Below are 288,358 nucleotides of genomic sequence, written 5' to 3'. Positions count from 1 at the left end.
TATCACAACATAAACAAAACCCAACAAGGACAAGCAACCAAAACATTGCAAAATCATTTATGAAAAAGTTAAAAAGTGTTTTAAAAAAGGGAAAAATGTAGGATAAAATGAATAATAAAATATATTTTCCGATGAGATACTATTTCTATACAACCCAAAATGAACGTATACATTGTAATATTACGTTTTGTGTTTATTTACATAGTCCAAGCAGCCCGCCAAAAAAAAAAAAAAAGGAACATTGTGGTTGACGAAGATGACGCTGATCACTCTAGTGGAAGCCAATCCGTCCATATGGGACCAAAGTGACAGCTCCCACCACAATATAGTGAAAAACAGGAAGTTGTGGGATAAAATCATATGCCATTTTGACCCACGATAGATGGAGAAGTCGACATCCTAAGAAAAAAATTGGTAAATATTTATGAAGTTAACTTGTGAAATGTAAAGATTGCAAGCTGTCAAAAAATTTTTGTAATTTTTTTTTTAACTTTCAAGCCGATGCTGTCCATACCCGTTGGAGATCTAATAGTGATCGCTTTGTACGGGACTTCCGCAACAGCCAAAACACACCCAGTGGATCTGGTGGCAAACAGGTCACCCCTTATGTGCATTATGAGCAATTGCTGTTTCTGCAAAAAACTTTGTCACAGCGCTCGTAAGTAAAAAGATTTAGGTGTGAGAGACAAAATAGTATAAATTAAAATAATTTTTTTTTATAGAACGATATGCAGTACCGCTGCGCCTAGAGAGGCAGAGGAACCGGAGCCATCTCCACTGGAACCAAGCCAGCTCCACTGGAACCAAGCCAGCAGACGGGCACTGAAGATGTGTCTGGCATGAGCGAGCCTCAATCTGTTGAGAGAAGTACTGTGGCTTCTGTTGTCAGTGCCCGTTTGCAAGCACAGCGCGGACGCAAGGGAGCATCCAAAAAGATGAAGCTGATGCCATAATTGTAGATGAACTCCAACGGGTAGAGGATCTGTGTCGCAGTGAACACAGAGACCTGAGGCGGGAAATTACGGACTTGCAATCCCGTGAGTTTGTATATGCAGCCAATGAGTGGAAGCTCCTGCTTTTGTCCTATGTGCCTGTAGTTCAAAATATCCCGGCGCACAGAAATATTATGTTTAGGCAAAGACTTAATGACCTAGTTGAGGAGTTTTTGGGCCCCCAGGAACCCACTTCCTCGAGAACAAAAAGCATGGACATGCCGGCCTACAACCCACAATACAGAGGCCGGGGTGAACAGAGAATGGAACAGCACAGGCAATGTAGCAGTCCATCATACAGTTGGGCAGACAATACACCCGCGCAATATCACAGTCTATAAGTACTGTTCACTTACACCAACCTGTTGCAATTACAGCATTTACATTTTTGGGGTTTAAAGGGACTCTGTCACCTGAATTTGGAGGGAACAATCTTCAGCCATAGGGGCGGGGTTTTCGGGTGTTCGATTCACCCTTTCCTTACCCGCTGGCTGCAATATTGGATTGAAGTTCATTCTCTGTCCTCCGTAGTACATGCCTGCACAAAATTGTGCAGATAGATGCATGCCTTCACTACACGGTCCACATTTTCAGGTTGCAGTCGCATGCAAGTAAGTAATATACGCCATTTCAAGGTCAAAATACCAAAGGTACACTCCACATAACGTCTTGCCCAACTCAAGCGATAATTAAAAATGCGTCTTGTGGAGTTTAGATTAAGGCTTGAGTACGGCTTTAGGAAATTTTGTCCGAGTTGGAACGCCTCATCCCCAACTAAAACATAGAGCAAACTTGGGCCGTCGGTCCCCGGAAGAGGTTGTGCTGAGGGTATGTTGAAGTTGTTGCTGTACAAACATCTCCCCATGTTGGAGTCTCTGAAGACTCTGGAATCGTTCGTCCATCCATACGCACCAATATCCACAGCAACAAAACGGTATCTAGCATCCGCAATGGCCATCAATACAATACAAAAGTATTTTTTGTAGCTATAGTATAGGGATCCACTACGCGCTGGTTTCTGAATACGAATGTGCTTGCCGTCCACGGCACCAATGTAATTGGGGAAATTAGCCACATCCTCGAAATGTTGGGAAATTGCTAGCCACATTTCTGTTGTCGGGGTTGGTAGCACAAGTGGTTGCAAGTTGTTCCAAATGGCATCACAAGTTTCACGAACCAGTTGGCAAATGGTTGACTTCCCAAGTCTAAATTGAAAATGCAGTGATGCAAATGATTCTCCGGTAGCCAGATATCAATCGGCAATCACAAAGGAGAAAAAAAAAAATTATTGTTAGGATTTTAAAGGACAACTAACAAAAAGGCAAGTTAAAATGGAATGCTACAATTGCCTAAATGTACATAATTATGCCCCACGATAAATTACATCTTGTCTTTGTCAATAGAAGAATGTTCAAAAAAAGGATAATTACCTCAGAGTCACCACTAAACGCTGCTCCGCACAAATGCTTTCACGGAAAGTGATGCGCTGATGATGCATCTCATCCTTCACATGCGAGAGCAGAACATTAACCCCTTTACAACCAAGGGTGGTTTGCACGTCAATGACCAGGCCAATTTTTACAATTCTGACCACTGTCCCTTTATGAGGTTATAACTCCCAAACGCTTCAACGGATCCTGGTGATTCTGACATTGTTTTCTCGAGACATATTGTACTTCATGATAGTGGTAAAATTTCTTTGATAGTACCTGCATTTATTTGTGAAAAAAACGGAAATTTGGCGAAAATTTTGAAAATTTCGCAATTTTCAAACTTTGAATTTTTATGCAATTAAATCACAGAGATATGTCACACAAAATACTTAATAAGTAACATTTCCCACATGTCTCCTTTACATCAGCATAATTTTGGAACCAAATTTTTTTTTTGTTAGGGAGTTATAAGGGTTAAAAGTTGACCAGCAATTTCTCATTTTTACAACACCATTTTTTTTTAGGGACCACGTCTCATTTAAAGTCATTTTGAGGGGTCTATATGATAGAAAATGCCCAAGTGTGACACCATTCTAAAAACTGCACCCCTCAAGGTGCTCAAAACCACATTCAAGAAGTTTATTAACCCTTCAGGTGTTTAATAGGAATTTTTGGAATGTTTAAATAAAAATGAACATTTAACTTTTTTACACAAAAAATGTACTTCAGCTCCAATTTGTTTTATTTTACCAAGGGTAACAGGAGAAAATGGACCCCAAAATTTGTTGTCCAATTTGTCCTGAGTACACTGATACCCCATATGTGGCAGTAAACCACTGTTTGGGCGCATGGGAGAGCTCGGAAGGGAAGGAGCGCCGTTTGACTTTTCAATGCAAAATTGACAGGAATTGAGATGGGACGCCATGTTGCGTTTGGAGAGCCACTGATGTGCCTAAACATTGAAACCCCCCACAAGTGACACCATTTTGGAAAGTAGACCCCCTAAGGAACTTATCTGGATGTGTGGTGAGCACTTTGACCCACCAAGGGCTTCACAGAAGTTTATAATGCAGAGCCATAACAATAAAACAAAATTTTTTTCCCACAAAAATTATTTTTTAGCCCCCAGTTTTGTATTTTCCCTAGGGTAACAGGAGAAATTGGACCCCAAAAGTTGTTGTCCAATTTGTCCTGAGTACGCTGATACCCCATATGTGAGGGGGAACCACCGTTTGGGCGCATGGGAGGGCTCGGAAGGGAAGGAGCGCCATTTGGAATGCAGACTTAGATGGAATGGTCTGCAGGCGTCACATTGCGTTTGCAGAGCCCCTAATGTACCTAAACAGTAGAAACCCCCTACAAGTGACACCATTTTGGAAAGTAGACCCCCTAAGGATCTCATCTTGATGTGTTGTGAGAGCTTTGAACCCCCAAGTATTTCACTACAGTTTATAACGCAGAGCCGTGCAAATAAAAAATATTTTTTTTTCCACAAAAATTATATTTTAGCCCCCAGTTTTGTATTTTTCCAAGGTTAGCAGGAGAAATTGGACCCTAAATGTTGTTGTCCAATTTGTCCTGAGTACGCTGATACCTGATATGTGGGGGGGAACCACCGTTTTGGCGCATGGGAGGGCTCGGAAGGGAAGGAGCATCATTTGGAATGCAGACTTAGATGGATTGGTCTGCAGGCGTCACATTGCGTTTGCAGAGCCCCTAATGTACCTAAACAGTAGAAACCCCCCACAAGTGACCCCATATTGGAAACTAGACCCCTCAATGAACTTATCTAGATGTGTTGTGAGAACTTTGAACCCCCAAGTGTTTCACTACAGTTTATAACGCAGAGCCGTGAAAATAAAAAATCTTTTTGTTTTCCCACAAAAATTATTTTTAGCCCCCAGTTTTGTATTTTCCCAAGGGTAACAGGAGAAATTGGTCCACAAAAGTTGTTGTCCAATTTGTCCTGAGTACGCTGATACCCCATATGTGAGGGTAAACCCCTGTTTGGGCACAAGGGAGAGCTCGGAAGGGAAGGAGCACTGTTTTACTTTTTCAACGCAGAATTGGCTGGAATTGAGATCGGACGCCATGTCGTGTTTGGAGAGCCCCTGATGTGCCGAAACAGTGGAAACCCCCCAATTATAACTGAAACCCTAATCTAAACTCACCCCTAACCCTAATTCCAACGGTAACCCTAACCACACCTCTAACCCTGACACACCCCTAACCCTAATCCCAACTGTAAATGTAATCTAAAGCCTAACCCTAACTTTAGCCCCAACCCTAACTGTAGCCCCAACCCTAACCCTAATCCTAGCCCTAACCCTAGCCCTAATGGGAAAATGGAAATAAATACATTTTTTTTTATTTTTCCCTAACTAAGGGGGTGATGAAGGGGGGTTTGATTTACTTTTATAGCGAGTTTTTTAGCGGATTTTTATGATTGGCAGCTGTCACACACTGAAAGACGCTTTTTATTGCAAAAAATATTTTTTGCAATACCACATTTTGAGAGCTATAATTTTTCCATATTTTGGTCCACAGAGTCATGTGAGGTCTTGTTTTTTGCGGGACGAGTTGACGTTTTTACTGAAAACATTTTCGGGCACGTGACATTTTTTGATCGCTTTTTATTCCGATTTTTGTGAGGAAGAATGACCAAAAACCAGCTATTCATGAATTTCTATTGGGGGAGGCGTTTATACCGTTCCGCGTTTGGTAAAATTGATAAATCAGTTTTATTCTTCGGGTCAGTACGATTACAGCGATACCTCATTTATATCATTTTTTTATGGTTTGGCGCTTTTATACGATAAAAACTATTTTACAGAAAAAATAATTATTTTTGCATCGCTTTATTCTCAGGACTATAACTTTTATTTTTTTGGTGGTGATGCTGTATGGCGGCTCGTTTTTTGCTGGACAATATGACGCTTTCAGCGGTACCATGGTTATTTATATCTGTCCTTTTGATCGCGTGTTATTCCACTTTTTGTTCGGCGGTATGATAATAAAGCGTTTTTTGCCTCGTTTTTTTTTTTTTTTTTTCTTACGGTGTTTACTGAAGGGGTTAACTAGTGGGACAGTTTTATAGGTCGGGTCGTTACGGACGCGGCGATACTAAATATGTGTACTTTTATTGGGTTTTTTTTTATTTAGATGAAGAAATGTATTTATGGGAATAATATTTTTTTTTTTTTTCATTATTTTGGAATATTTTTTTTATTTTTTTTTTTACACATTTGTAAAATTTTTTTTTTTACTTTTTTACTTTGTCCCAGGGGGGGACATCACAGATCAGTGATCTGACAGTTTGCACAGCACTCTGTCAGATCACTGATCTGACATGCAGCGCTGCAGCCTTCACAGTGCCTGCTCAGAGCAGGCTCTGTGAAGCCACCTCCCTCCCTGCAGGACCCGGATCCGCGGCCATCTTGGATCCGGGGCTGGAGGGAGCAGGGAGGGAGGTGAGACCCTCGCAGCAACGCGATCACATCGCGTTGCTGCGGGGGGCTCAGGGAAGCCCGCAGGGAGCCCCCTCCCTGCGCGGTGCTTCGCGATCATGTTTGATCGCGGTGTGCCAGGGGTTAATGTGCCGGGGGCGGTCCGTGACCGCTCCTGGCACATAGTGCCGGATGTCAGCTGCAATAAGCAGCTGACACCCGGCCGCGATCGGCCGCGCTCCCCCCGTGAGCGCGGCCGATCGGCTATGACGCACTATCCCGTCCAGGGTCAGATAAGCCCAGGGCACCTCGACGGGATAGTACGTCTAAGGTCACAGAGGGGTTAAAGGTCTCAATGGATATACGTAGATAACGTTGAAATTTGAAGGGACGATCCCGAAACTGAACATACAGCGTGTGAAAGGCACCATATGTATTCCGTAATAAATTCACTTCATGGATCCAATATCTCCTTTGAGAAATATGCTTTCTCTGCCGAAGTCGCAACTGCATCAAGCGAAATTTAACGAGCTCAGACACAAACATCTTGCTAGCAGAAGTTCACTCAATGCTTTCAAAATAGAGAATGTGTATGCACCCACACCCAACAAAAGGAAAAAAAAAGAGAACAACTTTATTGACAGTGCCAAACGCAGACAAACGGATGCTTCACGAATGGACATCAGAATGACAAACGCAGTCACATGCATTAACGCAAGCGTTAACGTGAAGCCAAATTTTCAACAAATTTGGCTCTTTTCTGTACATGCGTTTAACGGATCCGTTTAACGGTATGTACTTAACGCAATTTGAACCTAGCCTTAGCTGGCAGGTGGGACAGGACCGGCAATAGGTAGCAATCTCATGGTGACATCCAGGCCAGTAGAACCTCTGAAGGACGAACTCTTGTTTTTTATTCATACGCCCACCCAAAACATGAGAATGTGCCAGGTCTAACACCCTACGCCTATATGACTCCGGTACTCACAGTTGCTCCATTACCTTCCCCTCAGTTTAGTAACCCGATATAGCAAGTCCTCATTACCTGAACAGTATGGAAACCTGGTATTGGGCTCCGGCTTTTAAGCAACCCTATTTAGAACAGTAACATTATCAAATGCCCCGTTTAATGTAAGGTCCTTCACTTGAGCAACCCCAAAATTCCCCCAGAAACCCCCAACTCAGGAATGTCAGCCTCATGGGTTGCAGTCTTGTCCTCAACAAGGGCACAAGAGGGAAGAACTCATCCACCTCCGACCTCAATGGGGAGTCTTCATGGTTGAACCGGCTCTTATCTGGGTAACTTGGCACCCCCACCTTTCGTCATAAGTCCCAGAACAAGCTAAAGCCCTGACCTATAATAACTAGTAGTGATGAGCGATTATACTCGTTGCTCAGGTTTTCCCGAGCACACTTGGGTGATCTCCGAGTATTTGTTAGTGCTCAGAGATTTCGTTTTCTTGACCTCAGCTGCATGATTTACAGCTGCTGGACAGCCTGAACATATGTGGGAATTCCCTAACAGGCATTACTCACATGTATTCAGCCTGTCTAGCAGCCGTAAATCATGCAGCTGCGGCAACAAAAACTAAATCTCCAAGCACTAACAAATACTCGGAGACGACCCGAGCGTGCTCTGGAAAACCCGAGCAACGAGTATACTCGCTCATCACTAGGTCTGCACTTCTAGCACCAATGGTGGTAGATTACCTCTTTAAGAAGCCGAGTGAGTCAATCACAGGAACACTTTCCGTTTCAGTTTTCAACTGGTTTATTAAAAACAATTCAAAAACCAGTCCAAAATTAGGTAAACAAAAAACACGGCTTTTCTGGCATAACAGGAAAAACAAAATAACATAAGGTACAGTGTGTGGCTGCAGGGATGAAAAAACACGGTTCAGTTCTTTTTAAGCCATTCACCCTGAAGCCTGTTTTCACCTTCCTGACCAGGCCAATTTTTTCAATTCTGACCACTGTCACAACTCTGGAACGCTTAACTGGATTCCACTAATTCTGAAATTGTTTTTTGTGACATATTGTACTTCACGATAGAGGTAAAAATTTCTTTAATAAGATTTGTGTTAGTGAAATTTTTTTTTTTTGCAATTTTCAAACTTAATTTTTATGCCTTAAATCAGAGTCAAGTGACACAAAATAGTTAATAAATAACATTTCCCACATGTCTAGTTTATATCACCAAAATTTAAAAAAAATAATTTTTCTGTTAGGAAGTTATAAAGGTTAAAAGTTGACCAGCGATTTCTCATTTTTACAACAAAACTTAAAAAAAACATTTTTTTAGGGACCACATCACATTTGAACTGACTTTAGGGGGCCTATATGACAGAAAATAACCCAAAGTGACACCATTCTAAAAACTGTCCCCTTGATAGTACGCAAAACAACATTCAAGAAGTTTATTAACCCTTCAGGCACTTCACAGGAATTAATGGAGCATGAAAGGAAAAAAAATAAACATTAACTTTTTTTTCACAAAAATGTTCCTTTAGAACCATTTTTTTTCATATTCATAAGGGAACTAGAAAAATTACACCTTACAATTTGCTGTGCAATTTCTCCTGAGCATGCTGATACCCAATGTGTGGGGGGAAACCACTGTTTGGGCGCACAGAAGCGAAGGAGCATCATTTGACTTTTTGAATGTAAAGTTTGCTGGAATAATTAGCGGACGCCATGTCATGTTTGGAGAATCCCTGTTGTGCGTAAACAGTGGAAATCCCCACAAGTAACACCATTTTGGAAACTAGACCCCTCAGGGAACTTATAGAGATGTGTATTGAGCACTTTGAAACTCCAAGTGCTTGCCATAAATTTATAATGTTGAGCCATGAAAATAAAAACAAAACCTTTTCCCCACAAAACATGTTAATAGCCCAAAATTTTGTATTTTCAGAAGTGTAACAGGAGAAAATGGATCTCAAAATTTGTTGTGCAATTTCTCCTGAAATCACAGATTCCCCATGTAGTCAAAAACTACTTGAGGCACAGTGCCAAGCTCAGAAGAGAAGTAGTGTCATATTACATTACAGATTTTGCTGCAATGGTTTGAGGGTGCCATGTCACATTGGCAGAGCCACTGAGGTCCCAAAGCAGAATCCCCCATAAGTAACCCCATTATACAAATTAATCCTCTCAATGAATTCATCAAGGGGTGCAGTGATTATCAGGGCTGTGGAGTCGGAGTCGTGGTGTCGGAGTTAGTTTTGGTTGGAGTCGGAAGAAATGTACTGACTCCAGCTTTTAAAAAAATGTATTTATATTTCATAATTGAGCTTTCATATGAATTTTATAGATGTTACTCAAATATATATGTTCTATCAAACTATGAACAACAGTGATAAGCAGTTCTGCTGGAGATAGAGACATTTCTTAAGGTACCGTCACACTCAGCAACTTTGCAACGAGAACGACAACGATCCGTGACGTTGCAGCGTCCTGGATAGCGATCTCGTTGTGTTTGACACGCAGCAGCGATCTGGATCCCGCTGTGCCATCGCTGGTCGGAGCTAGAAGTCCAGAACTTTATTTCGTCGTCAGGTCGGCGTGTATCGTCATGTTTGACATCAAAAGCAACGATGCCAGCAACGTTTTACATGGAGCTAACAACCAGGGAGAACGATAAGTGAGTCGCCGTTACGTCACTGGATCTCTCCTGCATCGTTCTGGAGTGGCTGGGGCAGATGTTTTTAGCCAGGGGGGGGGGCGGGTGCAATAACTGTGGACCCTCTCCAGGCTATTAATATCTGCCCTCAGACACTGGCTTTACTACTCTGCCGGAGAAAATTGCGCGGGAGCCCACGCCAATTTTTTCCGCCATTTAACCCTTTAATTTAATAGCTAGAGCGCCCAAATTTTGCACATACACACTACTAACAGTAGTGTGGAATATGCCAAAAAAATGTCGATATGACATGGTTTACTGTATGTAAACCATGTCTCATATCATGTCGGGTTTAGGAAGGAGATAGCAAAAGCCGGCAATTGAATTGCCGGCTTTAAAGCTATCTCGCGCTGGATGAAATATTGATATATATACATATATGTGTCTACTGATTATATATATAACATGTAAAGCGCCATGGAATAAATGGCGCTATAATAATAAATAATAATAATAATAATACCTATTCTATGTATACACATTTATTCTACCTATTCTATTGTAAGCTGTCAGTGTGATTTTACTGTACACCGCACTGAATTACCGGCTTTTCTCTCTAACACCGCTGCGTATTTCTCGCAAGTCACACTGCTCGCAAGTCACTTATTGAGAATCATTGGGCCGTGTGTAATGCGTGTTTTACAGACGTATTTTATGCGCTCATACATCCGTAAAACTCGCTAGTGTGACGCCGGCCTTAGACAGTGGGAAATCCGCAAAAAACCCGCAAAATTAATGAACATGTTCCTTATTTTTCCGCAATGCGTTTTTAGTGCGGAAAAACGCACATGTTGCGGTTTTTCCCGATAAAAACGCTATAAAACCGCAAAAAAACCCGCATACAATAAACATCCCATCATTTAGAATGAATTCTGCATGTTTTGTGCACATGATGCAGTTTTTTCTGCGAAAAAAATGCAATGCTATAAAAACCACAGCATGTTCATTAATTTTGCTTTTTTTGCGGATTTCCCACTACAAAATGCATTGGGAAGTGTCCGGAGAAAACCGCAGCAAAAACGCATCAAAACCGTGGCAAAAACGCGTCAAAACCACGTCAAAACTGCATGCAGATTTCTTGCGGATTTCGTGCAGAAAATGTCTGGTTTTTCTCGGGAATTTTCTGCGAGAAATCCTGAACGTGTGCACATAGCCTAAGAAGTATTATCCTTTCAACAAACTTTGCATCAGTTAACTGTGAGTACATGAGGAATAACAGTATTACTGACCACTATATCAGTTGTATGACCTGGCAATAATTTTGTACAATTGTTTTTAGGAAAAACAATTGTCATTTGGATTGTGAATGCAGAATTAAAAACCTGAGAATGTCAAAGAAGCGTCACATTAAATCAGCTGTATTTGAACATTTCACCATCACTCAAGATAGAAAACATTATGTCTGTCAGTGTATGACAAATGATCCAGACGAAAACAAATGCTGTGAAGCCAAGATCAGGGCATCCATGAAGGAGGATCTGACAGAGGCAATACTTTTTCTGAGGATAAATTTATAGATTTCTTCTTATTAACTGCATAACAGTGTTTATTGCATATTTACTTACAAGAGTTTAGAAAAGTTTATAAGGCCATGTTCACACAGTGCGTTTTTTACTGCGGAAGCGAAGCGTTTTTGCCGCTGCGGTTCCGCAGCTGTTTTCCATGCAGGGTACAGTACAATGTACCCTATGGAAAACAGGAACCACTGTGCACATGATGCGGGAATCGGGAAAAAAAGCCGCGCTGAATAGCCGCGGTAAAAAAGAAGTACCATGTCACTTCTTTTTTCGGAGCCGCAGCGGTTCTGCACCCATAGACCTCCATTGTGAGGTCAAACCCGCAGTAAAACCCGCAGATCAAAAATATATCTGCGGGTTTTATTGCGGTTTGTAGTGCAGAACCGCTGCAGCAGGAAGTGTGGGGAAGCGGGCGGAAGTGCGTGGGCGGAGTGTGGCTGCCCCAATCCCAGCCCCCCGTGCTCCGATGCCCCCCCGTGCTCCGATGCCCCCCTCCGTGCTCCGATGCCCCCCCCGTGCCCTAATCTCCCCCCCTTATACTTACCCGGCCTCCCGATGTCCGTCCGGCCGTCTTCTCCCTGGGCGCCGCCATCTTGCAAAATGGCGGGCGCATGCGCAGTGCGCCCGCCGAATCTGCCGGCCGGCAGATTCGTTCCAAAGTGCATTTTGATCACTGAGATATAACCTATCTCAGTGATCAAAATAAAAAAAATAGTAAATGACACCCCCCCCCCCCCCTTTGTCACCCCCATAGGTAGGGACAATAAAAAAATTAAGAATTTTTTTTTTTTTTCCCCCACTAAGGTTAGAATAGGGTTAGGGGTAGGGTTAGGGTTAGGGTTAGGGTATTTTCAGCCATTTTAACCCTAAAAAAACTTCCTAGAAAAAACACAGACTCTGCATAGAAAACTGCATAAAAAAAGGATCAAAAAACGCATCAAAAAACGCACCAAAAAAGCACAAAAAAAGGACCAAAAAAAGGACCTGCGTTTTCTGCCAAGAGCTGCGGTTTCAGTCCTGAAAAAAAAAGGATGGAAATCAGGAACGTGTGAACATACCCTAAAAGTTATTTGCTATATTCTAATTGTATTCTAATAAATATAGTTTTTGCGCTAAGTGGTCTGATTACTTATATGATGGTGAGAAACTGAATAAGCACGATGTTAATATTTGACAACAGTAAATTTATTGTTACGAATTGGCCATTTATGAAGGAGTCGGAGCCGGAGTCTGAGTCGGAACCTGATAAAATCCAGGAGTCGGAGTCGCAACTGTTGCTTACCGACTCCACAGCCCTGGTGATTATATTGACACCATAGGTGTGTCACAGATTTTTATACCATTGGCAGTGAAGGAAAAATAAATATACTTTTACCATCAAAATTGTGTGTTAGCTCCAAATTTTACATTTTCATACTGGGACATAGGTAAAAATAGCACCAAAATTTGTCACAATTTCTGCTGAATTTAGAAATACCACATATGCACCTGTAAATTAGGTGGAATCTTATCCATACAGAAATGCCAAACATGTGGGAGCTATATGTGGTTTAGACACACTGTGGCTCAGTAGGGAGGGGGGGCATATGGATTTGGGAGGGCAGAATTTGCGAGCAGCCATTTTGCTTTTCAAGAGCCTTTGTGCTACTAGTAACGTGGAAGCCATCAAAAGCACAAGAAACAAGAGCCATCAAAATATCTGCACACCACCAAAGTTATGATAAAAAATAATATAAGCTTTATTGGGAACATAATTAAAAACATCTAAAATCACACATAACCTCCGTGCAGATGCCCCTGTGAACACTCTATGCCAAAATATACATAGATATATAAACGTATGAAATCTTACAGATGTGTCCCTGCCCTCTGCACTTAATATTATTAATGTAACTATATATAGTCAAAATTTGGAATGAACACGCTGTATACAACCATATAACAACAAATATGCACACAGTCAAGTATAATACAAGTCACACAGCATGCAAATAGCATGCAACACCCCACCACAATATGCAGCTTCCAGCAAAAAAACCCCTATGGACCCAGAGGAGCAGATAAAATAAACTGCCCTAGATATCCAAAGAAAGGGACAGGGGAAGATGTCCAAATATAAACACTGAAATACCCTGCATAGTCTGATCCTAGGAGTGGTCAAAAGGTGAAAATAGTGCTGGAGAAAGCACCATAGGATGAATCCTGCTGCAGGAGGCTGTGAGGCTGAATAGTCACAGGGCAAATGCGACGGGAGGAGAAGCCCAACGCGTGTCGCTGTTCTAGGACAGCTTCGTCAGGGGAAGATGGCTAAACCGTAGCCATGCAGATTTTAATAGAATAGTTTGCGGACTCCATACACAGAACCCCCAGATAGAAAAGCAGAATCCCCCCTCAAGTGACTCCATTGTGGAAATTATACCCCTTTGGGAATCTACAGGTGTAGTGACAATTTTGACTCCATGGGTGTTTTCCAGAAACAAGCAGGAGTGGGTGTTGCAGAGTGAAAATTGCAAACTGTCATTGTAGTGACCAGTACGTTATGCCCAGCTCATGCTTCTGGAAACATGCACCTGTAAATTAGGTGGAATCTTATCCATACAGAAATGCCAAACATGTGGGAGCTATATGTGGTTTAGACACACTGTGGCTCAGTAGGGAGGGGGGGCATATGGATTTGGGAGGGCAGAATTTGCGAGCAGCCATTTTGCTTTTCAAGAGCCTTTGTGCTACTAGTAACGTGGAAGCCCCCTATATTTCCGTTAACAGATGATGGACTTGAGTGGAGACTTGTTTTTTTTTTGTGGATTGAGGTGAAGCTTTTTTTTCTGAACACTTTACATAACATTTTGGAGCACATTTAGCTCTGCGCTGAGCACTTACTTTGGGGTTTTGATCTAAATCTCTGAGTGACATGATTCAGATGAAACCCCTCGAGGGATCCATTCATTATAATTGGGCAGCAGAGTTACTCTGCACTGTTTGGCCTCTGTTCAGCATTGTCCTTTTCAGAAGTGCACAAAACTGTGGTCTACAGCACTTCTATGCCCGCCTAAGAAGATAGACACCGCCGGATCACATTTCAGATGGCAGCCACAGTGCCTCCATCTGCCTCATTATAGGGAATCTTCTGCTGGAGGTTCCATCTGAATCCCGTATTTTAGAGATTTACACGGAAACCCCGATGTAAGTGCTCAGTGCAGGATAAATGTGAGCTGAGCCTTACTGCGATCTTTGGGAGGCAGAATAAAAAAAAAAAAAAATCAACAGCAGGTAAAGAATTGGTTTTATTTTTTACACCATTCCTTGTATGGTATAGAAGACTTTATTCTTCGGGTTGGTGCAATTACAGCGATACCAGATTTATTTTGGGCTTTATGCTTGGCTGCTGTCACACACTAAACTACTTTTTATCGCATCCCCATATTTTGATAGCTATAATTTTTCCGCTGACAGTCATGTTGGGGCTTGTTTTTTGCGGGACAGGTTGACGCTTTTATTGGTACCATTTTCAGTCACATCATTTTTTAATTGCTTTCTATTCCGATTTTTGGGAGGTAGAATGAACAAAAACCAGCAATTCAGGAATTGTTTTTTTGGAGAGTTTTTTTTTATGCCGTTCCACGGGTGGCTTTATTTTTCCGGTCAGGACGATTATTTTTGTGTTTTGGCACTTTTACACAATAGAAAAATATAGTAACTTACTGATAATGGTATTTCTCTGAGCCCATGACGGCACTACGGAGAAAGGGGATCCCCCCACCAAGGACAGGAAACCTACAGATAAAAAGGCGGTACCTCTCTCCCGCATCAGTTGTTTACAGAGCATGATGGGAGATTAAGTTAATAATAACATATAACTCAACATTACTCGAAGTCTTAACCGCGATACCGCGTGGCTATTTAATTAAGGTATTAGCATAGGGACGTTTTATTAGTGTGTACACCCATATGTGAAGGAAGGGAATGTACGGGTGCCATCATGGGCTCAGAGAAATACCATTATCGGTAAGTAACTATATTTTTCTCTGTCCCCCATGACGGCACCACGGAGAGAATTGCAGAGACTGTACATTAGGGAGGGACCACCGCTTCCAGAACCCTTTTACCAAATGTAAGGTCTGAAGAAGAGATAAGGTCTAATCTATAGTGCTTATAGAATGTAGAGGGTGAAGACCAGGTAGCGGCTCTACATGTCTGATCAATTGAAGCACCGGCCCTTTCCACCCAGGAGGAGGCTCTCGTTGAGTGCGCTATGACTTTCCCCGGGACAGGTACTCCACTTGATGAGTACGATAGGCTGATGGCATCTGTGATCCATCTTGCTAGGGTCCCCTTGGATGCTTTTTCCCCTTCCGGGGACCCGGAGTGCATACAAAAAGATATCCGTCCTCCCTACTCTCCCTAGTGGCTTCTATATAATGCATTAGGCATCTTTTTACATCTAATGTGTGTAAGGACTCTTCCTCATTTTTGGGGTTAGGACAAAAGGGGGGGAGAGATATCTCTTGTGCTCTGTGGAAACGAGAAGCTACTTTTGGGAGGTAGGCTGGATCTGTTTTAAGGACTACCCTATCTTCCAAGAATGGAGTAAAAGGAGGGTTAGCCGACAAGGCCTGTATGTCACCAATCCTACGTGCAGAGGTGAGAGCGACCAATAGAGAGGTTTTAAAAGACAGGATTCTCAATGGGACATCCGCCAAGGGCGGTTTAGTTAGGGCCGTAAGGACTAAATTTAAATCCCACTGAGGGGTATTCCATTAGGGTAGGGGGTCTTGATCTTCCTGCTGCTCTAATGAATCTGGAAACCCAACGATTTCCCGCTAGGTCGTAATTGAATCGTGCACCCAAAACTGCTACATGAACTTTTAGGGTACTTGTGGCCAACCCAATTTCTAACCCCTTTTGCAGGAATTCTAGTACAGCTTTAAGGGGAATCTCTTCACTTATTTTGGCGCCCGAGGATGACAGGAACTTTTTCCATATTTTCCCGTACTGTCTAGTTGTAACTGGTTTCCTACTTTGCAGCAGGGTAGACACTAACCCCGGTGAGAACCCTCTATTTTCTAACATCTGCCTCTCAAATTCCAGGCTGTCAAGTGTAAACTTGCAACCTGCGGGTGCTGTACTGGTCCCTGTGAGAGATCTGGAAGGTTCGGGAGTACCCAGGGGTCGGATATAGACATCCTCCTCATCCAGGAGAACCATGCCCTCTTCGGCCAGAACTGAGTTATTAGGACTAATCGAGCCTTGTCTTCCTGAATTTTCCTCAAAACTGCTGGTATTAGGGCAATTGGGGGAAGGCGTATGCCAGTTGATGGTACCATGGAATCAGGAATGCGTCTAACACAGGTGTTTCCTAGAGGTGTTATGGAGCAAAAGGTGTCTACCTTCTTGTTCAGATTGTTCGCAAATAAGTCTATATCTGGTATTCCCCACCTTTCCAAGATTTGATTGAACACTGTTTGGTTCAGCTCCCATTCCCCGTTTCAGACGGGATCAGCTCAGAAAGTCTGCCTTGTAATTGTCTACCCCCTTTATGTGAAGGCCTGACAAGGACTGTAGGTTGGCCTCGGCTATCTGGAAGATAGATTTTGTCACCTCCATTAGAGACTGGGAACCTCCTTGGTGATTTCAGTACGCTACCACTACTCTGTTGTCTGACATAATTCTGACATGATGAGAACGAAGGGGATTCAGGAACTCTGAGTGCAAACCTGACTGCAAGTAATTCTTTTATGTTTTCTAGGAGACTCCCTTTAAATTGTGTGACCAGACCCCTTGGGCTATGAGCTCGTTCAGATGGGCCTCCCCACCCGCTGCGGCTTGCGTCTGTAGTCACTACTTGGGAGACCGGGAAAACCCAAGGGACCCCTCGGGACAGATTGTTCTGCAACATCCACTAACCCAGTGAGAGAATTGTATTTGGAGATAAATTGAACTGACCTTCTAAATTTCCTCCTAGAGAAACTGCTTCCGACAAAATTTGCCATTGAAGATCTCTTGAATGAAGTTGAGCCCATTGGACTGCAGGAATGCAAGCCGTCATGGACCCTAAAAGGGACATGGCTTGACGTAGGGATAAGCAGGGAAGATCTCTCATTCTGGATACCAATTCCATAATTTTTTGCATTTTCTGAAGGAAGAAGGTATTCCTGCCTGACAGAGTCCAATGTGATGGCCAGATACTCCTGGACTTGGAATGGTACTAGTTTGGACTTCGTTAACTTCACCAGCCAGCCTAGTTTTCTAAAGAGAGCATGATCTTTTCCATTTGACTTTCGCAATGCTGGGGAGATTTGCCGATTACTAGGAAATCGCCCAGATATGGCACCTCTGCTACCAGCTTGGTGAAAACTTGTGGCGCTATGGCTAGACCGAAAGATAGAGCTGCGAATTGGAAATGTCTTATTATCCCCCCGACATAGGCTATCCTGAGGAATTTCTGATGGTCTCTGTGGATCGGGAAGTGATAGTATGCGTCCTTCAAGTCCAGGACAGCCATAAAACAAAGTGGAAACAACATTTTTATTGACGTTTTTATTGTTTCCATCTTGAATGGCTGTACAATTAGATATTTGTTCAGACTCTTCAGATTTATAATAGTCCTGTAGGACTCGTCCGGTTTTTTCCTCAGGAACGGGATGGGAGGGGGGGGGGGGGGGTAATACCCTGTCCTCTTTCTTGGGAGCGAACCTCCAAGAGAACCCCTTTGTTTACTAGCCCTGTAATTTGTAGTTATAATGCTAGTTGTTCCTCCCCCAATCGCAGATGTCATCATGAAAGAGGGTTGAGGGGTTTTTATGAATCTGTTTTAGTCCCGACTTTATTATGTCCAATATCCATGGACTGTTGGTAAATTTCTCCCAGGCTGAAAAAGGGACAGCCTTCCCCCCACCTGGGGCAATTATTCATTGGGCGGGTTTTTTATTGTCAGTGGGGCTCTTATTGAACATGAAGCCCTTATTTTTACTTTTCTTGTCCTCCCATCTATCCTGATTTTTCCCAGGTTTCCTACGGATGAACTTCACGTTCCGAAAGGGCCTCCTGTAGGAATGATAAGTAAGGATAGGGAATGACTTCTTTTTATCCCTCGCTTTCTCTAAGATGTCATCTAAGCTGGGGCCAAATAAAAATTCACCTTCACAGGGGATGGCACATAATTTCAATTTTGTCTGGAGGTCCCCAGGCCAACACTTAAGCCAGTGGGCCCGCCTGGCAGCGTTAGAAAACCCCGCTGATCTAGCAGCTAATCTTAATGAATCAGCAGAAGCATCTGCAACGAAGGCGGCTGCCCCCGCATAACAGGCAACGTATTTAGAATAGTGTTCCGGGACAATCTGTTTTTTAGCTGAGTTTCTAATTAATCTAACCAGACCATTAGAGAACGGGATGTGCAGGCAGCGGCCACTGCTGATTTTAGCCCTCCCCCAGCCGCTTCCCATGAGCTTTTTAGGAATGCATCTGCTTTCTTGTCCATGGGATCCTTTAGGACTCCCATATCCTCAAACGGAAGGGCATATTTTTTAGATGCCTTTGCAATGGCCACATCCAATTTGGGAGCTTTTTCCCAAAAGGAGCAAGATTGGTCATCAAAAGGGTATTCTTTTCCACTCTTTTTTAATCAAAGCCTGAATTTTTTTCATTGAGTGGAAAGGCCCTCCTCTTTTTTTGTTCGAGGCCCCCGAATATAATGTCCTGCACAGATTTTTTTGTGTGTGGTTCAGATAGTCCCATTGTGCTCCTGACTGCCTTGATTAGGCGGTCGGTCTCTTCTAGGGGAGAAACATGCATGCCCCCCCAGTGGAAGATGAGGAGTTGGAAGTGTCCGAGTCCCCATTTTCACTACTTGTGTCACTGGTTTCGGGAGTTAGGGATCTGAGTCTAGTTCTTTTCCGCTTTTTCAACCCCTGTAGAGTTTTGAAGGTGTCTTCCATCTGATTTTTTTTTTCAAGGTTTTGAGGTCTGCTGTGAACCCAGGAAGCCCTTCACAAAGTCTGTTGTATACACAAGCTGCAAAGTCTTTTTTCCCCAAGTAGGGGGAAGCTCCTCTCTACAAACGGCACATACTTTGTGCTTAGTTTTCCCTGAGCTTTTTTCCCCTAAATAAAAAAAAAATATATATAGGGTCTTGTTAGCTGCTAGCTTTCACGAAAATCACTCACCACCTGATGGATTCATAAGTACCAGTATCGGGATGATGTATATCGGCAGTCGGATTATCCCTTGCGCCGGATGCAGCACGAGAGCATTTGCTATACTGTGATCCAGAGCGTCCTTTGCCGGTGGCCTCCTTGTGATGAGAGGATTGTACGTTTTGTTGCTGTCGTTTCTGCTGCTGCGGCGGTTGCTGCTATGGTGAGGAGCTACATATAGGAGATCCCTGCGGTTCCAGGTCACTCATACTTGGGGAGTGCTGGTCGAGCTCCATCGGAAGCATCTTGACCTTAGGCTGCACTCAAATAGTAGGGGCCGGCACCGCGCGAATTACTGCCCGCGCAGTGACTGCCCCCAGTAATGCAATTCACAAAATCTCGATCGGGTCTTGCGCATGCGCAGAGCCGCCGAGAACTCCACCATAGTGGGACCAACCCCAAGATGGCGCCGTGCATCAGCGCGTGTGTATGCTGGACCCCGGAGCTCCTGGGAGGCCCCAGCCGTGCATGCTTATGCTTTTGGGAGGCGGCTACCACATAATGGGACCGGCACCGCCTCCTTACCCAGAGGAACCCCCGCCAGGATATTGCTGCTGCATCAGAGTTTCTTACCTGTAGAGGCGGCCGTGTCCATGCCACCTCTCCCCACGCACCCTAGAGACCTACTAACCCCAGCGGTAGTGCCTCGGGTCACACCAGCCGAGGCAAGGGGACCCCCGTTGCCTGGATCAGACTGATTGGCCTCGGAATCCCACGACGAATAGAGGTAGGCTTCTGTGGGTCTTCCATCAAGGACAGGAAACCAAACTGATGCGGGAGAGAGGTACCGCCTTTTTATCTGTTGGTTTCCTATCCTTGGTGGGCGGATCCCCTCTCTCCGTGGTGCCGTCATGGGGGACAGAGAAAATAATTATTTTTGCATCGCTTAACCCCTTTACCTCCAAGGGTGGTTTGCACGTTAATGACCGGGCCAATTTTTACATTTCTGACCACTGTCCCTTTATGAGGTTATAACTCTGGAACACTTCAAAGGATCCCGGTGTTTCTGACACTGTTTTCTCAAGATATATTGTACGTAAAGATAATGGTAAAATTTATTTGATATTACCTGCGTTTATATGTGAAAAAAAAACTAAAATTTGGCGAAAATTTTGAAAATGTTTTAATTTTCCAACTTTGAATTTTTATGCCCTTAAATCACAGAGATATGTCACACAAAATACTTAATGAGTAACATTTCCCACATGTCTACTTTACATCAGCACAATTTTGGAAACAAATTTTTTTTTTGGTTAGGGAGTTATAAGGGTTAAAAGTTGACCAGCAATTTCTCATTTTTACAACCCCCTATTTTTTTTTCTTAGGGACGTCACATTTGAAGTCATTTTGAGGGGTCTATATGATAGAAAATACCCAAGTGTGACACCATTCTAAAAACTGCACCCCTCAAGGTGCTCAAAACCACATTCAAGAAGTTTATTAACCCTTCAGGTGTTTCACAGGAATTTTTGGAATGTTTAAATAAAAATTAACATTTACGGTAATTTTTTTTTTTTTTCACAGAAAATTTACTTCAGCTCCAATTTATTTTATTTTACCAAGGTTAACAGGAGAAAATGGACCCCAAAATTTGTTGTACAATTTGTCCTGAGTACCCCGATACCCCATATGTAGGGGTAAACCACTGTTTGGGCGCATGGCAGAGCTCGGAAGGGAAGGAGCGCCATTTGACTTTTCAATGCAAAATTGGCTGCAACTGAGATGGGACGCCATGTTGCGTTTGGAGAGCCACTAATGTGCCTAAACATTGAAACCCCCCACAAGTGACACCATTTTGGAAAGTAGACCCCCTAAGGAACTTATCTAGATGTGTGGTGAGCACTTTTACCCACCAAGTGCTTCACAGAAGTTTAGAATTTAGAGCCATAAAAATAAAAAATAATATTTTTTCAAGAACAGGATTTTGGTTGCCTATCGTAAAATCTGTTTCTCGGAGCCTCCATTGGGGGACACAGGAACCATGGGTGTATGCTGCTGCCACTAGGAGGTAGACACTATGCACAAAAAAGTTAGCTCCTCCTCTGCAGTGTACACCCCACCGACTGGCATTATACTCTTCAGCTAGTGAGAAAGCAGTAGGAGAAAAACAGTAAGGTTGAAACAACCACAAACATGAGAACTGTAAACATGAGAACAGTCATAGAACACAGAACAGCGAAAACTAACATGGGAGGGTGCTGTGTCCCCCAATGGAGGCTCAGAGAAACAGATTTTACGGTAAGCAACCAAAAATCCTGTTTTCTCTATCGCCTCTCATTGGGGGACACAGGAACCATAGGACGTCCAAAAGCAGTCCCTGGGGTGGGAAAAACAGACTTCCATCAGGTCAGAGGATTCACCACTGCCGCCTGCAAGATCCTTCTGCCTAGGCTGGCGTCTGCCGAAGCGTAGGTATGGACCTTGTAAAATTTGGCGAACATGTGGATGGAAGACCAAGTTGCTTCTTTGCAGTGCTGTCAGGCAGAAGCCTTGTGGTGCGCCGCCCAGGAGGCGCCGACTGCCCGGGCAGAGTGAGTCTTTATCCCAGGAGGGGGAACTCTGTTCTTGACCCGGTAAGCCTCCAAAATTGCCGTTCTGATCCAGCAAGCAATAGTCGCCTTGGAAGCCGGCAGGCCTCTGCGCGTGCCATCAGGAATGACAAAAAGAGAATCCGTCTTCCGGAAAGCGGACATTGAATCCAGGTAGATCCTCACTGCCCTGACGAGGTCCAGCTTGTTCAACGATCGCTCCAGAGGAGAGTCGGAGCTGGGCAAAAGGAAGGTAGAACGATGTCCTCGTTGATGTGGAAGGTGGAAACCACCTTAGGAAGGAAGGAAGGAGGAGGCCTGAGGACCACCTTGTCCTGGTGGATGACCAAGGAAGGAGGTCGGCAAGAAAGGGCCGCCAACTCGAAGACAGCGGATAGAAGTGATGGCCACAAGAAAGGCCACCTTCCAAGAAAGAAGTGACAGGGAAACCTCCCTGAGAGGTTCAAAGAGGGCACCCCTCAGAACGTCCAGCACAAGATTTAAATCCCATGAATCCACCGAGGCCCTGTACGGGGGACATCGTGGACTACTCCTTGAAGAAAGGTCTTAACCTGTCGCCGAGAAGATAACGTCTTCTGAAAAAGGACAGAGAGCGCAGAAACCTGGCCCTTTAGAGAACTGAGAGCGAGACCCGAATCCAGCCCTGCCTGAAGGAAGGCCAAGATGGCAGGCAGGGAAAAGGACATAGGTGAGACGCGGTTGGACTCTCACCAACGGAAGTAAGCCTTCCAGGTACGATAGTAGATCCTAGCCAGATCCTGGAAGACGAAGGCTTCCGAGCCTGGATCATGGTGTGAATCACCCGGTCCGAAAGGCCGGATGCTCTTAGAACTGCGGTCTCATCAGCCACACCGTTAAACTGAGCGACCGAGAATTCAGGTGGCAGATTGGACCCTGAGACAGCAGATCGGGCCTGTCTGGAAGGCGCCAGGGGGCGTCCGCGAGAAGGTTGACGATGTCTGCAAACCAAGCTCTCCTGGGCCAATCCGGGGCGATCAGAATGACTGGCACCCCTTCCGCTTTGATCTTTTTCAACAGCTTGGAAAGCAAGGGAAGAGGTGGGAACAGATAGGGCAGTACGAACTGCGACCAAGGAATGGCCAGAGCGCCGACGCCCACTGCGAGAGGGTCGCGCGATCTGGAGACAAACAGAGGAACTTTCCTGTTCATTCGGGATGCCGTGAGGTCCACATTCGGAGTCCCCCATCGAAGGCAAATCTGATGGAAGACCTCCCGATGCAAGGACCATTTTCCTGCCGCGAGACCCTCGTGGCTGAGGAAGTCGGTGGCCCAATTGTCCATGCCGGGGATATGCACCGAGGATATCACCGGAACCGTTGCCTCTGCCCAGAGGAGGATCTTGGATACCTCGGCCAGGGAACTCCGAGTCCCCCCCGATGGTTGACATAAGCCACAGCCGTGGCGTTGTCCGTCTGGATTCGGATTGGAAGGCCCCTGAGAATCCTTTTCCAGTGACGAAGGGACAGGAAAATGGCCTGAATCTCGAGAACATTGATCGGTAGAGTTGAATCCTGCGCCGACCAATGGCCCTCAACAGTCAGGTGGTGAAACACCGCACCCCAGCCGAGCAGGCTGGCGTCCGTCGTCACTACTTGCCAGTGAACTGGAAGGAAGGACATGCCCTGGGAGATGAGAGGTGACGCCAGCCACCAGTTGAGAGACCGTCTGAGAGTCAGATCGGACGATCCAGGGAGAAGACAGACCTGTCCCACTGAGACAGAATGGCTTGCTGAAGATGTTGCGAATGAAATTGGGTGAAGGAAATCACTTCCAATGTTGCTACCATCCTCCCCAGAACCTTCATGGCCGATCAGAAGGAGGGAGGCCGAGGACCCTGGAGCAAGCATATGTCCCGACGAAGGATGGATCTCTTGTCTTCGGGAAGGAAGACTTTGGTCTGACGAATGTCGAAGAGCATGCCCAGAAAAACGAGGCGCTGGGAAGGAATAAGGCAGGACTTCTTCCAGTTGACCAGCCACCCGAAATGGGCTAGGGTGTCGAGGCCGATGGACAGACTTTCGTGAGCCTGAGAAAAGGACGGAGCCTTGATGAGGATGTTGTTGAGGTACGGAAACAGGACCAGGCCTCTGACTCAAGATGGCCATCAGTGCCACCATGATCTTCGTGAAAACCCTGGGAGCAGTTGCGAGACCGAACGGCAGGGCGACGAACTGAAAGTTTTCCTGGAGCACCGCAAAGCGCAGGAATCGGTGATGTCCTGGGAATATCGGAACATGGAGGTAGGCGTCCTGAATATCTATGGAACACAGAAATTCCTGAGCCTCCATGGAAGCAATTATTGAACGAAGGGATTCCATCCTGAAGTGATTCAGACGAACTCTCCTGTTAAGCAATTTGAGAGCCAGAATGGGACGAACCTTGCCATTTTTTTTCGGCACCACAAAAAGGTTTAAATAGAAACCTGTGAACCGTTCTTTTTCTGGGATGGGAACAATCACCCTGGCTTTGAGGAGAGAAGCGATGGCTGCGAAGAAACCTGGAATTAAAGCGGGATCTCTTGGAGGTCGGGATTCGAAGAAGCGATCCCGAGGTCGTGAAACAAACTATTTTGTATCCCGAGGATACGACATCCCTGACCCACGCGTCCTCTACTTTTACTTTTTTACTCTGTCTCGTTTATGCCTGTTTTTCAGAGATTTTTTGATTTTTCATTTCTTGATATTGCAGTACCATACGCTTAAGTCTATTGCATGCACCTTAATTGTACTATGTACTTTAGGCACAAAGGATCGCAACGGCGCAAAAACATCTGTATCTTGTTTCGGGCATGGTGGTATTACAACAGTATTTGTTACAAATATAATTGATTAATAGCTTCCATCTTTTGAGCAAAAATTTTTTATTTTTTTTTCATTTTCAGTACAGGCTACTTAGCCCCATGTAATGAGCGTGTTTTCATCTATTTATTCTCTTGGATGCTGTGCATGTGCTTTTATATATGTTGACATTCTCTCTATTACACCAATAAGCCTCAGCATCTTTTGCGCCTATACCCACAGCGAGTGGTCTTGCATGGGTGTTGTGTGGCACATAGCGCAAGCGTTGGTACCATCTCCATTTGTCTGTGCAGCAATCACCATGTCGGTCAGTTTCATGTTACTGGCATATGACATCCATGTCTATGCGCACAAGCATAAGCTGCTTTCCTTTTTTATTTTTTTTTATTTATTCCCCCCCCCATCAATGTTACAAAATTGGGTCATGCTTTGTTTACTTAGTGGGAACTGTGTACATTAATTTTCGCAGGTACATTGGCTACTTGGTATGTGCAGAGTAATTGTAGCATGTACTGTGATACTTAGGCAGTGCCATGCAGTGTCCATGCGCAGATACTTCCCACTTTGGTTTGCGCAGCAATGGCTAGACGCTTTATATCTGAGTTTTCGGTGCACATCGCCTCTATGTATGTGCACTAGCTATGTGATCAAACTTTATTGCTTCATTCAGGATTTTAACACAAACAAGATGGCCGCAACCATGCTGTATTGCATGCATGTGCTCCTTGAGATCTCTCCACACAGGTGAATACCTTTAGTACCATTAGGGATATGTATATATGTTACCACATGGGGTGCCTCACACTACATGATATCTTTTCCCTGAGGAAGCCGCTACTCAGGTGGCGATACGCGTGGGAGCCTATCCCACATTCTGCTTCCCCACTTCACAAGATCTTTCTCTATGGCTTTGGACTGTGGGTATGACAAGGTTTTTTTTTTTTTTCCCCATGGGATTGAGGTTTTGGGCTCTTGCATTGTCTAGTTCCCCCTCTCCCTCCCCCTCCCGCAGGTCCTATGCGTACTATTACTGAGACACTTCATATATTAACATCTCTTATGCTTTTCTATTTTTTCTACTGTCTCATTCATCACCATTTTGTTGTACGCCTTTTTTCATCAGTTACATTTTTTCTTTTTGCCATATGACTAAAGTTTCTATATTATTGAAGTATCCTGCACGCATATTATGTGCCTTATTATAGGGATGTATGGTATTGCAATATTAACATCTTTACACCCATTTCATGGAGTGGTGATTTATCCTTGCATTATCTTCGCTTGTGCAGTCAGATTCTTGTGATAACATTATTGTGGGAAGCACATGTTTTGTGGGCTGTCATTTTCCTCATTCTAGGATATGACATATATATATATATATATATATATATATATATATATATATATATATATATATATATATATATATATATATAATATATATATATTATATATATATAGGCATGTTTTCTTGCATGTTTGCATTTTTTAAGTGTTTTTAATGGTTTTTGTGTTGTTGTTTTGTGTTTGTACTTATGTGCAGTCTTGAGTTTTTTGCCAATTTAATAATAAAAACTATTTTTGATACTGGATTATATATGGAGGTGTTCCTGTCTATGTGGGCATGATCTTTTTCTTGCTCTTTCTTCATGATTAATCACAAGCCCACAGTGAACCTTCCAATCTTTGTTGTATTTTTGCGGTGCCCTCCATTTATATATTTATTCTCTACTGAGGAGATCCAAACGTCCCTGAAGAAGAGGAGACGGCCGCCCAGCCTGGGGTCTTGACGCGAGTCATGCGGAGGTGGATCTTCTGGTCCTGGACCTGGAAGATCTACCCTGGGAGTAGCGGGGACGCCAGGAAGGAGTGGGTGTAAAGGACACAGACTTCTTCTCTTGACGTGCCTGTGGCCTCTGTTGCTGTTGGTAAAAGGAGTTGGACGCCGCAAAGCGACGAAAAGGTCGAAAGGACCAAAATTGTCGTCTAGGAGGGGGGGCGACGAGGTTTGGACTGGGGAAGAAGAGAACTTGTGCCCCCGGAGGCGTCCTTAATGATTTGGACTAGCTTAGAACCAAAAAGTCGTGAACCCTGAAAAGGCAGGCTCATAAGGGACTTTTTAGAAGACAAATCCGCCTGCCAGGCCTTGAGCCAAACGGTCCGACGAATGGCAACAGCATTGCTGGACGCCTGAGACACACAAGACGCGGTGTCCAGGGAGGCGGAGACAAGGTATTCGCTCGCATGAGAAATCTGGTCGGCAAGCTCCACCAGCTGTCCGGGTGGAGCCCCGTCCAGGATGCGACGAAGCTGTTTGGCCCATTTGGATATGGATTTTGAAACCCAAGTGGAAGCAAAGGCCAGGCACAGAGTAACTGCAGCCGCTTCAAAGGCTGATTTTGCGAAGGATTCCAAAACCCTATCGTTGACCGTGTTGGTGGATAGCCTAGAGACTGGAGGATCCATCGAGGGAGAGACAGTTCAATTTGCGGTAAGATCTGGAGAAAAAGGATATAAAACACCAAGGCGCTTTCCCTTCTGAAAACGTCTGGTCGGGTTCTCGCTTTCTCTGGTCATGATCTCCTCGAATTCAGGATGCGGAGCGAAAAACTTGGAAGGTGGTTTAGACCGTCTAAACGAAACCGCCTGATCTGCGGGTTCCGTAGAGGTATCCTTGATGCCACAGGTCTGATTTATTGCTAAAATGAGATTCTGAATCATATCTCTCATGGTAGCGATTTGGTTAGAATGCAGCTCCGAAATATCCTCCGAGAGTGCATCAGAGAACGCCTCGCCTGACTCAGGAGAGGAGGACCGGGAGGAAGGTGCCCGCAGGGAAGGCGAGATGGAGCGGGAAGAGGACTCAGACCGGCGTTCCTGTCTGGACCTTTTGCGGCTTATAATGGAGAGCTCGAACGGAGGCTCCTGCGACCCGCTGGCTACTGCGGGGTCTGCAGAGGTAATAGATCCAGCACAGACACCAGGGTTTGAGACACCGGTGTTAGATTGGCCACCAATTGTGACAGAGAGGAAGCCCAGCCTGGGGTGGGGGTATCACTCTCGGGCGGATCTGACGGGGGATCCTGGGCGGTGGGAACAATAGAGTTGCTGCAGGCCTGACAGAGTGGAGAGGACTGACCTGAGGGAAGTTTGCAGTTACAAGACGAACATGTAAAGTACTTGACTAAGGCAGAAGAGGAAGAAGTAGGAGGACGAGAGTGGTCTCCTTTAGAGGTAGACATTTTGATGGGTCCCTGAAGAAAATGCCAGAGGGTTACGGGACAGGGGGGCAGAGGGGAGTGTCAGTCTGCAGTGCAGAGCTACTCACAGCAGACGAAAACGGAATCCAGGTGAAGGAAGATGTCCGGCTTGCGGGTGGACCTCCGGGAGAATCTTTAGACAGGGAGTTGATATGAGCTCCTGCTGCAATTGAAGAAGAGGAACCACGGGAAAAATGCCAGACTGTGCGCTCTGCAAGGTGATGGAGTGGCGATGTGTGGCACCAGCAAAGTGGGGGGGGGAGGGGGGCGGAGCCTGCTGAGCACCCAGGAGCACCAAGATGGCACTGGTGGGCGGAGAATGCAGGGAGGTTGTCGGGCAGGAGAAAAGCCTGCCCGAGCAAACCGGAAGTGGCGGAGTCTTGGCGCCGGAAGTAGGCCCCGGCCGAAGCCAGGACCTAAATTAGAGGCCGGCGCCGCCGGAGAAGAGAACCGTGGCGCCAGAGCAGTGCGCTGCAGGAACTAAGCAGCGCGGCAGCCTGCCAAGGCCGCCGCGCAGGCACAGGACGCATTGCTGCTGCCGAGCAGTGCGGCAGCCTGTTAGGCTGTCGCGTTGTAAGTGAAGACCCGCGGCCGCCAAGCAGTGCGGCTGCAGGGAGAGCACTGCGGCCGAAGGAGACAGATCCAGTGCCCCTAGCCAGACTTCCGCAGCTAGGATGGAGTGCGGCCTGAAAGGCCGCCGCGCGATGAGATTCTGCCCGTGTGGCTGCCCCAGGGATCCCTAATAAAAATGAAGGTAAAAATCGTTTACAAAGGGACCCTTCCCCCCACACTGCAAGTGATCTGGGAATGGGAGGGGAAAATACTCACCTAAACATCCCACGCAGTTACTAACCTGAGGGGAATGAGACGTCCAGGGAGCTGATGGACGTCCTCGTCTCCTCCAACCGACAGGCTCTGGTAGGCGAGTGGGTGGGGGACGAGCCAGGAACGGACTTCTGAGCACGCTTGTGTGATAGGATCATGGTCCTGCTGAGGGATCTATGAGGATACAGGGTGGCAGTACACGCCGTACTCATAGTCCGCATAGTGGAACTACAGGTGTGACTGTTCACCCTGTGTCCCTCCGGAGAACCTAAAAAAAAAAACAACAACGCAACCTCCTACTGACACTAGGCTAAACTGAAGAGTATAATGCCAGTCGGTGGGGTGTACACTGCAGAGGAGGAGCTAACTTTTTTGTGCATAGTGTCAGCCTCCTAGTGGCAGCAGCATACACCCATGGTTCCTGTGTCCCCCAATTAGAGGCGATAGAGAAAATTAACTTTTCGCCCCCAATTTTTTATTTTCCCAAGGTTACCAGAAGAAATTGTACCCCAAACGTTGTTGTGCAATTTGTCCTGAGTACGCTGATACCCCATATGTGGGGGTAAACAACTGTTTGGGCGCATGGCAGAGCTCGGAAGGGAAGGAGCGCCATTTGACTTTTCAATGCAAAATTGGCTGGAATTGAGATGGGATGCCATGTTGTGTTGGGGAGCCCCTGATGTGCCTAAACATTGAAACCCCCACAAGTGACACCATTTTCGAAAGTAGACCCCCCTAAGGATCTTATCTAGATGTGTTGTGAGAGCTTTGAACCCCCAAGTGTTTCACTACAGTTTATAACGCAGAGCCGTGAAAATAAAAATTCTTTTTTTCCCCACAAAAATTCTTTTTTAGCCCCCAGTTTTGTATTTTCCCAAGGGTAACAGGAGAAATTGGTCCCCAAAAGTTGTCCAATTTGTCCCGAGTACGCTGATACCCCATATGTGGGGGGGGGGGAAACCACCGCTTGGGTGCATGGCAGAGCTCGCAAGGGAGGGAGCACCATTTGTAATGCAGACTTAGATGGATTGGTCTGCAAGCTTCACGTTGCATTTGCAGAGCCCCTGATGTAACTAAACAGTAGAAACCCCCCACAAGTGACCCCATATTGGAACCTAGACCCCCCAAGGAACTTAACTAGATGTGTTATGAGAACTTTGAACCCCCAGGTATTTCACTACAGTTTATAATGCAGAGCCTTCAAAATAAAAAATCATTTTTGTCCCACAAAAATGTTTTTTTTAGCCCCCCAAATTTTTATTTTTCCAAAGTTAACAAAAGAAATTGGACCCCAGAAGTTGTTGTCCAATTTGTCCTGAGTATGCTGATACCCCATATGTTGGGGTAAACCCGTTTGGGCGCACGGGAGAGCTCGGAAGGGAAGGAGCAGTGTTTTACTTTTTCAGCGCAGAATTGGCTGGAATTGAGATCGGACGCCATGTCGCGTTTGGAGAGCCCTGATGTGCCAAAACCGTGGAAACCCCAAATTCTAACTGAAACCCTAACCCAAACACACCCCTAATCCCAACCACACCCCTAACTCCAACACACCCCTAACCCTAATCCCAACCATAACTTTAACCACACCCCTAACCCTGACACACCCCTAACCCTAATCCCAATTGTAAATGTAATCCAAACTCTAACGGGAAAATGGAAATAAATACATTTTTTTAATTTTATTTTTACCTAACTAAGGGGGTGATGAAGGGGGGTTTGATTTACTTTTATAGCGGGTTTTTTAGCGGATTTTTATGATTGGCAGCTGTCACACACTAAAAGACGCTTTTTATTGCAAAAAAATATTTTTTTCCGTTACCACATTTTGAGAGCTATAATTTTTCCATATTTTGGTCCACAGAGTCATGTGAGGTCTTGTTTTTTGCGGGACAAGTTGACGTTTTTATTGGTAATATTTTCGGGCACCTGACATTTTTTGATCGCTTTTTATTCTGATTTTTATGAGGCAGTATGACCAAAAACCAGCTATTCATGAATTTATTTTGGGAGGGGAGGGGTTTATACCGTTCCGCGCTTGGTAAAATGGATAAACCAGTTTTATTCTTTGGGTCAGTACGATTACAGCGATACCTCATTTATATCATTTTTTTAAGGTTTTGGCGCTTTTATACGATAAAAACTATTTTATAGAAAAAATAATTATTTTTGCATCGCTTTATTCCGAGGACTATAACTTTTTTATTTTTTCACTGATTATGCTGTATGGCGGCTCGTTTTTTGCGGGACAAGATGACGTTTTCAGCGGTACCCTGATTATTTATATCCGTCTTTTTGATTGCGTGCTATTCCACTTTTTGTTCTGCAGTATGATAATAAAGCGTTGCTTTTTGCCTCGTTTTTTAATTTTTTTTACAGTGTTCACTGAAGGGGTTAACTAGTGGGACAGTTTTATAGGTGGGGTCGTTATGGACGCGGCGATACTAAAAATGTGTACTATTGTTTTTTTTTTTAATTTAGATAAAGGAATGTATTTATTGGAACAATATATATATATATTTTTTAATTTATTTAGGATTTTTTTTTTACACATGGAAATATTTTTATTTTCCTTTTTCCTTTTCACCAGGGGGGACATCACAGTAAAGTGACAGATCGCTGATCTGACACTTTGCTGTGCACTGTGTCAGATCAGCGATCTGATGTGCACAGCAGGGAGGCTTCCCGGCGCCTGAGAGCAGGCGCTGTGAAGCCATCTCCCTGCAGGACCCGGATGCAGCCCCGCGGCAATTTTGGATCCGGGGCCTGCAGGGAGAAGGTAGGAGACCCTCGGAGCAACGCAATCACATCGCGTTGCTCCGAGGGTCTCAGGGAAGCATGCAGGGAGCCCCCTCCCTGCACAATCTTTCCCTATACTGCCGGAACACTTTGATCGCAGTGTGCCGGGGGTTAATGAGCCGGGCGCGGTCCGTGACCACTCCTGGCACATAGTGCCAAATGCCAGCTGTGATAGTCAGCTGAAACCGGGCCGCGCTCCCCCCTGGAGCGCGGCCGATCGCTATGACGTACTATCCCGTGGGTGGGCATATGGGCCCACCCCACCTCGACGGGATAGTATGTCTAATGTTAGAAAGGGGTTAATTCTGAGAGATATAACATTTTTCTGCTGATGGAGCTATATGGCGGCTTTTTTGTGGGACAAGTTGACGTTTTCAGCGGTACCATGTTTATTTACATTCGTCTTTTTAATTGCGTTTTATTGCACCTTTTGTTCAGTGGTATGATGATAAAGCATTGTTTTTGCCTCGTTTTTTCACTGAAGGGGTTAACTAGTGGGACAGTTCTAAAAAGTGCGTCATTTCAAACGCAGTCATACCAAATATGTGTACTTTTTTTTTTTTACATACAGAAATAAATGTATTTATTGGAATATTTCATTTTTTTCCTGTTCTTTTTTGTGGCGATCTTTTTAAAAATATTTGTACACTTTTTAATAACTTTTTCACTTCTTTACATTGTCCTAGGATGGGACATCTCTGTACCGTAATAATCTGATACTCTGCAATGCTTCTGCACAGCAGAGCATCAGTTCAGCTTCTGACAGGCAGAGAAAGAGGTGTCCTGCTCTTAGCAGGCACTGAGAAGCCACCTTCCCTGAAGGACCCCATCTTGCAGCCACGGGTCTCCATGGAGATCATCAGGCCAATGCGATCGTGAACGCGATCCCATGAGCATACAAGGAGCCACCTCCCTGTGTGCAATCTCCTCGATGTCGCTGTCACTATTGACACCGGCATCAGAGGGGTTAAACGCCTGTGACTGGTGCTAGCACCAATCGTGGGCGTTGCTGTAGGGTGTCAGCACTCACACAGAGCCGACACCCATACCCGATCCCCACGGCTCTTAGCATGAGGCCACGTGATCAGTACATATACTTCTCATGGCGGGAACGCAGTTCCTGCAGAGCAGCATCTGTATGGTGCATGTTGGGAAGTCAATAACACGAACACAGCCCTTGAGATCTCATCTCCAGACACACCCTGGGGGTGGAGATATGGTGAATAGCCTTCCACCTACTCTTCAACTGTCCACAAAAAACCCGACCTCAATATGGCCGATTAATCCCTCTCAGCAGTGTTTTTCCAGGTTCAGATCACTGAGGCCAACATCCTGAGTGACACATCTCCCAGCCAGTATATTACCAGTGACCTTCACACAGTATATGCAACATATGTAGGAGAATAAAGCACCAAAATACACAAATAACGTGCATCAGCATGGATTACCAATTGAAGCATTTATTAACAGATCACCTGCATGGATATACATTACTAGCTATTGAACCCGTTCTACGCCCGGGTGGCGAGCATTTATATTGGTATATGGTCTCCATCCTGGTATGTGCTGCTCCATCCTGCGCCCCCATCCTGTCATGTGCTGCTCCCATCCTGCGCCCCCGTTCTGTCATGTGCTGCTCCCATCCTGCGCCTCCATTCTGTCATTTGCTGCTCCCATCCTGTCATTTGCTGCTCCCATCCTGCGCCCGTTCTGTCATGTGCTGCTGCCATCCTGCGCCCGTTCTGTCATGTGCTGCTGCCATCCTGCGCCCGTTCTGTCATGTGCTGCTCCCATCCTGCGTCCCCGTTCTGTCATGTGCTGCTCCCATCCTGCGCCTCCATTCTGTCATTTGCTGCTCCCATCCTGTCATTTGCTGCTCCCATCTTGCGCCCGTTCTGTCATGTGCTGCTGCCATCCTGCGCCCGTTCTGTCATGTGCTGCTCCCATCCTGCGTCCCCGTTCTGTCATGTGCTGCTCCCATCCTGCGCCTCCATTCTGTCATTTGCTGCTCCCATCCTGTCATTTGCTGCTCCCATCTTGCGCCCGTTCTGTCATGTGCTGCTGCCATCCTGCGCCCGTTCTGTCATGTGCTGCTGCCATCCTGCGCCCGTTCTGTCATGTGCTGCTCCCATCCTGCGTCCCCGTTCTGTCATTTGCTGCTGCCATCCTGCGCCCGTTCTGTCATTTGCTGCTCCCATCCTGCGTCCCCGTTCTGTCATTTGCTGCTGCCATCCTGCGCCCGTTCTGTCATGTGCTGCTCCCATCCTGCGCCTCCATTCTGTCATTTGCTGCTCCCATCCTGTCATTTGCTGCTCCCATCCTGCGCCCGTTCTGTCATGTGCTGCTGCCATCCTGCGCCCGTTCTGTCATGTGCTGCTGCCATCCTGCGCCCGTTCTGTCATGTGCTGCTCCCATCCTGCGTCCCCGTTCTGTCATGTGCTGCTCCCATCCTGCGCCTCCATTCTGTCATTTGCTGCTCCCATCCTGTCATTTGCTGCTCCCATCCTGCGCCCCTTCTGTCATGTGCTGCTGCCATCCTGCGCCCGTTCTGTCATGTGCTGCTCCCATCCTGCGTCCGTTCTGTCATTTGCTGCTGCCATCCTGCGCCCGTTCTGTCATTTGCTGCTCCCATCCTGCGTCCCCGTTCTGTCATTTGCTGCTGCCATCCTGCGCCCGTTCTGTCATGTGCTGCGGCCATCCTGCGCCCGTTCTGTCATGTGCTGCGGCCATCCTGCGCCCGTTCTGTCATGTGCTGCGGCCATCCTGCGCCCGTTCTGTCATGTGCTGCGGCCATCCTGCGCCCGTTCTGTCATGTGCTGCGGCCATCCTGCGCCCGTTCTGTCATGTGCTGCTGCCATCCTGCGCCCGTTCTGTCATGTGCTGCTGCCATCCTGCGCCCGTTCTGTCATGTGCTGCTGCCATCCTGCGCCCGTTCTGTCATGTGCTGCTGCCATCCTGCGCCCGTTCTGTCATGTGCTGCTGCCATCCTGCGCCCGTTCTGTCATGTGCTGCTGCCATCCTGCGCCCGTTCTGTCATGTGCTGCTGCCATCCTGCGCCCGTTCTGTCATGTGCTGCTGCCATCCTGCGCCCGTTCTGTCATGTGCTGCTGCCATCCTGCGCCCGTTCTGTCATGTGCTGCTGCCATCCTGCGCCCGTTCTGTCATGTGCTGCGGCCATCCTGCGCCCGTTCTGTCATGTGCTGCTGCCATCCTGCGCCCGTTCTGTCATGTGTTGCGGCCATCCTGCGCACCTCCAGTGGAGCCGGAGTGTGTCTTCAAGAAAATGGCGCCGGAAAGCGCGGACTGCGCAGGCGCCGATTCCGGCAGCAGGTATCGGCGCCTGCGCAGTCCGCGCCCTCCGGAGCCGGGAGCAGAGGAGCCGGGAGACGGAGCCGCAAGCAGCGCTGGAACCGGGAAAGGTGAGTATACTTACCCTCCCTCCTGGCGGTCCCTGACTCTCCGGTGGAGATCGCGGTATGCGTTCAGTGCTTACGCATACCGCGATCTCCCGGGAGCGTCGCTCTGTGAGGCCCAGACTGCGCCGGCGCTTGCGCAGTCTATAGAGGCTTCGGACAGAGTGACGCTCCCAGCGTTATATTATAGATATAATTCTGACAATGTTTCTAATAGTATTCAGTTATGGTGTATCTGTTATTGTGAAATTTGTTGCACTTTATTGGGGTATTTTGCTGTTGTTTCTTGTTCTATATATCTAATATATAAAGGTGTGTGTGTGTGTGTGTGTGTGTGTGTGTGTGTGTGTGTGTGTGTGTGTGTGTGTGTGTGTGTGTGTGTGTGTGTGTGTGTGCGTGTGTGCGTGTCCGTCCGGGATTGGCATCTGCACCGTCGCAGCTACAGCCTCAAAATTTTGCACAGTCACAGGTCTGGACCCTGAGAGCGTCATATGCTATGTTGTGAGGCGAAAGTTTAACCCCGCGCGTTCCAATTCACCAAACAATTTTGCCCCTATCTACATAATGGGGAAAAGTGAAAGGAAAAGTGTAGGAGGCAAATTGACAGCTGCCAGATGTGAACAAGGGGGACTTAAAGAATGAGAGCGATGGCACCAAAGAGTATATACCGTACAGTTGCAAAGGTGGGGCCCCGACATGGGATACTCACCACACACGGGGATATGAACACACACACACAAAATGTGCCACACTACCACGTGCTTGAACACATATTACCCTCAGCACACATTTCACCACACATACGCCAACCTCGCCACATAAAAGTCGAAACACAAAAGTCGCCGCTCAAAACTCACCACGCGCAAAACTCGCCACATGCAAAACTAGGCTAACGCAAAACTCGCCACACGTGCAAAACTCACCTCATGGTAAACTCGCCACACGCAAAACTTGCACACGCGCAAAAGTTGCAACACATGCAAAAGTTGCCTCACACAAAACTTGCACATACTCAAAAGGCACCAGACATAAAACTCGCCACGCGCAGAACTCGCCATGCGCAAAACTTGCTGCACACAACTTGCTACACTAACCTGTCACATGCAACTCGACACAAAAAGTTGCTACACGCATGTCGCCACACAAAATTCATCTCACAAAAGACGCTACATGCATATCGCCACACACGCAACTCAACACACACAACTTGACACATGAAACTCGCCCTAAAACACACACAAGTCTGGTATTATCCTTCAAAAATAAAAATCTGATTAATAAGCAGACAAACTACCAGAGCAACAACTGTACCATATAGGAAATACGGCAGCTGTCAGCTCACACATACACAGGTCATGTGACTAATATATACTGCCAGGGGGGAGGGCTTCCTGTTGGCTGGGGATTTATCAGGCTGCCAATTTAGCTTACAAATACTGAGGTAAAAATACTGAGCAAATAACGTGTGAACGAGGTCTAATACAGGAGGAGATGACATACAGGTATATACTATACTAGCTATTGAACCCGATCTACGCCCGGGTGGTGAGCATTTATATTGGTATATGGTCTCCATCCTGTCATGTGCTGCTCCATCCTGCGTCCCCATCCTGTCATGTGCTGCACCCATCCTGCGTCCCCATCCTGTAGTGTGCTGCTCCATCCTGCGTCCCCATCCTGTCATGTGCTGCACCCATCCTGCGTCCCCATCCTGTTATGTGCTGCACCCATCCTGCGTCCCCATCCTGTCATGTGCTGCACCCATCCTGCGCCCCCATCCTGTCATGTGCTGCACCCATCATGCGTCCCCATCCTGGTATGTGCTGCACCCATCCTGCGTCCCCATTCTGTCATGTGCTGCACCCATCCTACGTCCCCATCCTGGTATGTTCTGCACCCATCCTGCGTCCCCATCCTGTCATGTGCTGCACCCATCCTGCGTCCCCATCCTGTCATGTGCTGCACCCATCCTGCGTCCCCATCCTGTCATGTGCTGCACCCATCCTGCGCCCCATCCTGTCATGTGCTGCACCCATCATGCGTCCCCATCCTGGTATGTGCTGCACCCATCCTGCATCCCCATCCTGTCATGTGCTGCACCCATCCTACGTCCCCATCCTGGTATGTGCTGCACCCATCCTGCGTCCCCATCCTGTCATGTGCTGCACCCATCCTGCGTCCCCATCCTGTTATGTGCTGCACCCATCCTGCGCCCCCATCCTGTCATGTGCTGCACCCATCCTACGTCCCCATCCTGGTATGTGCTGCACCCATCCTGCGTCCCCATCCTGTCATGTGCTGCTCCCATCCTGCGCCCCCATCCTGTCATGTGCTGCACCCATCCTGCGTCCCCATCCTGTCATGTGCTGCACCCATCCTGCGTCCCCATCCTGGTATGTGCTGTCCCCATCCTGTCATGTGCTGCACCCATCCTGCGTCCCCATCCTGGTATGTGCTGCACCCATCCTGCGTCCCCATCCTGGTATGTGCTGCACCCATCCTGCATCCCCATCCTGTCATGTGCTGCACCCATCCTGCGTCCCCATCCTGTCATGTGCTGCACCCATCCTGGTATGTGCTGCACCCATCCTGCGTCCCCATCCTGGTATGTGCTGCACCCATCCTGCGTCCCCATCCTGTCATGTGCTGCACCCATCCGGGGGCCTGAGCAGGCGGGGACACCGTCGCGCTGTGGGGGTCAGGTGCCGGTATCGCCGCCAGCTCAGGCCCCCCAGCACTTACTATATTCACCTGTCCTGCGTTCCACCGCTGGGCGCCGCCATCTTCCCGGTTTCCTGGCTGTGACTGTTCAGTCAGAGGGCGGCGCCGGCGCGCATTAAGCACGTCATCGTGCCCCCTGAACTGAAGGTCACAGGCCGAAGACCGGGAAGATGGCGGCGCTCAGCGGTGGAACGCAGGACAGGTGAATATGGCCGATACTCACCCTCCTGGCGGTCCCTGCTTCTCTGTTGGAGATCGCGGTGTGCGTTCAGTGTGAACGCATACCGCGATCTCCCGGGAGGCCCAGACTGCGCCGGCGCTTGCGCCTGCGCAGTCTATTAAGGCTTTGGACAGAGTGACGCTCCCAGTGTTATATTATAGATACAGGAGGAGATGACACACATATATACTATATACAGGGGAGATGACACAGATATATACTATATACAGGAGGAGATGACATACAGGTATATACTATACTAGACTGTGGCCCGATTCTAACACATCGGGTATTCTAGAATATGCATGTCCCTGTAATATATGGACAATGATGATTCCAGAATTCGCGGCAGACTGTGCCCGTCGCTGATTGGTCGAGGCAACCTTTATGACATCATCGTCGCCATGGCAACCATTATGACATCATCGTCGCTGTGCCCATTGCTGATTGGTCGAGGCCTGGCGGCCTCAACCAATCAGAGAGCCGGGATTTCCAGGACAGACAGACAGACAGACGGAAAAACCCTTAGGCAATTATATATATATATATAGATACAGGAGGAGATGACACTGGTATATACTATATACAGGGGAGATGACACGTATATACAATATACAGGAGGAGATGACACAGGTATACACTATATACAGGAGATGACACAGGTACATACTATACACAGGGGAGATGACACACATACTATATACAGGGGAGATGACATACAGGTACATACTATTTACAGGGGAGATGACACAGGTATATACTATATACAGGGGAGATGACACAGGTATATACTATATACAGGGGAGATGACACAGGTATATACTATATACAGGAGGAGATGACATACAGGTACATACTATATACAGGGGAGATGACACATATACTATATACAGGAGCAGATGACAGGCATATACTATATACAGGAGGAGATGACAGGTATATACTATATACAGGAGGAGATGACTTACAGGTATATACTATATACAGGAGGAGATGACACACGTATATACTATATACAGGAGATGACACAGGTATATACTATATAAAAGAGGAGAGGACACAGGTATATAGAGGAGATGACATACAGCAGGTATATACTATATACAGGGGAGATGACATACAAATATGCACTATATATAGGAGGAGATGACATACAGGTATATAGTATATACAGAAGAGATGACATGTATATACTATATACAGGAGATGACACATAGGTATATACAATATACAGGAGGAGATGAAATACAGCTGGTATATACTATTTACAGAGGAGATGACATACAGGTATATACTATATACAGGAGATGACATGCAGGTGTATACTATATACAAGGGAGATGACAAACATGTATATACTGAGGGGAAAATGAGAGGTGTGAGGGGAAAATGAGAGGTGTGAGGTGAAAATTAAAACGTGTGAGTGCAAAATGAGAGGAGTGAGGGAAAATAGTGGAGTGATCGGAAAATGACAGATGTGAGGTCGAAATGACAAGTGTTAGAGGGGAATGAGAGGAGTGAGGGGGAAAATGAGAGGCATAATGGGAAAATAAGAGAAGTGAGTTGCTATAACTAACCACAGATATTTACTATGCCCAGGCAACGCTGGGCTCTTCAGCTAGCATTATATATACCTTCTCTTTAAAGGGAAGGTGCCACCAGTTTTCTTGTAGTTTGTTTTCTGAAATTAAGCTTAACATAGTAATTAAAATGTATTAATGCAATGTTTGCAAACATTTCTATATGAAAAATCTACTATATAATTGTCTAAGGGCCACTTCCGTCTGTCTGTCTGTCCTTCTGTCACGGTTATTCATTCGCTGATTGGTCTCGGCAACTGCCTGTCATGGCTGCAGCGACCAATCAGCGACAGGCACAGTCCGATTAGTCCTTCCGCTACTCCCCTGCACTCACTGCCCGGCGCCCGCTCCATAATCCCCTCCACTCACACAGGGTTAATGGCAGCGGTAACAGCCCGCGGTGTAACGCACTCCGTTACCGCTGCTATTAACCCTGTGTGTCCCCAACTATTTACTATTGATGCTGCCTATGCAGCATCAATAGTTAAAATATGTCATGTTAAAAATAATAATAAAAAAAACACAACCTGCTATACTCACCATCCGCCGCCTTTCCCACTCCTCGGGATGCTCCCGGGACCGCTCCATTGCAAGCTTCAGCTTCCGGTCCCAGGGCTGTTGTAAGACAAGGACCTGCCGTGACTTCACGGTCATGTGACAGCGACGTCATCACAGGTCCTGCTCATACTAGCCCTGGGACCGGAAGCTGACGCTTGCTATGGAGCGGTCCCGGGAGTGTCCCAAGGAGCGGGAAAGGCGGCGGATGTTGAGTATAGCAGGACTTCAACGGGCCTTCGGAAGGTGAGTATATGTCTATTTGTTTTTTTAAGTCTCTATACTACGTGGCTGGGCAATACACTACGTGGCTGGGCAATATACTACGTGGCTGGGCAATACACTACGTGGCTGGGCAATACACTACGTGGACATGCATATTCTAGAATACCCGATGCGTTAGAATCGGGCCACGACTTAGTATTATATATTTTCTTACAAAATATATATATATATATATATATATATATATATATATATATATATATATATATATACATACATACACTAGCTATTGAACCCGTTCTACGCCCGGGTGGCGAGCATTTATATTGGTATATTGTCTCCATCCTGTCATGCGCTGCTCCATCCTGCGTCCCCATCCTGTCATGCGCTGCTCCATCCTGCGTTCCCTTTCCTGTCATGCGCTGCTCCCATCCTGCGTCCCCATCCTGTCATGCGCTGCTCCCATCCTGCGTCCCCATCCTGTCATGCGCTGCTCCCATCCTGCGTCCCCATCCTGTCATGCGCTGCTCCCATCCTGCGTCCCCATCCTGTCATGCGCTGCTCCATCCTGCGTCCCCATCCTGTCATGCGCTGCTCCATCATGCGTCCCCATCCTGTCATGCGCTGCTCCATCCTGCGTCCCCATCCGTATGTGCTGCTGCATCCTGCGTCCCCATCCTTATGTGCTGCTGCATCCTGCGTCCCCATCCTTATGTGCTGCTCCCATCCTGCGTCCCCATCCTTATGTGCTGCTCCATCCTGCGTCCCCATCCTTATGTGCTGCTGCATCCTGCGTCCCCATCCTTATGTGCTGCTGCATCCTGCGTCCCCATCCTTATGTGCTGCTCCATCCTGCGTCCCCATCCTTATGTGCTGCTCCCATCCTACGTCCCCATCCTTATGTTCATGCTGCATCCTGCGTCCCCATCCTTATGTGCTGCTGCATCCTGCGTCCCCATCCTTATGTTCATGCTGCATCCTGCGTCCCCATCCTTATGTTCATGCTGCATCCTGCGTCCCCATCCTTATGTTCATGCTGCATCCTGCGTCCCCATCCTTATGTTCATGCTGCATCCTGCGTCCCCATCCTTATGTTCATGCTGCATCCTGCGTCCCCATCCTTATGTTCATGCTGCATCCTGCGTCCCCATCCTTATGTTCATGCTGCATCCTGCGTCCCCATCCTTATGTTCATGCTGCATCCTGCGTCCCCATCCTTATGTTCATGCTGCATCCTGCGTCCCCATCCTTATGTGCTGCTCCATCCTGCGTCCCCATCCTTATGTGCTGCTCCATCCTGCGTCCCCATCCTTATGTGCTGCTCCCATCCTGCGTCCCCATCCTTATGTGCTGCTCCATCCTGCGTCCCCATCCTTATGTTCATGCTGCATCCTGCGTCCCCATCCTGTTATGTGCTGCTCCATCCTGCGTCCCCATCCTTATGTTCATGCTCCATCCTGCGTCCCCATCCTGTTATGTGCTGCTCCATCCTGCGTCCCCATCCTGTTATGTGCTGCTCCATCCTGCGTCCCCATCCTGTTATGTGCTGCTCCATCCTGCGTCCCCATCCTTATGTGCTGCTCCATCCTGCGTCCCCATCCTTATGTGCTGCTCCATCCTGCGTCCCCATCCTTATGTGCTGCTCCATCCTGCGTCCCCATCCTTATGTGCTGCTCCATCCTGCGTCCCCATCCTTATGTGCTGCTCCATCCTGCGTCCCCATCCTTATGTGCTGCTCCATCCTGCGTCCCCATCCTTATGTGCTGCTCCATCCTGCGTCCCCATCCTTATGTGCTGCTCCATCCTGCGTCCCCATCCTTATGTGCTGCTCCATCCTGCGTCCCCATCCTTATGTGCTGCTCCATCCTGCGTCCCCATCCTTATGTGCTGCTCCATCCTGCGTCCCCATCCTTATGTGCTGCTCCATCCTGCGTCCCCATCCTTATGTGCTGCTCCATCCTGCGTCCCCATCCTTATGTGCTGCTCCCATCCTGCGTCCCCATCCTTATGTGCTGCTCCATCCTGCGTCCCTATACTGCCTCTGACCCGCTCGGCGCCGAGTGCTGGGGGGGCCTGAGCAGGCGGGGACACCGGCGCGCTGTGGGGGTCAGGTGCCGGTATCGCCGCCAGCTCAGGCCCCCCCAGCACTTACTATACTCACCTGTCCGGCGTTCCATCGCTGAGCGCCGCCATCTTCCCGGTCTCCTGGCCGTGACTATTCAGTCAGAGGGCGGCGCCGGCGCGCATTAAGCGCGTCATCGCGCCCTCTGAACTGAAGGCCACAGACCGAAGACCGGGAAGATGGCGCCGCTCAGCGATGGAACGGGGACAGGTGAATATAGGCCGATACTCACCCTCCTGGCGGTCCCTGCTTCTGCGGTGGAGATCGCGGTGTGTGTTCAGTGTGAACGCACACCGCGATCTCCCGGGAGCGTCGCTCTGTGAGGCCCAGACTGCGCCGGCGCTTGCGCAGTCTATAGAGGCTTCGGACAGAGTGACGCTCCCAGCGTTATATTATAGATTTACCACTAGGGGGAGCATTTTCCATTTTAGACATCAAGCAGCTATAGACTTACCAGCTTTTCTGTTAGCTGGAAAACTGGGTCAGTAACTGCTGTCATCACCATTTCCCTCCCCTTTTGGGTGGTCTAGTATCCCTGGGGCAGAATGAAGAGTAGCATCACAGGGTAGCGCCATTTTGTGGGTGACTGCCCTGTGATCTGCTATCACCAGCAGTTACTGTCTCTCTCACCCCCCTCCACAATGTCTGGCCACTCACTGCAGACTTGCAGTTCCTTCTTATCTTACCTTACAGAGGGATTAATCACAACTCCTGCAGAGCAGCTGACAGATCCGGATCTGATAATGGTACACTGTTCCTCCTTGATGTCTCTGCTATTCTGCCCCTGCTTTTCTCCTACATTTTAGGATACCGTCACACTATAACATTTCGATCGCTACGACGGTACGATTCGTGACGTTCCAGCGATATCGTTACGATATCGCTGTGTCTGACACGCAGCAGCAATCAGGGATCCTGCTGAGAATCGTACGTCGTAGCAGATCGTATGGAACTTTCTTTCATCGCTGGATCTCCCGCTGTCATCGCTAGATCGGTGTGTGTGACACCGATCTAGCGATGCGATCCAGCGATGCGTTCGCTTGTAACCAGGGTAAACATCGGGTAACTAAAGGTACTGTCACACTAGACGATATCGCTAGCGATCCGTGACGTTGCAGCGTCCTCGCTAGCGATATCGTCCAGTGTGACAGGCAGCAGCGATCAGGTCCCTGCTGTGCTGTCGCTGGTCGGGGAAGAAAGTCCAGAACTTTATTTCGTCGCTGGACTCCCCGTAGACATCGCTGAATCGGCGTGTGTGACACCGATTCAGCGATGTCTTCGCTGGTAACCAGGGTAAACATCGGGTAACTAAGCGCAGGGCCGCGCTTAGTAACCCGATGTTTACCCTGGTTACCATCCTAAAAGTAAAAAAACAAACACTACATACTTACCTACAGCCGTCTGTCCTCCAGCGCTGTGCTCTGCACTCCTCCTGCTCTGGCTGTGAGCGTCGGTCAGCCGGAATGCAGAACGGTGACGTCACCGCTCTGCTTTCTGGCTGCCCGGCGCTCACAGCCAGACCAGAGAAGCAGAGCGCCGAGGACAGACGGCTGTAGGTAAGTATGTAGCGTTTGTTTTTTTACTTTTTAGGATGGTAACCAGGGTAAACATCGGGTTACTAAGCGCGGCCCTGCGCTTAGTTACCCGATGTTTACCCTGGTTACCGGGGACGTCGGGATCGTTGGTCGCTGGAGAGCTGTCTGTGTGACAGCTCTCCAGCGACCAAACAGCGACGCTGCAGCGATCCGGATCGTTGTCGGTATCGCTGCAGCGTCGCTATGTGTGACGGTACCTTAAGCGCAGGACCGCGCTTAGTTACCCGATGTTTACCCTGGTTACAAGCGTTAAACTAAAAAAAAAAAAAACAGCACATACTTACATTCTGGTGTCCGTCAGGTCCCTTGCCGTCTCTGCTTCCCGCACTGTGACTGCCGGCCGTAAAGTGAAAGCAGAGCACAGCGGCTGTGCTTTCACTTTCACTTTACGGCCGGCAGTCACTGAGTGCGGGAAGCAGACTGCAAGGGACCTGACGGACACCAGAATGTAAGTATGTGCTGTTTTTTTTTTTTTAGTTTAACGCTTGTAACCAGGGTAAACATCGGGTAACTAAGCGCGGTCCTGCGCTTAGTTACCCGATGTTTACCCTAGTTACCCAGGGACCTCGGCATCGTTGGTCGCTGGAGAGCTGTCTGTGTGACAGCTCCCCAGCGACCACACTACGATTTACCTACGATCACGGCCAGGTCATATCGCTGGTCGTGATCGTAGGTAAATCGTATAGTGTGACGGTACCCTTACTCCCTTCAGCCGTCAATTTACGATCTGTACTGCTGGGAGCAGTACTGCTTATGTTAGTGGATCCGAGGGCTCCATGAATATGGCAGCAGAACACTCCCACTAATGTGAATTCTGTGAATTATGCAGCCCAGCTCACAGCAGTGACAGTTCCATTAAAATAGATGGAGTCGGAGTCCGTCTTTTATCTCCTATGACCATGGGGTGCCATATTATGACACTGATAGTGTTGTGCTGCTACTGTGAAACCATGTCAGCCTCCAGAGCCTTCGTTAATCTCCTATAACACACGAAGTTTCAAATGCAATGAAAACATGGTTATAACAGCATGTTATGCTACATTACATTGATTTATTATTGATCTACAAATGTGGTACCTTCCCTTTAAAATCCCCTATGGGAACGGTGTGCACGCTTCGCTTGCACGCGTCTCTGGGCATCTATTGTTTTGTCTGCGAGCCTCGGCAACCAGCCGCGAACCTGGGCATGCACAATGGCGGCCTGATGGCTAGTTGGTTTCTGGATGACGGGCGCTGTATGTGGCGCATGCACCGCCTCTATTGATTACATTTTCGGAAAAGGGTCGCATGACCGCCACTATGGACACATAAAGGTCCTGGTAAGTACTGCTGTTACCAATTCCCCTTGAGAAAGGAAAACACTTAAAGAGCAAAACGTGCATTGAGTACTTCAATTTTTCTGGCAACAAGTCAAGCTGACTATCATTGGAAAGGTGGTCTCTTTCTATTCTCAAGCAAAATTAAATTAAATAATTGTGGATACTTTTTTGACCATTGAGATCCCACACTTGCCTAATAGGTATGATCGGATATCTGTCTATATGTATACAATTCATCAGCGATTGTTGCCTGTCTTTTTACGTCTTTTTTGTACTTTGTAAATACTATTTTTCTATTCAAAATTTTGCAATGAATAAAATGTACTTTTTAACCATTTCAACTCCAAGTTATCCTCCTGTTTATACTATGCTAGTTAGAAGTGGTTCAGATTTTCTATTTGAGTTTTTTTTTTTTTTTTTACTACAGGCAGTGGCATTATCCACATTTATTATGCAATTGGGTCTCTGTTTATATACAATGTGTCATCTAGTTACCCGTTTAGCGTTTTATACTTTTCTGTCGAAATGCTTTCTCACCACTTCAGGTCAACCATGGTGCCTTTTCTTATTTTTAATGGGACTGTCTCATGTTCCTATATCCAGGAGCGCAGCACTCCTCCGCCCCCAGCTTGCTATCCACCGGCCCAAACAGCGCGATCTTCCATGCTACCACTGACCCAAACAGCGAGCTCTTCGATGCTACCACTGGCAGAAACAGCGAGCTCTTCCATGCTACCACTGACCCAAACAGCGAGCTCTTCCATGCTATCACTTGGTTAAACAGCGTGCTCTTCCATGCTACTAATGGCCCAATTAGGCTACGTTCACATTTGCGGTGCGTCGGGCGCAACCACGGCGACGCATGCGCCCCTATACTTAACATGGGGGACGCATGGACATGCGTTTTGTGACGCATGCGTTTTTTGGGCGCAAGCGTCAGGGCGCAGAGGACGCTGCTTGTTGCATTTTTTTTTGCGCTATAAAAATGAACGCATGCGTCACAAAACGCAGCGTTTTGCATGCGTTTTTGCGTGTGTTGTGTTGCGTTGCCGACACAGCATACAACAACGCAAATGTGAACGTAGCCTTAAAGGAGCTGAGGAATAAGGGTATAGCTCCACCCAGAGTGGGAATTTCTCCGGGGTCTCAGCTACCGGGGATAGCCGAGACCCAACAAAACATGATTTGGGTCGGTTTTTACCGACCCCAGTGTCGCAATCGCCGTTAATAAATATATATATAAAAAATATATACCGTATTTTCCGCTTTATAAGATGCACCTGATTATAAGACGCACCCCCAAATTCGGTGAAAAAGAGAAAAAAATAATTTTATGTTAAATGGGGGTCTATCTTATAATGCCAGTGTCCGTCTTACAAATCATATATATGTCCCTCATCCTGGTATCTATATAACCCCCATCCTGGCACATGGGCCCCCCTGTGCTGCTGGCACACTGCCCCCCCATCCCATCCTGGATATGCCCCCCCCCGGTCACTATATGCCCCCCGGTCACTATATGCCCCCCTGCTGGCACGCACATGGCCCCCGGGTCACTATATGCCCCCCCTGCTGGCACGCACATGGCCCCCCCGTTCACTATATGCCCCCCTGCTGGCACGCACATGATAAAATAAACACACAGGAAGAGCCACGGGGGAACTGGGAGCTATCATCAGAAGCTAAGTGTTATTTTATCATGTGTGTGCCAGCAGGGAAGGGGGGTGGGGGGTGAGGGGCATGTGCATGCCAGCAGGGGGCATATAGAGGGATGGGGGAGAGTGCAGGCACATGCCATATGCGCAGCTCCCCTGTCAACCAACTCGGTGCGGCTTCGGCACCAAGATGATGGACAGCGGGTGCGGTGAATATTACATGGGGCTAACGAGCGGGAGCAGGTGACCTCCGGCTGTCTCTGCAGCCCGCCCACTCCAGCCCCCCGCCCCTACAGCACAGCATACAGGTTCGGATTATAAGACACACACCCTACTTTCCCCCAGAATTTGGGGGAACAAAAGTGCGTCTTATAATCCAAAAAATACGGTAGTTCGATTTTCCATTTAATTTCTCTCTCCTCTGATGTGATTGCACTTCAGACGAGAAATAAGGTCCCCCGAGCACCCCCCCCCCCCATACCTCTGGTGTCCCTGCATGAAGGGCCTTTCTGGTCATAGGCTGCCTTGTCTGCTACGTTAACAGAATCAGTGTTCTCAGGATACCCATACTGCTAAAGGGAACCTGTCACCCCCCTCAGGCGTTTGTAACTAAAAGAGCCACCTTGTGCAGCACAAATGCTGCATTCTGACAAGGTGGCTCTTTTAGTTATGATGCCTGCACACGCTGAAATAATCACTTATAAAATATGCCCCCTCTTACCCTGAAAAGTTCCCGGAGGCGGATCTTTCCCTCCTAATCAGACGCAGCACAGCCGTCACTCCGGGCCTGTGCACGCCGGGCGCCGCCTCCTCGGCGCTGTTTTCAAATTAGCCGGCGCCTGCGCTCTTTTCTCATGCCTTGGGCAAGCGCAGTGAGCGCTGCCCGTCCTCTGTCCTCATTCGCAGTCTAGCTGACTGCGCCTGTGTGGCCGGCCTGCCAGACATCCCCCCCCGCAGTGTCTTCTGATTTATTCACATTGCGGCGGCCGCACAGGCGCAGTCAGCTAGACTGGAAATGAGGACAGAGGACGGGCAGCGCTCATTGCGCATGCCCAAGGCATGAGAAAAGAGCACAGGTGCCGACTCATTTGAAAACAGCGCCGAGCAGGCGGCGCCCACAGACCCGGAGTGACGGCTGTGCTGTGTCTGATTAGCAAGGAAAGACTCGCCTCTGGGAACATTTCAGGGTAAGAGGAGACACATTTTATAAGTGATTATTTCAGCGTGTGCAGGCATCATAACTAAAAAGCCACCTTGTCAGAATGCAGCACTTGTGGTTACAATCGACTGAGGAGGTGACCGGTTCCCTTTAAGAGTTGTGATGGAGCACAAAGTCGCTGACTCGATCACTTACCCCAGCAGGCCGCAGGCCACGGGTATTAGAAATATTGGTCTTGTAGAAAATCTTCCTTTCCTCCATCCAGGGTAATATTAGTAATATATCCCATCTAGTTCATGAGGACAACATAGGACTGTGTGATTTCAAATGCCAGGACTGAATTTCAGCCCTAGTCCGTACCTGGCGTGAAGTTCCCCAGGCCGCCGGCATCTTCTTCCAGGAGCCCGCCAAGATCTGCCGGCCAGCACCCGGCAACAATAGGAAATTTTTCCTATTGGTTCATTTTGATCACTGTGACAGACCCTATCAAAGTGATCAAAATAAAATAAAAAATTAAATAAATACCCCCATTATCAACCCTAGTTATCTAAAAATTGTAAAATAAAAAAATGTATTTATTTCCATTTTTCCATTGGGGTTAGAGTTGGGCTAAAGTTAGGTATAGGGTTAGGGTTGTGTTTGGGATGTGATGGGGCTAAGTTTGTGGTTAGGGTTATGGGTATGTTGGGGTTAGAGTTATGGTTAAAATTGGGGGGTTGCCACTATTTAGGTACATTAAGGGGTCTCCAAATGTGACATGGCACCACCATTGATTCCAGCCAATTTTGTGTTAAAAAAGTCAAATGGTGCGCCCTCACTTCCAAGCTCTGCCATGCACCCAAACAGTGGCATTCCCCCACATACGGGGTATCAGCGTACTCAGTACAAATTGTTCAACAAATTTTGTGGTCCATTTTCTCCTGATTCCTTTGTGAAAATAAAAAAAATGGGTCCAAAGTAAATTTTTTGTGAAGTAAAATGTTCATTTTTTTCCTTCCCACGTTGCTTTAGTTCTCGTGAAGCCCCTGAAGGGTTAATAAACTTCTTTAATGTGGTTTTGTGCACCTTGAGGGGTGCAGTTTTTAGAATGGTGTCACTTTTGGGTATTTTCTGTTATATTGATCCCCCAAAGTCACTTCAAATGTGAGGTGGTCCCTAAAAAATGGTTTTGTACGTTTTGTTGGAAAATGAGATATCGCTGGTCAACTTTTATCCCTTATAACGTCCTAACAAAAAAAATGATGTTTCCAAAATTGTGCTGATGTAAAGTAGACATGTGGAGAATGTTACTTATTAACTATTTTGTGTGACATATCTCTCTGATTTAACGGCATAAAACTTCAAAGATTGAAAATTGCAAAACTTTTGCCATATTCCTGTTTCTTTCATGAACTCAAGTTATGTCAAAGAAATGTTACCACTAACATGAAGTGCAATATGTCACGAAAAAACAAATCTGAGAATCATCGGGATCCGTTGAAGCGTTAAAGAGGTATGACCTCATAAAGGGACAGTGGTCAGAATTGTAAAAATTGGCCCGGTCATTAAGCTGCAAACTGGCTGTCACTAAGGGGTTAAACAACTATATAAATACATTATATATAAATATATTATGGCTTAAAAAAAAAATTGAAAAGTTTCTGTTGGACATTTATAACTAACAAAATGTCGCAATTAGTGCAAAACGTTTTGGGACAAGAGACAGAGGCCGGCCGTCATTCCTGCACATTAGGAGCGTGCAGCATAGAGGCATTTTGGGGATGTCACGTTTCCCGCGCGGCTGAGCCGGCTGCTGTGTACAGGACGCTCCGCAGTCATTGCTCACCACATGTACACGCTCTGGGCCGGCATTACAACACCTTCCCGGCGCCGGAGCCTCCTCTTCCTCGTCCCGCTCTCCTTCACTCCTCACTCTGCCAGTGCTCCAGCCTCAACTGGCAGCCAGGGCTCTCCTCGGATACCCGGACACTGATTGGCTGCGCCAAGTCACGTGGGCGTGCCCCGGTTTTGCAGCAGCAGACAGAGGCAGGACAGTGCTCCGCAGAACTGAGTGCAGCCCGGGACCGGAGAGCTGCGGAGTCCGGCACACAGGCGCTGCAGCTGGGATTACCGGGAGCGCAGCCGTCCGCAGCATTACCCACCAGCGGCCAGAGGTGAGTGCAGCTTTCACACCTGGCACCGAGAGGCGCCCCGCACCACACCTCTGGTCAGTGCAGCCCTTCTCATGTCACAGTGTGCGTGGCCATGCGCTGCACACCCATCGGTGCCCAATGATTGCACGTGAATTGGACGATTGAACTGTCCCGATTCTCCAGCTCAGCGCAGTGTATCCCCCCCATGCTCAGCGTGGTGTATCCCCCCCCCATGCTCAGCGTGGTGTATCCTCCCCCATGCTCAGCGTGGTGTATCCTCCCCCATGCTTGTATCCCCCCCCATGCTTGTATCCCCCCCCATGCTCAGCGTGGTGTATCCCCCCCCATGCTCAGCGTGGTGTATCCCCCCCCCCCATGCTCAGCGTGGTGTATCCCCCCCCCCATGCTCAGCGTGGTGTATCCCCCCCCCCCCCATGCTCAGCGTGGTGTATCCCCCCCCCCCATGCTCAGCGTGGTGTATCCCCCCCCCCCCATGCTCAGCGTGGTGTATCCCCCCCCCCCATGCTCAGCGTGGTGTATCCCCCCCCCATGCTCAGCGTGGTGTATCCCCCCCCATGCTCAGCGTGGTGTATTCCCCCCCCCATGCTCAGCGTGGTGTATTCCCCCCCCCCCCATGCTCAGCGTGGTGTATTCCCCCCCCCATGCTCAGCATGGTGTATTCCCCCCCCCCATGCTCAGCGTGGTGTATTCCCCCCCCCCATGCTCAGCGTGGTGTATTCCCCCCCCCATGCTCAGCGTGGTGTATTCCCCCCCCCCCCATGCTCAGCGTGGTGTATTCCCCCCCCCATGCTCAGCATGGTGTATTCCCCCCCCCCATGCTCAGCGTGGTGTATTCCCCCCCCCCATGCTCAGCGTGGTGTATTCCCCCCCCCATGCTCAGCGTGGTGTATTCCCCCCCCCCCATGCTCAGCGTGGTGTATTCCCCCCCCCCATGCTCAGCACTGTGTATTCCCCCCCATGCTCAGCACTGTGTATTCCCCCCCCCCCATGCTCAGCACTGTGTATTCCCCCCCCCCCATGCTCAGCGCTGTATTCCCCCCCCCCCCCCATGCTCAGCGCGGTGTATCCCCCCCCATGCTCAGCGTGGTGTATTCCCCCCCCCATGCTCAGCGTGGTGTATTCCCCCCCCCCCCATGCTCAGCGTGGTGTATTCCCCCCCCCATGCTCAGCATGGTGTATTCCCCCCCCCCATGCTCAGCGTGGTGTATTCCCCCCCCCCATGCTCAGCGTGGTGTATTCCCCCCCCCATGCTCAGCGTGGTGTATTCCCCCCCCCCCCATGCTCAGCGTGGTGTATTCCCCCCCCCCCCATGCTCAGCGTGGTGTATTCCCCCCCCCCCCCGTGCTCAGCGTGGTGTATTCCCCCCCCCCCCGTGCTCAGCGTGGTGTATTCCCCCCCCCCCCCATGCTCAGCGTGGTGTATTCCCCCCCCCCCCCATGCTCAGCGTGGTGTATTCCCCCCCCCCATGCTCAGCGTGGTGTATTCCCCCCCCCCCATGCTCAGCGTGGTGTATTCCCCCCCCCCATGCTCAGCACTGTGTATTCCCCCCCATGCTCAGCACTGTGCATTCCCCCCCCATGCTCAGCACTGTGTATTCCCCCCCCCCCATGCTCAGCACTGTGTATTCCCCCCCCCCCCATGCTCAGCACTGTGTATTCCCCCCCCCCCCCATGCTCAGCGCGGTGTATCCCCCCCCATGCTCAGGGCAGTGTATCTCCCCCCCCCCCCCCCCCCTCGCTCAGCACAGTGTATCACCCCACCCCGCGCTCAGTTTATTTCCCGCAGCATGTCAATTCTTTGTGCGGATTCCGCAGCGTTTTACACCTATTCCTTAATAGGAATCCGCAGGTGTAAAAGCGCAGGCGAAATCCGCACAAAATCTGCTCTAAATCCACAACGTGTGCACATAGCCTTTGTGCGGAAACGTAGCGTTTTTGGACCCATTGACTATACATTGAGTAAAGCAAATCGGCACATCAAAAAACACAAGACCATCTGCAACAAATCCGCAAGATATCTGCATCAATTCTGCATGAAATCCGCAAGCATTTTGCCCTGCGTTTTCTGCAAAGAGATGCAGATTCTATGCAGAAAATTCCGTAGGCCAATCTGCAACATGTGCACATACCCTTAAACAGTGCACCATTTTTAATGAAAGCAAATGACAGAAATGGTTTTTTAGCCAAAAAACTAATTTAAGTAAAATAAAAAAAAAAAGCAAAACTGTTCAGGTGGACAAATCCTTTTTAAAACTGCAAACCACTTACTGATTTCTTTTGTGGCCTAGACTTGGCTTCCATTGGTGTTGGGTATACGCAGCAATTCAACTCGGCAGATTGTCTTTTTGACAGATCTCGACAATCGGTTGCCACCGGTTTTGCTCATTTGTGTTGGAAAGGCCCAGAAAAGGGTCTGAATTATCATTTGTCTGTCATATCTCTAGTGGGTTCCCAGCATAGCATCATCTCGTGTGCACTATTTTGCTAATCTTGTCTCCCTGGAGAATATAAGGATCAGGTCTATTAAAGGGAATCTGTCAGTAGGATCAACCCTCATCAGCCGTCTATATGGGCATGTAGGTCATAGGGAGCTGAATAAAATGATACCTTGATATCTGTGATCTGATGTCTTATTCCAGAGAAATCCACATTTTCCTTAATATGTAAATGATCTGTTCAGATCTATGGGCGGGACATGGATCTGGCTTTGTTCACGCCTGCATTTCAGATTTTCTCTGTTGGAACCGAATAAACAAATTCATATTGAGCACAGATATCTTGCATGACAGATGTAAATGGAGAAAAAAAGACCCCATTAGCGATATTGGGGTCTGTCAGAAAAATGGAATTGCAAAGTGCAGGTGTGATCAGAGCTTAAATGTCATGTTCAGCTGTATCCTTGCGCTGCGCACTAGTTCTGATCGCGTGTAATATGAACTGTTGTGCAGGGTCAGGCACTGCAGGACTTTGTTCTCATGTTCACTATGCGAAAACATTTACTGTTCTATCTAAACCATAGCAGCCAATCGGAGCCATGATTTCTTTCTCTTGCACTTTTATTTTTGTTTTTCTTGATATATTTTTTTTCTTGTCATTATATTATGCCGTATCAACTACTTGTAAAACTTGAGCTACAATTCCCAGGGTTTTCCCAGCAGGGCCGCCCTTCGTTTTCTTGGCTGTTTCCCGATTTCTCAGCAGCTACTTGATCTACGCATTTCGAATACAGCGCCATTGGATGGGAATTTTACAAATCACACCAAGCCCAGTTCCTGATTCCAATAATGTGTCGCTTACTGGGCTGCTTGTTGAAGTTTTGATAAGATCATAGTTTTATCAGCAGGAGATTATAATTACAGGACTAGTAAACCTGCTGCCAGTTAGTCCTCCGTATTCATGAGCTCTGTATAACCACGTGCCCACCAATGATTGTCCGTTTTTTCTCTTTTCTGCCTACTAGTGTACTCGGAAAGCTGCCAATCAGTGGTGTGGGAGGGGTTATACACAACTCAGCATTCAGAGAACTACTAGATCTGCAGCAGAGAAAACAGGGATTTTATTAAAATAACATCAAGCAGCCCGGTAAGGGACACATCATGGAGTCAGGGTCTCTGCCTTTACATTAGGTTGTTTTCTGATGGAGGAGCGAAAACCTGGCCACAGTTAATCTTTAACAAATCTGTATTGTGCCCAGAAGCTTTTAGCACTATCACCTACAATGTTGTCATCGGCATAGGAAAGACAGGGGTTGCAGTTGCACCCAGGATCCTCTCCCCGAGGTCTCGCAGACTACTTTTCCTATATTTATGGCCACTGTTGGGTGAGGTCTCCAGCTGTTAGAATTACAGTACTTCTCCTTTTTTTTTTTTTTTTAAGTTAACCTTCATTGGAAGAAAAGCTTAAATATGTTATTGATGGAGCGCTCCTTCAGCGGCTAGCGGTTCTTCCTGTCTCCCATACACATGCACACTCTATTTGGCCGAGCATGCATATGTTCTCAAAGGGAGTGGGGAGCAAGCCCAATGACTGACACCTCTAACAACAGCTTCTCTCCCATAAGAGCCAAAGATTGAGCACAATGAAATCCACCCTGCCTGATCTTTTTCACATGACATCACTGCAAACACACAATCTGCCAGCTTTGTTCTGATGTGTGTAGAGGTCATTGTGTCCTGTGGAAACATTTATCGAAAGCTATTGATTTATCAATGCAATCACCAATGTATTGTGAGAAAAGTGTTAAATGTAATTTGGTGACCTATATAGGAACTCGCTAAAAGTAAGAGACCTGTGTGTTCTTGTGTGTAGACGTTTTCCAAAAATTTTCTTGACCGTGCCGGGTGGAGGGGGTTTTACTCAGATTACAAACTCCACTTTAAAGGCTATTTGTAACCAGATTTTTTGTTATGTAATCTGAGAGCAGCATGAGGTAGGGGACGAGACCCTGATTCCAGCGGTGTGTCACTTATTGGGATGGTTTTTGCAGTTTTGATAAACACCACTACTGATTGACTGCTTTCTGAGTGCACTGTGGATAGGCAGAAAACAGCCAATCGGAGCTGTGGGCGGGGTTAGACAGAGCTCCGCATTCAGAGAATTGGTAGATCTACAGCAGATAAAATGGGGATTTTATCAAAACTACAGCAAGCAGCTCAGTAAATGGCACATTACTGGAATCGGGATCTCTCCCTCTATATCATGCTGCCTCAGGTTGCACAGCAAATGCCTGCTAACAGATTACATTTTAAGAAAACAATTCCACGGGTAGGAATTGCAAGAAATTAGTAAAATAAACATTATGCCCCTGTTGCAGCCCCTCCTGGGCTAGTGCTGCCTCTCCACTAATCCACTGGACCACGCTCCAGCAGTGACATTCCATCTACAACATGTGACTGCTGCAGCCAATCAATGACCTTCGCATCATGCTGGGACCACTGAGGCCATTGATTGGTTGCTGTGATCAGGAGATGTAGATCACTTCTGCAGGCTGTCATCAAAACAATTTGGAGATTGGCGTGGCTGTAGCAGTAGGGGCTTCAGTGGGTAGCGATGCTTATTATGTTGTTTTCATGCCTCATCTCCAGCCCCTGCTCATATGTTTTTAACCTGATTTTTCTTCCCATCAGGTTTGCCCTGAAGGTTCTCTGCACTTTTCTTGATAAAACCTTGTATTATCCAGTCAACCAGTCGGTCTCTGTACCCTTCCTGTCGTATAGACGAAATACATTTATCAGAGACTTAATTGAATGAAAAAAGGATTGGAACAAGAAATAGTAGCAGAAATGTAAGATAGCTTCTCTGCATGAGAAGAGGAGATTTTGATTAAGAGGATTATGTGTCTCAGACATTCATTTTATAATGGACCCTAAGAGGACATCCTGATCCCCTGAACTAGTTGGAAAAGAATTTAAAGATCCAACACTTCTAATACATGAACCAATGTTCCCTAAAAGAGAGAGATTCCATTGTGATCACAAGCGGCGAGTGTCTGATGTTTTGTGTCATGAAATCCTCTTGGGTCGCTTGTCCACCATAGATGAGCCTCTGCATGCCTGTTTGGCCGACAGCTCTGTCTCCTGACTCCCCGCGTGCATTCTCCACTTGGTCAGTGGTTGTCCACCCTCTTTTTTTATTTTTAAAATGTGCCCAGTGTTCTTTACAAGAAAAAAAAAAAAGCAAACTTAACTCCTAATCCCCCACCGCTGCCCGAGTCCCCATCTGTCTCTTCTGCTCTCACAGGGATGACAGCTCACCACCCGATCGGCCAGTTCCACTGACTTAAATGTAGCAAGTATAGTTTAATCTGGCGGTTCTGACCCATTGGCCATTCTTGGTTTGGTTTCTGAGTTAAGGTACCGTCACACTTTAGCGACGCTGCAGCGATACCGACAACAATCCGGATCGCTGCAGCGTCGCTGTTTGGTCACTGGAGAGCTGTCACACAGACGGCTCTCCAGCGACCAACGATCCCGAGGTCCCCGGTAACCAGGGTAAACATCGGGTTACTAAGCGCAGGGCCGCGCTTAGTAACCCGATGTTTACCCTGGTTACCATCGTTAAAGTAAAAAAAACAAACGCTACATACTTACCTACCGCTGTCTGTCCCCGGCGCTCTGCTTCTCTGCTCTGGCTGTGAGCACAGCGGCCGGAAAGCAGAGCGGTGACGTCACCGCTCTGCTTTCCGGCTGCCCGCCGCTCACAGCCAGACCAGAGAAGCCCAGCACCGGGGACAGACAGCGGTAGGTAAGTATGTAGCGTTTGTTTTTTTTACTTTAACGATGGTAACCAGGGTAAACATCGGGTTACTAAGCGCGGCCCTGTGCTTAGTAACCCGATGTTTACCCTGGTTACCAGCGAATACATCGCTGAATCGGCGTCACACACGCCGATTCAGCGATGTCAGCGGGACCTCAACGATCAAAAAATGGCCCAGGCCATTCCGACACGAGCAGCGATCTCACAGCAGGGGCCTGATCGCTGCTACGTGTCACACATAGCGAGATCGCTACTGAGATCGCTGTTGCGTCACAAAACTTGTGACTCAGCAGCGATCTCGCTAGCGATCTCGCTATGTGTGACGGGGCCTTTAGTCTATTCCACAGCCTCACTGCTCTTACTGCAAAGATGGTATATAATCTCTTGGGATTTTTTAGATCCCATTTAGGCTGTGTGCACACGTTGCTGATTTTTCGCGTTTTTTTCGCTATAAAAACGCTATAAAACCGCAAAAAAGCAGCATACATTATGCATCCCATCATTTAGAATGAATTCCGCAATTTTTGTGCTCATGATGTGTTTTTTTTCTGCGAAAAAAACGCAGCATGTTCATTCATTTTGCGGATTTCCCGCTATATAATGCATAGGGAAATGTCCGGAAAAATCTGCAAAAAAAACCGCACAAAAAACGCATGAAGATTTCTTGCAGAAAATTTAAGTTTTTTCTCAGGAAATTTCTGCAAGAAATCCTGAACGTGTGCACATAGCCTTATACAGGACAATAATCTGGAGTGGTTATTTACTGTTTTTTTTAACCCCTTCATGACCCAGCCTATTTTGACCTTAAAGACCGTGCCGTTTTTTGCAATTCTGACAAGTGTCCCTTTATGAGGTAATAACTCAGGAACGCTTCAACGGATCCTAGTGGTTCTGAGATTGTTTTTTCGTGACATATTGGGCTTCATGTTAGTGGTAAATTTAGGTCAATAAATTATGCGTTTATTTGTGATAAAAACGGAAATTTGGCGAAAATTTTGAAAATTTCGCAATTTTCACAGTTTGAATTTTTATTCTGTTAAACCAGAGAGTTATGTGACACAAAATAGTTAATAAATAACATTTCCCACATGTCTACTTTACATCAACACAATTTCGGAAACAAAAATTTTTTTTTTGCTAGGAAGTTATAAGGGTTAAAATTTGACCAGCGATTTCTCATTTTTACAACGAAATTTACAAAACCATTTTTTTTAGGGACCACCTCACATTTGAAGTCAGTTTAAGGGGTCTATATAGCTGAAAATACCCAAAAGTGACACCATTCTAAAAACTGCACCCCTCAAGGTGCACAAAACCACATTCAAGAAGTTTATTAACCCTTCAGGTGCTTCACAGCAGCAGAAGCAACATGGAAGGAAAAAATGAACATTTAACTTTTTAGTCACAAAAATGATTTTTCAGCAACAACTTTTTTATTTTCCCAATGGTAAAAGGAGAAACTGAACAATGAAAGTTGTTGTCCAATTTGTCCTGAGTACGCTGATACCTCATATGTGGGGGTAAACCACTGTTTGGGCGCACGGCAGGGCTTGGAAGGGAAGGAGCGCCATTTGACTTTTTGAATGAAAAATTGGCTCCACTCTTTAGCGGACACCATGTCACGTTTGGAGAGACCCTGTGTGCCTAAACATTGGAGCTCCCCCACAAGTGACCCCATTTTGGAAACTGGACCCCCCAAGGAACTTATCTAGATGCCTAGTGAGCACTTTAAACCCTCAGGTGCTTCACAAATTGATCCGTAAAAATGCAAAAGTACTTTTTTTTCACACAAAATTTCTTTTCGCCTCAATTTTTTCATTTTCACATGGGCAATAGGATAAAATGGATCCTAAAATTTGTTGAGCAATTTCTCCCGAGTACGCCGATGCCTCATATGTGGGGGTAAACCACTGTTTGGGCACACGGCAGGGCTCGGAAGGGAAGGCGCGCCATTTGACTTTTTGAATGGAAAATTAGCTCCAATTGTTAGCGGACACCATGTCGCGTTTGGAGAGCCCCTGTGTGCCTATGCATTAAAGCTCCCCCACAAGTGACCCCATTTTGGAAACTAGACCCCCCAAGGAACTTATCTAGATGCATACTGAGCACTTTAAACCACCAGGTGCTTCACAGAAGTTTATAATTCAGAGCCATGAAAATAAAAAATAATTTTTCTTTTCTCAAAAATGATTTTTTAGCCTGGAATTTCCTATTTTGCCAATGGTAATAGGAGAAATTGGACCACAAATGTTGTTGTCCAGTTTGTCCTGAGTACGCTGATACCCCATATGTGGGGGTAAACCACTGTTTGGGCGCACGGCAGGGCTCAGAAGGGAAGGCACGCCATTTGGCTTTTTAAATGGAAAAATAGCTCCAATCATTAGCTGACACCATGTCGCGTTTGGAGAGCCCCTGTGTGCCTAAACATTGGAGATCAACCACAAATGACCCCATTTTGGAAACTAGACCCCCAAAGGAACTAATCTAGATGTGTGGTGAGCACTTTGAACCCTCAAGTGCTTCACAGAAGTTTATAACGCAGAGCCATGAAAATAAAAATAAAAATTTCTTTTCTCAAAAATGATTTTTTAGCCCAGAATTTTTTATTTTCCCAAGGGTTACAGGAGAAATTGGACCCCAAAAGTTGTTGTGCAGTTTCTCCTGAGTATGCTGATACCCCATGTGAGGGGGTCAACCACTGTTTGGGCACACGTCGGGGCTCAGAAGGGAAGTAGTGATGTTTGAAATGCAGACTTTGATGGAATGGTCTGCGGACGTCACGTTGCGTTTGCAGAGCCCCTGGTGTGCCTAAACAGTAGAAACCCCCCACAAGTGACCCCATTTTGGAAACTAGACCCCCCAAGGAACTTATCTAGATATGTGGTGAGCACTTTGAACCCCCAAGTGCTTCACAGACGTTTACAACGCAGAGCCGTGAAAATAAAAAATCATTTTTCTTTCCTCAAAAATGATGTTTTAGCAAGCAATTTTTTATTTTCTCAAGGGTAACAGGAGAAATCGGACCCCAGTAATTGTTGCGCAGTTTGTCCTGAGTATGCTGGTACCCCATATGTGGGGGTAAACCACTGTTTGGGCACACGTCGGGTCTCGGAAGTGAGGGAGCACCATTTGACTTTTTGAATACAAGATTGGCTGGAATCAATGGTGGCGCCATGTTGCGTTTGGAGGCCCCCTGATGTGACTAAACAGTGGAAACCCCTCAATTCTAACTCCAACACTAACCCCAACACACCCCTAACCCTTATCCCAACTGTAGCCGTAACCCTAATCACAACCCTAACCCCAACACACCCCTAACCACAACCCTGACCCCAACACACCCCTAACCCTAACCACAACCCTAATTCCAACCCAACCCTAACCCTAAGGCTATGTGCCAACGTTGCGGATTCGTATGAGATTTTTCAGCACCATTTTTGAAAAATCCGCAGGTAAAAGGCACTGCGTTTTACCTGCGGATTTACCGCGGATTGCCAGTGTTTTTTGTGCGGATTTCACCTGTGGATTCCTATTGAGGAACAGGTGTAAAACGCTGTGGAATCCGCACAAAGAATTGACATGCTGCGGAAAATACAACGCAGCGTTTCCGCGTGGTATTTTCCGCACCATGGGCACAGCGGATTTGGTTTTCCATATGTTTACATGGTACTGTAAACCTGATGGAACACTGCTGCGAATCCGCAGCCAAATCCGCACCGTGTGCACATGGCCTAATTCTAAAGATATGTGCACACGCTGCGAAAAACGCTGCGGATCCGCAGCAGTTTCCCATGAGTTTACAGTTCAATGTAAACCTATGGGAAACAAAAATCGCTGTACACATGCTGCAGAAAAACTGCACAGAAACGCAGCGGTTTACATTCCGCAGCATGTCACTTCTTTCTGCGGATTCCGCAGCAGTTTTACAACTGCTCCAATAGAAAATCGCATTTGTAAAACCGCAGTGAAATGTGCAGAAAAAACGCGGTAAATCCACAGCGGTTTAGCACTGCGGATTTATCAAATCCTCTGCGGAAAAATCCGCAGAGGTCCAGAATACGTGTGCACATCCCGAACCCTAACCCTACCCCTAACCCTAACCCTAGTTCTTACCCCAACCTTAGTGGAAAAAAAAAATTCTTTATTTTTTTTATTGTCCCTACCTATGGGGGTGACAAAAGGGGGGTCATTTACTATTTTTTTTTATTTTGATCACTGAGATAGATTATATCTCAGTGATCAAAATTCACTCTGGAACGAATCTGCCGGCCGGCAGATTCGGCGGGCACACTGCACATGCGCCCGCCATTTTGGAAGATGGCGGCGCCCAGGAAAGAAGACTGACTGACCCCGGGAGGCTAGGTAAGTATAAGGGGGGGGAGATCAGGGCACGGGGGGGTGGATCGGAGCATGGGGGGGTGGATCGGAACACGGGGGGATGGATTGGAGCACGGGGTGGGGGATCGCTGTGCGGGGGGTGGATCGGAGCACGAGGGGGGGATCGCTGTGCGGGGGGGGATCGGAGTGCGGGGGGGTTTGATTGGAGCATGGGGGGAGCGGACAGGAGGACGGGGGAGCGGAGCACAGGACGGAGGGGAGCGGACCACAGATCGGGGGGCTGCGGGGGCGATGGGTGGAGTGGGGGCACATAAGTGTTTCCAGCCATGGCCGATGATATTGCAGCATCGGCCATGGCTGGATTGTAATATTTCACCAGTTTTTTAGGTGAAATATTACAAATCGCTCTGATTGGCAGTTTCACTTTCAACAGCCAATCAGAGCGATCGTAGCCACGGGGGGGTGAAGCCACCCCCCTGGGCTGTACTACCACTCCCACTGTCCCTGCAGATCGGGTGAAATGGGAGTTAACCCTTTCACCCGATCTGCAGGGACGCGATCTTTCCATGACGCTCATAGGCGTCATGGGTCGGATTGGCACCGACTTTCATGACGCCTACGTGGCGTCATGGGTCGGGAAGGGGTTAATGTTTTTTGTTTTTGGCCCTCTAAACAGACTGGCAGTCATCCAATGAATAAGCAAAACACTCACTCATTAATTGAAATGATCCTTAAAGGGAACCTGTCACCTCCAAAATCGATGGTGAGGTAAGCTCACCATCATCAGGGGCTTATTTACAGCATTATGTAATGCTGTAGATAAGCCGCCGATGTATCCTGAAAGATGAGAAAAAGAGGTTAGATTATACTCACCCAGGGGCGGTCCTGCTCCGATGGGTGTCTCAAGTCTGGAACAGCGCCTCCCATCTTCATTCCATGACGTCCTCTTCTGGTCTTCACGCCGCGGCTCTGGCGCAGGCGTACTTTGTCTGCCCTGTTGACGGCAGAGCAAAGTACTGCAGTGTGCAGGCGCCGGAAAGGTCACAGAGGCCCTGCGCACTGCAGTGCTTTGCTCTGCCCTCAACAGGGCAGACAATATATGCCTGCGCCGGAGCCGCGGCGTGAAGACCAGAAGAGGACGTCATGGAATGATGATAGGAGGCGCTGGAGCGGACCTGAGACACCCATTTGACCGGATCGCAGAGGGACCGCCCCTGGGTGAGTATAATCTAACCTCTTTTTCTCCTTTTTCAGGATACATCGGGGGCTTATCTACAGCATTACAGAATGCTGTAGATAAGCCCCTGATGACGGTGAGCTTACCTCACCATTGATTTTGGGGGTGACGGGTTCCCTTTAAGCCTGCTTAAAAATCATTTTTCTCGGCAGCACATCATCCTGTGTAAGCGGGATATGTGCTGCCGAGAACAATAATACTCCAATTGCACGATTGTGTGTATGTGTGTGTAGATTCGGGTGACCTGTCTAAGGAGGCTATTAAATGACTGCTGTCAACAGGCGTTTATCAGTTGTGGTCGGGCAGAGTAAGGCTATGTGCACACGTTGCGGATTTTGCTGCGGATCCACAGCAGTTTCTCATGAGTTTACAGTACAATGTAAACTTATGGGCAACCAAAAATGCTGTGCCCATGCTGCGGAAAAAGCAGTGCGGAAACGCAGCGGTTTATTTTCCACAGCATGTCAATTATTTGTGCGTAATCCGCAGCGGTTTTCCATCTCCTCCAGTAGAAAACTGCAGGTGGAAAACCGCAGCAGAATCCGCATTAATAACCGTGATAAATCCGCAGTAAAAACCGCAGCGGAAAAATCCGCAATGGAATCCGCAACGTGTGCACATAGCCTAAATGGGCCCTGACTCTCAAGTTTGGGAGTACCTCCCATGTCTGATAGGGTGCACTTAGGTGAAAATAGTCAGGCAAAGGTGAAAAATGTATTTCAAGTCATATATAAGTAATGACTAAGACAAAAAAAAAACATGTGAACAGCACAAGTTTTGGTCAGATTTGCAAACCTCTGGATGGTTCCATTTACGTACAGCTCGAAGAGCGAGAGTAAAAATGATGAATAATTGAAACAGGAAGTATATTTAAAGTCTAATGGTCATTTCTAGTTTTTTTTTTTTTCATAAATAGTACCTGTGAAAATAAGAAACTTTGTAATATATCTTATTTGAGAAATCTGCTTTTTTCACTTTCAAAATTTACAATTCATGGGCAAAAGGTCTTCAGTGAATACAAACTTTCCCATTCCTGAGATAGGAGATGGCAGTGAAAAAGATGGGAAAATCCATCAGCCACAAAAGTCATAAAACATCACATTTATTAGTATTAAAAAAAACATAACGGTCAACGAGTTTTGGGCTACACTAGCTCTTAATCATCAACATTAACAGAAATAAACACTTGAAATAGATCACTTTGTTTGTAATGATTCTATATATGAGTTTCACTTTTTTTTTATTGAAGAACTGAAATAAATTCACTTTTTGATGATATTCTAATTTACTGAGAAGCACTTGTACCTGTCCCCATGCATCCTCTAACCACTGACTGCTCCCTCTTAGGAAAACAATAGTTCTGTAGATATAAGCACAGTCTCGTCTGCTGACTGCCTGTAAACGTTCATGTTATAGATCTACGCTTTTATTACATTGAGCGAGTATTGGCAAATCTGTCAGCACCGTCCTGTATGCGCTGATGCTATATGATGCACAGTTTAGCTGCAAGTATTCCTATGTGTTCAATTTGCACTTAACTACATGGAAATATCTGGAAATTTTTGAGATTATATATTATTTGACTGCTCCAAAAAAAGAAATTCTTCTAAATCAATGTGCAAAATTATAGCTTGGCCTTTTTGATTACACTGAGCTGAAAGCTTTAATAATAATAATAATAATCTTTATTTTTATATAGCGCTAACATATTCCGCAGCGCTTTACAGTTTGCACACATTATCGTCACTGTCCCCGATGGGGCTCACAATCTAGAATCCCTATCAGTATGTCTACAAACTCTTTGCAGATGTTGTCCTGGGTGGGATTAGAACCCAGGACCCCAGCGCTGCAAGGCTGCAGTGCTAACCACTGAGCCACCGAAGCTTTGATTCGTTTGACCTTCTCCCCCCAGTTATTGAGTAAAAAAAAACTGCTATTTCACCCTATACATTTTGTCTGCTTCCTGTAAAAAATAAAAAAATAAAAAAAATAAAAATTCAAGTATTGCCGCTGCAGGATGTGAAAGTGCGTGTTTCAGATAACATTTTCGGCGTCTTCATATGCTGTTTTTCTTTTTGCAAAGGAAAAAATGCAGTGTTTTTAAAGTATTAGCAGGCTGAATGTGAGATTTCTGCTGCTTATTTTTTCCTTGTGAATTTGAACCATCAAAACGTTTTGTTTTTTTTGTTTTTTTTTCCCCAAATCTTCAACATGTCACTTTCAACACATATTTTGCACAATATTTTTCTTTCCATCAATTCAGTTTTTGATGTAGAAAAAACTGCTACAATTACCGAAACTATGTTCACACGCTGCTTTTTTTTTCTGCAGCCAAAAACTGTTCTCTTGGCAGTTAAAAAAAAAAAAAAAAAAAAAAAAAATGAGCTAAAAGCCACAACATGATTTTTTTTTTTTTTTAGGGGCTTTTGTTTATGCTAGTTTTGTTTGCAGCCTTTTTTGGCATGTAATTTGTCTACATACATGTTTTATTAATCAAAAATGCAGCAAATCACAGCTTTTAATTAGCATGCGTGTGAACATAGCTTAAACATGTGCACATAGCCTTGAAGTTTGTTGGCTGCCCTAAAGGTACCGTCACACATAACGATATCGTTAACGATATCGTTGCTTTTTGTGACGTAGCAACGATATCGTTACCAAAATCGTTATGCGTGACAGCGACCAACGATCAGGCCCCTGCTGGGAGATCGTTGGTCGCTGGGAATGATCAGGACCTTTATTTTGGTCGCTGATCTCCCGCTGACATCACTGAATCGGCGTGTGTGACGCCGATTCAGCGATGTCTTCACTGGTAACCAGGGTAAACATCGGGTTACTAAGCGCAGGGCCCCGCTTAGTAACCCGATGTTTACCCTGGTTACCATTGTAAATGTAAAAAAAAAAACCACTACATACTTACATTCCGGTGTCTGGTCACGTCCCTCGCCTTCAGCTTCCCGCACGGACTGTGATCGCCGGCTGGCCGTAAAGCAGATCACAGCGGTGACGTCACCGCTCTGCTTTATGGCCGGCCGGCGCACCGCTCACGGTCAGTGCGGGAAGCTGAAGGCGAGGGACGTGACCAGACACCGGAATGTAAGTATGTAGGGTTTTTTTTTTTTTTTTTCACATTTACAATGGTAACCAGGGTAAACATCGGGTTACTAAGCGCGGCCCTGCGCTTAGTAACCCGATGTTTACCCTGGCTACCCGGGGACTTCGGCATCGTTGGTCGCTGGAGAGCTGTCTGTGTGACAGCTCTCCAGCGACCAAACAGCAACGCTGCAGCGATCTGCATAGTTGTCTATATCGCTGCAGCGTCGCTTAATGTGACGGTACCTTAAGTCTGCTGCCTCATTAGAGCAGATGGGGAGTCACTGAAGACAAGAGGGCTCCAAGTGTCAGATCAGATAAGTACCGGTAACTGCAATAATGTCCCCTGCTGACCCAATCAGGTGTACATACTCACCCATCTGTTTGGAGGGATATTTTGTGTGGATTGTCCAGTTAGGAAAACACACCTGAATATTCCTTACTTGCTTATATTTGTTTTTTGTACAGCAGGATACCATGTGCTTGTAGCTTCTTTGCTTACATGTTTATGACTATAAATAGATGGTGGCCCGATTCTAACGTATCGGGTATTCTAGAATATGTAGAGGCTACGTAGTATATTGCACAGCCACGTAGTATATAACAGAGCCACGTAGTATATTGCACAGCCCACGCAGTATATAACACAGAGTACATAGTATATAGCAATGTGGGCACTATATGTGTGGTTAAAAAAGACTTAAAATAAAAAATAAACATATACTCACCTTCCGAGGGCCCCTTGAAGTCCTGGCGCCTGTGTGCGGTGCACGCGGCAGCTTCCGGTCCCAGGTTTGGTATGAGCGCAGGACCTGTGATGACGTCGCGGTTGGTCACATGACCGTGACGTCATGTCAGGTCCTTCTCGCATAGCATGCTTGGCACCGGAACCTGCCGTGTGCACTGCCAAGGACACCGCGCCACGTCGGAGAGTGAGAATAACCCTTTTTTATTTTTTAATTATTATTTGTAACATTAGATCTTTTTACTATTGATGCTGCATACGCACCTCCTCCTGCCCTGTTCTGTTAGAATATATTTTTTTCCTCTTCTGGTACTTTGTCATCAGTGTTACTCAAGTTGGAGGTTGGATTCTTACAAAGAATGTAAAATACTTTGTCCAACCGGCTATAAAATGTTATCTATGACAAGCAGTTTTAGCTTAAAATTCCAACTGCTAGGATATTCCAAATAGATAATTTTCCGGGTGCCTAAAATTCACTTCAAATTATTAAAACCGGATTCATTTGCATTGTACTTTGTTGCGATTTCTACAATTCATGCAATACAATATACCGGTATGTGTCCTCCTTCCTCAGCCTCCATTTCCTTCCACAATTGTAGACTTCCAGCTGCGGGAGGTCTCGCCTGCCCCTGTGTGAGGAGCCGCTGGACTTTCCGGGACAGCCGGTACTTATGTCATAATCTCGGTTCTGTGGCGTTAACCACTTATGAGTAGGCATGCTGCTTTTTTACTGAACCACCTACCTCTCACGTCCCGCACTCCACAGTTTCCACATCTGAATAAGTACTTCTTTGTTTAATATTCACTTCTAAATCACTCGGGGTTTCTACTGTTAATAAATCTTTGATTTGCAAACAAATATTTTATGTTATCATCATGAACGGAATTTGACCTCTTGCAATAAGTGATATTTTCCGTTCTTTATTATGTAGTGTGGTACCCCAAGTTCTGTTTACACCTTGAAAATTACTTGTTTCATAAGTGATGTTTTTCTTCATTTTTTTTTTTGTCTCCAAGTTATATATAAAGGGCAGTGCGAAAATTATTCATCTTATCAGTTTTGTACAGTGCAGTTTACTCTGAATGCGATAGTACAAAACACCATGCAAGACTTATCAAGCCTGCTCAACCAGTTACAAAATAACTAAAATAAACTATGGCTGACTTCTGTTAATAATTTGCTCCACTGGGAAGTTGAGGGTGGTTGAAGTAGTCCTTTTTTAACAGTATTGTCTGATGCAGTATTTGGATTAGAAGGGTTCTTCCTTTCTTGCTGGTGAGTTAAACATATTAAAAGGGTTGTCCGTGCATGGGGTTCAGTAACTGCAGACATGTGAATCATCCCTGCATGCACTCTCGGGATTCTCCGGCACTAGGTGTGAGCTAGCACGTGACTGAAAGTATGTGATTTGCATTCATTTCGACTAGACTCAATAGGAATGCATTGAGTAAATCTAGACACGTCTAGTCGGAATGTGGCCAGAAGTATGCAAAACGTTTACTTGTAGTCACTTAATGCTCTGCTCCCAGCTCCGGAGAATTCTGACAGAGATCAGTGAGTTCTGTGAGAATTTACAAGTCTGCGGTCATATAGAGGGACTGCAGACTTGTACCTCAAGCCTGGACAACCCCTTTAATTTGAATGCCCATGCTGCACATTGCAGTCCACCAGTTCCCTCTCTTTTTCAGACATTATCAACTTAATGTTTAGTTTCTCCTACTTACGACCATCTCACTTAGTGTTCCTCAAGGTTCTGTCCCGAGACCCCTACTCTTCTTCATATAAACCTTTTTGCCTGGGACAGATTATCAAATCCCATACTACTTTTATGCTTGCACTTGTTTACCTCGATCTCGAAAATTCTTTTAGGCAAAGAGAGAGGAGAGCGAGAATCTGTCCTGATCCATTTTTGGATTTTTGGCAGCTCTCGTTCCACTATAATTTAAATATAGTTTTTTCCTTTCAGGCCAGCAGGGGTTAATGTCAGTTTTCCTTGCTGCAGCTGCTGAGTTGCTAGGTCAGCCGATGTGGATGGTGACCGCTCCCACCATCCTTTAAATCAAGGGTGGGGAACCTCCGGCCCGCAGGCCACATGCGGCCTGCGGTGACTTTTCATGCTGCCCAGGGGCAGGTCCCCAGAGTCCGCAATTCTCAGGCGGCAGCCGTATCCTGCCAGCTGCCAGCCCTTTAACCCCCAAATGCACGCAGTGTTCATTACAGAACGCTGCCTGCACATGAATCATGACATTGTCGGGGTGGGCGGGGTTAGCGTGCAATGCTCTCCTGTCCCGGACGAGGAGCCGCTGCCAGAGAGTCCAGAGCGATCTCTGTGCCGGCAACGCTGTACCTGTGTGCTGGTGATTTCTGTGACTTTTGGCTGGTGATCTCTGCCCCTCATCTATGTGCCCCAATATAATCTGTGCCCCCAACTATATGCCCCCCTGTGATCTCTGTGCCTCCCAACTATTTGCCCCATGTGATCTCTGTGCCCCCAGCTATGTGCCCGCTCAGCTATATGCCCCCTGTGATTTCTGTGCCCCCAGTCATGTTCCCCCTGTGATCTGTCCCCCTTTGATCTCTGCCCTCCAGCTATATGTCCCCCTGTGATCTCTGTGCCCCCCAGCTATATGCCCACTGTGATCTCTGCACACCAGCTATATGCCCCCCTGTGATCTGTGCCCCCCAGCTATATGCACCCCTGTGATCTCTGTGGCTCCTAGATTTCTGCCCCCCTGTGATCCCTGTGCCCTCCTGCTATGTAGCCCCAGTGATATTTGTGCTCCCATGGGATCTCTATGTCCCCCTGTGACCTGTTCCCTCCAGCTATGTGCCCCTCCGTGATCTCTGTACCCTCCAGCTATGTGCCCTCCTGTGATATCTGTCCCCCCGTGATCTTCATGCCACCCCCTAGTGATCTCTTTGCCCCCCAGCAATGTACCCCCCTGTGATCTTTATGTCCCCCCCCCCCCCTCGTTATCTTTGTGCCACTCCTCCGGTGATCTGTGCCCCAGGTGATCTATGTGCCTCCCTGGCAATGCCTGTCCTCCCCAGTGCTGTATATCCCCCCTCCCAGCTGTGAGAAGTAACATGATCAGTATTAGCTAACATCACAGCTGCACCAAAAAGAAGCGGCTCCAGCCGTCACATTAAGGGTGAGTTACCGCAATTAATTGTTTGGCTAAATATAGCGGGGTAATTTTCAAAGTGATTATTTTTGTGTGGCCCCCTAATGATGGTAGAAATTTCCAAATGGCCCCTGGCTGGAAAAAGGTTCTTCACCCCTGCTTTAAATGGTCACCTGACGCATCAGCTGACTGTTAGTGATAGTTATTCTATGTAGACCAGCCTTGCAGTTGCAGCTTTCTAGTGTCAGCGCTGAATCTGCTTCTTCTGTGGATTTTGGGGTCCTATTTCCGTATCCTCTGCGGTGTGGAGCTTGGCAGCGGGGCCTGGAGCTAAGATTTGTGTTTTTACCTCGTCTGTCTTTCTTGTCACTATCCCCTGTGTTTGCATCATCTGCAGTGGTGAGGCTAGCGCCCTTGCCGGCCCATGCATTAGCCATGGCAGCGTGAGGTGATCGTGAGGGACAAAGTTTGTGAAGGCGGCGGGTGGAAGGTCCCGCTTAGGGGCCTTAGGGGAGTGCAGGGAGAGGCTCAGGTTGGAGCTCAGGAGGTGTCCCATCCCTCTTTCCCTATTGTTAAAAGGACTCTGTCACCTGAAATTGGCGGGCTCTCTCTGTCCGATCCGATGGGCGGTGTTTTCTCTCCTTTCATTTACGCCTTCCTTTCCCGCTGGCCGCAATAGTATCTTGAATATGAGTCTCTTTCCTCCGTAGTTCACAGTATACTTTTCCCAACTTCGGGCAAAGCCGAAAAGTATTAGTGCGCATGCGCAGCCGCACTATGTCCCGGAAGTATTTAGCTGTGTTTCGGGACATAGTGCGCTGCGCATGCGCACTAATGTCCCGGAACAGAGCTAAATACTGTCTGTCCTTTGGTCTGTCACAGATATTCATTGGTCCCGGCCTCTGTCTATCATGGAAATCCAAGTCGCTGATTGGTCGCCGCAAAACAGCCACGACCAATCAGCGACGGGCACAGTCCGGAAGAAAGTGGCCGCTCCTTACTCCCCTCCGGTCACCGCTAACACAGGGTTAATGCCGGCGGTAACAGACCGCGTTATGACGTGGGTAACGCGCTCCGTTACCGCCGCTTTTAACCCTGTGTGTCCCCAACTTTTTACTATTGATGCTGTCTATGCGGCATCAATAGTAAAAAATGTAATGTTAAAAATAATAAAAAACCAAAAAAACCTGCTATACTCACCCTCCGTTGTCCGCTGAGCCGCTCGCGCTGGCCGCCATCTTCCGTTCCCGGCGATGCATTGCAAAATTACCCAGAAGACTTAGCGGCCTCGCGAGACCGCTAAGTCATCTGGGTAATTTCGCAATGCATCCTGGGAACAGAAGATGGCGGCAGCCGCGCGCCTATCGCCGGAGCTCCGGTGGATCCCAGGGGGTGAGTATATAACTTTTTATTTTAATTTATTTTTTTAACAGGGATATGGTGCCCACACTGCTGTATACTACGTGGGCTGTGTTACATACCGCGTGGCTGCTATATACTACATAGGCAGTGTTATAGACTATGTGGGCTGTGTGATATACTCCCCAGGCTGTGCTATATACTACGTGACTGGGCAATATACTACGTGGCTCTGTGCTGTATACTACGTGGCTCTGTGCTGTATACGTCGCTGGGCAATATACTACGTGACTGGGCAATATACTACGTGGTTCTGCTGTATACTACGTGGCTCTGTGCTGTATACTACGTGGCTCTGTGCTGTATACTACGTGGCTCTGTGCTGTATACTATGTGGCTCTGCTGTATACTACGTGGCTCTGAGTTGTATACTATGTGGCTCTGAGTTGTATACTACGTGGCTGGGCAATATACTACGTGACTGGGCAATATACTACGTAGCTGGGCAATATACTAATGAGACTGGGCAATATACTACATGGGCTGTGCAATATACTACGTGGACATGCATATTCTAGAATACCCGATGCGTTGTAGTGTATGTATGTGTGTGTATGTATGTGTGTGTGTATATATATATATATATATATATATATATATATATATATATATATATATATATATATATATATATATATATATATATATATATGTATATGTATATGTATGTATGTATATATATATATATATATATATATATATATATATATATATATATATATATATATATATATGTGTATGTATATATGTGTGTATATATATATATGTGTATATATATATATATATATATATATATCTATTGAACCCGTTCTACGCCCGGGTGGCGAGCATTTATATTGGTATATGGTCTCCATCCTGGTATGTGCTGCTCCATCCTGCGTCTCCATCCTGCGTCCCCATCCTGTCATGTGCTGCTCCAATCCTGCGCCCCCATTCTGTCATGTGCTGCTCCATCCTGCATCCCCATCCTGTCATGTGCTGCTCCCATCCTGCGCCCCCGTTCTGTCATGTGCTGCTCCCATCCTGCGCCCCCGTTCTGTCATGTGCTGCTCCCATCCTGTGCCCGTTCTGTCATGTGCTGCTCCCATCCTGCGCCCGTTCTGTCATGTGCTGCTGCCATCCTGCGCCCGTTCTGTCATGTGCTGCTGCCATCCTGCGCCCGTTCTGTCATGTGCTGCTGCCATCCTGTGCCCGTTCTGTCATGTGCTGCTGCCATCCTGTGCCCGTTCTGTCATGTGCTGCTGCCATCCTGTGCCCGTTCTGTCATGTGCTGCTGCCATCCTGTGCCCGTTGTCATGTGCTGCTCCCATCCTGTGCCCATTCTGTCATGTGCTGCTGCCATCCTGCGCCCGTTCTGTCTTGTGCTGCTGCCATCCTGGGACCGTTCTGTCATGTGCTGCTGCCATCCTGGGCCCGTTCTGTCATGTGCTGCTGCCATCCTGCGCCACCATTGTATGATATGCCTCCCATAAGACGCTCCAGTGTGTATGCCCCCGTATGCTGCTGCCATATAAAAAAAATAAAAAAATACCATGCTCACCTATCGTCCGGCTCCACTGCAGGTGTGTCTTCAAGAAAATGGCGCCGGAAAGCGCAGATTGCGCAGGCGCCGATTCCGGCAGCAGGAATCGGCGCCTGCGCTTTCCGGCGCCATTTTCTTGAAGACACACTCCGGCTCCTCTGCCTGTGACTGGTAAGTCAGAGGGCTGCGCCGGCACGCATTAAGCACGTCATCGCGCCCTCTGAACTGTCACAGCAGAGGAGACGGAGCCGCACGCAGCGCTGGAACGGGGAAAGGTGAATATACTTACCCTCCTGGCGGTCCCTGATTCTCCGGTGGAGATCGCGGTATGCGTTCAGTGTTTACGCATACCGCGATCTCCTGGGAGCGTCACTCTGTGGGGGCCAGACTGCGCCGGCGCTTGCGCCTGCGCAGTCTATAAAGGCTTCGGACAGAGTGACGCTCCCAGCGTTATATTATAGAGTGACGCTCCCAGCGTTATATTATAGAGATATATATATATATTTATTTATTTATACGATTACAGGTTCAAGGGCCCCAAAAGGGACTACAAAATAAAGTAAAACTGGGGAAAAAAAACACTTTAAAAAAAAAAAAATAAAATAAAGTGTTTTTTTTGCCCAGTTTTACTTTATTTTGTAGTCCCTTTTGGGGCCCTTGAATATACTTTAACACCACAATGTTTCAGTATATAGTAAAGAGATGTTCTGTTATGATGTCCACCCAACGGCTGAGCATTATAAGAGGGTCAAAATGGCGATGTCGAGGGGCCAACAGCAGGTTTCCGGCAGCCATAACAACCAAATGGTTCCACTTAATTGGGTCGTTAGTGGCCAGCTACCGTGTGCATCGGCACAAGCGTCATTTAAATGCCTCTGTCAGAGATTGACAACGGCATTCAAGTGATAAAACGACAGCGACTGAAGTTTTCAAGGATGATGCAGTGTAAACAGGAAGATTAATGATGTGATTAGTCGCTGTTATGGCCACGTGCGTCTCTGTTATGAATTCCACATCAATGAGTCCCTTTCCTAATCTTTTAATTAAAAGTAATAGTAATTATTTCTAGTTGTGATGATCGTTAAAGGCTATGAATACCTGGTCCTGCTGTTAGCGCGTCTCTGTTTCGGACACATTGAGGCTTGAAATAAGAAAATCCCAAGTCTGTCAAGCTCAGTGTTGAAACCCTAGAGGAAATAACATTGACAACATTTCTTACTTAACCAGAAAGTCACTTCAAACACGGTGTTCTATCTGTGAGAAGTGATTCTAGATGATGTGTCATTAACTGGCGGCTTCAATCCACTCCTGAGTAAGCAATCACTAAAGTAATCCACCCACTGGACTGGTATGAAATAACGGTCAACTCCATGACCTACAAATTGCCATATGCTGAATGGTTTTCTAGAGAATCGTAAGTAAATTTAATCAGCTCAAGTTAACCTGATCAGACATCACGTTCAATGTTCACTTTTAAGGGATTTACTGTGCATTGAAGGGAATCTGTCAGCAAGATTTCACCCTTAAAACTTTTCATATGCACACGTAGATCTTTAACCCCTTTCTGCCAATGGACATACTATCCCCGTCCAAGTGGGGTGGGCCCTACTTCCCAAGGACGGAATAGTACGTCCAGCGCGATCGGCCGCGCTCACGGGGGGAGCGCGGCCGGGTGTCAGCTGCCTATCGCAGCTGACATCTAGCACTATGTGCCAGGAGCGGTCACGGACCGCCCCCGGCACACTAACCCCCGGCACACGATGATCGCGGTGTGCCGGCGGTACAGGGAAGCATCGCGCAGGGAGGGGGCTCCCTGCGGGCTTCAATGAGACCCCCGCAGCAACGCGATGTGATCGCGTTGCTTCGAGGGTCTGCTCACCTCCCTCCCTGCTCCAGGCCCGGATCCAAGATGGCCGCGGCATCCGGGTCCTGCAGGGAGGGAGGTGGCTTCACAGAGCCTGCTCAGAGCAGGCACTGTGAAGCCTGCAGTGCTGCAAGTCAGATCGGTGATCTGACAGAGTGCTGTGCACACTGTCAGATCACCGATCTGTGATGTCCCCCCCTGGGACAAAGTAAAAAAAAATTTAAAAAAAATTTCCACACGTGTAAAAAAAAATAAAAGAAAAAAATTCCTAAATAATGAAAAAAAAATATACATATTATTCCCATAAATTCATTTCTTTATCTAAATAAAAAAACAAACAATAAAAGTACACATATTTAGTATCGCCGCGTCCATAACGACCCCACCTATAAAACTACATCACTAGTTTACCACTTCAGTAAACACCGTAAGAAAAAGAGGCAAAAAACAACGCTTTATCATACCACCGAACAAAAAGTGGAATAACGCGCGATCAAAAAGACATATATAAATAACCATGGTACTGTTGAAAGCGTCATCCTGTCCCGCAAAAAAACGAGCCGCCATACAGCATCATCAGCAAAAAAATAAAAAAGTTATAGTTCTCAGAATAAAGCGATGCAAAAATAATTATTTTTTCTATAAAATAGTTTTTATCGTATAAAAGCGCCAAAACACAAAAAAATGATATAAATGAGGTATCGCTGTAATCGTACTGACCCGAAGAATAAAACTGCTTCATCAATTGTATCAAACGCGGAACGGTATAAACGCATCCCCCAAAAGAAATTCATGAATAGCTGGTTTTTGGTCATTCTACCTCACAAAAATCGGAATAAAAAGCGATCAAAAAATGTCACGTGCCCGAAAATGTTACCAATAAAAACTTCAACTCGTCCCGCAAAAAACAAGACCTAAAATGACTTTGTGGACCAAAATATGGAAAAATTATAGCTCTCAAAATGTGATAACGCAAAAAATATTATTTGCAATAAAAAGCGTCTTTTAGTGTGTGACGGCTGCCAATCATGAAAATCCGCTAAAAAGCCCGCTATAAAAGTAAATCAAACCCCCCTTCATCACCCTCTTAGTTAGGGAAAAATTAAAAAATGTAAAAAATGTATTTATTTCCATTCTCCCGCTAGGGTTGGGGTTAGGGTTGGGGTTAGGGTTGGGGCTAGGGTTAAGGCTACAGTTAGGGTTGGGGCTAAAGTTAGGGTTAGGGTTTGGATTACATTTACGGTTGGGATTAGGGTTAGGGGTGTGTTTGGATTAGGGTTTCAGTTATAATTGGGGGGTTTCCACTGTTTAGGCATATCAGGGGCTCTCCAAACGCGACATGGCGTCCGATCTCAATTCCAGCCAATTCTGCGTTGAAAAAGTAAAACAGTGCTCCTTCCCTTCCGAGCTCTCCCGTGTGCCCAAACAGGGGTTTACCCCAACATATGGGGTATCAGCGTACTCAGGACACATTGGACAACAACTTTTGGGGTCTAATTTCTCCTGTTACCCTTGGGAAAATACAAAACTGGGGGCAAAAAAATAATTTTTGTGGGGGAAAAAAAGGATTTTTTATTTTCACGGCTCTGCGATATAAACTGTAGTGAAACACTTGGGGGTTCAAAGTTCTCACAACACATCTAGATAAGTTCCTTGGGGGGGGTCTAGTTTCCAATATGGGGTCACTTGTGGGGGGTTTCTACTGTTTAGGTACATATGGTGCTCTGCAAACGCAATGTGACGCCTGCAGACCATTCCATCTAAGTCTGCATTCCAAATGGCGCTCCTTCCCTTCCGAGCCCTCCCATGTGCCCAAACTGTGGTTCCCCCCCACATATGTGGTATCAGCGCACTCAGGACAAATTGGACAACAACTTTTGTGGTCCAATTTCTCCTGTTACCCTTGGGGAAAAAAAACTGGGGGCTAAAAAATAATTTTTGTGGGAAAACATTTTTGTTTTATTTTTACGGCTCTGCATTATAAACTTCTGTGAAGCCCTTGGTGGGTCAAAGTGCTCACCACACATCTAGATAAGTTCCTTAGGGGGTCTACTTTCCAAAATGGTGTCACTTGTGGGGGTTTCAATGTTTAGGCACATCAGTGGCTCTCCAAACGCAACATGGCGTCCCATCTCAATTCCTGTCAATTTTGCATTGAAAAATATTTAGAATTGAGTCCTCAGTGGTTGATACCTTTTAATGGCTAACTGAAAAGATGGTAACAAATTGCAAGCTTTCGAGACTACATACGTCTCCATCAGGCAAAGACTAAAACAAATTCTGAAGAATCACATATTTATGCACAAATATGTGATTCTTCAGAATTTGTTTTAGTCTTTGCCTGATGAAGAGACGTATGTAGTCTCGAAAGCTTGCAATTTGTTACCATCTTTTCAGTTAGCCATTAAAAGGTATCAACCACTGAGGACTCAATTCTAAATATTTTTCTATCTACTGGCTAACACGGTACCAAGATTATATTTCTTTCCTGTATCAATTTTGCATTGAAAAGTCAAACGGCGCTCCTTCCCTTCCGAGCTCTTCCATGCGCCCAAACAGTGGTTTACTCCCACATATGGGGTGTCAGCATACTCAGGACAAAATGTACAGCAACGTTTGGGGTCCAATTTCTTCTCTTACACTTGGGAAAATAAAAAATTGGGGGCGAAAAGATAATGTTTGTGAAAAAAACTATTTTTTATTTTTACGGTTCTGCATTATAAACTTTTGTGAAGCACTTAATGGGTCAAAGTGCTCACCACACATCTAGATAAGTTCCTTAGGGGGTCTACTTTCCAAAATGGTGTCACTTGTGGGGGGTTTCAATGTTTAGGCACATCAGTGGCTCTCCAAACGCAACATGACGTCCCATCTCAATTCCAGTCAATTTTGCATTGAAAAGTCAAATGGCGCTCCTTCGCTTCCGAGCTCTGTCATGCGCCCAAACAGTGGTTTACCCCCACATGTCGGGTATCGGCATACTCAGGACAAATTGTAGAACAACGTTTGGGGTCCACCTTCTCCTGTTACCCTTGGTAAAATAAAACAAATTGGAGCTGAAGTAAATTTTTTGTGAAAAGTTAAATGTTCATTTTTATTTAAACATTCCAAAAATTCCTGTGAAACACCTGAAGGGTTAATAAACTTCTTGAATGTGGTTTTGAGTACCTTGAGGGGTGCAGTTTTTAGAATGGTGTCACACTTGGGTATTTTCTATCATATAGACCCCTCAAAATGACTTCAAATGTGACGTGGTCCCTAAGAAAAAAAAAATAGGGGGTTGTAAAAATGAGAAATTGCTGCTCAACTTTTAACCCTTATAACTCCCTAACAAAAAAAGAAATTTGTTTCCAAAATTGTGCTGATGTAAAGTAGACATGTGGGAAATGTTACTTATTAAGTATTTTGTGTGACATATCTCTGATTTAATTGCATAAAAATTCAAAGTTGGAAAATTGCGAAATTTTCAAAATTTTGCCAAATTTCCATTTTTTTCACAAATAAACGCAGGTAATATCAAAGAAATTTTACCACTATCATGAAGTACAATATGTCTCGAGAAAACAATGTCAGAATCACCGGGATCCGTTGAAGCGTTCTAGAGTTATAACCTCATAAAGGGACAGTGGTCAGAATTGTAAAAATTGGCCCGGTCCATAACGTGCAAACCACCCTTGTGGGTAAAGGGGTTAAAAGACAAGTCCTGTAATACCTTCACGAGATCAGTCTGTTCCTCCATTACTGAGAAATCAGTATTGAATTGATGTGCAAATAAGGCTGAAGGATTATGAAAGATAAAAGCTTCTGTCACTCCAGCTCTATTCCTTGTCCAGCACCGCATCCTGCTTGTCTGATGGCTTCTATGCTCCACGACTTCAGGTAAAAGATACATCGGTCAAGCAGGAGGGTGGGGAATGGAGCTGAAGTGACAGAGGCTTCAGATCTACAAATAGTTCTTCATCCTCATTTACTTGTTAATTCAACCCCATATTTTTTAGAAATGGAGTAACGGACCGGCCATGTAAAGATATTGCTGGACTTGTTCTTGAAAGAGCTACATACACATAGCATCATTTTTTCCCCCTAAATTATTTATTACAGATTCCCTTCAATCTAACTAAAATCTTCTAGCTCCACTGGATCATAGGTTAAGCTTAGTGGACTTGTCCTCTTTTAACTTAAAAGGGTTGTCTACTACTCGGATACCACCTTCTCAATATTCCTATATTTCCCCAGTAAAATAATATCTATACTTCCCTCCGGTTCAGGTGCCATTCCAGCAGTGTCGGCACTGGTTCTCCCTGCGGCTTGCGTGACGTTGTTGTGCCATATGATCCGTTTGGCCAGTCAGAGCTGGCGTAATTTTCTCCTTCAAACAAGTGGCACATCTGGAGGAAGTCAACAGCCACATTTCCTCTGGATGTTCTAACTGCAGCAATCGTGTGACATTCTTAGCCCCAGGAGAGGCGGTGCTGATACCGCTGGAGCCGCATCGGAGGAGAGTATAGGAGTTATAATTTTAGTGGGGGAAAACACAGGGATTGAGAAGGGGGTTGTCTGGTCTGAGTAGTGGACCACCCCTTTAAAAGAAAATAATTTGTTAATTTGATTTTGGCAATTTGTTTTACTGTTTTCAGAAAATCCGTGGAGGTGACAAAATCCGCACCAACATTCAACTCCAGAAATTAGTTTCAATAAGTTTTATTAAAATACTTGGTGTTAAACAATATATAACTGTTCAGAAATTATCTCCGGGAAGATAAAATGTTCTATAGTAATAAACAAAGAATACACAATACCATACCTACACATGGGGAGACGAGACAAATACAAGGGATCAATAACACAGAAGGGAAACAAATAGGAATTCCACAGTATACAATACATTTAACATTAATATAGCTAATCATCCACGACCGCAGCATTGATAATATAAATCATTTGTACAAAACCATACATGAGGTATAATCTTAGAAGATATTAAGAGAAATGGGGATTATTCTTAGTCCAGAAACCGGTCTGCTCTGTTAGAAGCACGAGATCCAACTGTCCCCACCGCACAGACCACCCCCTCCCCGAGAATCCCAATGTCCAAATTTATCAGGGAGAGAGAGTAAGGGCCTGATTCAGTTGAACATTAGGATCCAAATCTAGCCAAGGATTCCACATCTGAAAAAAAGTGTCCCATGTGTCATCCTAGCAGCTTGAATACGCTTATAAAGTAAAATTGCATCCATCCTTTCTCTAACTAAAGGTATTGAAAGTGAAGGGGATCTCCACTTCGCTGCTATGTGGATTTTAACAGCCATACATAATAGACTCACTAATCTATGTAGACCGTTGGAGAAACCCGGATATTTTGCCCCCAGTAAAAAAACAGAAGGGTCAAGTTGGATTGCCCTGCCAAACATTCGTTCTACCATAAGTTTCACCTCTTGCCATCGATCTGATGCTACTGGACATTTCCACCAGAAATGTTTCAGCTCTCCTGTGGAGTTACAACCTGTAACCTGTACCCACCTCCTGTGGGTAAATGGTATGAAGTTTTGTCAGAACATGATATGTTCTGTGAAGGACCTTTTAACCCCTTTCTGCCATTGGACGTACTATTCCGTCCATGTGGGGTGGGCCTTAGTTCCCAAGGACGGAATAGTACGTCCAGCGCGATCAGCCGCGCTTACGGGGGGCCGATCGCGGCCGGGTGTCAGCTGACTATCGCAGCTGACATCTGGCACTATGTGTCAGGAGCGGTCACGGACCACCTCTGGCACATTAACACCCGGCACACTGCGATCAAACATGATCGCAGTGTTCCGGCGGTATAGGGAAGCATCGCGCAGGGAGGGGGCTCCCTGCGGGCTTCCCTGAGACCCTCGGAGCAACGCGATGTGATCGCGTTGCTCCGATGGTCTCCTACCTTCCTCCCTGCAGTAGGCATGGATCCAAAATGGCCGCGGGGCTGCATCCGGGTTCTGCAGGGAGGTGGCTTACAAGCGCCTGCTCAGAGCAGGCACCTGTAAGCCTGGAGCTGTGCACGTTAGATCGCTGATCTGACACAGTGCGCAGCAAAGTGTCAGATTAGCGATCTGTCGCTTTACTGTGATGTCCCCCCCTGGGGCAAAGTAAAAAAAATGTAAAAAAAAAAATCCTAAATAAATTTATTAAAAAAAAAAATATTGTTCCAATAAATACTTTCCTTTATCTAAATAATAAAAACAATTAAAAGTACACATATTTAGTATCACCGCGTCCGTAACGACCCGACCTATAAAACTGTCCCACTAGTTAGCCCCTTCAGTGAACACCGTAAAAAAAAAGGCAAAAAACAACGCTTTATTATCATACCGCCGAACAAAAAGTGGAATAACACGCGATCAAAAAGACAGATATAAATAACCATGGTACCGCTGAAAACGTCATCTTGTCCCGCAAAAAAAACGAGCCGCCATACAGCATTATCAGCGAAAAAATTAAAGTTATAGTCCTCAGAATAAAGCGATGCAGAAATAATTATTTTTTTCTATAAAATAGTTCTTATCGTAGAAAAGCGCCAAAACATAAAAAAAATAAATGAGGTATCGCTGTAATTGTACTGACCCGAAGAATAAAACTGCTTTATCCATTTTACCAAACGCGGAACGGTATAAAACGCCCTGTTAAGTTCGAAGGGCAGCGCAAACTGCGCATGCCCGAAAAAAACTTACAGCGCAGGTGTCGGGGCCGCAGCAGAACACACGGGCATCTGCTGCGTGTTGACTTCCTCAAAGTGGTTGCTGTTGCAGCTGCTGCTCCAACCACGGAAGGTCGTCTGGGAAGCGAGGGACGCACCGTGGTGGTCACTGACAAGGCGGTAAATCCGGAAGCCCCAGTGGGACGTTAATGAAGGCAGAGGAGGCGGAGCCCGGAGCACAGAGTGTTGAGTGACGGCTGGGAGGCGTTTGTGTCCAGGGGAAAATACATGCCCCCAGGACAAATTCGAGGTATCAGGGACAAATTATGAAAACGATTATTTTAGCGTTGAAAGGGACCATAACTAAAAGAACCACCTTGACAGAATGCAGCATTAGTGCTGCACAAGGTAGCTCTTTTAGTTAAAAGCGCCTGGAGGGGGGGGAGGGAGAGGGGGGGGGGTGACAGGTTCCCCTTAAGCCAAGGCAGAGGGTAAAGATCTTATCAAAATCTGCGTGCATATAATACTTACCGGAGTTGCCTTAGTGCCTTCACAATAATAAAAAAAAAATGTGTTTTATAACAACTAGAAAATGTGAGCACTAGATTCCTAATTTCTAAAACTTCTGGAAAAGTTCATCTGTTTTCTTTATTCTCCTCACCCCACCCATCTATTGTTTTCTGTCTGTTGCACTCTCCAGTTTTTCCTGTGTTTGCAGAATTTCGCTGCACTTCATCTTTCATAGTAACATAGTAACATAGTTAGTAAGGCCGAAAAAGACATTTGTCCATCCAGTTCAGCCTATATTCCATCATAATAAATACCCAGATCTACGTCCTTCTACAGAACCTAATAATTGTATGATACAATATTGTTCTGCTCCAGGAAGACATCCAGGCCTCTCTTGAACCCCTCGACTGAGTTCGCCATCACCACCTCCTCAGGCAAGCAATTCCAGATTCTCACTGCCCTAACAGTAAAGAATCCTCTTCTATGTTGGTGGAAAAACCTTCTCTCCTCCAGACGCAAAGAATGCCCCCTTGTGCCCGTCACCTTCCTTGGTATAAACAGATCCTCAGCGAGATATTTGTATTGTCCCCTTATATACTTATACATGGTTATTAGATCGCCCCTCAGTCGTCTTTTTTCTAGACTAAATAATCCTAATTTCGCTAATCTATCTGGGTATTGTAGTTCTCCCATCCCCTTTATTAATTTTGTTGCCCTCCTTTGTACTCTCTCTAGTTCCATTATATCCTTCCTGAGCACCGGTGCCCAAAACTGGACACAGTACTCCATGTTGCAGACTTGTTCCAACAACTGATCCAATTGAACTGCGACTTCATTTACTAGAAAAGAGAATACTTTATAGGAACAGAAAGCGGATATGAGTTCCCATGATGTACGTAATATATGTGGCAGCAAATGCCTCCTTTTACGAGTGTCTCATCTACATAAATTTGGTGTAGCGACTGTGCTATTTCCTTCTTGTAGATGGCTACTTATGTGATGTATGATATTCTAGTGAGACACAGAATATCGCCTAGAGGAAAAGTGGCAAAAATAGTAACCCAGAAATAGCAACACCAGTATAAAGAGGATACCCCTAAAGCGCGTTTCTCGTTTACTTCGTTGGAGGGGTTTAGTGTGAATCAAGAGAAATATTTAAATACATTAGAGGATTTGTCCTTAAGTGCTGCAGCTGTAATCAGCGTCTCTCGTCCAACGTCACAAAGCTGTGCCCCACCTTCACGAATATCAGGGCAGCGGGTATGTCTGATGTCATGTGATGCGTTACGTCGGAATCCGGAGTACTGGTCCAATAGCTGAGACACACTGCTTCGCTCTGGTGAGTGGAGGTTAAAATTACAGCAGCGAACCAAAACAAAAGCACAGGGACTTTTTATATAGAGATATTATACAATAAAGAAATGAAACAATTGTTAAATATGCAAAGCAACCATAATAATATATGCTAGTCAATAGCCATGAAACACCTAAAAGGCAAGGTGCAATAATAAAACAAAAGGTAGCAATAAACTGGGGAAAAAAAGTGAGAAAAGAAAATAAAGTGAGTAAAAAAGAGAACATAAAGGATGTTTCCCAGTTTCCCATGGGGAACCCACTAAAGTGAAAGGACTAATGCAAAGACAAGAGAGGGAACAACCTGATAACAGAATAGTCATAGAAGAAAAGGGAAAAAAATAATACCAAAAGCACGTGTGGTGACAGCGTCTTCCGGCGTCTGCGGCAGCCTTTCCCGCTCCTCGCAAAGCTCCGGTCCCAAGAATGCATTGTGGCAATGACCGGAGATGACGTAGCGGTCTCGCGAGCATCGCTAAAGGCTTGGGCTGGATCCGGGGGCCGCCGGAAGGTGAGTATATAACAATTTTTTATTTTAGTTCTTTTTTTTTTTTTAACAGGGATATGGTGCCCACATTGCTATATACTACGTGGGCTGTCTTATATACTGCATGGGATGTATTATATACTGTGTGGGCTGTGCAATATACTACGTGGGCTGTGTTATATACTGCGTGGGCTGTGCAATATACTGCGTGGGCTGTGTTATACTGCGTGGGCTGTTATACTGCGTGGGCTGTGTTATATACTACGTTTCCTGTGTCATATACTACATGGGCTGTGCTGTATACTTCATGGTTGCTGTGCTATAAAGTATGTGTCTGTGCAATTTTCTACGTGGCTACAATATACTACGTGGCTGTGCTATATACTATGTGCCTGTGTTATATACTGCGTGGGCTGTGCTATATACTACGTCGCTGTGCTATATACTACTTTGCTGTGCTATATACTACATTGCTGTGCTATATACTATGTCGCTGTGCTATATACTACATGGGCTGTGCTATATACTACGCGGCTGTGCTATATATTACGTGGCTGTGTTATATACTACGTGGCCTGTGTTATATACTGTGTAGGCTGTGCTATATACTACATAGCGGCTGTGCTATACACTACGTGGCCTGTGTTATATACTACGTGGGCTGTGCTATATCCTTCGTGGCTGCTGTGCTATAAAGTACGTGCAATTTACGTGGCTGCAATATACTGCGTGGCTGTGTTATATGCTGCGTGGCTGTGTTATATGCTGCGTGGCTGTGTTATATGCTGCGTGGCTGTGTTATATGCTACGTGGCTGTGTTATATGCTACGTGGCTGTGTTATATGCTACGTGGCTGTGTTATATGCTACGTGGCTGTGTTATATGCTACGTGGCTGTGTTATATGCTACGTGGCTGTGTTATATGCTACGTGGCTGTGTTATATGCTACGTGGCTGTGTTATATGCTACGTGGCTGTGTTATATGCTACGTGGCTGTGCTATATACTACGTGGGCTGTTATATGTTACGTGGGCTGTGAGACTCTTTCACCCGGAGCCCTCAAAAACCTGGCGCTTGCCCTGGCTTCACTGATTAGTCGCGCCCGGCCGCAAATAATCAGCGACAGACAGTCCGGCCGCCAATTGGCGCGGGATTTGAACCACGCTTCGCTAATTGGTCGCGCCTGGCCAGCCGAATCCTGTGTATTCGTTGCATTATTCTCAAATCTTCATAAATATACTACATACATATTCTAGAATACCTGAGGTGTTACAATCGGGCCACCTTCTAGTGCTTAATAATGAGTCCTAGGCAATGGTGAAAAGTGTACGTGAATTAGTATAATTTTTTTTTTTAATTAAACCTTGTCGCTTTCCTTTCTACCTCAATTTTCTCATCCCTGTCTCTAGGTTTCTCTGGAAATTTAGTCCTATGAGAAAAATAAAATAAAAACTGTGATGCCCATGTAATTTTCTCCAGTTGCTGAGTCCTGAGACTCTTATAACAAGATGGCATACACACACGGAATTCCTGAAAAACTTTGTCATGTAACATTTTACAGATTAATTAGCTACGGCAATCAAATAGACTTGGCGTGTATAATTAGCAAGTGTTGGTACTGGTGAGTAAAAGACTTTGATTCTGGAATCATTTCCACACCAAATGAGCTAAGGGGGAGGGAGTGGCGGGGGGATTTGAAATTTTATATGATACTATATATGTTCTATAGATTGATCCCCTGTATATCTCTTCCTAAGCTACAATGTAGATGGATGTATTTGGGCTTTGTACGACATATTCTAATCATACCACTCATAAAAATCAATTTGTCTATTATTCCCATGCAACTGCCATCTTTGTTAAGGCCCCTTCACATTAAGCGACGCTGCAGCGATACCGACAACGATCCGGATCGTTGCAGCGTCGCTGTTTGGTCGCTGGAGAGCTGTCACACAGACCGCTCTCCAGCGACCAACGATGCCGGTAACCAGGGTAAACATCGGGTAACTAAGCGCAGGGCCGCGCTTAGTAACCCGATGTTTACCCTGGTTACCATCCTAAAAGTAAAAAAAAACAAACACTAGATACTTACCTACCGCTGTCTGTCCTCCAGCGCTGCGCTCTGCTTCTCTGCTCTCCTCCTGTACTGGCTGTGAGCCGGAAAGCAGAGCGGTGACGTCACCGCTCTGCTTTCCGGCTCACAGCCAGTACAGGAGGAGTGCAGAGCACAGCGCTGGAGGACAGACAGCGGTAGGTAAGTATCTAGTGTTTGTTTTTTTTTACTTTTAGCATGGTAACCAGGGTAAACATCGGGTTACTAAGCGCGGCCCTGCGCTTAGTAACCCGATGTTTACCCTGGTTACCAGTGAAGACATCGCTGGATCGGTGTCACACACGCCGATCCAGCGATGTCTCCAGGGAGTCCAGCGACGAAATAAAGTTCTGGACTTTATTCAGCGACCAACGATCTCCCAGCAGGGGCCTGATCGTTGGTCGCTGTCACACAGAACGATTTCATTAACGATATCGTTGCTATGTCACAAATAGCAACGATATCGTTAACAATATCGTTATGTGTGAAGGTACCTTTAGTCTTTACGGCTACCCCACTGACCCTATGGTTAATCAGAAGTCTCAATTGCTTTTGCCTAATCCCATAAACATTGAAATAATTGTCAAAGTTTGGGGCAAAAAAAAAATCTTTAATGGAAACCATATATGTTAATGGCAGATGTGGATAAAATCATGGCGACACATTAATATTCAGAGTATCTCATGGAAGACATGGGTGGCTCACTGGGAGGCTTACGCTTGAACATCAGGCCACTCTTGAGCTTTGGTTATAACCAATACACCTGTAATTATCAATGTTATCAGTGTCTGTTTATGTTCTAGCTTTGACATTTTCTCTGGTATCACTCTATGCCATGCACTTACCATCTGCTAGCAATTGTTATATATATTGCAAATCAATAAAAAGAACTTAAAAAAAAAAGTCTAAAGGGAAATAAAGTAAAGTCTCGCTAAGCAAAGCATTTCTTTTTTGGAGGGTTTTAGTAATATTTTTCCCTGCAGCCTGACCCAAAGGATTATGTCTAAAATAATTTATTATAAACAGTGAAAGTTTTGTGTATGAAGGGTACATAACATAGTTCTGTCAAGTGTCATCAGTTTGGGCCATTAGAATCAGGAGGCTGAGGGTGGGTCTACATTTGGCTTAAACATGTCCTGTATATATATATGTGTGTGTGTGTGTGTGTGTGTGTGTGTGTATGTATGTCCGGAATTGGCATCTGCACCGTCGCAGCTACAGCCACAAAATTTTGCACAGTCACACGTCTGGACCCCGAGAGCGTCATAGGCTATGTTGTGAGGCAAAGTTTTAACCCCACGTGTTCCAATTCACCAAACAATTTTGCCCCTATCTACATAATGGGGAAAAGGTGAAAGGAAAAGTGTTGGAGGCAAATTGACAGCTGCCAGATGTGAACAAGGGAGACTTAAAGAATAAGAGCGATGGCACCAAAGAGTATATACCGTACAGTTGCTAAGGTGGGGCCCCGACATGGGATACTCACCACACACTGGGATATGAACACACAAAAAATGCGCCACACACTACCACGTGCTTGAACACATACAGTTAAGTCCATATATATTTGGACCAGGGTGGATTTGATTTAAATCTAACTGATTTAAATCACGATTTAAATCACTAGTCAGTAAGGCTTGATTTAAATCAGTGATTTAAATCAAAGTTTCTACCTAACTGAATTTGACTCCGCAGAGGTCCCAGCCTCTTCTTCACGGCAAAAATGTTACAACATGAACAGAGTTGAGAAAAAGACCTTAATCCTATTCTACAAACCTATGAATACAGAATCAACCCCTGACTCATCTTCATCACCGCACTTCTCATGATGTTGCCTCATTCGCGCCACCAGGCCTTGCATCTCTTTGTTGCATCGTTTGCATTTTGCACGCATGCCTGCCTTACCGATAGGCGAAGGAGCGTCATTAAAATATTCCCAAACTGGGTCTCTTTTACGGCCTGCTGCCATTATAAGGAAAGAATGTAATAAACCTCAAATCGTACACACAAACAGATCCAGACTTGTCTGTCTGTGGCTATGCTGCAGTATTGTGCTCAAAGTTTCACTTTCATTTTCTTGTCTGCTTGCCCTTCCTCCTCCTCACACTTAGATTCACATTCTTCTTGTGTTGTGCAGATCTATTCCACTCCAAACAATCAGAAACATATTGTCTAACTTCTTGGACTTGGCACTGAAGGGGTTGATTCTGTATTCATAGGTTTGTAGAACAATAGGATTAAGGTCTTTTTCTCAACTCTGTTCATGTTCTAACATTTTTGCCGTGAAGAAGAGGCTGGGACCTCTGCGGAGTCAAATTCAGTTTTGAGAACTGCGTAAGTAAAGCGAGCGTCTGTGATAATATAGGAGAGAAACTGCCCACTAGTCCTACAGAAACCTCTGGAAGAGCATGGCATTGTGAATGTTACACATATACAGCCTTTATTCTACTGAGTTAAACAACTCAGCTTTATCTCATGATGGAAGAACCTTTGGATGGTAAAATATTTTCCTCAAAAAGCAGTTTATTGAAAAAAATCCGATTTAAATAAAAAAAATCCGATTTAATTAACTCCTTACCGGCATCTGACGTACTATACCGTCCGATGCCGGCTCCCCTGCTTTGATGCAGGGCTCCGCGGTGAGCCCGCACCAAAGTCGGGACATGTCAGCTGTTTTGAACAGCTGACATGTGCCCGTAATAGGCGCGGGCAGAATCGCGATCTGCCCGCACCTATTAACTAGTTAAATGCCGCTGTCAAACGCAGACAGCGGCATTTAACTACCGCTTCCGGCCGGGCGGCTGGAAATGACGTCATCGCCGACCCCCGTCACATGATCGGGGGTCGGCGATGCTTGTGAATGGTAACCATAGAGGTCCTTGAGACCTCTATGGTTACTGATTGCCCGTCGCTGTGAGCGCCACCCTGTGGTCGGCGCTCACAGCACACGTGCAATTCTGCTACATAGCAGCGATCAGCAGATCGCTGCTATGTAGCAGAGCCGATCGTGCTATGCCTGCTTCTAGCCTCTCATGGAGGCTATTGAAGCATGGCAAAAGTTAAAAAAAAAAAAGTTTAAAAAAATGTGAAAAAAATAAAAAAAACATAAAAGTTTAAATCACCCCCCTTTCGCCCCAATCAAAATAAATCAATAAAAAAAATATCAAATCTACGCATATTTGGTATCGCCGCGCTCAGAATCGCCCGATCTATCAATTAAAAAAAAGTATTAACCTGATCGCTAAACAGCGTAGCGGGAAAAAAATTCGAAACGCCAGAATTACGTTTTTTTGGTCGCCGCGACATTGCATTAAAATACAATAACGGGCGATCAAAAGAACGTATCTGCACCGAAATGCTATCATTAAAAACATCATCTCGGCACGCAAAAAATAAGCCCTCAACCGACCCCAGATGATGAAAAATGGAGACGCTACGAGTATCGGAAAATGGCGCAATTTTTTTTTTTTTTTTTATAGCAAAGTTTGGAATTTTTTTTCACCACTTAGATAAAAAATAACCTAGTCATGTTTGGTGTCTATGAACTCGTAATGACCTGGAGAATCATAATGGCAGGTCAGTTTTAGCATTTAGTGAACCTAGCAAAAAAGCCAAACAAAAAACCAATGTGGGATTGCACTTTTTTTGCAATTTCACCGCACTTGGAATTTTTTTCCCGTTTTCTAGTACACGACATGCTAAAACCAATGATGTCGTTCAAAAGTACAACTCGTCCCGCAAAAAATAAGCCCTCACATGGCCAAATTGACAGAAAAATAAAAAAGTTATGGCTCTGGGAAGGAAGGGAGCGAAAAACGAACACGGAAAAACGAAAAATCCCCCGGTCATGAAGGGGTTAAAAAAAATCCGATTTTATTTTTTTTTTTTTTTTTTTTAAAAACATTGATTTTTATCCACCCTGATTTGGACAGAGACAACATTTTTCTAATTTTGGTCATAGACATGTCCCCATAAGACCTATAACTAAAAATTATCACAAGACACATTTAATGAGTGGAATAAAAATGGCCGTGAGGTTATATTTTGGGTTACATACCACTTAACCCTGCTGTTCTGTTGGTCAAAAATGACCGACTTTGAACTTCAATATTCTTTAAAATATTCAAGATGCGGCTCTGAAACCCATGGCCGACCGACCCATCCTCATTTAAGTCAATCAACCACAAGTTTCAGAACCGCATCTTGAACACCCCAAAAAATACCAAAGTTCAAAATAGGTCTCCCCAGACCGAACAGAACAGCAGGGTTAAATAAATAACAAATAACATCCATATTTCATAAGTCCAAATGTCCAAATCTCCAGAAACCAAATCCACCCAAAGATGAGTGATTTTTTTTACCCACAAATAAAACCAAACGACAGATGAACGATAACATAGAGGGAGGGAGGATGGGCTCTTCTTTTCTTCAAGCACATACGAACTAACCAGATACCGCCGACGCCCGGGTATATATAATAAAAATACGCCCGCCAAATGACCCAACAGCCAATCAAAAGCTTTAAAATTGGGCGGGCAAAAGCCAGTCAGAACCAGATCTGACTGCTTTTACACTAGCAACAGCTCCAACTTGACCTTACCATGACCCCTTCATATAGACAACTGTAGTTGTTCAGGCCTACAGTCATGGTCAAAAGTATTGACACCCCTGCAATTCTGTCAGATAATACTCTTTTTCTTCCTGAAAATGATTGCAAACACAAATTATTTGGTATTATCTTCATTTAATTTGTCTTAAATGAAAAAACACAAAAGAGAATGAAGCAAAAAGCAAAACATTGATCATTTCACACAAAACTCCAAAAATGGGCCAGACAAAATTGGCACCCTCAGCCTAATACTTGGTTGCACAACCTTTAGCCAAAATAACTGCGACCAACCGCTTCCGGTAACCATCAATGAGTTTCTTACAATGCTCTGCTGGAATTTTAGACCATTCTTCTTTGGCAAACTGCTCCGGGTCCCTGATATTTGAAGGATGCCTTCTCCAAACTGCCATTTTTAGATCTCTCCACAGGTGTTCTATGGGATTCAGGTCTGGACTCATTGCTGGCCACCTTAGAAGTCTCCAGTGCTTTCTCTCAAACCATTTTCTAGTGCTTTTTGAAGTGTGTTTTAGGTCATTGTCCTGCTGGAAGACCCATGACCTCTGAGGGAGACCCAGTATTCTCACACTGGGCCCTACATTATGCTGCAAAATTTGTTGGTAGTCTTCAGACTTCATAATGCCATGCACACGATCAAGCAGTCCAGTGCCAGAGGCAGCAAAGCAACCCCAAAACATCAGGGAACCTCCGCCATGTTTGACTGTAGGGACCATGTTCTTTTCTTTGAATGCCTTTTTTTTTTCTCCTGTAAACTCTATGTTGATGCCTTTGCCCAAAAGGCTCTACTTTTGTCTCATCTAACCAGAGAACATTCTTTCAAAACGTTTTAGGCTTTTTCAGGTAAGTTTTGGCAAACTCCAGCCTGGTTATTTTATGTCTCGGGGTAAGAAGTAGGGTCTTCCTGGGTCTCCTACCATACAGTCCCTTTTCATTCAGACGCCGATGGATAGTACGGGTTGACACTGTTGTACCCTCGGACTGCAGGACAGCTTGAACTTGTTTTGATGTTAGTCGAGGTTCTTTATCCAACATCCGCACAATCTTGCATTGAAATCTCTTGTCAATTTTTCTTTTCCGTCCACATCTAGGGAGGTTACCTACAGTGCCATGGGCTTTAAACTTCTTGATGACACTGCGCACGGTAGACACAGGAACATTCAGGTCTTTGGAGATGGACTTGTAGCCTTGAGATTGCTCATGCTTCCTCACAATTTGGTTTCTCAAGTCCTCAGACAGTTCTTTGGTCTTCTTTCTTTTCTCCATGCTCAATGTGGTACACACAAGGACACAGGACAGAGGTTGAGTCAACTTTAATCCATGTCAACTGGCTGCAAGTGTGATTTAGTTATTGCCAACACCTGTTAGGTGCCACAGGTAAGTTACAGGTGCTGTTAATTACACAAATTAGAGAAGCATCACATGATTTTTCGAACAGTGCCAATAATTTTGTCCACCCCCTTTTTATGTTTGGTGTGGAATTATATCCAATTTGGCTTTAGGACAATTCTTTTTGTGTTTTTTCATTTAAGACAAATTAAATGAAAATAATAATACCAAATAATTTGCGTTTGCAATCATTTTCAGGAAGAAAATGAGTATTATCTGATAGAATTGCAAGGGTGTCAATACTTTTGGCCATGACTGTATGTGGACATGGGATCCACGCTATATTTCTGTTGTCTGAGCGGGGGTGGCTTACGTTACCACAATGAATTTTAAACAAAACAATTCAGATGCAGTTGAAGTTCAGACTTTCAGCTTTCATTTGAGGTTATCCACATTAATATTGGATGATTGTTTAGAAGTTTCAGCTCCTTAAAGGGACACTGTCACCTGGATTTGGAGGGAACAATCTTCAGCCATGGAGGCGGGGTTTTGGGGTTTTTGATTCACCCTTTCCTTACCCGCTGGCTGCATGCTGGCTGCAATATTGGATTGAAGTTCATTCTCTGTCCTCCATAGTACACGTCTGCGCTGTGCAAGATTGCCTTGTGCAGGCATGTACTACGGAGGACAGAGAATGAACTTCAATCCAATATTGCAGCCAGCATGCAGCCAGCGGGTAAGGAATGGGTGAATCAAAAACCCAAAAACCCCGCCTCCATGGCTGAAGATTGTTCCCTCCAAATCCAGGTGACAGTGTCCCTTTAACATGTGCCTCCCTGTTTTTAAAGGGACCAAAAGTAATTGGACAATTGACTCCAAGACTATTTCATAGACAGGTGTGGGCAATCCCTTCATTATGTCATTCTCAATTAAGCAGATAAAAGGCCTGGAGTTGATTTGAGGTGTGGTGCTTGCATTTGGAAGGTTTTGCTGTGAAGTAAACATGCGGTCAAAGCAGCTCTCCATGCAGGTGAAACAAGCCATCCTTAAGGCCTTTTTCACACTTCCGTCTATTCAGATCCGTGGCATTGCGTCGTTTTGGGCAAAAAACGGATCCTGCAAATGTGCTCGCAGAATGCATTTTTTGCCCATCGACTTGTATTAGCGACGGATCGCCACACGTCGCATCCGTCGTGTGACGGATCCGTCGTGTTTTGGCGGACCGTCGTCACAAAAAAGTTCAAGTGAACGTTTTTTGTCCTTTGCATCCACCATTTTCTACCGCACATGTGCGGCCAAAACTCCGCCCCCTCCTCCTCCTCGCATAGCGACGGACCCGTACCGACGCAAGTGTGAAAGTAGCCTAAGTTGCGAAAACAGAAAAAACCCATCTGAGAAATTGCTACAATATTAGGAGTGGCAAAATCTACAGTTTGGTACATCCTGAGAAAGAAAGCACTGGGGAACTCATCAATGCAAAAAGACCTGGGCGCCCACGGAAGACAACAGTGGTGGATGATCGCAGAATAATCTCCATGGTGAAGAGAAACCCCTTCACAACAGACAACCAAGTGAACAACACTCTCCAGGAGGTAGGCGTATCAATATCCAAATCTACCATAAAGAGAAGACTGCATGAAAGTAAATACAGAGGGTTCACTGCACGATGCAAGCCACCCATAAGCATCAAGAATAAAAAGGCTAGACTGGACTTTGCTAAAAAACATAAGCCAGCAAAGTTCTGGAAGAACATTCTTTGGACAGATGAAACCAAGATCAACCTCTACCGGAATGATGGAAAGAGAAAAGTATGGTGAAGGCGTGGTACAGCTCATGATCCAAAGCATAGCACATCATCTGTAAAACACGGCGGAGGCAGTGTGATGGCTTGGGCATGCATGGCTGCCAGTGGCACTTGGTCACTTGTGTTTATTGATGATGTGACACAGGACAGAAGCAGCCAAATGAATTCTGAGGTATTCGGAGTCATACTGTGTGCTCAGATCCAGCCAAATGCAGCCAAACTGATTGGTCGTCGTTTCATACTACAGATGGACAGTGACCCAAAACTTAAAGCCAAAGCAACCTAAGAGTTTATTAAAGCAAAGAAGTGGAATATTCTTGAATGGCCAAGTCAGTCACCTGATCTCAACACAATTGAGCATGCATTTCACTTGTTAAAGACTAAACTTCAGACAGAAAGGCCCACAAACAGCAACTGAAAACCACCGCAGTGAAGGCCTGGCAGAGCATCAAAAAGGAGGAAGCACAGCGTCTGGTGATGTCCATGAGTTCAAGACTTCAGGCAGTCATTGCCAACAAAGGGTTTTCAACCAAGTACTAGAAATGAACATTCAATTTAAAATTATTGAATCTGTCCAATTACTTTTGGTCCCTTTAAAAACAGGGTAGCACATGTTAAGGAGCTCAAACTCCTAAACCGTTCATCCAATTTTAATGTGGATACCCTCAAATGAAAGCTGAAAGTCTGAACTTCAACTGCATCTGAATTGTTTTGTTTAAAATTCATTGTGGTAATGTCTATAACCAAAATTAGAAAAATGTTGTCTCTGTCCAAATATATACGGACTTAACTGTATACCACCCTCAGCACAAATTTCACCACACATACACCAACCTCGCTACATAAAAGTCAAAACACAAAAGTCGACACTCTAAACTCGCCACGCGCAAAACTCACCACATGCAAAATTAGGCTCACGCAAAACACGCCACACGTGCAAAACTCACCTCATGGAAAACTCGCCACACGCAAAACTTGCACAAGCGGAAAATTTGCCACGTGCACAAAAGTTGCAACACATGCAAAAGTTGCCTCACACAAAACTTGCACATACTCAAAACGCACCACACATAAAACTCGCCATGCGCAAAACTTTCTGCACACAACTTGCTACACTAACCTGTCACATGCAGCTCGACACACAAAAAGTTGCTTCACGCATGTCACCACACAAAACTCATCTCGCTACATGCATGTCGCCACACGCAACTCAACACACGCAACGGGACACATGAAACTCTCCCTAAAACACACAGAAGTCTGGTATTATCCTTCAAAAATAAAAATCTGATTAATAAGCAGACAAACTACTAGAGCAACAAATGTACCATATCGGAAATACGGCAGCTGTCAGTCACATGACCTGTCTATTATGTGTGTGTGTGAGCTAATATATACTACCAGGGGGGTGGGCTTCCTGTTGGCTGGGGATTTATCAGGCTGCCAATAGCAACCAATCACAGCTCAGCTTCTATTTTGCTACGCTACAGTTAATTAATCTGAGCTCTGATTGGTTAATATAGGCAACAAAGGACATTCTCAGTATAACAAAGCTTGTGTGAGGTAATAGCATGTCATTTAGCGTGTGTTGTGGAAAGACTGATGTCAGTCACATTACCTCTATGTGAGAGGATATAGAAACTGCCAGTTAGACTCTTTTTACTACAATAATGCCTCATAAGAAAAGGAATTCCATGGCACGAATGTCAGGTGATGCGAAAAGAAAAGCTGCATTACGGGCCAATGAAAAATGTGAATACCGAGAAACATCTCCATGCTTTTCTCATGGTCAACTTTGTGGCCTGTTCAAGAGTTGGAACAGCCAAAAATCTGTTCGTCATTGCAACTGAAGGAAAAACTAAGAATGTCGTTTATCAAAAGGCTCTCGAATAAGTAGTAGAAGATTACTTCACATTACTTGGCCAATGTAGTTAAATCTGTGTGGAATATGTGTGGTGTTGAAATATATGTTGTGAAATGCCTCTGTTAGCTTAGTTTTTGCCTTTTAATAATTACATTTCTATATATTTGTTTTGTTGTTTTTGTGTGCAGAATAAATTTTTGTTAATACATTCTATTTTGCTAATAGCAGTTATTAACCCGGGCGAAGCCGGATAGTACAGCTAATAAAAATATAAATATATATATATATATATAATATAATATAATATAATATTGCTCTTCTATCCTTCTCTCTGGTAGGAGACAAGAAAAGCGCCAATGGGGTCTTTTCCCCAGGATTGTTTCCAATTAATTATGAGAGAACTGCTCACCTGGTGGTACACAGTAAAAGCGTGTAGTTGTCAGCTGCTGCACATCCACAGATCGGCGCTGCGACCTCTCACCCGTTATAATAGATGAATGTGGATAAAATCCGCGCTGCTGCGACAAATGATGGATCCAGATATAGTTATAGGATTGAATTGATTGAATAAACCAACTGAACATCCTATAACTATATCTGGATCCATCATTTGTTGCAGCAGCGCGGATTTTATCCACATTCATCTATTATAACGATCCTTCTCGCTGCACAGATGTAGCAGAGCTGAGCCTGACATGTCCTGTGTCTCCGCTATTCCGGCGCAGGTGTCGGAACAGCCGCCTAGTTACTACACATGAGCGGGAATAGCGGTGACGTGTATGTCACTTGCGCAGGTGCAGAGGGATGATATAAAACAGATTTGTTGGAAAGCCCAAATGGTGTGAGACATGTCTGCTGCTACTGTCAGCACCACTAAGCATACACGGATGTTAATTTCACCGCACTCCTGATGCTATAGCATCGGGCCTATTTCTAGTGTGATATAAATGCCTCTGTGCTGCTCTGGTAATGGGGAACCCTATAGGAACCTTTTAAAGGGAATCTGTCACCCCATTTTAGGCCTATAAGCTAAGGCCACCGGCATCAGGGGCTTATCTACTGCATTCTGTAATGCTGTAGATAAGCCCCCGCTGTAACCTGAAAGATAAGAAAAACAAGTTACATTATTCTTGACCAGGGGTGGTCCGGTGCGGTCCGGTCTGATGGGCGTCGCGATCCGGGTCCGACGCCTCCCATCTTCATACGATGTCGTCCTCTTCTGCTTCCTGTCGCGGCTCCTGCGCAGGCGTAAATCTCTGCAGAGCAAAGTACTGCAGTACGCAGGTGCCGGGCGTCTTTGACCTTCCCAGCGCCTTACAGAATGCTGTAGTTAAGCCCATGATGGCGGTGGCCTTAGCTTATAGGCCTAAAATGGGGTGACATTCCCTTTAACTCCCAACTGACGTGATAAAATTCTCCCCGTGCTTCTAATTGTTCCAGTTGATCTGTCTGAGTGCCAGCCTTGCTATGCCCACGCCGGAGCCATGCTTGTTGCGCCCACTGTTCCAGAATAAATGAGCGACATCTGCCCACACAGTTTTATGCACTAATACTAGCTCCTACCTGCCTAATTACCGCTATTAACATTTTACAGCTCATCTGGCTTTTCATGCTGAATGAGCTGTGCTGCGTCAGCACAAATAGTCTGTGAGCCGCTCGTGTCCTTTTCATATTCATTCCTTTCCTGATATCTAATTCTAGATGAACGAATGGATGTACCTTGCCTATGACATAACCATAAATTGCACTCTGGCCTCCTTCTGAGAAAACGTGACTGTACAAAGAGAGTCGTCATGTTCTGCAGATCATCATTTACAGTACACTATGGGATGTGGATACAGACAGGGACAATATGATGCCAGTTGTAATGGTCGTCCAAAGAATGGAGCATGTCACAGGACTGCATAAAGATTAATTAACAAATGTAAGGTACTTACTAATCCAATAGCTATTAGTGGTGAAACCATTATGTGCTAGCAAGTAGCCATCTAACAATCCGAAAGGAACACGGTGACACTGCATGGTTCAAAGTAGAGTGAGGAGTCAGTCAAGGCTGAGTCCTCTCACCATTTCACTCTATTTTGTATGCAGTAGCTGTTTTCAGGAAAGCTAGACTTGCTGAAAAAGTAGGAATCAAAATTACTGGATGAATCCTCAACAATCTAAAACCACAGATGATGCAGTTGTCATGCTCACGCCCTGTCACATGAGCTCGGGGGGTTTGTGGCCCCACTGTGCCACAAACCAGACTACTCTGGAAGGGGCGTGACTATGACAGCTGCCTGGGTTTTCACTGGAGCCTCTGATGGTGAGGTCAGGCTTGTGCAGCAGGCAGCTGCCAGGTGCTACTCCAGGGTGGTGTCTGGCTGTGGCTGCTGATCCCACTTGGGAGACAGGAACACCAGGATTGGTGCGGGCATCAGGCAGGACTGGCAGAAGAGCACGGCTGAAACTCAGACGAGTAGGCTGGCACGGCTGAGACACAGGGCTGGCAGAGACACGGCAGAGAACACAGGGCTGGCAGAGACACGGCAGAGAACACAGGGCTGGCAGAGACGGCAGGAAACACAGGACTGGCTAGGACGGCAAGAAACACAGGACTGGCAGGAACGGCAGGACTGGCAAGAACACAGGATTGGAAGGCAAGGCAGAGCACACAGGACTGGTTGATGTGGTATATGAAGGAACAGGTAGGGGCCTGTTCACACTGGAGGTGCAGGTACGGATATGTAGTTTGGAGGGATAGGTAGGGACCTGTTCACAATGGAGGTGCAGGAACGGATATGTAGTATGGGGGAACAGGTAGGGACCTGTTCACACAGGTGGTGCAGGAAAGGAAACAAGCAGAAAGGAATGAGGTATGAAGGAACAGGTTGGGACCTGTTCACACAGGAGATGTAGGAACGGAAACAAGCCAGAAGGAAAGGAGAATGAACGAACAGGTTGGGACCTGTTCACACAGGAAGAAAACCGCAAGGCTGCAGATGGGAATGGTAGAGCAGCAAGGGATAGTGTAGCAACAAAAGCTAAGCAGAGCAGAACCGCAAGGAATACAGAGAGGAGCTGCAGCGAGAGGTTTCTGCAGCAAAGCAGAGCAGAGCCAAAAGGAATGTGGAGAGGAGCTGCAGCAAGGATTAACTGCAGCAGCAGAAGATAAGCAGAGTAGAAAGGAGCAGAACCGCAGGAGTGCGGAGCAGAGGTAAAGCCACAAAGGAACAGAGCAGGCGGAGCTGCAAGAGTTCGGAGTGTAAGCAGACTGAGAACACGAGGAAAGACATAGCAGTGAAGGAAGCCACAGACAAGGAGACCGAGATAAGACTAAGTTCAGACAAGGAAAAGGAACAAGACAAGAAACAAGGACAAACACACAGGGACCAGGATATTCTGCCTCCTGGAGGGCGGACAACAAGATCAAGGCAATAGCACAGAGAAAAGCCTCCAGAGAGGGAGTAACTCAGAGCAAGGCCTGGCAAACTCAGAAGCTAAACACAAACTGAGCTAACACATTGCACAGGCCCAGACCACTGGGTGGAGCTGCACTATATACTGGAGGCCTCTTGGTAATTGGTCAGGAACAGATTAGACAGATGCACCTGATTCCTATAAGAACCAGAGAGTTCAGGCGCCAGCCCCCTATGCACACAGCCAGGAAGTATGCAGAGAGCAGAGGCACAGAATATGAAGCTGACATGAAACAGAAACCACATCATGACCTGGAGCAGTGGGTAAGATAGTGTGAGAAATGAGAGGCCATGCCGTGATGCCAGCAGAGTTGTTACAGCAGTATTGATAGAAACAAGCGTAGGTGGAATGAAAGACTTTCTTACAGAGTGTCAAGATGGAAAGCTCAAGCATGGGACTGCTACTCCACACAGAGAAGACCAAGATATTGCCTAATGCCAGGTATGACCGGGACACGTTTGAGATCGATGGTGTAAAGGACTTCAACCAACTCGTATTGATGATCTCTCAAGATGCAGCGACAAAACCAGAAGTCAAAAGGAGAAAACCACAATAGGAGAATAGCTGTGGGCAAATCAACAATGAAGTCACTGGACAAGGTCTTCAAATCGATGAACATCTCACTGGCAACGAAGACACAGGTCGTGCATGACACGTAGTTTGTTTTGGAACCAATTAAACCAGACCTGTCACTCGAAGCAAGGATCACCAAGCTACTACTTGCGTACTTTGGACACATAATACAAACAGAGCAATAGCTGGAGAAGAACATCATGGTCAGAAGAGTATAAGGAGCGTGGTGAAGAGGAAGACCCGCAACCTACTTGCTTGATACTATCAAGATCGTGGTGGGGAAGACCTTTATGGACCCATCTGGGCTTGTACAAAATCTTATCTTCCTACAAATCGTTCATCCATCAAGTCATAGTGACTCAAGATCAAGCTAAATGCTGTTTGTTTGTTTTTAAAGAACCTATTTATTGCTGATTTTATGACTGATGGCTGAAGCCCCTGAATTTTTGGAGCTTAAGAATGACAGTGAAATCTGTCGAAAGTATGTTTTGGTGTACACATCATATCTACATTGTGTTTTACATCAAATTATTTTCCCCCAATTTTTGCACCTTTTAAATATCTCTTGTAATAGAGGAATGAAAGCATTGCGCCTGCCAATCAGCACAGCAATTCTCTTCTGAGCAGAGAGATGTTTGCCAGCTCACACTGTAGAAGATGCATGTGTAATGTAGGGAGTGATGACTTTAAAGGATCTGCAAACACACAAGACCTCCTTTATAAAAACCAGTGCTGGCAAAAACTAGATTAGATGTTTCCAATGCAAGTCTACGGAATGGATCCTAAACAGATGTAAGATTCTGTCAGTCATGCCGAGTCCTTATTGTGGACTTATGCTTCCATACAACGACCCCATAGAACACCATTTTCTTTTTAAACAATCTTGGGCATCTGGAGATAGAGTATGGACCCAGCACAGTTTGCCCTTATTGTTAATCTGCACATCTGTAATATGACAGTATGCATGAACCCTTAGAATATGCTGAAACCTACACGGGTCTGTTGTCTTGAGTCCACTGCAATGCAATGGGACATATTTACCCAAATTGTGCCACCATTTAAGTAAGCTAGCCAAGTGGTAGTAAATGTGTTTAGTAAGATGTGGGAAAATAATTATACAGATATGTGAGCTAATTCTTCTGTTCTGATAGAAACATTGTAATATATTTATAAATTGTAGGTTAAGTGCTATAAAAAAATGGAGAAAAGGATTTAGTGGTATTTCTTTTGTTTGTATTCTGTTTTTTTATGTGTGTGCTATTGATATCTAGGTTTCGCATTGTTAGACTTAACTTCAAAGCTTAGTGTAACTTGGAAATTATAGACGGTTCAAAGAGCAAAAATTGGAAAATGAAATGTATTTGTTTTTTTTTATTCTGCCTTTTATGCTGATCTTTTCTGCCTCCTCGCTCCTCCGTGCAGCACCCACACTGCCTGTCAGAGCTGTGAATGAATCTGCAGCAATCTCTTTTGTTATTACCTGTGTCAGGAGGTGGCTGCCTGAACAGATGTCCTGCTTCCAGTCTGTGCTGGGAACCTTCCCTCCTGCAGATGCTGATGAATGTTTCCTGCCTTAGGGAAGATACTGTGTCTGCAGATAGATCTGCTCATCACAAAACCTCGTCTGAAGTGTAGTGACCAGCATGTTGTAGAGCACATCACAGATGCACTGCAGATACATTCTGCTGAAATAAAATAACTTTTTAAAGTAAATAATATACTCAATTCTGTTTATTTACTATGTAAACCAATGACAAGAATAATTTAAGCATTGAGACTGTCTGTTGTGTGTATACACACGTACATATATATCATGTGTGCAATGTACTATACTCTACTTTAGGAGGATTGAAAGACCTTTCACTATTTTTCATGTTGCACGGGACACATAATGTACCGTAATAGTTTCTGCACAATGAAATAAACACTTTTTTTAATTTTGTGCCTGCTTTGCAGAGATATTCGCAATCAAAGCATTTGGCCCCTAATGAGTTAAAGGGAACCTGTCACCTCCCAGGACTTTGCAACTAAAAGAGCCACCTTGTACTGCCCTAATGCTGCATTCTGACAAGGTGGCTCTTTTAGTTCGGGTCCCTAGCACTGCTGCAATAATTGCTTTTGAAATTTGTCCTTCATACCTGTGAAATCGCCAGGGGGGTAGGTCTTTCCCCCCTAATCCAGACGCCTAACTCACAGCCGTCACTCATGGCCTCTGCGCCGGGCGCCGCCTCCTATTCGTTCAGTTGTGTCCCTGGCGCCTGCGCTGTTTTTTTTTTTCGGGCATGCACATTTGCACTGCCCTTCGAACTTACAGCGCAGGTGCCGGGGATGCTACCGAAGGAAGAGGAGGCGGCGCCCAGCACGCAGAGGCCATGAGTGACGGCTGTAAGGCGTTTGGATAAGGGTGGAAAGACTTGCCCCTCGGCGATTTCACAGTATGAGGGACAAACTTCTAAAACGATTACTGCAGCAGTGCCAGAGACCCGAAATAAAAGATCCACTTTGTCAGAATGCAGCATTAGTGCAGCACAAGGTGGCTCTTTTAGTTACAAACGCCGGGGGAGGGGCGGTGACAGGTTCCCTCTAAGCTTTTTTAAGTTCAAATGGGTGCTAGCAGACTGTTTTCACTGGGGCGTGTACTTCTTTGCAGATGATGAAGCTGACTAATCATAAGCAGGCTGCAACACCCAAGTAATGAAGAACACACCCACGCCATAGCTTAGAGCAGGCTTCTCAGTGTGTAAGGGTGTGTTTCCATGTTCAGGAAACGCTGCGTTTTTGAAGCTGCGTTGAGCCGCAGCGTCAATAACGCAGCGTCCAGATGTTACACCATAGTGGAGAGGATTTCATGAAATCCCATCTCCACTATGCATTAAAAGACGCATGCGGCAGACCCGCGAAAACGCACATGCGGCGCGTCTTTTAAGAACGCAGCATGTCCTTACATTGCAGAAACAACGAAAGGACAACGAAGGTGACCTGCCAGTGACCTAAAGGTACCGTCACACATAACGATATCGTTAATGATATCATTGCTTTTTGTGACGTAGCAACGATATCGTTAACGAAATCGTTATGTGTGACAGCGACCAACGATCAGGCCCCTGCTGGGAGGTCGCTGAGGAAAGTCCAGCACTTTATTTCGTCGCTGGATCTCCCGCTGACATCGCGATGTCTTCACTGGTAACCAGGGTAAACATCGGGTTACTAAGCGCAGGGACGCGCTTAGTAACCCGATGTTTACCCTGGTTACCAGCGTAAACGTTAAAAAAACAAACACTACATACTTACCTTCAGCTGTCTGTCCCCGGCGCTCTGCTTCTCTGCACCGCTCTGCTTTTCCGGCTGACCGGCGCTGACAGTGCAGAGGAAAGCAGAGTGCTGGAGGACAGACAGCTGAAGGTAAGTATGTAGTGTTTGTTTTTTTAACGTTTACGCTGGTAACCATGGTAAACATCGGGTTACTAAGCGCGGCCCTGCGCTTAGTAACCCGATGTTTACCCTGGTTACCGGGGACCTCGGGATCGTTGGTCGCTGGAGAGCTGTCTGTGTGCCGGGTCTGGAACTGAAGGGGCTACATCCTCTGTTTCCAGGTGGAGGCTTAACGGAGCTGGACCTTCCCCGGTTGCCGAGGGGAAGCCTGAGTGATCCGGACCAACCCTTGAACCCAGAAGGGTGGGCGGAGCCAGAAAAGGGTGCGCAGCGGTGGAGACATAAAAAGAAAAAGCGCGAGAAGCAAGTCAGTCAGGCGCTGGCTCAGAGCAGCGAGGAGAGCAGCGCGCAGCACGGTGAGCGGCGCTCTCTGCTTCCCTCATCAGAGTATCGGCTTGGCAGTGGGCCGTATAGAAGGAGCCCCCGTCGCCCGCAGAGCAGAGCTGTGCCCGCAGAGCAGAGCCAAGCTGGGTGCTGCAGTGCGCGGCTTAGGAGAGTGAAAGCTCCTGCTTCAGGGCAGTTAGCAGCTGGGGCGCGCGCCCGGCTGTGAGAGAGACGGACCGCAGAGACTCTGACGAGAAGCCCGTTGTGTGCAGGTCGGCACCCAGGCATCGAGGTGCCAATCGCTCTGTAACAGTCAGTGCTGCGTGTGTGCCGCCTGACAGTGACTGTGACTGGGTACTGCTGTTTCCTGAATCCCTGGTGCATAATCGTTGAGCCTCGCCTAATTCTGACAGGACTGTGGCATATACCTTGCCGGCCACTGGAGTCTCTTTACTGCGGACTCCAAGGGACGTCTCAAAGACTTAAAATTGCCAGCCAGGAACGGATCATTGCCTCCTTCAGGACCACACTGAATCCACATTGCGTCGACGGCTGTTGGCGCCATTATTTACTCTAGAACCATTCCTGTCAGGAAGAAGCCTGATAGATAAGTGACTTTATTGGGAACAATTTTCTTTGTTATACCTGCGTTGATTTTTCCCCTGTATTCCCTATTGTGCCTATATTTTACCTCATGTCTTCCCTATTTTGCCTGCATTTTACCTCACATTTTCCCTATCTCCCTGCGTGAAGTAAGACCTTGTTTATTAAAACTTGTTAACCCTTGATCTGCCTCCTGTCCGTCACTGCATCCCGCAACCTGCTCACACGGGGACAGTGTGTCTTGTATAACTAGTCTGAGGCCATGAAATTGTCCCCCTAACTTACCGCTGCTTGTATCAGCTTAGCATATGATGTGTCATGTAGTAGTGTGATGTATTACAGGACGAGCATGCATGGTTTCTTTCTGGCCAGTCACAGGTGGCTGTGCTGGCAATGACATCCGTTCTTGTGTCACAGAAATGGTGTATCAGGAGAGGATGCACTCGTGTGTGAGGTTACCTTGCATTAAACATTTAGGGGCCCAATTCATCAAAGCTTTTACAACAGTATTTTGCAAAGCTTTGAAAAGTCACGTAATTTTGGCACAACTAACGGCTGCGCAAAAATTATGGAACTTGAGGCAGTCTCACGCCTTTTCCTCCCAGCTACAAGAAAGCAGGTGGTACGGGGTGTGGCAAATTCATGAGGAGCGGTGGCGTTCGCTTTGCTTCAAGTCTTTGTGGCGAGGCGCACACAAGAGTTTGCGCCACTTGTCTGGCATACACCTCTTCATGAATCAGTATCGTCTGACTCCAGCCCGTTTCCTTATCAAGACCAGCGTGAACAGTGCTGGTTTAGTCATATCAGGCCCTAAGATTGCTGGCTTGTCAGTGGAGAACTATTGGGGAGAGGGCTGGCTACCTAAGCATAGAGCATGCCAAGGACGTGCTTGATTAGATGTGCATACATGTTACTACATTTGCATGGAATGTGAAAGCCCACCATGTGTACACCAAAGTGATGTGCGAATAAAGGCATATAGGTGCCACAGCGATGATGGCTATGTACTCATGGACAGTGTAATTTCTAACGTCTTAACGGGACATCTTCTGGCCCGCCTATTTCAGCCTCTATGCAAAAAAAAAAAAATGTCCGAGGGCTGTAGGGGTCAGAAAAATAAAAATCAGCCTTCAGTGGAGGGCAAGGAACATATAATAGGCATGTGTCTAAAAGTTTATGAAAGTTTTAAGAGTTTTCTCAACATTGTGGGAGTGGGAAAACCCACTTTAAGGATTTCATACCGATTTAAAAAAAAAAAGTCAGCCAAACCCACCTTCTAATGTGTATGCGGGCCTCCAAATTCTTTCCCAACCGAATTTATTGGGTAGAGGGTTATTGGGCTTGTTGATTTGTAATGTCTACTTTTGTTTACTCAATAGAAATTGGTCACTTGAGGTGTCTAGCAGCAGCTTTCTCACCTCTCTCCTTTTGAAAACTCATACACAGTAAGCTGATTGCAATTCAGTCTGTGTTTTCATTGTGATATAAGTGGCTGAAATTTTCTGTATAACCTAAATGTTACAGAATGTTTCGCCACAATCCAGCTTCCTCCAGGGCTTTTGAGGCTACGGTTGTTGTGTTTATTTACCGCCCACTGCGGTCCATTGTTTTTTTTCCCCCTTTCTTTTTTTCTATACACAAAAAATAAATGTTTTACTATTTATTGTGTTTGACAGTGGGATGCCTTTTCCTTAATGTTTCTTCTTTTCAGTGTCTTGGGATGTTGCCTGGTCAATAGTGTTCTCTGCATCTGATAAGTGTCACCTTCAGAATAATTTGCTTCACTGAGATTTTCATCCAAATAAATGGCAGTGTGATCGTTCCTAAAGCGCAAACTGAAAATCCTTCAAAGCTGTTACGTGCGGGAAATAGTGATCTGCAAAGAAAATCTACATTTTTTTCGTCATCTACCGTAGTTCAATCCCTTAAACCATCAGTGGTCAGTTAGTACTTACCCATGTGTCCAGTGTCATATTCTCTGGAACTATTGTACTAACAGCAGTAGCTGGCATTTATAAACTTGCAGCCCTACTGGAAAAGTAGTTGAGAATGGATTTGAAGTCAAGGTCGGCCATGCGGGAATAGCAATTAGCCTGTTGTCTGCAGCTTCATTAGACATAGTGGAAGAGAGTTTAGATGAAGAGCCTGTAACATGAGCGGCTGCAGCACAGATATAGCAGTAGATTTATGTAACACATTTCTATTTTTTGTTGGACTTCTGTGTTCGAGAACAATGTATGTGAAGCTTTATAGACATGTGTACATAAATGTACAGCTACTTTTCATCCATGAATAGATTAACTTCTGAATGTTTTCTGTTATTTAACCCCTCCTAGGTGACGCTACACCCTAACCTTACGCACTATGTCTGCTAAAGCCACTATTAGCAAGGAAGTTTTCTCTCCCCAAGACGAGCGTATGCTGGGGGCCGCGCTTGTAAAACGGAGGACCAAGAAAAAAATTCCATTCCTAGCAACCGGAGGACAAGGAGAATACCTCACATACATCTGTCTATCAGGTAGACCATATGAAGACTGTTAAAAGGTCACCAGGTTTTTTCTACTCCGTTTAAGAGCGGTTATTGGGCTGCTTGTTGCTGTTTTGATAAAATGTGCTACTTTTCTCTGCTGCAGATCTACCAGTTCTCTGAATTCTGAACTCTTTATAACCCCTCCAACATCTCTGATTGGCAGACTTTTGTATACACTGGGCATAGGCAGAAAGCTGCCAATCGGTGGGGGTGGAGTTATACAGGGCTCATGAGTATGGAGGACTACATGGGAACGGGTTTACTAGTCCTCTAGTGCTAATCTTCGGATAAATCAGTGATTTTATCAAAACTACAGCATGCAGCCCATTAAGTGATACACTGGTGGAATCGGGGTCTCTGTCTTTTCATTATGCTGCTCTCAGATTAGCTGGTAAAAACCTGGTGAAAGATTTTTTTACTGATATATTTTTTTTTTTGCAAAGAAGCCATTCACTACTACGATGCAGTCAGACGGCTATACAAATCGGACCGCAATGCACGGACTGGCTGGCGGCTCTCCTTACCCAAGCATGACAGCATCTTGTATGTCTGTGCAGCTGTCACGCTCGGGTCGGGAGCGCCTCGACCAATCAAAGCATTGCTGTCCAGTTTATATAACCGCCTGAATACACCCTTATCCTCAGAAGTGTTCACATTGCCCTGGTCATCTTACGTGGTATTGATATTTATTCTCCTCTGCATTTGCCCATTTCTTACTGCATTACTCCGTTACTGTCACGTGCCCTGTATACAGTTTTGTAGCCAGTAGAAAGAACGAGTTGTTATTAGTTTTCATCAATAACTTTTGCATTGATCTACGAAAAGCTGCAAGTAGTTACAGTCTGCATGGCATCTTTAAAGAATAGTAAACCTCTAAAATGATTGCTTACATGAAACAAGAACAATAGTGGCCTTCACTGTTAGGCCTCATTCAGACATGAGGTTTTTTTTTTGTTTGTTTTTTTTCTTTGCGCATGCACAAATGGACCGATTTCCGTCAGTGCTCTGAATTAGATTCTCATTAAAGTTTGGTCAGTGTGTCCATTTTTATCATCAGTTCTTATTGCATTTAAAAAAAAAAAACCCACAAAAATCTGATGGCGGTTTCCCAAGCTTCTCCTAGCATCTTTTAGCGAAAAAATTACAGTACATCAGAATGCCATTACTTAGGCTATGTGCACACGTAGGCAAAGAGGTGCAGAATTTTCTGCACAAAATCCGCATCTCCTGGCAGAATCCGCAGCTGCGGTTTTTGTGCGGATTTTCAGCGGTTTTGGGCCACTGCGGAATTTTAACATGGAGGGGTGCAGAACCGCTGCAGATCCGCACAAAAGAAGTGACATGCACCTCTTTGAAATCCGCAGCAATTCCACACTGATTTTTCTGCACCATCTTCACAGCTTTTTTTCCATAGACTAACATTATACTGTACATCACAGTGCGGATCTGCAGCGTTTCTGCGCGGTAAAATCCGCTGCGGATCCGCAGCAAATCCGCATCGTGTGCACATAGCCTTAAAGGGCCACTGTCGCCCCCCTCCAGCCGTTATAAACCAAAAGAGCCACCTTGTGTAGCAGTAATGCTGCATTCTAACAAGGTGGCTCTTTTAGTTTTAGGTTCAAGTATACCCCAAATAAAGCGTTTTTATACTTAGCCACAATTCCTGTCTCTAGCCAGGGAGGCGAGTCCTCACTCCCCAGCTCTAACCGCTCCTCTGCCGTCACTCCAATCTGCCTGAGCTTTCGGCACCGCCCCCTCAGCGCTGTGTACGTTTCAAAATCGGCGCCTGCGCTGTGTACTGCTGTGCTGCGCAGACGCAGTAAGCTCTGGCCGTCTGACGTCCCAGCCAGGCTTGCAGACTGCACCTGCGCGGGCATTGCGGCCGCCCTGCCTATGAATCCAAGCCCCGCACTGTGCATAATGCATAACACAGTTCGGGACGGGGAATCCAAAAGTGGCTGGCCGCAATTCCCGCGCAGGCGCAGTCTGCAAGCCTGGCTGGGACGTCAGACGGCCAGAGCTTACTGCGTTTGCGCAGCACAGCAGTACACTGCTGTTTAGGCAGCATCTATAGTAAAAAGTTGGTCACACTTGTCAAACACTATGTTTGACAAGTGTGACCAACCTGTCAGTCAGTTTTCCAAGCGATGCTACAGATCGCTTGGAAAACTTTAGCATTCTGCAAGCTAATTTCCCTTGCAAAATGCTTAAAAAAATAAAAACGAGAAAAAAACGCGAAAAAAAATATGTGGATTTCTTGCAGAAAATTTCCGGTTTTCTTCAAGAAATTTCTGCAAGAAATCCTGACGTGTGCACATACCCTAAAGGTTTAAAATCATGCAGTGCCTGCAAGGTCCCCCTGCTCAAGAAGGCACATGTGCAGGCCGTCTGAAGTATGCCAATGAACACACCTGGATGATTCTGTGAGTGATTGGGAGAAGGTGCTGTGGTCAGATGAGACAAAAATTGAGCTCTTTGGCATTAACTCAACTCATCGTGTTTGGAGGAAGAAAAATGCTGCCCATGACTCAAAGAACACCGTTCCCACTGTCAAGCATGGAGGTGGAAACATTATGTTATGGGGTGTTTCTCTGCTAAGGACACAGGACTATTTCACCGCATCAATGGGAGAATGGATGGAACCACGTACCGTAAAATTCTGAGTGCCAATCTCCTTCCCTCTGCCAGGACATTAAAAATGGGTCGTGGCTGGGTCTTCCAGCAAGACAATGATCCAAAACATACAGCCAAGACAACAAAGGAGTGGCTCAAAAAGAAGCACATAAAGGTCATGGAGTGGCCTAGCCAGTTTCCAGACCTTAATCCCATAGAAAACTTATGGAGGGAGTTGAAGCTCTGAGTTGCCAAGCACCAGCCTCAAAATCTTAATGATTTAGAGATGATCTGCAAACAGGAGTGGACTAAAATTCCTCCTGACATGTGCACAAACCTCATCATCAACTACAAAAAAGTCTGACTGCTGTGCTTGCCAACAAGGATTTTGCCACCAAGTATTAAGTCTTGTTTGCCAGAGGGATCAAATACTTATTTCTCACTGCAAAATGCAAATCTACTATATAAAGCTGAATGTGTGTGTGTGTATGTCCGGGATTGGCATCTGCACCGTCGCAGCTACAGCCACAAAATTTTGCACAGTCACACGTCTGGACCCCGAGAGCGTCATAGGCTATATTGTGAGGCGAAATTTTAACCCCGCGCGTTCCAATTCACCAAACAATTTTGCCCCTATCTACATAATGGGGAAAAAAGTGAAAGGAAAAGTGTTGGAAGCGTCGCAGCTACAGCAACAAAATTTTGCACAGTCACACGTCTGGACCCTGAGAGCGTCATAGGCTACGTTGTGAGGTGACATTTTAACCCCGCGCGTTCCAATTCACCAAACAATTTTGCCCCTATCTACATAATGGGGAAAAAAGTGAAAGGAAAAGTGTTGGAAGCGTCGCAGCTACAGCAACAAAATTTTGCACAGTCATAGGCTACGTTGTGAGGTGAAATTTTAACCCCGCGCTTTCCAATTCACCAAACTATTTTTCCCCTATCTACATAATGGGGAAAAGTGTTGGAGGCAAATTGACAGCTGCCAGATGTGAACAAGGGGGACTTAAAGAGTGAGAGCGATGGCGCCAAAGAGTATATACCGTACAGTTGCTAAGGTGGGACCCCGACATGGGATACTCACCACACGGGGATATGAACACACACACACAAAATGCGCCACACACTACCACGTGCTTGAACACATTTTACCCTCAGCACACATTTCACCACACATACACCAACCTCGCCACATAAAAGTCGAAACACAAAAGTCGCCACTCAAAACTCACCACGCGCAAAACTCGCCACATGCAAAAAATAGGCTCACGCAAAACTCGCCACAAGTGCAAAACTCACCTCATGGAAAACTCGCCACACGCAAAACTTGCACATGCGGAAAAATTGCCACATGCACAAAATTTGCAACACATGCAAAAGTTGCCTCACACAAAACTTGCACATACTCAAAAGGCACCAGACATAAAACTCACCACGCGCAAAACTCGCCATGCGCATAACTTGCTGCACACAACTTGCTACACTAACCTGTCACATGCAACTCGACACACAAAAAGTTGCTACACGCATGTTGCCACACAAAACTCATCTCACAAAAGTCGCTACATGCATGTCGCCACACACAACTCAACACACACAACTTGACAAACGAAACTCGCCCTAAAACACACACAAGTCTGGTATTAGCCTTCAAAAATAAAAATCTGATTAATAAGCAGACAAACTACAAGAGCAACAAATGTACCATATAGGAAATACGGCAGCTGTCAGTCACATGACCTGTCTATTATGTGTATGTGTGAGCTAATATATACTGCCAGGGGGAGGGCTTCCTGTTGGCTGGGGATTTATCAGGCTGCCAATTTATCTTACAAATACTGAGGTAAAAATACTGAGCAAATAACGTGTTAACAAGGTCTAATACAGGAGATCACACAGATATATACTATATACAGGAGAGATGACACACAGGTATATACTATATAAAGGAGGAGCTGACATTCAGGTATATACTATATACAGGAGGAGATGACACACAGGTATATACTATATACAGGAGCAGATTACCTACAGGTATATACAGGAGGAGATGACATACAGGTTTATGCTATATATAGAAGATGACATACAGGTATATACTATATACAGGAGGAGATGACACACAGATATATACTATATACAGGGGAGATGACACAGGTATATACTATATACAGGAGGAGATGACATACAGGTATATACTATATATAGAAGGAGATGACATACAGGTATATACTATATATAGGAGGAGATGACATACAGGTATATACTATATATAGGAGGAGATGACATACAGGTATATACTATATATAGGAGGAGATGACATACAGGTATATACTATATACAGGGGAGATGACACACAGCAGGTATATATTATATACAGGGGAGATGACATACAGGTATATACTATATACAGGAGATGACATACAGGTGTATACTATATATAAGGGAGATGACAAACATGTATATACTGAGGTGAAAATGAAAAGGTGTGAGTGCAAAATGAGAGGAGTGAGGGAAAATAGTGTAGTGATCGGAAAATGACAGATGTGAGATCGAAATGACAAGTGTTAGGCGGGAATGAGAGGTGTGAGGGAGAAAATGAGAGATGTGAGGGGGAAAATTAAAGATGTGATTGGGAAAATGAGAGACGTGATGGGAAAATAAGAGAAGTGACGTGCTATAACTAACCACAGATATTTACTATGCCCAGGCAACGCCGGGTTCTTCAGCTAGTAAATTTATATAATTTAAACAATGTGATTTTCTGGATTTTATTTTTGATATTCTATCTCTCAATGTTAAAATTAACCTACCCTTAAAATTAAGGGTTCACGTGTATGTCAGTGGGCAAACTTACAAAATCAGCAAGGGATCAAATTCTTATTTCCCCCACTGTAGATATGAACATATATATGTTCACCAGGATCGCCAGTAGACTTTTTTTTTTTTTTCTTTCCTAGATCTTTCTTGATCTCTCAAGGTGCAGATTACCTGTAATTGGCCAAATAGACCGATTAAAATTAGAACATCACAGTAGAGCTACTTTTCTAGTGCCTTTCATGCCAGGGATACTCATTTATTGCACCACATGTATGAGTGATTTTTACAACCATCAACTATTACCAAATAACTTAGAGCTCTTTCAGACTTCCACCATCATTGGCCCGATCTCGGATCTCAATGCAGAGACTGAACGCGCGTCTCCCTTCTTGTGTGACAGCTTGATATATTTCTATGAAGGCTGTCACTCTCCATTCTTGAGATGAGTCCGTACATTGCGATCTGAGATGGAGCCAGTGATGACTGATGTCTGAAGGAGCCATAAGAAGGTATGTCCTAGCTCTTTACATGCAATGGACTAGAAAATCAGATCTATATGTGGATCTAAGATATAACCCCCTGTTGTAAAATTTTTGTTGATCCAAATTTGCTAATCTCATTGATTGTTGTGACGAGCGCACATTAATGCTTTCATGTGCCCACCACAGTAAAGCGCCTCTAGAAAGCACTCAGCAGACAGGTACCTCTTATAAAGGCAGTGTGTCTCCATTGAGATGTGAGAAACGTATCTCAGGCTACTAATTAAAATATCAAGCAGGATAGTGGGATTTTTTTCCGTTTTCCATGCAGGGTCTGTACAATGAAACTGTTCCTCTTCGCATGTTCACGGACCCTGAGCAGTACATTGTAAAGCATGTCTTTTGCTTGACATAATGTCAATGCAAAGGGCTTATTCTTTACGCCCCCTTCTTCAGCTCCTAAATTATGTGTCTGCTAATAGGAATCTATTTTAATGCTACTGAAGAGCAGCGGCTTCATATGTGACTTGTAAAGGACGTTCACTAGGGAAATGTTCTGATTCTGCGGTTATTAGATAGAGAGTCCAGTAATTATTTGTCCAGAAATAGAACATTTCGTCATCTATATTGATTCGACAGGTCATTTCAATACCAGTGGCCATACCAATGGCTTTCTTGGATAATACTATCCTAATTATAGAGCGAGACATGGCGATTGGGCCTCCTTTTTAGGAAAATTTTACTCCTTGCAGGAAGAGAAACGAGGCTGTGGTTAGCCAGATAGTAACAGATGGTTGATAAGACTTCTAGCAATAGAACCCCCATGATTAACTTTGCTCTGTAGGTGAGGGGAGTTGCTGTTTGATAATGTTGTCCAAACTGATATCTTGGACTATACTTATGTGAACAAATGTTATCGTCTTACTGCAGCGTGATGGTTTTAATGAACGTTGGTCTAGAACGGCCTCGTTTATCAGTTCACCCTTGACTAGCTTTGCAAATGCAGCTTCAGAATGCTACCGGTTAAACATTTTACTGCAAGGTCAAAATGCTACTCTTGACATTTTTGGGAACTATTTTTATCCAAGGAGAAGAATAATTACATCTATAGGCCCGTTCAATAGTATAACAAATGGTATCTACAGGTTCCCCATCATAGTATAATAACCCAATGGTATCTACACGTGCGCACAATTATTAGGCAATTTGTATTTTTGAGGATTCATTTTATTATTGAATAATTCCAGTAATGCCTATCAACCCAAAAGGTTAATAAGCCTGAATGTTTACTAAAGTAAAAGGTGAGGTTTAGTCTTAATTAGGAGTTTCAGTGTGCAAAATTATGTAACTAAATGAAAAAGTAAATTTTCATCTCAATTGTTTTTCATTTTAAAAAATTATTTTTAACATTTCTTGTTACTACATGTGTTCCAAATTATTATGCAAATTGGATCTAAGTGTCATAAAGATTTAATTGTTTTGTATTTCAAATAAACTCATGGATGGTATTGTGTCTCAGGGCTCAATGGATCACTGAAATCAATCTTAAACATATGTGATAATTAGTTTTCCAGGTGATTCTAATTAAAGGAAAACTACTTAAAAATTATGTTCCACATTATTAAGCAGGCCACAGGTTTCAAGTAATATAGGAACTAAAAAGGATCTCTCTGCTGCTGAAAAGCATTAAATAGTGCAATGCCTTGGACAAGGTATGAAAACATTAGATATTCCACGAAAACGTAAGAGTAATCATACTGTGAAGAGATTTGTGACTGAAACAGAGCACAGACAGAGTTCATGCAGATAAAGGCATAATGAGGAAGGTTTCTGACAGACAAATTCATGGGATTTAGAGAGCAGCTGCCAAAATACCATTACAAAACAGCAAACAGTTATTTGAAGCTGCTGGTGCCTCTGGAGTCCCTTGAACCTCAAGGTGTAGGATCCTTCAAAGGCTTGCTGTGGTGCATAAACCTAATATTCAGCCACCCTTAAACAGTGTTCAGAAGCAGAAATGTTTAAAGTGGGCACAGACATACAGGAACACTAATTTCCAAATAGTCTTGTTTACTGATGAGTGTCAAGCAACCCTGGATGGTCCAGATGGATGGAGTAGCGGATGGTTGGTGGGTTGCCACCTTGTCCCAACAAGGCTGCGACGTCAGCAAGGAGGTGGAGGAGTCACATTTTGGGCCAGAATCACGGGGAAACAGCTGGTAGGATGCTTTAAGGTTCCTGAAGGTGTGAAAATGACCTCTGCAAAGTATTTAGAGTTTCTGACTGACAACTTTCTTCCATGGTCTAAAAAGCAGAAATGTGCCTTCAGGAGCAAAATCATCTTCATGCTGACAATGCCCCATCTCATGCTGCAAAGAATACCTCTGAGTCATTGGCTGCTATGGGCATAAAAGGAAATAACCTCATGGTGTGGCCACCTTCTTCACCTGACCTCAACCGTTCAGAGAACCTTTGGAGTATCATCAAGCAAATGTATCTATGAGGGTGGGAGGCAGTTCACAGCAAAACAGCAGCTCTGGGAGGTTATTCTGACTTCATGCAAACAAATACAAACAGAAACTCTCCAAAAACTCACAAGTTCAATGGATGCAAGAATTGTGAAGGTGATATCAAAGAAGGGGTCCTATGTTAACTCCAAAACCTCCTAACAGGCAAGTTACATGTTAACTAGCGGTTTTGTTCAGTGAATGTGACCTCCTAATGCTGCAAATTCCACAAATGATCATTTTCAGATCTTTAAAACATATCAAATGTATAGAAATTCTACTGTGCCTAATAATTTGTAACAGTGCATTTTGAGTTTTTATTTATTTTGGAGATTATACTGTTATCATTGTGAGGTTTCTTCATAATTTGGAACACAGTGTATTGATGCTGCACAGGCAGCATCAATAGTAAAATGAGAAAGCGAGCGAGAGAGAATTTCTCTGATGGGAAATTCTTCCACGCATGCTCTCTTTGAAAAGGTGGAACCCGTCGCTGGATTCCTGCTTTTCACCGGCAGCAACGCTTCCATTGACGGGCTGCGCAGGATGCGTCGCTGACCGATTTTCCGACATGCAGAAAAAACGTTCCTCTGAATGTTCTCTGCCCGACGGACCATTTTTTTTATGACGGATCAAATGCATGACGGATGAAACGGATGGCCATCCGTCGCTAATACAAGTCTATAAGAAAATGCAGGATCCTGCAATTTTTTTTGCAGGATCCTGCATTCTCAAAAATCGGATTGTAACGGGAGCTGAAAGATGGAAGTGTGAAAGAGGCCTTAGTGTACAAAAATAAATTTTACATTGTATGAAAAATCTCAGGTATCAAAATAGTCGCCTTTCTTATCACTAGTGATGGGCAATTCTCTGGATTGTCCAGTTCGGCCGAACATTTAATAAAAAAAAAAAAAAAAAAAAAAAAAATTGGTATGGGAACAGTACCCGAACCCCCAGTCCCTATTCAGATGAATGAGGGGCCCAAACATTTGTTGTTTGCCACATAGTCATATGCATGACAGTGCGGCAAATCCAGGTTCTGATAGGTGTTAAGATCGTTACCTCCGGTCAGAGCGCTGCAGTTCCCATCCTATCTTACAGATGACAGCGTATAAGCCAGCAGCTGTGACCATCGATAAAAAGGTTACCGCTGGTCACAGCTGTCGGCTAGTTAGAGAGTACTACTGTCATCAGCGTACGCCTGCGGTTGCTGATAACCGCTAGAGCAGGCGAAGTTGATGAGAGTATTCATCAGCCAGTGCCTGTGCAATAAATAAATAAAAGTGACATAGGGTCTCTTTTATTTTTGATAAACAGCGCAGACAAAACCGACAACTGTGGGCTGCAACCCTCAGTCGTCAGCTTTATCATGACTGGATATCAAGAATAGAGGGGTCCCACACTGGATTTTGTTTTAAGTTATTTAAATAAATAATTTAAAAAAAATGGACTGGGCTTCCCTCATTTTTGATAACCGCCCAAGCTAAAGCAGGCATCTGAGGGCTGGTATTCTCAGACTGGTAAGGGGCCATGGTTATTGAGACCCCCCCCCCCCCCCAGCCTAAAAATAGGAGCCTGCAGCCATCCCAGAAAAGGCGCATCTCTCAGATGTGCCTATTCTGGAGCTTTGCAAGGCTCTTCCCAATTTTCCTGGTGCAGTGGAAAGTGGGATAATAGGTTTGGGGTTGATGTAAGCCGTTTTATGGCAGCTGACCTCAAGCCCAGAGGTTAGTAATGCAGAGGCATCTTATATACTCCCCCATTACTAACCCCATAGTTAGATTGTAAAAAAAAAAAAAAAAAGACACAGCAAGAGTAAAGTCCTGTTAATTGAACTATAGACACTGACTCCTTTATTTGAAATAAAAAAAAAAAAGCAAAGTTATACTCACCTTTACGCCTAATCCACCAAGTCCATGTCCTCCTGTAAAAGACTAATAAAGAACCATATTCCTCACCTGTCCGACGTGAAGATAATTCTCCCATGCCCATGTCATCTGTAAAAGACAATAATAAAAAACCATATTCCTCACCTGTCTGAGAAGATAATCCATATCTGTACCACGAAGATCCGGATGATTTGGCTGATGTGACTGCTCTTCACAACAGCCGGCACACATTGAAATAGGAGCATAATCCCGTTCCTGCAATGTGTAGCGCTCAGCTGCTGTGAGAAAGGTCACTGAAGTTCATAGCTAATGAATCCCCATTTCCACACATACGGCAACGGCACCGTGGACTGTGAGAACTTTCTCACGCAGCGAGCGGTACCGTAAGTGAGGAGACTGGAGTTCATCAGCTTTTTCCTGCACCACTGCTTGAAGGAAAGTGTTTTCTAAAAATCTGCAATAGGTCTGAGTTGATTTTAAGTCTTATCTTAAACTCAAAGTCCAACTAGCTCATCTTTTACATTTTCATGTGCTTATAGTCACTTCTTGCATTCAAATTTTGTTATGTGAAACACTATATGTGACTAACCACAAGTCTTCTATGGATAACTTAGAGAGTAACTGTTGTTTTAATTTTTATGTCATAAATCAATAGTACATATGAAAATAAGCAATTTTGTAATATATTTTATCAGAGAAATCTTCAATTTTCTCGTTCTGGAAGGATCATTTGTTTTCAATTTAGGGTAAGTTCACATGGTGTTTTTGCTTGTTTTTTTCTGCAGCAAAACCTGATCATCTTGGTAGGAAAGAAGCTGCGCCAAAAACGCAGGTTTAGGTGCATTTTTGGTGTGTTTTTTTCATGAGTTTTTTTTCCTCTTTGTGCATGCCAATAAAGTTAAGTGCACACAGAGGGGAAAAAAAACAACTTCCTGTAGATAGAATGAATTCATAGAATGAATAGATAGATTGATAAAAAACAGAGTGAATAGATAGAAGGATAGAATAGATTGATTGATAGAATATAGATTTATAGGATAGATAGAATAGATACATTACCTGCGGTATCCTCTTCACTGGCATTTTCCCACGGTCCAGAGGTTACCTCAGGTCAGGCAGTGAGGGAGCGCAGGCTCAGTGATGTCACCGCTAGTTACTGAGCCTGCGCCCGCTCCATCTCATTTATTCCCCAGTTGCTTACAGCCGGGAGTGGTCGCATTAGCAGCGCTCCCAGTTGTAATCTCCCCCAGATACTGTGTGGGACACTCGTTATATCGAACTACGACAGATCAGGGAGTATACTTTTGCTTTTTTATTTTATTTTTATTAACCCCTTCCCGACCCATGACGCCACGTAGGCGTCATGAAAGTCGGTGCCAATCCGACCCATGACGCCTATGTGGCGTCATGGAAAGATCGCGTTCCTGCAGATCGGGTGAAAGGGTTAACTCTCATTTCACCCGATCTGCAGGGACAGGGGGAGTGGTAGTTTAGCCCAGGGGGGGTGGCTTCACCCCCCCCCCCCCCCCCCGTGGCTACGATCGCTCTGATTGGCAGTTTCACTTTCAACAGCCAATCAGAGCGATTTGTAATATTTCACCTATTATAACTGATGAAATATTACAATCCAGCCATGGCCGATGCTGCAATATCATCGGCCATGGCTGGAAACACTAATGTGCCCCCACCCCACCGATCGCCCCCCCAGCCCTCCGATCTGTCCGGTACACTGCTCCGGCTCCCCTCCGTCCTGGGCTCCGCTCCCCCCGTGCTCTTGTCCGCTCCCCTGGTGCTCCAATCACCCTCTCCGTGCTCGAATCACCCCCCCTGCACTCCGATCCACCCCCCCGTGCTCCATTCCACCCCCGTGCTCCGTTCCACCCCCCGTGCTCCGTTCCACCCCCCCGTTCTCCGTTCCACCACTCCCGCGCTCCGATCCACCCCCCCATGCTCCGATCCCCCCCCCACGTGCTCCCCCCCACCCCATCATACTTACCGATCCTGCCGGGGTCCGTCCGTCTTCTCCCTGGGCGCCGCCATCTTCCAAAATGGCGGGCGCATGCGCAGTGCGCCCGCCGAATCTGCCGGCCGGCAGATTCGTTCCAAAGTGCATTTTGATCACTGAGATATAATCTATCTCAGTGATCAAAATAAAAAAATAATAAATGACCCCTCCCCCCCTTTGTCACCCCCATAGGTAGGGACAATAAAAAAATAAAGAATTTTTTTTTTCCACTAATGTTAGAATAGGGTTAGGGCTAGGGTTAGGGTTATGGTTAGGGCTAGGGTTAGGGTTTCGGTATGTGCACACGTATTCTGGTCCTCTGCGGATTTTTCCGCTGCGGATTTGATAAATCCGCAGTGCTAAACCGCTGCGGATTTATGGCGGATTTACCGCGTTTTTTCTGCGCATTTCACTGCGGTTTTACAACTGCGATTTTCTATTTGAGCAGTTGTAAAACCGCTGCGGAATCCGCACAAAGAAGTGACATGCTGCGGAATGTAAACCGCTGCGTTTCCGTGCAGTTTTTCCGCAGCATGTGTACAGCGATTTTTGTTTCCCATAGGTTTACATTGAACTGTAAACTCATGGGAAACTGCTGCGGATCCGCAGCGTTTTCCGCAGCGTGTGCACATACCTTTAGAATTAGGCTATGTGCACACGGTGCGGATTTGGCTGCGGATCCGCAGCGGATTGGCCGCTGCGGATTCGCAGCAGTGTTCCATCAGGTTTACAGTACCATGTAAACCTATGGAAAACCAAATCCGCTGTGCCCATGGTGCGGAAAATACCGCGCAGAAACGCTGCGTTGTATTTTCCGCAGCATGTCAATTCTTTGTGCGGATTCCGCAGCGTTTTACACCTGTTCCTCAATAGGAATCCGCAGGTGAAATCTGCACAAAAAACACTGGAAATCCGCGGAAAATCCGCAGGTAAAACGCAGTGCCTTTTACCCGCGGATTTTTCAAAAATGATGCTGAAAAATCTCACACGAATCCGCAACGTGGGCACATAGCCTTAGGGTTAGGGTTGGAATTAGTGTTGTGGTTAGGGTAGTGATTAGGGTTATGGCTACAGTTGGGATTAGGGTTAGGGGTGTGTTGGGGTTAGAATTGAGGGGTTTCCACTGTTTAGGCACATCAGGGGTCTCCAAACGCAACATGGCGCCACCATTGATTCCAGCCAATCTCGTATTCAAAAAGTCAAATGGTGCTCCCTCAATTCCGAGACCCGACGTGTGCCCAAACAGTGGTTTACCCCCACATATGGGGTACCAGCATACTCGGGATAAACTGCGCAACAATTACTGGGGTCCAATTTCTCCTGTTACCCTTGTGAAAATAAACAAATGCTTGCTAAAACATCATTTTTGAGGAAAGAAAAATGATTTTTTATTTTCACGGCTCTGCGTTGTAAACGTCTGTGAAGCACTTGGGGGTTCAAAGTGCTCACCACATATCTAGATAAGTTCCTTGGGGGGTCTAGTTTCTAAAATGGGGTCACTTGTGGGGGGTTTCTACTGTTTAGGCACACCAGGGGCTCTGCAAACGCAACGTGACGCCCGCAGACCATTCCATCAAAGTCTGCATTTCAAAAGTCACTACTTCCCTTCTGAGCCCCGACGTGTGCCCAAACAGTGGTTTACCTCCACGCATGGGGTATCAGCGTACTCAGGAGAAACTGGACAACAACTTTTGTGGTCCAATTTCTCCTGTAAACCTTGGGAAAATAAAAAATTCTGGGCTAAATAATTATTTTTGAGGAAAGAAAAAGTATTTATTATTTTCACGGTTCTGCATTATAAACTTCTATGAAGCACTTGGGGGTTCAAAGTGCTCACCACACATCTAGATAAGTTCCTTTCGGGGTCTGGTTTCCAAAATGGGGTCACTTGTGGGGGGTTTCTACTGTTTAGCCACATCAGAGGCTCTGCAAACGCAACGTGACGCCCGCAGAGCATTCCATCAAAGTCTGCATTTCAAAACGTCACTACTTCAATTCCGAGCCCCGGCATGTGCCCAAACAGTGGTTTACCTCCACACATGGGGTATCAGCGTACTTAGGAGAAACTGGACAACAACTTTTGGGGTCCAATTTCTCCTGTAAACCTTGGGAAAATAAAAAATTCTGGGCTAAATAATTATTTTTGAGGAAAGAAAACGTATTTATTATTTTCACGGCTCTGCATTATAAACTTCTGTGAAGCACTTGGGGGTTCAAAGTGCTCACCACACATCAAGATTAGTTCCTTTGGGGGTCTAGTTTCCAAAATGGGGTCATTTCTGGGGGATCTCCAATGTTTAGGCACACAGGGGCTCTCCAAACGTGACATGGTGTCCGCTAATGATTGGAGCTAATTTTCCATTTAAAAAGCCAAATGGCGTGCCTTCCCTTCCGAGCCCTGTCGTGCGCCCAAATAGTGGTTTACCCCCACATATGGGGTATCAGCGTACTCAGGACAAACTGGACAAGATTTGGGGTCCAATTTCTCCTATTACCCTTGGCAAAATAGGAAACTCCAGGCTATAACATCATTTTTGAGTAAAGAAAAATTATTTTTTATTTTCATGGCTCTGCGTTATAAACTTCTGTGAAGCACCTGGGGGTTTAAAGTGCTCAATATGCATCTAGATAAGTTCCTTGGGGGGTCTAGTTTCCAAAATGGGGTCACTTGTGGGGGAGCTCCAATGTTTAGGCACACGGGCTCTCCAAACGCGACATGGTGTCCGCTAACAATTGGAGCTAATTTTCCATTCAAAAAGTCAAATGGCGCGCCTTCCCTTCCGAGCCCTACCGAGTGCCCAAACAGTGGTTTACCCCCACATATGAGGTATCGGCGTACTCTGGAGAAATTGCCCAACAAATTGTATGATCCATTTTATCCTATTGCCCATGTAAAAATGAAAAAATTGAGGCGAAAATAATTTTTTTGTGAAAAAAAAGTACTTTTTCATTTTTACAGATCAATTTGTGAAGCACCTGGGGGTTCAAAGTGCTCACTATGCATCTAGATAAGTTCCTTGGGGCGTCTAGTTTCCAAAATGGGGTCACTTGTGGGGGAGCTCCAATTTTTAGGCACACGGGGGCTCTCCAAATGTGACATGGTGTCCGCTAAAGAGTGGAGCCAATTTTTCATTCAAAAAGTCAAATGGCGCTCCTTCCCTTCCAAGCCCTGCCGTGCGCCCAAACAGTGGTTTACCCCCACATATGAGGTATCAGCGTACTCAGGACAAATTGGACAACAACTTTTGTGGTTCAGTTTCTCCTTTTACCATTGGGAAAATAAAAAAATTGTTGCTAAAAGATAATTTTTGTGACTAAAAAGTAAAATGTTCAATTTTTTCCTTCCATGTTGCTTCTGCTGCTGTGAAGCCCCTGAAGGGTTAATAAACTTCTTAAATGTGGTTTTGAGTACCTTGAGGGGTGCAGTTTTTAGAATGGTGTCACTTTTGGGTATTTTCAGCCATATAGACCCCTCAAACTGACTTCAAATGTGAGGTGGTCCCTAAAAAAAAATGGTTTTGTAAATTTCGTTGTAAAAATGAGAAATCGCTGGTCAAATTTTAACCCTTATAACTTCCTAGCAAAAAAAAAATTTTGTTTCCAAAATTGTGCTGATGTAAAGTATACATGTGGGAAATGTTATTTATTAACTATTTTGTGTCACATAACTCTCTGGTTTAACAGAATAAAAATTCAAAATGTGAAAATTGCGAAATTTTCAAAATTTTCACCAAATTTCCGTTTTTATCACAAATAAACGCAGAATTTATTGACCTAAATTTACCACTATCATGAAGCCCAATATGTCACGAAAAAACATTCTCAGAACCGCTAGGATCCGTTGAAGCGTTCCTGAGTTATTACCTCATAAAGGGACACTGGTCAGAATTGCAAAAAACGGCAAGGTCTTTAAGGTCAAAATAGGCTGGGTCATGAAGGGGTTAAAGAAGATCGATGGCTTCGCTTTGGAATGGCAGAACAATAAAAAGATTGTCAAAACTGTGTGGTGTTTTATTTCATTAAAGGGAACCTGTCACCTGAATTTGGCGGGATCGGTTTTCGGTCATATGGGCGGAGTTTTTGGGTGTTTGATTCACCCTTTCCTTACCCGCTGGCTGCATGCTGGCCGCAATATTGGATTGAAGTTCATTCTATGTCCTCCGTAGTTCAAGCCCCCGATATATCCTGAAAGATAAGAAAAAGAGGTTAGATTATACTCACCTGGGCGAGCGGTCCAATCCGATGGGCGTCCCGGTCCGGGGCCTCTCATCTTCTTACGATCACGTCCTCTTCTTGTCTTCACGCCGCAGCTGTTAAGGGCAGAGCAAAGTCCTGCAGTGTGCAGACGCCGGGAAAGGTCAGAGAGGCCCAGCACCTGCGCACTGCAGTACTTTGCTCTACCCTCAACAGGGCAGACTAAGTACGCCTGCGCCGGAGCCGCAGCGTGAAGACAAGAAGAGGACGTCATCTGATGAAGATAGGGGGCACCGGATCAGACCGGACCGCAGCTGTAACGCCCCTGGGTGAGAATAATCTAACCTCTTTTTCTCATCTTTAAGGGTAAAATCTATATTCAGTGGAGACAGATTTCCTTAATGCCAAGAAATGACAATTGGTGCTTTTAAAATTCTGCGGTCATTTAATGGCCTGAGTGTTTAGACGGGCCAAGCACAATGCCATGCTCTCTAAAACATCATGAAACTGCTGTTCCCACTATTGCATTATTTTTCACAGAGCACAGTAAATGGATACTGCTTTTTTCTTTTTTTTATTGTTTATTTACAGCGCAGCAGCTGATGAATACTCCCATCAGCCTCTCCTGCTCTCGCTGTTATTTGTGGCAACAGGTGTTGGATGATGGGAGCAGTAGTCCCATCAGCTGACACCAGTGACCGGAGGTAAACTTTATACCTTCGATCACAGCTGTGCACTCACGCTATCATTTGACAGCGTGGGAACCGTAGCTCTCTGACTGGCGGGGATGATTTCACCGCTGATCAAAAGCGGTGTTTGCCGCACTGTCATGCATATGACAGCGTTGCAGACACTGGATATTTGGGCCCCTCATTCAAGTGAATGGGATCCGGGCAATGTTCTGGTACCCGAACCTGGACTTTTTGTAACTGTTCGGCCGAACCCGAACATACAGGTGTCTTACCATCTCTACCCAGTTATATAGATCTACTATATAATTGTCTAAGGGTCACTTCCGTCTTTCTGTCTGTCACGGATATTCATTGGTCGCGGCCTCTGTCTGTCATGGAATCCAAGTCGCGGATTGGTCTCGCCAGCTACCTGTCATGGCTGCCGCAACCAATCAGCGACGGCCACAGTCCGATTAGTCCCTCCCTACTCCCCTGCAGTCAGCGCCTGCTCCATACTCCCCGCAGTCACTTCTCACACAGGGTTAATGCTAGCGGTAACGGACCGCGTTATGCCGCGGGTAACTCAGTTACTGCCGCTATTAACCCTGTGTGACCAAGTTTTTACTATTGATGCTGTATATGCAGCATCAATAGTAAAAAGATCTAATGCTAAAAAAAAAAAACAAAAAATCATTATATACTCACCTTTCGCGACGCTCCGGTGACCTCCGGCAGGTTCCGGTGCAAAGAATGGTATGGGAAAAGGACCTGCCATGATGTCACGGTCATGTGACCGCGATGTCCTCACAGGTCCTGCACGCCTGCGCGAGAAGGACCTGCCGTGACGTCACGGTCATGTGACCGCGATGTCATCACATGCCCTGCGCCAGAAGGGCCTGCCATGACGTCACGGTCATGTGACCGCGACGTCATCACAGTGTCTGCGCGAGAATGACCTGCCATGACGTCACGGTCATGTGACCGAACTACTAGGGGCCCTCAGAAGGTGAGTATACGTTTATTTTTTTAACCTGTGACATACGTGGCTGGGCAATATACTACATAGCTGGGCAATATACTACGTGGCTCTGTGCTGTATACTACATCGCTGTGCAATATACTACGTGGCTGGGCAATATACTACGTGGCTGGGCAATATACTACGTGGCTGTGCAATATACTACTTGACTGGGCAATATACTGCGTGGGCTGGGCAATATACTACGTGGGCTGTGCAATATACTACGTGGACATGCATATTCTAGAATACCCGATGCGTTAGAATCGAGCCACCATCTAGTACATGAATAAATGTGTATAGCTTATTGGAAGATCAATTAAAAACAATTGTTTTGTGCGTAAAGAGTATCAGGTTATCGGCAGCACATCAATTCTTTACAGAGGACTATGTGCTGCCCATAACTATCATAGTTACCTTTTTTTTGTGTGTCACTCAAGGATCCAGTCACCTTCGCTGTTTGCTGATGTATGTGACCAGTATTAGTATTGCTGTCTGAATCCGGCCTTAATGGGATTCTCCACCATATAATTGTAAATTGAATAATGCCTGATTAACAGATACCGAGTGCATAAACTGCTTCTAGTGTTTCCAAAATTATTTTGTGCTCAATAACGGCACAAAAGACGGGTAAGAAAATTAAATAATTCTATTTCCTGTTCATTTGGAACGGACAAAATATTCACCATATGTATTTGTATAATCTATATTCTGGCTGATGCGCTCTCACATTCACCCCCCTTGCATTAACTCTTTACAGTCCATTCATATCAGCCCCTCTGTCCTTTCCTCTCCTATGTATAGCACTCTCGCTCTGTTCACATTGCTTAACAGCGCAGATCCATTCAGTCCCACCATCCAACACAAGAGACGCTCTCACAAATCACTTAACCATCTGCTCACTCTTTCTATCCTCCTTCTCGTAGTCACAGGAGATATCTCTACCAACCCCGACCCCCATGTTATAGCAAGTCAAACCTCCCAACCGCTGCACTCAGAAATCCCTCTAACCTTATTAATATCCCATGCACGCCTTCTGCCTCTTTCAATTGTGCCCTTTGGCATTCTCGCTCTCTGTGTAATAAACTCCCTTTCATCCATGACTTCTTCCTTTCTAATTCTCTTAACCTCCTGGCTTTTACTGAAACCCTGGATCCAGCAGTCAGTCACCACCGCTGCTGCTGCCCTTTCATTTGGTGGGCTACACTTTTCTCATACCCCAAGATCAGACAACAGAGCAGGTGGAGGCGTTGGTCTGCTCCTATCAACCAAATGCACCTTCTAAGTTATCCCCCAAGTACCCTCACTTCCCTTCCTTTTGAAGTCCATGCTGTCAGACTCTACATCCCCTTCTCCATGCGAGTGGCGGTGGTGTTTCACCTCCCGACCCCGCTCATCAGTTCCTGGATCACTTTGCCACCTGGCTTCCACACTTTCTCTCCTGTGACATCCCCACCCTCATCATGGGTGATTTCAACATCCCTATTGCTTTTCCTCTCTCCCCATCTGCTTCTCATCTTTTTATCTCTAATCTCCTCTTTTGGCCTCTCGCAGCATACTAAAGGTACCTTCACACACAACGATATCGTTGCTTTTTGTGATGTAGCAACGATATCGTTAAGGAAATCGTTATGTGTGACAGCGACCAACGATCAGGCCCCTGCTGGGAGATCGTTGGTCGCTGAACAAAGTCCAGAACTTTATTTCGTCGCTGGATCTCCCGCTGACATCGCTGGATCGGCGTGTGTGACACCGATCCAGCGATGTCTTCACTGGTAACCAGGGTAAACATCGGGTTACTAAGCGCAGGGCCGCTCTTAGTAACCCGATGTTTACCCTGGTTACCAGCATAAAAGTAAAAAAAAAAAAACACTACATACTTACCTACCGCTGTCTGTCCCCGGCGCTGTGCTCTGCACTCCTCCTGTACTGGCTGTGAGCGTCGGTCAGCCGGAAAGCAGAGCGGTGACGTCACCGCTCTGCTTTCCGGCCGCTGTGCTCACAGCCAGTACAGGAGGAGTGCAGAGAAGCAGAGCGCCGGGGACAGACAGCGGTAGGTAAGTATGTAGTGTTTTTTTTTTTTTTTACTTTTACGCTGGTAACCAGGGTAAACATCGGGTTACTAAGCGCTGCCCTGCGCTTAGTAACCCGATGTTTACCCTGGTTACCGGCATCGTTGGTCGCTGGAGAGCTGTCTGTGTGACAGCTCTCCAGCGACCAAACAGCGACGCTGCAGCGATCCGGATCGTTGTCGGTATCGCTGCAGCGTCGCTTAATGTGAAGGGGCCTTAACTCTCCAACTCATGAAGACAGAAATTCCCTCAACTTTGTCTTCTCTTGGCTTTGCTCAGTGGACGATTTCACAAACTCCCCTCTCCCGCTCTCTGACCACAATCTTCTTTCATTCTCTATTAAGAACTGCCATCCCGATCAGGTCACTCCCACTTTCCACATTTATAGAAACATCCAGGCCATTACATTGAAACCCTGCAAAGTGCCCTGGATGAAATAGCACAACTCAGCACAGGCGGCGACAACCGTGGCACACACTGCAAACATGTTTCCCGCTGCGGTGCTCCAGGTGCGCCAAACGTCTGTGGAGAAAATCTGATCTACCCAAAGATTTCATCCATTATAAGTTCATACTTAAAACATACAACACTTCCCTTCACCTCTCCAAGCAAACCTATTTTAACACCCTCATCACCTCACTGTCCAATAACCCTAAACGTCTCTTTGACACTTTTCATTCTCTACTCAACCCAAGAGTGCAGGCCCCAACCACGGATCTCCACTCTGATGATCTGGCCAATTATTTCAAAGAAAAAATTGACCACATCCGACAGGAAATGATCTCCCAATCCCTTCATGCCATGCACTGTCCTCCCTCCCCCATTGCATCTAGTTCACTCTCTGACTTTGAACCAGTCACAGAAGAAGAAGTAATCGGGCTGCTTGCATCTTCTCGCCCAACCACTTGCACCAGTGACCCCATTCCGTCATATCTCCTCCAGTCCCTTTCTCCAGCTGTCACCTCTCACATAGCAAAAATATTCATCCTTTCTCTCTCTTCCGGTATTTTTTCCCTCATTTAACCCCTTCCCGACCTGTGACACAGCGTATGCGTCATGAAAGTCGGTGCCAATCCGACCTGTGACGCATATGCTGTGTCACAGAAAGATCGCGTCCCTGCAGGCCGGGTGAAAGGGTTAACTCCAATTTCACCCGGCCTGCAGGGACAGGGGGAGTGGTAGTTTAGCCCAGGGGGGGTGGCTTCACCCCCCCCCCCCCCCCCCCCCGTGGCTACGATCGCTCTGATTGGCTGTTGAAAGTGAAACTGCCAATTAGAGCGATTTGTAATATTTCACCTAAAAAACTGGTGAAATATTACAATCCAGCCATGGCCGATGCTGCAATATCATCGGCCATGGCTGGAAACACTGATGTGCCCCCACCCCACCCCACCGATCGCCCCCCCAGCCCCCCGATCTGTGGTACGCTCCCCTCCGTCCTGTGCTCCGCTCCCCCGTCCTCCTGTCCGCTCCCCCCGTGCTCCAATCAAACCCCCCGCACTCCGATCACCCCCCCGCACAGCAATCCCCCCCGTGCTCCGATTCCCCCCCCCCGTGCTCCGATCCACCCCCCTGCACAGCGATCCCCCACCCCGTGCTCCGATCCACCCCCCCGTGCTCCGACGCTCCCCCCGTGCCCTGATCTCCCCCCCCCTTATACTTACCTCCCGGGATCCGTCCGTCTTCTTTCCTGGGCGCCGCCATCTTCCAAAATGGCGGGCGCATGTGCAGTGCGCCCGCCGAATCTGCCGGCCGGCAGATTCGTTCCAAAGTGAGTTTTGATCACTGAGATAGGTTATATCTCAGTGATCAAAATAAAAAAAAATAGTAAATGACCCCCCCCCCCCCCCTTTGTCACCCCCATAGGTAGGGACAATAAATAAAAAAATAAAGAAATTTTTTTTTTTTTTTTACACTAAGGTTAGAATAGTGTTAGGGGTAGGGTTAGGGGTAGGGTTAGGGTTTCGGTATGTGCACACGTATTCTGTTCCTCTGCGGATTTTTCCGCTGCGGATTTAATAAATCCGCAGTGCTAAACCGCTGTGGATTTATTGCGGATTTACCGCGGTTTTTCTGCGCATTTCACTGCGGTTTTACAACTGCGATTTTCTATTGGAGCAGTTGTAAAACCGCTGCGGAATCCGCAGAAAGAAGTGACATGCTGTGGAATGTAAACCGCTGCGTTTCCGTGCAGTTTTTCCGCAGCATGTGTACAGCGATTTTTGTTTCCCATAGGGTTACATTGAACTGTAAACTCATGGGAAACTGCTGCGGATCCGCAGCGTTTTCCGCAGCGTGTGCACATACCTTTAGAATTAGGCTATGTGCACACGGTGCGGATTTTGCTGCGGATCTGCAGCGGATTGGCCGCTGCGGATTCGCAGCAGTGTTCCATCAGGTTTGCAGTTCCATGTAAACATATGGAAAACCAAATCCGCTGTGCCCATGGTGCGGAAAATACCGTGCGGAAACGCTGCGTTGTATTTTCCGCAGCATGTCAATTCTTTGTGCGGATTCCGCAGCATTCCGCAGCATTTTACACCTGTTCCTCAATAGGAATCCACAGGTGAAATCCGCACAAAAAACACTGGAAATCCACGGTAAATCCGCAGGTAAAACGCAGTGCCCTTTACCCGCGGATTTTTCAAAAATGATGCTGAAAAATCTCACACGAATCCGCAACGTGGGCACATAGCCTTAGGGTTAGGGTTGGAATTAGGGTTGTGGTTAGGGGTGTGATTAGGGTTATGGCTACAGTTGGGATTAGGGTTAGGGGTGTGTTGGGGTTAGTGTTGGAGTTAGAATTGAGGGGTTTCCACTGTTTAGGCACATCAGGGGTCTCCAAACGCAACATGGCGCCACCATTGATTCCAGCCAATCTTGTATTCATAAAGTCAAATGGTGCTCCCTCAATTCCGAGCCCCGACGTGTGCCCAAACAGTGGTTTACCCCCACATATGGGGTACCAGCATACTCAGGACAAACTGCGCAACAATTACTGGGGTCCAATTTCTCCTGTTACCCTTGTGAAAATAAAAAAATGCTTGGTAAAACATAATTTTTGAGGAAAGAAAAATTATTTTTTATTTTCACGGCTCTGCGTTGTAAACGTCTGTGAAACACTTGGGAGTTCAAAGTGCTCACCACACATCTAGATAAGTTCCTTGCGGGGTCTAGTTTCTAAAATGGGGTCACTTGTGGGGGGTTTCTACTGTTTAGGCACACCAAGGGCTCTGCAAACGCAACGTGACGTCCGCAGACCATTCCATCAAAGTCTGCATTTCAAAAGTCACTACTTCCCTTCGGAGCCCCGACGTGTGCCCAAACAGTGGTTTACCCCCACACATGGGGTATCAGCGTACTCAGGACAAACTGGACAACAACTTTTGTGGTCCAATTTCTCCTGTAACCCTTGGGAAAATAAAAAATTCTGGGCTAAAAAATTATTTTTGAGGAAAGAAAACGTATTTATTATTTTCACGGCTCTGTGTTATAAACTTCTGTAAAGCACTTGGGGGTTCAAAGTGCTCACCTCACATCTAGATAAGTTCCTTTCGGGGTCTAGTTTCCAAAATGGGGTCACATGGGGTATCAGCGTACTCAGGAGAAACTGGACAACAACTTTTGGGGTCAAATTTCTCCTGTTACCCTTGGGAAAATAAAAAATAGCGGGCTAAAAAATCATTTTTGAGAAAAGAATTTTTTTTTTTTAATTTTCATGGCTCTGCGTTATAAACTTCTGTGAAGCACTTGAGGGTTCAAAGTGCTCACCACACATCTAGATTAGTTCCTTTGGGGGTCTAGTTTCCAAAATGGGGTCACATGGGGTATCTGCGTACTCAGGACAAACTGGACAACAACATTTGTGGTCCAATTTCTCCTATTACCATTGGCAAAATAGGAAATTCCAGGCTAAAAAATCTTTTTTGAGAAAAGAAAAATTATTTTTTATTTTCATGGCTCTGCATTATAAACTTCTGTGAAGCACCTGGGGGTTTAAAGTGCTCAGTATGCATCTAGATTAGTTCCTTGGGGGGTCTAGTTTCCAAAATGGGGTCACTTGTGGGGGAGCTTTAATGCATAGGCACACAGGGGCTCTCCAAACGCGACATGGTGTCCGCTAACAATTGGAGCTAATTTTCCATTCAAAAAGTCAAATGGCGCGCCTTCCCTTCCGAGCCCTGCCGTGTGCCCAAACAGTGGTTTACCCCCACATATGAGGTATCGGCGTACTCGGGAGAAATTGCCCAACAAATTTTAGGATCCATTTTATCCTATTGCCCATGTGAAAATGAAAAAATTGAGGCGAAAATAAATTTTTTGTGAAAAAAAAGTACTTTTTCATTTTTACGGATCAATTTGTAAAGCACCTGAGGGTTTAAAGTGCTCACTAGGCATCTAGATAAGTTCCTTGGGGGGTCCAGTTTCCAAAATGGGGTCACTTGTGGGGGAGCTCCAATGTTTAGGCACACAGGGTCTCTCCAAATGCGACATGGTGTCCGCTAACGATGGAGATAATTTTTCATTCAAAAAGTCAAATGGCGCTCCTTCCCTTCCGAGCCTTACCATGTGCCCAAACAGTGGTTTACCTCCACATGTGAGGTATCAATGTACTCAGGAGAAATTGCCCAACAAATTTTAGGATCCATTTTATCCTGTTGTCCATGTGAAAATGAAAAAATTGAGGGTAAAAGAATGTTTTTGTGAAAAAAAAGTACTTTTTCATTTTTACGGATCAATTTGTGAAGCACCTGGGGTTTAAAGGGTTCACTATGCATGTAGATAAGTTCCTTGGGGCGTCTAGTTTCCAAAATGGGGTCACTTGTGGGGGAGCTCCAATTTTTAGGCACACGGGGGCTCTCCAAACGTGACATGGTGTCCGCTAAAGAGTGCAGCCAATTTTTCATTCAAAAAGTCAAATGGCGCTCCTTCCCTTCCAAGCCCTGCCGTGCGCCCAAACAGTGGTTTACCCCCACATATGAGGTATCAGCGTACTCAGGACAAATTGGACAACAACTTTCGTGGTTCAGTTTCTCCTTTTACCATTGGGAAAATAAAAAAATTGTTGCTGAAAAATCATTTTTGTGACTAAAAAGTTAAATGTTCATATTTTCCTTCCATGTTGCTTCTGCTGCTGTGAAGCACCTGAAGGGTTAATAAACTTCTTGAATGTGGTTTTGTGCACCTTGAGGGGTGCAGTTTTTAGAATGGTGTCACTTTTGGGTATTTTCAGCCATATAGACCCCTCAAACTGACTTCAAATGTGAGGTGGTCCCTAAAAAAAATGGTTTTGTAAATTTCGTTGTAAAAATGAGAAATCGCTGGTCAAATTTTAACCCTTATAACTTCCTAGCAAAAAAAAAATTTTGTTTCCGAAATTGTGTTGATGTAAAGTAGACATGTGGGAAATGTTATTTATTAACTATTTTGTGTCACATAACTCTCTGGTTTAACAGAATAAAAGTTCAAAATGTGAAAATTGCGAAATTTTCAAAATTTTCGCCAAATTTCCGTTTTTATCACAAATAAACACAGAATTTATTGACCTAAATTTACCACTAACATGAAGCCCAATATGTCACGAAAAAACAATCTCAGAACCGCTAGGATCCATTGAAGCGTTCCTGAGTTATTACCTCATAAAGGGACACTGGTCAGAATTGCAAAAAACGGCAAGGTCTTTAAGGTCAAAATAGGCTGGGTCTTGAAGGGGTTAATCATGCCATCATACACTCATTACTTAAAAAACCATCCCTCGATCAAAACGGTGCTGCTAATTATAGACCAGTCTCTAATCTTCCCTTCAGCTCTAAACTCCTCGAACGCCTGGTCCACTCCCGTCTTATCCGCTAACTCTCTTCTCGACCCTCTTCAATCTGGTTTCGCTCTTTACACGCTACTGAAACTGCCCACACTAAAGTCTCTAATGATCTACTAACGGCTAAATCTAATGATCACTACTCCATGCTAATTCTCTTAGATCTCTCCGCAGCATTTGACACTGTGGATCATCAGCTCCTCCTCTCTATGCTCCGCTCCATCGGCCTCAAGGACACTGTTCTCTCCTAGTTCTCCTCCTGTCTCTCTGACTGCTCCTTCACTGTATCTTTTGCTGGTTCCTCCTCCTCACCTTCCCCTTACTGTTGGGGTTCCTCAAGGATCAGTCCTAGGCCCCCTCCTCTTCTCTTTGTATACCTCCCCTATTGGACAAACAATCAGTAGATTTGGTTTCCAGTACCATCTCTATGCTGATGACACCCAATTATACACTTCTCCTGATATCACACCGGCCTTTTTAGAAAACACCAGTGATTGTCTTACCGCTGTCTCTAACATCATGTCCTCCCTCGATCTGAAACTGAATCTGTCAAAAACTGAACTCCTCGTGTTCTCTCCCTCTAATAACCTACCTTTATATATTATATAGATATTGCCTTCTCTGTGTGTGGTTCCACCATTACTCCAAAGCAACATGCCCGCTGCCTTGGGGTCATACTTGATTCCGTACTTACATTTACCACCTACATCAGATCACTGGGTCGCTCTTCTTATCTGCATATCAAAAACATTTCTAGAATTCGCCCTTTTCTTACTTTCGACTCTGCAAAAACTCTTACTGTTTCACTTATTCATTCTCTTCTGGACTGTAACTGTCTACTAATTGGCCTCCCTCTTACCAAGATCACCCCTCTCCAATTTGTCCTGAATGCGGCAGCCAGGATCATTTTCCTCACCAATCGTTATACCGATGCCTCTACCTTGTGCCAATCATTACACTGGTTACCCATCCACTCCAGAATCCGGTACAAAACTATTACCCTCACCCACAAAGCGCTCCATGGCTCAGCACCACCCTACATCTTCTCCCTGGTCTCAGTCTACCACCCTACCCCTGCTCTCCGTTCTGCTAATGACCTGAGGTTAACATCCTCAATAATCAGAACCTCCCACTCCTGTCCAAGACTTTTCACGTGCTTCGCCAATTCTTTGGAATGTACTACCCAGGTTAATACAATTAATCCCCAATCCCTGTGTGGCCCATTCAAAAAACTTAAACCATAATCCGGTTCCTCGCATCATGTTCTCATACACTTTATGCAGTTAATAGCCCTCTGTGTCTGTACTGCTAAATACTTAGGCAGTTAACTGGTTCATGCAGCTTTACATGAACACCCGATCCTTACACTATGGCTGGTCCGAACAACGAAAGCAATTGTTATCATCCACCTCTCGTGTCTCCCCTTTTTCCTCATAGTTTGTAAGCTTGCGAGCAGGGCCCTCACTCCTCTTGGTATCTATTTTGAACTGTGATTTCTGTTATGCTGTAGTGTCTATTGTCTGTACAAATCCCCTCCATAATTTGTAAAGCGCTGCGGAATATGTTGGCGCTATATACCGTTAATTAAATTATTATTATTATTGTGAGTCCAGGAGAATTGGGGGATAATGCTCACACTGACATTGCTTTTACGTGAGCTTATTGTACGTTGTCATACATCTGTCGCCTTAGCTGTGGGTCTCTGGATACCTTCCAGTCTTATTGCTCCGCTGGCAGCAGTGTAGGACACTGGCTGACGCTCTAGTATTTGGCAGCTTTGGAGTGTTTGTGTTTTATGTAGGAGTATGCCAGGATCTGACCCAAAAGAAATTTAATTTTGAAAAGACCAGAAAATGGCTACATTAAAGCCTTGTTCTTGGCCATCTATATGAAAGCACAATCCTTTCTAGATGAAGCTAAAGAAGCCAATTTGAGTCTGTTTTCCAAACGGCTGCACGAAGGCCTCGTCATTACTCCCTCTGCAATGGGCCGAACAGCTGACAATTATCTACTGTAGATTTCTGCAATGCATTAGTATAATTGTTCACGACCTTTGAGAACTTTTTTTTTTTTTGCCTGGCTTTTGCTATGAGCTATGCAGTGATTTTATTATAATGCTATTAAACTTGCCATTGTTTGGCTACTGCAGCTAAGAACGCTGCCAAAAATGTGAAGAATAAACCTAAACAATTTTTAGAATTGTCCATGGAGACCATTTTAAAAGAAGTGGATGCGATGATCGTTTGCAAGTCGCTTTTGTTTTTTAAAGAAGTTGTCTCCTTCTCATACCCCATGCTTGGCTCCGATTAAAATAATAAAGCCTATACTCGCCTCCCCTGCTTTGCTGTTCCCGTGGTGTCAGCATTCCCTTTCCCCAGGGCTCTCTTGCAGTACCCCCAGTGCCCAAACAGTGCGGGCTGTAGCTGATCTGACTCCCTCTTCATGTTCAATTTGTCCGAAGGTGGGGACAGTCTGGGCGTTGGCTCACGTGTCATAACAACGGCACGAGAGCCCTTGGGAAAGCGAGTGCCGACAGCGCTGGCATGGAAGGTGAGTATAGGCTTCTTTATTTTATCGAGCCAAGTGTGGGGTATGAGAAGAGGTTGTTCTAGTAGTGAACAACCCCTTTTAAGAATTATTGGGAACACTGATGTATGTGGATAAAAACTTAAACACACAAAATAGGGAGATCATGCACTTTAAAATCGCAACTGTACAGTCATCTTTATTGCCTACAACACATTACCAAGTTTTTTTTTATTAGGCTAGAGTATTAGGTGAATGTTGTCTAACCACTCTCTGACAGGTTTTGGAGCTATCACAAGCACAACAGTTTAATCAAGATTGGATTTACACATCTGTTTTTAATGGTCGGAGTACATATTCGAACATCATCTAGGCAGGCTTGGACTGGCCCACAGGAGGACCGGTGAATTCCCTGGTAGGCCCCCCATCCTCCAATATTAGCAGTAGTTGGCACAATATACTCAATTTACTACGTACAGGCAAATGGTACATCTTATTAAATTAACAAACTACAAAGTTTTGTTGTTTTATACATGTAGTTGGAACAATGGGCCCCCAGAGTCAGTATTACTTGTCAGCCCTTGGCCCCCAAGTCCGACACTGCTCATAGGCATAAAAAAGGCTGTCTAGTTAACATGTGAGCAGTCTGTGCATTACACTCTTTGCTCATACGGCAAAACACTGAGGTGTGAAACCGGCCTAACATTCACGGACATAATTACTAAAGGGCATAAAGCCCTATAGGAAAAATGCTTTCCACTAACAGGCTAATTAAAACGCATCCTTTGTTAATATAAAATTAAAAATCTGATTGTTGTGTTTCTGAACAGGTCGCAGTTATTTAATTAAAAATATTCCCTTGCTAGGTATCTTAAGTACCTTTAATTACAGGTATAGATTGACATGAATCATGAAACAATTAGTAAAGTAGAACGTCAGTCCTGAACGGCAGTCTCACTTACATTATAACCAGGCACTGTTGTGGGATCACTGAAAACATAATCGCACAAGCCAAAAGTTCCCCTGAGGCGTTTCACAACTTCTGTGGTATCATCAGGGAAAGGGACAATGTGTGAGAGGCAAACAGCCTGGGTATGACTCGTGTATATAGTTTATCACTGACTCGCCAGTATGTGGCCAGACACAAAATCACCATTACCACAAGCTGCTTATATCCGAACATGAGCAGGGAATCCACCAATCACCGTGAATACATTGTCCATGGTATTATAGACAAGTAGGTGGTGCCTTACTTGTGGCGCTCATCCAGTATTGATATTCGTTAACCACTTTCTATGCTTAGTTTGGGACATTATGTCCTATTCTGCTAGATAGGTGTTAGCACCCCGGGGTGTTACCCATTAAGTTAGAAATACTAAGCATTGAGCACTTTATTATTGATAAATCGAGGAAGATTAGGGACAGAATTTTATATACCCTAAAGCATTTTTATATACCATAATAATGAATCGATAAAACTTACATTTTAAGGCTTTATAGTTAGGATAAGTTGGGGTTCTCCCCAATTTGTTAATAATTGATGCATACCCCCACAGTCTTTTTCTTTATCCTCAAATTTTCAGTTTGTCTTAATGTAGTTGTAGGAAAACGGATCACACACAGCCGTCACACAGGCTCGCAGGATTTTTCATACTCTCGTCTGCAGCCTGATTATCCTTGTAACCCTAAGGCTACTTTCACACTAGCATCGGAATCTCCCCGTCGCAATGCGTCGGGCAGAGATTCCGACGCTAGCGTTTGACGCACTGCACAACGGGTGCAGCGGATGCATTTCTCCGGCGCATCCGCTGCCCCATTGTGAGGTGCAGGGACGTGGGGGCGGAGTTACGGCCGCGCATGTGCGGTCGGAAAATGAGGGCCGTCAGGAGCAAAAAACGTTACATTTAACGTTTTTTGCTCCCGGCGGTCCGCCACAACTCGGCACAACCTTCGCACGACGGTTGTGACGTGTGGCAAAGCGTCGCCAATGTTAATCTATGGGGCAAAAACGCATCCTGCAAACAACTTTGCAGGATGCGTTTTTTGCCGTAAACGACGCAGTGCGACGTCTGGCAAAAAACGCCAGTGTGAAAGTAGCCTAACTAGGACACATCTCTGTGACGCTACGTGCTTATTATTTCGCCCAATGAGACTACTTTGTTTGGATCACTAAAAGTCGGTTCACATCCCCATAAATTAGTTTGCACTTTTGGATGCCCCAGTATTTTTAGCGCCAAAGAATCCCGTGTTTTGATTAAACCGCATATGCCTAGATAATGTCCTATCATGACCATTTTTTATAGAACTACTTTACTGTAAAATGTATCCCCTTAACTGTTGAGTACTTTTCCCCACATAAAGTTATGGACAGGAGTACATTTCTGAATAAAGGGCTCCAGAAGTTGTACTGTTGATAAAGTGATGAATATTTATTTTCCTTTTTTGTCCACCGGATTAAGAAACTTTCACAGTAGAACTGGATTTTTTCTTGCTTGACAATGCCCACATTTGTGAGAGCCAATTGTTTTGTTACTCAACCAAAACTGCTTTCCTTCAGGTGACTTGGTAATAACAGGGTTCAAACGTTTTGTCTCAATCGACATATAATCATCGGACGTTCTCATATCATTTGTCAAGTCCGGATCGGTAACAAAATATGCCAGTGCTTTCAAACTATTCGCTCTACTTGAGCGTGCCTGTTAAAAGTACCGATATACTTGTAGGATAAGGATCATTTTACCTGTTCTTCACAGTTTGATTATTACTCCCATGAATGGGGGTTATCCAGGACTATCTATATTTTTTTTTATAACATGCCTGAGAACTAGTAGTTGCTAACTGCATGCTTACAGTGCCTGGTGCAGATCTCTGCCGTCACAGATCGCTCTTGCCAGCGATTCAGTCGATTTCACTAACCTCACGTTGACAGAGCAGCATCTTCTCTTTCACTCTGCTCTGTTGACAGGGCGTCACTAAAGATGTGTTGCTGAAAAGAAACAGTCTGTCAACCAGCATGATGCCGGCAGTCACACCCCATTGATAGAGCAACCCGGAAGTGGAAGAGCTACACTGACGTCTGGCTGCTGAATTGCTGGCAGGAGCGGTCGGTAACTGCTATGAGCCAGCTCAAGGTACAACAAGCTCTGCTGCCAACCACCTGCCTATTTTTATGCGCATAGTAAAAAAAAAGGTATTGGACAACCCCTTTAAGCAATTATATTGCTTGTGTAAACCATCCTTTGAAGGCTTTTTTTCAGGAACTTGCAGGAATAGTGAATTATGAAAAATGATCTTTGCTCAAGTGTAAATGACACCAAGCCGGGGCAGATCTTGTTATCTACTGGCATTTCTTTGGTTTCCTTGCATTTATAATTTGTCATTTGCTGTAATCGCTATATGTTTTCTTCTTCTTAATTAACCATCTCCAAGCTTCCTAAATCACTGGGTGGCTTTGGCTGTTTGATTTCTGCTTCGTTCTGTTTTTCCTTCCTGTATACCTGAAATAAACCTTGGCAGTGTTACAGTGAAGCGCTCGTTCATCCATCATTCTGGCGACATTTCCTTTGGGATCCTGCAGCAGGATTAAGTACTAATTTATGTGTGTTGCAGGTCAATACATCACATGCTCCTAATTACCATTACCAGTTACAGTAAACTGGGCACCTTCTACCATTGTTCCCGCCAACCATAGGCTGTACCTCTGCTTTATTAGGACTCCTTCTTATTCTTTTTTCAACAATTCTCCATGTAGAAAGGAGAAAAAACCGAGGCATACATACGATGAGGGGTGGCGGCACGGGCACAATATGTGCATTTTCTGACATAACAATGTAAGTTATATTCATTTCATATAAATTGAACTGGGTCTGAGCTATGGAATAGGTCTTTAAATGTTGTCATATGTATTTAGCGCATTTTTTCTGAAGCTCCTTTAACTATGGATACGTATTGTTGCCTCAAAAAGTGATCAATAGTTCTATTGAAGACTATTGATCTTCAGCACTTTGCACTTTTTTTGCGATTATTGTACATTTTTCCATAGCTTGTATTCCAGTTCTAAATTTTTCATGATCATTCCCCCCTTTTTTTCTTGTATAATTGTATTTGCTGATACTTCACATGTCCATGGACTGACATAGGTCCGCAGCAAAGTTTTGCATTTTATTACAATTATTATAGATTATGTGATCTATCATGGGGTAAACTGAATGTCATAATTACCGTATATCATAATACTTGTATATCTTGCATGCTATTTAGTAGTTTCATTTTCTATTCTTGCCCGTTTTGCTTGTTTTTAATTGAGTTTCCCATTGTATGGATTTAACCCATTGGTTCAGCAATTTTTGTAAGAGAATTTTTCTAATAAAAAAATTTTTTGGGACATTTTTTATCTTCTGTATGCCTCGGTTTTTCTCCTTTCTACATGGAGAATTTGTTGAAAATCGGTTGTTATTGAGGTTAGCATGTTCTAGTGTGGGATATTGGTTATTTATTTCTCCTTCTAATTCTGTAGATTTTGAATTTCTTTTATGTCATTTTTTTTCCATTGTATCTCAGAGTTCAGCACCCGGGTACAAATGATCAACTATAACTTTTAGTTTCAATAACTTTTTATTTTCAATAACATAGCAATTGAACAACAGATTCCCTTACAAGGGAGTTCAATAAGCTTAAATCTAAACAAAGAGGAAAAACCATACATATATTAACTCAAATTCGAACTCTGTGGGAAAACAATAGGAAGGAAACAGACTGTGGGGAGACAAAGACAAACATAGCAATTAATATTAACAAACGGATATCAAATCCGAAAAATATGGCGATCTGGTTTACCATATTAGGTGGAGTACCAGGTGTCGCCAAGTTCAGGCAGCATGTTGTAAACCCGACATTTAGGCCCTTGATAGAAAGATAGGTGCAAAGAGGAGGGAAGAGAGAAAGAGTGAAGGGGGAAAAAAAAAAGGGGGGGGAGGAAGGAAGAGAGGGGAAAAAAAGGGGGGAAGGAAGGAAGGAGGGGAGGAAGGGAGAGGGGGGGAAAGGTGGGGGGAGAGGGGGGGAAAGGTGGGGGGAGAGGGGAGGAAGGGAGAGGGGGGATGGGATAGGGAAGGAGAGGGGGGGAAGGGGAAAAGAGGGGGGGAAGGGGGGAACTGCAGAATGGGAATTGTTGGGGAGAGAAGGGAGAGCAGGGGGGAATCAGAGAGCGGTAGGGTAGGGAAGAAATAGGGTTGATTAAAGATGTAGGAATCTGATGGACCTCTTGCGTTAAAGCCAGAATAGTTTATCTATGTAAACGATCAGTATACAATTACTAATTCTGGAGGGCTAAAAGGAGAGACGGCAAGGAACTATCATCCCCTTCCCCCCCAACTCCAGGAGCATTCAGGGTGAACAATAACAACCCACTTCGCCTCCCAGGAAACAAGGCAGATGATCTTGTAAGTTAGACACATCAAACGATCCGTGCGTTTTGGCTCCTCGTTCTGGGGGTGTTCTGCCATTCTTTTGATGGTCTTGGTTTTCTCTGTGGCATGGCTGAAGTCTCTATGGAGATCGGGATCCCAGCTTTAATCATGGCCTGTTTCCCTTCTTCTAGTGTACGGCAAGTGTATAGTTGAGAGTTGTATGTAAAGATGAGGGCGAAGGGGACGCTCCATCTGTATTTAATCTGTGCCGTCTGCAAAGCTGTTGTTACTGGTTTGAGGGATCTCCTCCTGGCGAGTGTGGTTGACGCGATATCCGCATAGATTTGTACTGAAGATGGCAGTCCCGGCAGATCAGGATTATCTCGTGCAGCATTCAGGATCAACTATAACTTTTAACAATTTTGGTCACTGTTAAAATGTTTGGTAAGTTAGGCCTCTTTCACACTTCAGTTATTTGGCGTCAGTCTAAAACCGCCATTTTCCTCAAATAACGGATCCGTCATTTTTTTTGACGGATCCGTTATTTTCCCATAGACTTGCATTAGTGACGGATTGTGACGGATGGTCGTCCGTTCCATCCGCCATGCGACGGATCCGTCGACATTTGGCGGACGTTTTCTGAAAATAGACGGACATTGGAACGTTTTTTGTCAACGCCGAAATGGCGGATCGCGACGGATCCGTCGCGTCCGCCATTCCATAGAATGGGCGCCTATGGGTGACGGATCCGCCGCAACCGTTTTTTCGGCGGATCCGTCGCCCCAATCCGTTTTTTCAATTGCGCATGCTCCAAAAAGTAGATACTTCTCCCAGACAACCCCCAAGTAACGGATCCGTCAAAAAAACGGATCCGTTAGAACCGTTTTCGCAACAATTGTGACGGATCCGTCAATCCGTCACTATGTCGGTAGTGACTGACGCCAAAAGACTGAAGTGTGAAAGAGGCCTAAGTAAGAAGTTTTAGATGGAAGGAAATATGACTGTAGGATCGTCTACACATGGTTTGTTTTTAGTCGGTTACTTTTGTGATGTGTGGAGTCTCTAGTAACTGCAGGCCCAAAGTGTTCTGCTTCAAAGCCTATAAAAAAGCATGGCCATCATCTCCCACAAGTTTAAACGTCTCCTGATGCACATATTAGTCTGTTATTCTCAGTAACCATCCCCATTTTTATGCTCTACAATTTTGCTTTTGGAGTTTTGATTTCTCTTCATCAGCATTCTGCCAGCACTATTTGTTTGAGAACTGCCTGTCTTCTCACTTCTCAGCATGCATCCTGCCATTGTCTAATAGCTTGTCTGTAGTGATGAGCGAACGTGTTTTCCAAGCATCTTGGGCGTGCTCGAATAATAGGATTGAGTCCCTTCGGCCGTTAGACAGTCACAACACATGTGGAGATTGCTTAACAGCCATAAAACAAGCAGCCGCAGGAACTTGAACATATTACCTCTCGTGTCTCCCCTTTTCCTCATAGTTTGTAAGCTTGCGAGCAGGGCCCTCATTCCTCCTGGTATCTGTTTTGAACTGTATTTCTGTTATGCTGTAATGTCTATTGTCTGTACAAGTCCCCTCTATAATTTGTAAAGCGCTGCGGAATATGTTGGCGCTATATAAATAAAAATTATTATTATTATTATTATTATTAGAGCACGCCCAAGATACTCGGATAACACGTGATCCGTGCACGTTCTCTCGGTCTGTGTTCTGCTTCTCTTCTATTATAACGAAGTACGGCCCCCACTAATCCTTCTACTGGAGATGGATAACACTTTACAACAGGCAGTCAGACATAATAGACACCTAGTGGTCATGAGAGGTATAGCAAGGTTTTTTTTTTTGTTGGTTTTTTTTTTTTTTTATTTATTTCTTTTGGGCTGATTAATTAGAAACGTTCGGACAAACCACACTTTACTATTAATTGTCTTTGTAAAATGTCAGTAAATGGTAAGCAGCTTGCAGTAATTTTGTAACTGAGGGTAAGGAGCTAGCTGTTACACAGCCGGACTCCGCACCGAGAAGGCAAACCTGGTTTAATAGTATGAAAATGACAAAAATTTATTAATCAGAACATGAAAAATATTTTAGATCCATTAAAAGTGCTCGAATGATAAAACTTCAACATATGCCATGTCAGAAGTGAGAAAAATGGCCCGGTACTGAACTGGTTAAGTCATGTACAGATTAGCTGTCAAATGAGATTGTTATTTGCCAGGAAGGATGTGAAGATAAACTTTTTTTAATTTGAAATAGGCCTCACTTGTGATATTACAACAGCTGAAAAAATACCCACAAATTATTGGCCTTTAATAACAGTTGTGAGACTAGTCACTGGATTAAGAAGAAGTAAAAAAGACCTCTATGATGAACTGATTGGTTGACTCCAAGGGCTCCTACTCACTTGCGCGAGACTCGGATGAGTCTCGCACGGCGATACCCCGGCACTGCACCTTGTACAGAGTAGCGGAGTGTTCGGCTGCATGTATTGCTATGCGGCCGCACGCTCCGATCTGAGTGCCGGGTGCAGAGTCGGGCTTTAACATGCGAGACTTTTCCGAGTTGCTCACAAGTGAGTAGGAGCCCTAAAGGACATCTGTTACCAGGTTTTTGCTACCCTGTTTGAGAGCAAAAGCCTAAAGAGATGAGCTGGAATATGTTAGTGTGCATGCAGCGTGTAGGTGCATGTTCACTCTGGCTACTAAACAGACAAAACTGAAGATAAAAACAAAATAAGCAAATACCCAGCAATAACTAGCAATACTGCATGCAAATAATATAGGGTCCTTAGCATAATTGTGAGAGCAGCATAGTGTAGGGGCAGAGACCCTGATTCCAGCTATGTCCCTTAGTGGGCTGTTTGCTGTCATTTTGATAAAATCCCTTTTATCTTCAGCAGATCTAGCAGTTTCTTAATGCTGAGCTGTATATAACCCCACCCACACAACTGTTTGGCAGCTTTCTGTGTCCACTGTGTGTATGTGAAGAGGTAGATTTGTGGATGTAATCCGTGCTGCCGGTTTAAAATGCAGGACCAAAGATATCCAAATGAAGGAAAGTGGTTTTTATTTCAACGCGTTTCAAAGTTCGTGACTTCTTCCTCAGTAATACAACCACATGATACATGTGGTTGTGTTCCTGAGGAAAAAGTCACTTGAACTTCGAAACGCTTTGAAATAAAAATCACTTTCCTTCATTTGGATATCTTTGGTCCTGCATTTTAATCGGCAGCGCAGATTACATATACAAACCTACTTTTTCACAACTGATACGGTCGCCTAAAGACCCGTGGATCTGCTGCAGCTGATATTCTCAAAGAGATCTATAAGTCATTACATTAGATCTATCAGGCTAGCTCAATTTCAATGGAACGCTTATTTTGTCCATTGGATAACACCCTATGTGCGCTTATTTCTTCTACAGTTACGTTCTACACTGTGCATAGACAGAAAGCTGCCAATCAGTGGTGTGGTGGGATTATGCAGAGCTCATGAATATGGAGGACTACATAACTGCAGGTTCACGAGTTCTCTAGTGATAAAATCACTGTTTTATCATCCGGAGATTATCAAAACTACATCAGCTAAATAAGTGACACATGACAGGAATCAGGGTCTCTGTCTACATTATGCTGCTCTCAAATTAAGTGGCAAAAACTTGGTGACAGATTTAGGCTTAACAGACAAATGAACAGCAGAAATGTAGGCCATCAGAAAGGGATCAGAGACTCTTCATTCTTAATTCTTTGTTCTTCTTCATTCATTTTTTAAAATGCAGGAGAAACAAAGGATGACACCAGAAAAGATAGTGGCAATACATGTAAGCAGAGAAACACCCATCACTACTTCTGCTTCATTCATCCATGGACCCCGAAGAGAAGAAACCTGCCAAATATTCCTTTTTTTTGCTCTTTTCAGCAATCTTGGGGCGTTTGTCTGATGAAAACACAAAGTAGCTGTACATTGTAAAAAGGCGATAAAGGGCATAAATAAACAGAGCTGTTCAGAATGATGTTGACTCCAAGGTGGAGCTTCAGTACAATCCTGCTCACTTGTTGGTTCCCCGTGCACAGTCCATCCGTGTTCTGGAATTGTTTGATGTGTTTGAGTACAAGGAAATCCGTGTTACTTGTGTGTGAAAAGGGAATGGAGCCAATTCAGGAAATATCAGAGGTTCCTGTTGTGGAGAGGAGCACTCATCTCGTCAGTCATCTGTGCTTCATTTCTCTGTAGCTTTGTACCCCCATGAATCATTTTCTGGTCACATACGGGTAGGACACTATTTAGCACACAGCCATAATGCTGTGTATAAGTTTAGATTTTATACTATATTTGGGCTTGAAGCTGTTTTTGCTCCACATTGTAGAGGTTTATGGCTTTGGGGAAAAATGCATCGTTTTTGAGCATTGCTGAATTACCGAGTTAGGCTACTTTCACACTTGCGTTAACTGCAAACCGTCACAAAAACGTCTTTTTGCTGAAAAAACGGATGCGTCAAAAAAGTGCAAAATGTATGCAACGCATACAGCATTTCGACGGATCCGTCTATTTGGGGATGTCTGGCCAATTAGCTAAAAAAATCCTGTTTCTGAGCATGCTCAGTAGAAAAAAAGTATTGCAGCGCTGCATTGCGTCGTACGACGTGTCTCGACGCATCCGTCGCTCATAGACTTTCATTGTAGCCAAAGACGCATGCCGATGGATGCGCCGAGACACGTTTTTTTGTCGGAGCCAAAAAACGTTGCAATCTACGTTTTTCCAGACGACGTGTTGCCTAATTTCGACGCATCCGTCGAAAGACGTATACCGACGTATGCAAATCCGTCGCAATGCGTCGCTAATACAAGTCTATGGGGAAAAATCGCATCCAGCAAAATATTTTGCTGGATGCGTTTTTTCTGCAAAACGACGCATTTTAACGTATTGCAGTTAACGCTAGTGTGAAAGTAGCCTTAACTGTGGAGACATCTTTTATAATTAATTTATATTTCCAGTGACTTTCCGCAATATGTTACAGGAAATTCAAAGAAAAGAGAACTTTTTACAGTAAGTCTTCTGCAACTCTGACACTCCGTTGGATTATCCAGCAGCGTCCAAAAGGTGCATTTTCACTAAAGCCATAATCTTAAAGTTTTAGGGATGTACAGTGGGTACAGAAAGTATTCATACGCCTTTACATTTTTCACTTTTATTTCATTGTAGGCATTTGGTAAATTCAACAAAGTTAATTTTTTTCACATTAATGTACTCTCGGCACCCCATCTTGACTGCAAAAAAAACCCAGAAATGTAGTAATTTTTACAAATGTATTAAAAAAAGAAAAACTTAAATATCACATGGTTATAAGTATTCAGACCCTTTGCTCATTATTGAGTAGAAGCACCCTTTTGATCTAGTACAGCAATGAGTCTTCTTGGGAATGATGCAACAAGTTTTTCACACCTGGATTTGGGGATCCTCAGCCATTCTTCCTTGCAGATCCTCCCCAGTTCTATCAGGTTGGATGGTGAACGTTGGTGGACAACCATTTTTCAGGTCTCTCCAGAGATGCTCAATTGGGTTTAGGTCAGGGCTCTGGCTGGGCCAGTCAAGAATGGTCACAGAGTTGTTCTGAAGCCACTCCTTTGTTATTTTAGCTGTGTGCTTCGGGTCATTGTCTTGTTGGAAGGTGAACCTTCGGGTAAAGTCCATCGTCAGTGCAAAGTGAGAGATATGGTTTGGCTGGGTGAGAGGTGCCAGACCCTGGGGGTACCCTTTCTCCTTGCGGAGAGTGACCTGTCAAGCCTGACATGCCAATTTGAGGAGACTTTTAAGCCCTGCAAATTGAGGTTTTGGCTCTTATCTTAAGTCATGTAGCAAGACAATAAACATGGAAGAGCGCAGCATGAGAAGCAGCAGGTGGTTTGATTGGGATATTGCAATGGAAGGTGGGGGGAATAGCCTCTCACCTGGAAGGGTTGTGAACCCCTGCACAACTCCGGTAGCAGACCTTTACTCGGACTCCCATGACAGCACGACGAGAGAGGGGATCCGCCCATTAGGAACAGGAAACCTACAGATACAAAAGGGCGGTACCTCTCCCTTGCCTCAATTGCCGTTCTCAGCTAGAGACAGCCACATCCAAACTTGAGCATCTGGGGTGGATCGTAAATTACGAAAAATCTTGTTTACAGCCCCAGAAAATACAAAGATTTTTGGGACTATTGTTAAACTCAGAATCCCAACAGTGTTGTCTTCCACCCGACAAGTTGTTACATATCCAGCAACAGGTGTCTAGGGCAATTGATAAGCCATCCATGACCCTTAGGCTTCTTTCACACTAGCGTCGGGCCGAGGTTACCGACGCTAGCGTTGCCTCCGCCGCACAACGGGTGCAGCGGATGCTGCTTTTCAGCGCATCCGCTGCCCCATTGTGAGGTGCGGGGAGGTGGGGGAGGAGTTCCGGCCGCGCATGCGCGGTCGGAAAAGACGGTCCGTCGGCTGCAAAAAATGTTACATGGAACGTTTTTTGCGGCCGACGGTCGGCCGAAAAACGGCGCAACCGTCGCGCGACGGTTGCGACGTGTGGCAATCCGTCGCAATGCGTCGCGTAATGTTAGTCAATGGAGAAAAAACGCATCCTGCAAACACTTTTGCAGGATGCGTTTTTTCTGCAAAACGACGCATTGTGACGGATTGCAGTTAACGCTAGTGTGAAAGTAGCCTTAGACAGGCTATGTCACTATTGGGTTCTTTAACCTCTTGCATTCCCGCCGTCCGTTGGGCCCAGTTCCACACCAGACCGTTACAATCTGAGGTGCTGGTTAATGATAGAATCTTACAGGGGTCCCTGCAGAATCAGATTACCTTAGGTCCAAAAGCACTCACATCTCTTAGGTGGTGGCTAGACGGTGAAAACTTATCGGCGGGAGTTCCCTGGGTGTCACAGGTAACACGTGTTGTAACAACGGATGCTAGCCCTTCGGGTTGGGGAGCACACATGGATTTTGAAAGGGCGTTGCTAAAAAGCAAAGGGTTCTCCCCGAGTCTAATTGAGACCCTTATGAAAAGTAGAAAGCAAATAACCACAACAATTTACGCTAGAACCTGGCGGAAATTTCTGGCCTCTTCTGATTTTAATTTAGAAGAGGGATTACCTATAAAACAAATCTTAGAATTTCTGCAAAAAGGCTTAGAGCTAGATCTATCCACTAGTACTCGAAGGGTACAGGTCTCGGCCCTAGGGGCTCTATTTTCATGTAACATCGCCAATAATTATTGGATCTCGAGGTTCATTAAAGCATCTATTAGATCTAGACCCATACATAAAGATAGATCTATGCCTTGGGATCTCAACCTAGTACTGTCAGCATTTACTAGAGAGCCGTTTGAACCTTTACAATCAGCTTCAATTAAGGCCCTATCTCTTAAGACAGCTTTTCTTGTGGCAATTACATCTGCCCGAAGAGTTGGGGACATACAAGCACTCTCCAGGGTATCCCTTTATACAGAGTTTCTACCAGACAGAGTAATCCTCAGACCGGACCCAGCCTATTTACCAAAAGTGTCATCACGGTTTCACAGGACACAGGAGATAGTTTTACCATCCTTCCTTCCCAATCCCTCCAACCCTAAAGAAGAATTACTCCATACATTAGATGTTAGGAGATGCCTGCTAGAATACATCTCTATTACTGACACATGGAAGAAAGATGATGCGTTGTTCTTATCTTTCCAAAACCCTAGAAAGGGACTTAGGGTATCAAAGTACACACTAGCAAAGTGGATTAGGGAGGCTATCTCTTTGGCTTACACTGCAGGTGGAGGTCCGGCTCCGCAGAATCTGAGGGCGCATTCCACCAGGGCCATGGCTACATCCTGGGCGGAAAAGTCTGGAGTATCAATCGACCAGATATGTAAGGCGGCCACATGGTCATCCCCGTCCACCTTCTTTAAGCACTATAGGTTGGATTTGGGGGCTTCCTCTGATCTCACATTCGGGTTAAGGGTGCTACAGGCCATAGTCCCTCCCTAAGGAAGCTTACATCTCTGTAATTCTCTCGTCGTGCTGTCATGGGAGTCCGAGTAAAGCATTAAGCTACTTACTGGTAGCGGCATTTCTCGGAGGCCCATGACGGCACCCTTAGTTCCCTCCCTATTCACTGGGGGTTGCACTTCCTATAAATGTATATATTTCACAATACGATACCAGTCCCAATAGATGTCTGATATTTTGTATATAATCTGTATATAGTGTATATTTTTGTGTACCACTAACCGCGGTAGTCCTCTCAAGACTCTGAAATACAACTGAGGCAAGGGAGAGGTACCGCCCTTTTGTATCTGTAGGTTTCCTGTTCCTAATGGGCGGATCCCCTCTCTCGTCGTGCTGTCATGGGCCTCCGAGAAATGCCGCTACCAGTAAGTAGCTTAATGCTTTCCGTTTAATCCTGCTCTGTTGCTCCGGGACTGCTCTTGTGCTGTGCTTCCTGGTCTGGTCACGTGGACCCAAGATCCAGTCATGTGATGCCACTTCACAGGATGTGACTTCACTTCAGGTCCTGTTGACTGGAGATGAACTCTATGGCCCCATGCTGCTCCAGCCACAATCACTCAAGGGGAATGTGAACTTTTTTTTTTTTAAAATGTGGTCAATTTAACAAGCGCTATGGCTATAGAGCACACTGCAATAGATTGGTGGTGAACAAACCTTTTATTGAACCGCTATTGTGGTTCAGTAAAAGATTTGTTCACTACCAATCTATTGTAGTGTGCTCTATAGCCATAGCGCTCCTTAAGTTGACCACATTTTTTCCAAAAAAAAGTTATGTGGCAAGGCTCGTTAGAGGGTCGATATTGACTTTTAGGATTGCTACTTCCAATTGGTGGCACTAGCGTTCATGTCCTCTTCTTCTCTAAAGAGAGAATTTGCAAAAAAATCCAGAGGCATGGTTTACTTCTTGCTCCTTATTCAAGACAGTCCCTGACCAAGCCGGAGCGCCCGCCAGGGCCGTGGGGATACTTGGTACCGGGCCGGTTTTTAAAGGGGACGTGACACAGTAGCAATGACCCGGTCCGTGGCCCTGGGTGTCCAATAAAAGGGAATTAAAGTTTATCGGATAAATGTTTGTGACGCCACCTGTGGTACTTGGCAAATGTGAGGTGTTAGCCGACGCTGCTTGAAGAGACTGCTGGGGCTGATGGTGATGCAGCAGAGATGGTACAGCTCTCCACAGGCAAACCTTTGGTCCCAGGGCACTTTGGTGAAATTGTGTGATGATGGATGTTGTAGTAGCTGTGGTGCAGGGTGGATGGCGCAGTAAACAAGTGTGAGGACACAACGTGGTGCATTTTTCAATGCTTTACTCAGTTCTTAGTTGCCCCAGCTGGGGTGTTGTGACCTCCAAGTTTGTGGTCCAGCCAGCTCTCAAGCGATTTGGGTGCACTTTCCAGAACCCTCTTTCTTATGTTCCTTTCTCTGGCCATCTCTCTGCGCTGGCTTCGCCTCTCCTGCCCTGCCACACAGTGTCCCAAGCCAGCAGCCTCGTATCTTGTCGGGCGGTGTGCACTGATTCCCCTTTGATCCAATATGGCGGCCTTTTCAGCAAATGTGTGCAGATGTGGCTGTGGCACACACAGATACTGCAGCCTCTGGTTAGCTACCTGAGTCCTTCGTTTCTCCACTAGAATGGGGCCGGTCCCCTTGCCTGCGACCTGGGCCCTCCACTTCTGGAGCAAGCCCCACGGGTAGTTTGGTCGCTACCTGTACCTCTGGGACCCCTTCTGTCTCTTCTTTCTTTAGCTTCTTTCCTTCAGCTCCCTCTCTCTCTGGGAACTCCTTTCAGTCTGTTTGTCTTTCTGTCTCACAGGACCTGCAGACCCTCATGTCTCCTCTGCTCCCCTGCTCTCACAATCTCTTTCTAGTCCCCTCTGACAGTGAGCTCCTTCTTAGCACATCTTCCTTCTTCTCTGTCCTCTCACAATCTGACTTGCTTTCCCTCCTAATTAGTTCCTCCCCTACTCTGCCTACCCCACCCACTCCTCCAACATCCTTTCCTATCAGCCTGAGATAAGACTTTCCTTCTTTAGGGTACGTCAAGGTGCCCTGACTGAATTGACTAGTGTTGGATGGAGGTGTAGGATTCTGTGCTGTGCCACCTCCATACCTGAGAGCGGAATACCACACCTCTGGGTAAGGTGCAGTACTCTCTAGCGACTGGACCCTCAGGGGCGCCACAAAGCCGTCTCTCTGCTGTCACAGATCACATACCTCCCAACCGTCCCGGATCCAGCAGGACTGTCCTGATTTTGACAGTCAGCCCCGCGATCCCGGTCGGGACATTACTGTCCCGCACTGGTTGGGAGGTGTGTGATATCACCCGGTCAGCTCCCTGAGTTCCTGCACCCGCAGAGCAGCAGGACCTGTGATGAGGTCACATGATGGGAGGAGTCAGGGGTCACATGATCAGGAGGACCTCCGTGTACAGGACTCTGCTGGTTGCCATGGCACCGGACGAGGGTAAGTGTATGTGTGAGGTCAGGAGGTGTTTACAGTGTGGATGTAGGAGAGCCGTGTGTGTACGAGGAGTATGGATCGGAGCAGCGTGTGAAAGGTGTATGGAGCGGAGGCGTGTGTGTAAGAGGTGTACAGAGCCATGTGTACGGAGCACAGCCGCGTGTGTACGAGGTGTATGGACTGGAGCAGCGTGTGAAAGGTGGATGGAGCAGTGTCGTGTGTGTAAGAGGTGGACGGAGCAGTGTGTACGAGGTGTATGGAGCACAGCTGCGTGTGTACGAGGTGTACGGAGCGGAGAAGCATGTGAAACCTGTATGGAGCAGAGTCATGTGTGTACGATGTGTACGGAGCGGAGCCACGTGTGTACGAGGTGTATGGAGTGGAGCCGTGTGTGTACGAGGTGTACAGAGCAGAGCCACGTGTGTATGAGGTGTGCGGCGCAGAGCCATGTGTGTACAAGGTATACGGAGCGGAGCAGCGTGTGCAATGTGTATGGAGCAGAGCAGTGTGTGTACGAGGTGTACGGAGTGGTGCCGTGTGTGTACGAGATGTATGGAGAGGAGCCGTATGTGTATGAGGTGTACGGAGTGGAGCAGTGTGTGTGCAAGGTATACGGAGTAGTGCTGTGTGTGTACGAGATGTATGGAGAGGAGCCGTATGTGTATGAGGTGTACAGAGCAGAGCCGTGTGTATGCAAGGTATACGGAGCGGAGCAGCGTGTGCAATGTGTATGGAGCGGAGCCGAGTGTATGAGGTGTACGGAGTGGAGCCGAGTGTGTATGAGGTGTACGGAGAGGAGCCGCATGTGCAAGGTGTATGGAGAGCAGTCGTGTGTGTACGAGGTGTACGGAGTGGAGCCATGTGTTTACGAGGTGTACGTAGTGGAGCCGTGTGTGTACGAGATGTACGGCGCTGAGCCGTGTGTGAACGAGATGTACGGAGCTGAGCCGTGTGTGTACGAGGTGTGCAATGTGTATGGAGCGGAGCCGAGTTTACGAGGTGTATGGAGTGGTGCCGTGTGTGTGAGGTGTATGGGGAGGAGCCGTGTGTGTATGAGGTGTACTGAGCGGAGCCGTGTGTGTACGAGGTGTACGGAGCGGAGCCGCATGTGCAAGGTGTATGGAGTGGAGTCGTGTGTGTACGAGGTATATGGAGCAGAGTCGCATGTGTATGAGGTGTACGAAGCAGACGCTAGCTGAGTCGGATCGGAGCAGATATTGCTCCTCGCTCTGACACTGACTGGCACAGGAGACACGGAGAGGTCTTTATCAGTTGCGTATCACAGCTGCAGCAACGTGAGCAGTCAGCGGCGCAGCTGGATGACACCATTTAGCGCCATGGGAGTGGAAGCTGCCGGCTGCTGCGAGGGTGTGCGGTGAAAGGTGTGTGTAGTGATGGAGAAGGCAATGATGGGGGTTGGGTTAACCATGTGTGGCCATTATACTGTACCCAGCATCGTATGTGGCCATTATACAGTATGCAGCATCATGTGTGGCCAATATACAGTACGAAGCATCATGTGGGGCTATTATACAGTATGGAGCACAATGTGGCCATTATACAGTATGGAGCATCACGTGGGGCCAATACACTGTACGCAGCATCATTTGGGGCCATTATACAGTATGGTGCATCGTGTGGCCATTATACACTATGCAGCATCATGTGAGCCCATTATACTGTATGGAGCATCACGTGGGGCCAGTACACTGTACGCAGCATCATTTGGGGCCATTATACAGTATGCAACATCATGTGGGCCCATTATACTGTACTAGCTATTGAACCCGTTCTACGCCCGGGTGGCGAGCATTTATATTGGTATATGGTCTCCATCCTGGTATGTGCTGCTCCATCCTGCGCCCCCATCCTGTCATGTGCTGCTCCCATCCTGCGCCCCCGTTCTGTCATGTGCTGCTCCCATCCTGCGCCTCCATTCTGTCATTTGCTGCTCCCATCCTGTCATTTGCTGCTCCCATCCTGCGCCCGTTCTGTCATTTGCTGCTCCCATCCTGCGTCCCCGTTCTGTCATTTGCTGCTGCCATCCTGCGCCCGTTCTGTCATGTGCTGCTGCCATCCTGCGCCCGTTCTGTCATGTGCTGCTGCCATCCTGCGCCCGTTCTGTCATGTGCTGCTGCCATCCTGCGCCCGTTCTGTCATGTGCTGCTGCCATCCTGCGCCCGTTCTGTCATGTGCTGCTGCCATCCTGCGCCCGTTCTGTCATGTGCTGCTGCCATCCTGCGCCCGTTCTGTCATGTGCTGCTGCCATCCTGCGCCCGTTCTGTCATGTGCTGCTGCCATCCTGCGCCCGTTCTGTCATGTGCTGCTGCCATCCTGCGCCCGTTCTGTCATGTGCTGCGGCCATCCTGCGCCCGTTCTGTCATGTGCTGCGGCCATCCTGCGCCCGTTCTGTCTTGTGCTGCGGCCATCCTGCGCCCGTTCTGTCATGTGCTGCGGCCATGCTGCGCCCGTTCTGTCATGTGCTGCTGCCATCCTGCGCCCGTTCTGTCATGTGCTGCTCCCATCCTGCGCCACCATTGTATTATATGCCCCCCGCTCCAGTGTGTATGCCCTCGAATGCTGCTGCCATATAAAAAAAAAAAAAATACCATACTCACCTATCGTCCGGCTCCACTGCAGGTATGTCTTCAAGAAAATGGCGCCGGAAAGCGGGGACTGCGCAGGCGCTGATTCCGGCAGCAGGAATCGGCGCCTGCGCAGTCCGCGCTTTCCGGCGCCATTTTCTTGAAGACACACCTGCAGTGGAGCCGGAGTGTGTCTTCAAGAAAATGGCGCCGGAAAGCGCGGACTGCGCAGGCGCCGATTCCGGCAGCAGGAATCGGCGCCTGCGCAGTCCGCGCCCTCCGAAGCCGGGAGCAGAGGAGCCGGGAGACGGAGCCGCAAGCAGCGCTGGAATCGGGAAAGGTGAGTATACTTACCCTCCCTCCTGGCGGTCCCTGACTCTCCGGTGGAGATCACGGTATGCGTTCAGTGCTTACGCATACCGCGATCTCCCGGGAGCGTCGCTCTGTGAGGCCCAGACTGCGCCGGCGCTTGCGCAGTCTATAGAGGCTTCGGACAGAGTGACGCTCCCAGCGTTATATTATAGATGGAGCATCATGTGGGGCCATTATACAGTATGCAACATCATGTGGGCCCATTATACTGTATGGAGCATCATGTGTGGCCATTATACAGTATGCAACATCATGTTGGCCCATTATACTGTATGGAGCATCACGTGGGGCCATTACACTGTACGCAGCATCATTTGGGGCCATTATACAGTATGGAGTGTCATGTGTGGCCATTATATAGTATGGAGCATCACGTGGGGCCATTACACTGTATGCAGCATAATTTGGGGCCATTATACAGTATGGAGCGTCATGTGTGGCCATTGTACAGTATGGAGCATCACGTGGGGCCAGTACACTGTAAGCATCATCATTTGGGGCTATTATACAGTATGGAGCATCATGTGGGGCCATTATACAGTATGGAGCATCATGTGTGGCCATTATACAGTATGGAGCATCATGTGTGGTCATTATACAGTATGGAGCATCATGTGTGGCCATTATACAGTATGGAGCACTGTGTGGCCATTTTTTTTGGTTTAGAATTATTGTTTACGAAACATTGAGATCAGAAGTGCTAAATGGGTGTGGTTGGGGTGTGACTAGTTGTGAAATGGGTGTGGTCAGAGGTGTGGCTTAAAATTTGCCGCTGCGCGCGCCGCTAGCTTTGTCCCGCTTTCCCTTCCTCAAAAGTTGGGAGGTATGCAGCTTTGTGTCTTCCAAAAAGGTGGAAGTCAGTCCAATGACCAAGACTTCTCAGAGGCTTCATGTCTTCCTTCGCCATCACTTTTTCTGCTGTGCTTTTCTACCATGCAGATTTATCGCTTGAGAACTGTGAAGAAGTGCAGACTGAGCCAAGGATGGCCATAATGTACGCTGGCATGGCTCGTTCTCCGCTTGCATAGTTAGTAGTTAGTGATGTATGAAATAATCTATAGTACTAGTCTGTGCATCCAATGCGAGGACTAGTCAGGAACCTTGTGGTTGCAGCAGGAGTACCAAAATGCTGGATTTTAGTCTCCCAGTGCTACGTGACCTGTCTATTAAGATGAAGGTCTCAGATGATAGGTCTGGTGCTGTGTTATTGTCAATTATCTTCGCGTTTATGAATAATGTATATATTATACAGTCTTTCAGTTCTGCAGAACATTAAAAATTAGTTTTTTTTTCTATTGCATATTTTCTCACTATTACCCTTTGTGTTTGCTGATTAATGGCCCAAAATGTTAAAGATTTCTGAAAACCAAAAGCAGTCAGTGTTTTACATAATTCACCCACCTTAATGGATATGAAAATATTCAGTATTTCTGTGCATTCCTATATTACCTGACTAGATAAGATACAGCGCTCCTATAGTACCTCGCTAGATAAGATACAGCGCTCCTATAGTACCTCGCTAGATAAGATACAGCGCTCCTATAGTACCTCGCTAGATAAGATACAGCGCTCCTATAGTACCTCGCTAGATAACAGATACAGCGCTTCTATAGTACCTCACTAGATAAAAGAAAAGGTGCTTCTATAGTACCTCACTAGATAACAGAGCAGCGCTCCTATAGTACCTGACAAGATAACAGATGCAGCACTTCTATAGTACCTCACTAAATAACATACAGTTCCTCACTAGATAACAGATACATCGCTCCTATAGTTCCTCACTAGATAACAGATACAGCGCTCCTATAGTTCCTCAATAGATAAGATAAAGCGCTCCTATAGTTCCTCACCAGATAACAGATACATCGCTCCTATAGTTCCTCACCAGATAACAGATACAGCGCTCCTATAGTTCCTCACTAGATAACAGATACAGCGCTCCTATAGTTCCTCACCAGATAACAGATACAGCGCTCCTATAGTACCTCACTAGATAACAGATACAGCGCTCCTATAGTACCTCACTAGATAACAGATACAGCGCTCCTATAGTACCTCACTAGATAACAGATACAGCGCTCCTATAGTACCTCACTAGATAACAGATACAGCGCTCCTATAGTACCTCACTAGATAACAGATACAGCGCTCCTATAGTACCTCAACAGATACAGCGTTTTACTTCAAAATGTGCAGGTATTGTTTTTAGCGCACTGGGAATTTACACACCTCCCCTACCTCACAGACACTGAAAGAGACATTTCTCCTGCGCCTTCTTCATTCCGTTTTACCCATATACTTACTATAACAGTCTATAGAGATGTATTCAAGGACGCAGGAAATGATTGTTTTCCTTTTGACACTTTGATTTTTTTTTATCTACAGTTACAAATAAGAAACCCTCACAAGTCTACATTACCAAAGTGAAACAATTCGAAGGCTCATCTTGTTTTGTGAGAAGATCCCAGTGGACTCTGGAACAGCTCAGACAAGTAAATGGTATTGACCCTAATCGGGTAAGTTCTGTCCTTACTATGTCTGTACATGTATAATGAATACACCTTAGGGTACGTTCCCACGATCAGTAACTGCTGCAGTTTGATGCCTCGTATTTATGCAGCGTCAAACCCTCAGCGTCTAGATGTTACAGCATAGTAGATGGGGTTTCTAGAAATTCCATGTCCACTACGCATCCACAGACGCCCGCGGATCACCCAAGGAGATTGACATGTGGCGCGTCTCTCCATACCACAGCATGCCAATTTCTCTTGTGGAGAAATTACATCAATCAAATGTATTGAATGCTGTAAATCCGCATTGTTCAGTGATCGCATGCGGATTTACCTGCGTTTAATCAAAGGCAGCGCTTTGGACACAACGAAAATGCGATGTTTCCAAATCGCTGCTAGTTCCCGATCGTGGGTAGCCAGCCTTAGTCCTAGATTGTATGTAATGTACTTCTGCACGATTGGTTTCTGAAGATCACCCCCTCAGAACCCTTAAGGTAAGTTCGCACTAGGCGTTTTGTCAGGTTTTTTTTTCTGCAGCAAATTGTGAACTCTTGGCAGAAAAGAAGCTGTAGAAAAAAAAGCATGTTTTCCTTGCTGCGATTTTGGCATGCTACATTTCTCTTGTGCATGCTGCTAAAGTTTAGTGTTAAAAAAATAAGTCCTATTCTATAGAATCAGGTTTTGGCACACAAAAAAGGCAGCAAAACTTGATTCATTTCAATGGGTGAAAAAACGCTGAAAAAAAACTGAGAGTAGTGACCATTCTCCATTGTGCAAAGAAAACATGCAAAGCACAAAATCCTGATGACAAGAAAACCAAGCTGTGTGCATGAGATTTCTGAAATCTCATAGACTTTGCTAGTACTGTAAAACACAGCCTGAAAATTGCATTAAAAAGCTGCAAAAATTGCCTAGTGTGAACTTAGCCTTAAAGGGAACCTGTCACCCCCAAAATCGATGCTGAGGTAAGCTCACCGTCATCGGGCTTATCTACAGGATTCTGTAATGCTGTAGATAAGCCCCCGATGTAACCTGAAAGAGGAGAAAAAGGGGTTAGATTATACTCACCCAGGGGCGGTCCCGCTGCGGTCCGGTCAAATGGGTGTCTCAGGTCCACTCCGGCACCTCCCATTTTCATTCCATGACATCCTCTTCTGGTCTTCACGCCGTGGCTCCTGCGCAGACGTACTTTGTCTGCCCTGTTGAGGGCAGAGCAAAGTACTGCAGTGCGCAGGCGTCAGGCCTCTCTGACCTTTCCGGCGCCTGCGCACTGCAGTACTTTGCTCTGCCCTCAACAGGGCAGACAAAGTACGCCTGCACCAGAGCCGCGACGTGAAGACCAGAAGAGGACGTCATGGAATGAAGATGGGAGGCCTTGGACCTGAGACACCCATCGGAGCAGCACCGCCCCTGGGTGACCTCTTATTCTCCTCTTTCAGGTAACATCGGCGGCTTATCTACAGCATTACAGAATGCTGTAGATAAGCCCTGATGCTGGTGAGCTTACCTCACCATCGATTTTGGGGGTGATAGGTTCCCTTTAATGCTGCAGATCATGGAGCCGCTCTGCAGAAGTACTCCTACTTTTATGGGCTTGAGATGTCCTTGCACTACAGGAACAGCCATTCATCAGAATCACTTTGTCTTTCTGCTACAAATCATCTGTTTGCTGGGGCAGTGATTTTCAACCTTTTTTGAGCCGCGGCACACTTTTTATACTTAAAAAATCCCGAGGCACACCACCAACCAAAATGGCACAAAATGGTGCGTCCAGGTTTGAGATGAAAGTCTGCAGTCATTCTATGTGACTGCAGGCTTCTGAATTCTCACAGCGCAAGCACTGCACACTTTCAGAATTCTCCCTTGCCGGTGGCCAGAGTGGACGGTCATGACAGCACAAGTATGTGATTTGGATACTTCTGGCCACATTCTAACTAGACGTGTCCGGCCTCAGTCAATTCATTTTCATTGAATGAGGCCACACATGTCTAGTCAGCACGTGACCGCATGTATGTAAATCACCAACATCAGAGAATGATGATAGCAGTGTGCACTGTGAGAATTCATAAGTCTGCAGTCACATAGTATGACTGCAGACTCATCACAACCTTGGACATCCCCTTTAATGTTCCTAACAAATAAAAATGAGAATTAGTATCACAAAAAAAACACATTTACATCCAGGTACCTGATAGATGACGTTGTTTGTGGAGTCGCCTCTTTCTTTTCATCTTCACCTTGTCCAGATGCCATGATGACTCTTCTCATCCACCGGCAGAGCTCGTTTCTGCAGACTTCCATCTTCTCCTGTCTTCTGCAGCACATCCCGACACAACACCCTTAAAGATAGCAGTGTTATTATAATGCTCCGGAATAACAATATCTGCCCTTGGCTTAGCCCCTGAGTAAATAATTGCCCCTCACTTTATTCCCAGCACATAATATGACCCTCACTGTCCCTCTTATGGTACATGCCATCCACACTACCCTCTCTCTCTTTTCCATACTTCACGCTGCCTTCTCATACGGTGTCCCTCATAGAGAGCCCAGTCTCTCTACTGTGCCCCTTCATTACACTCCTCCTACTTGGCATACTGTCTCCTCCTGGCTGTTACCCTCACACTACTCAGTATCTATTCTGTGTCCACTCACACTTTCATCCCCCCATACTGTCTGCACACATTTCTAATAGCCTCCTCCTGTACATCCCCCCCCTGCTAACATACCCCTTTGCTCTCTCCATATTCCCCCCTCACACATTCCCCCGACTCCCCATACTGTTCTCACACATCCCATCACCGTTGCTCCCAGTACTGTCAGCACACATTTTTCCCCTCGCTACTGTGTCCACCCCCATCTCCCCACTCACCCCCACAGAATATATCCACTGCCCTTCCGATAGAATAAATCCATCCCCTTCCACACAGAATAAATGCACCCTGCCCCACACATGCTAAATAAATTCCAGCCCCCCCCCCCACGTACACACTGAATAAATCCCCCCCACACACTGAATAAATCCCCCCCACACACTGAATAAATCCCCCCACACACTGAATAAATCCCCCCACTCACTGAATAAATCCCCCCCACGCACTGAATAAATCCCCCCACGCACTGAATAAATCCCCCCACGCACTGAATAAATCCCCCCACACACTGAATAAATCCCCCCCACACACTGAATAAATCCCCCCCACACACTGAATAAATCCCCCCACACACTGAATAAATCCCCCCACACACTAAATAAATCCCCCCCCACACTGAATAAATCCCCCCACACACTTAATAAATCCCCCCACACACTGAATAAATCCCCCCACACACTGAATAAATCCCCCCCACACACTGAATAAATCCCCCCACACACTGAATAATTCCCCCCCCCACACTGAATAAATCCCCCCACACTTAATAAATCCCCACCCACACTTAATAAATCCCCCCCCACACTGAATAAATCCCCCCACACACTTAATAAATCCCCCCACACACTTAATAAATCCCCCCACATACTCCCCATAAACCCACCCCACGCTGAATCTTCGGTGTCTTCAGCTCCACAGCACAGGAGCACTTACCACCAAGTCTCTTCTTTCTCCTGCGCGCCGGATAGTGACGTCAGCAGCGTGATCACATGACTTGATCACGCTGCTGGCGTCGCTCTGACCCAGCGGTCAGAGCCTCAATTGTACTCGCAGCTGGTAGATGTCTGCGAGTACAATTGATCTCCGGGAGCCGGCGCGCTGCAGCTTCTCTGTGCCGGCTGTCAGCTTGACAGTCGGCACAGAGAACAGCTGACTCCCGTTCCCCCGCGGCACACCCGACCATGTGTCGCGGCACACTAGTGTGCCGCGGCACACTGGTTGAAAAACACTGTGCTGGGGTATGGAGAGCACAGCTTTTCTTGTAGCTGCATTTTGAAAAAGGTTGTCTTTTTTGGCAGACTTAATCTAGGCTTGGCAAAATATACCTAGGCTTGGATGTTTTTCTTTGTAAAAAAAAAAAAAAAAGTTTCTGTCCTACCACCCTATCCCACATTCCAGACGTGGGAAAAATACAGATGATTTTTGTCACATGCAATACACAACCAGTACTTACATCTCCTTTAATGTTGCCAAATTTTAGTCACTTCTTCATTACTGTCTTCACAGTGTTCCACGATATATAATGTATTGGACATTTTTTCACCCTTCTCCTAACTGATCACTTTAAACAGTAGGATCCCTTTGCTGTATTGTAAGTTGTTTAAGGACTATGGCTTTTTCTGCAAAATGCGACTAAGAAAATGTCATTAAAATTCAACTAGAACAGCTAAATTAGAAATCTACAGGATGGCACGTGTGATTGACTACTATGTAATATGAGTGTAAATGTGACTGAACAAAACCAAATTATAAGAGGGTATTCACACTGGATTTGTACAGATTATGGGTGACCTTAAAGGTGGAACAAGTTCTGAAAATGTTCTTCTGATTTTATTTATTTTTTTTACATGCACAAAAGTCTGAAATTTTAACAGGGGTGTAGACTTTTAATATCCACTGTGTTGGCAGAAATTTAAAGGGAATCTGTCACCTCAAATTGGCGGGATATGTAAATGCCTTTTTATTCGGATTCCCATGACAGCACTACGAGAGAGGGGATCCGCCCTTCAGGAACAGGAAACCTACAGATACAAAAGGGCGGCACCTCTCCCCATGCATCAGTTGGTTTCCTGTTCCTGAAAGGACAGGATCCTACAGATGAATCTCGTAGGAAAGGATCCCAGGCCGGCCGGTCGATTCAGGTAGCGGGGGGGTCTCCTATCTCGGCCGGTGCGGAAGCCCCTGGAAGACGTCACGGTGGTCCTGGCTGGACTGCACGTCAGTGACGTAGACAGCAGGGAGCAGAGTCCGGAGGATTCCTGATCTCCTTCAGCGCCGGTAAGTATAGCGTTCCTTTGGTCCATGTGGTGGTGCAGCGCGGTGGTGAGGTAGCGGTGCCAGGAGGGGAACGCTATCCGGAGCGCTGCTGAGTGCTCTTCGGCGTCCTGCATCGCTCTCAGCGTTAGCTGGAGCGTTTCCGGGTGCAGTGACGTCGAGGGGGCGGAGTCAGCAGGCGCTTCCGGGTCACTGGGAAACTGCGCATGCGCAGTTCATCCAAGATGGCGGCGCCCATCGATCCTGAACGCCGGACTCCTCACACACTGCGCTGACCCCCCAGCTGTAGCCTCATCAGCAGGAACCAATGAGAGTGGCGCCAGGCAGCCTGCTGACCGGATCTGAGGGGGATTTAAGCAGGAGCTGGATTTAGAGCTCTGCCTTTGGTCACATCTACATCATGGAGAGTGATGGTGAGCGGCAGCTTCAGCTGTCGGAGGAGGTGCGACAAAAGCCCACGGAGAAGGAGCATGCCAGGAGTGACCAGTCCAGCCGTAAAAGCTCGTCCAAGCAGGGATCTAGAGCATCGACTGGCAAAGAACCCCCTCGTGTTCCGGTACCTTTTTTGGCGTACACTGGTAAGTGATCTACGTGAATGCTCACTCAGTGACACGGGCCCCTTATACTTTGTCATTCTAGGGGAAGAAAAGTGCAAAGTCGAAACATAAGGAGTGTGCCCTGTGTGAAGTCCCGTTACCAGATTCTTATACTAAAAAATTATGTGCCTCCTGTATACAACAGACGGTGAGGTCTACAGGAGTGGAGGGGTTGAGTGACATCAGGCTAGATAGATGGTATCACCCTTATTGTCCTCCCCTAGGTAGCGGAAGAATCTGCTTCTACGGCTAATCTACGTGAGATGATCCGTACAGAAGTAAGGGAATCCCTGCGGTCTATGTCCCAGGCGGGAAGTTCAAAACAGAGAGCCTCGGTGATCTCTGATTCGTCAGAGGAAGGTTCTTATGGCTCAAATCTCTCTTCCTCGTCATCAGAAGAGGAATCTGGCCGATTCTGTCTGCCTCTGGACCGGGTGGATAAATTAGTTAAGTCGGTCAGAGGTACGATGGGCCTAGAAGATCCTAAGACTCAGCTTTCCCGTCAGCAGCTAATGTTCAGTGGCTTGGAACACAAGAAGCGTAGATCCTTCCCGGTGAATGATAAAATTCAAGACCTGATTCTCCGAGAATGGAAGAAACCGGAGAAGAAAGGCTCATTACCACCAGCTTTAAAACGCAGGTATCCCTTTGAGGATACGACTGTGGATACCTGGGACAAGGCCCCTAAATTAGATGCCGCGGTGGCAAAGGCATCAAAGAGAGCCGCATTACCTTTCGAGGACATGGGATCCCTTAAAGACCCTCTTGACAGGAAGGCGGATACCTTCCTTAAAGGTACTTGGGAGATGGCAGCCGGATCATTGAGACCGGCAGTGGCTGCGACTTGTACAGCCAGATCCCTAATGGTCTGGCTGGAACAGTTGGAATCCCAGCTTAAAGGGAAGGTGCCGCGTTTTAATATTGTAAAAAAAAAAAACAAACCTCTTTAATTCCTTATTTTCATAAGTTATTTTCAAGTGTATAGTATTTATTGTTTTTTTTTTTATTCATTTTTTTTTCTGCCACTGGGCGCCGCCATTTTCATTTGCAGGACTGTAAGTGTAGCTGCACGACACTTAGTCTTCACATACGGCTGCCCTGGGCATAGGACTCAGCAGTCGGCGTCCGACCCCATAGCTCCCATTATAAGCTTCTCTGCTCTGATGTGGCCACGCCCCCTGGGCGGTCTCCACATCACAGCAGAGGCAGGAGATCGGCGCCATCTTGCTTTAGCCCACAGTGCCAGTGGAGTGTACCTGACTGTGAGCTCCACTGTAGAGCCGTGCTGTTGGAGGGGCAGCTCCATCTGTCTCCTCTCACACTCAGCGGCCATTCCCTGTCCTCTGCTGTAATCTCTAGAATCGCTAGAGAGGGTGAAGTGCTGTGGTCTGATGTCCTCTTATCTGGAGCTGCAGAGAGGTAACAGAGGGGGATGGGGGAGAACCTCTGTGCTGCTCCGACCTCACTGCAGCTCCTCACAGGACATCAGACCCTGCATCTATCACTATACTGTGCTGAGCCAAGTATCTAATCCTCTCCTGTGCTGACCTGTGTATCTAATCCTCTCCTGTGTGATACTGTGTGCTGAGCCGTGTATCTAATCCTCTCCTGTGTGATAGTGACTGCTGAGCCGTGTATCTAATCCTCTCCTGTGTGATACTGTGTGCTGAGCCGTGTATCTAATCCTCTCCTGTGTGATACTGTGTGCTGAGCCGTGTATCTAATCCTCTCCTGTGTGATACTGTCTGCTGAGCCGTGTATCTATTCCTCTCCTGTGTGATACTGTCTGCTGAGCCGTGTATCTAATCCTATACTGTCTGCTGAGCCGTGTATCTAATTCTCTCCTGTGTGATACTGTCTGCTGAGCCGTGTATCTAATCCTATACTGTCTGCTGAGCCGTGTATCTAATCCTCTCCTGTGTGATACGGTCTGCTGAGCCGTGTATCTAATCCTATACTGTGTGCTGAGCCGTGTATCTAATCCTCTCCTGTGTGATACTGTCTGCTGAGCCGTGTATCTAATCCTCTCCTGTGTAATACTGTGTGCTGAGCCGTGTATCTAATCCTCTCCTGTGTGATACTGTCTGCTGAGCCGTGTATCTAATCCTCTCCTGTGTGATACTGTCTGCTGAGCCGTGTATCTAATCCTCTCCTGTGTGATACTGTGTGCTGAGCCGTGTATCTAATCCTCTCCTGTGTGATACTGTCTGCTGAGCCGTGTATCTAATCCTCTCCTGTGTGATACTGTCTGCTGAGCCGTGTATCTAATCCTATACTGTGTGATACGGTCTGCTGAGCCGTGTATCTAATCCTATACTGTGTGCTGAGCCGTGTATCTAATCCTCTCCTGTGTAATACTGTGTGCTGAGCCGTGTATCTAATCCTCTCCTGTGTGATACGGTCTGCTGAGCCGTGTATCTAATCCTATACTGTGTGCTGAGCCGTGTATCTAATCCTCTCCTGTGTGATACTGTCTGCTGAGCCGTGTATCTAATCCTCTCCTGTGTGATACTGTCTGCTGAGCCGTGTATCTAATCCTCTCCTGTGTAATACTGTGTGCTGAGCCGTGTATCTAATCCTCTCCTGTGTGATACTTTCTGCTGAGCCGTGTATCTAATCCTCTCCTGTGTGATACTGTCTGCTGAGCCGTGTATCTAATCCTCTCCTGTGTAATACTGTGTGCTGAGCCGTGTATCTAATCCTCTCCTGTGTGATACTGTCTGCTGAGCCGTGTATCTAATCCTCTCCTGTGTAATACTGTGTGCTGAGCCGTGTATCTAATCCTCTCCTGTGTGATACTGTCTGCTGAGCCGTGTATCTAATCCTCTCCTGTGTGATACTGTCTGCTGAGCCGTGTATCTAATCCTATACTGTGTGATACGGTCTGCTGAGCCGTGTATCTAATCCTATACTGTGTGCTGAGCCGTGTATCTAATCCTCTCCTGTGTGATACTGTCTGCTGAGCCGTGTATCTAATCCTCTCCTGTGTGATACTGTCTGCTGAGCCGTGTATCTAATCCTCTCCTGTGTAATACTGTGTGCTGAGCCGTGTATCTAATCCTCTCCTGTGTGATACTGTCTGCTGAGCCGTGTATCTAATCCTCTCCTGTGATACTGTCTGCTGAGCCGTGTATCTAATCCTCTCCTGTGTAATACTGTGTGCTGAGCCGTGTATCTAATCCTCTCCTGTGTGATACTGTCTGCTGAGCCGTGTATCTAATCCTCTCCTGTGTGATACTGTCTGCTGAGCCGTGTATCTAATCCTATACTGTCTGCTGAGCCGTGTATCTAATCCTCTCCTGTGTGATACTGTCTGCTGAGCCGTGTATCTAATCCTATACTGTCTGCTGAGCCGTGTATCTAATCCTCTCCTGTGTGATACTGTCTGCTGAGCCGTGTATCTAATCCTATACTGTGTGCTGAGCCGTGTATCTAATCCTCTCCTGTGTGATACTGTCTGCTGAGCCGTGTATCTAATCCTATCCTGTGCTGAGCCGTGTATCTAATCCTCCTGTGGAATACTGACTGCTGAGCCGTGTATCTAATCCTCTCCTGTGTGATACTGTCTGCTGAGCCGTGTATCTAATCCTCTCCTGTGTGATACTGTCTGGTGAGCCATGTATCTAATCCTCTCCTGTGTGATACTGTCTGCTGAGCCGTGTATCTAATCCTCTCCTGTGTGATACTGTGTGCTGAGCCGTGTATCTAATCCTCTCCTGTGTGATACTGTCTGGTGAACCGTGTATCTAATCCTATACTGTCTGCTGAGCCGTGTATCTAATCCTCTCCTGTGTGATACTGTCTGCTGAGCCGTGTATCTAATCCTATACTGTGTGCTGAGCCGTGTATCTAATCCTCTCCTGTGTGATACTGTCTGCTGAGCCGTGTATCTAATCCTATCCTGTGCTGAGCCGTGTATCTAATCCTCCTGTGGAATACTGACTGCTGAGCCGTGTATCTAATCCTCTCCTGTGTGATACTGTCTGCTGAGCCGTGTATCTAATCCTCTCCTGTGTGATACTGTCTGGTGAGCCATGTATCTAATCCTCTCCTGTGTGATACTGTCTGCTGAGCCGTGTATCTAATCCTCTCCTGTGTGATACTGTGTGCTGAGCCGTGTATCTAATCCTCTCCTGTGTGATACTGTGTGCTGAGCCGTGTATCTAATCCTCTCCTGTGTGATACTGTCTGCTGAGCCGTGTATCTAATCCTCTCCTGTGTGATACTGTCTGCTGAGCCGTGTATCTAATCCTATACTGTGTGATACGGTCTGCTGAGCCGTGTATCTAATCCTATACTGTGTGCTGAGCCGTGTATCTAATCCTCTCCTGTGTGATACTGTCTGCTGAGCCGTGTATCTAATCCTCTCCTGTGTGATACTGTCTGCTGAGCCGTGTATCTAATCCTCTCCTGTGTAATACTGTGTGCTGAGCCGTGTATCTAATCCTCTCCTGTGTGATACTGTCTGCTGAGCCGTGTATCTAATCCTCTCCTGTGTGATACTGTCTGCTGAGCCGTGTATCTAATCCTCTCCTGTGTAATACTGTGTGCTGAGCCGTGTATCTAATCCTCTCCTGTGTGATACTGTCTGCTGAGCCGTGTATCTAATCCTCTCCTGTGTGATACTGTCTGCTGAGCCGTGTATCTAATCCTATACTGTCTGCTGAGCCGTGTATCTAATCCTCTCCTGTGTGATACTGTCTGCTGAGCCGTGTATCTAATCCTATACTGTCTGCTGAGCCGTGTATCTAATCCTCTCCTGTGTGATACTGTCTGCTGAGCCGTGTATCTAATCCTATACTGTGTGCTGAGCCGTGTATCTAATCCTCTCCTGTGTGATACTGTCTGCTGAGCCGTGTATCTAATCCTATCCTGTGCTGAGCCGTGTATCTAATCCTCCTGTGGAATACTGACTGCTGAGCCGTGTATCTAATCCTCTCCTGTGTGATACTGTCTGCTGAGCCGTGTATCTAATCCTCTCCTGTGTGATACTGTCTGGTGAGCCATGTATCTAATCCTCTCCTGTGTGATACTGTCTGCTGAGCCGTGTATCTAATCCTCTCCTGTGTGATACTGTGTGCTGAGCCGTGTATCTAATCCTCTCCTGTGTGATACTGTCTGGTGAACCGTGTATCTAATCCTCTCCTATGCACTCCTCTCCCCCCTGCATATCTTTCCCCATTGCACACGCAACTCAATGTGTACGATAACAGGAGCTGCGAGCGTCATGCTGTATTATGGCATTATGTGAGATCTATATGACGGTATTATGTGATCTGTATGGCGGTATTATGCTTGATCAGTATTGTGAGAATTATATGGTGGTATTGTGTGTGATCTATATGGCGGTATTATGTGAGAACACTGGCAGCATTATGTGTGATCTATATGGCGGTATTATGTGAGAACACTATGGCAGTATTATGTGCGATCTATATGGTGGTATGTGAGAACACTGGCAGTATTATGTGTGATCTATATGGTGGTATGTGAGAACACTGGCGGTATTATGTGTGATCTATATGGTGGTATTATGTGAGAACACTATGGCAGTATTATGTGTGATCTATATGGTGGTATGTGAGAACACTGGCAGTATTATGTGTGATCTATATGGTGGTATGTGAGAACACTGGCGGTATGTGTGATCTATATGGCGGTATTATGTGAGAACACTATGGCAGTATTATGTGTGATCTATATGGCGGTATGTGAGAACACTGGCGGTATTATGTGTGATCTATATGGCGGTATGTGAGAACACTGGCGGTATTATGTGTGATCTATATGGTGGTATTATGTGAGAACTGTATGACAGTATTGTGTGATCTATTTGATAGTATTGTGTGTGATCTATATGTCGGTATTATGTGAGAACACTATGGAAGTATTATGTGTGATCTATATGGCGGTATGTGAGAACACTGGCGGTATTATGTGTGATCTATATGGTGGTATTATGTGAGAACTGTATGACAGTATTGTGTGATCTATTTGATAGTATTGTGTGTGATCTATATGGCGGTATTATGTGAGAACACTATGGCAGTATTATCTTCAGAAATCGGACCCATTCTATGGTGGTTCTGGCTGAGCACCTGCACGCGGGTCTGGGGTAATAGAGGGGGCAGCATGACCTCCAGTTAGGTGTAGTCAGGGGAAGGCTGGTGAGGCAGCTGAAGAGAGGGGTCTCATTTTTATCGTTACTATATGGCTACATTTCCTTCCCAGCGTCACCCCTTACTTCGCCTGTCGCCTCCCTTTCACACATCGCCAGGACAGGATGGAGAAGACAAGATCTGAGGAGGGGAATGGGGTCTGCATGCAAAGTCTGGATCAGACCAGGCCATCAATCCGCAGAAATGTTTCCTGGATTTCTGTGGAGCTAACAAGCAGACGGTCCATCCATGTGTATAAAAGACAGCGCTCTATGTACAATCCCTGGCTGCTCCGCACACCAAACAAGGGGCCCCCATAGACCAGCACACTGCTCTCCTGAAATACTCTGTGCTGCTGTCACCCTGCTCCCTCCACCACATATCTCCCAGAATCCTTGCTGCCTGCCATCCTCGGTGACTGTCTACTTGTCAGTATAAGGCTGCTTTCACACTAGCGTCGGTACGAGCCTTTCGCAGTGCGTCGTACCGACGTATGCTGTGAAAGAAATGTCCGATGTGGGCAGCAGAAGCAGTCTTACGACGCTTCCGCTGCCCCATTGTTAGGTCTGGGCATGAGGGGGCGGAGTTTCGGCCGTGCATACGCGGTCGAAAATGGTGGACTCGACGCACAAACGTTACATGTAACTTTTTTTGTGGCGGCGGTCCACCAAAACATGACGCAACCGTCGCACGACAGTTGTGACGTGTGGCAATACGTCGCAATGCGTCGGTAATGTTAGTCTATGGGGAAAAAACGCATCCTGCAGACAACTTTGCAGGATGCGTTTTTTCTCCTGAATGACGCATTGCAACGTACAGCCAACAACGCTAGTGTGAAAGTAGCCTAAGGCTGCCGTCCACTATCAGTATTTGGTCAGTATTTTACCTCAGTATTTGTAAGCCAAAACCAGGAGTGGGTGATAAATGCAGAAGTGGTGACATGTTTCTATTATACTTTTCCTCTAATTGTTCCACTGCTGGTTTTGGCTTACAAATACTGAGGTAAAATACTGACCAAATACTGATAGTGTGACGGCAGCCATACTCTGCAGTCACCAACAAAATGGCTGCTCACTGGGTTCCTGAATATCATCCTCTCTAATCCCTTAGCAAACACCCAGAAGGAGAGGAGAGGAGACATCACACACGTCAGCAGACTCCGCCCATAATTACTGCAGTGCAGTAATGTGAGCTATTTCTACACTAGGTTTTTCTGAAATTTCAGCAGCTGCTCCCCCTAGTGTTGAAAGTGGAAATTCCAAAACTTTTCAAATTATTTTTCATATTTTACTAAATTATAAACAAATGATAATATTTTTTAAGAAAATTTAATCATTAATTCTTTACATTTTTACAATTTCTGAAAAAAATTTTTTTTTGATGGCACCTTCCCTTTTTAAAGAAGGCGCTTCCAGAAGTTCTATTCTAAGTGCGCTTCCGGTGATTCAAGATGCTGCGGCTTTCCTGTCGGACGCGTCGGTCGATTCGGTCAGAATGGCGGCCAGAGCAGCAGGACTCTCCAACGCGGCTCGTAGAGCCCTGTGGTTGAAGTGTTGGTCGGGTGACATTCAATCAAGGTCCAAATTATGCGCTATTCCATGCAAAGGGGAATATCTCTTTGGGCCAACCTTGGATGAGCTGCTTGAAAAGGCTGGAGATGACAAGAAAAAATTCCCTAGTTTGTCATCAGCCTCTTATCGGCGTCCATTCAACAGGAGGAGATTTGGTCGCGGAAGGAAGCGCGCATCCTCACCCTCTAGAGAGAATTTTAGATGGGAGGATAGACGCAGGAGAGGTACGGGTTACATGTTCCGCCGTTCCTCAAAAGAACGTAAGAAACCGGACCAATGACTAGCAATCCCTGTGGGAGGGAGATTGTCAGCCTTCTCTTCCGCATGGACTAACATCTCAAATAGTGACTGGGTCCGAGGTATTATTTCAGAAGGCCTGAAATTGGAATTTATTCACTGGCCTCGGGATAAGTTTATGCTAACCCCCTTACGTTCCTCCACTATTGAACAGACGGCTTTAGAGGCAGAAGTTGTGAGTTTATGCCTTAAAAACGTGCTGATTGAGGTCCCAGAGTCAGAAAGAGGGAGTGGATTTTACTCTCCTCTATTTCTGATTCAAAAACCGGACAGGTCATTTAGGACTATTATTAACCTTAAATCCCTTAATGAATACCTGGTTAAGGCCACATTTAAAATGGAGTCAATCAGCTCTGCAATAAAAATGTTGTTCAAACACTGCTTCATGGTAGTTGTGGACTTAAAAGATGCGTATTATCATGTTCCTATGCAAGAGAACTTTCAGAGGTTTCTACGTGTGGCAGTGTCTATGGGGGGTATTGTTCGACATTTTCAATTTAGAGCCCTTCCCTTCGGCCTCTCAAAGTCTCCCCGAGTATTCACTAAAGTTGTTGCGGAGGTCATGGCGCACTTACGTGAATTTGATATCCTCATAATCCCTTATCTGGATGATTTCCTGATAGTTGGAAACTCAGCAGACCATTGCCTTGCTCAGGTAAAAACAGCTATGTCTAAACTAGAACATCTGGGCTGGATTATAAACTATGAAAAATCCCGATTACAACCCCTAAAAACCCAGAGATTTCTAGGGCTGCTGTTAGATTCCGAGTCCCAAAAATGCTGTCTTCCACCTGATAAACTGCTCCATATCCAACAACAGGTATTAAAAGCAATTAATAAACCAACCATGACTCTTAGACAGGCTATGTCTTTGTTAGGTTCCCTAACTTCCTGTATTCCTGCCGTCCATTGGGCACAGTTCCACTCCAGACCTTTACAGTTTGACGTACTGAATTATGATAGAGTCTTACAGGGTTCCTTGCAGGGTCAGATGACATTGAGTCCAGAGGTTCTGACATCTCTTAGATGGTGGCTGAAGGAAGACAATCTGTCAGCAGGAGTTCCCTGGGTGACTCAAGTGACTCGGGTAATTACGACGGACGCCAGCCCCACGGGGTGGGGGGCACACATGGGTGACGTAGTAGTCCAGGGTTTATGGGATCCCCAAACATCAGCCTCTTCCAATCAGAGGTCTGAAATACAACTGATGCATGGGGAGAGGTGCCGCCCTTTTGTATCTGTAGGTTTCCTGTTCCTGAAGGGCGGATCCCCTCTCTCGTAGTGCTGTCATGGGCCTCCGAAAAATGCCGCTACCAGTAAGTAGCTTAATGCTTTTCCGGTCCGATGGGCGGCGTTTCATCTTAGTTCCTCCACCCCACGCGCAAAATATGGAGGACAAGTACTCTAAGGCTGGCCTCACACTACCGTGTTTTACGGACTTGAGAGGTGCTGAAAATACGGATTGCATACGGTACAATGCTTCTCTATGCCCCAGCTCCTATCAGCCGTATTTTACTGATCCGTATTATATGGTCTTCTACGGCCGTAGAAAATCTCAGCATGCTGCGTTTGTCACCGTATTGCGCAAAAAATACACCAATGAAAGTCTATGGGGGCGAGAAGAATACGGATTACACACGGACCAGCAGTGTGACTTGCGAGAAACACGCAGCGGTGTTAGAGAGAAAAGCCGGCAATTCAGTGCGGTGCACAGTAAAATCACACTGACAGGTTACAATAGAATATGTAGAATAAATGTGTACACATAGAATAGGTATATATGTGTATGTGTATATATATATATATATATATATATATATATATATATATATATATATATATATATATATATATATATATATATATATATATTGATATTTCATCCAGCGCGAGATAGCAAAAGCCGGCAATTGAATCACCGGCTTTTAAGCTATCTCCTTCCTAAACCCGACATGATATGAGACATGGTTTACATACAGTAAACCATCTCATATCCCTTTTTTTTTGCATATTCCACACTACTAATGTTAGTAGTGTGTATGTGCAAAATTTGGGCGCTCTAGCTATTAAATTGAAGGGTTAAATGGCGTAAAAAATTGGCGTGGGCTCCCGCACAATTTTCTCCGCCAGAGTAGTAAAGCCAGTGACTGAGGGCAGATATTAATAGCCTGGAGAGGGTCCACGGTTATTGGCCCCCCCCTCCCCTGGATAAAAACCTGCCCCAGCCACTCTGGAAGATGCGCCTATTCTGGCACTTGGCCACTCTCTTCCCATTCCCGTGTAGCAGTGGGATATGGGGTAATAGAGAAAATGGCTTTACTACTCTGGCGGAGAAAATTGCGCGGGAGCCCACGTAAATTTTTTCCCGCCACTTAACCCTTTAATTTAATAGAGCGCCCAAATTTTGCACATACACACTACTAACATTAGTAGTGTGGATTATGCAAAAAAAAAATGGCGATATGAGATGGTTTACTGTATGTAAACCATGTCTCATATCATGTCGGGTTTAGGAAGGAGATAGCAAAAGCCGGCAATTGAATTACCGGCTTTTAAGCGATCTCTCGCTGGATGAAATATTAATATATATACACACACATACACATACATACACACACACACATACACACACACACACACACACACACACACACACACTACATATGTTTTTGGGAGCACATGGATCCATTGTATGTCCGTATGTCGGTTTTGCAAGCCTGCGAGAAAATCTCGCAGTACGGATGCCATACGGATTACATACAGGGGTTGCCATACGCAAAATACGCTGACACACCCTGCCTACGGAGGAGATACGGACCACTATTTTGGGGACTTTTCTGCGTATTACGGACGTAAATTACGGACCGTATTTTTATACGCTGAGTGTGACGCCGGCCTAATTCTCAAACATTATAGCGGACAACAGGGACGGATGGGGTGGAGAAATGAAGATGAAACGCCGCCCATCGGACTGGAAAAAAGACATTTATGTATCCCGCCAATTTGAGGTGACAGATTCCCTTTAACTTTTCTCTTGACTGGTGAGCTGGGAGTACATTTGTTTTGTTTTTATATCCACTATTTTAAAAGTTTACTAAGCCATCAGAAAGTGAATTCTAGAGACTTACAGATTTGTGAAAAAGTTTTATACAGTACTGGAAAAATGTTGCAAAGTCATAATGCTTATACAAATATTTGATAAAAGTAAAGTGACTGTAGAAAAGAGAAATCTAAATCCGATCAATATTTGGTGTGACCGCCCTCTCCTTTCAAAACAGCATCAAAGCATCAGTTCTTCTATGTTTTCGAGGAACTCGGCAGGGAGGTTGTTCAAAACATCCTGGAGAACTAACCATGGACTTTCTGTGGATGTCGCTTTCGCAAATCCTCAAATTGTAATCTCAGACTGACTTAATGATTTTAGGATCAGGGCTTAGTAGGGCTACATCATCACTTCCAGGATGCCTCCATGACACTGAAGATATTTTTTAATTGCATTGACTGTATGTTTGGGGTCATTGTCCAGCTGCAGAATAAATTTGGAGGCAATCAGACGACTCCCTGATGGTATTATATGAGAGTTAAGTATTTGCCTGTATTTCTCAGCATTGAGGACATTAGTCTTAATCAGATCCCCAGCTGTTTTTTGCTGAAATGCAGCCCCAAACTTGCAAGGATCCTCCACCATGCTTCACTGTCGCTTGCCATCAGTCATTATTGCCCTTCGGCAAACAATTGCCTTTTGTTACTGCCAAATATTTCACTTTGTGACTCATCAGTCCAGAGCACATGCTGCCATTTTCTCCACCCCGTTTCCTATGTATCATTAAATGAATCCTGACTGCTGATACATACTGCTTGATCCATGAGTAGCATGTATTAGACCCTGGCTGTGTGATTTCAGTCAGGTATGTTTGACTCTGAATCACTGCAAGGTTTCAAAGAAAAATGCACTTTAAAAGCCGCCAGGGACAGAACTACGCGGGACTAGCGCACAAAAAAAGGGCATGGACCGCACCTCCTTGGATCAGCACTCCTCCCATTTGGCACAGGTGATTTTAAATAAGCAGGAGATTGCAAAAAAAGGGGTCCAGCCTATGTTTTCTCTCACTGGAAAGCTTCAGGAAGGTGAATTTCAATGCTCCTTTCATTTGGTGTTGGTTCTGTGTGGCGGCCATTATTGCTGTGGCTTTGTGCTGGTGGAGCAGCGCAGTCTGGAGTCATGGGGGACTCGTTCTTGCAGCAAGGATGCTGTGAGGTGCCAGTCCATCCGCCCTACTGGTGCATTGTTGCTGCGGCAGTGGTTAGTGCATGACACGGTGGTGATTAGCGCATGACGCCTCTCCTTTAAGGCGATAGAAGTTAGGCCCCACTTAGAGGTTTGCCGAGACGTGGCAGTGGGCTTCATACAGTCTGATCAGAATGTTAAACTAAGAACCTTATGTTTAGTAATATTTTTTTGCCTGACGGCATTAGATCAATTTATGATTTATTTTTGGGAGGTTTGGTCCATGCTCTTTTCTTGTGCATTGCACACGAGTAACTGTTCTCTCCCTTCATGTATGTATGTGTGTGTGTGTGTATATTGAGAGGCTTGTCACTTCACTGGAGCTGGCGAGGAATACTGCTAGGTACCCGCCTGTCTGACTAGTCCCCCATGCATTATGCATACCTAGCTGAAATCATGCAGCCAGTGTCTGACACATGTTGCTTGCGGATCGGGCAGCATGTATCCGCTGTCAGGTTCCCTTTAAAGCCAATCTTTAGCGTAAAGAACAGGGAGTGCTAGAAGTGATGATATGGCCCCACAAGAGCCCTGATCTTAATATTGGGTCTATGGTTACATTTATACGTCTGAAGGTAGGGACAGTGAAGCCAGCTCTGATTGGGCGCTGAGCTCACGTGATCTAACAACCTCACTTGAGCCCCAGGAACACGAGTGCTGACACCGCTAGAACAGCGCTGGCATGGGAGGGCAGTATAGGTGGTTTTATTTTAGCATGGGCAAACATTCAGATTCAGAAGGGGTTGTCAGAGTAGTGGGCAACCTCTTTAGGCCTCTTTCACACTTCAGTCTTTTGGCGTCAGTCACTACCGACATAGTGACGGATTGACGGATCCGTCACAATTGTTGCGAAAACGGTTCTAACGGATCCGTTTTTTTGACGGATCCGTTACTTGGGGGTTGTCTGGGAGAAGTATCTACTTTTTGGAGCATGCGCAATTGAAAAAATGGATTGGGGCGACGGATCCGCCGAAAAAACGGTTGCGGCGGATCCGTCGCCCATAGGCGCCCATTCTATGGAATGGCGGACGCGACGGATCCGTCGCGAACCGCCATTTCGGCGTTGACAAAAAACGTTCCAATGTCCGTCTATTTTCAGAAAACGTCCGCCAAATGTCGACGGATCCGTCGCATGGCGGATGGAACGGACGACCATCCGTCACAATCCGTCACTAATGCAAGTCTATGGGAAAATAACGGATCCGTCAAAAAAAATGACGGATCCGTTATTTGAGGAAAATGGCGGTTTTAGACTGACGCCAAATAACTGAAGTGTGAAAGAGGCCTTACCTGGCATACGTATAAAAAAAAAAGTAGAACAATAGAATAAATCCTGTTGCTATATTTTCATATTTAGAATAATCGTATTCATATATGCTTCTTTAGCTTCACTTTTGTTACAGGGAATCCTTCAGCAGGATTTTACATTCTAAACTAGCTGTTTAAAAGACGAGCCCAGCAAGACCTTTATATGGCCGGTCCTTTTCGCCGTTCCTTAGATATCAGCGTTTGAATTGGTATGCAGTTGTGGATGTTGATTTGAAGCCGCTGTCACTCCAGCTCTGTTTCTCACCCAGCACCGCCTCCTGACTGACTGCTGCATTGCCTTAAGTCACATAGACAGTCAAGCAGTAGGAGGTGGTGCTGAGTGGAGAATAGAGCTGGAGTGACGATGCTTCAGATTTACCATAGCCCTTCAGTCTCATTTTCATATCAATTCAGACTCTGATTTCTCATGATCTGAGGAGCTGAATGGTCATGTAAAGATATTGCTGACTTTGTCTTTGAAAGATGTACATGTGCATATAGATTGAGGGGTCAAATTGGGTGACGTGTTCCCTTTAAAGTACCAATCTACACTTTTTTTTTCTATTTGAAAAAATACAATATTTTACGTTTAAGAAATTTTTTTTGTTAAATATAACTATGAATTAATATTTCAAATGAGCGAAAAAAGTAGAAACAATAGGTTTTAAGCATAAAAAAGGCACAAAAAAGACTAATGAGATTGAAAGACCTCTTATCCCAAACTGAAAGATTTCAACTTTGTAAAAAATATATAATGTCAGGATTGCTGCATCATTATGGCCAAGTGACTGCTACATAGAATGAAAGCGTTGAGGTTTTTGCTCTTGTGGTCCAAAGGATCACATGAAAATCCCACAAAAGATGTGAGTGATGTTAAAACTGCATTCACAAATAAGGGTAATGGTGTGTTTTTCTTCAAAATTTTATGTAACGAAGCTGATCAAGAAATGGTTTATCAGCTCCTGCAAAAAATATAGGATAACGAAAGAAGTGCCGTTTTTGCAGCTGGGTTGTCTACAGGAGTGCTCCGCCTTGAACTAGAGTTGGTAGAAATGGCTTTTTTTTTCTAATTGTCTGTTATTAATATTTTATAGTTAATTTATTACTTTTCATAGTCATTTAGAAATGTTGATAAAGAAAAGTTAGTTTGTATTTTCAGTTTACATGGAATGATTATTCATTACGGCACACCGTGAATATAAAAATATCAAAAACTGACCGTCTCTTCCAAACAGAGCAGGTGTGAACGAGTGCATACTAGTGATGAGCGAACGTGCTCGGATAACATCTTATCCGAGCATGCTTGGCTGTTATCCGAGAGTTTGTGCTCGTATATTAATTTCCAATCTCCGCGGTTGTTGGACAGACTGAACACGTGGGGATTGCTTAACAAACCGGCAATCCCCGCATGTGTTGAGGCTGTCTAACAGGCAAGAATCATGCAGCCACGTGGTCTGGAACATAATATACGAGGACACCCAGATGCTCGGATAAGACGTTATCCGAGCACATTCACTCATCACTAGTGTATTCTAAGAGTAGCCATCTCCATAAATAAAGTAGCACTCTGTAACGCTATGGCATGCAAACATGAAATATATAAAATTGCATTACTGCTCTAGAAAATAATTTAAAAGAAAAAACTATTTACTTAGTGTATAAATTGGCCAATTCATGTGTGCCCAGCAGCCATGACAAAGCAATCCTCTATGCTGACAACCTAGCTTATCATGTACGGTACCTCTACTGGGTTGCTAGCCTACAATTATGGGTAGATAGGATCCTGCTGTGATTAAAACCGCCATAGGCTGATGGGTGGAGTGCTCAGTCAGAGAGCCTGTGTATACAAATATAAAAAAAACAGAGAACAGGTGTGAACAGGTGCTTACTAGAGAGTAGCCACCTCCATATATAACTAATGAAGTTGCACTCTGAAACGCTATAGCATGCAAATCTGAAATATATGAAATTGCAGTTGGAGATGGCTACACTTAGTTTACATCTATTCACACCCGTTCTCTGTTTGGAAATGAAAGTCATTCTTTGATATTTGTATACATTGGCTCTGTGACCGAGCGCTCCACCCTTCAGCGTATGGCGGTTTTAATCACAACAGGGTCCTCCCTACCCATAAATGTATGCTAGCAGCATGTTAGGTTCTCAGCAAAGATGATTGTCTTTCATAGTTATTAAGGTTGAAGGAAGACTTTAAGTCCATCTAGTTCAACCCATAGCCTAACCTAACATTTGGCTATTGGGCTCACATGAATTGGCCAGTTTATGCACTAAGTACGGTATCTTAGTTTTTTCCAATTTTGCAGAGCAGTAATGCAATTCCAATTTCATGTATTTCATGCTTGCATGCTATAGCGTTATAGAGTGCAGCTTTGTGAGTTACACCATGGATATATGTTGTGACAAGTTTTAATTAGGTTTGCATTGCCTCTTCTCCATTTATTACATAAGGGGAGGTAATTTCTCAACACGTGAGACGAGTCTTTCTTATCTCGACAAACACGCAAATCCGGTCACTCGCTGCATGGACAAATAAAGGAAGGGCAAGATCTAATATATACAACCTAAACTACATTTACGCAGGGCAGGAATCCTTACATAGCAAATGTATTTGTGCAAGGGACACATCATCAATGAAAACGAAGTAAACTCATCCATTGTCCTCTTATAGATCATATAATCCTCGCTCTGCGGCTGCTGAATTAGATTAGCAGAACATATGCCTAACGATAGATTAACTGCAGAAAACCAGCGTTCTCATTGAAGTTTCGGACTATTAATCCCCATCCAAAAAAAACAGGAGAGTAAATCATTAATGTGTTAAAATGGACAACCTATAAAGAAAAAGTTAGAAAGCTACATAAAGTACATGTGGCAACTGATGGCATAATGCTCAGTGATTTAAAAAGTGGCTCATGTTCACTGCCTTAGATCTACTGGGTGCACCACAGCCGGTCTATGGAGACCTCAGATTGGGCTGCTGTGTTTGAGGACCATCAGTCTAATGACTGTGTGTCATAAGTTAAAGAAAAAACATCTCCATACAAAAATTGGAGGCATATGTTATGCGTTCGGAATAATAGCCAGCAGTGCTGAAAGTATAACTATGTTATGTTAGTCAATATAAGTCCCCTATTTATTAAAAGAAAAACTGGAACTTCCAGCAAATTTTCTACAATGAATTTTGATATTTCTACGTTGTCTTACTGACTTCAGTGCTCTAGTTTTCATCCAGTACAAACAGTGAAAAAGTCTAACCCCTTGGTGACGGAGCCAAATTTTTGAAATCTGACCAGTGTCAATTTATGTGGTAATAAACTCTGGAATACTTCAACAAATCCCAGTGAGTTTGAGTTTGTTTTTTTTGTGACACATTACACTTTATGATAATGGTAAACTTAGGTTGATATGTTTTGTGTTTATTTATAAAACAATATCAGAAATTTGAGAAAAATGTTAAAAAATTAGCAATTTTCAAACTTTGAATGATTATCCCTTTAATCCAGATGGTCATACCACAGCAAACCATTAATAAATAACATTTCCCACATGTCTGCTTTACATCAGCACCATTTGTAAAATGTTATTTTATTTTTTTTTTAGCATTTTATTAGGTTTTAACCCCTTTCTGACATATGACGTACTATCCCGTCGAGGTGGGGTGGGCCCGTATGACCACCGACGGGATAGTACGTCATACGCGATCGGCCGTGCTCACGAGGGGAGCGCGGCCGGGTGTCAGCTGACATCCGGCACATTAAACCCCGGCACACTGCAATCAAACATGATCGCAGTGTGCCGGCGGTATAGGGAAGCATCGCGCAGGGAGGGGGCTCCCTGCGGGCTTCCCTGCGACCCCCGGAGCAACGCGATGTTTAGAATGGTGTCATACTTGGGAATTTTATATCATATAGACCCCTAAAAATGACTTCAAATGAGATGTGGTCCCTAAAATAAAATAGTGTTGTAAAAATGAGAAATTGCTGGTCAACTTTTAACCCTTATAACTCCCTAACAAAAAAAAATTTTGGTTCCAAAATTGTGCTGATGTAAAGTAGACATGTGGGAAATGTTACTTATTAAGTATTTTGTGCGACATATCTCTGTGATTTAATTGCATAAAAATTCAAAGTTGGAAAATTGCGAAATTATCCAAATTTTCGCCAAATTTCCGTTTTTTTCACAAATAAACACAGGTAATATTAAAGAAATTTTACCACTATCATGAAGTACAATATGTCACAAGAAAACATTGTCAGAATCACCAGTATCCGTTGAAGTGTTCCAGAGTTATAACCTCATAAAGGGACAGTGGTCAGAATTGTAAAAATTGGCCCGGTCGTTAACGTGCAAACCACCCTTGGGGGTAAAGGGGTTAAAATGTAGCAGTAATTTTTTCAAGGAAATTTACGAAATTTATTTTTTTAGGGACCTATCCATGTTTGAAGTGCCTTTAGGCTTTAGGGGTCCTCAAAAGTGATACCATTTTAAAAACGGCACCCCCTGACATATTGAAAACTGCAGTTAGGTAGTTTATTAACCCTTCAGGTGCTTTTTAGGAATTAATGCAAAGTGGCATGACAGAAATTATAAAGTGTATTTTTACCACCTAAATCCCTCTAACTTCTGAACAGATTACTACAGCCATCAGACTCTAAGGCCGCTATTTGGTCGTGAATTGCTATGGCAAACATCAGGACCACAAAATCATGATCCGAGGGCACCAATTGGGATAAAGAGGAAGCCCCCACACTCTGTTAACCATTTATAATGATGTAGTCACTATTGACAGCAACATCTAAGGGGTTAAACAGATATGGACGGTGCCAACACTGATCGTGGCTGATGCAGCAAGTTGTCAGCTATAGTGTACAGCCGGCGGCAGCTGCTGGATTGTCACCTGTATGGGGACGCTATTCTCTTATATCTCACACTTATCTTACACTATGGCTGGTCCGAATAACTAAAGCAATTGTTATCATCCACCTCTTGTGTCTCCCCTTTTCCTCATAGTTTGTAAGCTTGCGAGCAGGGCCCTCATTCCTCCTGGTATCTGTTTTGAACTGTATTTCTGTTATGCTGTAATGTCTATTGTCTGTACAAGTCCCCTGTATAATTTGTAAAGCGCTGCGGAATATGTTGGCGCTATATAAATAAAAATTATTATTATCTCAGGTCAGTTAAAAGACGTATTGGCTGTCATTAAGGGGCTAAATTGTAGATTCCTTTCTTGCAATTGCAGAAAACCTATCCAACGGGAGGCACATTTCCCTAAGGGTATGTGCACAAGTTGCGGATTTGGCTGCGGATTCGCAGCAGTTTTCCATGCGGTTTATAGTACCATGTAAACCTATGGAAAACCAAATCCGCAGTGCCCATGGTGCGGAAAATACCGCTCGGAAATGCCGCGGTTTATTTTCTGCAGCATGTCAGTTCTTTGTGCAGATTCCACAGCGTTTTACACCTGCTCCTCAATAGGAATACGCAGGTGTAAAAATGCAGGAAATCCATGGAAAAGTCCGCACAGAAATCCGTAACGTGGGCACATAGCCTAATATTGGTGTGCCAAAATGTAATTACAATCTAGCATACGCCATATTCCACAAAACAATGCATGGAAAATACAGAATATGGCATAGTTACTGAACAATGTCCTCCATGTACCCAGCATAGCTCACGACCACCTGCTTTATTTCAGACATACAGGTCCTTCTCAAAAAATTAGCATATAGTATTAAATTTCATTATTTACCATAATGTAATGATTACAATTAAACGTTCATTTATTATAGATTCATTATCCACCAACTGAAATTTGTTAGGTCTTTTATTGTTTTAATACTGATGATTTTGGCATACAACTCCTGATAACCCAAAAAACCTGTCTCAATAAATTAGCATATTTCACCCATCCAATCAAATAAGTGTTTTTTAATAACAAACAAAAAAACCAACAAATAATAATGTTCAGTTATGCACTCAATACTTGGTCGGGAATCCTTTGGCAGAAATGACTGCTTCAATGCGGCGTGGCATGGAGGCAATCAGCCTGTGACACTGCTGAGATGTTATGGAGGCCCAGGATGCTTCAATAGCGGCCTTAAGCTCATCCAGAGTGTTGGGTCTTGCGTCTCTCAACTTTCTCTTCACAATATCCCACAGATTCTCTATGGGGTTCAGGTCAGGAGGGTTGGCAGGCCAATTGAGCACAGTAATACCATGGTCAGTAAACCATTTACCAGTGGTTTTGGCACTGTGAGCAGGTGCCAGGTCGTGCTGAAAAATGAAATCTTCATCTCCATAAAGCATTTCAGCCGATGGAAGCATGAAGTGCTCCAAAATCTCCTGATAGCTAGCTGCATTGACCCTGCCCTTGATGAAACACAGTGGACCAACACCAGCAGCTGACATGGCACCCCACACCATCACTGACTGTGGGTACTTGACACTGGACTTCAGGCATTTTGGCATTTCCTTCTCCCCAGTCTTCCTCCAGACTCTGGCACCTTGATTTCCGAATGACATGCAAAATTTGCTTTCATCAGAAAAAAGTACTTGGGACCACTTAGCAACAGTCCAGTGCTGCTTCTCTGTAGCCCAGGTCAGGCGCCTCTGCCGCTGTTTATGGTTCAAAAGTGGCTTTACCTGGGGAATGCGGCACCTGTAGCCCATTTCCTGCACACGCCTGTGCACGGTGGCTCTGGATGTTTCCACACCAGACTCAGTCCACTGCTTCCTCAGGTTCCCCAAGGTCTGGAATCGGTCCTTCTCCACAATCTTCCTCAGGGTGCGGTCTCCTCTTCTCGTTGTACAGCGTTTTCTGCCACATTGTTTCCTTCCAACAGACTTACCATTGAGGTGCCTTGATACAGCACTCTGGGAACAGCCTATTTGTTGAGAAATTTCTTTCTGGGTCTTACCCTCTTGCTTGAGGGTGTCAATGATGGCCTTCTTGACATCTGTCAGGTCGCTAGTCTTACCCATGATGGGGGTTTTGAGTAATGAACCAGGCAGGGAGTTTATAAAAGCCTCAGGTATCTTTTGCATGTGTTTAGAGTTAATTAGTTGATTCAGAAGATTAGGGTAATAGGTCGTTTAGAGAACCTTTTCTTGATATGCTAATTTATTGAGACAGGTTTTTTGGGTTATCAGGAGTTGTATGCCAAAATCATCAGTATTAAAACAATAAAAGACCTGACAAATTTCAGTTGGTGGATAATGAATCTATAATATATGAAAGTTTAATTGTAATCATTACATTATGGTAAATAATGAAATTTAACACTATATGCTAATTTTTTGAGAAGGACCTGTATATATGATATAGGCTTATGTCATACTTGTGATGTCATGCCTATGCCCTCACCTCACCCCACTGCCCCCTCCCCTCGCCCCTCCCCCCCTGCCATGGACCATGTAAACCTAAGACTTCACATGACCACACACAGTGCTTGTGGGATAATCCGTGTGGAAATGTTTTTATTTTCTGTTATTTTTAATTTAAGAAATGGTTTAGGAAAACCTCTTCAAGGCTCTTTTCACATAGAAAGTGGGAGGTAAGGTCCTGGATGGCAAGTTTGTGTCACCGAGGTAGATGGCCTCGGTGATGCAAGTCCCAGGATAAAGTATACCCATAACACTAGGATAGTCGGAGGATATTTATTTGACAGGATTTTGGGTCTGGAATTTAGGAGTGAACAGAAGAGCCTGGGTGGGAAAGGTCGCTCCATACTTATAATCTGGATGTTACAGGTCTAAGAACAGGCACGTCAGTTAGCTCAGTAGATTATGTTGTGCTGAGACAGGAGAAAGACAGTTCATGGAAGACAGTCTGTGCTAGAGACTGGGAGTTGCCTATAGTACAAAGTTGGTGAGACCATTTGATTTACTTTGCCTTACTCGGATAATGGACTGTTCTTTGTTATTTATTTGTTCTCAAGTAAGGCTGTTTTCAGTTTGGAGCTGTGAAGTTTACGAAGGACAATATCTTTATTCTGTTTTGATATAAATACCCTGTGCCGCCGTGTATCCTAGCGGCTATCAGATAGCAGAAACTACTACAATGTATGGAGGCGCCATTTGGAGTCTCTATTGCAAATCCAGCCAAAAATACCATACAAGCGTGCTGCGCTATTTTCGTCTCTTAAAACAATAAAAAGCTGGAAGGAAAGTATAAGTGCAATAGGGTCTTATCTGGGTATTAAGAGATGCCTCTAATCAGATTTTACTCACCAGATAGAGCCCAAACACGGGCTCATAGAAATGTTAGCTGCTGTCTTAAAACGACAGACCCAAAAGTATTAGGAAAGCTGCCACTTTACCAAAAACCGTCCATATGAAAACAATCTGCTGTAATTGAGGATGCCAGTTCTTTGCAGCAATAGGAGAAACAGAAATTTAAAGTCTGAACCCCTGAAAATACAAAAACTTTGCTTCTTCTTAATTAGAAATCCATTTAAAAGGGTATAAAAAATGTAATCACCATTGGTTACAGATGTATGTGCTTATGGCTGTCGACAATGAATGAGGGAGCTGTGTACACCAGAAATGTGCCAGTTTGTAACCAATGGTGATAACATGTTTTTAACCCTAAAAGGGTGTATTTCTTCTAAAGTGGCAAAGATTTTGCATTTTCAGTCGGTGTGCCGTCCATTCCTTTTTCTCCTATTGTTAAAATAACAGACACTGCGAAACCCAATATTCAGAAAACCTCCTTTGGTTGCCACTCGTGTCCATCATGTGACTGATCCTATAATGGAGCAGAACAATAGACTAGACTAAGATCGCAGACATGCGGCTGTATAAATGGGACCAAGATCAGAATGCAGTGAACGGACTGGCCGGTGGCTCTCCCTATCTTAGTGTGACAGCTGCATAGAAATACATGAAGCTGTCATGCTAAGGTCGGGAGAGCCGCCGGCCAGTCCATTGGTCCGATTTATACAGCCAGCTGATTACGCCCTAGAAACACTAATATGAACACAGCCTTAGGTGTCATGATCCCAATGGCAGGGGAATACAAAAGGACAAGCACAAAAGCAAAACAAGCTCTAGGGTGATGGAACCTGAGCTGACCGCGATACTGAACCTAACACACAACTAGCTGTAGTCGGGGAACGTGCCTACGATGATTCTAGACGTCTCGCGCCAGCCGAAGAACTAACTTCCCCTATCAGAAGAAACACAGACCTCTCTTGCCTCCAGAGAAACACCCCACAGAAATAGCAGCCCCCCACATGTAATAACGGTGAAATGAGAGGAAAGCACATACGTAGTTATGAAAACAGATTCAGCAAAATGAGGCCCGCTAAAGCTAGATAGCAGAGGATACAAAAGTGAACTGCGCGGTCAGCGAAAAACCCTTCAAAAAACCATCCTGAAATTACTTGAACTCATGTGCCAACTCATGGAACATGAGGAGTAATTTCAGCCCACAAGAGCAACCAGCAACAAGAAATCACATATCTGCAAGCTGGACAAGACAAAAATAAAGCAAAACGTGGAACAGGAAAATCAAAACTTAGCTTGTCCTGAAGATTACAGAAGCGGGTAGCAGAGGTAAAAAGACACACTGATTACATTGATAGCCGGCGAGGAAATGACAAGAAAGCCAGGCTAAATAGGAAACTCCCATATCCTGATAGAACAGGTGGACACCAGAGACCGCAGAGAACACAAGTCACCCAGTACCACCAGTAACCACCAGAGGGAGCCCAAAAACAGAACTCACAACACTTAGGGCTCAGTCACACTTCCAATTTTCCTACGTACAAGTCAAATGGATCAATTGTTTTGATCAGACTTTGTTTTTTCTCATACTTGGAGCGCAAAAAAATTTTTTTCCCCCTTGTGACAATTAATGAAAATTGTACTGCGCTCAGATGGTATCAGTGCAGTACAATTTTTTTTTTTCCTTTCAAGGACTCATTGACTTGTATGCTCGATTTTGATCTGACACTGGGATCAAAATCAGACATGTCTCCTGAATTTTCCGTGAACCACACTGTCACAAAACATCATGGACATGTGAATGGCCCCTTAGACTATAGACGATATGAGTGCTAATTGGACTCCTGAATGAGCCCCAAATGTGTGTGCAGCTTGCCTGTGCTGACGATGGGACGGATGCCCAGGCTGCGGCCACGTACCCCTGAAGAATCAACATTAACTCTCGCGAAACACGTGTCGGGGTACGTGGCCACCGCCTGGGCAGGAGTCACTACATAATGGGTAATTATTAACCCTCTTACCCTTTTACTTCAGCTTTATTGTATAACGAATACCGGAGAAATGGCATTGTCGGACTATATATGGCTTACAGTAGCATGGTAGGGTCTGGATCGACTCATCCAGTCTCTCTCAGCTTGTTTTGGGAAACGGGTTGATTTGACTCATCATCCTATCAGGTGGCCATTTATACAAATCAAATTGTTTTTTTTTTGTTCAGCTATTCTGACCTTTTGTCTCCAGCCACTATTTTACTGCCACCTTGTTGGACCATTATTTTGTGTACCTATGGGTACTGTAATAATTTAAGACTGGTATTTTTAATTTATTTCTCTGGACAGATGTTGTTCATACCTTTCATGGTGTAACACATTTATATCGTCTGGACTTTAGCTGCCACACCTATTTACTGGAAAGGTTACGCAGATGTCCAGAGGCAAAGGGAGCCAAAAACTAGCCCTATTCCCTGTGTATCAATCCTAAAGTTGAACGTTTTCACAGTTCTAGCCTTCAGGAATAAAGGACGTAAAAATCCTGTTATTTGGGGGTGATTTAGATGATTGTACTGTAAACACATATTCTTTGCCGTGTATTAACATGAGATTACTAGCATTTACCTCCCAAACGAACATCCTCTTATTGACTTATCCCAGATAATGTAGAGATACAGGTCGGGCTCAGTCTGCGGACGCTTATCATTATTCACTGCATATGGTTATTCAGTTGAATTCTCTCAAGTGTGACTGTACCTCATGGTTCAGCATCATACTGATCAATAGCAATAATTTCCCACAGGACTGGACTACCGTAATTATTCCTCTATATCGTATGTATCTGCTGAATCTAACACTCCTTTTAATATCTCCAAATACATAAGCAAAATCAGACACCGGTAATACTTGTTCTGAAGTTGGTGTGTGGTTGAGTAATTTTAGTACTCTTGGTTGCTGTTAGACCCCACAGGAGGCACATGGCGAACCTGTGGCCTAGTCCTCAATGTGGCGCCGTATTATGGGTCTATGCTACCTTAGAAGCAATTTTATTAGGGTAAAATATTTCTTCAATATTCTTAAAAGAATACACTTTCGGCCTTATGGGGTGTTATGGAAACATCCAGTATACTGTGGGCTAAGTGCTCAGACTCTATGCTCAGCCTTAGTACATCGGGGGAAAAAAAACTTGTATGTCTCCATATATGAAGTCAACGGCATACAGAGTTTCAATAGGTCCTTATAGGAGTATATATTACAACTCTGTAGTACAGCTAGGACATTGCATGGAATCCATGAGGCATTATACAGTGTTTCCGCAGAGAAGGCTATTGCATGACGGTGTCATTCTTTGGACTCACATATTCTGTTTAATTGTGTCATATGTAGGAGTCTCCGGAATTTGATCTTCAGTTTGACAACGCTTCTGATCAGTGGGTGGCGAGTTCTGGCTCAGAGAAATTTACCTTCTTCCAAATCTTGCATCATACATGTCAGAGATATCTCTCCGATAGGAAGCCTGAGTTCATCAACTGTCAGTCCAGACTTTTCTCAGGTATGCAACCCCCAACCAAGTCATTTTAAGTCTGTTTGCAACACTCAAGAACAGTGTACATGAAACATTAGTAAAGGGAGGAAAAACTATTGATTGCTAGATGAATATTACAATCTAGAGCACAAGGTGGCCCCACACATCAGACGACTGTTGACCAAACAATTGTTCGACCTACGGCTGTCTGTCAGTCCCAACTCCTCCATCCATATGCACACTCGGCTGTGCGAGTGTTAGCAGAGGAAAGTAAATCCAACCATACACATTATATGGCTGTCAACCCAACAACAACTCAGCCGATGCTACCATACACAGGAGCACTCACTCGGCCGAGTACTCCTGTGTTCTGTGAGAAAGCTGCCGGCAGATGTGTCTCAGGAAGAACAGTGTGATCAGCAATTTTAAACTTGACATGCCCAATTGACCTGTCCTTCAAACCTTGGTCAACCAGTGCCCCCAATACAAATGAGACAGTCAGCGAAAACCCATCTTTATCAGTCAGTTCAGCTGACATTGATCTACTGTGTATGTGGACCTTAAGCTGCTTCCAGTCTCCTCCAGGCACCTCTTTAGGTAGTCAGTAGCGATCCAAACTCAACCGCCTTACAGGTGTAGATGAGGCTGTAAAGTTCGTGCAGGAGACTCGCAGCTGGTCTGTGCTTGGACTGTGACACATGAATGAGTTGGTGCAGCCTAAATGACACAGGTCCACCCATCTAACAGGAGCAGTAGAGCCCTAAACAACCAATGCTTTTGGTTGCAGTGCTTAACATTAAAAAATGTTTTCCCTTTATAGATTAAATATGCCATAAGTATTGCTGTGGGTCAGATATTAGAGAATGGTTCAAAATGGCCAAATCTCTGCCATACCGCCAGACATGACTCTCTTGGAAAAGGCTCCTGTAATAGTTTCTGCTTTTTATTAGTGATGAATGAGTATGCTCGTTGCTCGGGTGGTCTCCCGAGTATTTGTGAGTGCTCGGAGATTTAGTTTTTGTTGACTCAGCTGCATGATTTACGGCTGCTAGCCAGCCTGAGTACATGTGGGGGTTGCCAGAGAATTCCCACATGTATTCAAGCTGTCTAACAGCTGCTAATCATGCAGCTGCGTCAACAAAAACTAAATCTCCAAGCACTCACATTCATCACTACTTTGTATCTTTTAAAGTTTTACAATTTATTGCCAGACTAACCTTTTGTATTCACTGCAGGCAATAGTATACTTCACTCGGCTGCTGACAGTGTAACCAGTGCTGTACAGAAAGCCAGCCAAGCCCTGAATGAGCGTGGAGAGCGACTTGGCCGCGCAGAAGAATCGACAGCGGAAATGATGAACAGCGCACAGCAATTTGCAGATACCGCTCACAAGGTGAACATAATTCTGATTTGGCTGAAGTAAAGCGCCTGCTCCCATTACAGTATTTCATAAACTAAACATCAAAGTTAGTGCAAGGCCACGTACTGTCTGGTACATGAGGGTCACAAGACATACACTGATATATTGCCCAGTGCCATTATAGGACTTCCAGTCAGCTGCTTTAACCAAGTCAGTTCTCACTTTAGAGACCAGATGAGGTGGAAGGGCTTTGTCAGACTAGAATTAGAAATCCTGACAAGTTTTTTTTCAGCAGTACAGGGTCAACGTCTTGAGTTTATTTGTCAAATGTAGGACTCGATGTCCTCAGGCAATGTTGGAGGCAAGAGCATTTAATGCATTGAGACCCAGGCACGAAAGAAGGTATAAAATAAGAAAATGAAAAGGCGTTGAAGTTGTATACCTTGAAATGGCAAAGTTAGAATTTGCGCTGCGTGGAAGGAATTGGTTTGGAAATGACTAAGTAATATTCACCTGTGTGTTTAGGCCTTATCCGCCCATACTTTTAGGTCATTCCATTTCTTATGTGCAGAGTTTCTATGATCACACTTCTGTTTTTACGTAGAGCTAGAACTCTTGCATGGATAAAGCAGCATCAGGACTGTGCATAAAAATCACATCCGGCTGTAGGTTGGTCCCAATTATAGAAATAAATTAAATAGTAGGCAGTTTCTGTACTCCTCTGTTTTGCCGGCCAGCACACACAGCTAGTCACTTCCGCAATTTTTTTTATCACTGAAAGAGGACCCTAAAGCCTCAGGAAGTTGCCACCAATTAAATGACTCAAACACAAAGTGTTAATCCGCACAGCGGGGAAGCCCGCTCAGTGCACAGGTAACTGCATGAACTGATGTTGCAAGCATATATACAGCAGTAAGCGCTGCGTGAGTCGGGGTGCCACTCCAAAGAAATAGCCACAATGGGTACAAAAAATGAAAGAAACGGATGGCACTCACCGGTTAAAAAAACTTCTTTATTCCAATACTTTACAACAGTGGCATCGGGAGTGTGACCAGTAGAAGCACCACTGCAGCGCGAAACGGCTGTCCTCCATTCCAATTTTGCTCCCATCCTCCCGATGCCTATGTTTTAGAGTATTGGAATAAAGTAGTTTTTTTAACCGGTGAATGCCATCCGTTCCTTTGAATTTTTGCACCAATTAAATGAATTCACTGACTGAGGTGGCACAAATGCATAACTTTTAATAAATTCAATAAAATTAAAACCTAAGGCTACGTTCACATTACGCACAACGCAAGGCACAACGCAAGTAAAAACGCACCAAAACGCATGCAAAAACGCTGCGTTTTGCGACGCATGCGTCCTTTTTTGCCGAAATTTGGACGCAAGAAAAATGCAACTTGTTGCGTTTTCTGCGCCCGACGCTTGCGGCAAAAAAAACGCATGCGTCGCACAACGCAGCACAACGCATGTCCATTAGTCCCCCATGTTAAATATAGGGACGCATGCGTCGCCGCTGCGTCGCCCGACGCAAACACACAAAACGCTAATGTGAACGTAGCCTAACAGATCCACCCTAATTTAAAGCAGTCTGACCATCACCAAAAGATGCTAGGGTAATTGGCACTAATAAAGTCTAATATTAAATCATTTCAAGATGTATCAAAAGCGCTGGGCGTCTGCTCTGTCACCTCGACACATTTCACCCTTTACAATATTTCTGGACATATCAGGAGGCTAATTTCTGTTTTATAAAAGACGTGTACATGATACAGCTGCACTGGAGCATTCAACTTTCTGGCCATGATATTGCTCATGTTGGATGACAAATTTAGCTGCGTCTTTAGGAACTGTTATCTAATTTTATACCCTCTTGGTTATCTTACTGTATTTTCCTTAATCTCTCCTTAACACAGTATTCACATTGACTGTATTTTTGATCGAGTCACAAACAGATCTAAAACCGAAGTTACCAGTTTGTACTAAAATTTGGCTCCTTTTCCATCATAGTCAAGACACATTGCAAATAGTACATCCACCCAAATGTTTTATATAATAAAGAATATATATAAAAAAAAGAGGTACTTATTCCAAATAAAACCACGGTCACCTATTTTGGGCACCCAGGAATGATTTCCATGAAACCTCTGGATGACAGGCTTTTGGCCTGACCACTGTTAAATTTCCATGGCCACAAATATTTATCTCGTGAGAGTTTTGACTTTCCTGTAGTTGATGTGTAATAGACGTGACGTGTTTGCACTGTTAATGTAATGAATGTGTCCATATCTGTATAGGTAATGACAAGGGATGTGCGGAAAAGTGGAAGTTCAGGTTCTTGTACCTGACCAAACTTTAGTTCAAAGTTCAGTTTGGGTACCAGAACTTTATCTCTCTCTCTCTCTCACAGTTCTCCCGAAATGACAGTTACACTTTAATTTTTGTATTTATTTAAACTGTAGCTGTCATTTCAGAAGAACTTGCAGCAGAATGTCTGTCTCTAGCTCCTCCCTCCTCTCTTCATAGAATCTCATAAGCACCAACTGTCATCTTCTATCTAAGTAATGGGGAAATCTATCTTTACTGAATGCAGATTTTACACATGAATTCAGAACAAATAATCCGTTCTGGAAGAGAAAGAAAGCAGAATTTTCAATGAGATATATTACAAAGCAAAGTTTCTTATCTTCATGTGAACTATTGATTTATGAAATGAGTGACGGTAGCTCTTAAATGTTCCTTCTTCTGGCATTTTTCTACTATATGTGAATTTTCACTGTAGTGATCCCAAACTTTTCCTTTTCTCCGCAGCTTGCCATGAAACATAAATGCTGACAACTCTTAACAGGAAAACCGTGTCGTTACCTTATACCCCTGCCGAACTCTATATGCCAAAACCTCAGCACAAGGTTATTAGTAAAAAAAAAAAAATAAATTTATCTTTTATTTTGAATGGGACACTTACTGACTTCCTCTCGCTACTCATGTCGTGCTTCTTGGGCACAGGTGTTGCAAATGCAACAAAAAGTTAAAAACTCTGGGAATAACATGCAGGGTACAGCAGCTTCCAGCACCCACTACCATGCTACAGACATAATCGGGAACGGCATTGAGTATACGGAAGACACTGCATTTTAAGGAAAGGCATGAAGCAGAACTGTGCAACCTGAAAGTTTGCAATTGAAGATATATGCTGTTTCCCATGATTACCAGCTATCCAAATACCTGCAATGATGTGAATGTGCATTATGCTGCGCTGCAGTGGCTGGGTATGGGTGGTCGGTGCTCTTTCAATTGCTGGCACAAGTGACTTCATATGAAAGACATATCTTATTCCGAACCCGGAGTGTCTAGTGGCAATATTTAAGCAGCTTTTGCGCAGACAAGCACTTACCGATTGTTTGCACCGCCTTTCGTGTGTGTGTGTGTGTCACTGGACATCCTTTTCATATTTTTAAGGCAAATTTTAACAATAGTATTGTGTGTTTTTTGTTCATTGATGTCGTTCATGCCAGTATTTCTATACAGCTGGCATATTTACAACATTTCCATGTATTCAATTTCCAAGCCATGTCGCATAATAATAATGTTCCAAGCAATAAAAAACAGGTTTACTGATATCCTACGAAAATGTTACTGCCTCAATTTTGTTTCTACATGGAAAAGTTTATGGAATTTATGTACAGGGAAAAAAAGGTAAGAAATTAATTCTTTTTATTGAAAGAATAGTAATAGTGGAATTAAAGAGCAAAAATATGTTTCTAAATTAGGTTTTGGGACCGGATAATCAACCTGCTCAACTATTACCCCACTTGCCGTCGCTACAGGGCAAGTGGGAAGAGCAAGGCTAAGTGCCAGAATTGGCGCATCTTAGAGATGTACCTTTTCTTGGGTGGCTGAGAGCTGCTGTTTTTAGCCTTGGGGGGCAGCATCAATGGCCCCTTCCTAGGCTATTAATATAATCCCGCAGCTGTCTGCATAGCCTTTGTAAGCGTATGGGTGCGAGAAAAAAAAAAAAACAGTGGGGGAACCACTGTTTGGGCACACGTCGGGGCTCGGAAGGGAAGTAGTGACGTTTGAAATGCAGACTTTGATGGAATGGTCTCGTACAATATACGCGTAGAATACACCTGATAAAGAAAATGCTGATGTGAGCTGCCCCATAGATTAACACTGGGCTGAGTACTATGCAATGTTTTCTCATGTGACGCCGGCCTAAGTCACCTGCACAGGTTTTTTATTCAGCATTTGTTTGAGGTGATTTTACTTACACTAGTCTTTATTATTGTTATTGGCCGGGGGTCTGTGCGGCCTGCCGGGGGTTTGTACAGGCCTCTCGGGGGTCTGTGCGGCCTGCCGGGGATCTGTACGGGCCTCTCTGGGGTCTGTGCGGTCTGCCGGGGGTCTGTACGGGCCTCTCTGGGGTCTGTGCGGGTGTGCAGGCATCGTCCGATGGGACTACAAGTCCCATCGGGCTATGCCTGCTACAATGGCAGTGATTGACACATTAGCCAATGATGGGACAGTAGTAGTCCCATCATCCGGCTAATGTGTTGAATGTAAAAAAGAAAAAAGGACATACATACAACATACTACACACTACATACACACTACATACACACTACATACATACAACATACATTAGACATACATACATACTACATACAATACACACTACATACAATACATTCATACTTTACATACAATACATTCATACTTTACATACAATACATTCATACATTACATACAATACCTTCATACATTACATTTTTCTGTGCGGGTGTGCAGGCATCGTCCGATGGGACTACAAGTCCCATCGGGCTATGCCTGCTACAATGGCAGTGATTGACACATTAGCCAATGATGGGACAGACATACATTTCATATAACATAGATTACATACTCACCATCACTTGTCATTTTGATCCCCGAAGCCAGTGTCATCTGTAAAAAAGATTAAAATAACAAACAACCAATATACTCCCTATCCGCAGAAATCCACGAGTGTCCCACGACGATCTCCCGTGGAGAACAACAGCATCAGCTGATGTGACCGCTCTCTAGGGGCTCCAGGAACACAATGACAGGAGGAAGGTATCCTTCCGCCCTGTATTCCTCCGCCGCTGTAAAAAAATAGTCCCTAGTCTCACTTTTGGCATTGCTGTGTGAGAAATTTTCCCACGCAGCAATTGCCATAAAGTGATACTTTGAACTCTAGTAACCTCTCAGTGATGCACTGCAGGAGCCATTGTCTCCTGTCAGTGTGTCACTGAAGGTCCTATAGAGCAGTGACATCACCCGATGTCACTGTTCTATAGGGGAGATCGTCGTGGGACACTCGTTATTAACCCCTTCCCGACCTTTGACGCACCGTATGCATCATGAAAACCTGTGCCAATCCGACCTGTGACGCCGCATATGCGTCATGGTCGGATCGCGCTCCTGCAGGCCGGTTGAAAGGGTTAACTGTAATTCCACCCAACCTGCAGGGACAGGGGGAGTTGTACTTGAGCCCCCAACCTCCCCAGCCCCCCGTGGCTACGATCACCCTGATTGGCTGTTGAAAGTGACGTTTCACTTTTAATCAGAGCGATAGTAATATTTCACCAATGAAAATTGGTGAAATATTACAATCCAGCCATGGCCGATGCTGCAATAGCATCAGCCATGGCTGGAGATCGCAATCTGCCAACACCCCCCCCCCCCTTCCCCCCCACCGCCACTGTTCTCCTCCCCTCCGTCCGGTCAGTAGCTGGCCTCCCCTCCGTCCTCCTGTCTGCTCCTCCCTCCGTCCGATCGCCCCCCCCCCCTCCCCCCCCCCCGCCGCTGTCCGATTTCCAAACCCCCCCCCTCCCATCGTACTTACCGGCCTCCCGTGTCCCTCCCGGTGTCCGTCCGTCTGCTCCATGGGCGCCGCCATCTTGCAAAAAGGCGGGCACATGCGCAGTGTGCCCGCTGAATCTGCCGGCAGGCAGATTCGTTACAAGTACATTTTTATCGCTGTGATAGGTTCTATCACGGCGATCAAAATAAAAAAAATTATAAATACCCCCCCCCCCCCTTATCACCCCCATAGGTAGGGACAAAAATAAAATAAAGAAAATATTTTTTTTTCCCCACTAGGGTTAGGGCTAGGGTTAGGGCAAGGGTTAGGGTTAGGCTGGGTTCACATTGCGTTATGGCTCTACGTTTAACGGACTACGTTACACCGCGGCATAACGGTGTAACGTAGTCCGTTAACGCCGCCATAGACTGCAATGTCGGACGCATCGCTAGTGCACACCTACAATGGGCGTGTGCTAGCGATGTGCCGTCATTTGAGTTACGGACCCGAGACGCGGGCTGCAGCGTTTCCGGGTCTGTCACTGCTAGCGCAGATGGAGCTAGCAGAAGCCCCATCTGCGCTAGCGTTGTGCAAAAGTCGGCAATAGCGTTAACGCAGTCCGTTCGACGCATGCGTTGAATGGACTCCACTAACGCAATGTGAACCTAGCCTTAGGGTTAGTGCTAGAATTAGGGTTAGAACTAGGGTTAGGGTTAGAATTGGGCTATGTGCACATGGTGCGGATTTGGCTGCGGATCCGCAGCGGATTCGCCGCTGCGGATTCATAGCAGTTTTCCATCAGGTTTACAGTATCACGTAAACCTATGGAAAACCAAATCCGCTGTGCCCATGGTGCGGAAAATACCGCGCGGAAACGCTGTGTTGTATTTTCCGCAGCATGTCAATTCTTTGTGAGGATTCCGCAGCGTTTTACACCTGTTCCTCAATAGGAATCCGCAAGTGAAATCCGCACAAAAAACACTGGAAATCCGTGGTAAATCCGCAGGTAAAACGCAGTGCCTTTTACCTGCGGATTTTTCAAAAATGGTGCGGCAAATCTCACACGAATCCGCAACGTGAGCACATAGCCTTAGGGTTAGGGTTGGAAATAGGGCTAAGATTAGACTGTGGTTAGGGTTATGGTTAGGGGTGTGTTGGGGTTAGGGTTGTGGTTAGGATTAGGGTTAGGGTTGTAATTAGGGTTAGGGGTGTGTTGGGGTTAGTGTTGGAGTTAGAATTGAGGGGTTTCCACTGTTTAGGCACATCAGGGGTCTCCAAACGCAACATCGCGCCACCATTGATTCCAGCCAATCTTGCGTTCAAGAAGTCAAATGGTACTCCCTCCCTTCCGAGCCCCGACGTGTGCCCATAAAAAATAAAAAAATCTCTTGCTAAAACATTATTTTTGAGGAAAGAAAAATTATTTTTTATTTTCAATGCTCTGCGTTGTAAACTTCTGTGAAGCACTTGGGGGTTCAAAGTGCTCACCACATATCTAGATAAGTTCCTTGGGGAGTCTAGTTTCCAAAATGGGGTCACTTGTGAGAGGTTTCTACTGTTTAGGCACATCAGGGTCTCTGCAAACACAACGTGACGCCCACAGACCATTCCATCAAAGTCTGCATTTCAAACGTCACTACTTCCCTTCCGAGCCCCGACGTGTGCCCAAACAGTGGTTCCCCCCAACATATGGGGTATCAGCGTACTCAGGACAAACTGACCAACAACTTTTGGCGTACAATTTCTCCTGTTACTCTTGTGAAAATAAAAAATTGCTGGCTAAAACATAATTTTTGAGGAAAGAAAAATGATTTTTTATTTTCACGGCTCTGCGTTATAAACTTCTGTGAAGCAGTTGAGGGTTTGAAGTGGTCACCGCACATCTACATTAGTTCCATGGGAGGCCTAGTTTCCAAAATGGGGTCATATGTGGGGGAGCTCCAATGTTTAGGAACACAGGGGCTCTCCAAACGCGACATGGTGTCCGCTAACGATTGGAGCTAATTTTTCATTCAAAAAGTCAAATGGCGCTCCTTCCCTTCCAAGCCCTGCCGTGTGCCCAAACAGTGGTTTACCCCCACATGTGAGGTATCGGTGTACTCAGGAGAAAATGCCCAATAAATTTTAGTATCCATTTTATCCTGTAGGCCGTGTGGAAATGAACAAATTGAGGCTAAAAGAATTTTTTTGTGAAAAAAAAAACTTTTTCATTTTTACGGCTCAATTTGTAAAGCACCTGGGGGTTCAAAGTGCTCACTATGCATCTAGATAAGCTCCTTGGGGGGTCTAGTTTCCAAAATGGGGTCACTTGTGGGGGAGCTCCAATGTTTAGGCACACAGGGGCTCTCCAAACGCGACATGGTGTCCGCTAACGATTGTAGCTAATTTTTCATTCAAAAGTCAAATGGCGCTCCTTCCCTTCTGAGCCTTGCCGTGTGCACAAACAGTGGTTTGTGACCACATATGAGGTATCGGTGTACACAGGAGTGAGAAGAGAGGGGCTAAGTGCCGGAATTGGCAATATCCATGGCCCCTCTCTAGGCTATGAATATCAGCCCGCAGTCTGCGTAGCCTATCTGGCTATAAAATATAGGGGGACCCCACGTCATTTTTTAATAGCCAGTAAAGGCTACACAGACAGCTGCGGGCTGATATTCATAACAGGCTACAAATATTGGCCCCCGGCCGTCGGCTTTCCTCCTCTGACGCAGAAAATTGTGCGGAAGCCCACGCCGTTTTTTTCCGTCTTTTTTTTTTTTTTTTTAATTAAACGCTCATTAAGGCCTCTTTCACACTTGCGTTGGTACCGGTCCATCGCTATGCGTCGGGCCGACGTACTGATGCACATTGTGAAATTTGTGCACGACGTGGGCAGTGGATGCAGTTTTTCAACGCATACGCTGCCCATTCTGAAGTCCGGGGAGGAGGGGGCGGAGTTTCGGCTGTGTATGCGCGGTAGAAAATGGTGGACGCGACGGACAAAAAATGGATCCTACAAATGTGCTCACAGGATGCGTTTTTTACCCATAGACTTGTATTAGCGACGGATGGCCACACGTCTTGTCTGTCGTGCAACGGATCCGTCGTGTTTTGGCGGACCGTCGGCACGAAAAAATGCATGCTCGTCCGAAACTCCGCCGAATGGGCAGCGGATGCATTGAAAAACTGCATCCGCTGCCCACGTCGTGCACAAATTTGACAATGTACGTCGGCCCGACGCATAACGACGGACCCGTACCGACACAAGTATGAAAGAGGCCTTAATGAGTGTTTAATTTAAAAAAAAAAAAAAAACGGCGTGCGCTCCCGCGCAATTTTCTGCGCCAGAGGGGGAAAGCCGGGGCCCAATATTTGCTGCCTGCAATGAATATCAGCCCGCAGCTGTCTGCGTAGCCTTTACTTGCTATTAAAATAGGGGGACCAAAAAAAAAAAATGATGTGGGGTCCCCCTATATTTCATAGCCAGAAAGGCTACACAGACAGCTGTGGGCTGATATTTATAGCCTAGAGAGGGGCAATGGATATTGGCCCACTCTCGGCTACAAGTACCAGTCCGCAGCTGCCCCAGAAATGGCGCATCTGTGAGATGCGCCAATTCCGGCACCTAGCCCCTCTCTTCCCACTCCCGTGTAATGGTAGGATATGGGTAATAAGGAGTTAATGTCATCTTGCTATTGTAAGGTGACATTAAGCCGGGTTAATAACGGAGAGGAGTCAATAAAAAGCCTATCCATTATTAATCCAATAGTAATAAAGGGTTAATAAAACACACACACATTAGGAAAAAAGTATTTTAATATTCTTCATTTAACCATACTTACCATACTTCAGCGCCTGCAAAAAACGTAAAATAATAAACTGTATACTACCTGTCCTCCGTAGTCCAATTAATAACGTGTCCCACGACGATCTCCCCTATAGAACAGTGAAATCGGGTGATGTCACTGCTCTATAGGACCTTCAGTGACACTGACAGGAGGTCATCACTGAGAGGTTACTAGAGTTCAAAGTCTTACTTTATGGCAATTGCTGCATGGGAAAATTTCTCACACAGCAATGCCAAAAGTGAGACTAGGGACTTTTTTTTTTTTTACAGCGGCGGAGGAATACAGTGCGGAAGGATACCTTCCTCCCGTCATTGTATTCCTGTAGCCCCCTAGAGAGCGGTCGCAGCAGAGTAGAATTTCAATATTTGCAGATGACACTAAACTCTGCAGGGTAATCAATACAGAGGAGGACAATTATATATTACAGGATGATTTATGTAAACTAGAAGCTTGGGCTGATAAATGGCAAATGAGCTTTAATGGGGATAAATGTAAGGTCATGCACTTGGATAGAAGTAATAAGATGTATAATTATTTGCTTAATTCTAAAACTCTGGGCAAAACCGTCAATGAAAAAGACCTGGGTGTATGGGTGGATGACAAACTCATATTCAGTGGCCAGTGTCAGGCAGCTGCTACAAAGGCAAATAAAATAATGGGATGCATTAAAAGAGGCATAGATGCTCATGAGGAGAACATAATTTTACCTCTATACAAGTCACTAGTTCGACCACATACTGTGCACAGTTCTGGTCTCCGGTGTATAAGAAAGACCTAGCTGAACTGGAACGGGTGCAGAGAAGAGCGACCAAGGTTATTAGAGGACTGGGGGGTCAGCAATACCAAGATAGGTTATTACACTTGGGGCTATTTAGTTTGGAAAAACGAAGACTAAGGGGTGATCTTATGTTAATGTATAAATATATGAGGGGACAGTACAAAGACCTTTCTGATGATCTTTTTAATCATAGACCTGAGACAGGGACAAGGGGACATCCTCTACGTCTGGAGGAAAGAAGGTTTAGGCATAATAACAGACGCGGGTTCTTTACTGTAAGAGCAGTGAGACTATGGAACTCTCTGCCATATGATGTTGTAATGAGTGATTCATTACTTAAATTTAAGAGGGGACTGGATACCTTTCTGGAAAAGTATAATGTTACAGGGTACATACACTAGATTCCTTGATAGGGTGTTGATCCAGGGAACTAGTCTGATTGCCGTATGTGGAGTCGGGAAGGAATTTTTTTCCCCAATGTGGAGCTTACTCTTGCCACATGGGTTTTTTTTTCCTTCCTCTGGATCAACATGTTAGGGCATGTTAGGTTAGGCTATGGGTTGAACTAGATGGACTTAACCCCTTTCTGACATCGGACGTACTATCCCGTCCATGTGGGGTGGGCCCCTATGACCATGGACGGGATAGTACGTCCAGCGCGATCAGCGGCGCTCACGGGGGAGCGCCGCCGATCGCGGCCGGGTGTCAACTGCCTATCGCAGCTGACATCCGGCACTATGTGCCAGGAGCGGTCACGGACCGCCCCCGGCACATTAACCCCTGGCCACACCGCGATCAAAGATGATCGCGATGGGCCGGCGGTGCAGGGAAGCACCGCGCAGGGAGGGGGCTCCCTGCGGGCTTCCCTGAGCCCCCCGCAGCAACGCGATGTGATCGCGTTGCTGCGAGAGTCTTACCTCCCTCCCTCCCTGCTCCCAGGCCCGGATCCAAGATGGCCGCGGATCCGGGTCCTGCAGGGAGGGAGGTGGCTTCACAGAGCCTGCTCAGAGCAGGCACTGTGAAGCAGCCTGCACTGCTCTCAGATCGGTGATCTGACAGAGTGCTGTGCAAACTGTCAGATCACCGATCTGTGATGCCCCCCCCTGGGACAAAGTAAAAAAGTAAAAAAAAAATTTTTCAAATGTGTAAAAAAAATAAAATAAAAAAAAATTCCAAAATAATGAAAAAAAAAATTATATTATTCCCATAAATACATTTCTTTATCTAAATAAAAAAAACAAAACAATAAAAGTGCACATATTTAGTATCGCCGCGTCCGTAACGGCCCGACCTATAAAACTGGCCCACAAGTTAACCCCTTCAGTAAACACCGTAAGAAAAAAAAAAAAAAAAAAACGAAGCAAAAAACAACGCTTTATTATCATACCGCCGAGCAAAAAGTGGAATAACACGCGATCAAAAAGACAGATATAAATAGCCATGGTACCGCTGAAAACGTCATCTTGTCCCGCAAAAAACGAGCCGCCATACAGCATCATCAGCAAAAAAATAAAAAAGTTATAGTCCTCAGAATAAAGCGATGCAAAAATAATTATTTTTTCTATAAAATAGTTTTTATCGTATAAAAGCGCCAAAACACAAAAAAATGATATAAATGAGGTGTCGCTGTAATCGTACTGACCCGAAGAATAAAACTGCTTTAAAAATGTTACCAAAAGCGGAACGGTATAAACGCCTCCCCCAAAAGAAATTCATGAATAGCTGGTTTTTGGTCATTCTGCCTCACAAGAATCGGAATAAAAAGCGATCAAAAAATGTCACGTGCCCGAAAATGTTAACAATAAAAACGTCAACTCGTCCTGCAAAAAACAAGACCTCACATGACTATGTGGACCAAAATATAGAAAAATTATAGCTCTCAAAATGTGGTAACGCAAAAAATATTTTTTGCAATAAAAAGCGTCTTTCAGTGTGTGACGGCTGCCAATCATAAAAATCCGCTAAAAAACCCGCTATAAAAGTAAATCAAACCCCCCTTCATCACCCCCTTAGTTAGGGAAAAATTAAAAAAATTTATTTATTTCCATTTTCCGGCTAGGGTTTGGGCTACAGTTTGGGTTGGGGCTAAAGTTAGGGTTCGGGTTGGGGCTAAAGTTACAGTTAGGGTTTAGATTACATTTACAGTTGGGAATAGGTTTGGGAATAGGGTTAGGGGTGTGTCTGGGTTAGTGGTGTGGTTAGGGTTACCGTTGGAATTAGGGTTAGGGATGTGTTTGGATTAAGGTTTCCGTTATAATTGTGGGGTTTCCATTGTTTAGGCACATCAGGGGCTCTCTAAACGCGACATGGCGTCCGATCTCAATTCCAGCCAATTCTGCGTTGAAAAAGTAAAACAGTGCTTCTTCCCTTCCGAGCTCTCCCGTGTGCCCAAACAGGGGTTTACCCCAACATATGGGGTATCAGCGTACTCAGGACAAATAGGACAACAACTTTTGGGGTCCAATTTCTCCTGTTACCCTTGGGAAAATACAAAACTCGGGGCTAAAACATATTTTTTGTGGGGAAAAAAAGATTTTTTATTTTCACGGCTCTGCGTTATAAACTGTAGTGAAACACTTGGGGGTTCAAAGTTCTCACAACACATCTAGATTAGTTCCCTCGGGGGTCTAGTTTCCAATATGGGGTCACTTGTGGGGGGTTTCTACTGTTTAGGTACATTAGGGGTTCTGCAAACGCAATGTGACGTCTGCAGACCATTCCATCTAAGTCTGCATTCCAAATGGCGCTCCTTCCCTTCCGAGCTCTGCCATGTGCTCAAACGGTGGTTTCCCCCAACATACGGGGTATCAGTGTACTCAGGACAAATTGGACAACAACTTTTGTGGTCGAATTTCTCCTCTTACCCTCGGGAAAATACAAAACTGGGGGCTAAAAAATAATTTTGTGGGGAAAGATTTTTTTTTTTAATTTTCACGGCTCTGCGTTATAAACTGTAGTGAAACACTTGGGGGTTCAAAGCTATCACAACACATCTAGATGAGTTCCTTAGGGGGTCTAGTTTCCAAAATGGTGTCACTTGTGGGAGGTTTCTACTGTTTAGGTACATTAGGGGCTCTGCAAATGCAATGTGACACCTGCAGACCATTCCATCTAAGTCCTCATTCCAAATGGAGCTCCTTCCCGTCCGAGCCCTCCCATGCGCCCAAACAGTGGTTCCCCCCCACATATGGGGTATCAGCGCACTCAGGACAAATTGGACAACAAATTGTGGGGTCGAATTTCTCCTGTTACCCTCGGGAAAATACAAAACTGGGGGCTAAAAAATAATTTTTGTGGGAAAAAATTTTGTTTTATTTTTACGGCTCTCCATTATAAACTTCTGTGAAGCCCTTGGTGGGTCAAAGCGCTCAGCACACATCTAGATAAGTTCCTAAGGGGGTCTACTTTCCAAAATGGTGTCACTTGTGGGGGGTTTCTACTGTTTAGGTACATTAGGGGCTCTGCAAACGCAATGTGACACCTGCAGACCATTCCATCTAAGTCTGCATTCAAATGGCACTCCTTCCCTACTGAGCCCTCCCATGTGCCCAAACAGTGGTTCCCCCCACATATGGTGTATCATCGCACTCAGGACAAATTGGGCAACAAATTTTGGGGTCCAATTTCTCCTGTTACCCTCAGGAAAATACAAAACTGGGGGCTAAAAAAATAATTTTATTTTTACGGCTCTGCATTATAAACTTCTGTGAAGCACTTGGTGGGTCAAAGTGCTCACCACACCTCTAGATAAGTTCCTTAGGGGGTCTACTTTCCAAAATGGTGTCACTTGTGGGGGGTTTCAATGTTTAGGCACATCAGGGGCTCTCCAAACGAAACATGGCGTCCCATCTCAATTCCAGTCAATTTTGCATTGAAAAGTCAAATGGCGCTCCTTCGCTTCCGAGCTCTCCCATGCGCCCAAACAGTGGTTTACCCCCACATGTGGGGTATTGGCATACTCAGGACAAATTGTACAACAATGTTTGGGGTCCATTTTCTCCTGTTACCCTTGGTAAAATAAAACAAATTGGAGCTGAATTAAATTTTTTGTGAAAAAAAAGTTAAATGTTCATTTTTATTTAAACATTCAAAAAATTCCTGTGAAGCACCAGAAGGGTTAATAAACTTCTTGAATATGGTTTTGAGCACCTTGAGGGGTGTAGTTTTTAGAATGGTGTCACACTTGGGTATTTTCTATCATATAGACCACTCAAAATGACTTCAAATGAGATGTGGTCCCTAAAAAAAAATGGTGTTGTAGAAATGAGAAATTGCTGGTCAACTTTTAACCCTTATAACTCCCTAACAAAAAAAAATTTTGGTTCCAAAATTGTGCTGATGTAAAGTAGACATGTGGGAAATGTTACTTATTAAGTATTTTGTGTGACATATCTCTGTGATTTAATTGCATAAAAATTCAAAGTTGGAAAATTGCGAAATTTTCATAATTTTCGCCAAATTTCCGTTTTTTTCACAAATAAACGCAGGTGCTATCAAAGAATTTTTACCATTCTCATGAAGTACACTGTCACGAGAAAACAATGTCAGAATTACCGAGATCCATTGAAGCGTTCCAGAGGTATAACCTCATAAAGGGACAGTGGTCAGAATTGTAAAAATTGGCCCGGTCATTAACGTGCAAACCACCCTTGGGGGTAAAGGGGTTAAAGTCTTCCTTCAACCTTAATAACTATGTAACTATGTTCTCCACGGGAGATCGTCGTGGGACACTCGTGGATTTCTGCAGATCAGGGAGTATATTGGTTGGCTGTTTGTTATTTTAATCTTTTTTACAGATGACACTGGGTTCGGGGATCAAAATGACAAGTGATGGTGCGTATGTAATCTATGTTATACTAGATTGTGGCCCGATTCTAACGCATCGGGTATTCTAGAATATGCATGTCCCCGTAGTATATGGACAATGATGATTCCAGAATTCGCGGCAGACTGTGCCCGTCGCTGATTGGTTGAGGCAACCTTTATGACATCATCGTCGCCATGGCAACCATTATGACATCTACGTCGATACTGTGCCCGTCGCTGATTGGTCGAGGCGAATTCGCGGCAGACTGTGCCCGTCGCTGATTGGTCGAGGTAACCTTTATGACATCATCGTCGCCATGCTGTGCCCGTCGCTGTACAGTACATCTATCTATATATATAATTGTCTAAGGGTTTTTCTGTCTGTCTGTCTGTCCTGGAAATCCCGCGTCTCTGATTGGTCGAGGCCAGCCAGAGACGCGGGATTTCCAGGACAGACAGACAGACAGACTGTAAGTATGTATCTATGTATATAGTATGTTGTATGTATGTTGTATGTATTCGGTATGTAGTATGTATAAAAGAACCGTGCTCCAAACAGAATAAGGACCCAGACCATCTCAACAGGAAATATTTAAAACATATATATTTATTTATTCAGAAACAATAGAAGACCATTTAAATTGTATAATCATATCATATAAATATATCATATAAATATGTATATACAATACAATTTGTGCACGCATCAAACATATACTAAAATCAATTCATTATATGGCAGATCACTCCATAATATATAGTATACTCCAAAGGACTCAGTAAATCTCAAAAATCATAGATTCCATATCATAAGGTGCTTGTGTCAACAAGAGTGTGTATATATATATATATTATATATACATATAATAAAAAGTTCATATCACCACACAAGCTCAAACATATTGGGGACGCAATAAAGGTGCATATCGTGCATGGAAGTAAAGTGCAATATTATGGTGCTATATATGGAGACAATCAAGAGTCACTTACTTATAAGGATGGGGGAATTAATTCTGGGACCGCCAAAGTTTATCGTGCACCCCGACGCGCCTTTCGGAAGCACTGTTCCTTTGTCTCCTGACGAAGGAACAGTGCTTCCGAAACGCTCATCGGGGTGCACGATTGTATATACTGTACACAATACTGTATGTATTGTATATACATATTTATATGATATATTTATGATATACATATATATATATATACAGTACTACAGGACGCCACTGACTGTCTGTCCGCAGTCTCCAACATCATGTCCGCTCTCTATCTGAAACTCAACCTCTCCAAAACTGAACTTCTTCTGCTCCCACCATCTACTAACCTCCCTAAATCTGACATTTCCCTCTCTGTGGGTGGCACCATAATAACACCCCGGCAGCAGGCGCGCTGTCTGGGTGTTATGTTTGACTCCGATCTCTCCTTCACCTCCCATATACAATCTCTTGCCCGCTCGTGCCGCTTACACCTAAAGAACATCTCTAGAATCCGCCCTTTTCTCACCATGGAGACAGCTAAAACCCTCACTGTCGCCCTGATCCACTCCCGCCTGGACTACTGTAACGCTCTATTAATTGGCCTCCCCCTCACTCGACTTTCCCCTCTCCAGTCCATCCTTAACCCCTTCATGACCCAGCCTATTTTGACCTTAAAGACCTTGCCGTTTTTTGCAATTTTGACCAGTGTCCCTTTATGAGGTAATAACTCAGGAACGCTTCAACGGATCCTAGCGGTTCTGAGATTGTTTTTTCGTGACATATTGGGCTTCATGTTAGTGGTAAATTTAGGTCAATAAATTCTGCGTTTATTTGTGATAAAAACGGAAATTTGGCGAAAATTTTGAAAATTTCGCAATTTTCACATTTTGAATTTTTATTCTGTTAAACCAGAGAGATATGTGACACAAAATAGTTAATAAATAACATTTCCCACATGTTTACTTTACATCAGCACAATTTTGGAAACAAAATTTTTTTTTGTTAGGAAGTTATAAGGGTTAAAATTTGACCAGCGATTTGTCATTTTTACAACGAAATTTACAAAACCATTTTTTTTAGGGACCACCTCACATTTGAAGTCAGTTTGAGGGGTCTATATGGCTGAAAATACCCAAAAGTGACACCATTCTAAAAACTGCACCCCTCAAGGTACTCAAAACCACATTCAAGAAGTTTATTAACCCTTCAGGTGCTTCACAGCAGCAGAAGCAACATGGAAGGAAAAAATGAACATTTAACTTTTTAGTCACAAAAATTATCTTTTAGCAACAATTTTTTTATTTTCCCAATGGTAAAAGGAGAAACTGAACCACGAAAGTTGTTGTCCAATTTGTCCTGAGTACGCTGATACCTCATATGTGGGGGTAAACCACTGTTTGGGCGCACGGCAGGGCTTGGAAGGGAAGGAGCGCCATTTGACTTTTTGAATCAAAAATTGGCTCCACTCTTTAGCGGACACCATGTCACGTTTGGAGAGCCCCCGTGTGCCTAAAAATTGGAGCTCCCCCACAAGTGACCCCATTTTGGAAATTAGACGCCCCAAGGAACTTATCTAGATGCATAGTGAGCACTTTGAACCCCCAGGTGCTTCACAAATTAATCCGTAAAAATGAAAAAGTACTTTTTTTTCACAAAAAAATTCTTTTAGCCTCAATTTTTTCATTTTCACATGGGCAACAGGATAAAATGGATCCTAAAATGTGTTGGGCAATTTCTCCTGAGTACACCAATACCTCACATGTGGGGGTAAACCACTGTTTGGGCACATGGTAAGGCTCGGAAGGGAAGGAGCGCCATTTGACTTTTTGAATGAAAAATTATTTCCATCGTTAGCGGACACCATGTCGCGTTTGGAGAGCTCCTGTGTGCCTAAACATTGGCGCTCCCCCACAAGTGACCCCATTTTGGAAACTAGACCCCCCAAGGAACTTATTTAGATGCCTAGTGAGCACTTTAAACCCTCAGGTGCTTCACAAATTGATCTGTAAAAATGAAAAAGTACTTTTTTTTCACAAAAAAATTCTTTTCGCCTCAATTTTTTCATTTTCACATGGGCAGTAGGGTAAAATGGATCATAAAATTTGTTGGGCAATTTCTCCCGAGTACGTCGATACCTCATATGTGGGGGTAAACCACTGTTTGGGCACTCGGCAGGGCTCGGAAGGGAAGGCGCGCCATTTGACTTTTTGAATGGAAAAATAGCTCCAATTGTTAGCGGACACCATGTCGCGTTTGGAGAGCCCCTGTGTGCCTAAACATTGGAGCTCCCCCACAAGTGACCCCATTTTGGAAACTAGACCCCCCAAGGAACTTATCTAGATGCATATTGAGCACTTTAAACCCCCAGGTGCTTCACAGAAGTTTATAACGCAGAGCCATGAAAATAAAAAATAATTTTTCTTTCCTCAAAAATGATTTTTTAGCCTGGAATTTCCTATTTTGCCAAGGATAATAGGAGAAATTGGACCCCAAATATTGTTGTCCTGTTTGTCCTGAGTACGCAGATACCCAATATGTGGGGGTAAACCACTGTTTGGGCGCACGGCAGGGCTCGGAAGGGATGGCACGCCATTTGGCTTTTTAAATGGAAAATTCGCTCCAATCATTAGCGGACACCATGTCACGTTTGGAGAGCCCCTGTGTGCCTAAACATTGGAGATCCCCCAGAAATGACACCATTTTGGAAACTAGACCCCCAAAGGAACTAATCTAGATGTGTGGTGAGGACTTTGAACCCCCAAGTGCTTCACAGAAGTTTATAACGCAGAGCCATGAAAAAAAAAAAAAAGATTATTTTCTCAAAAATGATCTTTTAGCCTGCAATTCTTTATTTTCCCAAGGGTAACAGGAGAAATTTGACCCCAAACGTTGTTGTCCAGTTTCTCCTGAGTACGCTGATACCCCATATGTGGGGGTAAATCACTGTTTGGGCACATGCCGGGGCTTGGAATTGAAGTAATGACGTTTTGAAATGCAGACTTTGATGGAATGCTCTGCGGGCGTCACGTTGCGTTTGCAGAGCCCCTGATGTGCCTAAACAGTAGAAACCCCCCACAAGTGACCCCATTTTGGAAACTAGACCCCGAAAGGAACTTATCTAGATGTGTGGTGAGCACTTTGAACCCCCAAGTGCTTCATAGAAGTTTACAATGCAGAGCCGTGAAAATAATAAATACGTTTTCTTTCCTCAAAAATAATTATTTAGCCCAGAATTTTTTATTTTCCCAAGGGTTACAGGAGAAATTGGACCCCAAACGTTGTTGTCCAGTTTCTCCTGAGTACGCTGATACCCCATGAGTGGGGGTAAACCACTGTTTGGGCACACGTCGGGGCTCAGAAGGGAAGTAGTGACTTTTGAAATGCAGACTTTGATGGAATGGTCTGCGGGTGTCACGTTGCGTTTGCAGAGCCCCTGGTGTGCCTAAACAGTAGAAACCCCCACAAGTGACCCCATTTTAGAAATTAGACCCCCCAAGGAACTTATCTAGATATGTGGTGAGCACTTTGAACCCCCAAGTGCTTCACAGACGTTTACAACGCAGAGCCGTGAAAATAAAAAATCATTTTTCTTTCCTCAAAAATTATGTTTTAGCAAGCATTTTTTTTGATTCACAAGGGTAACAGGAGAAATTGGACCCCAGTAATTGTTGCGCAGTTTGTCCTGAGTATGCTGGTACCCCATATGTGGGGGTAAACCACTGTTTGGGCACACGTCAGGGCTCGGAAGTGAGGGAGCACCATTTGACTTTTTGAATACGAGATTGGCTGGAATCAATGGTGGCGCCATGTTGCGTTTGGAGACCCCTGATGTGCCTAAACAGTGGTAACCCCTCAATTCTACCTCCAACACTAACCCCAACACACCCCTAACCCTAATCCCAACTGTAGCCATAACCCTAAACACAACCCTAACCGCAACACACCCCTAACCACAACCCTAACCCCAACACACCCCTAACCATAACCACAAACCTAATTCCAACCCTAACCCTAAGGCTATGTGCCCACGTTGCGGATTCGTGTGAGATATTTTCGCACCATTTTTGAAAAATCCGCGGGTAAAAGGCACTGCGTTTTACCTGCGGATTTTCCGCGGATTTCCAGTGTTTTTTGTGCGGATTTCACCTGCGGATTCCTATTGAGGAACAGGTGTAAAACGCTGCGGAATCCGCACAAAGAATTGACATGCTGCGGAAAATACAACGCAGCGTTTCCGCGTGGTATTTTCTGCACCATGGGCACAGCGGATTTGGTTTCCATATGTTTACATGGTACTGTAAACCTGATGGAACACTGCTGCGAATCCGCAGCCAAATCCGCACCGTGTGCACATAGCCTAATTCTAAAGGTATGTGCACACGCTGCGGAAAACGCTGCGGATCCGCAGCAGTTTCCCATGAGTTTACAGTTCAATGTAAACCTACGGGAAACAAAAATCGCTGTGCCCATGCTGCGGAAAAACTGCACGGAAACGCAGCGGTTTACATTCCGCAGCATGTCACTTCTTTGTGCGGATTCCGCAGCGGTTTTACAACTGCTCCAATAGAAAATCGCAGTTGTAAAACCGCAGTGAAATGCGCAGAAAAACCGCGGTAAATCCGCCATAAATCCGCAGCGGTTTAGCACTGCGGATTTATCAAATCCGCAGCGTAAAAATCCGCAGAGGACCAGAATACGTGTGCACATACCGAAACCCTAACCCTTACCCTACCCCTACCCCTAGCCCTAACCCTACCCCTAACCCTAGCCCTACCCCTAGCCCTAACCCTAGCCCTAACCCTACCCCTAACCCTAACCCTATTCTAACATTAGTGGAAAAAAAAAAAATTTCTTTATTTTTTTTATTGTCCCTACCTATGGGGGTGACAAAGGGGGGGGGTCATTTATTATTTTTTTTATTTTGATCACTGAGATGGATTATATCTCAGTGATCAAAATGCACTTTGGAACGAATCTGCCGGCCGGCAGATTCGGCGGGCGCACTGCGCATGCGCCCGCCATTTTGGAAGATGGCGGCGCCCAGGGAGAAGACGGACTGGACCCCGGCTGGATCGGTAAGTATGATGGGGTGGGGGGGGACCACGGGGGGGGGGGGATCGGAGCACGGGGGGGGGAATCGGAGTGCGGGAGGGGTGGAACGGAGCACGGGGGGCGTGGAACGGAGCACGGTGGGGCTGGAATGGAGCACGGGGGGGTGGAACGGAGCACCGGGGGGGGGTGGATCGGAGTGCAGGGGGGGTGATTGGAGCACGGGGGGGTGATTGGAGCACGGGGGGAGCGGACAAGAGCACGGGGGGGAGCGGAGCACTGGACGGAGGGGAGCCGGAGCAGTGTACCGGCCAGATCGGAGGGCTGGGGGGGCGATCGGAGGGGTGGGGTGGGGGCACACTAGTATTTCCAGCCATGGCCGATGATATTTCAGCATCGGCCATGGCTGGATTGTAATATTTCACCCGTTATAATGGGTGAAATATTACAAATCGCTCTGATTGGCAGTTTCACTTTCAACAGCCAATCAGAGCGATCGTAGCCACGAGGGGGTGAAGCCACCCCCCCTGGGCTAAACTACCACTCCCCCTGTCCCTGCAGATCGGGTGAAATGGGAGTTAACCCTTTCACCCGATCTGCAGGGACGCGATCTTTCCATGACGCCGCATAGGCGTCATGGGTCGGAATGGCACCGACTTTCATGACGCCTACGTGGCGTCATGGGTCGGGAAGGGGTTAATGCAGCAGCCAGGGTCGTTCATCTGGCTAATCGTTACTCGGACGCGTCCGCTCTTCGCCAGTAGTTACACTGGCTACCCATTCATTACAGGATACAATTCAAAGTACTTGTTCTCACCCACAAAGCTCTCCACAGTGCGGCACCCCCTTACATCTCCTCCCTCATTTCTGTCTATCAGCCTAACAGACCACTGCGCTCTGCAAATGACTTTCGATTAACCTCTGCACTAATCCGTACCTCCCACTCCCGACTCCAAGACTTCTCCCGTGCTGCGCCAATCCTCTGGAATGCTCTACCCCAAGATATTAGGACCATCCATAATTTGCATAGTTTTAGGCGCTCCCTCAAAACACATTTGTTCAGAGCGGCCTATCACGTTCACTAATCAAAGTTATGTTATGTTTGTGTGTGTGTGTAGCCCATTCACTATCCCCATCTATTCCCCAACCCCTGAAGATGGCTGGACCATGATTGTAAATACATCACTGTAAATACACACCTGTACTTTGTATCTCCCCCTCCTCATTGTAGATTGTAAGCTCTCACGAGCAGGGTCGTCTTATTTTATAAATAAAGATTATTATTATTATTATATAATTATACATTTTAAATGGTCTATTGTTTCTAAATAAATATATATGTTTTAAATATTTCCTGTTGAGATGGTCTGGGTCCTTATTCTGTTTGGAGCACGGTTCTTTTAGCTTCTCTTTAGTGGTTTCACTATATTGTACACATAGAGTGACCTCCTGACATTTTGGTGGAATTTTAATACCGTTTATAATTTTTATAATATATATATAATTCTCTTTGCTGTGGTGTCATTTCTGTGTTTAATCATATGTAGTATGTATGTAGTATGTATGTTTTTTGTTTTTTTTTACATTCAACACATTAGCCGGATGATGGGACTTCTACTGTCCCATCATTGGCTAATGTGTCAATCACTGCCATTGTAGCAGGCATAGCCCGATGGGACTTGTAGTCCCATCGGACGATGCCTGCACAGACCCTCGGCAGGCCGCACAGACCCCAGAGAGGCCCGTACAGACCCCCGGCAGGCCGCACAGACCCCAGAGAGGCCCGCACAGACCCCCGGCAGGCCGCACAGACCCCCGAGAGGCCCGTACAGACCCCCCCCCCCACAGTCCCACACAGTCACGTAGTCTCCGCCCACGCACCACCCACACTCTTCCCCCCTCCGGAACAGGATGTCAAGGACAGAAAGGGCTTATTTTAATTCCGATAATTGTGTCCCATTGACTTGCATTGGTATCGGGTATCGGCGATATCCGATATTTTTTGGATATCGGCCGATCCAAACCGATATTTCCGAATATCGGAAGGTATCGCTCAACACTATTCATTACCTCTGCCACTAGGGTTATTGCTGGCTTCTTCTATTGTGAAACCCAAAAGATCATTTCACCTTAATGAACAAGCGTTTTGCTAATTCTTCGGGTGATCAACATCCTGTTTACACTGAAAGATTATTGTGAAACCAGCATTCTTAGGAACCGGAATTCACAATAATCTTACAGTGTAAATGCAGCTTTATGGTTACTAATCCGTATTCTCCTTGGGGAAGGAAAACTGGGAGAGTCACTTGTTGAAAAGGATCTGGGTGTTCTAATATATCTTTGGCTATATAACAGCTTGTAACGTCAATCACTGCACTACAGGTAACCATGCAATTGGCACCTTATATATGCTTTTTGTGTGATTTCTGAATCATGCTCGTGTGCTAACCGAGTGACTTCAATGTGCTAGAAAAATATGTTCTAGTCCCCGCGGCTGCATGTTTCTCAGCTGTTTGACAGCTGCAACACATGCAGGGATTGCCTGTTTGTTAACACCTTATCCGAGCACACTTGCTCATCACTAGCATACATCACTATTGATGGATGATGTGTGAGTGGCACGTTCATCATATGCCATTAGGACCTGAGTGTCCTGCAGTGAATTGGTATTTTAAGCTGACCCTGACCTGAGATTCATGCTGCCAATCCATGCTCAGTGTGAATCAGACTCTGGCTGCGTTATTGAAGCCTTGTATGAAGCACTGCAGCAGAAAACATACTTAGAAAGGCTGGGATGTTTCTTAGAGACCTGAGGTCAGTCCTTGGCAGCTTCTCCCCACCCTTCTTCCCTAAACAAGTAGGAGAGACCTGTTAGTCTAGAAGTGCCAGGTGAGGAGAAGCTGCTTGGGACCAGCCTCACACTAGTCATCCAAAATGCATTGAAGCCGATTCATCAAAAATGTTTACGCCAGACTTCTGACATAAAACACTTAGAAAAGTTGCTAAACTTTTGTACAAAACAGAGTTGCTCAAAAAGTTTTCATGTCCGTCCCGGCTAGATCTCTCAAAGTTGGTTGAGTGTGGCAGTGCCTGGTCTCCAAATTCATTAAAAGTTAACCTACTACTTTTGCCAGTCCCTGACTGGAGTAGCATTTCCGGCGAGGCGCATTGCGCTGGGAATTTGTGCTAAGTTAAGTTGTGCACACCTCTTAATAAATATGGCGCATCTTACACCACCATGTTCCTTTGTTGAAACTGCCGTGTACGATGCTCATATTAATGAATCGACCCTATAGTTTTTGGATAACTCAACTATTTTCTTTCTGAAACACCAGTGCAACATGTCAACCAGTATCTGATTCATGCTGCCCGTGGTTTAGGTCCATTTAGCCATATATTGGTAAATATGGACTTTTCTTAGTGATGCATTGATGTCTTGATTTCAGTGATTTGCTGTTTGTGTTATGACACTTGTGCATACATTAGTTTTTCAGAAGCTTTGTGCTTTTTCGTTGCTTTTATAGACACATTGGCTGCATAGTATGTATCAGGACCCACTCACACATTGTAACAAAGCAAGTACTGAACTTCTGTTAGTTATTATGGAATAATAACTTGTATTCCTCTTTCTCTCTTCTGCGTATTTTCAGGTCATGATTCGGTTATTCCACTCCTAAATTCCTGTATGATGAAACAATCGCTTCCTTTTAAACTTATACTAGAAATGCATAAAAACAACCTTTTCCAACCCAGTGTTTTTTTTTTTTTTTTAAATTTACCTTCTTTTGGGAGAGCGTTGCACAATACAAGTACAATCCCCGAGTACATTGCTATGAGAAAAATATATAAAATGACATAATGCATGCATAATGCATTTGTAATTTCAAAGATTAACTTTTTTTTATGTCAGAAGTGAGAAAAGTAGACTAAGTGTGGGGGGGGAGGGACATGTTGCTGTATCTTTGAAGAAAAGTCACCGCTTCATCAAGCAGGGCCTATAAATACAAGTAGAAATAAGCAAATGGTCAATGAGTTAAAGGGAGGAATAGATAAGGCAATGAATTGTGAGATGGATGCATGTATCCGCTATATGTTAAGTACCCTGAACTTCTGGAAGCTTTTGTGAGTGGGACATTGCACATGCAGCCATTTTCTTCAATTTGAACTGGATCCAGTAAGCAAAAAAAAATATATTTTTTTCAAATGAAAGAAAAGCGGATGGCTTAATCAATGGATCCATTTACCATAGACTTAAATGTAAAAAAAAAATGGACCCAGTGGAAATCAGGTTTTTTTTTGCCAACTGATTGCTGCTGGATCCATTTTATCGGATGACTACTGAACATGTGAACACAGCCTAAAATCTCTTGCCAGCGCTGCAAGTACCTGGGGTGACGCAGATCGATACAGTGGGACTTGTGATGTCTTGAGGACCTTACTGCACATGTACAACCCCAAGCACCAACCGCTGGCGAGAGATCACAAAAAGCAGGTCACTGAGGCAAGAGTGGACTGTCTGTCATACACAGGAGGTGGGCAGGAAAGTTTCATGTGCCATATCCTACCTGAAAGCACTTGCAATTTTAATCCTGGATTTCTCAGAAATCTCAAAATAGATTTCTACAACTATTACTACTATCTAGATTTCTACGTAATAGTACGCCGATGTCGGACTCCCCCTGTTTTGTGTGGGCTCTGGCGCTGAGCCCTCACCTTTATGGGCACATGACAGCTGATATATACAGCTGAAATGTGCCTGCAACAGCCATGAGTGGAATTGCGATCCACCTGTGGCTGTTAACTAGATAAATGCTGCTATCAATATCTGTCAGCGGCATTTAACTAGCGCTTACCCAAAGCGCGTCACTAAACCTGCCCCCATCGGTGATCGCGGGTCGCTGAAGGGTTGGCATGACAACCGGAAGTCTCCAGCAGACCTCTATGGTTGTCATTGCCGGATTGCTATGAGCGCCGTCCCATGGACGGTGCTCATAGCAAGTGAGCATTTCTGCTACATACAGGTGATCTGATGATCATTGCCTGTGTGTAGCAGAGGAGATCTAAGTACTGCAGCTTCTAGTCTCCCTATTGAAGCATGCAAAAATTAAAAATATTAAAGAAATAAAAGAAAATATAAAAGTTCAAATCATCCCCCTTTTGCCCCATTCAGAATAAAACAATAAAAAAATATATATATATATACATATTTGGTATCGCCAAGTTCAGAATCGCCTGATCTATCAATATAAAAAAAAAAGAATTAACCCAATCGTTAAACAGCGTAACAAGAAAAAATCAAAACGCCAGAATTACGTTGTTTGGTCGACGCAACATTGCATTAAAATGCAATAACGGATGATCAAAAGATTATATCTGCGCCAAAATGGTATAATTAAAAATGGCAGCCTGACGCGCAAAAAATAAGCCCTCACCCGGCACCAGATCACAAAAAATTGAGATGCTACGGGTATTGGAAAATGGCACAATTTTTTTTTTCTTTTAACAAACTTTGGAATTTTTTTTCACCACTTTAAATAAAAAAAAATAAACTAGATATGTTTGGTGTCTATGAACTCGTAATTACCTGGACAATCATAATGGGAGGTCAGTTTTAGCATTTAGTGAACATGGCAAAAAAAAACCAAAAACTGAGATTGCACTTTTTTTTTTGCAATTTGACCGAACTTGGAATTTTTTTTACCCAATTTCCAGTACACAATATGTTAACAACCAATGGTATCTGTTGTAAATTCAGCTTTTGGGCTCCCTCCGGTGGTTGTAGAGGGTAATGCAGTTGTGCCTGGACTGCAGGAGTGGACAGGTGTATCTACTAAGTGCAAAACTGACTGGGGTATATAGCTTTGCTGGATCCTTTAGTCAGTGCCAGTTGTCCATTGTTCTTGAAGGATTCACTTCCCTGCTGGTCTCTCCAGTTTGCTGTGTTTTTCTACAAAGATAAGTCCTGGCTTTGTTTTTGCTGTCCACCTGCTGTGGACCTTACAGTTCTGTGCATTTTCATGTTTTTGTCTTGTCCAGCTTGCTCTGTGAAGGATTTTTTGCAGCCTAGCTATTTCTCTGGAGATGCAGATATACCCCCCATGTCTTTAGTCAGATGTGGTGATCCGTATTTTCTGCGGTGGATATTTTCTAGTGTTTTTATACTGACCGCATAGTACTCTGTTCTATTCTTTCTTTTTAGCTAGTATGGCCTCCTATGCTAAAATCTGATTTCATATCTGCGTATGTTATTTCCCTCTCCTCTCACAGTCAATATTTGTGGGGGGCTATCTATCCTTTGGGGATTTTCTCTGAGGCAAGATAGGTTTCCTGTTTCTGTCTTTAGGGGTAGTTATATCTTAGGCTGTGCCGAGGGGTCTAGGGAGTGTTAGGTACCCCCCACGGCTACTTCTAGTTGCGCTGCTAGGTTCAGGGTTTGCGGTCAGTACAGGGACCACCTTCTCCAGAGTCCGTCTCATGCTGCTCCTAGGCCACCAGATCATAACAGGTATCATTCAAAAGTACAACTTGTTCCGCAAAAAAACAAGCCCTCACATGGCCATTTTGACCAAAAAAATAAAAAAGTTATGGCTCTGTGAAGAAGAGTAGCAAAAAACATAAATACAAAAATACCTCTGGTCATTAAAGGGTTAATAAAATAATTTTACTAACATTTCAGTAACTCAGTCTATGGTTTTTATTCATTTTCATACCCCCTGATATGTAGTTTGCAACCTGATCCAAGCCTAAGAGTTTTTTCTTTTGTGGGAGTGTCTTTCTCAGTAATATAGGCTGGCTATGAGCTCTGTTGGTATCTTTTAATGAGTGCAATATGATTTCAGGTATCGGCACAGCTTCTATCCTGCACTTATTTCCTCTTTGTCTTTTCTGCTTTGTCTTTAGCATGGTTTATTTGCTCTCTATGAAAGTCTAGGTACTTTCTCCATTACAGATTCTCTATACCACCCTTTCTGCAATCTCTCACTAAGAAAAGGGAGGGGAAGTGAAGAGCCATCCGGAGCACTAGGTCTGATAGATTTGCATACCCCTATAAAAGGCAGTTCCAGACGCTTAAAGAAAACTTTCTAAATAGTCTTCATGATTATTTAATGCAAAGATTAGCTAAACATTAATTTTATTTAATTAGTGATCAACCTTTGCAAAGCTATCATCTTTTGCAACCTACTACTCCAACCTTTATTTGCCGCCTCCTCTCCCAAACACCATGCTGCAGTGCTATTGTAACTGCATAGGAATTATTCTACAAAAGTGGTGTCTTTTTTCTATGTTAACTTTTTACTAAAACTGTCTCCTTGATGATATTGGTAGGATAAAGGAACATGTCAAATAAAATATGTAAAATACCTACCGTATATACTCGAGTATAAGCCGACCCGAGTATAAGCTGACCCCCCTAATTTTGCCACAAAAAACTGGGAAAACTTATTGACTCGAGTATAAGCCTAGGGTAGGAAATGCAGCAGCTACCGGTGAATTTCAAAAATAAAAATAGATGCTCCATACCGTTCATTATTTCCCCATAGATGCCTCACATAAAGCTGTGCCATATATAATGCTCTGCACCGTTCATTATGGCCCCATAGATGCTCCATATAAAACTGTGCTATATAGAATGCTCTGCACCGTTCATTATGGCCCCATAGATGCTCCATATAAAACTGTGCCATATAGAATGCTCTGCACCGTTTATATGGAGCATCTATGGGGCCATAATGAAGCTGTGCCATATAGAATGCTCTTCACCGTTCATTATTGCCCTATAGATGCTCCACATAAAGCTGTGCCCCATATGAAATGCTCTGCACCGTTCAGTATGGCCCTATAGATGCTCCACATAAAGCTGTGCCATATAGAATGCTCTGCATAGTTCCGTATGGCCCCATAGATGCTCCACATAAAGCTGTGCCCCATATGGAATGCTCTGCACCGTTCAGTATGGCCCCATAGATGCTCCACATAAAGCTGTGTCATATGGAATGCTCTGCACCGTTCAGTATGGCCCCATGGATGCTCCTTATAAAGCTGTGCCATATATAATGCTCTACACCGTTTATTATGGCCCCATAGATGCTCCTTATAAAGCTGTGCCATATATATTGCTCTGCACCGTTCATTATGGCCCCATAGATGCTCCATATAAAGCTGTGCCATATAGAATGCTCTGCACCGTTGATTATGGCCCCATAGATGCTCCATATAGAATGCTGCTGCAATAAAAAAAAAAATCATACTCACCTCTCTTCGCTCAGGACGCCGTCGCTTTCAATATTTACCTGCTCCTCGTGCGGCTCTGTCTCCAGCACTGACGCTCAGCAGAGGGCGCTCACTGACTACGTCACAGCGCCCTCTAACCTGAGCGTCACTGCTAGAGGACGCTGGAGACGGGAGCCGCACCGGAGCGAGGAGCAGGTAAATATATAAATAGAATGCTCTGCACCGTTCATTATGGCCCCATAGATGCTCCTTATAAAGCTGTGCCATATATAATGCTCTGCACCGTTGATTATGGCCCCATAGATGCTCCTTATAAAGCTGTGCCCCATATAGAATGCTCTGCACCGTTGATTATGGCCGCCCCATAGATGCTCCTTATAAAGCTGTGCCCCATATATAATGCTCTGCACCGTTGATTATGGCCCCATAGATGCTCCTTATCAAGCTGTGCCATATAGAATGCTGCTGCTGCTGGAATAAAAAAAAAAATCGCATACTCACCTCTATGCTCAGGACGCCGGCGCTTTCAATATTTACCTGCTCCTCGTGCGGCTCCGTCTCCAGCACTGACGCTCAGCAGAGGGCACATCCGACCTGAGCGTCACTACCAGAGGACGCTGGAGCCAGAGCTGCACCGGAGCGAGGAGCAGGTAAATATCACGCAGCGCTCCCCTCCCCGTATACTTACCTGCTCCTGGCGCGGTCCCTGCAGTCCCTGCTTCTCCCGGCACTGCATCTTCCTGTATTGAGCGGTCACAGTTACCGCTCATTTTCAGTCATGAATATGCAGCTCCACCCCTATGGGAGGTGGAGCCGCATATTCATCACTGTAATGAGCAGTACCATGTGACCGCTCAATACAGGAAGAAGATGCAGCGCTGGAAGAAGCAGGGACTGCGCCGGAGCAGGCAAGTATAACTAGACAGCTCCCCCTCCCCCGCCGAACCCCGGGTATGACTCGATTATAAGCCGAGATAGGGACTTTCAGCCCCAAAAAATGGGCTGAAAATCTCGGCTTATACTCGAGTATATACGGTATATTCATCCAACACTTGCCGTGTTTTTTACAGCCTGATATTGCGGGCCTTTTTTGTGGGCCGTATCACCGCAATTTTCATCGTCTGCAGCAATAAGGGACCGCAAATGCCGTTTTTCAGGTTTCCAATAGTATGTAAATAGTTTTGGAAAAAAAATGGTGTTCTGCGAAACCGGAAATCACGGTGCACCGCATTGATTTTCAATGGGGGCCGTGTCCGTAAGCCGTGAAAAAGATCGAGCAGGCTCAAGCTTTTTTCATGGCCGTAAATACGGCCCTCACGGCCATACGGCGCACCGTGAAATTATTGCGGCCCTTTAGAAATCTATTGGGGCCGCAAAACGGCATGTGTAAAAGAAGCCTTAGGGTATTTTATAATGTTTTTCTAAAAAAAATTTTACTCAAATTATGTGAGCAAGTATTATGTTTAAACTGCTCTTTTCAGTGTAAACCTTGTTGTCTGGTGCTGTCTGTTGTATCACAGGTGGCCATGTTGTCCAGTGCCAGAAAGTCAAATCTGATTGATACAGATATTTACACTGATTACTGGTCATGACTCATGAGCGAGCGTGCTTGGATAAGGCGTTATCCGAGCATGCTCGTGTCCTAATTGAGTATTTTTTTCAAACCTGAAGACAGGGCTCCACCTGGTGGTAACTTGCTAGTTATTCATGTGAATTAGGGAATTTCTACCAAAAAAGTGAAAAATGTCCATCCATTAATACGTCTCAAAACTTTGAACAATTATGTTTTCCATTTACATTTTGTCACATTTATTTGCAGTTGCGTTGGATGTTACTTTTATGTTAACTTCTTAGCAACTTGACACTTGTCAGTTTCTTCTTGGTTTATATGCTAACATAATGAGGAAGATAGTTCTGGAAATCTACTGCAAAGGTGATAATATCCAATATGAGGGCAACTTCTCTTGTGACTTTGGCTAGTATGGTTACTGCAACATTATATAAAAGAACCCCTACCTTGGACCAAGCCTGGCGAAACCCTATGTGGAGCTGAATGCATGATACATGCTCTATTTGTTGTGAATTTTAAAAAGAATCTTAAAGGAAAAAAATCACCTGGTTTTTGCTATGTAATCTGAGAGCATCACGATGTAGGGGCAGAGAGCCTGATTCCAATAAAAGTATCACTTACTGGGCTGCTTGGTGCAGTTTTGATAAAATCTCAGTTTTCTCTGCTGTAGATGTAGCAGAGCTCACAATGCTGAGCTCTGTGTAACCCCGCCCAGATCACTGATTGGTAGCTTTCTTCCTATGCACAGTGTGCACAGAAAGTTGTCAATCAGTGGTGGGGGTGGGGTTACACAGATTAGCTTCACTGCCTAGCACATAACACCAAGACCTGCATTAATAAACCTGGAATCAGGGTATCTGCCTGTGCATCATGTTGTTCTCAGGTTACATAGCAAAATCCTGCTGACAGATTATTTTGGAAGCGCTGTCTCATCTACAGTAGGGAAAATAAGTATTTGATACATGGCTGATTTCGCAAGTTCGCTCACCTACAAAGAATGGAGAGGTCTGTCATTTTTATCCTAGGTACACTTCAACTGTGTGAGACAGAATCTAAAAGAAAAAAAACAGTCACATTGTATGATTTTTACATACCGTATATACTCGAGTATAAGCCGAGATTTTCAGCCCAAATTTTTGGGCTGAAAGTGCCCCTCTCGGCTTATACTCGAGTCACGGTCGGCGGGTGAGGAGGAGAGAGGTCTGTCGCATACTTACCTGCTTCCGGGGCTCTTGGCGCGGTCCCTGCCTGTCCCATGGTCTTCAGGTGCCGCAGCTCTTCCTCTGTTCAGCGGTCACATGGTACCACTCATTAAAGTTATGAATATGGACTCTACTCCCATAGGGGTGGAGCCGCATATTCATTCCACGTCCTCTTGCAGTGACTGTGCATGTCAGAGGGCGCGATGACGTACTAGTGTGTGCCGCCCTCTGCCTGAACAGTCAGTGCGGAGAGATGCTGAGGAGCTGCGGGCAGCAAGAGAGGTGAGTATGTAGTTTTTTTTTCTTTTTATTGCAGCAGCAGCAGCATTATATATGGGGCACAGCTTTATATGGCACATCTATGGGGCAAGAATGAACAGTATGCAGCATTATATGTGGCACAGCTTTATATGGAGCATCTTATGGGGCCATAATGAACAGTATGCAGCATTATATGGGGCACAGCTTCTTATGGAGCATCTATGGGGCAATAATGAACGGTATGGAGCATCTATTTTTATTTTTGAAATTCACCGGTAGCTGCTGCATTTCCTACCCTAGGCTTATACTCGAGTCAATAAGTTTTACCAGTTTTTTGTGGCAAAATTAGGGGAGTCGGCTTATACTCGGGTCGGCTTATACTCGAGTATATACGGCAATTAGTTTGCATTTTCTTACATGAAATAAGTATTTGATGCAATCGAAAAACAGAACTTAATGTTTCGTACAGAAATCTTTGTTTGCAATTACAGATGTCGGACATTTCCTGTTGCTCTTGACCAAGTTTGCACACACTGTAGCAGGGATGTTGGCCCATTCCTCCATACAGATCAGTTCCGGCTCCAGGTTTTTGAGGGCCCCGGGCGAAAGAGTCTCAGTGGGCCCCCCCTTTAACACATACCACGATTCATGATCGCATATAAACACAGCCACGTAGTATGTAGCACAGCCCACGTAGCATATAACAGCCCATATAGTATATAGCACAGCCACATAGTATATACCACGGCCCACGTAGTATATAGAGTGGGGCAAAAAAGTATTTAGTCAGTCAGCAATAGTGCAAGTTCCACCACTTAAAAAGATGAGAGGCGTCTGTAATTTACATCATAGGTAGACCTCAACTATGGGAGACAAACTGAGAAAAAAAAATCCAGAAAATCACATTGTCTGTTTTTTTATCATTTTTTTTTGCATATTATGGTGGAAAATAAGTATTTGGTCAGAAACAAACAATCAAGATTTCTGGCTCTCACAGACCTGTAACTTCTTCTTTAAGAGTCTCCTCTTTCCTCCACTCATTACCTGTAGTAATGGCACCTGTTTAAACTTGTTATCAGTATAAAAAAACACCTGTGCACACCCTCAAACAGTCTGACTCCAAACTCCACTATGGTGAAGACCAAAGAGCTGTCAAAGGACACCAGAAACAAAATTGTAGCCCTGCACCAGGCTGGGAAGACTGAATCTGCAATAGCCAACTAGCTTGGAGTGAAGAAATCAACAGTGGGAGCAATAATTAGAAAATGGAAGACATACAAGACCACTGATAATCTCCCTCGATCTGGGGCTCCACGCAAAATCCCACCCCGTGGGGTCAGAATGATCACAAGAACGGTGAGCAAAAATCCCAGAACCACGCGGGGGGACCTAGTGAATGAATTGCAGAGTGCTGGGACCAATGTAACAAGGCCTACCATAAGTAACACACTACGCCACCATGGACTCAGATCCTGCAGTGCCAGACGTGTCCCACTGCTTAAGCCAGTACATGTCCGGGCCCGTCTGAAGTTTGCTAGAGAGCATTTGGATGATCCAGAGGAGTTTTGGGAGAATGTCCTATGGTCTTATGAAACCAAACTGGAACTGTTTGGTAGAAACACAACTTGTCGTGTTTGGAGGAAAAAGAATACTGAGTTGCATCCATCAAACACCATACCTACTGTAAAGCATGGTGGTGGAAACATCATGCTTTGGGGCTGTTTCTCTGCAAAGGGGCAAGGACGACTGATCCGGGTACATGAAAGAATGAATGGGGCCATGTATCGTGAGATTTTAAGTGCAAACCTTCTTCCATCAGCAAGGGTATTGAAGATGAAACGTGGCTAGGTCTTTCAACATGACAATGATCCAAAGCACACCGCCAGGGCAACGAAGGAGTGGCTTCGTAAGAAGCATTTCAAGGTCCTGGAGTGGCCTAGCCAGTCTCCAGATCTCAACCCTATAGAAAACCTTTGGAGGGAGTTGAAAGTCCGTGTTGCCAAGCGAAAAGCCAAAAACATCACTGCTCTAGAGGAGATCTGCATGGAGGAATGGGCCAACATACCAACAACAGTGTGTGGCAACCTTGTGAAGACTTACAGAAAACGTTTGACCTCTGTCATTGCCAACAAAGGATATATTACAAAGTATTGAGATGAAATTTTGTTTCTGACCAAATACTTATTTTCCACAATAATATGCAAATAAAATGTTAAAAAAACAGACAATGTGATTTTCTGGATTTTTTTTCTCAGTTTGTCTCCCATAGTTGAGGTCTACCTATGATGTAAATTACAGACGCCTCTCATCTTTTTAAGTGGTGGAACTTACACTATTGCTGACTGACTAAATACTTTTTTGCCCCACTGTAGAACAGCCATGTATTATACAGCACAGCCCCCCTCCCCCCAAGAATGGCCCCATAGTCCAGTACTCACTGTTAGCTACAGAAAAAAAAACACTCCTCACTTCTCAATGCTCCCGCGCCGCGCTGCTCCCTCCCTGCTCCGGTCTTGGCGGCTGCACTGCCTGACACACAGCGAGTGCGCGATGACATCATCACGCACCCGCAGTGTCAGAGGCAGAGTGGGGAATGATGGGAGAGGGAGCATCAGGTGACGCTCTCTCCTCTATCATTTGCTTTGAACTTTACCGGCAGATGCCGGTAAAGTTCAAAGCGGCAGCGGGGGAGTTGGCGCTTGTGACAGGCGGCCTCCCCTGCCTCACAGAGGTTCCATTGCAGCTGCATGATGTGCCGCTAGCTGAGAGCCCCTGGGGGAGCGGGGGACCTAGGCAGCTGCCGGCCCTGAACGGGCCCCAGCACTTGCCCCGGTACGCAGGGTGCTGACGCCGGCCCTGATACAGATCTTCTCCAGATCTTTCAGATTTCGAGGCTGTGTCTGGTCAACATTGAGTTTCAGCTCCCTCCAAAGATTTTCTATTTGGTTCAGGTCTGGAGACTGGCTAGGCCACTCCATGACCTTGAAATGCTTCTTACGTAGCCACTCCTTCATTGCCCTGGCTGTTTATTTTGAGTCATTGTCATGCTGGAAGACCCAGCCGCGACCTATCTTCAGTGTCCTTACTGAGGGAAGGAGGTTGTTGGCCAAAATCTCGCGATACATGACCCCATCCATCCTCCCTACAATACGGTACAGTCGTCCTGTTCCCATTACAGAAAATCACCCCCAAAATGTTTCTCCCACCATGCTTCATGGTTGGGTCGGTGTTCTTGGGGTGTACTCATCCTACTTCTTCCTCTAAACACGATGAGTGGAGTTGATACAAAAAACGTTCTATTTTGGTCTCATCTGACCACATGACCATCTCCCATGCCTCCTCTGGATCATACAGATTGTTATTGATGAACTTAAAACAGGCCTGGGCATGTGCCGTCGTGAGCAGTGGGACCGTACGTGCCCTGCAGGAATGTAATCCATGATGGCGTAGTGAGTTACTAACGGTAGTGTTGGAGACTGTGGTCCCAACTCTCTTCAGGTCATAGACCAGGTCCTCCTGTGTAGTTCTGGGCTGATTCCTGACCTTTCTCAGAATCATCCTTACCTCATGGGCAAGATCTTGCATGGATTCCCAGACCGAGGAAGATTGACAGTCATTTTGTGTTTCTTCCATTTTCTAATAATTGTGCCAACAGTTGTTGCCTTCTCCCCAAGCTGCTTGCCTATTGTCCTGTAGCCAATCCCAGCCTTTTGCAGGTCTACAATTTTGTCCCAGGTGTCCTTAGACAGCTCTTTGGACTTAACCAGGGTGGGTGAGGCTGGAATGTGATTGTGTGGACAAGTGTCTTTTATATAGGTAACGAGTTCAAACAGGTGCAATTAATTCAGGTGATGAGTGGGGAGGAGGGCTTGTTAAAGAAAAACTGACAGGTCTGTTGGTTGGTAGCTGATTAAATACTTATTTCATGCAATAAAATGCAATTTGATTATTTAAAAATCATGCAATGTGATTTTCTTGTTTATATTTTTAGATTCTGTCTCTCACAGATGAAGTGTACGTACGATAAAAATGACAGACCTCGCCATTCTTTGTAGGTGGAAAAACGTGTAAAATCAGCAGTGCATCAAACACTTATTTTCCCCACTGTATGTGAGTAAAATATGTTGGACCTAATAAATCAATCTTTACTGTTTTACACTATGGTTGGAGTTGTTTGTCCTATTGAAGTGGTGCTGAAGGATTATTTCTTAAGATGTTTTCATTGTGGAGAAACAGACGCCAATTTATGGTGATTTAAATAGACCTCTATCATAGAAGACCTGTTAAAGGGAACCTGTCACTCCGTTTTTTGAGATTGAGATATAAATACTGTTAAATAGGGCCTGCGCTGTGTGTTACTATAGTGTATGTAGTGTACCCCGATTCCCCACCTATGCTGAGAAATAACTTACCAAAGTCGCCGTTTTCGCCTGTCAATCAGGCTGGTCAGGTCGGGTGGGCGTGGTGACATCGCTGGTTCTTCCTCAGCTTTACGTTGGTGGCGTAGTGGTGTCCGCATGTTGAGGTGACTAATCCACTGTGGGCACGTGAACAAGCAGCGCGCGATCTGCGCTGTCATCCCTTTCGTCGGTGGGGGCGGCCATCTTCCTGGGGCCGCGCGTGCGCAGATCGAGTGCTCTGCTGCACGGGGCTTCAGGAAAATGGCCGCGGGATGCCGCGCGTGCGCATTAGAGATCGCGGCGGCCATTTTCCCAAAGCCGAGTTTGCATCTCGGCTTTGGGAAAATGGCCGCCGCGATCTCTAATGCGCACGCGCGGCATCCTGCGGCCATTTTCCTGAAGCCCCGTGCAGCAGAGCACTCGATCTGCGCACGCGCGGCCCCAGGAAGATGGCCACCCCCACCGACTAAAGGGATGACAGCGCAGATCGCGCGCTGCTTGTTCACGTGCCCACAGTGGATTAGTCACCTCAACATGCGGACACCACTACGCCACCAACGTAAAGCTGAGGAAGAACCAGCGATGTCACCACGCCCACCCGACCTGACCAGCCTGATTGACAGGCGAAAACGGCGACTTTGGTAATGTATTTCTCAGCATACATGGGGAATCAGGGTACACTACATACACTATAGTAACACACAGCGCAGGCCCTATTTAACAGTATTTATATCTCAATCTCAAAAAACGGGGTGACAGGTTCCCTTTAACTATACAAACACCTGACAATGGTCACGAGACTTAATTCAAAAACAGGTAATTCAGATACAGTCATGGTCAAAAGTATCGACACCCCTGCAATTCTGTCAGATAATGCTCATTTTCTTCCTGAAAATGATTGCAAACACAAATTATTTGGTATTATTATCTTCATTTAATTTGTCTTAAATGAAAAAACACAAAAGAGAATGAAGCAAAAAGCAAAACATTGATCATTTCACACAAAACTCCAAAAATGGGCCAGACAAAAGTATTGGCACCCTCAGCCTAATACTTGGTTGCACAACCTTTAGCCAAAATAACTGCGACCAACCGCTTTCGGTAACCATCAATAAGTTTCTTACAATGCTCTGCTGGAATGGTGGAAAGGTTTTTCCACCAACATAGAAGAGGATTCTTTACTGTTAGGGCATTGAGAATCTGGAATTGCTTGCCTGAGGAGGTGGTGATGGCGAACTCAGTCGAGGGGTTCAAGAGAGGCCTGGATGTCTTCCTGGAGCAGAACAATATTGTATCATACAATTATTAGGTTCTGTAGAAGGACGTAGATCTGGGTACTTATTATGATGGAATATAGGCTGAACTGGATGGACAAATGTCTTTTTTCGGCCTTACTAACTATGTATGTAATGTTAGACCATTCTTCTTTGGCAAACTGCTCCAGGTCCCCGATATTTGAAGGATGCCTTCTCCAAACTGCCATTTTTAGATCTCTCCACAGATGTTCTATGGGATTCAGGGCTCATTGCTGGCCACCTTAGAAGTCTCCAGTGATTTCTCTCAAACCATTTTCTAGTGCTTTTTGAAGTGTGTTTTGTGTCATTGTCCTGCTGGAAAACCCATGACCTCTGAGGGAGACCCAGTTTTCTCACACTGGGCCCTACATTATGCTGCAAAATTTGTTGGTAGTCTTCAGACTTCATAATGCCAGTCCAGTGCCAGAGGCAGCAAAGCAACCCCAAAACATCAGGGAACCTCCGCCATCTTTGACTGTAGGGACCGTGTTCTTTTCTTCTTTTTTTTCTCGTGTAAACTCTATGTTGATGCCTTTGCCCAAAAAGCCCTACTTTTGTCTCATCTGACCAGAAATCATTCTTCCAAAACGTTTTAGGCTTTTTTAGGTAAGTTTAGGCAAAACTCCAGCCTGGCTTTTTATGTCTCGGGGTAAGAAGTGGGTCTCCTACCATACAGTCCCTTTTCATTCAGACGCCGACGGATAGTACGGGTTGACACTGTTGTACCCTCGGACTGCAGGGCAGATTGAATTTGTTTGAATGTTAGTCGAGGTTCTTTATCCAACATCCGCACAATCTTGCATTGAAATCTCTTGTCAATTTTTCTTTTCCGTCCACATCTAGGGAGGTTAGCCACAATGCCATGGGCTTTAAACTTCTTGATGACACTGCGCACGGTAGACACAGGAACATTCAGGTCTTTGGAGATGGACTTGTAGCCTTGAGATTGCTCATGCTTCCTCACAATTTGGTTTCTCAAGTCCTCAGACAGTTCTTTGGTCTTCTTTCTTTTCTCCATGCTCAATGTGGTACACACAAGGACACAGGACAGAGGTTGAGTCAACTTTAATCCATGTCAACTGGCTGCAAGTGTGATTTAGTTATTGCCAGCACCTGTTAGGTGCCACAGGTAAGTTACAGGTGCTGTTAATTACACAAATTAGGGAAGCATCACATGATTTTTGGAACAGTGCCAATACTTTTGTCCACCCCCTTTTTATGTTTGGTGTGGAATTATATCCAATTTGGCTTTAGGACAATTCTTTTTGTGTTTTTTCATTTAAGACAAATTAAATGAAGATAATAATACCAAATAATTTGTGTTTGCAATCATTTTCAGGAAGAAAATGAGTATTATCTGACAGAATTGCAGGGGTGTTAATACTTTTGGCCATGACTTATTTGAGGACTTTTTAAAAAGAATGTATGACTATATATTTATTACTGATTTGTAATCATCTTTGATAGAAAAAATTTTTAAAAAAAGTTATGGGTCTCGCAAAATGGTGATACAAAGTCTTTTCGTTATATACAAAGTTTTTACTTTTTTTTTTTCAATCTTAAAATAATAAAAATGTGGTATTACTGTAATTGTGCAGACCTGGAAAGTTACGTTACCAGGTAATTTTCATCACACATTGAACGCAGTAAAGAAAACCCAAACAACAATGGAGGAATTGCAATTATTCACTGCATGATTTTATTGCGCCATTTTAATTTTTTGCTTCTGTGAGCGGGAAAACTAGAATCGGCGCTGTTAGCCATCCTCAGTCCATATCCTAATATCACATTAGAGACACCAACAAAATGGCGCTGCAATCCTAAACTTAATTCTCACTCATCTGTTTGCATACATCCAGAAGAGGAGGGAAGTTGTGACATCACATATGCGAGCAGACCCTGCCCACATTTACTACAGTCGTAATGCAAGCCAACAGTACTCAAGGTTTTCATGGCAAATGTTAGCAGCCTCTACCCCTAGTGTTGAAATTATTAAAACTCTTAATTGTTTCAGATTTTATACAATAAAAAGATGGTAAATATTAAAAAAAAAAAAAAAATTGTAAACTTTAATTTTTTTATGTTCTACATACTTTTATGATACATTCTTTGCTTTGTTCTTGTGAACCTTTTATATAAACTATACATATTGCATATAATGAGTGTATATGTCACACTATTTATGCAAATTGCCTCCTCAGAGAGGAGGAGGACTAGAAATCTATAGCATCACCTGTAGGAATCGGCGATCCTACAAGTCAATATTGACCCTTTAACTATTCTTCCAATAAGACATGGGATAAAAGCCAAATCAGAATCTCAATTTGCAGACACAGTGTTTTGGGTTATTACCCCTCGTCAGTGCAAAGTATGAGATCTGACTTGGTTAGGTGAGAGGCTCTGGACTGAGACCTAAGGAGTAACCTTTCTCCTTATGTAGAGTGACAAGTCAAACCTGGCATGCCAGTGTAAGGTGGCTTTTTTGCTATTTAGGCATGCGTAATTGTTTATCTTTTGTGTACTTTTTTGTGTGTGATTTTTTGCTACCAATCATAGAAGATTGAACTCGCACTGATGGCATATGCACACAACATGTTTTTCAGGTAGATTCTGCCTTGAACAGTGCTGCAAACCAACCTCAGAAAATGAATGGTAGTGCACAGCAGTCTTTATGGAAAGAACAGGTACCCATTATAGCCGAGGGAGCTGTTCACGTGTTCATGTTTTTGGGTTTTTTTTGCACATTAATTGGTCTGCAAAAAAATCTTGGACAAGCCTCCATACAAGTCTATGGTCTGTGAAAATCACTGACAGCATGTGGATGGTATCAGGGTACAGTCCCTGTACTGCGCGTGTTAGCTTTGTAATTTATTTCTATTTTCATACCTGAAAATCACAAACAGAAATCCCTGATGGCAAAATGTTATACTAATAATAGTGATGAGTGACCGTTTTGGGACAAGGTGTTATCTGAGCATGCTCGGGTGCCAATAGAGTGACTTCGGCGTGCTTGAAAAATATGTTTGAGTCCAAACAGCTGCATGTCTCACGGCTGTTCAACAGCTGTAAAACTTGCAGAGACTTCCTGTTTGTTAGGCAATCCCTGCATGTGTTGCGGCTGTCGAACAACCTTGAGACATGCAGCTGCGGGGACTCTAACATAGTATTCGAGCACGCCGAAGTCACTCAGTTAGCACCCGAACAGTGGAAGAAGAGAGAGGCACCAAGCCAAGACAGCGATGCCCATCGGACCGGACCGCCCCTTAGATAAGTATAATAAAAGGTATTTTTTTTGCCTTGCAGGGCGAATTGGAGTCATATGTACATAATTATAGAATACTGTCACATGGGGCTAAAAGGTGGTGGCCATAGGATATATCAGGAAAAACTGGTGACAGGTGCCCTTTTAAATTCAAAAACATACCTATAGTACATTAATCTTTTTTTCTGCGTATTTTTGCTTGAAACGTTTGAAATTTGGCCATTGAATCAGTTGAGGCAGAAAATAATGCTCCATACATAAAAAAACATGCTGCAGTCTGGAAAGACGTTCCTCATGTCCGTCACCACGGGTGAGCCACAGACACATAATGGGCATGGGATTTCTTGAAATCCCATCTACTATGCTGTAACATCTGGTCGCTGTGGGTTGGACGTTGCAGAGGTATGCAGCTTCCAACCTGCAATGTTTACTGATCATGTGCACATACCATGAGAGCCTGCACTCTACAGGAGAGAGAGAGAGAGGACCCCTCTGACCATAAGAGCTTACACTTTACAGGAGAGAGAGGACCCCTCTGATCATAAGAGCTTGCACTCTACAGGAGAGAGAGAGAAGACCCTGCTGACCATAAGAGCTTACATTCTACAGGAGAGAGAGGACCCTGCTGACCATAAGAGCTTACACTCTACAGGAGAGAGAGGGAGGACCTTATTTACTATAAGAGCTTACACTCTAGAGGTGAGAGAAAAGAGAACTTCACTGATTATAGAGTTTACACTTTACAGCAGAGAGAGAGAGGGCCACGCTGACCATAAGAGCTTACACTCTACAGGAGAGAGAGAGAAGACCCTGTTGACCATAAGAGTTTACACGCTACAAGAGAGAGAGAGGACTCCTCTGACTATAAGAGCTTACACTCTGCAGTAGAGAGAGGATCCCGTTGACCTTAAGAGCTTACATTCTGAGAGAGCGAGAGACCTACTCTAACCTATTAAACATTTGTTAAAATATGCAATACAATTTAGGTATATTTTTACTTATTTTTAAATTTTTAAAATTACCAATAATATCACATACAAGGAACAAATACCACCGTACAATGACCAAATTGCATATTACCACCACAGTGACTGGATAATATCACATACAAGGGACAAATATCACCATTGTTACACGTGAAGGAAAGACAATTATGGCAGCTAAATAGGAAAGGGTTCTTTACAGTAAGAGCAATCAGACTGGAATGCCGACCACAAGAGTGAGTAATGTCAGTTACTATAACATTTGAAAACGGTCTGGATGCTTATTTAACAAAACATGACATTGTGAGCTATAAATAATCTAGTAATATAAAATATATAACTTTGAAGATAGGTTGAACTTGATGGTCCTAGGTCTTTTTTTAACCTATGTAATTATGTGAACTGTACATTAGGAAAATGCTTGAAATGTAATTCCCTATAATATTATTTTACAGGTAATTTTCCTTAATTTTTTTGTCTGTGTAAAATGCTAGCTATAAATCCAATCTCTGGATTTAAAATGTGGAAAACACTCCTGAAACACTTGCACGTTTAATCTGTATGGTGCCTAAGGAAAGCCATAATGATAGGCACCAGCTTGGTAACAAGTGCAGTTATTTGCCTCTATAATGAAGTGAATTACCAATGATGAAAGGGATAATACTTGGGTTCTGCATCAGTAATAGCCCCAGCAGTAACCATGACAACTGTTATGAGGTCATAAACAAGTTTGATAAAGAATATTCCATAATAGAAGGCCGCGCTGCCACGATCAGTGCCATTACTGATGCGCCTGAGGACGTTGAGCTTGACCACCCCACGTAATGTGCCGACCTTGGTGAAATTTGGAGGTTCTAGCAGGGAAAGGGTTTGTCTGCTTTTGACACCCCAGGGCATGGGAAGGTTAACCGAGGGGGGTCCCTTATTTTACCCTCTACAAAGAGCTGCTCTCCTTTGGGAGTTCATGGAAGCACCTATGACTTTAATAGGTGATAAATTGGGATGGGGAGGGGGTATTTCTCCTATTAGGGGTTATCCATTATGAACAATCCCTGTAGCCAAAAGTCTAAATTTATGAGAGGTGGACCAGGATCAGTAAGGAAGAAATGGTTCATCCATCTGGGCAATCAGATCAACTAAATTGGGTCTAACAACTAATGTGGTGACCGATATCGCAGCCAGATCTCTCCCACATCCGGTTTATCACATTTTAATCTATATTTGTTATGTCGTTCTCTTTATATCTAGTAAAATGTACAAATGTTACAACTTGTTATATCTGTTATATATCGGCACTAAGTCTCTAAGCCCAAAGGAAGGGCGATCCTCCAGCCATGGTTCCCTAGAGGTTTCCACCATGGGGTTTTTCCTCTCCTGAGTGCTGGAGGGTGACTCTTCGTGAGTCTGGGGTTGTGCCATTTTTGGTATCATGTGAATGTAAATAAAATTGAGAACGTTTGACACCTAATTACAGTTGTTCATGTATTTATTTTGTGTGCGTCTGTGTGATTCATTTTGTTTGGGAGTCGGGGTCCATCACATGTCACCGTGTCATAGGACTGGACATCTTCTGGCCACAGTTTTGCCCCAGGTGTTGCTCCTGCTCTGATGAATATCATGTAGCTGAGAATACAAGCAAGTGTGCACTCATCATTGGAATAAGGACTTATATTACAGCAGGATTACAAGCAACTTCCTCGCCTCATTCACACAGTGAGTATTTTGGCCAGTATTTTACATCAGTATTTGTCAGCTAAAAAAACAGACAAGAGCAAACACTGAGAAAAATAAAACGGAATGACTTTCACCTCTTCTGTGTTTTGGATCCGCTCCTGGAGTCTGTTAACAAATACTGATGCAAAATATCGGCATGTAAAAGTGCTGTAAATCCTTACTGACTTCATCATTACATCGATGACAGCGCTGCAGTCAGTAACTTTCATTGACTGCTTGAGTTGACATCATAAGCTGCTAAGCTCACTAATTGTCTGCAGCGCTGTTGATGTGAAGTCTGCGCTGCAGACAATAACCGATACCATGGGTGGCACCAGAGATTCAGCCCTGGAGCAGGGGAGAGTGTGTAAAGTACAGGGGAACAGAGATTTCACTTTCTGAATACCCTTCATAAAAACCAACGCATTTCGAACCAGGACTAAGAACGTTGTTACGTTTGAAATGTGTTGGTTCTTATAGAAAGTGTTCACTTTAACCTTTTGCAAAGTTTGTATATTTTTTCACTTTTTTAATGTAATAAATTAAAAAATTATATTCTGGTAGCTGGATCCTTTACCGTTCTTGGACTTGTTTACTTTTTTGCTACAAAAATTGAGGTTTGTTGAATTTTTGAAATCTTGCAACTTATGTGTTTTATTCGCGGGATTTCCCCATACACTTTAATGAGATAAACTTACCTGGAGCAGCCAGTGCCAGGCAGCAGCTGCCAAGGCAAACAGGATCATGGGGTGCATTAAAAGAGGTCTGGATACACATGATGAGAGCATTATACTGCCTCTGTACAAATCCCTAGTTAGACCGCACATGGAGTACTGTGTCCAGTTTTGGGCACCGGTGCTCAGGAAGGATATAATGGAACTAGAGAGAGTACAAAGGAGGGCAACAAAATTAATAAAGGGGATGGGAGAACTACAATACCCAGATAGATTAGCGAAATTAGGATTATTTAGTCTAGAAAAAAGACGACTGAGGGGCGATCTAATAACCATGTATAAGTATATAAGGGGACAATACAAATATCTCGCTGAGGATCTGTTTATACCAAGGAAGGTGACGGGCACAAGGGGGCATTCTTTGCGTCTGGAGGAGAGAAGGTTTTTCCACCAACATAGAAGAGGATTCTTTACTGTTAGGGCAGTGAGAATCTGGAATTGCTTGCCTGAGGAGGTGGTGATGGCGAACTCAGTCGAGGGGTTCAAGAGAGGCCTGGATGTCTTCCTGGAGCAGAACAATATTGTATCATACAATTATTAGGTTCTGTAGAAGGACGTAGATCTGGGTATTTATTATAATGGAATATAGGCTGAACTGGATGGACAAATGTCTTTTTTCGGCCTTACTAACTATGTTACTATGTTACTATGTTATGAGATGCCGAATATTTGCATATAAAAAATTCATAATGGGTTTTTATTACATTTTAGCAGCAAAAAAATAGATGTAATCCACATGCACACATAATATTATCAATAAAGCATTATCAAAGCTCACAGCAAACATGAAGTTTACAAAACAAAGTACTGTATTTTAATTAAAAAATTATATTCAAAAAGAAGCAAGAACGAAACTGATAAAAATACAATAAAAACATGTAAAAAAACACTCAAAAGGCAACAAAGAAACACAAATAACCTAATCTGGCATGTTGAAGATTGAAACTGCAGGAAATCTACAGCGTCAAAATCTCACCAAATACTCATCGTAGAAACATAGCCTTAGAGGGTAATTTCACTGATTGTGAGATGGGAGATGAGAGACAGGTCTGCTGCCAATGGGAGAGAATTTGTGGTCTAAATTATGAGATTGTCCAGCTAAGAAAAAAGTGCACAAAAACCCCCAAAGCAAAACATTTTGATATGGTATCTTGAAGAATACTAAGGAATATAGGGGTGTCCTTTGTCCGTGATCCTCGTGGTCAGTGTGGTTACAGAGAACATGTCTTGCTTTTGCTTCCGGACGGCTGTTATACCCTGCCGTTACTGACAATCCACGGATATGAATAAGCACTGTACTGTATTGGGAGCGGCAGCCAGGGCCGTAGTCATGGTCCTCATAGGTGTTTGCTTTAGCGTGTCCTAACCACCCGCATCACATATATACAGTCTCACTTGCCTGGTTCTCAGAGGTCCTTAGATGCAGGGACACTTCTTCACTAGTGATGAGCGAATATACACATTACTCGAGATTTCTCGAGCATGCTCGGGGGTCCTTCGAGTATTTTTAGTGCTCGGAGTTTGTTTTTCTTGCCGCAGTTGAATGATTTACATCTGTTAGCCAGCAAAAGTACATGTGGGGGTTGCTAGGGAATCCCCACATGTAATGAAGCTGGCTAACAGATGTAAATCATTTCAACTGCGGGAAGAAAAACTAAAAAATACTCGGAGGACCCCCGAGCATGCTCGAGAAATCTCGAGTAACGAGTATATTCGCTCATCACTATTCTTCACATAAAGAGACAGAGTCCAATTCCAAATTAAAATGTAGAACTTTGCTTGTTTCCAATCGCAGCATGTCCACATCAGTTACAGCATTAACACAGAGTTCGACACAGTTCACATCCTTCGCTTTTGCTCTTCCCTATGTCCTTTAGGTTGTACCCGGTTTGTCCCATCTCGACCGGTACTGCAGCGTCCTCCCTGTTCAGCTTTGTACATTCAGAAGTTCCCTTGTCCATTTTGCCCCAGACATAAGGGCATCTGCCCAAGTAGAAAAATGCCATATTTTGGAGCAACCTGCATTTCTGTTATGGGGTGACTTCTGCTATCACCTCTGCTCTCACTTCTGCTGTTTCTGCTGCTCTCTCTTCTGCTGTCCTGGATGACTGGGCTTCACACTTAACGTTATATGGCCCACTGCTTAGCTGGGGGCCCCCAGGCCCAGCTGACCTGCCTGGGCTCCCTAGCCTGACTGACCCAAAACCATGAAATCTTCCTGTCTTACCCGCAGTTGGCCCTGCGGGTAACAGTCCTAAGTTAACTGTTACTGTTCCTGAGTTCCTATCTCTAATCTCAGTGTGCTGTAATACCCCCTCTAGTGGCTAACCCAGACTTTTAGAGCTGCTTAAAATGTACAGAAACTGGCCAGTACCCCATCACCATTATTTTTTTTTACCAAAATTTAGAAAATGTTAGGGAAGCGACAGTTTAACCCCGTTCTGCCAATGGACGTACTATTCCGTCCATGTGGGGTGGGCCCTACTTCCCAAGGACGGAATAGTACGTCCAGTGCAATCGGCCGCGCTCACGGGGGGAGCACGGCCGATCGCGGCCGGGTGTCAGCTGCCTATCGCAGACCACGGCACACCACGATCAAACATGATCCAGGTACAGGGAAGCATCGCGCAGGGAGGGGGCTCCCTGCGGGCTTCCCTGAGACCCCCGCAGCAACGCGATGTGATCGCGTTGCTGCGACGGTCTCCTCACCTCCCTCCCTGCTCCAGGCCCAGAGTGCTGTGCAAACTGTCAGATCACCGATCTGTGATGTCCCCCCCCCTGGGACAAAGTAAAAAAGTTTAAAAAAAAAAAATTTCCACACGTGTAAAAAAAAAATAAAAAAAAAATTCCTAAATAATAGGAAAAAATATATATATTATTCCCATAAATTCATTTCTTTATCTAAATAAAAAAACCAAACAATAAAAGTGCACATATTTAGTATCGCCGCGTCCGTAACGACCCCACCTATAAAACTATATCACTAGTTAACCCCTTCAGTAAACACCGTAAGAAAAAAAAAAAAACGACGCAAGAAACAATGCTTTATTATCATACCGCCGAACAAAAAGTGGAATAACACGCGATCAAAAAGACAGATATAAATAATCATAGTACCGCTGAAAGCGTCATCTTGTCCCGCAAAAAACGAGCCGCAATACAGCATCATTAGCAAAAAAATAAAAAAGTTATAGTCCTCAGAATAAAGCGATGCAAAAATAATAATTTTTTTTATAAAATAGTTTTTATCGTATAAATGCACCAAAACATAAAAAAAGATATAAATGAGGTATCGCTGTAATCGTACTGACCCGAAGAATATAACTGCTTTATCCATTTTACCAAACGCGGAACGGTATAAACGCCTCCCCCAAAAGAAATTCATGAATAGCTGGTTTTTGGTCATTCTGCCTCACAAAAATCGGCAAAAAAAGCGATCAAAAAATGTCACGTGCCCGAAAATGTTACCAATAAAAACGTCAACTCGTCCCGCAAAAACAAGACCTCACATGACTCTGTGGACCAAAGTATGGAAAAATTATAGCTCTCAAAATGTGGTAACGCAAAAAATTTTTTTTGCAATAAAAAGCGTCTTTTTGTGTGTGACGGCTGCCAATCATAAAAATCCGCTAAAAAACCCGCTATAAAAGTAAATCAAACCCCCCTTCATCGCCCCGTTAGTTAGGGAAAAATTAAAAAATGTATTTATTTCCATTCTCCCATTAGGGTTAGGGCTAGGTTTAGGGTTAGGGTTGGGGCTAGGGTTAAGGCTACAGTTAGGGTTGAGGCTAAAGTTAGGGTTGGGGTTTGGATTACATTCACGGTTGGGATTAGGGTTAGGGGTGTGTCTGGGTTAGAGGTGTGGTTAGGGTTACCGTTGGGATTAGGGTTAGGGGTGTGTTTGGATTAGGGTTTCAGTTATAATTGGGGGGTTTCCACTGTTTAGGCACATCAGGGGCTCTCCAAATGCGACATGGCGTCCGATCTCAATTCCAGCCAATTCTGCGTTGAAAAAGTAAAACAGTGCTCCTTCCCTTCCGAGCTCTCCCGTGTGCCCAAACAGGGGTTTACCCCAACATATGGGGTATCAGCGTACTCAGGACAAATTGGACAACAACTTTTGGGGTCCAAGTTCTCTTGTTATCCTTGGGAAAATAAAAATTTGGGGGGCTAAAAATCATTTTTTTATTTTCACGGCTCTGCGTTGTAAACTGCAGTGAAACACTTAGGGGTTCAAAGTTCTCACAACACATCTAGATAAGTTCCTTGGGAGGTCTAGTTTCCAATATGGGGTCACTTGATTGAAAAAGATCAACATTTTCCAACTTCTACCTACTTGACAGTGAAAAGTGGACAGCATTACGATGCCACACGGATAGCGTCAATTTATCTATAAAGAAGCTGGACATATGAGAATGCTCATAGACCATAATGAGTACTTGTTTATAATGGACAGAACACTATGAGAATATTGGATCTCATCATCGATTACAGGCTGTTAATAGCCAACAGCTGAATTCACAATTTTACAGAATAAATAGCAGTAATCTGCCAGCAGTAATTTCTGACTCAGTGCCTTGAGGTTTAAAGTACCTTCACACTGAACGATATCGCTAGCGATCCGTGACGTTGCAGCGTCCTGGCTAGCGATATCGTTCAGTTTGACAGGCAGCAGTGATCAGGATCCTGCTGTGCCATCGTTGGTCGCTGCAGAAAGTCCAGAACTTTATTTCGTCGCTGGACTTCCTGCAGACATCGCTGAATCGGCGTGTGTGACGCCGATTCAACGATGTCTTCACTGGTAACCAGGGTAAACATCGGGTTACTAAGCGCAGGGCCGCGCTTAGTAACCCGATGTTTACCCTGGTTACCAGCGTAAAAGTAAAAAAAAAACAAACACTACATACTTACCTTCCGCTGTCTGTCCCTCGCTGTGCTTCTCTGCAGTGTGAGCGCCGGCCAGCCGGAAAGCAGAGCACAGCGGTGACGTCACCGCTCTGCTTTCCGGCCGCTGTGCTTACACAGAGCAGGAAAGCACAGCGCCGGGGGACAGACAGCGGAAGGTAAGTATGTACTGTTTTTTTTTTTTTACTTTTACGCTGGTAACCAGGGTAAACATCGGGTTACTAAGCGCGGCCCTGGTCGCATCGTTGGTCGCTGGAGAGCTGTCTGTGTGACAGCTCTCCAGCGACCAAACAGCGACGCTGCAGCGATCCGGATCGTTGTCTTGATCGCTGCAGCGTCGTTTAGTGTGAAGGTACCTTTAGATTATTGATTCTTAGAATAGGCCAGTATTATCAGATCAGTGGGACTCTTCACACCCCATAAGGATCAGCACAAGTGCTGTTAGAATGAATCACAGCACTTGTGCAAGCACTACAACCAGTGTCGGACTGGGATGACAAGGGCCCACCAATAACATTGACTTTGGGGGGCCCACTTTTTACCTGCATGCAAATATACTACCTTCGTTCACAATTTTACCTATATCTCTATATAATAATAAACTGGGTAGTGTGGTTAATGAATGATGAGATGCTGCTTTTTTCGGTACACAGTGAATCAAGTGAATTATGCCAAGTAATGCCCATACAGTGGGGTTGGGGGCCCAGATCTACACAGGTGCCCACCGAGGGATTCCCCTGTTACCCTGTGGGCCAGTTTGAGCCTGCTACCGCACAATGTCCAGACCACATATTACCACCACATGGTAACCAATAATACCACATACAAGGAACAAATACCAACACACCATGACCAGACCAGTGCGGGCCCGCACGGCAATAGAATTTAACTGAATTTGCGTCTTGGATACAGGTTCAGTTACTGCACCAGTAGAAGCCTGTTGCTGAAGCCCGACGAGCAGAAGAGAAAGGGCCCAATGCAGGCTCCCTCTGCTCATTGGGCCCCATATGCCAGTCAGGGCAGTGATGCCCTGGTGGCAGCCCTGTTCCACATTGCTGTGCATATGTTATTTCTCTTTTTGGCATTTTTTTTGTGCTTTTTCAGGTGAGATTCAGACAGCGTTGGCCGAAATACTGGGGGCACTTTGAGTCAAGGCAAATCTAGTGGCGGAAAGTGGGTGAGGGAACAAAGATCTATATCAACTTTCAGCTGAGTCAGGGATGATGATGATGGCAAGTGTGTGGTGGACAAGACCTGGAAATCAGATTTGGGTGATAAGAAGCATCTTCCAGGGGCAGATCTGCTTCTTCTGCAGTCAGCTCTGCAGCAGGTGATGGTGCAACTGCTGTTGGTAGTGGATGCCAACAGTGCCAAAAAGCTCTGGTCATGGGCGTGGTGGCAGCAAGTCCAATATATGGGAATTTATTTCCATTCTGCAGACCGATGAATCTTTCTACATGCAAGCACTGCAAGAGGAAAATAAGACTTGAACGTCCAATGTCAAATAGTCTTAACACTGGTTCTCCAGCACATGAAGTAATGTCACCATGCGCTCAGCCTCAGTAGAAAATGTATAGCCACCATTATTTCTTGAAGAACGCCATCCCTGCTTTGTACTTTCACATGGCAGAGACAAGGGTTGCTCCTTAAAATTGACGTTTGAATAAAAACGGCAATTATGCATTCTGGATCAGTGATTAGCTCTGTTGCTTTGCAGCGCTGGGGTCCTGGGTTCAAATCCTACCAAAGAAAACATCCGCAAGGAGTTTGTATGGTCTATTTGCCTCTGGATTCTCTAGTTTCATCCCACACTCCAAATTACATACTGATAGAGAATTTTGATTGTGTGTCCCAATGGGGACAGTGATGACGTTGTGCAAGTAATGGTGCTCTTTAAGTGAGTAAAATAAATAACTGGGACTTTAAATTACTTTTAAACTACAACTGGATGACTTAGTAAATGCCAATGCAGGAAACATCATAGCTGCCATGCATTTGGTTAATTTAAAACTGGTTTGCTGCATGGTACACATGCTTAATTCCACTATTCATGAGCAAACAAAAAAAAGTTAATATGCTTTCTTGACATCATTGATTGCAAAGAATGAGATTTTTTTTATTTTCAACTATTTTGAATTTCTCATGGTGTCTCCTACGCAGGATTAGGCACAAAAGGTGGATTTTTATTGGGCAATAGAAATTCATGAGCGTCTGATTACCATTATCCTCATTTTTTGCTTAAATATTTGGTACTTTTAATGGTGTAAATGCCCCTGGTATGTGACTGTGAATGATTTGGCCCTTGCACGGCTTTAGGAACATAAAAGGCAGATGTAGTATTATTTTTAATCACCAACTCACATGGTTAGGGAGGGAAAATCAAACCCGGATAACATATTTTTTGTGGTCTGGACGTCATGGTGCACAGCGAAAGGTATAAAGTCCAGTAAAGTGGAATAAAAATGGGTGTTCATCCTAAAGTCCTCACCCCTGCAAGCATTATTGAAAGAAAATATTAACAAAACCAGGTTTGGCATGATCTACTGGTCTAGACACATGTTTTCTTAGTGAGCCTCTGCAAAGTAAATTACAGTCATTCACCTGGACTTGATCACAAATCACCAAGAGGGATCATTTGGGGACTTTTTTTTGTACTTTAGCAAAATTTGAAATATCTGTCAGTGCACTGTTATCAAATGAGATGTAAGTATACTACTGGGATAACATTTCTATGGTGAGTTCACTTTCATAAAAAAAGGCATAGTTCCTTCTGGTGGATGCCTATATCAAGATCCATGCCTTCAGGGGGATCTACCTCTGATGAAACCGGTCCAGAGGCCGAGGTCTATAGTGGGGGGAGAAGCAGCTGGGCGCGGTGGTGCGCGCCTGTAATCCCGGCCGAGGGGGGCTGTCAGGTGATGCGCTCATCTCCCCGCTGAACTCCCTGGCGGCCGCTCCTATCGGGAGGCTGGGCAGGGAGTTGGCGTGCCCATCGCGACGCTGCCGGAAGTGACGTCACAAGCCAGAGTGAGAGGGTGTGCTGCAGGCTTCCGGGAGGGAGTCGTTCCAGGAGCGCACACACCGCTCTTAGGGCTTGTTTTCACTTGTGAGGAACACGTCCGTGTCTCGCATGTGGAAACGAAGCTCTGGTGCCGGCACTCTGGAGCGGAGCGTGCGGCTGCATGTGTTCCTATGCGGCCGCACGCTCCACTCCGGAGTGCTGGCACCAGAGCTTCGTTTCCACATGCGAGACACGGACGTGTTCCTCGCAAGTGAAAACAAGCCCTAATAAAAAGGCAGTGCGCAGTACACACAGCGACAAGCCTCAGGAGGCATGGCAGACCCCCCTGCAGAAGTACACGCACCAGAGGATGAAGGGAACCCGCAGCCTACCGTGGTATCCAGGGGGTTCGGTGGGGGAGTGCCTTTGTAAGGCAAAAAACACCGGTAGTGATGGCCCTATATCATGTTTTGTATTTCAAGGTTAAAAAAGCCACATCAAAAAAGACGAATAGGGCATGTGCTTTATGCAGGGAATGCTTTATGCAGGGAAATCCCTCCTAAAACATATGATAAACGGATATGTCGCCCATGTATTGATAAGACAGTACCCGAGGAGTCACCGTCCCTGCTCCAAAGTATAAAAAACCATCATTAGAGATGAGGTGAAAATAACAGTGAGGGAGCAGTTAAAGGAGCAAGCGGTAAAGTAAAACTCTGTTCAGTCCCTTGTGAAGGTCAGTACCTCTTTGGCAAAGCATTAGGCGAACTTTTGGAGAAAGCAACGGATAAGAAGAAACTGTTTCCACAACCCCCCTTCTCTAGACGTAGTTGGGGTGCTGCTTGCTTGTCCTTTCGAGCATCAGGAAATAGAGGTGGCCGAGGATGCTCAGACGATAGGTCCATGCGAGGAAAACCCTGGAGGAAAGATAGGGGATTCCTCTTCAATAAGCCTCCCTTAAATCACACTCCAAACCTCAATGATGATTTTTTCTGCAGCATGTGCACAGCGTTTTTTTTTCTTCCATAGGTTAACATGGTACTGTACACCGCATGGAAAACTGCGGATCCGCAGCGTCAAAAACTGCAACGTGTGCACATACCCTTAGGCTAGGTTCCCATTGCGTTAATGGGAACGCGCTAACGGACAGCGTTGCACGGTGAAATTAACGCCGTGCAACGTGTCCTTTAGCGCGCCCATTCACGGCAATGGGAATGCGCAGCACTAGCGCGTGCCATGTTCGGCACGCGCTAGCGACGCGCCGGTGTTTCCTGGCGCGCCGCGGACGCTGCTTGCAGCGTCCGAGGCGCGCCCGCGGTCCGTTCCCCGCTCTCACAGATCGGGGATCTGCGAGAGCGGGGACGTTACCGCGACCCCGGGACGCGGCCCTGTTAAAAACAGTGTGTTAGCGCAACCCACTAGCGCTAAACGGATTGCACTAACGCAATGTGACCCTAGCCTTACAGTCAGCAGTAAAGCTACTCAATCCAGGCTGCTAAATGGTGGTAATAGATCTAACCGACACTTATTACCATGTACCAATCTGTGGAGAACACCAACGGTACCTAAGGTTAGTAGTGGAGATTGTGCAAATTCCCACTCATCTACAATATCAGTGTCTTCCCTTCGGAGTCTCAGCAGCCACTCGTATATTTACAATAATAATCTCCGAAATGGCGTCCTACATAAGGAAGGAAGATATACTGCTGGTACTCTATTTGGACGACTTTCTTGTCATGGCAGACGACAAACAAAAATGCGCAAAGGCAGTCACAAGAGTGCTAGAAGTACTGATCAGTGCTCTATACAAAACCATCACCATAAAAATGCATTCAATAGGAAAGGCAGAGGTGGTGCCTGGTCCTATACTGCACCATGTTGCATGCACCCTACCTACCAGCGGAGGGTGGCACCCTATACCTGCGCAAATGGCGCCCCCGCTCACCGTCATCTGTCCCTTCTAACCCTAAATAATCCTAAAGGGTGGGGTAGAAAAAACAATACCAAGCATACAATGTATATGGCATTAAAGGTGGAGTCTTCTATGGCTTGGGACCAGTGATAGGTAGGATCTTAATAGGGACAGTCTATCTGCGGAGGTTGGGACCCTATTATTTTGCATTAATTGTATGCTTGGTATTGTTTTTTCTACCCCACCCTTTAGGGTTAGTTAGGGTTAGAAGGGACAGACGACGGTGAGCGGGGGCGCCATTTGTGCAGGTATAGGGAGGCAATCCCAGCAGTCCAGTGGGCACAATCCCATACAAGAGAGTTACAATGACAGATCCTGTCCGAACAGGCAGTGAATCCATACAACTTAATTCAAAAGATTCTCCTATCACCACGGGTGCAAGAATCATTAAAGTGGTGGCTGAGCATCGAAAACTTTAGCAATGTTGTACCTTGGTCAATTCAAAACCCAGTAGTATTAACTGCAGATGCAAGTCTGTTAGGTTGGGGAGCACACCTGTCAGGCCAAATTCTGGGAACCCTCAATGAGAGTGGCATCTTCCAACCAAAAAGAGTTAACAGCTGTAAGGCGAGCACTTCTTCATGCAGAGAAAGAAGTCCAAGGGAAACATGTCACAATACTGTCTGACAACAGCACCACCATAGCTTATATAAAATGACAAGGATGTACGAGATCAACATCCCTAATGGAGGAAGCCAAAGAGCTGTTCAGATGGGCAGAAAGCAAACTTTTGTCCCTATTGGGTACGCATTTGAGAGGAATGGACAATCTTGTGGCAGACTTTTTAAGTTGCCAAGTACTACGCCAGGGAGAGTGGCCCCTGAATCAAGAGGTATTTGGGAAAGTCTGTGCCATCTGGGGCACACCAGAAGTGGATCTATTTGCCACAAGAAAAAAATTGGAAGGTAAACAGATTCTACTCCCTAAATCCAAAGGAACACCCAGAAGTAGATGCACTGCTGCACCATTGGAAGTTTCACCTGGGGTACGCATTTCCCCCAATTCCATTGATCCCGATAGTCCTAAAGATGATTCGGGAGGACAAAGCACAGATAATCCTTGTCGCGCCCTTTTGGCCAAAGAGGGCATGGTTCACATGGATCAGACACATGTCTATCTCGGACCCATGGGTCCTCCCCGATATTCCAAATCTCCTGCACCAGGGCCCAGTGCTACATCCTCAAGTGCACAGACTCCATCTCACCGCCTGGAACTTGAGAGGGGACTGTTACTAGCAAAACGGTTTTCAAACCCTTTAGTAAACACTTTGCTCAACAGAAGAAAGAAAATAACATCAGACAAATACCAAAAAATATAGGACAAATTCCTGGAATTTTCGGGACAACAGTTGTCCAATACAAGTCAGAAAGTCCCGGTAAAGGAAATTCTAGAATTCCTTCAAAAAGTGCTGGAAAGAAGGTTATCTACTAACACCCTAAAAGCGCAAGTCTCTGCCTTAAGGACATTATTTGACCAAAAACTTGCAGATCACCCTTGGGTCTACCGGTTCATCCGAGTCTCCTTTGCAGCCAGACCCTCAAAATCATTACCCAAGGTAGCTCCCTGGGATCTAAATTTAGTTTTAAATGCCTTAACTTCTCCTTTTGAGCCTCTTACTTCTATTTCAGAGAAGGCCTTGACATTAAAGGGAACCTGTCACCCCCAAAATCGAAGGTGAGCCAAGTCCACCGGCATCCGAGGCTTATCTACAGCATTCTGTAATGCTGTAGATAAGCCCCCTGATATATCCTGAAAGATGAGAAAAAAAGGTTACATTATACTCACCCAGGGGCGGTCCCGCTGCGGCCTGGGCCGATGGGCGTCACGGTCCGGTCTGGGGCCTCCTATCTTCTTGCGATGACGTCCTCTTGTCTTCACGCTGCGGCTCCAGCGCAGGCGTACTTTGTCTGCCCTGTTGAGGGCAGAGCAAAGTGCGCAGGCGCCGGGATAGGTCAGAGAGGCCCGGCGCCTGCGCTCTGCAGTACTTTGCTCTGCCCTCAACAGGGCAAAGTACGTCTGCGCCGGAGCCGCAGCATAAAGAGAAGAAGAGGACGTCATCCTATGAAGATGGGAGGCCCCGGACTGCGACGCCCATCGGATCGGACCGCCCAGGTGAGTATAATCTAACCTCTTTTTCTCATCTTTCAGGTTACATCGAGGGCTTATCTACAGCACTACAGAATGCTGTATGTAAGCCCCTGATGCCGGTGGGCTTAGCTCACCTTCGATTTTGGGGCTGACAGGTTCCCTTTATAAATAGTGCTCCTGGTTGCCCTGACGTCAGTTCGGTGTATCTGCAAGCTATTTCTGTAAATCCCTCATATACTACTTTTTTGGAGAACTGAGTAATCATAAGAACTGATCGGCCTTCCTTTCAAAGGTCAATTCAAAATTTCACAGGGACCAGGAAATAATTTTGCCCTCATTCATTCACATAGTGCCGGATGTCAGCTGCGATAAGCAGCTGACACCCAGCCGCGATCGGCCGCGCTCCCCCCGTGAGCGCGGCCGATCGCGTTGGACGTACTATTCCGTCCTTGGGAAGTAGGGCCCACCCCACATGGACGGAACAGTACGTCTAATGGCAGAAAGGGGTTAATATTTGGTACAGAAACCTTTGTTTGCAAATTCGGAGGTCAGACTTTTCCTGTAGAGACAACTATGAGAGACAGAATCTAAAAATAAAAACCAGAAAATTATATTGTATGATTTTTAGGTAAAGACATTGCAATTTATTGCATGAAATAAGTATTTGATCACCTACTAACCAGCAAAAATTCTGGCTCTCACAGACCTGTAACTTTTTCTTTAAGAAGTCCTCCTACTCTGCACTCATTAATTGTATTAATTGCACCTGTTGAACACGTTACCTGTATGTAAGACACCCATCCACATAATCAATCACATCTCCACCATGGCCAAGACCAAAGAGCTGTCTAAGGACACCTGGGACAAAATTGTAGACCTGCACAAGGCTGGGATGGGCTACAGGACAATAGGCAAGGAGCTTGGTGAGAAGGCAACAACTGTTGGCACAATTCAAAAATGGAATAAACACAAGATGACTGTCAATCTTTCTCAGTCTGGGGTTCCATGCAAGATCTCGCCTCGTGAAGTAAGGATGATTTTGAGAAAGTTAAGGAATCATCCCAAAACTACACAGGAGAGCTGGGATCACAGTCTCGAACATTATATAGTAACATAGGTATTAAGTTTGAAGGAAGACTTTAAGTCCATCTAGTTCAACCCATAGCCTAACCTACCATGCCCTAACATGTCGATCTAAAGGCAGGCAAAAAAAAAACATGTGGCAAAGAGTAAGCTCCACATTGGGGAAAAAAAATTCCTTCCCAACTCCGCATACGGCAATCAGACTAGTTCCCTGGATCAACGCCCTATCAAGGAATCTAGTGTATATATCCTGTATCATTATACTTTTCAAGAAAGGCATCCAGTCCCCTCTTAAATTTAAGTAATGAATCACTCATTACAACATTATACGGCAGAGAGTTCCATAGTCTCACTGCGCTTACAGTAAAGAATCTGCGTCTGTTGTTATGCTTAAACCTTCTTTCCTCCAGACATAGAGGGTGCCCCCTTGTCCCTGTCTCAGGTCTATGATTAAAAAGATCATCAGAAAGGTCTTTGTACTGTCCCCTCATATATTTATACATTAAAATAAGATCACCCCTTAGCCTTTGTTTTTCCAAACTAAATAGCCCCAAGTGTAATAATCTATCTTGGTATTGCAGACCCCCCCAGTCCTCTAATAACCTTGGTCGCTCTTCTCTGCACCCGCTCTGGTTCAGCTATGTCTTTCTTATACATCGGAAACCAGAACTGTGCACAGTATTCTAAGTGTGGTCGAACTAGTGACTTGTATAGAGGTAAAATTATGTTCTCCTCATGTGCATCTATGCCTCTTTTAATGCATCCCATTATTTTATTTGCCTTTGTAGCAGCTGCCTGACACTGGCCACTAAATGTGAGTTTGTCATACACCCAGGTCTTTTTCATTGACGGTTTTGCCCAGAGTTTTAGAATTAAGCATGTAGTTATACATCTTATTACTTCTACCCAAGTACATGACCTTACATTTATCCCCATTAAAGCTCATTTGCCATTTATCAGCCCAAGCTTCTAGTTTACAAAAATCATCCTGTAATATAAAATTGTCCTCCTCTGTATTGATTACCCTGCAGAGTTTAGTGTCATCTGCAAATATTGAAATTCTGCTCTGAATGCCCCCTACAAGGTCATTAATAAATATGTTAAAAAGAAGAGGGCCCAATACTGACCCCTGTGGTACCTCTCTGCTAACCACGACCCAGTCCGAGTGTGCTCCATTAATAACCACCCTTTGTTTCCTATCCCTGAGCCAGCTCTTAACCCACTTACACATATTTTCCCCTATCCCTATTATTTTGATTTTATGTATCAACCTTTTGTGTGGTACCGTATCAAAAGCTTTTGAAAAGTCCATATACACTACGTCCACTGGGTTCCCTTGGTCCAGTCCGGAACTTACCTCTTCTTAGAAATTGATCAAATTAGTCTGACAGTTACGGTCCCTAGTAAACCCATGTTGATATTGGGTCATGAGGTTATTCCTCTTCAGAACCTCCAGTATAGCATCACTTAGAATGCCCTCCAGGATTTTACCCACAGTAGAGGTTCAGCTTACTGGCCTATAATTTCCGAGTTCAGTTTTTGTCCCCTTTTTTGAATATTGGCACCACATTTGCTATACGCCAGTCCTGTGGTACAGACCCTGTTATTATGGAGTCTTTGATGATTAAAAATAATGGTCTATCAATGACTGTACTTAATTCCTGCAGTACTCGAGGTGGATCCCATCCGGGCCCGGAGATTTGTCAATTTTAGTGATTTTTAGATGCCGCCGTACTTCCTGCTGGGTTAAGCAGGTGACACTTAATGGGGAATTTTTGTTATCACTGATCATATTGTCTGCCATGGAATTTTCTTGTGTAAATACTGATGAAAAAAGTAATCTATATAATTGTCAAAGGGTCACTTCCGTCTTTCTGTCCTTCTGTCTGTCACGGATATTCATTGGTCGCAGCCTCTGTCTGTCATGGAATCCAAGTTGCTGATTGGTCGTGGCAAAACGCCCACGACCATTGCCACGACCAATCGGCGATGGGCGCAGTCCGGCGGCAACATGGTCGCTCCTTCCTCCCCGCAGTCAGTGCCCGCTCCATACTCCCCTCCAGTCAGAACTCACACAGGGTTAATGGCAGCGCTAATGGACCGCGTTATGCCGCGGTGTAACGCACTCCATTAACGCTGCTATTAACCCTGTGTGACCAACTTTTTTACTATTGAGGCTGCCTATGCAGCCTAAATAGTAAAAAGATCTATTGTTAAAAATAATTTAAAAAAAAAAAAAAAATCATCATATACTCACATTCCGGCGCCTTTCCCACTCCTCGCGACGCTCCGGTGACCGCTCCATGCAAGCGGCAGGTTCCGGTGGCAAGGATGGTATGCGACAAGGACCTGCCATGATGTCACGGTCATGTGACCGAGACGTCATCACAGGTCCTGCGCCCATACCAACCCTGGGACCGGAAGCTGCCGCGTGCACCGCACACAGGGCTAGGACTTCAACGGAGGATGAGTATATGTTTATTTTAAGTCTGTATACTACATGGCTCTGTGCTGTATACTCCGTCGCTGGGCAATATACTACGTGACTGGGCAATATACTACGTGGCTGGGCAATATACTATGTGGACATGCATATTCTAGAATACCAGATAGAATAGGGCCACCATCTAGTTTAGCATATTGGCTTTTTCCTCATCCTCATCCACCATTTCACCCAGACTATTTTTAAGGGGGCCAATACTATCATTTTTTAGTTTCTTACTATTTACGTAGTTAAATAATATTTTGTTATATAAATATAAATTGTAAAGCGCTGTGGAATGTGTTGGCGCTATATAAATAAAATTATTATTATTATTATTATTATTATTATTTACTCTCTCTGGCAATGAGTATCTGTCTCAATCTTTGCTGCCTTGATTTGCTTTTTACAGAATTTTTTTAATTTTCCCTTTAATTCTCTAATTGCTTTCTTTTCGTCACTTATTGCGCCCCTTACAGCTCTATTTAGCCATATTGGTTTCATCCTATTTCTAGTATGTTTATTCCCATACGGTATATATTGTGCACAGGTCCTATCCAGGATGCTAATAAATGTCTCCCATTTTCTTTGTGTATTTTTATGTCTCAGTTAATTGCACCAAGATCATCTCTCATCTGTTGGAAATTTACCCTCCTGAAGTTTAGTGTCCTTGTAACCCCTCTACTACACATCTTATTAAAGGATACATGAAAACTTATTATTTTGTGATCATTATTCCCCAAGTGACCCCCAACCTTTATATTTGCTATGCGGTCTCGCCTGTTGGTTAATATTAGGTCTAGCAGTGCCCCCCTTCTTGTTGGGTCCTGAACCAGTTGTGAAAGGTAATTGTCTCTCATAGTTGTCAAAAACCGATTACCTTTGCTGGAACTGCAAGTTTCTGTTCCCCAATCTATTTCAGGGTAGTTGAAGTCCCCCATAATACTGACTTCCCCTTGAGTCGCAGCTTCATCTATTCGTTTTATGAGGATATTCTCCGTTGCTTCCATTATTTTTGGAGACTTATAACAAACCCCTGTCAGTAATTTATTATTTTTCCCCCTCCCCTTATCTCCACCCACAGGGACTCTACATTTTCATTAGATTCACCTATATTATCACGCCGAATGGGTTTTAAGGACGATTTTACATATAGACACACCCCTCCCCCTCGCTTATCCATTCGGTCATTCCTGAACAGACTATAGCCCTGTAAGTTAACAGCCCAGTCATGGCTCTCATCCAGCCATGTTTCAGATATCCCCACCATGCCATAATTATGCTCCAACAACATTAATACTAATTCGTCCATTTTGTTGGTGAGGCTTCTGGCATTAGTATACATACACTTTATGTATCTCTGTACCTCTATTCTTTCTTAAATTATTAATTGTTCTAACCCCACCCCCATGCCACCGCCACCCCCAACTTCCTTATTTGTGCCCAGGTCTCTATCTGCACTATCTTCCCCTCCTATAAAATGAATACCCTCCCCCCAATCCCTAGTTTAAACACTCCTCCAACCTTCTAGCCATTTTCTCCCCAGCACAGCTGCACCTTTCCCATTGAGGTGCATCCCGTCCATAGCGTAGAACCTGTAGCCAACTGAGAAGTCTGCCCAGTTCTGCAGGAACCCAAACCCCTCCTTCCTACACCAATTCTTGAGCTACTTATTAACCTAGCAGTATTTTGGAAAATAGCCTGCAGCCTAATTCCCTGAAATCGTTTTTAAGGACCTTCCACATTAGTAACACACTATGCCTTCATGGATTAAAATCCTGCAGGGCACGCAGGGTCCCCCTGCTCATGCCAACACCTGTCCAGGCCCATTTGAAGTTTGCCAGTGACCATCTGGATGATCCAGAGAAGGCATGGGGAAAAGGTCATGTGGTCAGATGAGACCAAAATAGAACCTTTGGTATCACCTCCACTCGCTGTGTTTGGAGGAAGAATAATGATGAGTACAACACCAAGCACACCATCCCAACCATGAAGCATGGTGGGGGGAAACATCATACTTTGGGGGTGCTTTTCTACTAAGGGGACAGGATGACTGTACCATATTGAAGGGAGAATGTAGGGGTTCATGTAGTGTGAGATTTTGGCCAACAACCTCCTTCCCTCAGTAGGAGCTTTGAAGATGGGTCATGTCTAGGTCTTCCGGCATGACAATGACCCAAAACACTGATACAGTGCAACTAAGGAGTGGTTCCGTAAGAAGCATTTCATGGTCCTAGAGTGGCGTAGCCAGTCTTCAGACCTCTTTGGAGGGAGCTGAAACTCAATGTTGTCCAGTGACAGCCCTGAAACCTTAAAAATCTGGAGATCTGTATGGAGGAGTGGGCCAAAATCCCTGCTGCAGTGTGTGCCAACTTGGTCAAGAACTACAGTAAACTTCTTTCCTCTGTAATTGCAAACAAAGATTTCTGTACTAAATATTTAGTTCTGTTTTTATTGTTAAACATTTATTTAATTAAATAAAATGCAAATTAATTATGTAAAAATCATACAATCTGATTTTTTGGATTTTTTCATTTTTAGATTTTTTCTCTCACAGTTGAAGTGTACTTACGATAAACATTACAGACATCTTCATTCTTTGTAGGTGGGAAAACTTTCAAAATCGTCAGTGTATCCAATACTTATTTTCCCCACTGTAAGTATATCTTGCATAAAGTGCCGATACAATGAAGAAATCAAATCCATACATACTAGGTTAAGATTCAAATGGCTGAAAATAAAAGGCATAAATAACACTTTGCAAGTGTCAAAGTTACAGGACATATCATGAATGTATAGGCTAAATTGCCACGTTTTAATGTCACTTTAACTATAACTATAAACATTGCTCCAGAAGCTTAGGCGAAACGCTCGTAGAGTGTGCTTTTGTGGATGGGTATGTATCCTATATGCAATTTGATGAACTGTTCATAGGTTTTTTTCTCTTTCTCTGGCTGCTGGGATGTCCATGGCTTACATGGACTCTTAATGTATATCTCCTATGTTTGTTTAAAGGGACATTACACTTGTCAATTTAACCTATACTTTCATACCTTTTATTTTCTGCCAGTTAAATCTTACCATCTATGATTCTAGGTTCTGTGCCATCAGGGTTCGATTTAGTTCTTTCTTTGCACCGGCACTTTTTCTTATATTTAATAAACTATTTCAATAAAGATTTTTTTTTTTTACTTCTGGAATTTTCCCCCTTTTTTTGTGTTTTATCAAAACTGCAACAATCAGTCCAGTAAGTGACATCCCCCTGGAATCGGGGTCCCTGCCCCTACATCATGCTGCTCTCAGATGAAAAAAAACATCTGATGACTGATTCCTATTAAAAATAAATCACATTTGTATATTCCCCTTTTCCTTTATCAGAAAGACACTGTGAGCACCTAGTTTTTAATATACCAATTGTTAATATTGCATATTGTCTGTAACTTGCAACATCCATCAAATCTTCCAATTTCCTACTATCTTGAAAGGTTCCATGGGTTATGATTGAGAAAGGTGTTGTGATCACTAATTTCCACTTGGTGGTGTATTTGCATTTGTTACAATTACAAAAAAAAAATCCTGACTAGATTTTTTTATTTCTCATTTGTTTAAAACGGTACTAAACTGTAAGGCCAAGTAATATCTGCTTTGCTTGTCAGTTGTAACATTTTACAAAGATTATTGATTTCTAACATGCTAAGATGGATAGATTAAATATATAGATGGCAATACACTTACCGTACATGAATCATAATTTGTTGTAGTAAATTTATGTATTTTGCAACAAAGTAAGCCTTGGTTATATAATTAATTAGAAAAAAATATTGCATACAATTTCTTTTGTTCAAAAACATCATCAGTGACCAGTGTTTAGACTTTACCTGGCGTTCATTGGTTTTCTGCACGATTCCTAGTTGTTTTCAGACTTGATCTACTCTGACACCTTATTAGTGCTCATTTCCGGAGCTTAATTCCTGCAATTTATTGTATGCTTTTTATCAGCGCTACTGAATTCGTGTAATTGACCATAATTAATTCACTAATTCTGTACTGATTAACCTTAAAGAGTGCACTAGCTATACTGCTTACTGCAAGTAAAGAAATGTCTTAATGGTCATCTAAAGTAAAGTAATAGAAACTATAAAAAATAAGAACCAAAAATTTCATGTAGGTGTCACTCTCCAATCACCTTTAGTGAGCCCAGCACCCCGCTCACTACCAGCCTCTCCTCTGGGTGCCTCTCAGGTATACACTCTCACTCTTGGATTCTTAAAGGACCAAGTTTCGCCATATTTTGGAATTGAAAAGAATTTGTCTTTGCACCATTTTACCATATATTTTCATTGTTTCAGTAAATAATTATTTTTGTAAATGCTGGACAATCTAATTTTAAAAAAGGTTGCCCACTACTTTCAGATTGTGATATACTGTATCACAAGAGCAGCAGATCTAATCTAAATTCTCAAACCATATGATTGATGGCAGCACCACAGCTATATAGTATCAAAGTGTGTTAATAAACGTAAAAAAAATTTGATAATGGCAATGGACGTAAGTATAGAGAATCAGTTAAGATGTGAAGGAGTACCGAAAGAAGAGGGTCAATACCTGAGGTCATATTGTAAACAGCATCTGTACCTGGAGCCAACACAGTTGGAGACCTTTCACACCTCGATGCGCGTTTCACCCTCTGGGCTTCTTCAGAAGTGTGGAGGCTCCTGTGATATATCACAGTAGGATTATTGTTATTGAAATGTATGCCTTATAGGACAGATTGTTTTGTGAGGTGCTATAGTTCTCTCACAGTGTCTTAGTTCCTGACACAAATTGTGTTTACTATATTTTCTCAGGTGCTGCTTATTATAACTAGGCACTTATTGTACTTTCTCTTTATATATTCTAACTGTTAGGAGTCGAGTTTCCTCTGCTGCACAGGGGGAATCTCGATCCGTCTCCGCTGCGGTCTCCCATTCTCCTCCAGCCGCAGGGACGTTGCTCCCAGTGTCTTGCTCGCTCTCACTCTGTACAGAGAGTTACTGCTGCTTCTTCAGCTCCTGCCATTAAAGTCAGTGCTGGTCAGCGGCGAGCGGACTTCCCTGGGACTAAGTCCTTGTTTGCGCACACTGAGCATGCCCAGAGCAGGATCTCCCGTTGGAGATCAAGGGTCATGTGCTCTGGCTCTGCAGCGCATTCCATTGGTCCTCTTGGCAGGTCTTGGAAGGGCAAAGTTTCTGTGGCCACTTCCTGTCCTGCAATTATATAAACTGCGCATGACCGCACGGCCATGCACTAGTGTACAATTGAATACGTGTGTTTGTTGTGAGTGCAAGTCGTTCGTTAAATACCCCTACCCTATTGTATGACTGTTCGCATATGGAGTATGGCTGCTATCTAGCGCCCGACAAATCACTCAACGTGTCACACACGTATCAGCGTCTATTGCTGTGACCGCCAGTGCGGCGCCACGCGCCAGTAGTGCGCTTCCTGACCCACGTCTGGGTGCTTAGTGGTGCCTGCCAGCACGGCACAGTTCGCACTTCGGTGCTCTAATTATAAGAGTTGCCTAACACACCCTGTTGCGGTGTTGTGTCAGCAAGTGGTCTAATCGGACTTCAATCCTAGTTGGGGTTAAGTTCGCTGACTGCTTGCTCGCCTTCTATGTGCGGTACCGCGATCCTGTGATGCAACAGGATCGCTTCCTTCGCGTTGGGTGAAGTTTAACCCACGCGAGTATACTTATGAGTACCGCCATATAGTCCGTCATTACTCAGCAGCAGGTTCCATCTCTGCACGGTGGACCCCGGACTACGAACGCACCGTACACTATCAGTCTTATTATTTGGTGCGTTCTGCTAGCCCTAACATTACACTAGCGCCAGGGTCTGGCTAGTGATGACGGACAAATAGTAATCCCTGCGGTATATACAGCAGCTGGAGGGTAGGTTGGCGGCTCTCGAGAGCGCAACCTCAGCTGTGGATGTTACCGCAGTTGCTGTACAGGCTGCCAGCGTGGCTGCAGCAACTTTGTCCATTGCCACCCCTGTTCCGACTTTTTCTCGCCTCCCGCTGCCAGAAAAATTTTCTGGTAATAGCAAATTTTGTAGGGGATTCGTGAGTCAGTGCTCTATTCATCTCGAGCTTCTGGCTGCACGTTTCCCCACAGAGCGGGTTAAGGTGGGATTTATTGTGTCTCTATTGTCGGACAGGGCGTTGGAATGGGCTACGCCGCTGTGGGAGCGTGGCGATCATGTGGTGCAGAGTGCTCCTCTGTTTTTGAGCACTTTAAAACAGGTCTTTTTAGGACCTCAAGTCACCCATGACACTGCGCTCCAACTGCTGGCATTAACTCAGGGTGAGTCCTTGGTCAGTCATTTTGCCGTCCAATTCCGCACTTTAGCATCTGAGCTGGAATGGTCGGATAAAGCTCTTATCCCCATTTTTTGGAGGGGCTTGGCTGACCATGTAAAGGACGCTCTGGCCACTAGGGAGATTCCTGCCACACTGGAGGAGTTAATAACAGTCTCCACTCGAATTGACCTCCGTTTTAACGAGCGGAGGTTAGAGCGAGCCCAGTGTAGGCAGAGGTTTCGGCTGGCTCCTACTTTCGCCAAACCTCTGGAATCTCCGGTCCTGGTTCCTGAGTCACATGAGGCCAGGGAAGTGTCACAAGCGGGACCTAAGTCCCGGACCGCTTGTGCACTCAGGGTCTGTCATGTTTGCCAGCAGTCTGGACATTTAGCCACCAGATGTCCTCAGCGGTCGAGGAAACGTCAGCGTCTAGTGGTCGTAGGTGGAGGTACACTAGACACGGCGACGTTTGCCTCTAAATTGTCCTTTAAGGGGACAATTACTATAGGCTCATTCTCCCACTCGGTAGAGCTCTACGTGGATTCTGGGGCGGAGGGCAATTTTATGTCTTCTGCCTTCGCCCAACGCCACGCAATACCTCTAGTTATGCTAGCTCAATCTGTAACGGTACGAGTGGTGAATGGGTCGACTCTGCCCTCACAGATAACTCACCAGACCATCCCTTTTACTCTGTCCATGTCGCCATCTCATCAGGAGATTATTTCTCTGCTCGTCATTCCAGAGGGAATTGATGAGGTCCTGTTGAGAATACCTTGGCTACGGTACCACTCTCCTCATATCGAGTGGTCCTCAGGCAGAATTCTGGGATGGGGTGAATCTTGTGGGGGTAGGTGTCAGAGGGAGTGCGTTCAGGTAGCTACAACTGAGGTACCCGCAGATCTTTCCTCTCTCCCCAAGCAGTATTGGTCGTATGCAGACGTATTCTCCAAAAAGGCGGCGGAGACCCTTCCGCCCCATCGCCCCTATGACTGTCCTATTGACCTCTTGCCTGGTGCTGAGCCTCCCCGGGGTCGAGTCTATCCGCTATCTCTCCCGGAGACGGAGGCAATGTCACAGTACATCCAGGAAAATCTGGCAAGAGGGTTCATCAGGAAGTCAGTGTCACCTGCTGGGGCAGGGTTCTTCTTCGTGCAGAAGAAGAGTGGGGAATTGCGTCCATGCATAGACTACAGGGGTCTTAACGCCATCACCGTTAAGAATAAATACCCTTTGCCTTTGATATCTGAACTGTTTGATAGGCTTCGGGGAGCAAGGGTATTTACTAAATTAGATCTGCGGGGTGCTTACAACCTGATTCGCATCCGTGAGGGGGACGAATGGAAGACTGCTTTTAACACCAGGGATGGGCACTATGAATATCTGGTGATGCCCTTTGGGCTCTGTAATGCCCCAGCCGTTTTCCAAGACTTTGTGAACGATATCTTCCGGGATATGCTTTCCACCTCGGTCGTAGTCTATCTGGATGATATTCTCATCTACTCTCCAGATATTGACTCCCACCGGAGAGATGTTTGCAAAGTCTTCGACCTCCTACGGGCAAACTCCCTCTATGCCAAGTTGGAGAAGTGTATGTTTGAGCAGGAGTCCTTACCTTTCCTAGGCTACATCATCTCAGCCCAGGGATTGGCTATGGATCCTGCCAAACTACAGGCTGTGATGGACTGGCAGGAACCCCATTCTCTTAAAGCGGTGCAGCGCTTTATGGGGTTCATCAATTATTATCGCCAGTTCATCCCGCATTTCTCAACTTTGGTAGCTCCCTTGGTTGCCCTCACCAAGAAGGGGGCGAACCCCAAATTGTGGTCTGAGGAGGTCTCCAAGGCCTTTATCTCTATAAAGTCACACTTCGCTAGCGCTCCCATTCTTCATCGCCCCGATGTTGATAAGCCATTTATCATGGAGGTGGATGCCTCTTCTGTTGGTGCTGGAGCAGTCCTCTTCCAAAAGGATGCTCAAGGTCGGAAGCATCCTTGCTTCTTTTTCTCCAAGACCTTCGCACCAGCAGAGAGGAATTATTCCATCGGGGACAGGGAGTTGCTAGCCATGAAGTTGGCTTTCTCGGAGTGGAGACATCTCTTGGAGGGAGCACGTTTTCCCTTCCAAGTCTTCACAGATCACAAAAATTTGGTGTATCTGCAGACAGCTCAGCGGTTGAATTCTCGCCAGGCCAGATGGTCCTTGTTCTTCTCCCGGTTTCATTTCACCCTCCATTTCCTTTCTGGGGAGAAGAACATTCGGGCCGAGGCTCTCTCTCGCTCCGTTGTGTCATCTGCGGAGGAGGAGGAGGAGCCTCGGCTTATTGTCCCCACCGAGAGTTTGAGAACCGTGGCCCCGGTTTCGCTGGAGTCTGTGCCCCTGGGCAAGACTTTTGTTCCATCTAGTTTGCGACCGGAGGTTCTCTCTTGGGCGCACTCGTCCAGGGTGGGTGGACATTTTGGTACTAAAAGGACATCAGAGTTACTGGCGAGGACATACTGGTGGCCGCATATGGCTCGTGATGTCGCGGAGTACGTTCGGGCGTGTGTCTCTCGCGCCAGGAACAAGACTCCTCGGCAACGGCCAGCTGGTTTGCTTTATCCTCTGCCCGTGGCTGACAGGCCCTGGGAGATGGTCGGGATGGACTTTGTGGTTGGCTTACCCAAGTCTCGTAATTGCACCATTATCTGGGTGATCACCGATCATTTTTCCAAAATGGTGCATTTGGTGCCTCTTCCACGGCTACCATCTGCACGGGCGTTGGCTGTCTTGTTTATCAAGCATATCTTTTGCTTACACGGTATGCCAGACAAAATTGTTAGTGACCGGGGTCCCCAGTTTGCGTCTCGATTCTGGAGGGAGCTATGTCGTCTACTCAGTATTGAGTTAAATCTCTCTTCGGCATATCATCCCGAGACAAATGGGTTGGTAGAAAGGGCCTACCAGACCTTGGTCACATATCTGCGACATTTTGTTTCTGCCAGACAGGATGACTGGGCATCCTTGCTACCGTGGGCAGAGTTTGCACTTAACAATGCCGTAGCCGACTCCACCGGTCAGACTCCATTCCTCTTAAATTACGGCCAGCATCCGCGTGTTCCTGTGCCCATGCCTGTGTCTTCCGCTGATCCCAGGGTGGCAGACTGGGCTGTGGAGGCACGGGACATTTGGGATCGCACGCAGGATGCCATTCGGGCCTCCAAGGAGAGAATGAGGCCCTCCGCCGATGTTCATCGGCGCCCCGCTCCGACTTTTGCCCCTGGCGACTTGGTGTGGCTCTCCGCCCGTAACATCAGGCTGCGAGTTGAGTCCACTAAGTTTGCTCCTCGCTACTTGGGTCCCTTCAAGGTTCTCGAACAGGTTAATCCTGTGGTCTACCGCCTGGCTCTTCCTCCACGCTTGGGTATCACCGACACCTTTCATGTGTCCCTCTTGAAACCCGTATACATGTCCCGGTTTTCCGAGTCATCTGCCGGGACATCGGGTTCGTCTACGGACGATTACGAGGTGAACGCTATTTTGGGGTGCAAGGTGGTACGCGGCAAAAAGTTTTATTTGGTGGATTGGAAGGGTTATGGTCCAGAGGACAGGTCTTGGGAGCCTGCTGAAAACATTCGGGCCCCACAGCTCATTGCTGCCTTCGAGCGTATCGAGGCCCAAGGAGGGGGGAGCCCTAGGAGGGGGGGTAATGTTAGGAGTCGAGTTTCCTCTGCTGCACAGGGGGAATCTCGATCCGTCTCCGCTGCGGTCTCCCATTCTCCTCCAGCCGCAGTGGAGTCTGCTCAGCAGGGACGTTGCTCCCAGTGTCTTGCTCGCTCTCACTCTGTACAGAGAGTTACTGCTGCTTCTTCAGCTCCTGCCATTAAAGTCAGTGCTGGTCAGCGGCGAGCGGACTTCCCTGGGACTAAGTCCTTGTTTGCGCACACTGAGCATGCCCAGAGCAGGATCTCCCGTTGGAGATCGAGGGTCATGTGCTCTGGCTCTGCAGCGCATTCCATTGGTCCTCTTGGCAGGTCTTGGAAGGGCAAAGTTTCTGTGGCCACTTCCTGTCCTGCAATTATATAAACTGCGCATGACCGCACGGCCATGCGCTAGTGTACAATTGAATACGTGTGTTTGTTGTGAGTGCAAGTCGTTCATTAAATACCCCTACCCTATTGTATGACTGTTCGCGTATGGAGTATGGCTGCTATCTAGCGCCCGACAAATCACTCAACGTGTCACACACGTATCAGCATCTATTGCTGTGACCGCCAGTGCGGCGCAACGCGCCAGTAGTGCGCTTCCTGACCCACGTCTGGGTGCTTAGTGGTGCCTGCCAGCACGGCACAGTTCGCACTTCGGTGCTCTAATTATAAGAGTTGCCTAACACACCCTGTTGCGGTGTTGTGTCAGCAAGTGGTCTAATCGGACTTCAATCCTAGTTGGGGTTAAGTTCGCTGACTGCTTGCTCGCCTTCTATGTGCGGTACCGCGATCCTGTGACGCAACAGGATCGCTTCCTTCGCGTTGGGTGAAGTTTAACCCACGCGAGTATACTTATGAGTACCGCCATATAGTCCGTCATTACTCAGCAGCAGGTTCCATCTCTGCACGGTGGACCCCTGGCTACGAACGCACCGTACACTATCAGTCTTATTATTTGGTGCGTTCCGCTAGCCCTAACACTGACTAGCTCCATATAGTTATACCCATTTTATGGAATTTTCTACCTATCTTTTTACATATTGTCATTTTGATACAATAGGGCCACATTACTGCTTTCATAATTACCGTATGTGGGTTGAGACTCCCAGAACATATGAGGTCTATTGACCCATGATATAACTCAGCTATTCTACTATTATTTGTAAATAATAATAATTTGGCCACTTCTGTTTTCAGTGTTATAGGTGATATATGTGTAATTGCAAGTATTTACTAAAACTGATAAATCTTGCAATCAGCGTACCTTTATTACTATAAAGTTGTTTGTTAGCCATAATTTAGATACTATTTTGGTCATAGGTCATACCTCATATTCCTTTTGGGTATTCACCTTTACCACAGGGACATCTGGGTATTTTATCCCTATAGATTTATAAACACTTTCTCATTAGGTATGGTCTGTTTTGTCCTAGGGATATTCTATATATTGTACTAGTTCTGACACAGTTCTATTACCTGCAATCTCAATGTATACTTTTAGCTGACTCTTCATCATGTATATGTTATCTATGTTATATTTAATAAAGCTAATGATTTTGATCCCACAAGATATCTCCCTTTCCTTGTTTCTCTGATCTTTCTGCACGGATAGATTTGTTGTGGATATTAGTCCACATGGTATTCCTATTGCAAGATTGATCAATTTTTTCTTTTCAATATTATTTCTTAAGATAAAATGAGTTTAATTATTTTATTTTTTTATTTTTATATAGCGCTAACATATTCTGCAGCGCTTTACAGTTTGCACATATTATCATCAATGTCCCCAATGGGGCTCACAATCTAAATTCCCTATCTGTATGTCTTTGGAATGTGGGAGGAAACCGGAGAACCCAGAGGAAACCCACGTAAACACGGGGAGCACATACAAACTCCTTGCAGATGTTGTCCTTGTCCTTAAAGGGAACCTGTCACCCCGAAAATCGCGGGTGAGGTAAGCCCTCCGGCATCAGGGGCTTATCTACAGCATTCTGTAATGCTGTAGATAAGCCCCCGATGTTACCTGAAAGAGGAGAAAAAGACGTTAGATTATACTCACCCAGGGGCGGTCCCGCTGCTGGTCCGGTCGGATGGGTGTCTCTGGTCCGCTGCGGCGCCTCCCATCTTCATTCCAAGACATCCTCTTCTGATCTTCAGCCACGGCTCCGGCGCTGGCGTACTTTGTCTGCCCTGTTGAGGGCAGAACAAAGTACTGCAGTGCGCAGGCGCCGGGCCTCTCTTACCTTTCCGGCGCCTGCACACTGCAGTACTTTGGCAAGGAAAAATGTTACCACTCATAAAAGGAAAACTATCAATGGTCCACCCGCAAACATCAGAGATATTAATGAGAAAAAAATGTAAGTATTACTAAAACTTTTCCCAAAAATAATGCACATCAGTTTGATCAGCTCCTCTTGCCTGCAGATCAGACAGGTTCCCCTTAACAGTCATTTTAGATAGTAATGTACTCCATTTATATCCTGAAAAGCTGTGTGGTAACCGGCGGATATTGCATAGCCCTGGTTAATGAAACAACCCTGTAAGCAAGCTCAGTTAATCAGAAGCTTTTGGCTGTTTGTGAAGAACATTGTCTAAACTAATGAACCATGTTTCTATTGCTTGCACCTAATTAAGCAAATGATGCATGCAACAGGGCCATGTGGCTCAACAAGACCTTCAGCAGCTGGTTAGTAAACACATACAAGAGGAGGGTTGTATCCTTTTTAGTGTCTTTAAAGTTCACAGCTTGTTTCAAGATACTTTGTGACATCCTGCAGAACATTTAGGCTTAAGGTGTTTTCCAAACTTTAAGGGCAAAAAGTATGAAGATGATTCTTCTCACCACAGTAATGACGATGTGATGAACATTTTGTATGTCTTCATTGCTTAAATTCTTCTGACAGGGCAACAAAATTCAGCCCCAAGCATACCACTGCAGCATTTTCCCATTATATGTTATATCTTAGTATAGAAACAATCCCAAAATGTCAAAGAAATTAGATCATCCAGGAAAGACTGCAAATCCCTACTACCCAATTATTCCTGTACAATAGGGGTGATCCACTTAAATGGTAGCAATCATGCCTCATTACAAGGAATTGAGTAAAAATATGGTACACTAATCTACTAACCTAGAGGCCAAAAAAGAGAGGGAGCAGCAGAATAACGATACCCTCATTAGGCAGGGGCATCTAATTCATGATGAGCTGTGGTGTTTCCTTTGCCAGCAAGATTTGTGTTGAGGAGAGCCCCTCTTAATGAATCAAAAGTGTCAGACTCCAACACGTCCCCTCGTTAAATCCCACGTCAACATCACTGGTCTTGAGGATTCGGGGTCTAGGTGTTTAATGGTGATAAATAGGGATGAGCGAACGTGCTCTGTGATACTCAGATATCACTCGAGTATCTGGATGCTCGGCACTCAATGAGCATTGGCTGGCGATCAGATTTGAAGCTTGAATTCCTGCCCTGCATGTTTGACGCATCTTATAAAGCAAATAAGCACAAAGGGATTGCCTGCCAGTCACTATAATGACGTAGCGATCTTGGTAGCGGCATTAGTGTGATTGACAGACCGCATCACCTCATCAGAGGTTATAAAGGGACAGGCGCCACCACGCTAGGAACACTAACAACATTGCACAGCTCAGGGACGGTTGTGATTGGATGGAGAGAGCAGTTATATAGGCCAGTGTGTGCAGTTTAACTAATCAGAGTCCTCTAGTGTTCATTCTTATGCGAAATTATCATACTATCATTATATATATATATATATATATATATATATATACACAGTATATATATAAAAATATCTACTATATAATTGTCTAAGGGTCACTTCCGTCTTTCCTTCTTTCTGTCACGGATAGTCATTGGTTGCGGTCTCTGTCTGTCATGGAAATCCAAGTCGCTGATTGGTCGCGGCAAAACAGCCACGACCAATCAGCGACGGGCACAGTCCAGAAGAAAATGGCCGCTCCTTACTCCCCGCAGTCAGTGCCCGGCGCCCGCATACTCTCCTCCAGTCACCGCTCACACAGGGTTAATGCTGGCGGTAACGGACCGCTGCTATTAACCCTGTGTGTCCCCAACTTTTTACTATTGATGCTGCCTATGCGGCATCAATAGTGAAAAGATCTAATGTTAAAAATAATAAAAAAACAAAAAACCTGCTATTCTCACCCTCCGTAGTCCGCCGAGCCGCTCGCGCCTGCCGCCATCTTCCGTTCCCGGCAATGCATTGTGAAATTACCCAGAAGACTTAGCAGTCTTTTATTATACTCATCTACAAGGCTGTCCTGTCCGATGGGCATCACTGGTCTTCAACGGCACCTCTCTTCTTGCGATGCTGTCCTTCTCGGCTTTCTGTGGATGACACATCCTATATCATCTAGTGTCCCCCTTCGTGCTCCTGCGCAGGCGCACTTCTCTCTGCTGTCTTGGAGATACCATGAAAGAGGGACCAGAAGACAGCGGTGTCTGGTTTCACAAACTTATGCATTGGTTAGAAGTACTTCACCATCTTATTCAACAGTGCAGGTTTTTTCCTTGCTAATGGTGCAAGAGTTAAACTGATCAGTTGAAGCTCCTGGAGCTTTCCTACTTGGATTGTCTCAGCTGTTCAGTGTTGGCCACTCCCCTCTGCTATAAATGCTCACCCTTGGCACTTACGGATTGCCAGTGTTAGTTCTTGCTGCCTGGCTCTGGAGTTGGAGGTCTAGTTCCTGGTTTGAGTTGGCATTTGAAGACTTGTTCAAGAGATTGTGGCTTGGAGTTTCTGTGCCCATCCTCTCCTATGCAGTTTCTCTCTCATTTAACTCCCCTGTTTAACCACTATGTTTTTTGGTGAGTTTTTATTTTGTATAGTTGGTATTTTCATTTACCTCTGTCCGTCTTCCCTTGTTTGTCTAGTTAGTGTGTTCCTATACACTGCTGCTTCCCACTAACATAGGTGGGGAAGGGGACAGATAAGGGTTGATATAGGAGAATAGCAAGGCACATGAAAATGGCATCTCCACCTTCAGGATTAATCCGGGGGAACCGGGATAGACGAGGGGGCCCCTTGTTCCAGGGACCTGGTTAGCATCCATAGTCCCAAAGTCAATGCATGACATTTGCCCCGCTGGGGGTAGAGCAAACTGCTCTTCTGTGCATGCGCAGGGAAAGGCCAAAGAGCATCGGACCATGTGCATTACAGTACTTTGCTTTGCCCTTGGCAGGGCAGGGAGAAGTGTGCCTGCGCAGGAGCGTGAAGGGGGAAACTGTGTGCATGACATAGGATGCATCATCCACATGGAGCAGAGAAGCACAGCATAGCAAGACGAGAGTAGGAGCCGGATGAAGACCAGTGACGCCCATCAGACTAGACCGTGCCATAATGGGGGTACAATGATCGATCTTCTTTTAGACATCTTAGAGAACAAGTGCACTTGTTCTCTAAAATGTCAAGAGGTTTTACGCTTTCAACTTTCAAATATTTTTTTTTACTAAATAGTGGTGACAATGCTAAAAAAAAAGTTAAATCCGTTACCTTTTCAAGTATCAGTTCTGCATTTCCAATACTACTCCATGCATTGTGTACACTGAGCTCAGGGGCTGGGGCTGTGTACATGGCAGAGCCATTGAGTGTAGTAGTTGGCTGCAATGCTGTTGACATAATGTCACTGCTACGGCCTGTCCACAGTCGGCAAAAGTTCAGAGCTGGACCTGGGAAAGCTAGGTAACATGATTTTGTTATTTTCAGCTCAGCCAGCATGAGCTAGTAAAACAATAAGAGAAAAAAAAAACAAATAACCACAGTAAAGGCAGCAAGTGATAAATCAATTACTTAGAACTGCTCTGCCTTGACTTAGAAAGCAGAGGCTTACAATTGTAAGGCTTTTCACTTTCTCCCCTGCCTCCGGCTTGTGAGGAGTTTCTTACGGTCAGCACTTACAAGCGGCATCTATTAGAAATACACCGGAGAATCTGAACATATGATTTATAAATTTAGACAGTGTGAATCAAGGAAGTTTTATAAATCTGCATGTAATCATTGTATAGTGTACCATATTCCTGCTCTCTTCTATAGAACTAAATGTATATCTTTAGCATCTTTGAACACAAAGACAAAACTTGGTGGGAGGAAAAAAGTCCAGCAGCTGCTAGGAGACATTTGATTGGTGATTATCAGAGATTAATATCTTGTCTACACAGGAGACCTTGTACTGGGCTGATATATGTACTAGACTGGTGATCATGATAAGGTATCCTTAATGAAAAGAGTCGCAACTAGAGAGAGGCAGATTGATTCTAGGGACCCTGGTCCATTGGTGACTGCTGAATGGGAGCTCAGTTTATCTCTTACCTTCCTATACCCCCTATGTAGCTTTTGATAAGCCGGACTGGTAAGATGTCATCTGAATACATGCCACAATAATGACATTGCGCCAGCGCGTCTTCTCAAAAGTCAAGCCAGAGAGCCTGGAAGGTAAAAGATTTGCTGGCCTCCCATCCAGAGGCCAGTGGCTACGGACCTGAACTGATTGAACTGATTAAAATAGGAAATATACAGCTTCTGTAAAAATGCCTATCAATGCTTATTCATTGTGCAATGTTCTTCTCAGAAATTAAATATGCAAATTGCCTCTTTAGAGAGGAAGAACAGGTGACGCTATAGAGTTTTTGTCCTCTTCCTTTCTGGAGAGGCAATTTTGCATATCTTGTATGTACATGTAGAGAAGGCTGTCAATCACTAGTAGGACCGCCCACTGGACTCCTGTACATACAAATACAAAGAATTACGGTGAATAAAATAAGTTATTTTAAATATTTACCAACAAACCTGTATATCATACCGCTCAGCTTCTCCTTTTCCACACCATGGCGTCCACAGATTGGACTAAAGTTATTCACAACAGTACAAAGATCAGAAGCTGAACTTTAGACTTTTTTCATTTCATGAAAAAAAAAAAATGGTTCAGTCATGCTGATGCATTAATGGCTCACTGCTATGAATGTGTGTGTGTGTATATATATATATATATATATATATATATATATATATGTATGTGCTTCTCACAAAATTAGAATATCAAAAAGTTAATTTATTTCAGGTCTTCAATACAAAAAGTGAAACTCATATATTATATAGCGCCATTACAGAATGATCTATTTCAAGTGTTTATTTCTGTTAATGTTGATGATTATGGCTTACAGCCAATGAAAACACAAAAGTTATTTTCTCAGTAAATTAGAATACCTTATAACACCAGCTTGAATAATGATTTTAAAATCCGAAATGTTGGCCTACTGAAATGTATGTACAGAATATGCACTCAATACTTGGTCGGGGCTCCTTTTGCATCAATTACTACATCAATGCGGTGTGGCATGGAGGCAATCAGCCTGTGGCACTGCTGAGGTGTTATGGAAGCCCAGTTTGCATTGATAGCAGCCTTCAGCTCATCTATGTTGTTGGGTCTGGTGTCTTTCATCTTACTCTTGACAATACCCAATAGATTCTCTATGGGGTTTAGGTCAGGCGAGTTTGCTGGCCAATCAATAACGACCGCCGATACACCTTTTAACGGCGGCAGTTGAGGGTACTTAAACCACAGCGCCGTTAATTGCTATCGCTGGTAAATAACCGTTTACCGGTGGCCACAAAAAAAAAAACCAAAACGCGATTTCCCATTTAATTTCTCTGTCCTCCAATGTGATTGCACATCAGAGGACAGAGAAATGGGATCCCCGATAGCCCCCCGATACTCACCCGCCTCCCCCGGTCCTCGTGCTCCTCGTGGCTCCCGATGGGTGCCGCCATCTTTTTTCGGGAATCATTGGGGTCTCGGCTGCTGGGGGTAGCCGAGACCCCAAAGAACATGATCGGGGTTGGTTTTTACCGACCCCTGTTTTGCAATTGCCGGCAATTAACCGTTTACGGGCGAACGCACAAAAAAAGCGGCGTGTCATTCTCTGTCCTTCTTCAGAGGACAGAGAAATAGAGGGATTCGGGGACCCTATCATACTTACCGGTGTCCTTGGGTCCTCCTGCATCCCCTCCTGGCCGCCGGCTTCTTCCTCCAAGAAGAAAATGGCGGACGAATGCGCAGTGCCCCCGCTGTGATGTGCCGGCCGGCAGAGGAAGATTCTTCCTCTTGTTTTATTTTGGTCACTGTGAGATCCTATCACAGTGATCAAAATAAAAAAAAAGTAAATAACCCCCCCTTTATCACTCCCTTAGTTAGGAAAAACTGATAAAATAAAAAAAAGTATGTATTTCTATTTTCCAGCTAGGGTTAGGGTTAGGGTTGGGGCTAAAGTTAGGGTAAGGGTTAGGGTTGAGGCTAAAGTTAGGGTTAGGGCTAGGGTTGGTGCTAAAGTTAGGGTTAGGGTTGGGGCTAAAGTTAGGGTTGGGGCTAAAGTTAGTGTTAGAGTTGGGATGAGGGTTAAGGTTGGGATTAGGGTTTGGATTAGGGTTGGTATTAGGGTTAAGGTTGGCATTAGGGTTACGTTTGGGATTAGGTTTGGGATTAGGGTTAAGGTTGGGGTTAGGGTTAGGTTTGAGGTTAGGGTTGAGATTATGATTAGGGGTGTGTTGGGCTTAGAGATTTGATTAGGGTTAGGGTTGGGATTAGGGTTTGGATTAGGGTTGGTATTGGGGTTAAGGTTGGCATTAGGGTTACGTTTGGGATTAGGGTTAAGGTTGGGGTTAGGGTTAGGTTTGAGGTTAGGGTTGAGATTATGATTAAGGGTGTGTTGGGTTTGGGGATTTGATTAGGGTTGGGATTAGGGTTAGGGGTGTTTTGGCGTTAAGGTTGTGATTAGGGTTATGGTTAGGGTTGGGATTAGGGTTAGGGGTGTTTTGGGGTTAGGGTTTTGATTAGGGTTATGGATTGGGTTGAAATAAGTGTTAGGGGTGTGTTGGGATTATGGTTGGAGTTAGAATTGGGGGGTTTCCACTGTTTAGGTACATCAGGGGGTCTCCAAACGCGACAGATAATTTTGGGTTCAAAAAGTCAATTGGTGCTCTGTTATGGTTAGGCAATTCAGTACCACAGTGGACATAGAGGTCAGAGCACATACAGTGATCTGACAATAACCCAAAAACATAGAACGAGCTCTGAGACGTTGGAACTCTGTTGACCGCAATCCCTGATCCTCTCCAACAAACACTAGAGGCAGCCGTGGATTGCGCCTAACGCTCCCTATGCAACTCGGCACAGCCTGAGAAACTAGCTAGCCTGAAGAAGAAAATAAGCCTACCTTGCCTCAGAGAAATACCCCAAAGGAAAAGGCAGCCCCCCACATATAATGACTGTGAGTTAAGATGAAAAGACAAACGTAGAGATGAAATAGATTTAGCAAAGTGAGGCCCGACTTTCTGAACAGAGTGAGGATAGGAAAGGCAACTGTGCGGACAACACAAAACCCTAAAATCCACGCAAAGGGGGCAAAAAGACCCTCCGTACCGAACTAACGGCACGGAGGTACACCATCTGCGTCCCAGAGCTTCCAGCAAACAAATAGATAAGCTGGACAGAAAAAAAAACAAACAAAATAGCAAAGGAAAACTTAGCTATGCAGAGCAGCAGGCCACAGGAACGATCCAGGAGGAAAACAAGTCCAATACTGGAACATTGACAGGAAGCCAGGATCAAAGCACTAGGTGGAGTTAAGTAGAGCAGCACCTAACGACCTCACCACATCACCTGAGGGAGGAAACTCAGAAGCCGCAGTACCACTTCCCTCCACCAACGGAAGCTCACAGAGAGAAACAGCAGAAGTACCACTTGTGACCACAGGAGGGAGCTCTGCCACAGAATTCACAACAGTGCTCCTTCCCTTCTGAGCTCTGCCATGTGCCCAAACAATGGTTTACCCCCACATATGGGGTATCAGCGTACTCAGGACTGATTGGACAATAACTTTTGGGGTCCAGTTTCTCCTGTTACCCTTGCAAAAATAAAAAAAATTGAGGGCTAAAAAATCATTTTTCGGGGAAAAAATGATTTTTTATTTTCATGGCTATGCGTCAAACTTCTGTGAAGCACTTGGGCATTCAAAATGCTCACCACATATCTAGATAAGTTCCTTGGGGCATCTAGTTTCCAAAACAGGGACACTTGTGGGGGGTTTCTACTGTTTAGGTACATCAGGGGCTCTGAAAATGCAACATGACATCCGCAGACCATTCCATCAAAGTCTACATTTTTAAACGTCACTACTTCCCTTCTGAGCCCTGATGTGTTCCCAAACAGTGGTCTCCCCCACATATGGGGTATCAGCTTACTCAGAACAAATTGTACAACAAATTTTGGGGTCCAATTTCTAATGTTACCCTTGGGAAAATAAAATATTGGGGGCTAAAAAAATTATTTTTGTGGAAATAAAAAATATATTTTCACAACTCTGCATTATAAACTTCTGTAAAGCACTTGGGTGTTCAAAGTGCTCACAACACATCTAGATAAGTTCCTTGGGGGGTCTAGTTTCCAAAATGGGGTCACTTGTGTGGGGTTTCTACTGTTTAGGTACATCAGGGACTCTGCAAACGCAACATAACGCCCACAGACCATTCTATCAAAATCTGCATTCCAAAACGGCGCGCCTTCCCTTCCGAGCTTTGCCATGCGCCCAAACAGTGGTCCCCCCCCCCCCATATATGAGGTATCAGCATACTCAGGATACATTTCACAATAAATTGTGGGGTCCAATTTCTCCTATTACCCTTGTGAAAGTAAAAATCTTGGGGTGAAAATATCATTTTTGTGGAAAAAATGTTTTTTTTTTATTTTCATGGCTCTACATTATAAACTTCTGTGAAGCAGTTGGGGGTACATAGTGTTCATCACACATCTAGATAAGCTCTTTGGGGGGGTCTAGTTTCCAAAATGAGGTCACTTGTGGGGGTTTCAGCTGTTTAGGTACATCAGGAGCTCTGCAAATGCAACATGACGCCCGCAGACCATTCCATCAAAGTCTGCAATTTAAAACGTCACTACTACTCTTCCGAGCCCCGATATGTGCCCAAACAGTGGTCCTCCCCACATATGGGGTATCAGCGTACTCAGGACAAACTGAACAACAAATTTTGGGGTCCAATTTCTCCTGTTACTCTTGAGAAAATAAAAAATTTGCAAGCTAAAAAATCATTTTTGAGGGAAAAAAAAGGATTTTTTATTTTCACGGCTCTACGTTATAAATTTCTGTGAAGCACTTGGGGGTTCAAAGTGGTCACCGCACATCTATAAAAGTTCCTTAATGGGTTTAGTTTCCAAAATGGGGTCACTTGTGGGGGGTTTCCACTGTTTAGTCACATCAAGGGCTCTCCAAACGCGACATGGCGCCCGATCTCAATTCCAGCCAATTCTGCATTGAAAAAGTCAAACGGAACTCCTTCTCTTCCAAGCTCTGCCGTGCGCCCAAACTGTGGTTTACCCCCACATATGGGGTATAGGGGTAGTCAGGGCAAATTGCACAACAATCTTTGGGGTCTAATTTTTCCTGTTACCCTTGTGAAAATAAAAATTTGGGGGCAAAAAGATCATTTTTGTAGAAAAAATGCGATTTTTTTATTTTCACGGCTCTACGTTATAAACTTCTGTGAAGCACCTGGGGGTTTAAAGTGCTCACCACACATCTAGATAAGTTCCTTAAGGGGTCTAGTTTCCAAAATGGTGTCACTTGTGGGGGGTTTCCACTGTTTAGGCACATCAGGGGCACTCCAAACGCGACATGGCGTCCGATCTCAATTCTGCATCGAAAAAGTCAAACGGCGCTCCTTCTTTTCCAAGCCCTGCCGTGCACCCAAACAGTGGTATACCCCCACATATGGGGTATCGGCGTATTCAGGAGAAATTGCACAACAAATTTGTTGGTTCATTTTCTCTTTTTACCTTTGTGAAAATAAAAAAAATTGGTTCTGAAGTAAAATGTTTGCAAAATAAAGTTAAATGTTCATTTTTTCCTTCCACATTGTTTCAGTTGCTGTGAAGCACGTCAAGGGTTAATAAACATCTTGAATGTGGTTTTGAGCACCTTGAGGGGTGTAGGTTTTAGAATGGTGTCAAGTTTGGGTATTTTCTGTCATGTACAGCCCTTAAAGTGACTTTAAATGTGAGATGGTCCTAAAAAAAATGGTTATGTAAATTTTGTTGTAAAAATGAGAAATCACTGGTCAACTTTTAACCCTTATAACTTCCTAACAAAAAAAATTGTTTCCAAAATTGTGCTGATGTAAAGTAGACATGTGGGAAATGTTATTTATTAACTATTTTGTGTGACATATCTCTCTGATTTAAGGGCAGAAAAATTAAAAGTTTAAAAACTGCAAAATTTTAAAAATTTTCGCCATATTTCCGTTTTTTTCCAAAAATAATCGCAAGTAATATCGAAGAACTGTTACCACTATCATGAAGTACAATATGTCACGAAAAAATAATATCAGAATCAGCGGGATCCGTTAAAGCGTTCCAGAGTTATAACCTCATAAAGTGACAGTAGTCAGAATTGTAAAAATTGGCTCGGTCGTTAAGTACCAAATTGGCTCTGTCACTAAGGGGTTAAACCAGGTATTGGTACTTTTCGCAGTGTAGACAGGTGACACGTCCTGCTGGAGAATGAAATTTCCATCTCCAAAAAGCTTGTTGGCAGAGGGAAGCCTGAACTGCTCTAAAATTTCCTGGTAGATGACTGCGCTGACTGGTCTTGATAAAACACAGTGGACCTACACTAGCAGATGGCGTAGCTCCACAAACCATCGCTGATTGTGGAAACTTCACACTAGACCTCAAGCAGCTTGGATTGTGGCCTCTCCACTTTTCCTCCAGAGTCTGGGACCTTGATCTCCAAATGAAATGCAAAATTTACTTTCATCTGAAAACAACACCTTGGACCACTGACCAACAGTCCAGTTCTTTTTCTCCTTGGCCAAGGTAAGACGCTTCTGGTGTTGTCTATTGATCATGAGTGGCTTGACACAAGGACTGCGACACTTGTAGCCCATGTCCTGGATACGTCTGTGTGTGGTGGCTCTTGAAGCAATGACTCCAGCATTAGTCAACTCCTTGTGAATCCCCCCAAATTTTTGAGTAGCCTTTTCTTAACAATCCTTTAAAGGTTGCGGTTATCCCAGTTGCTTGTGCACCTTTTTCTACCACACTTTTTTCTTCCACTCAACTTTCTCTTAATATGCTCGGATGCAACACTCTGTGAACAGCCAGCTTCTTTAGCAATGGCCTTTTGTGGCTTACCCTCCTGTGAAGTGTGTTGATGACTGCCTTCTGGAGATCTGTTAAGTCAGCAGTCTTCCCCATGATTGTGGAGCCTATGAAACAGACTAAGGGACACCTAAGAAGCCTTTGCGGGGTTTTTTTGTTAATTATTCTAATTTACTGAGATAATAACTTTTGGGTTTTCATTGGCTGTAAGCCATAATCATCAACATTAACAGAAATAAACAATAGAAATAGATCACACGGTTTGTAATGACTATATATAATATGAGGTTCACTTTTTGTATTGAAGAACGGAAATAAATTAACTTTTTGATGATACTCTAATTTTGTGAGAAGCACATGTGTGTGTAATATATATTTGCTAATATTTGTATAGCTCTCTATGATCAATCATCATCATATCACTTTCCTCCCCCCCTTTTTTCTTTCTCTTTTACTTACCTCTGTTCTATTCTTTTATCAATTTCTTGTCTCCTCCACTGTTTTTTCTTTTCTCTGTATTGTGTTTGTACTACCATTTACTGTAATTTTTCTGCCATCCACCACTTTTTTTTGACTCGCACCTCTTTCTCTAGTGACATACACACACATACTCATACAGACATAGCACTCCAACTGTAAGGAAGGAGTTTGATCCCCCTCTCTTTCATACAAGACAATAGACACGCACAATTTTTTTGGTTAAAAAAAATACCACATACTTAAAAATGGAAAAATAAATATCTGTCACAATTGCATATATATTATCTACTATTTGGTCTTTACAATGACGTTTGGTCATCAACCCCAAAGGTTTGTTACTGCTTACTCTTTTTTGAATGCATTGTCCATATATTCTCGCACTTTTGAGTTGTATTCCATCACTATGATTTAGTTCTAATGAAGAGGTTTGAAAATGTTTTGAAATGCGGTGACGTAATAAATAAAGATGAGCGAATATTTCAATGTTTGGTTCAGATTAAGTTCGCTGAATTTGCAATATTAGCCTATTAATTTGTCAAAAATTCACCGAATATTGCCGAACGCCATTCATCTCAATGGGAGGCAAAAACAAACACATGCATAACACCTTATAGCGTCCCCAAATGCTCCCAAAACACATTAAATTAGGGGCAGACACCAGGAAAGTGGCCTCAATTCACCCACAGTACAGATTTTAGCATGACACTGCAGCAATCAGCCAGGCATGAGGTAGTCCACGTATCGGTAGCTATCTAGACCTTGCCACTGATGGCGTTGCGCAGTGCACACCTAATTTTGGCTGCTGTGTGTGCTGGGCCGGGATGGCCAACTTGAAACATTAATGATGGATGGGAACCACGTACTGCGCAACAGCCACTACCATCAGTTTTTTAAAACTGTTTTTCTCCATCAGCTGGAATGGCAGTGTTTCAAAGGCCAGGAATTTGTAAATGCCGTTATTCAGGACTAGGGCCTGTGGGCAGGTAGTGGGGTATTTCCTCTTTCTCTATAGGGTTTTGGTGATGGAGTGCTGAACGCTTCTATGGGACAGGGTGGAGATGCTCGGTGACACTGCTGGTGGTGGTGCTGTAACATCCTGTTTTTTGCGGGTAGGCTGTTGATCGTGAGCTGGATGAAGAGGTCAAGACCGCAGCAGAAGAGGGAGCAGGAGGAAACTCACATCTGTATCATGGTTTTTAAGGTGTCTACTCTACTGCAGCTCGTACTTAGAACTCAGATGCAGGTGGTGCTCAGGTTAAGAAAATGTAAAAAAATTAGAAGAGACTGCTTCATGACTTTGGGCTGATACTGCTTGGCTGATTTGCAAGGGGATGAGGTGGAAGAAAGATGCCCAAGGTCCTCAGGTGAAAACTCTGTGCTTTCAGAAGTGGACCCAGTGGAAGGAACTGGAGGCATTCTCAGCCATCCAATCTAACAACACCTCCACATGTTCTTGACTCACTATCCATCCAGTGGTGCTCATGCCTAGGGTATTATGCCCAACATCCTGTGGTCTGCATGCACCAGAGGAACTTGTTTCATGTAGACATGTAACGGGCACAGATAAACCATGTTGTCTCCTTGCAGCAGCTAGACCTCCACCATGACCACGCCGGCGACATGCGCGCTGACGTCAGCTGATAGCTGACCTGCATCTCGGTCTCAGGTTCAGTTACTGCACTGGCAGAAGCCGCCTGCTGCTGGGGCCTGATGAGCAGAAGAGACTGGGCCCATTGCGGGCCCTCTCTGCTCATCGGGCCCCATACGCCAGTCAAGGCAGTAATGCCCTGATGGCGGTCCTGCCTAAACCTTATATTTATTGAACATTCCTCTCCCAGGTGACAATGTAAATAACACAATAAAAACTCCCTTGAGCAATCCAACTAGATAATAAGATATCATGATGACCTCACAAAATACAGTGAAGTAGAAGCAATTACAGGGTTTTTGGTAAACAATGACATATTGCTAGAACCCAATTCCTGGGACCCGCACCAATCCGTAGAACAAATGGGACACTGGTCCTTCATATCATTTACCTGCATAGTATTGCACCTATCATCTATCTGTGTAGGGAATTAGAACACATCTCCATGCGCTTAAATGGTGTCAAAGGGGAGTTACATATAGTAAAATTCACTATAGTGCAAAAATACCATCACGTCCCTTTAAATTATCAGTGTCTTCTATCACCATGGCAATAAACAACCAATAGAATTGCTAGATTTGAATTTGAAAAAAACACAAACGTCAGTTATTCTCAGTCTGTTCTATCTCAGCAGAGAGTGAAGACAGACACCTGCGGCCACCGCAACATTTCAGGTATAAACATGTAATATAATATAAGTGACGGCTGATTTATCTCATCACATATTCATACAGAATAACCTGAGATGTTCTGTTACTAATTGATCTTATTTACCCCAATACTTCACATAGAGATATGTACATGATGAGGAGCTGGCGGCTGATACTCCGCTGTCACCACTTGTCACATATTATTGGATGGGTCTAATATTTAACATCAGCTCCGACCTCCACAGAGAACGGCGCCTGCAGAGCGGAGAACGGACCAAAGTTGATTATTCCGAATATTCCTCCATTAAATAAAGTGCTCCATATACAGCGCAGAATAATGGGGGAGGGCAGATATTGGATATATAACAGACATATCCTGCACATTGCCCAATGTTGCCTTTGCCCCGGCAATGCCTCCTAAACACACAGACGGTGTTTCCCAAAGTTTCCAGTAACAGAACACCCTGGTCACTGGCATCTGCCCAAAACCTATTCTGACTGTTCTGCTATTTTATAGGATTTTGATAGATTTTGACATGAGTGAAGACCACAGCGAGACCATGTGGACCAGACCGTCATCCAGCGTTGGATCAGGTGAGATTCCTCACACTGTTAAATGACCATTCTCTGTCCTGTGGTCAGACGGCTCCCAACGGCTCCACCTTTCTTCATCTTTGGGATGTGTCAAGTTTCCAGTAATTTTGGGGGTAAATATAGAACAGCAGATATTTGCTGTAAAAAATACCAGAAAGCTAAACTGATCCCCAACAGAGGCTGACAGTGCCAGTCTGAGCAAAACGTGACATTCATAGGTAGAGAGTGGAACACATTTTTCTAGCTTCTTCTTACTAACATTTCTGTTCCTAGTACTTAGCGGGATGGTTAGCAATATGGCTATCAGTAGTGTCGCCCTGTAACATAATCCTCTCTGTATGGTTATGGGTGATCCTTATATTTGGTTATTTTCTCTTCAGATAATATCACACCGGAGGAGACACTGAGAAGATTGGCCTTCTGTATGAAGTTACTCCCTTCACCCCTCTACAAGATGGAGGTTAGTGAGAAGACAACTATGTCTTATTACATGAGTAACTTAATCTCCTGTCTATTTAGCGCCTCATGCCGACCAGCCCAGAAGCCCAGAAGAAATATACACCTAGGCATGAATATGAAGAGCAGCCTGCACCATCCATGAAGAACAGATCACGGAACAAGAAGCAAGGGCAATGAGGGATAAAATACTGTGTATGGACCTGGATGAAGAGCAGGGAACCCAAAAAGAAGAAAGGAAGAAAAAAAAGGTCAAAATCACAATTAAGATCGGTGCCAGAAGAAAGACCACAAGAGAAGCAAGAAGAAGCAGCAGGACAGAGGCCAGAAGAAGCAGCAGGACCATGCAGTGCCACATCCTCCAATATATTAACCAGTATTTGAGAGGAGAGAAGAACATCATCTGGACAATCCTGCTAGGACCTCTCAGCCGATAACATCCTATACGGCAAATACTGGGAAGTAAGTATAAAGCAAGTATAAAAAAAAGAATAGTAGTAAGTAGAGTTGAGCGACTTTTACTTTTTTCAGATCGAGTCGGGTTTTGCGAAAGCCGACTTTGTCGGTGAAATCGGCCAATTATTGCGAAAAGTCGGGGGCCAACTGAAACACGAAACCCAATGCAAGTCAATGGGGAATCAAAGTCGGCAGTGAGTGGAGGACAGGAAAACACCTACAGTGCCCATTTTAATGCCAAAAACATCAATTCTTATTACTTAAGCTTGTCAATCTTAATTTACTTTATAATAATAGTTAGGCATTGAAAACTGGGGGTCATTTGGCTAAAGTTGTGGGGGGTAGGGCTGGCTCAAGATTTTCGTGGGCCCAGGAAACGCGGAATACGTCACGGCGGTGGAGCAGGGAGAGGTAAGTATTTCAACCTTGCAAGTGCTGTGATCCTGAGCAAGCAGGGGGGGCCCACTCGTTGGCACTGGCACAGGGCCCCTCATAGTACGACGGTGTGTTTGATGGCGGGTGGCGCCTCCCACTGGCAGAGACACTTTTGCGTACTATGGGGGGCCCTGTGCCAGTGACGTCACCAACAAGTAGGCCCCCCCCACCTGATGAAGGAACCTGCACTTTCATCTGCACCTTCCTCTTTGTCCCCGTGTAAGGTGGTATAGTATGCGGGAAGGGGAAACTGACTTTCAGCAGGGTCAGATTCTGGCTGTGTAGAGAGCAAGGGGAATGTACCAGCAGACTCATCTAGTAGTGGCTGGGCAATGGGCAGTATGAAGAGGAAACACAGATATAGGCCCAAATAATAAAGTAGGCTAAATGCAGTTCAAAATTGGTAACAGGACTAAACAGGCGGCATTGCTTTGTTCAGTGGAGGAAAACTGTAATGAGTGGCAGACACAGTTAGTAGGCCCAAATAATAAAGTAGGCTAAATGCAGTTCAAAATTGGTAACAGGACTAAACAGGCGGCATTGCTTTGTTCAGTGGAGGAAAACTGTAATGAGTGGCAGACACAGTTAGTAGGCCCAAATAATAAAGTAGGCTAAATGCAGTTCAAAATTGGTAACAGGACTAAACAGGCGGCATTGCTTTGTTCAGTGGAGGAAAACTGTAATGAGTGGCAGACACAGTTAGTAGGCCCAAATAATAAAGTGGGCTAAATGTCTGCCAAAAAATTGTTCATAAATAAACAGGTGGCATAGCTAGGTACAGGGGTGGGCTCCTCTGCTGAGTAGCAGACAGTGGTAGTAGGTGAAAAGTATTAACTGGTCTAAATGGAGGCCAGGGCCCCTGTATATTTTAACTATCATCTATCATTTCAACAAATTTGTATTGGCAGTGCCATTGAAAGATTTAACAGCACAGACTACACAGTGGTGGAGCAGGGAGAGGTAAGTATTGCAAGTGGTAGAGCACTGTTCGAGCTGGGGGGGAACTCTCTCATGGGCGGCGGTACTGGCACAGGGCCCCTCATATTACGACGGTGTGTCTGACGCTGGTTGTGCACCACCACCGTCAGAGACACTTCATTGTACTATGAGGGACCCTGTGCCAGTGCCGTTGCCCAAGAGTGGGCCCACCTACCTGTCCAGGCAAACGGCACTCGCACGGGTGCTTGGGCCAGGTGGTGACCATGGCCCTGTGGGGGAGTCAGCCCATTTAGGGAGGTATAAAAATGGCCTATGTTGGGCATTCAGCAGCTGCAAATGGAGGAATTGGAGAAGTCAGTAAGAGGAGGCCAAAAGCAAGTCATTTTTCAGGCAAGCTATGTGTCAGCAGGGGAAGGTGGGGCAAAATAATTTGACCTCCAGCCTTAGGTGCTATTGTGCTTTTGCCACTACCACCAGATGCACCACCACCACCATCAGTACCAGCTGGCCATCACCGCCCACGGGCTCTTCCACCAGACTTCCTCATTTTTTGGAAAATCTAACCAAAATAACAACCGTTTCTGATCAGACTTTATGAAGCCCACTGCCATGTCACTGCAAACCTCTCAGTGGTCCCTAACTTTTTTTATAGCCTTAAAGGAGCGGCGTTGTGCGTTTACCACCTCCGTGACTATATTGCACCAGTAAGACTGGTGGACTGGTACTTCACAGCACCAGTGCTGCAAGGTTGAGTCCCCATGACTCCAGACTACACCGCCCCGCATGCACAAAACCACAGCAACAATGTTCGCCTTTACTGGAAGGCAAACTTAAATGGTTGGCCATACCGTGTTGCACCAAGCACCTGTACTTGGGTTGAACAGTCATTCCATGCTGACAGTCCCTTTTAAAGGGGTGGTCTAAAACTAATATTTTATTTTAAATATTTATTTAATGTAGTAATCTAATCTCTCTTCATAATATACTTTAATGAAAAAGTTCTGATCACTCCCTCACTAAGCTATCTAACTGCTTTATTTTTTACCTACTTCCTGTTTGACACTTCATTTGAGATTACCAGTGCATGCTGGGATACTTAAGCCAGATGTCATCAGGCGGCAGAAGCTGCGGTCACTGCTGCAGCCTCTCTCCCCAGCCTGATTCAAAGTGTCATCAGTGATTTTTTTTTAATGCACAGTTACAGTGCACTTTCTTGCCGCCACATCACTCTCACCATACAGGGAGTGCACTCGCTGAAAGTGTGCTCCCTCTCTGCATCTGATGAGAAGTGACGAGCTGGCAAGAAAGGGTACTCTCAGCGGGCATTGTAAGCAGCAAACCTGGATGCACAGACCTGTCTCACCCACGAAAGTGGCATCCCTTTCGAGGGTGGGGCTGGTCTCTGCTTGCCGAGTAATCTTCTTACAATGGGCATTAATGACTTGATTTATGCAAGTTTACAAATTAAGTTAGAAAAGACAAGTGTCAGATGGGAAAAAAAGCATTTTATCCTCAGTCAAATAAAAGCAAAATAGACTGCAACTTTACTGTCAAAGATAAATGAATAAATTGTTAGTTCAAATAGCCTTACCAATATTAGAACATGGTCCCTAACACCCCCAAAGGACTACTTTGTGTGCAGAGGGTCTATTAATTTACACGCTCCCAATACACACAGCTCGTGTAAAAAGAAAATGTTTTTGTAGTTTCGATGTAACTTATAGAGCCTTTTCATTAATCCCTTGGCATACCTTGACATACATGTGTTGAAGTAATCACCATGGGAGATATGTTTTTCCAAAGCATTATAAAAGCGATCACTGCTTGAAGTCCTCTGGGGCGATATGGAGCACAAAGTAGGTTAAGGTTTAAGGAAGTTTAATTTAGAAAAAGCATTTTGGGAAAAGAAAAAGGATGATAATAGCGAAATTGCTACACTTATTTTGCGTCCTTCTAAAAAAAAAAGTAAAAAATGTAATCAATAAATTACATGTATCCCAAAACAGAACTAATTAAAAATACAACCTGTCTCACAAAAAATCCCTCATTCCATGTAACTCTGAAGAAAAATGTTTAGTCCATACTTGTAAGGGGCACAAAAAAATTACCTTATTTTCCCCCCAAAGTAGGGTTTAATTGTATAAAAATGGTTAAAATGTAAGGAAACCTATTCTAATTTAGTTTCACCGTATTCAAGCAACCCAGACAATAAAAGTTAACTCGTTATTTTGGCATCATGGTCAACAGCAGAAAACCATGCAAAAACAAAAAAATCTGCACAATTTTTTTTTTGCAACTCTCCAATGCCCCTGAAAAATTAACAAGGGAATCAAATATACCTCAAATGATGCAATTGAGAAATACAACACTGCGAGTAGGAAAATCTCTGGCTGTATAGTTCGCCATGATGTCTGATTTCACCCTATGTAAATTTTTTCTCACTTGAAAAAAAGAAAATTAGCTTGATTTTTTTTTCTGGTAACTTGTTTGGGTTAGGGGATTGTGCAGAGGGTTGAATGTTTTCCTAAAGTCTCAGAATGGGTTAAAACTAAGAAAATATGTAATATTCACCCCAGATATTCCCCACCTCTCCTCTTCGGATGCTGCCCAATTTTCTTCTACAGTCAATAGTTCTAGATGGTCACCAGTGTAACCAATGAGTTAGCAAATTTATGTTATGGTTTACTTTGCCTAAAAAAAGCAATGCATGTCGATCAACAATATATGGATGGACAAACTGCATGGGTGGTTCAGATTTTTTTTTTTAAATGGCTTTATTTAGTGTTGCCTGCATCTCCATGCAAATATTTAGTGGCAAACAGCTGTATGGAAACATCTATAGGAAACTATCAATACTTGTAAGTGGTAGCATGGTCAGGTTCATAATTAGAATCCAACTTTATTCTCTACAGGCTTGGGCACATGAGAGGTGTGCACCGCCAAGGGACAGGTGATGAAAACCAGTAATAAGAGCTATACTAGAAGCTATGCAGCCCAGCAAAAGAGGCTCTTTGCTATGAGACGTACCTATCGCTGGCTGATGAGATGCATTATGCCAGGGCTTTTGAGAGGCCCACGGGTAATTATTCAAAAACTCCTGATTTCGGTGTGGTTTTTCCCAGTTGAGAAACCAGTCCACCAGTATGAGAATATCTCAGTTTCAAAGAGTATTTCTACCCACAGGGAGCAGAAAATGAAATTTAAGCACCCACAAGGAATGGCCACACCAGAGGGGGTCTGTATGCTGATTTGTAAAGCTAGAAGTGGGAAACAGAGCGCACTATACGATGATACCCTATGGAGGGAAAGTAGGAGTGCTGGCTATGCTCACCTAATGGAGTTGTGACAGGCAAAACTCCTATGTAAGCATAAAGAAAAATAGCTGCTGCTGCCCTGTGGCTAGGGGATATATATTCCAGGAGATATTGGATCCAGTTGGATGAACACGTAATTGGGCTACACTGCTGAAGTGAATCAATTCTTCAGAAATGATGTTGAAGAAAAGGATTTTTATTCACAACATGTATCAGCATCTTTTTTTAAGAAAAAAAAGTGTTTTTTTTTTAAAGTTGTAAAAGACAACGGTACATCGTTGAAATGGGTTGAGGAAAAGGCTTTTTATTCATGTCAACATTTCTGAAGAATTGATTTACTACGACAGCACAGCCCAACTACGTGTTCATCCAATTGGATCATGTATGCTGACTTGGGCAGAAAAGAAGCTGGTGTCAGAACTGATATGTGGCAATTGTAGAAGTGGGACTTACAAACCCTTAAGCTATGTTCAACCATGTGTTACACTTCCCCGAAATACTTACCTGGGCTCCTCTCTCCCCCATCGCGGCGCGTTCTGGCTTTCGGGGAATTCGCTGTTCGCGCATGCGCCTTAGGTCCCGGCTACGCGCTCCTTCTGTGCCTTATGCTGCAGTAGGGTCATGACCCGGAAGCTCTGCCATGTCATGGCGGCCTCCACCGTATTTCAGGCAGCTTCCTGCGGTGGGTAAGTGCCTGATTATTGTTTGTGCCTACTACAGTTATATGAAAAAGTTTGGGCACCCCTATTAATCTTAAGCTTAATGTTTTATAAAGAAAAATTTTTTTGCAACAGCTATTTCAGTTTCATTTATCTAATAACTGTTGGACACAGTAATGTTTCTGCCTTGAAATGAGGTTTATTGTAGTAACAGAAAATGTGCAATCTGCATTCAAACAAAATTTGACAGGTGCATAAGTATGGGCACCCCACCAGAAAAGTGACATTAATATTTAGTAGATACTCCTTTTGCAAAAATAACAGCCTCTAGTCGCTTCCTGAAGCTTTTAATGAGTTCCTGGATGAATGTATTTTTGACCATTCCTCTTTACAAAACAATTCCAGTTCAGTTAAGTTTGATGGTCGCCGAGCATGGACAGCCCTCTTCAAATGATCCCACAGATGTTCAATGATATTCAGGTCTGGGGACTGGGATGGCCATTCCAGAACAGTGTAATTATTCCTCTGCATGAATGTCTGAGTAGATTTGGAGCAGTGTTTTGGATCATTGTCTTGCTGAAAGATCCATCCCCTGCGTAACTTTGTCACTGATTCATGAACATTATTGTCAAGAATCTGTTGATACTGAGAGGAATCCATGCGTCCCTCAACTTTAACAAGATTCCCGGTGCCGGCATTGGCCACACAGCCCCAAAGCATGATGGAACCTCCACCAAATTTTACTGTGGGTAGCAAGTGTTTTTCTTGGAATGCTGTGTTTTTTGGCTGCCATGCATAACACCTTTTTGTATGAACAACCAACTCAATCTTGGTTTCATCAGTCCACAGGACCTTCTTCCAAAAAAGAAATTGGCTTCTCCAAATGTGCTTTTGCATACCCCAGCCGACTCTGTTTGTGGCGTGCTTGCAGAAACGGCTTCTTTCGCATCACTCTCCCATACAGCTTCTCCTTGTGCAAAGTGCGTTGTATAGTTGACCGATGCACAGTGACACCATCTGCAGCAAGTTGATGCTGTAGCTCTCTGGAGGTGGTCTGAGGATTGTCCTTGACTGATCTCACCATTCTTCTTCTCTGCCTTTCTGATGTTTTTCTTGGCCTGCCACTTCTGGCCTTATCAAGAACTGTACCTGTGTTCTTCCATTTCCTTAGTATGTTCCTCACAGTGGAAATTGTCAGGTTAAATCTCTGAGACAGCTTTCTGTATCCTTTCCCTGAACAACTATGTTGAATAATCTTTGTTTTCAGATCATTAGACAGTTGTTTTGACGAGCCCATGATGCCACTCTTTAGAGGGGATTCAAACAGGAGAACCACTTGCATGTGGCCACTTTAAGTAGCTTTTCTCATGACTGCATACACCTGGCTATGAAGTTCAAAGCTCAATGAGGCTAGAAAACCCAAAAAAGTGCTTTACTAAGTCAGTAAAAAGTAGGTAGGAGTATTTAAAACAAGAAAATGATCAGGGTGCCCATACTTATGCACCTGTCAAATGTTGTTTGAATGCAGATTGCACATTTTCTGTTAGTACAATAAACCTCATTTCAAGGCAGAAACATTACTGTGTCCAACAGTTATTAGATATATGAAACTGAAATAGCTGTTGCAAAAATTTTTTTTTATAAAACATTAAGCTTAAAGAGACACTGTCACCTGAATTTGGAGGGAACAATCTTCAGCTATGGAGGAGGGGTTTTGGGGTTTTTGATTCACCCTTTCCTTACCCGCTGGCTGCATGCTGGCTGCAATATTGGATTGAAGTTCATTCTCTCTCCTCCATAGTACACGCCTGCGCAAGGAAAGGGTGAATCAAAAACCCCCAAACCCTACCTCCATGGCTGAAGATTGTTCACTCCAAATTCAGGTGACAGTGTCCCTTTAAGATTAATAGGGGTGCCCAAACTTTTTCATATAACTGTACCTTGCCTGCCCTCGTGCAGGCGCTTTTGTTGCGCTTTAGTCAGGTCCCTGTTTTGCCTTAATGCACAATCCTTGCGCAATTCCTACTTGAATTTACCCTGCTCTGCTTTTTGCTTTTTAGTGTCTCCTCATCAGGTCCTGCCAGTCCCTGGAGCCTGTCTCGTATCCCTGTCTCTGGTCTACTTGACCTGTCCTCAGTCCCTGGATCCCGTTCCGTCTCCATGTCCCTGCGTCTACAGGACCAGTCCTAGTATTCCCATCTCTCGCTATCTACCCCACCTTCCTGTTTGCCCCCAGTCCGTCCTCCTGGTGTCCAGTGCCCGTGATCTTCCCTCTGCCCTACACTCCTTGCCCTGTAGAGCCGTCCCTTTGGTATCCACTGTTGAGACATTAACCCCTCTGGGCTTGCCCCTAACGCTCCCTGTATAGGGGGTGTCCTCACTTGGCCAGCTCGCTCAGGGGGGCTCTGGGGTTTCGACCCAGAGGGTCCACTCTAGGTGACGCATTTGTGGTGTTACACCATGTTTAATGAGGAGTGGTTTTTTTTTTTGTTTGTTTTTTTAAGTAAGTCCTATCCAGTGTCCACCTCAAAACCCTCTTCAAAAACACCATTGGAATTCTAGTTGGCCATTCATTTGAATTTTTGCAGCTTTTTTTCTCCTGAAGAGGTTTTTTCAAAAAGGCTTTGTGGGGAAAAAAGGGCATGTTACTACTTTGTTGCAGATTATGAAGGAAACCGCTTCATATTAGTCCCTGTCTAATGAAAAAGCTTCAAAAACATGCTTTAGGAATAGAAAAACTCTTCCAAAACCACCTGTCTTCTGTCCCCACCTCTCCCTACCCCACCCTAAAAAGAAATGTCTTGAATGATTTCTAGTAGAAAACTCTGTTAAAATCGCTTTCTTTACGTGTTAAGGGCCTTCCATTCCAATGCTGTTCTAGTGTGCAGTCAGCAAGACATAATCACTGCAGTCAAGTAGGCAAAAAGAGAGAACTCAACTGGAGGAGGGGCAGAGGCATAGATAGGGGTTCATCTGGGAGGGGTTGTCAAACACCTGGGTGGGCCCATAACTTCATTACAACTACGGTGTCGCACTCTTATTGCGGTTTCAATTGAATCTCAGCAGATGACTATGGTATAAATAAATAATATGGTATAAATAAATCTCTTTACAAAGACCAACAACGATATTACAGCGATATGGTGACCATATAGTGGTAGATACCCATGCTGCAGAAAATTTAGCAATGCTTTCACATTGTGTTCGATCACCTATTGGCTGGCCCCGTAGAGGCTTATGCAGCGCCCCAGGGTCCTGGTCATTGCAGTAATGCCATTCCCCTCTAGGGGAGGGTGATGTTACGTTTGGAGGCAAAGAAGGACAACTGAATCCAGGTATCACAAACATGCAACACATTTCACACTCCAGGCCACCAGGGGGAGCCTTGCTCCTATTTATTAGGTTACTCCCCATACTTGGGTAAAACTGGTTGCCTGTAGGGAAAGTTAGTTAGTTGCTGGCTGAGCTTCGCTCAGGTAGTTGGTCCCTGGCAGGGGTGGGATCCTGTCAGAGATCGAGAGAGAGAAGGATACAGATCTGTGCATGCCCACAGAGCTGCAGCTCTCAGAAAGAGACATCGAAGGAGAACTGTATCGCAGCGAACGTGCAAAGAAGTCATAGCAAAGGAGTGGATACCAGAAGGGGACCAGCCATACACAGGCTGCCTCCTTCTGAGGCGCAGAACCCCGGTAGCCGGAACACCGAGGGAGCAACGATCCTTTATGCCTTGCTCCAGAGACCGGCAGGACAGCTAATTTCACATTACCTGCCCGCCCTATACCCAGGAGGCAAGGTGGCACCCCTTAGAGGCTGGGGCATGATAGAGTCCCTATAAACCGCCTCAAGCCACCGGTCATACATGTTTGTCCTATCCTATCCGGGGGACAGAGAGAGAGACATAACATCAATAACATCTACAACAGTTGTGAGTACCTTATGAGAAGCTTAGCAGTAAGGGACTACAACACTGCAGTAAAGGTAAAGAGACTGCAACCTTGTGTCCTCGTTCTTCACTGTGCCTCTCACCATCTACCCTCTATACCTCGGGAAGCCCTGGGGATACACTTCACCTGTGGGAAGGTATACCATCTAGCCGCCATAACATCACCCCAGCGGACCCCTTAAGCAGCGTCGGTTACCCTGACCGAATACCACAGATGGCGTCACGAACATTCCTTTTAAAGACCTTTCCCTTTTACACGGATGTCCCAGGGCCACGGACCGGGTCAGCCACCGTGACATCCCCCTGAGATCCGAAGTACCCGGTACCGAGTACCCCACTGCCCTGACGGGGCGCTCCACTTATATCTGAACCCCCTGTAAAACAGGATTCGGAAATATGAACCGATGGGGCCACATATAATAATGGTGTTGGCAAAGCGAACGTGCTCTCTGCCTGCCATGTTTATGTGACGCCCCAGGGTCCGGCCATCACAGTGGCATTGTTTTCCCCACGGGGAGAGTGATGTCACACTTGGAGGATGAAGGATAACTTTCACCAGGTAAAGCTCACATACAACACGTTCACACTCCAGGGCCAGAAGGGGGATTAAGGGGAGCTACCCTTATATATTCTGGCTGGAGGGGAAGTTAGAGAGCAGTTGGTCCAGAGATACCAAGGGAGCAGAGAGTGCCTGACAGCAGACTGGAGCTGTCTGGGGATAGGAACGGGTTTGGAGCCGTGCAGCCGGAGGTGCTGCAGCTCAAGCATTGAAAGGACTAAGAAAGACTAACATATTGTGGAAGAGACTGCAGGAGATAGAAAGCGCAGGAGAATAGAACCAGTGGAACAAATCTGAGAAGTGGCTACCTCCCTGGTTAGTGCAGATTCCGGTAGCCGGAAGACCGTGGCCATGCTGAACTATATAGTGGCATAGCAGAAACCGCCAGGACAGCTGAATTGTAGATCATCTGTCCGCATTGATACCCAGGAGACACAGTGATGCCTATAGGGCCCTGGTCATGATAGACACCCTGTAAAACGGCCCAGTTCACTTGTCATACGGGTTGTGTCCTAACCTTTATGGGGGACAGAGAGGAACTGTGAGGATCTTATTTGAAGCCTTAGGCAGTAAGGAACCACATCACCACCGCACTTTTAGGAAGGCTTTGATCTCCACCTGGTGAGAGGACTCTGGAGTCGCCTCCAAGCCGGCCGGACCCTGCCAGTACCTGTTGTCCGGTGCCCTGGACTGCGGTTGCCTGAAGCTACAGTAAATGAGGTAAAGACATTGCAAACCTGTGCCCTCATTCTTCATCACACCATTTGCCATCTTCACCTATACACTGGGATCCCTGGGGCCTACTTCACCTGTGGGAAGTTATACCATTTAGCTGCCATACCATCACCCCAGAGAACCCCTTTAAGCAGCCTCGGTACCTACTGACCGAATACCACAGGTGGCGTCACGAACATGAACTTTATTCATAAAACCCCTAAAAGACTTTTCCTTTAAATGGGCGCCCAGGGCCACGGACCGGGTCGCAGCCACCGTGACATCCCCTTTAAGACCGGACCCATTACCGAGTACCCCACTGCCCAGGCGGGAGACTCATATAATTTTTGGGGTGTATATGCCTACTAGAGGCGGACACTCAGATGCAATCTACTACATTGAAGTGTCCACCTTGAGTAGGCGTCCATGCACAAAAATGATGCACACATTCACTCTGTCTACACCATTACAGTCTATGGCCCAGTCGGCAAATGAGATCCAGAGTTCTTGCTAGTTGGTAGGTGGTCAAATATTTATTTCATGCAGCAAAATGCATTTCATTTATTTTGAAATCAAACCATGTGATTTTCTGGTTTTTATTTTTAGACTTTGTCTCTCATAATTGAAGTGTACCTACTAGTGATGGGCAAACCCCTGGATGTTCGGGTCCAGCAGGTTCGTCCAAAGAGTTTTAAAAAAAAATGTTCAGGGGTACCAGAACAGTACCTGAATCCAGACCTGAACCTGGATCCCATTCATATGAATGGGGGGCCCCAAACATCCACTGTTTGCCACACTGCCATCTGCATGACAGTGTGGCAAACACAGGCTTTGATCGGCGATAAGATCATTACCGCCGGTAATGACCCTCAGCTGTCAGCTTTATCATGGTTGGTTATCAAGAATAGATGGCTCCCCTTCCCCACACTGTATTTTTTATTTATTCAAATTAAATATTTGAAAAATAAATGGTGTGGGGTCCCCACTTGCCACCGCCAGAGAGCAAGTGGGAAGAGCTGGGCAAAGCGCCAGAATTGGCCCATCTAATAGATGCACCTTTTCTGGGGCCACTATGGGTTGCTATTTTTAGACTGGGTGGTCAATATCCATGGCCCCTTACCAGCCTGTGAATACCAGCCTCCAGTTGTCTGCTTCACCTTGGCTGGTTCTCAAAAATAGGGAGGACCCCACGGCGTTTTTTTTTAAATTATTTCTTTAATTCAATAAAATGGTGTGGGAATCCCTCTATTCTTGATAACTAGCCATGATAAAGCTGACAGCTGAAGGTTGCAGCCCGCAGCTGTCAGTTTTCACATGCAGGTTTTCAAAAATATAAGAGGCCCCATGCTGTTTTTTTAATTTCTTTATTTATAGCAATGAATACTCCCATCAGCCTGATGCCTGTGACAGGAGGTAAACTTTTTACCTCCGTCACTGCTGCTGCGTGGGAGTCTTAGCGATCTGATCGGTGGTTATGATCTTGCCACCAGTGTTTCTCACGCTATCATGTAGATGACAGCTTGAGAAACACCCGATTTTCTGAGTGCCGAACCCGAACGGTAACATAGACGTCCTGGAGAAGTCCATGTTTGGGTCCATGCCCGAACAGTAGGTGTTCGGTACGGACCCAAAAATTTACTGTTCGAGCTCTCCCATCTCTAGTACCTACGAAATAATTACAGATCTCTCCATTCTTTGTAGGTGGGAAAACTTGCAAAATCAGCATTGTACCAAATACTTATTTTCCCCACTGTAATCCCAACCTGCACAAACTCCTCATCCTACTGGTACCCCAGCACTGAGCCATTGTAAGGAGGCTAATGGTGGCGTAGTCGATGGGAGGTATGCGTTACAGAGATGGCTGCTCTCTGTGATGTAACCTGGAGTATTTTCTTTAGTGCACGTAAACACTAAGAGGTTTGTTTGCTGCACCTGGGACCAAGTTGCGGCCCTGCGCTTAGTAACCCGATGTTTACCCTGGTTACCCGGGGACTTCGGCATCGTTGGTCGCTGGAGAGCTGTCTGTGTGACAGCTCTGCAGCGACCACACAACGACTTACCAACGATCACGGCCAGGTCGTATCGCTGGTCGTGATCGTTGTT

At 45.0% G+C, this 288,358-nt stretch overlaps 1 protein-coding gene across 2 annotated transcripts; it reads left to right on the top strand.

The window, feature by feature from the left end:
* The first annotated feature begins 50,063 nt into the window (after positions 1-50,063).
* STXBP6 (syntaxin binding protein 6) lies at positions 50,064-191,360 on the top strand. 2 transcript variants are annotated; one of them, XM_069732517.1, is made up of 6 exons: positions 50,064-50,228; positions 105,290-105,471; positions 155,353-155,483; positions 186,239-186,404; positions 187,613-187,770; positions 190,549-191,360. In XM_069732517.1, exons 2-6 carry the CDS (start codon positions 105,318-105,320, stop codon positions 190,570-190,572), a joined length of 633 nt encoding a protein of 210 aa, XP_069588618.1. In that variant the 5' UTR covers positions 50,064-50,228; positions 105,290-105,317; the 3' UTR covers positions 190,573-191,360. The 2 variants fall into 2 exon arrangements, with proteins under 2 accessions (XP_069588618.1, XP_069588619.1); XM_069732518.1 differs by lacking the exons at positions 50,064-50,228; positions 105,290-105,471 and adding an exon at positions 147,632-147,915.
* The last annotated feature ends 96,998 nt before the right edge of the window (positions 191,361-288,358 follow it).

The sequence above is a fragment of the Ranitomeya imitator genome, chromosome 1, assembly GCF_032444005.1.
Source record: "Ranitomeya imitator isolate aRanImi1 chromosome 1, aRanImi1.pri, whole genome shotgun sequence".
Taxonomy (NCBI): Eukaryota; Metazoa; Chordata; class Amphibia; order Anura; family Dendrobatidae; genus Ranitomeya; species Ranitomeya imitator.
This window is presented reverse-complemented; position numbering and strand designations above follow the sequence as displayed.

What these genes read in the sequence shown, in the direction of transcription:
- STXBP6 (XM_069732517.1), top strand. Translation starts at nt 105,318, where the DNA reads ATGTCTGCTAAAGCCACTATTAGCAAGGAAGTTTTCTCTCCCCAAGAC. An exon ending in CACATACATCTGTCTATCAG is followed by an intron (nt 105,472 to 155,352) that starts GTAGACCATATG and finishes TTTTATCTACAG; the next exon opens with TTACAAATAAGAAACCCTCA. An exon ending in TTGCAGATACCGCTCACAAG is followed by an intron (nt 187,771 to 190,548) that starts GTGAACATAATT and finishes TTTTCTCCGCAG; the next exon opens with CTTGCCATGAAACATAAATG.